Genomic DNA, 262,402 nt, shown 5'->3' on the forward strand with positions numbered 1-262,402 from the left:
CTAAAAACACTTAGGCTACCATGGAGATGCAGGTAAACAACATAATAATTTGATCCGAATTGTCTTATATATGGACACGTCTACAACATATTCAGCTTTCCAGATATGATTACATTGAAAATCTCACCATGTGAAGACTACATGCAAAGATATGTTTAGTACTAAAAAGTAAAAACACTAGAAAATTTACAGTTGCCACTTAGCATTAAAAAAACAAGTAAATTGCAACTGGGACAGATGAAAAATAAAGTCAACACAATATGTGATGATTTTTTTTTTTTTTTTCAACAAGAAGAAATCAGCTCAAATGAGCCGATTTGTGAGTAAATTGTTTACAATCAAAATAAGGATGCAGAGAAGAATGCGTTCAGCGTGCCAAAGAATCCGTTCGTACATTAACATTTCTAGAAACTTGAACCAAAGAAAAAGAAGAAAACTCCTCCATGTCAATGTTGATATCGTCTAGGTATGTTGTGAAGGCTGGCCAATCCTGAGGCGAAGACGCCATCTTCACCAAGTCGGAGCAGTCCGTGAAAAAGACCATCTCCCGGAAATCATGTCCAATCATGTATTGCATCGCCTAAATGAAAGCTTCAACTTCTGCATGTAATGGAAACAGACTACGCCGGTAATTGGTTGCGCCGTGAACCGGGGATGAACCTTGTGAAGAAGTATGAACCCATCCTGCACCTGCAAAAACATCAGTTGCTTTCCAAGAACCATCCACAAAGCACCGATGTCCTGAAAAAACCGACGGAAGGAGAGCATTACATCCCCGAGTCCGAGGAGGCAGAATGCTAGGGGAGGAGGGAAGTTCGTCCGACTCTGCCTCCACATATGCCTGCTGCTAAGTTTGCGCTTCACCTACTGCCACCCGGACAACCTCATCGGGTCGTTCTACCTGATTCTCAAAAATCCGAGCATTCCGTACTTTTCAGATATACCACATTATCCAAAGAAAATCTGCAACCTGTAAATCCATATTTGTAGAACCCAAAAAATATCCACATTACATGCCTTCTTTGAATAATATAATCAATAAATTCTAAATTTTCCAAACTTTTATTTTATCAAATATTTTACTTTTCTAAAAAAAAAAAAAAAAAAAAAAAAAAATAGGCCACCGCTTTCTCTCTCTCGTTCCGTCGTGTTTCCATCTAGAATTGTCATGTATGAAGATGACAATTGTTTTAAGGACAAAAAAGATTCCAGTTTTTCATGTATGAAGAAAAATTGTCAAAATAGTTGACTTTTTGGTCTAAACTCTAAAGATACAATTGTTTTAAGGACTGTTATTAGAGAAATGATTTCTAAATCAATATAGAATTGTAAATTATTAAAATTAAAACACATGGATTTTGAAACAATATGTTTTATTCTTAGATTTGAATTCTTCTATTTTATACTTTCAAATCCATTTAAATCCAATTAAAATATAATGTGGATTTTGAAATCCAAAAACAATCATTAAGTTAATAATATGAGATTTTAACAAGTATTTGTAAATTACATAACCAATAACATATAATTTTGATAAATATTTTAAAATCAATAATTAAATAACACATAATTTTTGTTTAACTTTTCAAATTTATTAAAATCATATAACTAATAGCCCCTCTTATATAACATAATAAAATAGCATATTGTTTAATTTATGGAAGACGGGTAACATTTTTAGTCGAATCACTGTTTATGTAAACGTTACATGTAATGTAATTAAAAAGCTGGTTTTACAAGATCAAAAAGTTTTCAATATACTATAGTGGAATAATCATTTGAAAATGTGAAAATTGAGTAATTTTTGTTCTCTTTCTGAATAATTCAATAAACTTATGAAAATCGGAAATGTCGTGATTCGTGAATGGTAAATTTGTATGTAGAATCATCTTTTGAAAAGGTGAAGAGAGAAAACGGTATCTCGCTAATCATCAAAAAAACAATAAATTAATTGTAATGAGATTATTGCCATTCTTTTTTTTTTGAAAATATGAAACTGAGATACACACACATACAGATGAGAAAACAAATGACAATATGACATTTGTTCACAATTTCTGAAGGAAGCTACGCAACGTGGTGGAACATAGTCAAGGGCATTATTACTTTACGCCGTAGCTAATTCCTTGAATGAAGAAGGAACGAGAGAGAACAAATCTTGTAGAAAGGTTTTCTCAGCTCACGCCCCCTCCTTTGCTTATTAACTGGGTTATCTTTATACATTATTTATTTTCCTCTCTATAAGACTAGGAAACTCCACAAATCAAACATACTTATCGTATTCGTACATAATCATAATCCATATAACTATATGATATTTCTACGCTCATTTCTCCTTGCTACAGTTGCACAACCGTGCACTTGCATAACTACTATCGATCATGTCCATATTTACCACCACCACACCTATCTATGATGGATTGATTATATGCCCCTCATAGTTACAAATTGGAGAGGCGCCTATCTATTTTATTCTTGCGCTATTTAATAGTTTAATCATATAAATAAAAATAAAGTTTCACTCTCTCCTTATTGGTCCATTTGACATTTATTTTTTTAAAATTTAATATTTATTTTTAATTAAACAACACAATTTATCATATACATTATTAATACATATTTTAAATTTATTCTTTACTACTAAATTGTAACTGAAATTACATAAATTGTGAATTAACTTTTTTTCCTCCATTTATTTTCATTTAAACACACTATTAATTATAATTGTAACTCTTCTAATTTAATTATTTTAAAAATGTAACTTCCATCACTTTTTATCCTATATATAACCATTCTCACATCTTCCTCCACCATATCCCAAATCCTAAATATTTTCTTTGTTTTTTTTATAATGTTCTTGCATAGGTTAAAAACCTAATTAAGAGTTTGATTATATTTTTTGTTTACTATATATTTTACATTGTTTTGAATTTTATTATTTCTTTGTTTTATGTACTTCTTCTTTTCTTCTTTGTTACTTATATTATTTTGATTTAAAATACATATATATTCTAATATGTATAATAAAATTTGATGACCATAATAATATTTTGGTTATAACCATCTCATAATAAGGGAATCAAGCTAAAGAAAACATCTTAATTTATTACTTTAGATGTTTGATTAGTTCTTACAAAGTCATGTATGTTTATTTTATTCTTAAAATTTCAAATGTTCTGATGAAAGAAATTTTTGTAATATAATTATCAAATCAATTTTTCTTACCTCTCTCTTACCTCCAACAAAATTGTAATAAATATGTTTTAGAATACTCATCATTTTATTTAGTTTGTGATTCAACATATAATTATATAAAAATCATTATTTTAGAATTTAATTCAAAATTGTACTTTAATATAAAAAAGTAATTTGATATTTATTTTCTTTCTACCTTTTACTTCAAGGATGAAAAATTAAAACTAAGCCTAGCAATATAACTTAAATTAAGGGGAATATAAAAAAAATTGTAATATAATTATCAAATCAATTTTTCTTGACTCTCACTTACATCCAACAAAATTTTAATACATTTATTTTAGAATAATAATCATTATATTCAGTTTGTGATTCAACATATAATGATATAAAAATCACTATTTAAAAAAAAATTCAAATATGTACTTTAAAGATTTTTCTATATAAAAAAAAACAAATTGATTTTTTATTTTCTATCTAGCTTTTATTACAAGGGTTAAAAATTACAACTAAACCTAGCAATATATCTTAAACTAAGTGGAATATAAAAAAAAATTAAAGAGAATCTATGGTAATAGTTTTTTAAAACTTTGATTGAACTTCATATGATTTTATAGGAAACTAGATAAGGACCCGCCCGATGTGCGGGTTTAAAATTTTGTAAATAAAATTTAATTTAACAAAAATATATTAAAATTTGTTGTATGTTATTTATAATTTTTTTTTGCTATAATACACTGATTTATATCTATTTACAAAATTTTATGTATGTTACCATGAAAAGTGTATTTTTTTTACACCGAAATATATTGTATATTACAAATATATTCGTTACCACCACCTAAAAAATGTCTATATGAATACATTAAGCCAACTATTATATATCTCTTTACTTTCACTTTTGCATAGTTTTTTAATTACAAAAATTGTTGGCTCAAAAAATATTTCAAGTAAAAAATATATTACGTAGTATACTGTTGATATGAGAAACAACAATCTAAAGAATTTGAATAATAAGTAAGATTTGGGCAGGCTTTCGGTGGAAATCGGTTTGAACTAAGAAAGAACAACGAACTGGATTTGTATTGATATATTCTTTGTTGCTTGGTTGAAATTACATACATGTTATCTTAACTCAACTCGAATATTTAAACGGAAACGACTTAGAAACTATCTCCTCCATCTCCTCCAGAGATCTCGACCCAAGATCCCGCGATCTTCTCCCAGATTTGACTCGGCGTTCTTCCCAGTCGGATCTCCTTCTTGGGTCCGCAGCAGGCCCATTATCGCATGCAACAATCGCTCCTTAATGGGCTTCTCCTACGGGCGTTTCGATCGTCGAAACCCAACACCAACATATACTAATCAATTATTGTTAAAAAAGTATACTAATTAATGATGTATCATCACAATAGTGTATTACCAACCATGGAGAGAACTTTGGCTCTGCCCTCCTCCCTCCTCCCTCTCTTATGGAGAGAACCTTGTGTCCAGCCTCATCTACCATGGAGAAAACCTTGGCTCCGCCTTCCTCTCTTGGAGAGATAACCATGCGTCCAACCTTCTCTACCTTCTTTCCTTGTGGAGATAACCTTGCGACACAGCTCCTCCACCATAGAGAGAACCTCGGCTCTGCACTCCTCCTATGTGGAGAGAACATGTTCACATTTTTTAGCTATCTCAAAATGGTTTGCTCCGACAACCAAAGAAACTAAAGATCATTTTCTAACATCACAAAATCTTTTGATAGTAACTAATGTTAAATTTTTTAATGTATTCGTGGAAACTTCTTTGGCATACCATGATGTAGCTTCTGTCTTTGTAACGCCCTGACAGCCACCTTCTTTAGTGGGCCCTACGTCCACTCTCGACATATGGGCCCATCCATATCCGACGGCCGGTTTGTCCTCACTCGCGCAGTTCCTACAATCACTTCCCAAAAGCTCACCCATCCTGAAACTACTCCAACTCAAGCACGCTTAACTCTAGAGTCCTCTCAGGACCCTTAACCGAAAAGATAAGTGCACTTTGGTGACATAGGTGGTCAAATCAATTCTTTTAAATCTTTCTGCAAACCAGGGTGTCACAGTCTCCAAGCTCCTATGGATTTTTCAACAATGATTTATGTATTTCTAATCTATCTATCTATTTTTGTTGTAAGCTTGTATTTATTAGCCTATTTTATCCAACCATTAGGTTGATGAGCTTCTACTCGTTTATCTCATTTTGGGATTTGAATGAATGTTAATAATTATGTTTGCACAAAAAAAAAGTGTATATGACCAACCAATCAAGGTTGAGAAATTAGAAAAAAATTGATTTGACATAATTAAAGAAATAATAGAAAATTATAAGAACGGTAATATATAAATCCCAAGTAATTCAAAGATGAAAATATAAATTAAATAAAATAATCTAAAAATACTATAATAAATTTTAAAATACAGTATTAGAAAAAAATGACGCATACATTAATCTTTTTTGGGTCAATATATTAATTTTATCTATTTCGAACTGAAAAAGGAGAAAGTATAAGAAATTTTGGATATTAAAAAAGGAATTTTTACTTTCCCATTTTTTTTTTTTACAAATAGAACAAAGTTGAAAGCAGTGTTTTTGAATAAATTATTTTGTTAGATGAAAAATATGAGACGATCTATGCTTATATAGAAGTGAGCATTTACAAAACTTAGAATAAATAGTTAACTATATATTTTCCGTAATCCTTTTTCTATTTTTTTTTGTAGAATTAAGAACTTAAAATTAAAATAAGTAAATAATGTTATAATTTCGAAATTTATGAAAGATATATAAATATATAATCTCCTTATAATTATTTTAAAAAAACTTTTAAATTTTTGTAATTTTTTTATAATTATTTTTTTACATTATTAATATTGTTTAAAACAAAATATTTTGTTTTCTGTTGAAATTTCAAATCTCTCCTATTATATTAACTTGTACACATGTCAAAATATTGTTAATGACTAATTTTCAAAACCCAACTTTATATAATAAGATATGTATTTTTCACTTTCAAAATAGTTTAGTTTTTAATTATTAAATACTTTAGGTTATGTGTTAGTTTATATGAAAAACTTAAATTATATATTTAAATCACATAGTAAATTTTTATTTTTATTATTAATAATATTTTATTACCTCAAATGCTCAAAAAAACTAATGAAAACTATTATCAAAGTTGAACAATAAAAAACAAATAACTTTAAAAGATATGTATGATTATATTTAAATAAGTTATATTTTGATATAGTATGATTTGAATAAGTAAAAGTGTAAAAAATGTTAATGACATTTAAATTAATTTGTTAAGTTTTTTTATGATTATCAAATAAATTTAAATTAGTTAATATGTTATATTATACAACAATCCACACATTTGCGCGAGATATTACCTATTACTACAAAATAATAAGGCCACCTTTTTTTTTGGATAAAAAAAACAAAATAAGGCTAACTTCCAAATCAAAATAATCTAGCAATTGGACCTTTAGGCCCAACAAAAATAACTTCCTTATATTGGGTTTCTTTTCTGTTTGTTCTATACTTATTCAAATTTTCTTGTACAAAACCTCTTTGGGGTTTTTGATGACCTTCTGGTTGCAGAATCAGTAGCTGGAAAATTAGAATCGTGTTCTTCACCACTGTGGATTCCTCCGTCGTTAACAGTCCCAAATTGCTAAAAATTCCATATTGTAAATCTTCGATTTAAAGCTAACAAGTTTTAAATTCTTAGTTATCAGTTATCACTTATCACGTAGAAATTGAAGCCTAGAGTTGTATTTAGAAACGGAAAATTGAAATCAGGTTATGTCAAGACATCTTTTAGGTTTGAATTACTAGTAGCGTAGTCATATGTGGGAATAGCTTTCTGGAAGCGATGTATAACTTTTACAGATATAATTCATCTCTAGTTGTCATGTCTTTTTAAGCTCATTGTTCTTAAGAATTATATATATGGTGAAACTTGAGCAGCAAGAAAAACGGAAAAGGCGATGGTAAACAAACGAGATGGTGGCGATGCTGACAAGCGTGTGCTGGGATAAATTCATTACATGCTCAGTGGGAAATAACTTCAGCTCAAGTGAGACTTCATGCCTCGTCCACTATACAAAGCGTTAAGTATGCTCTTTATGATACGCTTCCAGTCCAAACAGTGACTGCTGGCTAACTTGTTGCATGCCTCAGGATAGAAGAATAAAAAAGTTAACTACGACGTTTAATATATGATTTACGAAATTACAATGTGTATAACTTCCTAATCTAAATCAAGCTTGTAGAAACTAGGTTTCCATAATGAATTTGTTTAAGGGGGGAAACAAATTCAATAGAGTTATCTCTCTAGAAAGTAGATCTAAGCCTTGGAATTAAAAGGTAAAGAAGTAGAACTCAAAAGAATTAGGGTTTATTGCTAAGAACACGAGGAGAACTCGATTATTGTATTCGATTCTGGATGCCTTACAATGGAGAAGTCTCCCCTTATTTATACATGTTCTTAGATTGCACAATATATTAACTTTCCTTATCGGACGAAGTGAGATATGGAAAACTGCCTTATTGCTTGAGTCGGCCGCCGTGCCGAAGTAGAGGTCGGTTTCTTCTTCTTCAAGGCTACGCTTTGGCCGAACTGACTTCTTGTTGACCTAATCAAGCCCTTAACCGGTTTCCCGGTTAACTAATCAATTAGTATTTCTGGTTTAGCTCGGTATGTCGGGGGTGCTGAATCCCGCACCAACAATTAGTCCCCCCAGTTCTGAACATTCGAGATTTAATTCGAATGTTTCGAACTATGGAAAGAGAATATCCAATCTAATCCATAAAGACTTAATTGATTTTACCCGGATTCTCGCGTCATTTCGCCGCGAATTGTTCGGATGACACGTGTCGTTTGCATCACATCAGCTAGCCCGGAATTCGAAGAGTCGCATAGGTCATAATTGCTCCTCATAGGGCTGTCACCCACTCGACTCTATAAATACGCCTCCCCTTTCGTCATTTCTCATTTTCTGCCAACAACGAAAGGTAATCTGCTCCGATCTCTCTCCTATTTATTTTGTTAGTTCCGATTTTCTTCCGCACTCTCCGAACTCAGAATATGGCAAGCACATCAGAACCCGTCTCTTCGCCAGAAGTCGAGGGCGAACAGCTAATTTGTCGATCTTCCAGGCGGAAAACTCTCGACCTAGAGCGTACCGCACAGATCGGTGAATCGAGTAGATCGGCCTCCGAAGTCCCACCACACCTGGTTCGCTGTTCAGTAGGAGCCTCATCCTCACAGGTGTTGCCGTTGCCATCAGTTCGTCCTGAAGAGGAAAACACCTAACTGACTCAAGGCGTACTGTCACAAGAAGAAGATCGGTTTGTACCCTTAGGACTCTTGATCGAGGATATCGATCCCTTGTTTGACCATGAAGGACGAATTGGTGGCGAGAAGAGTTTGAGTTCGTCCACAACCGTGAACGACATGCTGAACTCATGTGGTTTATTTAACAGCGAAGTCACAATTTTGATTCTTCGAGAGGACCAACGCCCCTGGAACCCTCCGGAAGGGTATATATGCCTGTACGAATGTTATTTTACCGAATGTCGCCTCTTATTCCCAATCCCTGCGTTGATATCACTCTACGCCCAAAGACGCAGGATAGCGATCTGCCAGTTCGTCCCCGGAGCTATTTGTAACTTTATGGCTGCCCTCACTGTAGCAGCCGAAGTCGGAGTCAATATTGGAGTTCAATGTTTTGAACAACTATCAAATTTTAAGTTATCAAAGAGTCCACACCGCTGGGAAGTGAATATGAGGCCGGCGCACAATTTCCTTATTGGTAAAAGAGTGAGCAAATTCAAGAAGTGGATGAACCACTATTTCTACGTCCGCGTCGATCAGCACTCACTCGTTAACCCATTGGGTTTCCATCGGAGAATGTGGAATGAAAATCCTGGTAGATTTTATATTTCCAGCACGTTTTAATTGACTTCGGCACCTCTAACCAGTTTTAACTTTTTCGTGTCATGCTTCCAGATCGTCCATTTTGCGCGACGCGGCTAGCTCCAAACTATCATCCTGTCAGGGACACTCTATTAGCCAGAAACAATCGTCAGTGGGAGTTTATTACCCGTATCAGTGTTGAAACAGCGATGGGAAAACCTAGGATGACATTCCCAAGTTTTGCTAGGTCACTAGGACGAACTGCGGAACCTACCGGAGCACGTGTCCTTGAATCCGACAGTCTCCAGATCGTTCGCCGAGACACTCAGGCTGCCATTGAAGCCGACATCAACCCATCTCAGGGTCTAACCGAAGTCGATCCCATCCCGGACCAGACCGATGTCGACCCTATTCAGGCTTCTGGAGAAAACGTCAACACGGTCGATGTCGCGGAAGGAGATATTCTCCCTTTGGCCTCAGAGAATACCGATCCTTCGAACGAAGAACAGGATGTCCCGCAACTTGAAGCTGGATCCAAAAGAAGGAAGAAGAAGAAGAAGCAAATCAGAGATAACCCAGTCACTGAACCACAGCCGGTAGTGAACCGCAAACGCTCGGCGGAAGAAGCTGGACTGGAATCTGCCGATCGATTTCGCCTCGAAAGAAGAAATGATAAGACTGATCGCTTCTCCTATCATTACTTCGGCGACTACCCTCTGGTGACCAATCGCGAAGCCTCAGGCGAGCTCATCCGAACCTTGAAGACCTCCAGTCGAATCCTTCCGTCGGCGGATGAACTGGAATTTAAACAGGCGTTCCTTGATGTCGCCGAGTGCCACCTAATGGTATGCCCTATCATTTTGTTTAATTTACAGACTGCCGCCAAGATGAACACGCTGACTCAATTATACGATAGGTGTGCCAAATCCAGTAAGAAGTCTGGATTGTAGCTCGAAAAAGTGAAAGAATGCGTAGAGCAAATCCGGGTTGCCAGCGACGCCAAGGATGCGAGGATCAAAGAGCTCGAGGCGCTTGTTGCCGAAAAAGATGGTATCATCGCCAACTCCGAACTGAGGATTAGCAAACTGAACTCCCGAGCGCTTACTCTCGAAGAAGAGAAAGCCGAACTGCAGGAATCATGCGACGGGTTAAAGGTTCAGCTCAATTTCGAAGTTAAGAGAAGGTGGAGCGAACAACGATGAAAGCGCAGACTCGACTGGATAAGGTCAAGGCCTATCTACTCGAACATGAGAAAGTTCGTCCCCTGGAAGATCTGCTAAACCAAGCTTCCGACATACAGGAAACTGTAAAATATCTGATCGAAAATGGGGTCGTCATCCAGGCGGAGAAAAAGGCCGAAGCCGAGGAGACTGTCAAGGCGATCGATGTCCTTGATCTGAATGAAAAAGACCTCAACATGTCCCCGGATCAGCTCGGCTATGGATTCCCCCCCCCCCCCCCCCCCCGGAACGACGGCTCCGGACTCCGTCCAACATCCGTACGGTTCTAATGCCGATAGCTTCCAGGCCGATTTTACCGGTGCCTTTGATACTTAGCTGTATTTTTGTTTTCTTCTTTTTTTTGTTGTTAAACCTACGGGTCTGAGTACCCTTGTAAAACATTGCCGACTTGTTCGGCCCATTTTCTCTTTAGGGACTTAATTACCGGAATTTTTCCTTTTTGTCACAAAAGGAAAACTGATAAAGTCAGAGAATTTGCATTCTTACCATTTTGCACGGAAAGTTGCCAATTTTGAAAAGGGGATTTACCTCCCAATACTCGTATAAATCTATCCGGCGCTGCCTACAGATTAAACATCCCAAGAAAAACTCTCAATCAAGACAATGTCAAGCTCGATTAGCAGCGTGGAATCCCCGCTAGTTGGCAATGATGTGCCGACGTTCTCGAATGCCGAAGCTATCGAAAGGGGGATGGCGTACTACCCAAACATCCGAGCTCCCTGAATGTTGATGTTCCGCGTTAAACCGGAACAAAGGCGCGAACTGGAAGAATTTCTTCATGAGGTGGAAGATCGCCACACGGAATATCGCGATCGTCTTGCCGCATCGGAACAAGTACAACGAGATCTGCTACTCAAACTCGAGATGCTGGAATCTCACCCAAAGGATTGGATTAAGAATGGGTTCGACAAGATAGCTGCTTTGCCGCCATGTCTTGTTGCGTACTGCTATGAATGCCGAAGGGAATCAGATCGGAGACCGACGCACATGGACCCTGCCTTGATTGGTGACTTCATTCCAGGCAACGTTAAGCCGTTCTACATTAACCGGCATGCAACCGATGCCGAGCTTGCTGAGGCCGACGCCTTTTTCTGTCAGGTAGGCACTACCCTCTTTTCCTTTTTGCTTTCCTTATGAACGACCGAAATTTGTCTTCTTCGTACTAACCCGTTGCTGATTTTGCGTATGCAGATTGAGGGTACGCACAAAAAACTGACTCAAGATCTTCAGTACTTTCATATGAAGAGAGGCAGGATCGATCGACGGCTGAGGACTCTGGAATCCGAGATCGCCTTACTCAAGGCGAAAAGGAAAAGGACTACTGACCTGCTTGATGAATCCGAACAGAAGGCCAGAGCATTGGAGTCTCGTTCCGAGGACTGGGAAAAGACTGGGTTGCAACTACTATGACCAATGCCGAAGCGACTCAAAACGAGCATTCGCGAGATTGCTGCAAATGGCGCACCAGTTCGGAATTAGGATGTTTCGTTTGATAACTTAATAAAATGCAGCTGCAATATAGCAGGCGAACTTGAACTTTGCTTGTCATAAAATCTCAATAAAACTTTACAGTAATAATAAGAGATTTATTTTGCTAGACGTCTCCCGGCTTACATCAGGCAATTTTCATTAAGTGACGGTAGAAAAAATCGATTAGAGCCTCAAAAGCAGGTTATGAACATTAAACGAAGTGTGTTTGGTCGGAGAGCGAGATACTGGGCTCGGCTTATCTCCTTTTACTTTAGTTCGGTGGCCGGAGTGCGAAATTACTCTCTGGGTTCGGCCTATCATTCCGTCCGAACTAAAGGTTGAGTGCGAAATAAATACTCTGTGTTCGGCTTACCCCAACAATTAAGAAATTGGGCGCGGAATAAACGCTCTCGGTCCGGCTTATCCCAATGATTGTGAGTTCGGGTGCGGAATAATGACTCTGGGTCCGGCTTATCCCGAAAAATAATAGGTAGTTATACCAGTTGATCACCTGGCCAGGGTGTCAACAAGGGGTGAGTTCGGTACGAACTAATAGATACTTAGTCCAGGTCGGGCTAAGGTATACGTATTAGTGTACAGTTTTTTTTTTTTTTTTTTTAAATTTTCCTTTTTCCGTTTCGCAAATAATGAACGCGCTTCATTAAATGCGCTGCGCGGTCTTTGAGAATTATTCTCGGGACCTCGCGAAAATCACGCTGCACTCTGATTGGTGGATTCAGCGGTGGTTACTTCCCATAATCCTGTATAAATAGGATTGAGAGTTTGGGAGATCATTCCAACCTCCACAACTTTCCAAAATATTGAGAGAAAGAGATGGTGACTACTCGATCTGCGTGGCAAAGACGAGCTCGGGAAAGGTTAGCCGCTTCGTCGAACGGTTCCAACCAAGCCGAATCGTCAGATAACCCCTCTGCCCAGGAGGGCGTAGAGACTTTCCGAGTACGCGCACCAGTCCCACCTGTTGATATGGCGGGTGTAGAAGGGAGCCTCGTGTGTCAAGAACTCCGAAGGTATTGGGCTCGCCGCTATAGGCTGGGGGCTCACCTTATCGCGAGACGTCGTAGATTGGCTGAAGTCTGTCGACTTTACCGTTTGGACGGGACTATTCGGGTCCTGAACGAAATAATCGCCGAAGGTTTCTTCTTGGAGAAGTGGCGTATGACCGGGCAAGCTCCTCAGTTCTGGCGAAGCGAACTGGACAAGGTAACGGTGGAGGAACCGCTGGCAGACGATCTGTCAGGTTCACGGCCTCCACTTCGTCTACAGGATCGCCCCAGACGGTGATGGCGAAACCCCGACCGTTCCGAACGTGGAATTCGGACGGTTTTTTTTTTTTTTTTTTTTAGGACCCTCAGTCGTTGAGGGGATTTTTCCCCTTTGCGTCTCTTTTCTCTGTTTTTTTTTATTGGTCATCGCTCCAAAGCATGTAATGGGGATTGACTTAGTTATAGAAATTTTATTTTAATCGGAATTATCAAACCGTGTAAGGGAAATTAAATGCAAGTGAATTTCGGAATATGGTCGATATTTTCTACACCGGCTTGTCGCCGATCTGAATGTGTTAGGAAATAAGAAGAAGTTTTTTAACCGGAAAAAACTTTATTAATATATTAGCTGCATTCGCTTCATCTCTAAAAGATAAGGAATTGCCTACGTACCCCGAAGTGGGGATCAAGCCAACCGTAGTTCGTATTACAAAAGAAAGATAAATGGAGTTCGGAGTCCCGAAAACTCCTGGGTAGAGTCGTAACAACGACTTAGCTGTAGTAACGTTTCAAGTGGGCCGCGTTCAACGAGTTTTTGATCCGTTCCCCGGCCATGGTTACGAGTTCGTAGACGCCTAGACGAACCGTTCTAGACACGAGGTATGGACCCTCCCATCGAGCGCCGAGTTTACCGGCGTTTACTTCCTTGGTGTTCTCGAAAACTTCTCGCAGAACTAGATCGCCTTCGTTGAAACGCCGCTGACGAACAGTCTTATTATAGTATCGAGCCGCTGCATCTTGGTAGATCAGCATCTTGTCGTTAGTTCGGGATTATCGACCATCATAGTATGACGCAGTGTCGGGACTCCTGGTTCGGCCGGGGCAAGTGCTTCGAGACCATATGCGAGAGAGAAGGGGGACTGTCCCGTGCTTCGCCGCGGGATTGTGTGATATGACCATAGTACACCGTCCAAGTGGTCTGGCCATGCTCCCTTCCTTCGACCGAGTCGTTTCTTGAGTCCATCGACGATTGACTTATTCGTGACTTCAGCTTGACCATTACCTTGCGGGTACCGAAGAGTCAAAGTGCTGAGACAGATTTGCCACTTCGTCACGAAGCGTCTGGTGATCATCGAGGTGAATTGGGTGCCGTTGTCGGTGACAATCTCGTATGGAAGTCCGTGGCGACATATGATGTTCTTCCATATGAAGTTGGTCACGTCTAAGGATTGGATCCTCGTGAAAGATTCTGCCTCCACCCACTTGGTGAAGTAATCGGTCAACACCAGGACATACTTCATGGATTTGGACGCCGGCAAAGGTCCTATGGCATCCATGGCCCAGCGCATAAAAGGATATGGAGCTGTCACGGTATTTAGCATTGGTCCATGGCGCTGACAAGCTTCGCATTTGGCCGTGAAAGTTTCGCAATCGGCCATCATGGTAGGTTAATAGTGTCCATCCTTTTTGATTTTAAGAGCGAGTGGACGTCCGCCAGAATGGTTGCCACCCTCGCCTTCATGCACCTCCATCATGATGTGTTCGGCTTCGTCCCGAGTAACACAGGTAAGAAATACTCCTGACGCACTTCGGCGAAACAGTTCACCGTCCAAAAGGATGTACATGGCACTTCGAGCCTTCAGTCGTCGAGCTGCCCATCGGTCTGTCGGGAAGATACCTTCGGAGATGTAAAGTTTGATCTCAAGTTGCCAATCCTCCGGAGGTTTAGCGATGTCCGTCGTATCTTCTATTGGCTTGTCGACTTCTATCGGGATTGAGTCGTCGTTGATGACGGCGATCTGGCTGTCTGGATCAATTCTGGGAGCATCGATGCATTCAATTGGAATGGTACGTCGTAACTTGGGGTCGGAGCGGTTTGCCAGAGCTGCGAGGGCGTCGGCTGATGCATTCTCGTTCCATGAGACCTTCGTCAGAGAGAAAGATGCAAATTCTCCGGATAACGTGCGGACCAACTGTCGATATGCTCCCATTCGCTTGTTTTTGGCGTCGAATTCTCTGCTCAATTGGCTGACTACTAGTTGGGAGTCACAGAAGACCTGAAGGTGTTTGACTCCAAGTCCCCGGGTAAACCGGAGTCCCGCGAGAACGGCCTTGTGGGGGATCGGAGGATGAGTCCCACCCCGGATCCTTGATTCGTTGACGAACCGTCGACGAACATTGTCCATTGCTCCACCGCGAGGGTGGGGTCTTCGAGCTCGGGCGATAGTTCGGTGATGAAGTCAGCCAGAGCTTGCGACTTCAGACTTGGGCGAGAACGGTATTCGATATCGTACTCGCTGAGTTCGACTGCCCACTTCGCCATGCGTCCGGATTGGAGAGGACTATGGAGGATGGTTCGGAGTGGTTGGTCAGTAAGCACGACGATAAAGTGCGACAGAAAATAGGGTCGCAGTTTCCGTGCTGCGATGATCACTGCAAGGGCCAGTGTTTCCAGCGTGGGGTATCGTGATTCCGCGTCGTTTAGTGCTTTGCTTGTATAGAAGATGGGCTTTTGGTCTCCGCGATCGTCTCGGACTAACACCCCGCTGACTGCCGAACTTGAAACCGAGGCTTAGAGATACAACGTCTCGCCGTCCTCCGGTTTGACTAACACTGGATGGCAAGTCAGATACTCCTTTAGCTGACGAAAGGCGACCTCGCATTCCTCGTCCCAATGAAAAGGGGAGGCACTTGTCTGTTGATCGGGCGATGAAACGATTCAGAGCGGCGATCCGGCCAGTCAGGCGTTGTACTTCTCGCTTGTTGGTCGGTGACGGTAGTCCCAGTATGGCTTCAATCTGTTTATGATTCGCCTCTATTCCCCGTTCAGTGACGATGTACCCCAAGAATTCTAAGGAAGTTACTCCGAACGTACACTTCGTTGGGTTTAATTTCATCTGGAATTGATCCAAGATGTTAAAACACTCTTCCAGATGTTAGACGTGCTGCTCTGCGATCAAAGACTTGACCAGCATATCGTCTATATAGACCTCCATAGTTTTGCCGAGCAGATCTGCGAACATCATGTTTACCAATCGCTGGTACGTTGCTCCGGCGTTTTTCAATCCAAACGGCATCACTTTGTAGCAGTAGGTCCCCCTATCTGTGATGAATGCCGTTTTCTCGCGGTCGGCCGGACTCATGGCGATCTGGTTGTACCCTGAGAATGCATCCATAAATGAAAGCAATTGGTTACCGGCCGTAGCTTCGACAAGAGGATCTATGTGCGGCAGAGGGAAGCTGTCCTTAGGACATGCTTTGTTGAGATCGGTGAAGTCCACGCAGACTCTCCACTTGCCGTTTTTCTTTTTGACCACCACCGGGTTAGCCAACCAATCAGGGTACTGGACTTCCATTATTTGATCTGCCTTGAGTAGTCGTTCGACTTCGTCTTGGACCGCCTTGGCTCGATCCGGGCCCAAACGCCTACGTTTCTGTGGGATCGATGTTGAGCTTATGGCACATGACTTCGGGGCTTATCCCGACCATGTCTTTTGTTGACCAGGCGAATGTGGAAGCTCGAGATTCCAGAAAAGTCATCAGCTTTGTCTTTATGTGTTTGTCGAGTTCGGACCCGATGCCGACAGTTCGCGAGGGGTCGGAGGGGTCTATATTCGCCTGTATGATTCGACACTCCGGAGACTTGAGGCGATCCCGCTCCGGCTTGTGGGGACCGGTAAGATGGTCCCCGCTCTGTAATTGCTATGCGTTCTCCGCCTTCCTCTGCTTCTTTTCGATAACAGAGCACATTCGGGGTACCCTTTGGTCGCCATAAAGTGTGCAAATTCCTGTGGTGGTCGGGAATTTGAGGCAGAGGTGATAGGTCGATGGTACGGCCTGCATCGAATATATCCACGGTACCCCCAAAATGGCGTTGTAGATCGGAGGTGCATCAATGACTGCGAACTTAGTCTTCCGGGTCGCTCCGCCAGCTCGTACTTGTAGCTTTACGTCGCCCATTGACATCTTAGCGACCCCATCATAGCCCGTCAGCGTTTGAGTTTCGGGTTTCAGTTGGTCTGGTGTGACGCCCATTTTTTCTAACATTTGCCAGCAAAGTACGTTGACGGTGCTCCCGGTGTCAATCAGGACTCGTTCGACGTCGAAGTCACCCATTGAGACTTCGATAACCAAAAAGTCCAAATGGGGATGTTGGATTCCTCTGGCGTCCTCCGAAGTGAATGATATCGGGTCCGAACCGAGTGAAGGTTCGCTCAGAGCTGTTCGAAGGGCGCAAACTTGTCGTGCCCTTTTCTTCAATGCGCGGACGGAGTCTGCGCAGTCCTCCGGTGGGCCAAGTATCATGGTTATTCGTCCTCGGGGAGGATAATTGGCTCGCTCCGGGTTTTGCCCCCTATGCCGCTTGGGAGGGCCAGGCAGTTCGTCTGCTTGGAGCACCTCTTCTTGGTGGATCACGAGTGCTTGGTTGGCCGGCTGTTGGACTGCGTTGGGTGGTCCGTTGTAGCCTCGTCTGCCACCTGCACCGCGGCCTCCGTTAGATCGTCCGCCACGCCATCCCCCACGGCGATCTCTGCCTCCGCGAACGCTTTTTGGTAGAAAGACAGCTTCGACTTTGCTAGAGAGATACTTCCCGTACAAGTAATTCTTCAGGTGGACGCACTCATGTGTAGAGTGACCGGTGATCATGTGAAAGTCGTAGTAGAGTTCCTTCGGGTCAGACGGCTGCTTGTCTTGTTCGTCCGCCTCGGAGACTGCGTGGATGACGCCTTTTTCGATCCTGAGGTTCGTGGTGCTTGCGGGGTTCGTGATAATCGACCCGGTTTTTAGCCTTGGGGGGATGCGACGATTGTTCGTCGTTAGTTTTTGCGGCTTTTTGAGCCTCCTCTTCCTCATCGAGCGCGAATCTGGAAGCTCGATGCAGTGCGTCGTCAAAGTCCTTGGGTTCCCGGATGTTGAGGTCCTTTCGTAATGGTGATCCAGGGATCAGGCCCTTTCTGAAGGCTGCCATTGCAGCGTCCTCCGGGACGTTGACCTTTGTCAGCTTCTCCTTGAATCTGTTCAAGAAGCTGGCGATGGGTTCTCCTCGTTCCTAGGCCATCTTCCAGAGATCCGAACTTGTCACGCCTCGTTCAATGAGGATTCGGTAATTCTTGAGGAAAGCCTTGGACAATTGGTCGAAGTTGTCGATTGAGTTCGGCTCGAGCCTTGTGAACCATACCAAGGCAGGGCCGGAAAGGCTATCGACGAATAGCTGACAGCAATCGGCGTCCCTTTGTTCGTCGATGAATCGTGCTTTTGACATGGTCGCCATGAAGGATGTCATGAACTGGACCGGATTTTTGTCTCCCTGGTAGATAGGAAGCTTCAGCTTGACATTCGGTACGGCAGCCCGCGTTATCCGTTGAGTGAAGGGTGACTGCCGAGTCACCTCGACAATTCTATCAATCTCCGGAGCTGTGCTGATAGCCCGATGGAGGAGTGTGTTCATGCCGCTAATCTGCGACTTGATTTCTTCGAGTTCGAAGCAAGGTCCGGAGTTCACGAGGCGGGCGACCGGGGCGGCCGAGCTCTCGTGTATCCGCGAGTTCGGATTCGTCGGTCGAATACTCGATGTGGTGTGAGGGGGAGGATTCCTCCGCTCGAATTGTGCGTTCGAAAAGTCGAGACGACGAGTGAGATCGCCTAAGTTGAGTGTTGGCGATTGTCCGGGAGAGACTTGCGATGGGGTTGTCTGGGTTACCACGGCGTCGACTCTGCGGTTGGTATCGGAGATCATCTGGTAGATCTCTTTCGTCATGGAGCTGAACAAGATTTTGAAGTCCTCCATGGAAACGACCTGCGGGTTCTGGACCGCTGGCGTGGCATGAACAGGGAGGTTCCCGTTCTGTGCGCCGAGCTGCTGCTCCATGAAGCGCGCATCCCCCTCGTTGAGGGGTTGTTCATCGGTGAGCTCCGTGTCGCGGTTGACTGGTTCTTCTTGAGTCCGCCCTGCTTCCTGGCTGGTCTCCCCTTCGGATCTGATCCCGACTGGGAGTTCGGCGGAGGTTTCGGCCGGGTTTGTCGTTGCGTTGACGCGGTGACGAGAGTACACGGCGATGGCCGGCCTGGTCGAAACGCCACCTTGTGTTGCGACGCTATCCTGAGTGGATGCGACGCCTGTGAGATCGGGCATGCTGGAGGTTGTGCGGTTTGCTTCGGGAATTTCGTTGATGATGGAAGACATTATTGCAGGGCTTTTTAGGGAGATTTTCTTAGAGAGTAACTTTTCTAGAGACGATTTGCGTCCCCACAGAGGCGCCAATTGTAGAAACTAGGTTTCCACAATGAATTTGTTTTAGGGGGGGAAACAAATTCAATAGAGTTATCTCTCTAGAAAGTAGATCTAAGCCTTGGAATTAAAAGTAAAGAAGTAGAACTCAAAAGAATTAGGGTTTATTGCTAAGAACAAGAGGAGAACTCGATTATTGTATTCGATTCTGGATGCCTTACAATGGAGAAGTCTCCCCTTATTTATATATGTTCTTAGATTGCACAATATATTAACTTTCCTTATCGGACGAAGTGAGATATGGAAAACTGCCTTATTGCTTGAGTCGGCCGCCGTGCCGAAGTAGAGGTCGGTTTCTTCTTCTTCAAGGCTACGCTTTGGCCCAACTGACTTCTTGTTGACCTAATCAAGCTCTTAACCGGTTTCCCGGTTAACTAATCAATTAGTATTTCTGGTTTAGCTCGGTATATCGGGGGTGCTGAATCCTGCACCATCCCATGCAAAAGTGTCAAGTTTGTTGATGACAGCCGAAAACAAAAGTTAACAATTAATTCATCCTTTGAAATAGAGCGAACGCTTGCAATCCCACTCGTTCGATCAAAGTCGTCTCTTTCTCTTTTGACTTAACTCAGCTTAACCGGCCTTTAATTTAACATTACTCGGGTTGGCCTTGAACCCAAAATTATAGACTTCACCTAATATACCATATACTCCATAAGCATTTGAATATGGAGCGGTATCATACATTCTGACATACTACAGTGAAGCTCGTGTCAACAAATAACTTGATTTCATAATTCATATATATGATGTTGATTAAAAACACAAAACAAAATGAAGTGAAACTATGAACATAAATTTTGGAAAGAGAAAATAATATTGAAAGTTTGAACTGTGAGTTTTGAATCCGAGCTGTTTACATTAAGAAGAAGAAGTTGAAGATCATTTATTTACCAAGCTAATATAGAAAGCCAGAGAAATAAGTGTGCAGGGCATATGTGGTAATTTTACATGAATATTGACCATGACCTTTATCTAACCATCAACATGGCGAAGGTTTCAGATAAAAGTAAAAACAAAAATTTAAGTTTATAAAGAAAATAATATAGTGCAAACCAAGCTGTGGGATACATACGATGCCTTATTATTAGATGATTAACTCGTCAATTAGTGACCGTATGGGTTAGAGGCATTATTGACTTATTATGATATAAGTTTATGATTGTGTATTAGTATAACTAAGTTTCCTTTAGCATAGTTTTCTATTACACTTGTAAAGACTATAAACCCTCTTTGTATAGTTTTTGGTTCATTAATGAAAAATATATCTTTTAAGTTAAAGTTAATATGGTATCAGAGCAAATTCAATTTCTCATTCTCTTTTCCGTGTAACAAACTTTTTCAAACTCCACTGATAACGACTCTGAGCTTCTCTTTCGATCTTATCTTTGATTCGAGCTTCTCTTCTTCAGTTGAGCTTCGTTTCGCCTCTCTATTTGTTTCTAATCGATCTTTCGAAGCTCCGATTTAGCTATTCTTGGTCTTTTGTTTTCGATGAGTACCTCAAATCTTCAGATTCTCTCATCCTTTGTTGTGAATCTTGTTGCGATCGTGTTGGTTCTATGTTCCTCTTCGATTACCCAAGTTCTTCTGGGATTGATCGTCTTTCTCTTGTTTGATTAAGCTTGGGTTGTTGCCTTCTATCGCAAAATCTTGTTTTCAGATCTGAATCATGGTTACTCCGGTTACAAATTCAGTACCGATGAATATGACGGATCAGTATGAGAATCCGTTCTTCTTGCATAGCTCAGATCATGCAAGGATGAGCATCGTATCCGATCGTCTCACATCTGGATCTGATTTCTATTCTTGGCGAAGGTCAGTTCGAGTAGCTCTTAATGTTAGGAATAAACTTGGATTCATAGATGGAACGATCAAGAAACCGTCTGATGATCATCGTGATTTTGGTTCTTCGTCGCGTTGCAATGACATTGTATCCACCTGGATAATTAATTTGGTTGATAAGAAAATTGGAGCAAGCTTGTTGTTCATCTCTACCGCAGAGGGTATTTGGAAGAATCTGATGTCACGTTTCAAACAAGATAATGCTCTGAGGGCTTTTGAGATAGAACAGAAGTTAAATTCTAGTCAGCAAGGATCATTGGATGTTACCTCTTATTATACTCTCTTGGTCACCTTACGGTAACAATAGGTTTTATATTTACGTGCTTTTTCATCTAATAATTTTTGTTCACAGTTTAGAAACAAAAAAAATATTGGCTACTTGAAAATAGTTGTTAAGAAAAATAAAATAAAAAGACAGTTGAAGAGAGGAAATTAAATCTTTTGGTGGTTGGTGTAAATTAATGACTAAAATAACCTTAAAAGTTAATCAGGTCATGATCATGTCGATCAAGGAGTATATATTTGGCCTGACGATGTAATTAGCATTAGAGACAACTTGTAAAATAATAAAAGATGAGTAGAGAGAAGCGGTGAATTCTTCTGGGACACAATGCAAAGTCACGTATCATTACGCTGGAGCTCGTCCGATTGCTTTGGGCAATTTTTTTGATGCACCTGAAACGTGTTAATAATAATGATATGATCAGATGGTTTTGGCCACAAAAATGCGCAAATGTGATTATCAAAAGGTATAATTAAACAAGAAAAACTTATACCATCTTCAACATCCTTGAGCTGATAGTAGTGAGGAGCTATCTCAACCAACCATTTTGGGTTTAGCTCAGTTACCTTCATTTTAAAATTTAGCAAAAAATTAGCATATGCAAAGAAAAGTGAGATCTTTCAAATTTCCAAGACGACGCAAATTTACCTGTCGCATATATTCCTTAGAGGTAAGGACAAGCTCATGGTATACAACCCACCTTGGTAGAACCTAAAAGAAGGAACCCGATAAGAATCTATCAATAATTCACAATTAAGTAGGTTTTGTGGACTTACTTGAGATAAGCCTGAGCTGGGATATATATGCACTGTCAAGGGATGCTTTGCAGTTCGGTATGATCCATTCTTCTCTAGCTTAGCAGTATGTGGGAAAAAACCTGTTAAGATGAAAAACGACTTATTAGCAAACAAATTAGGTTTTAACTAAAACAAAGTTGAGTAAAGATGGTAACAAATTCACCTGCTACGATGGACTTCCTTACTAGATCCAAGTTGTTGATGTTAGTGCTGACTTTTATTTCTACTCTCTCGAGAAGTCCCTCTAATTGGTCACGAATGTCTCTGGCTCGTTTCATGCTCCGGACCTTTTCAAATATAACTCAAACCATGTCAAATGAATTTACATGACCACAAGGTCCACAACGCTGTTTTAAAAGACTAGACAATGGGTGCTGGATGGTAAGAAAATATACCTGAATGTAGTTCTCGTAACACCACTGAGTCGAGTAGTTTGTTTCCTTCCACGAACTATATACCTATGGAAATCAAAGAGAATATATAGTAAACAGAGTTTACAAGAAAATCAATGTGAGAGATATACAAGTACAGACCTTTAGCAAAGCAATGTGATCTCCCACGTTTCCCGTGTGGAAATTCATCCTTGCATTGTCCGCATGAACTTGCTTGTCCTTGGGACGATAGAAGATAGAACTTCCCACAGACAACATAGCAGCAATAGAGATTATCTCATCAGAGCACATGTACTTCTCCGAAGCAACAATCATTTTGGACAACATAGGATCAAGGGGAAACTCAGCCATCTTTCTCCCAACTTTGGTCAGTTCACCTGATTTATTTAGGGCACCCAGAGCAAATAGTAGTTCCAAAGCCTTAACAAGAGCTTCAGCAGGTGGAGGGTCCATGAAGTCAAAGTTCAACAGATCATCAATTCCAAGACTCTTCAAACCAAGTACCACACTAGCAAGATTCGTCCTTTGTATCTCTGGCACCGTATTGTCCTCCATATCATTCTGGAAATTGAAAGCTGTGTACAACCGAAAACACTTCCCTGGACCTGTTCTTCCAGCTCGGCCAGTTCGTTGCGTCGCCGAAGCCTTGGATATTGGAGTTACAAGCAAAGACTCCATACCATTTCTCGGGTTATAAGATTTGATCTTACAAAACCCTGGATCAACGACATACTTGATACCATCAATGGTAAGTGATGTTTCAGAGATATTTGTTGCTAGAACTACCTTACGAGCCCCTTCAGGTGTCGGTTCAAAAACCTTTGCTTGGATTTCGCTTGGAAGGTTCGCATAGATGGGGCATATTATGAGTTCCCGGATCTTTGTACCGAAACCTCTTATCTTGTTTTTCAACGTCTCTTCTACATTTTCAATTTCCTCTTGCCCGGGAAGGAAGACTAAAATATCTCCAAGTGGTTCATTTACATGTATCTGAAGAATAGTCACTAGTGCTGCATCCATATAATCAGCTTCAGGTGCAGTTACAAAGCTAATGTCAACCGGAAATCTTCTTCCTGGGAAGATAAAGATTGGAGCAGCGTCAAAATAATTAGAAAATTTCTCTGCATCCATTGTTGCACTGGATATCAATAACTTCAGCTCTGGTCGAAGCCGTGCCATATCCTGTTACGTGAAGAAATAATGCAATCATGATATAAGAAACAATCTGATACCACATAAGTAACAGTCTAACAGAGAAAATTTTTCACTTGCCTTGACTAATCCAAATAGTATGTCGGTTGACAGAGTTCTTTCATGCGCTTCATCGACAATAATGACGCTGGAAAGAATGGTAAACAGTTAGAAACGATGCATTATTTTATGTCCAATAATGTTTAAGTTTAGTAATGAATGTTTGTACCTATAACTCGCCAAATCCGGTTCTCCAAGTAGTTCACGCAAGAGCATTCCATCAGTCATATACTTCAGGACCGTTTTCTCTGAAGTACAATCCTCAAATCGAACAGAATATCCCACCTGTGAGCACAAACAAAGTTGTAACCTTGTAGACAATAATAGACGTAATCCAAAGTTGTAACCAACGGAAGATATCTGAAAATCAAAAGAAAAGTCAGCATACCTCGTGACCAAGTTTGACACCCATCTCATGAGCAACACGAGCAGCTACACTCATAGCTGCAATTCTCCGAGGCTGCGTACAACCAACCTGCAAAAAGATTATTCTGCGTTGCTTAATAAAGGGAAACTACTATGCTAATTAACAGTTCTATATGTTTCAAGCTATTCAACTCTAAAGGTCGTACATAAATTTTATATTTGCATCTAACCAAATACACCTCTAATATATTCGCATCTGATCAAACAGAAAACTTTTAGATAGAATTCATAAGCAGCTAAGATTGTTCACAACTAGCTAACAGCTCTCAAAGAAAGAAGATAGCACATACTAATTTCTACATGAATCCTACAATAAAGTTCAGTGTTAATGTGATCAATAGTATAGATGTATTTACATATATGGAAAATAATTCAGCTAAAATTGTAGGTTGTACCTTCCCATGCTTCGTGTAACCAGCTTCATGAAGATACTGTGGTATTTGTGTAGTCTTTCCTGAACCAGTATCCCCCACAATGACAAGAACCTGATAAGACAATGAGAGAAATGGAACTCAATTGTATGAAACAGACAAAAGTACAAACTGATCATTAGGAACATATAGTGATTTCATTGTGAAGAGTAGGAACAGTAGAATATGAGATGACTTTTGATTGGGGAGTTCTCTTATAATAATATTTTCTCCGCTAATATTGAACATTCAATTGCTATGTCAAATAAAACTGTAGTACATGAGTAATGGACTTTTCTTCATGCGATGATTTAGAAGAAATCCAATTTCCTGCAAAAGTTTAAACTAAGCAACCCAACAAAAAGGAAATGGTACAAAAGCAAGAATCACCTGATGATCTTCAATAGCCTTAAGCAGTTGATCACGATAAGAATAAATTGGCAGATTTTTTCTCTCCTCCTGATTCAGACAGATAAATGCAAATATATATACATTCATTTCTAGGAAAAACTTGTTCATAACATGCAAAGTCAGAAAATTAAATTGATTAAAGAGAATTAAGGGGAGGAACACACACAAAAAGAAAAAGCTTAGCACCTGAAGTATCTCAAAAGCTGATTTTCCAGAAAAAGTTTGACCCGCTATTGGGAGCATCTCGTTTTCATACTGCATAAGAAAAAGTAAAAAATTGAGACACAGCTCGGCATATGATAGAAACATAAGTTTGGATGAATATCATGAGCAATACATTTTCACCAGCCAACACAGATGCCTTTATGAAGTCTACGTGATCCTCGAATACAAACCTATTGGAGGAAAGGAGAAAAAATTATATGAACCCTGTAAAATGGTCCCCTAGATCCTCGGTGAAAGCTAAAAAGGACAACTAGTTAAACAAGGCAAATATTGAAGTAAATTCAAAAGTAGTTGAACACAATCAAGGAACATTTCCGCAACAAATCTTACTGATAATCATCAGAGGCTTCCTTGTTCTTTGCACCAAAATTTAATGTTGCTTTTCCTGCATTACCATGTCATTTCAATCATGTTCAAATCTAAGAGTGTCATTAACATTCGCAGGCACTGAAAACAATATTACTGGATGATAGAATTGTAAGTATAAAGTTACCAATTTGATGATCCTCCCAAGCTTCTTGCTCGGCAAAGGGGTTCATTTTTTAGCTGATTCCATGTCCCTTGTCAAATAAAGTATTCAAGAACATTTTAGGGGGAAAATACGAGTGATCTCACAATTTTAATTAGCTTAGAACGTGCTAGATTTCTAGCAATGCAGTTTTTGTCAACTCACTTGTATCGATGTGCAGCAACAGAAAATCTCTTCTCCTGATTAACGCCTCCATCTTGATCATAAGCATCTGGCATTATATACTGAACTCCACAACAGTTGGAAAAATAGAGACAAGTGTTAGATGCATAAAAATGATCCAAATAAAGAAGAAAACTAAATCCATCTGGCGCATGTAATGCACTACAAGTAATAAGAAAAAAATTGTGTCAAGAACAAGAAAGTATCCTTGAAGATGTATAATTACCTCATCAGCATTATCGTCTTCATGCGTTCTTTTGATCACAAGATCGTAGAGCTCTTTCTTGTATCTGTCAGCATTTCAAATCCGACCAAGATCAATTAGAAGGTAACAAAGGCATAACATTTATATCTTCTTTTACTACTTATTTAGATGGATGTCAAGCACCGTGGTGCAAGAAAGATATGGCGATTACCTATATTGGTCAGTTTCTATTTCAGTGAGCTTTTCACCTCCAAAAAGATATTGCTCATCTGCTATCTCATCCCTACGCAGAACCAGTGGAAATTAAGAAATAAATCTTATTTGAAACAACAGTTTCTGAGGAGACAAAAAGAACAGGAAAGCCATGTACTTTAGTTCTTCCAGTTTTTGCTGTTCTCTTTTCTTCAAATACTCTTGTCTTGACGCTTTTCTGAATCAAACCAAACAAAAATACTTAAATAAATTAGTCTCCAACTACATCATTTTAGACAATAGGAGCACAGCCAGTAATTGTTAACAAGGAGGGGGGGATTGACATTGTTAAGAATAGTTAACTGCAAATTAAAATTATAACAAGAATTTCAACGGATGGAACATAGTTGACAGCCAGAGACCATGACAATAACATAGAAACTATTGCTATATGTATGACATCTCTATCTAAAGAAGAAATCACCCAAGCACAAAAAGCATGGTAAACTTCATCAACATGAACATCAGGAGTACCTTAACGTCGCAATGTCATTTCTTTCCAAAGCATTGGCTCTTCGAACAGCCTCTTCTGTTATGCAGTGAATTTTTTTTGAAACAAAACCATAAGATTGAAGACAATACTATGTAACAAGATATATTAACAAGTGTTCATACATGAGCTATAACAGGCTGTACCTTTCTCCTTTTTCGATATGCTGTGGTCCGATAACTGCATAAATAAAAGAAAGGTAACACGGTATCATACTCACTAAACACTCAGCATAGAACAAGACGAAATGTAATGCTATTTGCCTCTTTCATATTAGCCCATTAAGCCAAGTTAGATTTGTCCTTAACCAGCTTACTATAAACCAATACTTAATGGCCACAAAACCTAGCAGATGGTTAGCTCTGTCAAGCTGGGAGATGAAGAACTCCTTCCATGTGACTTTTGTAAAGCATTCATGATAGAATTGTATAACAACAAATTTAGTAACAGAATACCTTTCGTGTCCGTTTAGTATCACGTTCTCTGATATGTTGTTCCAGTTGCTCTCTCTCCCTCCGGTCTTGTAATCTATCATCTTCTGACTGTGGAAAATATAAATGGCCAAAGAGAATAGAAAAACAATCAGATATAATGATGCACTGGTGTTACACACAGAGAAATAGGAAAAAGCCTCATTGGATTCTAAGCCTTGCCCAACACTATACGAGCCATCGGACATACCTCTGAGCCTTCCTCTTGGGATACCTTTCCCATAACACGCCTGTCGTCTTCTACAACATCCATCTGCGCATTGTCATTACAGTGAGGAAAATATTTTGTCAGAAGAGATGCCTAGCTTTATCTATCCCGATAGATAGAAGGGGAAAGAGGTGGATGAGGAGAGAACACTATGCCTTGTCATCTTCATCTTCTGGTTTCGAAATATGTTTTCTGAAAATTTTATTAGCTCTGTCAGGCTTTCTAGATTCAGAAGATTTTTTCTCCACAGAGACTTCATCAAAATCTGCATGCAAAGGCATAAAAGTTTTTTGCTTTTTCGCCAGCCTTGCTGCCTCTGTTTCTTCTTGCTGGTAGATCTGACACAGAGATGATAAAATAAAAATAAGAGCTATTGCATATATCACTAGCTCTACTACAGCCACAGACACTAAGCTCTACATCCCCTGACACTATTGCATACTGAACAAAGAAAGAAAAAAAGAGAAAAAGAGATCTTCTTAACATATCATCAAACAACTCACATTCACACAAGCAGCTTGACGGGAAACCCTCGCAAAAATGTCTTGTGCAAAGTCAAGAGCATCACCGGATGAAAACCCGTAATTAACCAACTCAGGCACCATATCAGAAGCTGATCTTGAACTTTTAGCTGCAATTCGAAAACCCCAATTGTCAAAAATCCAAAAAAGGTGCTTCTTAAGGTCTAATAATAATCAACAATGAAAACTGCAACTTTACTTACCCATAGCAATGAGGTATTCAATGACAGCAGGTTGCGAATAGCCTAGCACCACCATCAGCTTGTCCGAAACCCAGGACTTTAAATTATCTCCCGCCATTCTCTTTGCCTTGTGACGACGATACCACTAAAATTTAATTAATAAATTAAGCGTAAATGTCGAGTGGGAGAATAATAAGTAAACACTGCGCTAGTTATTAGTATTAAATTATTATTACAGCGCTACCATTGACTATCAAAGCAGAAAAGCCAAAAGAAAATAGTAGAACAATTGTTTTTGAGTGTGACCACAGCAAATTAAGTGTAGTTTTCTGAAACTAAACTTACAGATGGAGAGAGGAGAATAGACTTGTTCGAATTAGATTCAGTCTTGTCTGGAGAATTATATCTTGTCGGAAGATTATCTTATCTCCTGTCCTGTGTGACCTAAGACGAAATCCCCCGTCGTCGGAAGAAGATCTATTGAGTGAGTTTTCCTTATTTTGTTAAATAGACGAAAAAAACAAAAAAACAAAAAAAGTAAAAAATCGAAAGACACGTGGTAAATTAGGGATGGCCCATAGGCCCATTAAAACTGGTCATATGAAAGACTTTTTAGCCGCAAAAAGAGTCCTCTCATCAAATTCTTCTTACACAGATCTCCTCCAACTGTTACGAGGGTTACGTACGGACTCATCCACCATGAAGCTCTCTTTCTCTATCCCTTCCAAACCCAAATCCAAATCCGGATCCGGATCCGGATCTAGAGTTAGGTTGAATTCCGACAAGAAGGACGGCGTCGATGAAGGAAATCTCAAGGAGTTCGTCACTGAATTCGATCCCTCCGAAACCCTAACCCACGCCAAACCGAAATACGTAATACCTCCCATTGAGGACCGGAGGAGACCCTACAAGAACATCGATCTCCCGCTTCAGTCCGGTTCCGCTTCTGGTCTCCAATTCGAGTCCGAGGTGGTGGTTCCCTCTGTCTCCAATAACAACACTTCGTACGGTTTAAATCTGCGTCAGAGAGCCGAGTCTTCGAAGACAGAGCCTGTGGAGCAGTTGTTACTGAAAAGCATGAGGAAAGATTTGGCATCACTCCCTGATGCTCCTGAACTAGAGGACTTTGAGAGTTTTCCTGTGGATGGCTTTGGAGAAGCGTTACTTGCTGGCTATGGTTGGAAACCAGGTCAGGGAATAGGTCTTAATGCTAAAGAGGATGTTAAGATTGTTGAATACAAGAAGTGGTCTGGTAATGAAGGCTTTGGCTTCACTCTGGATTATCCCAAGGTTAAGGATACCACCACCAAGGCTAAAGCCAAAGAAATTGGTAAATCAGACAAATCTCATGCTGCAAAAGAGGTGAGAACTATTACCGGTAGAGAAACACTTGGTTCTGGAAGCCAGGAGGAAGTGAAAGTAGGTATCATCAATGTGGATAGATATAGAGTAGTGGTGAGTAAACGCAATAGAGAAGCAGAGAGAGAGAGTAGGGCTGAAGTTAGAGCCTGTAAGAAGAACTATAGAGGAGGTCAAACTAGAGAGAAGGCCTCATGGCTTACAAGTCATATAAGGGTGAGAATAGTGAGCAAGGATTTGAAATGTGGGAGGTTGTATCTTAGAAAGGGAGTGGTGAACGATGTTGTTGGGCAGACAACTTGTGATATCACTATGGATGAGACGCAGGAGTTGGTTCAAGGGATCGACCAGAAGTTGCTAGAGACCGCATTGCCTAGGCGAGGAGGGCGGGTGTTGGTTCTGTTGGGTAGACATAAGGGTAGTTTTGGGAGTCTTGTTGAGAAAGATTTGGATAAGGAAACAGGTGTAGTTTGCGATGCTGATAGCCATGAGATGCTTAATGTTAAACTTGAACAAGTCGCCGAGTACATGGGTGATCCAGCTGATATTGGGTACTAACTACTGAGCCACATTTAACTTCCAAATCATGTGTCAATACTACATTGTTATCATTCAATTGGCTCTCTCTGTGTAGAGAAGACACATTTTAGCTTGTTGCCTATATATATATAAATATTATGCAAGTTCAAGTTGAGTAGACTTTTGATTCTGCTAAGTTACAAAAGAGCAGACTTTTAAGTTTTTATTATATTTGATCAACTATGTATTTCTCTTTATTGTGGCACGAGAGCTATATTGGATAAGTAGTTAATCATTTCATATGTGTAATGTGTGTATACTCATGATTTTCCTGATGAAAACAGCAAGCAGTAAGATGCAGAGGTATTAGTTGAGCTAGCTAGCTACATTTCCCCCTTAAATGAATTCATTGGTCCAAATTTGAGGTGTAATTTACAGGTCAAATAGTAGTATATCTACTAAGGAACACCGTTTGGTATGATTCCAATTCTGCTTTTTAGTCTACTGTAAATAGGTTAGGAAAAGCTATGTCGAAGAGGAAACAATATAATGAAGCGAGGAAAAACGCAATACATAATTTATAACAAAATGTTATGGGTCTAATGGGAACACCAAGACCTATATAGATCATAGTTTCAATCTCTATAACGTTTTTAACATCGATCAGGTTGACATCAATCGTCAGCCAATTGTTAGTAGGAACCTCGGCACTACCACGAGATAAGTGATGAATCAGGATATAAGTTAAGAGACAAGTGAGTAGAGGAAACACAAGGACATCACTAGTTTAGTTCCCAACCAATGTTCATTCTACTGATCAAAACTGACTAGGACGTTGATTTCACTTTATAAATGGGTAAAATCCGCAATGGAGATTACTTTGATACATATTTCCTACTCCTGCGGTTGAATGTTCATTAGGCTTATCGTAGATTTGACGACTTTCCATAACAACGATATATTGGATTTCAAATGTGAAGACAAAAAAAAAAAAAAACGAAGGTGGGAAATATTAATGGGTAAAGCACTTTAAGTGGACGATGAGTTAAGGGTAATAATAGGTAATGTACTGGAAAAAAAGACTGTCTTTCAATATAATGTGATTTTTCTTGAGAAATTGGGTGTTATAACCCAAACACCCATTCCTAATTAGCAGAATACATATAGAACATTTTATAATGATGAAGTCAATTACACTTATATATATATATTACAACCACAGTCTCAATATTCTCTTACATAGCTTATATTTCGGACATTTTGATATTCTGTGTATGCATGGAACGTTGAAGGATATGCTCTTCTCTTACAGTAATTTATTTATTTTGCTGACATATCTCTCAGACTCTCAGTTAAAATATTTGAATTCGGATTCGGAAAAAGAGTGAAGAAAGTGAGGACGAGGAAAGAATGGTTGGGGACGAATTTTAACCGTTTAATAAGGAATCTGCATGGTTGGATGGAACCACTCCCTTTGACTGAAGAAGAACCACAGAGACTCCCATAAAGTAAAAGCTTCATTTGCTATTTACTTACTTTTTTATTCAACAATCCAATCATTTAATTTGTCTTTGATTAAGTGAGACCACAATGAAAGGTGGAAATAAGAATCAACATTCAAATGGGGTTTCATAAGTCAATCATTTTCAAACGCTTTTACATTTCGACCATACATTTTATGTTTCTCCTTTCATAGGTTATAGTATATATTTGTTATATTTTACCTTTTTGCAATTTTATATATATATATACATTATGTGAATTGATACTCTAGGCTTATTACAAGCTGAATATTACTTTTGGACAAACTAAGTTCCCTTTTTATCTCATAATTTATTTGTAATTTTTATTTTTAAAGTACATTAACTATAAATTATTGACAACAATACCTAGGAACTAATTTTATTGATATAAAATGATGTCTTTGCAGACAACACACCACCCGAACAGTTTGGTCTAGAGTAAACAAAAAAGTTTATAGATCTGTAAATGTTAGAGATAACAATGTTGGTAAATAGTTTGGTATAGAGTAGATAAAAGTTAGATTTGTGTAAGATCCAAGTTTTAGCAATGGCTGTGTTTGTAGTCAAGGAAAAAAATTATTAATTAATATGAGGAATGGTCATGCTGTCAAACTTCTATATATGTAACTCGTTGCATTTGCTTAATTGCTTTTACATTTTTGTATGTTCGTTGGGATTGAATAAATATGTATATCTTAGAGGGTCTCCAACTAATATGTACTTTGTTCTCAAAGGTTCACCGAAACTATCGATACGGAATGACTGGAATAATAGGACAAAAGCAGTGAGTGGAGAAAATGGAACTATGAAAGAGACGGACCAAACAAAACAGAGTTAAAAGATATAATAATTCTCAATTTTTTTTGACTAATTAAATTACTTGCATGGTGTATTTTTTTGGTCATTCATTTGTGATCTTGACGAGATATCAAGTTTGTTAGTTTTTTTTTTTTTTTTTGCAATAATATTATTGTTATCATCAGCATACAAACAAGAACTAGCTTGAAACCATTCATGTTCATGCTGTCATGCAAATACTTGTAATTTGACCAAGTATTTGTGTCTATCACAATCAATTGACTATCAGTCATCGCTATTGCATACTATCATGTTCACACCATAACGAGTAGAAAGATGAATTTCGCACAAATGCATTATCAGTTTAGTTTTTTTTTTTTTTTTTGGATGATTATATAGTAGTATATATATAGTATTGCTTTAAGCCTTTAGGTACTTTAATTCTATATAAAAGATAATTAAATAATTGATGGTAGTATGATATAACCCTTGTGATAGCATCCAGCCATCCACACTTTAATTTTCACGAATTGAATATGGTTTTGGACACCGATCTGTCACCGATTTTATTGTTTGCCAATGAACATAAAATGTAAAAGCAATGCTTTAATCATCGATAATTAATATATTGAAACGCTGGCTAGACAATTTTGTGACATCTGGCTAATAAGTACTAGTAACTAAATGCTTAAGAACTTTTATCATATAAGTACGTATTATATAAATGAGATGATTTAGCTTTGATTGAATTATCGTTTGATGTGTTGATGTTACATAATACCAAGTATAGCAATAGTTAAGAATAAGAACGTTTACAAGAAACATGTTAATCTTCGGCATATTTAGCAATAGTGACATGGTCCATGTGGCCTCGATCAGTTCATTTGGTACAATCGGGACCGTCAAGATACTATATCACGCCACATGATATTCGAATTAGTTTCTATTTACTTAAGAATATATGTCTAGGAATGATGGTAAAGGACAATGAAAGTAAATCGTGACTAGCTCATTTTGACCACCTTCGCACTTTATACTTTACATTAATACACGTAAAAATCTGACGGCGATTATGAAGCATCTCCATAACTCCTGAAAAGTAGTAATGAATTGGTGCTTCCTTAAGAAAATAAAAATTAGTATGAATCATGTTAATTACAGTTATCCTACAGATTGAGCTTACAAATTCAAAATTTAACATGCGACCTTTCATTTTAAAAAATCTCATCTCTATCAAGTTTATTTTAGTTTTAAGTAATGTTTTATAATTTTTGTTCTATAAAATTATATCAATGATCTACGTACGTACAGAAAATTCAATTAGTTTGGTCATGTTAAACGGTGTATTTTATTACGGTAACAATAAGTGGAATTTATTACGGTAACAATAAGTGGAACTATACGTATATTGTGGTAGTATCCATAAAACTGAATTACAACCTAAGTAGTGTATATATCATATGATTAATTCCATTAATATCAGCTCAACTAGTTGGATGTTACTAAATTTTGTTTCATAACTAAATTATGATAAACAGATAAAAGCATGGATTGTTTTAATAATTAGTTGAAGATTGTTGTTGGATACGATAATAATTGTGTAGATAATTAGATTAGCATGAAAAGGTAGTCAAGTGGAACATCAAAGAAGCATGATGGTGAATCTTACCCTATGCGGTTTACACACGGCGACAGTCGCGTCTAAGATGAAACGCACTATTCTTTGTTTTATAACATTTATATTGTTTTGCTTTCTTCTCGAACCGTTTATATACATTATCACACGGACAAGATATTATCTGTTGCTATGAAATCTAATAAAATAAAATTAGTTACGGACCTAATTTTGGCTGCCTAATCATGAAGTTCAAGAGTGCTCAGAGACAACATAAAATATGTCACACGTGGCGGACACCTAAACGTTTCATTTTTTTACTGGTACGATGAACACAAAAAGGAGAGGAACATGCATGGTTTAGTAATTTTATCGGTTCCACCTCCATGGAAATATGTAATGTAACGATTCGGGATGGAGATGGAATGGAATTACGAACTTTTGCAGTCCATATTTTGAAAATGATCAGATACATTTTTGTTTATAATTTTAATATTACTTCTATAATTTCTTGTCTTAATTAGATATCATTTACAGTAGAAACGTTAAAAATGGTCCTCTTGTAACTAATTAAACAAACCATGATGGAGTGTTTGTCGCAATTTTTTACCATGCAAAGTTTGGAATAGTTCACATAACGTAGGTATAGTTTGAGTCCTGACACAGTGACGAAAGATAACCATCAGATTTAAATATTATATGTTTGAATGGTTAGCTAAGAAAGCTATCAGCCGATCAATGGTTTATTTTATTGGTCATGCTAAAGGAACAAATTACCAACAAGTTTAAAGCCTATATTAAAAGCTCATTTATTTATATTAATTTGGTTTAAAGGAAAAAGAAAGGTCACTTAAATGACTTACGATAATAATATAAACCAAGGTTTGGCATAAAAGTTTGACACAAATACTATACACGCCAAGAGTGCATACCACATAAAATTATCAAATATTTTCCATTTTAAAATACCATAGAAATATCTGAGACCATCAATATGCGATGTTCTTCTCTCTCTAATACCACGAAACGACGACGTCCCCACCATATAAACTTGGAACCCTTACACATGTTACCCTCTCGCTATATATAGTGTGCCATTGGCCTCGCTAGTTAATTCATATCGAAGAAAACTCAAATAGAGAGGCATCAAGAGTAGAAGATTTATCTATTTCCCATTCTCTTGTTTCCTTATTAGTCTTCTTCGATACTCAGAAAGATACTTGAAGAGCTCGCTCATTCACGAAATAACTACAATGGCTCTAACTCACAACGTATTGGCAGTTACATTTGGAATCATGGGTAAGTATCATCAAGCATTCATAAACAAACATCAAAGTTATACTACTATTATATATCCTATAACTATTATTAGTAAGTGCATATAAAATTTAACTGTACTATCTTTGAAATATGTATTTTTGCAGGCAACATCATATCATTCATTGTTTTCTTGGCACCAGTGTAAGCATCATCTATCTCAAACACTCTTTGTTTCTTTCTTTCTTTTTCTTTTCTCATAATAATAAAAAATGTTTTGGATATTACTATTTTCAGGCCAACTTTTGTAAGAATCTGCAAGAAAAAATCGATTGAAGGTTTTGAATCACTTCCCTATGTGTCAGCGCTCTTTAGCGCGATGCTATGGATTTACTACGCTATGCAAAAAGATGGAGCAGGCTTTCTTCTCATCACCATAAACGCTGTGGGGTGCTTCATCGAAACCATCTACATCATCCTCTTCATCACTTATGCTAACAAGAAAGCTAGAGTACGTTTTAAACCTTACCATTTCTTTTCGTCTATTAAAAACATGCACTTGTATATATTACAAAAAAAAAGAAGGTTTAGGTGTTTCGCTGATGATGATATATATATATATCAACAACGACTTTGCAGATATCAACTTTGACGGTTCTTGGGCTCTTGAATTTCTTGGGTTTTGCTGCTATTATTCTTGTTTGCGAGCTCTTAACCAAAGGATCAAACCGTGAGAAAGTCCTTGGAGGGATTTGCGTCGGCTTTTCCGTTTGTGTTTTCGCAGCTCCTTTGAGCATCATGGTACGTACAAACTTATGTGACATGTATAATAATAATAATACACACGCAAACATAGAAATATTTGTCTATGATCTAAAAGAGTCATACTAATGAAGAAAATAATAAACTCTAAATTTTATGTACAAAATAATATACGTAGCTTCTTTGTCTTACCTTTTCTGGTGATAGCATCTCTTTATGTTTTACGTATATTATAGTATAGTTTTAACTTATGAAAATAAATGATGATGCAGAGAGTGGTGATACGAACAAAGAGTGTGGAGTTTATGCCTTTCTCCCTATCATTGTTTCTTACACTCAGCGCCATTACGTGGCTCTTCTACGGTCTTGCTATCAAAGACTTCTACGTCGCAGTGAGTCTCTCTTTTTTTTCCTTTTCTATTTTAAAAGTTGAATCTTCTTTTCCTAAGCATATGAAACTGGACAGCGCAAACATAGTATCATATATTATTATGGTTGGTTCATGTTTAAGGGAAAAAGAGTTTTTTCTCCACCACCTTTTTGTCTTTTTGCCCAAATTCCGTCTATTTAAAGACCGCTCATAATTTGATTTGAGCCGTACGCTACTTTTGCTTTATGCTTACAATCATATATTATATGATGGCGTTAAAGAAACCGAGAGTACAATTACATAATTTTTTTTTGGTTTGTCGGCGAGTAATGGGGGATTACTGTTCCCCTCCAAAAACAAAATGGTTAGTGCCTTAGTGGATTATTACTGATGATGTGATTACCTTTTGTTATTGAAGCTTCCAAATATATTGGGTGCGTTTCTCGGAGCAGTTCAAATGATTCTTTACGTCATATTCAAGTACTACAAAACCCCATCAGTGGTTGTTGATGAGACAGAGAAGCCCAAAACGGTGTCGGCGGATCATTCCATCAACATGGTCAAGCTTTCATCCACTCCGGCTTCTGGTGAGCTTACGGTTCAGCCGCAGGCTAATCCTGACGTGAGCCATCCTGTTCAAACTCATGCTGGTGACTTAGAGGATCAGATGGACAATAAAATGTCAAACTAAATCAAGATTTTAGTTTTCTACTACGAATTAGTGATTTTAATTATGTTGTACTGTTGAGTCTGGTTTCCCAAACTTGTCTTTTTTTTTTTTTTTTTTTTCTCATCATTTTGTTTCGAAAATATCTCGGAATTGTACTATCCTTTAAACATTTTATGCACGTCTATTAGAATTTTGTGAAATAGTTTTGATGCTCTGTTTCTCGTTAATTACTTAAACTTTAGTAGTTCGGTAGATTTAAAAGGAAATGAAAACTGAAGTAATGATTCTAATGAAATAACATGATCACTCACAAATCTCATGTTTAAAAGGGAAAAAAAATTGGTGGATTAGAATACATTAACCTCAATCCTCAACGTTGAAACTTGAAAACCAAAAAAACATTAACCTCTCAACATTAGACTACAATTAAACAGGCGTGGACTAAGGGGGTGTTATTCAACCTTGTATTTTAATGGAGTTTGGTGTATTTCAAAATCTAGCGTTATTCAATTAGGTATTTTAAAAAATACAATAAAATCTGCTGTTATTGAATTAAACATTTGTTAGATGATTTTAAAGCACTTGTAAAATCACTGTTATTCTATTTCCAATGGATTTTGTTTCACTTCAGATTTTAATGTATTTTACATCCAAAACATGAACAAACACAATCCTAACAATTTTTGAAGTATTTCATCTCTCTCTACTTCTCATGAGTATCTCTCCCGATAAAATCGATAACATTGGTGATTTTGTCGTCGTCTTCGTCTTCATCATTCTCGTTGTCGTCTTGTCGGCTCGTCATCGTCGTCATTGTCGTCGTCGACTTGCTTCACGGAGATTATTTCGCTGGCCTCTAGTTTCACTTACCAGGGCTTTACACTTTTCCTCCTCCGTTATACTCTCCAGGCCTCTGTCTACTTTATTTGGAAGGAAAGAAATAGACGCCGGCATGGTGAGCTCCCTAACTCAGCTTGACCGTACGGTCAGACATCGTATTTTATCCCTAAGCCAAGCTGGATCAACGAAACTGGATGACGCCCTCCTCGTCTGGTTTCAGTCTCGGCCTTGACATATGCCATGCTCTGTCTATGCTCTGTTTGAAATATAACTATGTCCCCCTCTGCTTCAAGTCCAAAACTTTCAAAAGGAAGAAGTATTCTATGTAACACAAAGCTTTTGTTTGAATATATTTTTACATTCATACAAAAACAAATATGAATTTACTTTCTAACTTAAGGTTTTAATAATTTATTAGTTTAATTTTATATTTTAACAGTTGCAAAACCAATGTAATGTAACATAACATTTTAATAATTTAGTTTATTTAATTTGATTTTAATTCACTACACAATTTATGGATAAGTTATTTTTTTTATTTACCTTCAAAAATAAAAAAAGTCCACTAGTAATGACTTTCAAAACCATAAACAATGCATTTCAAATCCACTAATGATATTCAAATCCACGTTCAATTCATTTACAAAACCATTGGACTATTAAATCTACTAATACTTTCGATCCATTAAAAACCTTTACTGAATAACACCCCCTAACTTGATCATAAATTCATAACATATTTAAACTCTGGGCTTTATGATTCTTCTAGGAAAAGTTAATGTTACGGCCCAATCATATTTTTTAACAGCCCAAACAACATATTTTGGCGGAGTAGACATACTACTACTACTGTATTTTGTTTTTCCTAGAATAATCTCAACCGTTCACTCAAATGTGACAAACGGAGCCAAAGGGAGACCAAACTTGACTTATTAGATTTAGAGCTAAGATCAGACAGAGTAGACTTTTTTTCTGGTCTTAAAATCTTGGAAATGTATTCACATTTCATCCCCAAGAAAAAAAAAAACAGATTGTAGAAGAAATTTACTCAGATATGAAAAGGACGTATCGTTTAAGTTACGTAACTCTACAAGATTGAGGCAGCGTCTCAATATAAAAAACACACACACGAAAGCAGAGAGGAAGCAAATTAAACCATCAGACAACAATGACTTCTCTCCATGCGTTACTCTTCACTTGTCTTCTTTTCTTCATCGTCTTCCCAACCTTCACGTTTTCCACCTTACTGTTTCAGGTAAAAAGTAGTAACACTTTTGCTTCTTTTATTCTTTACATACATAGACTCATAACTCATTCACTTATTGGGTTTTATTTTGTTTTTTACAATTGTTTGTGACACAAAAGAGTTTCAATTGGGAATCATGGAAGAGAGAAGGAGGATTTTACAATTCTATCCACAACTCCATCGACGACATAGCCAACGCTGGAACCACTCATCTTTGGCTTCCTCCTTCTTCCCAATCCGTTGCTCCTGAAGGTTCTGTTTCTGCTTTTACTCTTTTAATTACTCTTTACACACACAAACCAATCTTTTTACTCACTCCGTTGTCTTCAAATTCAATTCTCAGGGTACTTACCAGGAAAGCTATACGATCTGAACAGCTCCAAATACGGCTCAGAGACGGAGTTGAAGTTACTAATCCAAGCACTAAACCAAAAAGGAATAAAAGCTGTGGCTGATATAGTGATCAACCACAGAACAGGTGTGAGAAGAGACGATAAATGTGGCTACTGTTATTTCGAAGGTGGGACTTCCGATGGTCGTCTTGATTGGGATCCTTCTTTCGTCTGCCGCAATGACCCTAACTTTCCCGGTACTGGAAACATCGACACCGGAGGAGACTTCAACGGGGCTCCAGACATCGACCACCTTAACCCTAGAGTTCAGAAAGAGTTGTCGGAGTGGATGAACTGGCTTAAAACTGATATCGGATTCCATGGTTGGAGATTCGATTTCGTTCTAGGTTATGCATCTTCCATCACCAAATTATACGTTCAGGTACTCAGATACGAATACTCAAATCAGACCAACACTAGTCACTAGTAATATAAGAAACATAGGTTAAGACTTAAGAGTTATGTTTTATGATCTACTCACACTAGATAGCTTTACTTCCTCTGTTTTTTTTTTTTTTTGGATACGTAGAATACTTCACCGGACTTTGCGGTGGGTGAGAAATGGGACGATATGAAGTATGGAGGAGATGGGAAACTGGACTATAATCAGGACCAGCATAGGTCGGGTCTCAAACAGTGGGTAGAGGAAGCGGGTGGTGGTGTCTTGACAGCTTTTGACTTCACAACGAAAGGGATCTTACAGTCTGCAGTGCAAGGTGAGCTTTGGAGACTAAAAGACTCGCAGGGAAAACCGCCTGGTCTGATCGGAGTCATGCCCGGTAACGCGGTCACATTTATTGAAAACCACGACACTTTCAGAACGTGGGTCTTCCCTTCTGAGAAAGTCTTGCTTGGATACGTTTATATTCTTACTCATCCGGGAACTCCTTGCATTGTAAGTATAGATGTATCAGATAGTTACATTTCCTTATAATCCAATTTTAGTATGTAGTTTTGTTATATAGATTTGATAGATAGAAAATGAAAAAATACTTGTTATAAATTGAGATGTTTTTGATTTGTTGCAGTTTTATAATCATTACATGGAATGGGGACTAAAAGAGAGTATATCAAAGTTGGTGGCGATAAGGAAGAGAAATGGGATTGGTAGCACAAGCTCAGTTACGATAAAAGCAGCAGAGTCGGATCTGTACTTGGCTATGATCGATGATAAGGTTATCATGAAGATAGGGCCAAAGCTGGATTTGGGAACTCTCGTTCCTCCTAGTTATGCTTTAGCTTATTCAGGCCTTGACTTTGCTGTCTGGGAGAAGCATTGACGCATGGATTATCATCAGTACTCACTCATCAAATTCTATATTAATAAACCGAAAAAGAAAAGAAGGTAATCGAATGTATCTTTTTTCCTTTTGAAAGATATGTATAAATAATATAATGAAATTAAAATGATAAAGAAACTAAATTAAGCACTAGTGGTGTAAATGGATACACATACACACCAGTGCTATGTATAGAAAGAGTTTGGACAAAAGAGTTTTAAGTATGTATATAATAAGTATTGGAGCGTCTCCATCGTGAGTTAATAAATAACTAACGGTGTTAGGATCATTCTAGGCTAAAATTAAATCAGTTTGTGTATCAATATGGACAACTCAATACTTGAGAGCTGTGATAATTGAAATTTCATGACTTCATGTAGAATTTAATTGTGTATTCCCCTCGAAGAAAGATAAAAAGGGCCATTTTTTTTTATACATCAAAAATATGAATTTTTATCACAAAGAATACCCATATCTCAATTATGTTCGACAAGACTATTAAAAAGATTTAGAACCTACGAAAAACATAATGCCAAATTATAGAAAAAGAAAAGAAAAATATGGTGGGAACAGTTTAACTTTAACAGGGAGGGGGTTAAAAAAGAAATTAAATTCGAATAAAACGACAGCGTTTGAGAAGGACGATAAAAAGTAGAAGACGTCGGCTTGAGAGAGAGAGAGAGAAGTAGTAGAAGTGACGACGCAAAAAAAAAAAAAAAAAAAGGTGAAAACCGTCGGCTCGAGTTGAGAAGGCAACTTTGGGGTTATTTGGTGCTGGTGGTGACTCTTGAGAGCCTTCTTCTTTTTTGTTTTCGTTAAAAAAGATCCGAAGACGATATCGGAAGCTACGATTCTCTCTGTATTTGAATTTCTTCTCAGTTTCATATTCCTCTTTTTTTTTTTTTTTTTGGTACTATTTTTCAATCGAAGCGAGCTCTGATTCTTGTTTTTTTTTTTCCTTCAGATCTGAAATAGTTGTGTTCGGTGGTTGGGTTTTTGAGAAGCGGAATTGGTGATCGGAGCTGGGGTTTTTAGGCGGTTATCAAGAAGTCAACGACGGATATGCCGGAGGAAGAGTCAATAGATATCAAATTCAGGCTGTACGATGGCTCTGACATCGGTCCCTTTCGGTATTCCGCGGCGTCTACTGTTGATTTTTTGAAGCAGAGGGTCGTCTCCGATTGGCCCAAAGGTTTGTTTGTTTAGGGTTTTCTTTATCTTTCCACTAGTTTCGTTTTTTGATTTGTCTCTGAATCTTGCAATTACTTACCGGTAGAAAAATGCGATAATTTAGAGCTGTAGATGATGATGATGATTAGTCCAATTTGAAGTTGTAAGAGTATGAGAAATATTGAGTCTTTTGGATCAGTTTTGTGAGTTGCAGCTTGTTTGAAATGCTCGTTTACTTTTGGTTTTATCTTTAGGCAAAACAGTTGTTCCAAAGGGGATAAACGAAGTGAAGCTGATCAGCTCGGGTAAGATCTTGGAGAACACTAAGACTGTTGGACAGTGTAAGACACCATTTGGAGATATTGCTGGTGGAGTCATTGTGATGCATGTTGTTGTACAGCCCTCTCTTGCTAAATCCAAAACAGGTATCATCATTTTCTTACTTTTCATGGAGATCAAGCTTCTTCAATTTATTTCTTTCTCAAGTCTTGTGTTATTTATCTTGTCACTTGTATGGATTTTGATCTTTGTTATATGGCTCAACTTTACTTCTTATATAATATTATCATCTCCCTCTAGTCATACTCGAGGCTGGTCAAATTTCATAATAGTGTTCACAGCAAGTGACTAGGATCAGTACATTGTTTTTTTTTTAATTTCTAGAAGCATACTTTACTGACTCAATCAACCTCCTATCAGCGTAGATGCATCTGCTGGTTAGTGGTCTTACCTATTTTTTGTCTTCACAGAGTGTGAAAGATACTCATCTACAATTCATTCCTAGGTTTCTGGTGTGCTCTTTGTTCTTTTTTTTTTCTTAGTGAGAAATAAAGCAAAATCAGCTGTAAGCCTACCAAAGGCATGCATGCCATGAGGGAAAAGAATAGCCTGAATTCATTACTGGTCGTCATGGGTCAACAATTAGTTTGACTGACATTCGTTTATTCAAACCTGCTAGAGGATGGCTCTTACTTTTTATTTCGAATCTTCTAGAGAATGGATCTCTCTTTTAAAATAATCGCTGCTAATCTTTAAGATTGGTCCTCATGTTGTTTGTTGTTATAAACAATCTTGACAAAGTCATGAAAACTCGACGACGTTGTTGATGAATTCGAACTAACACTTGAAATGTTTGTTTTTGATTTAACAGAGAAGAAGGTTGATAAAGCACCCAAGACGGTAATCTGCACATGCACCATTTTGTGAAGGGAGCAAGACATGTATCATACACACGCAGTCTCAATTCTTCCGGTACAGAAGAAACCAAAAACAAAAGAAAGCTAAAAAAAAAAGTAAAAGTAAAGCTTCCCTTTAAAGCTGTGGAGTTTTTTTTCTATCTTTGAATGTGTAGAAAGAAAATGAACAAAATTCTTTTCAAGGTACCTCTTGTTTCTTATTTGTTTTTCTCCTTACTGTCCCAATGTACTGAAGTTGTATAGGTTACTACTAGGTCGATTACGCGTGATGAAGATTTATTATATACTATCTATTAAAAACAGAAAAAAAAATTGTGCCTTTAAATATTCAATTCTTCCTTTCACATCATAATAGTGTATTGGTGAATTTGGGCCAAATGGCCAAATTTCTATACAGTCTTTTTAAATCTCTAAATTATCTCGCTTTGGCTAATATAAAATTCTGAGATCTTTCATTAGATGTTTTGTTGACCAAACCGTTTTGGTGCCTCTTCCGTCTAACCCGTTAATTATCCTTTAATGTGACGACAATAAACAAGTAAGTGATCTGATCTACTTGTTAGGAGGTTCTTTCTCTAATGGTAGTCTTCTCCTCGGGCTTTAAGTCAACGTATGATGACCCAATCGGCTTTAGGGTGTGTTCTTGCTCCGGGTTTTGATATTTTCTAGCTACTAATATGCATTGATATGAATTTATAAAGGGAGAAAGAGTTTGATATTTTTCTTTATCTATCAATGTTGCTCAAAACATTCCACATCCAAATTAAAACAAAACAAAAAAAAAGAAAAAAGAAAAGAGGACAGTATGGTCTGGATGATTAATCACATATTTAAGTATCTATAAGGCTCTTAATTTCCCTAATTTTTTACTATACTACTAGGTTTTACCCCGTGGTACACCACAGCTCTATTATTTTGTTGATATATATATTGTTAACGGTTGTAGGTAGAGTTTTGTAGAAACTTTTGATTCGCAAGTTGAGAATATACATTTTACGATTTGTTAGTTATGATTTAGGAATGAATGATCTGGCATATTCTTATTATGATTCTCAATTGATATTATTGGATTAATAGTGTATATTTAAAGCTAATAAGATCTTACCAAATATGTAATCGTTTATTAAACGCAAATTAGATATTTCCTAAGATGTATTCATTTTGAATTAGTTGCTATATTATAGGGATGTGATTAAGAGGATGTGATTACATAATTTGGGTTATCAATTCTTTTTGTCAAACTCGGTCCTAAAAATTCGGCATGCAAATTAGATATTTCCTAAGATACAATGAGCATTAATTGGCATTAATTGGATGTAAATAAGTATGCTATGGATTAAAAACCGGCCCAAAATATTCGGCAATCTTAAAAAGGATCCAGATAATTGAATCGGTTATAATTTTAGTTAAAAACCCGACCCGAAGTTGGTAAAAAGTGATGGCACCCTATTGTACTCCAAAAATGTATTCCGAGCTCTATATGTGGATATACTTGTTTGGTTACAAATATCCTAAGACAATTTTTAATATATATCCGTTTATAAAAATTCAAATCACATTATATGCTGGAAAAAATCTAAAAATTATAAACTTTATGTATTAAATAGTAATTAAAATAATTAAATATAAGATGAAATAAAAATGAAATTAGATAGAAATTAGATAGATAAAATAATTATATTTTAATCTAACATATTGATTTAAATTAGATAGATATATTTTAGGAAATTAGTATTATCAAATAAGGAAATGATTGTGTTTGGTTGTAAGGATTGTAGAGAATTTAGTTGAGACTTGTTTGGATACAAAGATAAGAAATGATGGCAGAAAAATGTACTTAAAAAATGTTAAGATAGATTCTAGAAAAAAAAGAGCAGGATTAGTATCAAATCCATACTAAATTACCTTTCACAACCGAGAAGCAGGTCGACATCAAAAGCCCATTCTTAAACCAAACTTGGTCCAAATGAAACTTTCGTTCTTAGACCAACCATTTTGCATCTCTTCTCTTGTTTAAGGTGTAAGTGTATATGATGTTATGATTTTTAATAATGTTTAAAATTTATGTCATGTAAGGCTTAGCAAACGGAAAGTGTTACTATGTTAGTGTAGTAAAAAGAAAATAATACCTTATTATTCTTTAGCTTATAAATATGATGAAACCTTGTTACAACGGTATTCAAGTAGCAGGATTCCAAGGAAAACATTTTTCCTTACCTTTTAATAATCTACATGGACCCTTAGGTCTTATACTCCAAACACACGGATTATCTTGACATATACCTAGACGATAATCTCTGTTCGCATCAAAAATATCAAACCATTTAGATTGACTTCCCCTTGCCCATTGAAAATGACAAAAGAACAGAGAGGTCTCCCAAAAATTGAGTTTTGCTTGAAATCCCCAGTGTTGATGAGGAGCTAAATAATGTGCTCCGAGATCTTTGTCTTTAGATTTGCAGTATAGTCCTAATTGTAATTTTGGACCAATATCATTGATGATATCCACATTTACATGTCGACTAGCCTCGCAAAGACCACCAAAGAAAAATACAATGAATGTGACACTAAATATGAAATGAAATGCTGATAAACGACACATAAGAATATTTTTTTATAATAAACGACACAACTGTGAATGGTTTATATAAAAATAAACTATAAAGTTTTAGCATCTCATCTTTTTATACTCCATCGCGCTGCAAAAAGGAAGGCTTTTAGCGTCAGTTTTTGTTTACCTTGATGTCACTTATTAACCGAGTTGAAAAACTTAATGCTAGTTACAAAACTGTCGTGTCATTGACCTGATCCATTTTAAAAAGCGATAATATGTTTAACGTCAAATACTAGCGTCATTGAACGGATGGAAGGGAGTACATTAGGTATTTTAACGACAGTTTCAAATTGATGCAAAAACATTTTATTTAAGTCTTTTTCCTTAGCTTTTGCGTAATAAAATTGACGACAACAAAAAAAAATTGTCTTTTCCAAAACCAACGTATACACACACGACCATTATTATTGATTTCTATTAAATTAAATTAAAATAAGAAAAAAAACTGAAAATAACAATAAATTCATAAATATTTAATTACTCAAATAATGGCACGCATAGCAAGTGTCAATCATCTGGACACAAAACAATGAAACATACATATAGGATCTAAGACTCCAAGTCATGACCATGATTTCAAACAAAGCAATTGGTTTTCTCTGGTTATATATACTCGGTTTTACTTTTTTTCTTTATTATTATTTATTTGTTAATAAAATAAACTGATAACCGAGACTTATGGGTTAAATAGATCTAGAATTATTAATTCGGAGAGATTTAGATTTCATAACTTTTGATTTGGAGAGAAATAAGTTTCAAACTTTTTTTTGGGATACATATAGCTTAGAGTCAAAGTTTGGAAAACTACTTCACATAACAGAAAACAGGTCAACATGAACCTCATTCTTAAACCAACAAGTTCGTATGATTGTATGAAACTCTCGTTCTTGAACCAATCCGTTTTCATCTCTTTCCTATGTATTAGGTGAACCCAATAGGCTTGTTCTATAGGGTCTTGAGGGTTTTGAAACTTTCATACCAAATTTCTTGTCAAGCAACTATTGCACTCTACTAAATTAGTTTCCAAGCATATAAAAATCAGAAATATATTAACACAGAATTTTATCATAATCTATATTTATTAGTTAATTTAATATATTAAGGATTAACAAACAAAATTTAATCAGCAATTTTTGCAAAGAAAAATATAATCTATTTTTGGATAAAATTTGATTTTGATTTAAAGACATAAATTATAAGACAAATGATATAAATTGTACTTTTTTTTGTTAATCAAACATTATTTATTAAAAAACTCCAAGTTGGTAGCCCAAACCGGAAGGAAAAACGTTTACAAAGAAAACTACTGAAAATAAAGATCAAGACGTCCGAACAAGACAAATAACACAACACGAGAAAAAAAACATGTATCTACAATGCAAGTATATATAAAAGAAAAATATTGTTTAATTTTCAATAATTTTGTTATTGCCATGAATCATGATATCATCTAGCTAGTAATAGTATATTATTCAATACAAATTCTTTAGTTTTACAAATAATGAAATCTTCTTACAAAAGCGTATTCAAATAATAGACATCCAAGGGTAACACATTTCTTGATCCGTTAATGTACATGGACCACTAGGGCTTATTCTCCATACACAATGATACATACATCTATCTTTATCTCAGTCAGCATCAAGAATACCATAGTAGACTCTCCATTCAAAGTGACAAAAAACTAGAGTTGTATCAAAATTTAATAGACTCTATCCATAGCCCCAATGTTGGTGATGGGCTATGGTATGCATGGGATCTTTATTCTTTGATTTGCAGTGTAGTCCTAACTGAACATCAACAATCTTTTTTTGTTAAATTAATTTTATTTAAAAGTTTTAAAATTCGCACATTATACTAGTCCTAATCTAGTTCTATAAAAGCGTATGATTGGTATCAAATCCATACTAAATTATCTTTCACAACCCATAAGCAGATCGGCATCAAAAGCTTTTTAAACCAACTTGGTCCAAAAGAAACTCTCGTTCTTAAACAAACTGGTATTCACCTCTTGTTTAAGGTGTAAATGTATGTTATGGTATGTTATTTATTTTAAGTTTTAATTTTATATCATTTAGGGCTTAGCAAACAAAAAGTGTTGGTATAGTAAAAAGAAAACATTATTTTTTTATTCTTTAGCTTATAAATATGAAATTTTGTTACAACGGTATTCAAATAACAACATTCCATGGGAAACATTTTTCCTGACCTTTTAATAATCTACATGGACCATTAGGTCTTATGCTCCAAACACACGGATTATCTTGACATATACCTAGACGATAATCTCTGTTAGCATTAAAAATATCAAACCATTTAGATTGACTTCCCCTTGCCCATTGAAAGTGGCAAAAGAATAGAGTGGTCTCCCAAAAATTGAGGTTTGCTTGAAATCCCCAGTGTTGATGAGAAGCTAAATAATGTGCTCCGAGATCTTTGCCTTTCGATTTGCAGTATAGTCCTAATTGAAAATTTGAACCAATATCATTGATGATGTCCACATTTACATGCCGACTAGCCTCGCAAAGACCACCAAAGAAAAATACAATGAATGTGACACTAAATATGAAGTGAAATGCCGATGAACCATACATTATAAATGTGTTTTTCAATAATAATTGTGAATGTTTTATAAAAATGAACTTTAAAGTAAAACATCCCATCTATTTATACTCTGACACATTTGGAGAATGATTGAGATAGTCAAAGATACAGTATGCTCTTTATTTCCGTATATGGAAATGTCTTTTTTTATTTATTTTTGGCAAAATAGAATATCTTTTATTTGTAGAAAGAAATCAAAGAAAAATGCTGACCAAAGACAACATTCCATGGAAAACATAATTCCTGATCTATTAATCCAAAGACACGGTTAATGTTTGCATCTTTATCTCTATTACCATCAACAGTATCAAACCATCTAGATTTATTTCCCTATTTAAAATGACAAACGAATGAAGTTGTGTCCCAGAAATTATTCAAACATTTTTTAAAATGTTGAAAATTAACTAAAAACTAGATGTTAACCGTAGGATAATGTTTTTAAAACTAACATTTAAATTTTTGAATTATATTTACTTGTTAGTTTTGTTTCTTTTGTTTAGTGTTTGAGATCATATAATTGTATTTTGATTGTTATTTTTAACCCGTATTATATTACAGAACAATATATATCTAATATTCTAAATTTCTAATATTAATATTGATTTTTTTTTTAATTTCAACTCTATTTCCCGTAACTTTTCCTCAATTCAAATATTCATATTTCAGGTTTTCTACAGATTTGGGTATGTCTATATTTTATTGTTTTAGTTCATGGGTTTATTGCATTTTTGTTTCTCTCATATACTATGTACTCTAAGAGTTTTGGCAACAAAAATTGCATAATAATAAAAAATTGTTTCAAAATATAAAAAACAAATGTTTTTGAAACTTCGTTATCCTTTAATAACAAAGAAAAAGAGTAGACATAATTTTCATTTGTTTACTCATATAATATTATACTAGATTAAGATCCGTGCTAGAGCACGGGTTGAAATTCATTTTATTTACATTGTAATTTTTTTTATAAATATAATATATGTGATTGTTTTTAAAAGTTTTTTGGATAAAATATTATGCAATAAAATCATATGCTAAATATGATGATTTGAAAAAGACACTTATTTTGTAAGTTTTATATTGTTATTGATTCTAGATAAGTATTTATGCTATAACACTAGTTAAATTTTATTTTATATAAATTTTTTTATATTTTCTAGTTTAAAATAAAATTTTAATATATTGTATTAGTTTATGTACATGAAGTTATTTCAACAATTTATATTCTACCTCATGACTTGAATATCATTATAAGAAATAATTTCGTGAATTTGGTTTTTAAAAAGCGAGTTATTATATTATGAGTAATTTAATATATTGTTATACTTTTTGTTTTAATATACTTGGTTTTTAAAAATTCTTTCATATTATAGTGACATATTATTGACATTGCTATAACAAACCAATTTAGAGTGTTTATAGTTTCTAACTTTAATATCAAGTTTCAATATTTTAAAAATATTTCAAAATAAATTATTTAAAGTTTATTACATTATATAAAAATATAAAATTCAACAAAAAAGTATGAAATTGAATTTAAATATTCAAATTTTGACCCATTACTCCATAAATTTTTAAATTCAATAGATATTATTTTTAAAGAATAATGTTAATAAAAATTGAATATTTTATAGATTGAATCATTTATATTTGTTTTTATAAATTCAACTTATGGTATATCCGGAAATAAAACTATTTTTGAATTATAATAAATAATATGATAATTTATTTGTTCACAAAATAGACTCATATATAAAATTGAGAGGTGAAGTATAATAATAATTAACAAATTAATATGTTAAGTTAGATATCAAAGGATTTTATTTGATAAATAATTTAATAAAGAAAATTAATATGGTAAGTTAGATGATATCAAATGATTCTTTAGAATATTCTCTTTAAGATATTTGGAAACAATAAATCCATAATATACAAATAATATAAAACTTAATCTATAACATATTTGTAACCAACTTAATAAAATTATATAGTCTAAAAAACAATGTTGTGTATTTCTGTTTTATTATATAGGGGATAACAAAATAAAAGTTAACAAGAAAAACCAAGAATAGTCTTTGAAATTAAATTCAATGCAAGAAAACAAAATAAAGTAACCAAACTTCTTCTCAACCTTGATCCTAACGAATAATCTACAAACATAAACAAACGCAGAATAGGTTTTGTTGTCACATAAACCTTTGGAACGACTTGTTTATTTGGAGAGCAATTCACAAATGTGAAATCAGAAGAAGCAGGCAAAGATTTTTTTCTTTTCTTTTTGGATAACATAGCTTTTCCGATATGGTGTTCTTAGCTGCTGAACATGAAACGTAAATCTTTTATCAACAAAACGTATTTATAGTGTTATAATAAGATGTGAGAGATTTTATCTGTGATTGATCGTCGAAAATCTTGTTAGGCAAATATACAATCTAAAAAAATATCACAGTTACGAAATAAAGTAGAAGATTTAGGGGTGTACTTGATATTTTAAGTGATTTTTGTAAAATTTATAAATCATATGTTATTCAATCATGAATTTTAAAAAATCTCCTGAAATCCACTTTTAATGAACTGATGATTTAAAAATCTACTTTAAAATCCACTGTTATTCAAAATAGTTTGTGGATTTGAATTTTAATAAGTTTTAGGGATTCTGGAAGATTTGTTTAGTTAAAAACACACAAATCCAAATCTAATAGTTTTAGGTGGGATTTGAAAGAATTTTACCATAAATCATATCAACTTCCCTAAAATGTATCAAAATTCCAAACTTCCTAAATCTCATAAAATCCTTCAAAATCATTGTTTCAATACATCCAATTAGTATTTAACTAAGGAATATACCATTAATAAGAATTTTACCATAAATCATATCAACTTCCCTAAAATGTATCAAAATTCCAAACTTCCTAAATCTCATAAAATCCTTCAAAATCATTGTTTCAATACATCCAATTAGTATTTAACTAAGGAATATACCATTAATAAGGAGTGTATGTTTAGTAATTTGTTTTAATTTGCTACTAGGATCTCACCCGCGCTACAGCACGGGGGTATATTTGCGGACATATACGACATATAAATTTTAGTATAATCAATTAATATTAAATCATATATTTGTGTAATGGGTTTGGATAAAATAGTAGAATGAAAAATATTTTGGTAATATCAAATCTCAATGAGCTTATATATCAAATTCTCTCCCTTCTACCAACAATTATCTTATCTCAGCCAACATGTCTCCCTTTCATGCAAAAGGGAGTCAAATCTGTTCTTAAATTTTTTGAAAAATATGTTAAGGGGCATTAACATATATGGCCGTGAAATGTGTTTATCTGTCAAATTGAAGCACATCAAAACAAAAGCTACATTCAAATTTGTCTTTTTTTATAATACATATGATTTTTGGATACATTCAGATTTATTTTTGTATCCAAGTTAAACACAATTTATCAATAAATCATGACCAAAGAAAAAACAATTGGTCTTTATATAAAAGATAACAGATAGACACATGAGCAAATCATTGCTATATAAAAAAAAGATTCAGAAAAGCATCATATGTTTCATTGAAGTGATTCAAGAAACATGTATATCTCGTTTGAAACCATGAGTTAAAAATATCAATAAAAATAGAAAAGTTCCAATGATTAGTGAGGAGTGAATATGTTAGTCGACTTCTATATTTATTGGATAAATAAAACCGGTTTCAATATTTAGGGTTAATTAACACTGTTATAAATATGATCTTAATAATATATTTGTGAATCAAATGTTTAAAATATAGATTCGAGGTATATGCTCAATTTCCAGAAAATCGAAATTTATATTTATGATTAAGATTTTTTTTGTCAACATATTTAAGATTAAGATTATACTTGCAAATATAATAACTATTGTGATATGATTTTGTAAACTATTACGTGTAACTGAAAATTTAATTTTATTTTTGGCCTGTTTGTAGATTTGAAACTAAATTATACAATATTGTTCTCAAAAATATAAAAATCTGTTGAGAACAAAGGTTTAAGGAATTATTCTCTTGTATTATTCATCTGGTCCATATGATACAATATATATATATATATATAGATACATAATAGGGTTTCGAGTTAAACTAATAGGCCGATAATGCCATATATTATAATATATTCATAACAAAATCAGATTATTAATTTAATTTCCGAGTGGTTATGTGCCTTATGTCAAGTGCTAATTAATAGGGTGATTGATTTTATTTACATTTCCTTATTATCTCTAAACAATTTTTAAATATGGTTAGTTCTTTTCTTCATAATCTGAATAATTAACATTCTTAAAGGTTTTTGGGATTCAAATATATTTATAGTTTTCCTTAGTCTACGTCCCGCGCTCTCAGAATGGTAAAGCGGATAAATTAGCGTGATGTGTTCGCACAGTTTCACACTTAGGTGTTGACTGGTTTTCCCGCTACCTCCCGCAAACGCTGCGTTTGCGGGTCGTAGCGGTTGCTAGCGATTGGAACCAATCACATAAAACACTCCCAATCGCTCCTAATCGCTCCCAACCGCTTCAAACCACTGAATTCCAAAAGCTGCTTCCCGCAAGCGTTTGCGGTTGCGGGCGATTGCGGTTGGAATGTTTTTTGTTTTTTTTTTATAAAAAACTTAAAAGAAATCAATAATAATGAAATTCTTTGTGTTATATCTTCTATCTAACCATTTTACTCATTAAGGATGAGAGAAAATGAAGTACGAATACGATTACAGAGATTATAAAATTAACAATTAGAAGAAAATAATATTCCAATTAACAATAACCCGAAAAACTTGATGTAAATTTAATAACACATCGCACATAATTTCAAAAAAATCTAAATAAATATAATATTTCATCAGAAATTTTTAAAAAATAAGATTATTTGTGAAAAATATTAAAACAAATCACCAGTGACTCTTCTCAACTCTCACTTAACCATTCCTATCGATGCAACTACTGACCCACGATCTAAGAGAAAAGAGAAAAGATCTACGATCTAAAGCATATGTTTTGTCATTTATCAAATTACTTGATTAAATTTTTGGTGAAAAGCCAAATGCATAAAGGAATAAGTATTTCAATATGAAATTTATTTATTTTTTGAATAATTATTTTAGTACTTTTTTAATAAATTTAAATTATAAATCAAGTTTAATTAAAATTTTTGTGTGTTTTAAACATTTATATATTATATATCACATTTATTATGTTCCAACCGCTATTGCATCCGCTGGTCAACCAGTCGTAAACCTCCCACAAATGCACCAATTTTAAACCGCTAAACCAGTCGTTCAAAACGCTTAATAACGCTTGAAACCGCAATCGCCCGCTTCCGCAATCTCCCGCAACCCGTCAGGCCCTTAGTTACTTTTGTAAACAATGTTCCTTCGTATTCGCTTGTTTGAACCAATCTTGTTACTCTGTCGTCAAAATATATATATATATATATATATATATATATATTTTCTGCAAATAATATATATATATATTTGTATGTTAGGTACTAAATTTGGAGAATGCTAAATTTAAATTGATCTTCTTAGATATTTTACTTAAATCAATTAAAATATATTTATACGTTTTAATTATGGTAAGTTTGTTTAAACGATAATCCATTAAAGGTTTTGTAATGGTTTATAAAGTTAAAATCATCATATAATTAAATTATTTTCTATTTGATGGTGTAGATAAATTACATTATCTTCTTTTTTTTTATTACATTATCATTATTATGTACTTTATTAGAATTACAAAGATAATTTTATAACAAACTTAATATTAATTTTGTAACTTTTTGAAATTTCGTTTAAAGAATATTCTCTTTTCAAAAAACTTAAATATTTTCATTAAATTATTTCGTAGTAAAATTTACATTTTTTTTCTTAATTAGTTATTAATAACTTTAGTCATATAAGAAATATGCTATTTTCTAGATAAGAAATATGATTCTATTTAAAAAATTATATATATGGGTTTCCTAAGTAATAGGAAAACCAATATTCTCGTAATTAATATGGTTTTTTTTTGGAATGTTTGTTTAGTTTTCTTAGGAGTATAATTTAAATAAATATTGCAAAATTTAAATACATTTTCAGATACTAACCTGATAATCCATTAAAAATGAAATAGATATTTCTGACCCGAATCCAATTTGGTTGATTTCGGGTAATTTTCTAATTTTGACCCGACCCGAATTCATTTTGTATTTCTCTTTTATTAATATAGAGATATTGTCTTGATTGCATGTATAGAAATCTTAGAAACTAAGGAATTTATTTTGATTTAAATATGTTACGTAGTATTAAATCATCATAATGGATTTCCTTTTCTCTAAAAATCATACTAATAACTGATTGTTTCGATTGAATTGTGTTAAATTTTCATAGTTGATTTCCTTATCTCTAAAAATTCTCATACATGAATATTAAATCAATTTTGTATATTAAACTGGTTTCCTATATTTTGATTTCTTGTCTTTTTATGCAACTTTTTAAGGATTAATTTTGTAAATAACTTTTTAAATAAGTATAACTTAAAAGCTTGAACACCAAATATACTTAAAAAATGTTAATATAGATATATATAACAAAATACATATTTTAATTCTTTGTTAATTTTTAAAACTGTAAAAAAGATAATTCTAATCTTACTCTATAAATAAAAATTTTGTTTATTGTTTTCTAAATGGTTATAGATAATTAAAAGAAATATAAAAATTAATTAACATAATACCAAATTATATAAATTATCAATCCTAAAAGAAAATTGATTCTAACATGAACAATTCTTGGGTTCACTTGAACCCCTTTGTTCACTTCTCTTTATTTTTAGCCAATGAGATTTTGACATGTCATAGTACATTTAAGAACCTATTTATTCACCTCTTTATAAAATAAGGAAACAAAATCTGTATACATTATTATAAGATTAAAAACTTAAACCGCTTATTTATAAACCCAAACCGATATATAATTTCATTCTAATTGTAAAATCTAAACCCTAACCATCTCATTTCTAAACCCAAACCGACACATAATTTAATTCTAATTGTAAAATCTATACCCTAACCATCTCATTTGCAAATCCAAACCGACATATAACTTTGTTCTAACTATAAAATCTAAACTTTAACCATCTTATTTGTAAACCCAAACCGACATATAATTTTGTTTTAATTGTAAAATCTAAACCCTAACCACTTCATTTGTAAACCCAAACCGACATATAATTTCATTCTAATTGTAAAATCTAAACCCTAACCATCTCATTTGTAAATCCAAACTGACATATAATTTCGTTCTAATTATAAAATTTAAACCCTAACCACTTCATTTGTAAACCCAAACTGACATATAATTTTGTTTTAATTGTAAAATCTAAACCCTAACCACTTCATTTGTAAACCCAAACAGACATATAATTTTTTTTGAATTGTAAAATCTAAACCCTAATCACCTTATTTGTAAACCCAAACCGATACATCATGTCATTCTAATTGTAAATTCTAAACCAAGCCAATATTTGACTTTCCTTAAAAAAAAATTATACAGAATTTGTTTCCTTAATATGTATGCTTTTAAATTTAATTTTGATTTATTTTTTTAAAAAAATAATATATAGAAAATTTTGATTGGTTGAAAAGGAAGAAGTGAACAAGAAGGTAGTATTATCCGTTGACTAATCACATATTTCAATATATGTAAGGCTCTTAATTTCGTCTCTACTATACTATTCTAAGAAAGCGCAGGATTGGTATCAAACCATACTAAATTACCTTTCACAACCAAGACATCAAATGTTGGTGTAGTGAAAGGAAAATAATACTTTTTTTTATTTTTTATCTTATAAATATGAAATCGTGTTACATTATTCAGCATTCCATAGAAAACATTGTTCTTGACCTGTTAATCTACATGGACCATTAGGTCTTATACTCCAAACACACGGATGATGTTCACATATATATTGATCTCTCCTAGTTACAAGAATATCAAACCATTTAGATTGACTTCCCCATTGAAAGTGACAAAAGAACAAAGTTGTTTCCCAAATATTAATAGCTTCTCTAAATCCCCAGTGTTGATGAGGGACTAAAGATTGTGATCCGAGATCTTTGTCCTTCGATTTGCAGTGTAGTGCCAATTGAACATTTGGAACAATATCATTGATGATATCCACACTTACATGCCGACTAGCCTGGCATAGACCACCAAAAAGAATAACTATGAATATGACACTAAACATTATATGAATTACACAGGAGCCACACATTATGAAAAATTTGAATGATACTTATCAATGTTTAATAAAAAATGAACTTTAAGTTTTAGCATACCATCTTTTTATACTTGATAGTCTTGATTACATACATCTCGCGAATGAATGATTAAGATTGTAAAAGATAAGCTAATATTCTATACCGTTGTATATGGAAACAATAACTTTAATTTGTAGAGAAAAAGGAAAGAAAATGCTGAACAACTTTGAACAGCAATATATGCTCCCTTTATTTTGTTATCAAATGATATTCATTTCTTTTTTTAGAAAACGTATATATCACAATTCAGAAGTCGAAATCTTAGCATTAGCAACTTATAAAGTTATAAATGCAGACATAAACTTATAAAGTTCTTAAATGCAGGCATAAACCCTTTGAAACAACTATTTCATTATACTAAACATAAAAGAAAATGTATTTTATTTATTAAAAAATCAATATATTAAAGCTGAAAAATAAAATCTTCCGAAAATCAATAGACTTTCTAATCTATTTTTATTAATTGAATAGATCAATTAATAATTAAAAAAAATCAAAACCAAAACCTTAATCATGATACTAAAAATAAATGTTGCCTTAAATTGATCTGGAGAATTGTTTCCTCTGCGGACTCGCTGTGGGTTAAATGGGTGAAGAACAATATGCTCAGACATGAGAGCTTTTGGAGTGTCAAATCCACAACAGCTGGTTCCTGGATGTGGAAAAAACTCCTCAAGTATCGGCCTTTGGCGGCTTCTTTCTGTATAACAGAGGTCAAAAATGGTTTGCAGGCATCTTTCTGGTTTGATCAATGGTCTTCTATGGGACGTCTTGTGGATGTGGCTGGGGAACGAGGGTTTATTGATATGGGGATAACTAAGCTCATGACGGTTGTAGAAGCTTGGAACAGACGTGGCCGGAGGACACACCGTCAGGATCACTATAATCAAATGGAAGCTGAACTGTCAGTGAAATATGATCGACGAACCGATATGGCTGATGAGATTCTCTGGAAAGGAAAAAATGATAAGTTCCACACAAGTTTCTCCACCAAGGATACCTGGTCCCAAATCAGGCAAACGGCTGAAGAGGTCCCATGGTATCGTTGTGTCTGGCTTACGCATTCAACACCCAAATCTGCGTTTTGTACTTGGCTTGCAATCCGTAATCGTCTTTCAACGGGGGATCGGATGGCACAGTGGTCACGTGGTGATAGAGGGGATCAGGAGGTTTGTGTGTTATGCAATAATGCTGCAGAAACAAGGGACCATTTATTTTTCTCTTGTAGTTTCAGTTCAGAAATTTGGACAGATATAGCTACTGGTATCTACGGTTCATGGTTTTCCACTACATGGTCCTCGATAATTGACTCGACCTGCAGCAACTGGAGTGATAAGACTATGCAGTTCCTCGGATCCTCTGTTCTGCAACAAACGATCTACACACTCTGGCATGAGAGAAATGGGAGGAAGCATGGCGATAATCCCAAACCTGCTACCAGCCTTATTCAGCTCATTGATAAACACATGAGGGACCAACTTCTGGCCATTGGACTCAAGGGAGATAGGCGCTACGACTCTAGCCTCCTACAACGGCTAGGCACTCGATTTGATACTTAATTTTATCCATATTAAACTTCAAACTCTCAATAATGTGATGCACTAGTTGTAAAACAGTATTTTTACTTTTGAATATAATTTAACATTATTTCAAAAAAAAAAAAAAATACTAAAAATAGAGGGAGGGGGTAAATCTACTTTTGAATAAACATACTGTAATTGTGTTGTGTTACTGTTTAGTGCTTCATAGAGGGAAGATGGCATTCGTATGAATAATATAGGTAAGCTTTATAGAGGGAAAAAGAGTTTGATAGACTCCTTTTTTTTTATATACTTAAATATATCACTGTTTCCACATCCGAAGAGAACAAAAAACAAAAGTGGATGATGGTATTCGTATGAATAAGACTAATCTCCATATTTTTGCGTATCTAATAAGACTCTCTTAATTTCCCTCAGTTTCTACTACTATCTCTTATCCTAAAAAGAAAAAAAGAAAGCAAACAGCCTAAGAGCAGGTGACGAAGGCGACAGAGAGAGGGTAAGGGAAAGTGTTGGCGTAGTGAAAAGAGAGTGTGGAGCCATAAGGCAAAGGCTTGCCGTTGTTGACAAGACAGTCGTCGTAGTGAATACGCTTGAAGACTCTTGGGTTAATCAACTTAGCTGAGCTGAACCAACCGCAGCTGATGTGGATCCTCGAAATAACGCATCCAGACATACACATGTTGGTAATCTCTACCGTGTAACCTGGTATCCCGCTCGGCATTGGTTCCGTTGCAGCTTGGTTCACCACTATGTCCGTACTCTTGCACTTGTCTCCTATCCTCTCTGGCTCTGCCCTCTTTTCTGATTTTCCTTTTTTTGTTCAAAACAACCACAATATTAAAAACAGAGGAATATTTTAATCTATATTACGTAGTTACATTGCTAAGAATATAACAATAAGTTCGAAAATTATTGGATACAAAAAAATAAAAGACTCATTCTTTCTAGCTCCATTTTCTAGTAAAACTTAATGGAATAATAACCAAAAATTATTGGAGTAGAAGAAAGAAAATATAAAGAAAAACAGATAAATACTATATCAATTTGACAGCTGGATGAAGTAGGAAGCTGTTTAAGCATTGCTCTACTCTACAGATGTATGCATACTACAGTCAATAGTCAACAAGTCACCAACTATTTTTGATTTTTCACCCAAAATTTCTTGCTTTACTAATTCTAACAAAAAAAAAAAAAGATTCAAGAGCATTTGAAAAACTCAATTTTTTTTTTTTTTTTTTTTTTTGTTAAAGACTCAAATCTTAAGATGATGTAATTTGTATTTATTCCACAGATGATATAAGTCATGAATAATAGGGTCCACAAAAGTATAACGAACAAAAGAAACAAAAGGGGAGCAAGAAAACATAGACGTGCGAAAGACTGACGACGACGCTGTGACAAAAATACAAACAAAAAAGGACTAAACGCATCAAGTAAGGTGTGAGTGTTTGTTTACAAAAGAGCAAAGAGAGAGAGAGAGAGAGGAAGAAGAGGTTCTGATGCAGCATACAAAACAAACAAAATCACACCATTTCTCGAGGATCTTAACCAAAAATGGAGCAACCAAAGACAAATTTAACAAAATTCAACACAAAAGTTATATCAATCATCGATTTGGCAAAAGTAAATAAAACAAAAAAATCAAAAGTTTCAAAATTACCAGGAGAGAGAAGAAGCATCTTCCGATGATGCGAAGAGCTAGGTAACGTCGTCGTTTTAGTAAAATCCAGATTACCTCTAAGCTTTACCCCTGTGTTTCAATTTTCAAACCACCACCACGACATTAAAATACTCAGCCAGTGTTAAATTAACAATACAACAAAGTGAAATCTAAAAATCTGAATTAAGGAAGTCTCGGTAGTGTACCGGAGGCGAGAGCCGTGCCGTGAAGAAGAAAGTATGAGACAAGTATCGCCGAAATCAGAAGTCGCCGCCGGTTCATGTGGTTAGACGTCGGGAAACTAAAAAATATAGCTGATGATGATGATGATGAAGCTCTGACTCTTTCTCTCGTCTCCTTCTCTTTGTTCCGTCAACGTCGATGTTGACTATTACCGGAAAATCTGTAAAAAAAAAAAAAAAAAAAATCAGAGGAAAGAGAAGAGAAGAGAGTATCTTTATTTATCTATAAATAAAAATCACACGACTAGTCTTGTCTTTGCATCAATCGTATCAAATGAACAGTTGAATCTTAGGAAAATGGAGATTTTACGCGGCTCCTGATTTAACGAATCTGTTTCAAATTCTTTTTGACCAACAAAAAAAAAAATGAAAAGCGAAATGTACAGAGAAACAGAGAAGCTTAAAAAACCTAAAAATCAGAGAAAACGACGGTAAGATGATGCATTACCGGATTTTACTAGTTTCTGGAGCAAAAAGTAAACAAAAACAGTGAATAATATTCTAAAAATCAAAATCAAGCAAGGAGACGAAATCGATTCAGGAATCGAATCATAAAAGCGACTAAAATGGAGAAGAAAAAAAAAAAAGGAATCTCTCGATCGAGTTTCCTGGAAAAAAAAAATAAAGCAATCTGAATCTGACGGAAAACGAAGAGAAAGCTGGAGCGTAGTGAAACAAACAAAAAAAGTATCAACAGAGAGAGAGAGAGAGAGAGAGAGAGAGAGAGAGGATGATGGAGAAAATTCCAGAAAACAAAATACACATCTCTACAGATTCCATGTACTCCGTACAGTTTTTTAAAAAGAGAGTTTCTCACTCACCTTTAAGTTTCTTCGTCTGCAAGTGGTGTCGCCGAGGTCTAGAAGACGAAGCGATTTTATAGAGAGTCAGAGAGAGAGAGAAAAAAATGGATGTGGGTCTACAGTCGTATTTATAGTCCCTTCTTTTTAACAATATTTTTTTTTTTATGAATTAAAATTACCAATTTTTTTTTTAATTTTTTTTATTATTAGACATGGTAAAAGGTAGTCAATTTCGAGTATTATTAATTCACTTATGTACTTATATGTTCTATTAAATTTTGATAGTAGATTAAAGGGAACTCTTTTTGTGTGTTTTCTTCATTTATTTTGAAATGAGGATTTTTAATATATGGTATAGAGTCGTGAGTCGTTACATGGTTAATGTGGTGGACCGCTTTGATTGATACCGTTAGAAAACTTTAGGAATGAATCTCGCTTGTATCCATCCATCCATCCAACCACAAATGGGTTGGTACGTTTATTACTGATGCAGTTGGTGGTAAAACATATTCTCACAAGAAAGGGAAAAACAAAAATATCAGGAATACTACAATATAAGGGTAAAAACGTCAGTTCAATAATCATGAACTACTATTTTTTTTTCTGGATTGAGTCCGTCTGGCGGGTGCATGTGAATGAGAATGAATGATTGTCTTATATTGTTTTATGATCAGATTAACGAAGGAAGAAGATTGGGTAATTATTTGTATGCAAGTGTAGTAGTAGTTGTATTAAATTGTCACATCCTCACGTGGGAGTAAATCAGAACCACACGAGGTCTCTCTAACACGCGCCTTCAATTGCATTTATGATCCCCCCCCCCCCCCCCCCGACCATGATGTTTTTGGGTACCCATTTTGTTCTTTTTTGTTATTTATATGAAACTATATCCCTCCCTTTTGTTTTTATGATGTTGTTGTACCAAATGTCTATCTATTATATAAACTTGAACCTCAAAAAAATAAGGGAATAAATTGTTTCATTTTCATGTCTTTGGGAGGGAAAATAACTCTTAAATGGGGTTGTTCACTGCATAATCAAAAGATCAACTTAGATTTGATCTTGGTGACAGGGGAAAAAAGAGTAACACTGATCAATTCGAGTCTATAAACGAAAGTGAAGGCCAAACAAAACCCAAACCAACAGACACACAAGTAAGCCAAAAAAGCGAAAAACAGAAGTGAGTTTATTTTTATTTTATTTTGACTGTCAGAGAGATCAAACAAGGGACTCGCAACATGACAAGTTGGCTTTTTCGTTTTCAACATTTGCTTTCGTTTTTTATATATATAAAAAAATCCCTAAGAGTACTATTTTAACAATTTTAAAAGAGTTATAATTAAAATTTAGTCATTTGTCTTAGAATGCCTCTCTGTTTTAGGCACTTTACTGTTCTCGCCTTCAAAAACAAGCACTCCACCGATGTTTAAAGTCCACCTTGCCCTTCAGATCTGATGTCATTCGCTCATCGCCTTCAACACATTTCAACCGACGAGTTCAAACTGAAATTGGGGGTTGACTGTTCGAGAAGACCAGAAACACTATGAAATCCCAAGGAGTAATTCACTGCTTGGGTTCTCTATTTACAAATCTGTTAGGGTTTAGGCTTTTTTTTTTTTTTTAGATTTTCGTTAAGATTATTCACTCAGTAATCGAATCTGCAATTCTCGCTGCCGACGGATCACCAGTTCTCTCCACAACTTTTTTGCGATTGCTGCCACCTTCAAATCTCTGCAGTTTTCACAGTCGTCGGATATACAGGTTTGAGCTTTGAGGTTTCTCCACCACGTACCGTCTTCACCACCACCAGATTCACGCTCATTCAGGAGGGGCAAAATGGTCAACAAACATTACATTTTCCACTACTATAATTGTTTTTTATGGCAAGTGCCCATTTACGAGTCAATGGCCCAAATAAACCCATTTTAAAAAGAATGTGAGCTTTTCAAATAGTTTTAAAAGAAAAATATCCCATATATATTGCTATTATTTTATGCATTTTGTTTGGGAATAAAGCAATAAATGCAATCAGAACGAAGGCAAGTTTTGTTTCTGCTTTTGACAGAGAGCACAATGTGTCATTGATAAAACAGAGTTTTGCAGGGGGGCTTTGGTCTGCTGCTTCTCTTTCAAACAAACCTTTGCCCATGCCCTCCCTCCTCTTCATTTATCTTTCATTTTTTCATTTTTTTTTTTGGAATGATTCCCACTTCTTTAGTTGACCTTATTTAAAACCACACACGCTTCTCTTCTTAAATAGTATATGAAAAAAAAAACTTTGAATCCCTTCTGACATCAAATAAACTAGACATTGATTCCTTCGTAATTTCGTATAGTCATATTGATATTGGTGATTGACAAAAAAAAAAAAAAAGAAAAAAAAAAGTCATATTGATATTGGTATGGATATATATATAATTGAGCCAAGATCTCTACAAAGTCAACCCAAATTATTACTAATTTTGGTTGGTTTTCACATGGAAGTTCGTTAATGTTACTGAAATGACAGCTGCCAAAGTTACAGTGAAGTTTGTAAGGGAAAAAATAAATCAATCAAAGGTCAAAAACATTTAGAGATGTTACAAATTTCCTATCAATAACACTAATTTACAACATGGTATTCAACCCAACCAGACCAGGTCGAGTCACAAATTTAATGGAGATGCTAGGCAAGCCTTTTATTAATCAAATTGGTTTACACATACCTTTTGTCGTAATCTAACCTCCCCATATATGCAAGTTCAATGTCTCCAGTTCGGACCTCTAGATCCCTCCAGCTTTTTAATCTTATTCAACAGATCATCAATTGTGTTGGACGCTTCCTGCAAATGAATTGTTTTAGGTTTTGTTATTTAAGGTGGTGAGCATACAAAATGATAACAACACTAGTTAACCAACAAAGGTTTGTTTCATGAATGAAGAACCTCTAGCTTATTTCTCAGAACTTCTTCCTCCCCATCACGTCGGTCTCTTTCCTCTGAGAATATCTGAATCAGATTCGCTTGCTCTTTGTTCATTTCTTCTATCTTTTGCCTTGCTAATTGAACCTAAATTAACCAGGAAGGAATCCATCAGGCTTGCAGAGAAACTGTCGAGACAGTTAAAATGTCAGAAAGTAGGGACCATACCTCAACTTCAAGTGCCTTCCTACGCTCTTTCTCACGCCGCAGCTCCTCTTGCAACTGAGAGTGTACCAAAGAAAATTGACAAATCTATTACAATGGAAAGGTCCTTGAGAGGATTTTCCTCTAGATTTTAGATTTGAGATTTTGGTGGGAGTATAGATATACCTGTCCACCATCTTTCCCATCATATACACCATTGTCCTCTTTATGATTTGGAGAGTAGAACTTGTCAGAAGCTGGAGTAGGAGTTTTGCTTCTTGTTTGAGCAAATCCCTCAGGATAATTTTCTGGTGATGAGTCTAACATCCACAAGACATTGTTACATGATTATTCTCCACAAGTAAACTCTCTAGAAATGTGGTATGGACGTTATAAAACCAATAAAGACACTATACCTCTGTGATAATAACCGTTTACAGTCTTTCCATGCCTAGGCGCATAGCCAATTTTGTGACAGTTGTTCCTCCTGATCAAAAAAGGGATGGAATATTATTACCCCTGAAACATCCAAACCCAGCTCAATGAAGCTGGATATCAGAACAACTTGAGAAAAGAACCAGACCAGTAATTCTTCTGCATTTGAACTAGTCGTGACTCAAGTCTAGAGAGAACTGTTGTACGCTCAAACCCTTGTTTATCATGAGCAGGCTCGACAAAATTAGCTTCTAGAACACCTATTAGCAGTAGAAACTAGCTTTGTAATCTTCACATAAAGTAAAAAAAATAAAGTAACACACCTTCCATATAAAACAAATACCTATGACCCCACGACCATCACTGCCTGCCGCATTCCATATCCTCCAAAATGGCTGATAACACAAGTTAATAAGAAAAAGAAAAAAACACAAGAATATGTGAATCTACTATTTTTCTTAAATATCATTTGGGAAGCAAAAAGCCATTTACGTAGAAGGAAACCTTGATGAGCCGATTTTTGTGGTAGACATTAAAGCCTTGAACATCAACATGATGTTTTGCGTCCTTCACAAATCCAATCATTACAATAGCAGACATCTGGTCAAAGAAGTTGTGCACGATACCAGCTTTATTATATTATAACTAGAAGATCATGGCTTGGAATAAATAAGAACTATATGAAGGCTGGTTTTATAAAGTTACTAAAACTTACATCTGTCAAAACTCCATATGATTCGGACTGTGGTCGATATGTGATCTGCTCAGTCTGCATCATGTCATTCACTACGCTATGGTGCTCAACATCTTTTCCCCGTAGAATGATACGAAACCCAGGTGGAATTCTTAGGTAGAGGATCGATACATAACTCTGGGAACATGTCAAAAAAGTTGTGAGAAATGAATTTAGAATAGAAGGACATGCAGCTAATTTAAACAAGATTCATAGTAATATTCGTATTCAAGCTTTTTTATTTTGACGATTATAGTAATTACTGAAATGTTTTGCCTACTGAAATAATCACTATAATTGAAATACTACAGATATACAGTCCTAACTAGCATGAGACTGACTAGAACTACTTTGACAAAAAGACATCTGACTTGTTTATACCCTTAGTGAGTGTTTGTATGTCAGGAAGTGCCTAGAATTAGGAAACTGAGAAGCCATTTTAATGTTCTTCTCTTCCCGATTGACGCCTCTAAGTTGAATATCCTGCAGATAAACAATATGATATGCATCAAAATTCGTATGCATCATCATCTCACGATAAATCTACATACATTGAGCAATAAGAACACATACAAGCGGATCAGCATCAAAATCAAGTTCTAACATCCCTTGATCATCTTCCCACATGTTATATATAACTATCCGTGTGCCACGATCCTTCATCAGATCAAACTACAACAAATGAAGCAAAAAATTAGTGACAACATTTGTTCATAGAGACAGTAAAGGGGTGGTAATAGATGAAAACCCACATCAAATGAGTTATAGAGAACTAAAGAAGAGCATATAGCTCAGAATGTACTAAAATAATCACTATAATTGACTCATATTTTTGCTTCCTGGGTAGTAACTCTCATGGCAAATTTCATTGTATGGATAAGTGACTTAGCAAATGCTTTGAACAAAGGGCAAAATATACCTGATGAAGAAGATCTTCTTCACTAGAGAATGGCGACCATTGTACTATTGTTTCCACATTTTTAACCCAATCACTAAGAGAAGACCGGATTATTTTACTCCACTCAGAGTCCCTTCTTTCGTAGTCAAGCTGTCATTATAAATCACATTAAAAGAGAATATAAGGATAAAATGCATACAAATTCATCCAAATTAAAAGGAAATGTTGTGGGCATGAAAAATCGTTCTTCTATGGCAGAAGAGATGTGTGGACAGTGAAAAAACAAAGCTAAGTTACAATGTTACCAATTGAGATACAAGCTAAGGTACTAAAAGAGAAGGAAACATCACGATTCTCTGCCAAAGGTTTTATCTACCAAGCAGTACGATTTTTGTGGTAGACGAAACATCAGAAGAATCATGTTGTGGAGCCAAGCAGTTATTAGAATACTACTTAGAATAGGGAAACCAAGTGGCAGACCATGGAGTTGGTCACAAACAATGCCACACAAGTGAAACAAAGAAAGATTACCATGGGTACAACAATGTCTTCCTTTCCTGTGCTCCTGAGAAATGTATATGATAGGAGCCCAATGCTCTGCGTAGAGCTAAAACCAACATCAAGTAAAATAGACTATAACAAAAAATTACAACTCCAGCTGTTGTTCATATACTAAGGTAGTGAAAATACAATCCAACCAAAACGAATAAGAACATGATAGAAACATATTGATGATAACCAACTAACCTCTTTCCATCTTTTCCAGGGCAACGCGAGAATACAATGACATCTGCTCCAAGTCTCATTGTACTAGTCTTAAATCCATTACCATCTATAAGCAATAAACGTATTAAACGTGTTTCTGCAAACATTTCATATAAGTATCACTCGAGTATTTAATGCTTACATTGTCCAATGGTGTTTGCAATTTTGCTTTTGGCGGAGTATCCTAAAGACATGCATTGTCGCATTTTTTCAGGATCCATCCCACCCCCGTTATCTGGATGTCAAAACATAACGATTCTCATACATGAGCATCGAGAAGTGGACGAAAAAGTGTTGCAAATTAGGCAACCAATAACCACATGAATAAAACAGGGAAGAGATTCTCTAAGATATGCTAAGTAAAGTGTATACCTTCAATTAATAACATTCTGCTTCCTGCTTTGTTGTTTTCAAGCATGTCTACATTAACATAAGTAGCTCCACTAGCAACCTGATATCAACGAGAAGAAACATTACTACAACGCATAAGTTGAATGCAATTCAAGCTGTCTAATACAACAACATTATAACAAGTAAAAGAAACTAAACCCACCTCATCCAACGCATTGTCCAAAAGCTCTGCAAAAGCTGCACAAGAGAACAGATTAGCTCAACGAAATAGAGGGCTGCCAACTCATTGTGTAAAGCTAGCCTAGCTTGAATAAAGGTTGATCAATAAAGATACCTCCAAGAGCCCATTTGTGACTAGTTGCGTTAGAATGTAAAAACTTAGGATGGACTCTTATATGATCAAAGCCACCTGAAACACAAATACATACAGTGGGACATTAAGTATCAACATTCTATATGACTGTCTAATGAACAAAGGCAACATTTGGTTTTGACCTGAAGAAAGATCCCAAGTAGCGCCAGGTGCTCCTTCATAATCTCCAGCTTTCCAGAACTGCTTACAACTACCAACCTTCCCGGACACGCCCGAGGAAGGCGTCGGCGGCGGCGGCGGCGGAGACATAGGCCTGAAGACATTACACATATTCGCGGGAATAGCATGCGTCACATTTACCGGCGGCGGATTCGATTGGCCGAATCCTTCAGGCAACGATACAGCCACCTCATCAACTGTTGTTACCTTCTTAACATTGTTCCTATCACCAGCTCCAAAAGTAGTATCTCTTGCTCTCTTCACACCGACGAAGTTGCCAGAATCATATTGTCGGTCAGGTCTTCCTACTACTTGGTCTAACCCACCGGCGATATCTCCAATGTCAGAGTCATCATCGCTGCTACAGAGATCGACAACAGGAACAGGTTCTCTTCCGGGAAAGCCAAACGGCGAAGTAGTAGTAGAAGAAGGTGGAGGAATCTCTCGTTTCACTTCAATGTTATTATCCATCATAAGTAACGATGAAACCAGGAATCCAAGAGAAGAAACAAACACTTAAAAAAGAGGAAGAAGATGAAACCGCCGTTTCAATTATTAAAAGAAAAAACAAGAAGAGAAAAAAAAAAAAAAAGACAAAAGCAGGAACACACTCTCTCTCTCTCTCTCCCTCCTGTTTTTGGTTCCACCGATTCGGCTTTTGTCCAACCCTCTCAAAGTGTAACTGACTGAATTATTTATACTTTTCCAAAATTAAACAAACTTTCCGGGGAAAAAAAAAGGGTACGAATTTTTGAGTCTCTCCTCTGTTCTCTAAAATCTTGAGAGAGAGGGAGAGAGAGAATAGAATTAAAAGGGGAGAACAAAATCACAACTGTAAAGGCTTTTTAGGGTTTTTTTTTGTTTTTTTTAAAATATTTTGATTAATGTTAGTTGTGTTATATAGATGGGCCATCTAATAATAAGCCCAATCATATTGATTTTACACAGCTTATTTTTTATATGGACCTCAACAAAAAGGCCCATTTAGACAACTCACATAACATTGAAAATAAATAAACCCTAATTTATATATATTCTTTGGCTTTGTCTCTCTCTCCTTTCAGTCCTTTGAGCTGCGGGAAAGCTGAAAATGGTAAAACTTCTGCACCGGATTCGTTCGTCAATCCAATTTTAGTGTTGTGTTTTTTCGCTAGCCACGTCTGAAACATTTGTTGTTTTTGAAAATTCAAGCTGATAGATGTGGATTATGTTAGTTTGATCTATTAGTTTTTTGTAACTCTGGTTGGTTAGAAATGTGTAGTTGAATCTGGACTTATGTGTGTCATTGTAGCGAACTGTTAATAATTGATTTCTTACTCTTAAAATTTTTACAATTCAAATTTGGTTTTTAGGCCCCAAAGAGAGGAGTTAAGGTGACTACCAAGAAGAAGACTGCTGTAAGTGATTCTGTTTTGCTCTTTCTCTCTCTCTCTCTGAATATATTATATCATTCCTTCGATCTGTTCTTAGTTTCTGAAAATGTGTTTGGTTTCAGGACAAAGTAACAAACCCTCTATTTGAGAAGCGTCCTAAGCAGTTTGGGATCGGAGGAGCATTGCCTCCCAAAAAGGATCTCTCCAGGTACATCAAATGGCCTAAATCGATCCGTCTGCAGAGGCAAAAGCGTATCCTGAAGCAGAGGTTGAAGGTTCCACCAGCACTTAACCAGTTTACTAAGACCCTTGACAAAAGCTTAGGTCTTTGATCTCTACTATTCCTGTTTTTGCTCTGTTTTTGATTTACCCTTTTAGATATTTAAACTCAATGTTTGTGTAATTTTGCAGCCACTCCTCTGTTCAAGGTACTTCTCAAGTATAGGCCTGAGGACAAAGCTGCCAAGAAGGAGCGTCTTCTCAAGAAGGCTCAGTCTGAGGCTGAGGGCAAACCTACTGAGTCTAAGAAGCCAATTGTTGTCAAGTATGGTCTTAATCATGTGACTTACCTCATCGAGCAGGTCTCTTCCCTTCCTGACTGATTCAGTTGTCACTCTCTATGAATTTATAAGCTTGCTGTAGCAATCTTGACTGAATCCTATTCTGTTTTGTTTGATTTGCAGAACAAGGCGCAGTTGGTAGTGATTGCTCATGATGTGGATCCGATTGAGTTAGTCGTCTGGTTGCCCGCATTGTGCAGGAAAATGGAAGTTCCTTACTGCATTGTCAAGGGGAAATCACGATTGGGAGCGGTAACTATGATTCCTTACTTTTGAGGGCCTTTACAGATTTTCTCTACTAAAAAAAACTTGTAACTGATCTCGTTCCTTTGTTGCAGATTGTCCACCAGAAAACAGCATCTTGCTTGTGTTTGACCACAGTGAAGAACGAGGACAAGATGGAATTCAGCAGAATCCTGGAGGCCATAAAGGTTAGAGAATGATGTTGATCGTTTACATTTGTGTTTTAGAATAATTTGTGTAGGATGTTTTCAAATGGTTTCGATTTGTATCCGCATAGGCAAACTTCAATGACAAGTTTGAAGAGTACCGTAAGAAGTGGGGAGGTGGTATTATGGGATCCAAATCGCAGGCCAAGACTAAGGCTAAGGAGAGAGTTCTAGCCAAGGAAGCTGCTCAGAGGATGAATTAAATTCTCTATGGTTTCATTTTTGGAAGCTTTAGTTTATTCAATTTTGCACATCACGAGTTCAAGTCAAAAGTATCTCCCTTTTTTCACTTTCACAATTTTGTTGATCACCTTAAGGCATCAATAGAATTAAATTTCATAGCTTATTTGCTTTCGCAATGTCATACCGTTGAGTTGTTGGTTAAGATATTTTTATGTCAGCCAAAGCAAACTAACCCACTCACGTTTGGATATTGCTGTGCTGGCAAATAGTGTGGGTTGATTCGGTGAGATATTTGAGTCGCATACTATAAGATAATGAAAATTTCAGATACATTTGTTTTTAAAAATCTTAAACATCAAAAACTAATGAAAAGTCTTTTAAAATCAAAGAGATGGATTGGTTGAACAACATTAGCATATACGCGTGGAAACTAAATGGATACGACAAGGTGGAAAGCCACTTCTAATATAAATCGAAACACACACCTCATGAGTCATGAGTCATCATCAACCACATTCCATACCCATTTTTTATCTAAATTAAAAATAAAAAACAAAAGTAGATTAGACAGGACATCATGATGTGACCACCACCAACTCTCTGAGCATTAAAATAATACTAGTCAGGCTTCTTCTTCTGTCTTCTGAATCAGTGACTGTGAGCCTCGTGTCCCTCCTATATCACAATTAATTATCAAAAAAAAAGTCATTAACGAATTAAACAAAAACTAGATAACACACTTGTTATATGCTAATGGTCGCTACGTTAGAGAATTATAGGCCCTTTACGTTTCCTAGGACTAATATTAAATGTATTAATCCAAGAAAAATAAAGTTTATTTCTTTGACCCACTTCGAGTTCTAGAACTCCTAATAGTTACTTTACTTACCCGGTGAGGGAAAATGGACTGGAGGATGTTGGGCTTGGAGGCCTTGGAGGAGTGGTGGGAGGAGCGGAAGACGCCGTGTTTCTTAAACTGTTCTCTGACAACACGGTTGTAGATAAAAGCTGCGCCTTGAAACTGGGGGAGAACAAGCCAAGCAACGAACACAAGTTTGACCGTATACCAGATCGGGATCCAGTCAATAAGCGATTGCAGAATCAGTTCAATCAGTGAGAGAAACGAATAGATAATCCAATACGCAAGCCACTGTTCGTCGTCTAGTTTCGTTGCGCTCTCCATTGCTATCACCGATGCGTACCTGTGTTGTATGATACATAATAATAATTCAATTAAAAACTTTCACATAAATATCAGATTTTGAGTTTCTAATCTTTAACAAAAACAAGAGAGATTGAACAAGAAACAAAACTTACAATGGATACAGCAACATCACTATGGGCCTGCATATAACAAAAACCATTTACGTTTAAAATTAGAAATCGAAACAGAGGAAACAATAAAAAGAAGTGATTTTGTTGGAAAGAATAATAATATGTAAGGAAGATTTAAGAAACATACCCAGCGCCTGAATGAAGAGCAGTGAGGAAAGTCCAAAACTTGTCCATTTTTTTTTTTTTTTTCTTCCTTGCAAGTTTCCTTTCGAAAATTTTAGGGCTTTGTGAAAAATTTCAGATGTTAAAAAAGAGAGAGAGACAAGTCTGTGAGTGTATCGAGGCTCTGTAAGAAGAAGACAAAGGTAAATAATGTGAAAAGGAAGAACCTAATTTATAGAAAGGAAAGGTCTCTCTATTGGAGAAGAAATTGTATTGTACGGTTTGCTACAGTTGATTTGGTTGGTTGGTTCACACTCTTTTCATTGGGTCTTTTTGCTTAGTGAAACGGGGGTACGGTTTAGTAGAGGAATACAAGAACGCTGATGCCGACATACAACTATTCCGGTCTAGTCCATCGGTTCAATTAGTGAATCAATCAGTTTTTGGTCGGTCTAGTACGATTCGGTTTGGTTCAGTTTACACGCGTGGCGAGATTTTAACTTAAATGGCGTCGACATGGCACCGACCTAAAGATTAAAAACAAAAAAAGAGGATGTCGGTGAGAGCTTTGTCATTGCTTTATTTTGTTTTTTATTTGGTTTATTTTAAAAGAGATAATTTTTGTCATTTTATTTATTAATCGTTTTGGTGATTATTGTTTTACTTTCTTTTCAAAGGTTCTAAACTTTTTTTTTTTGAATAGAAATGGGTTTGATAGTCTAATATCTACTTTTTCAGCTTCTTAAAATGTAACTTCGTGAAAACCAAGTAAAAAAAAAGTGGCGATAAAATTACAGTACATGGAACTAAACAAATGATATGTAAAAAATGTCATAAAATTAACTTCCAGAGATATAACTATTGGCTTCTTCGATTTCACATGTGTCTCCTCAGTCCTCAGCCTTCTCGAGAAGCCGCTCCTTCTTGGCTGCTTTGGTCTTTAGGTTAGTCTATAATACTTTAGGAGAATCTTGAACAAAGAAGTCGCTGCAATTATACAAGCATTGACTGAAATAGCTAAGAGGGGTAATAATTTTGCATCTTTCATCCAATGGTAAGAGTATTTTACTATTTTGTTATAGTTTTCTCAACCCAAAATAAAATACATTGCTTTGGTTGTTTTGGCCAAAATTATTACATCAAACTTTGATGAGGTTCTATGAACTAAAAAGAGATGTCTATAGAAGACCTTTTTTTTCTTTATTGAGTTTGATGAACATTCTCAAACGAAAAAGAAAAAATAGTATAGTATTAAGTAGGAACCAAAGTATTGATATGTGTATTCATGGAGAAATGATCAAATCCGTTCATCAACACAAACAAAACACATAACAAAAGCAGCACCATAGTAACAGAGACAATCCTTCCGATCGTCGTCTTCTTTTTCGATTTCGTAGTATCACTCGCTCTCTTCACATTGGAAGACCAACAAGATGAATGAGAAAACGATGTCGCCTTCTTGGTTTGACCATCATCATCATCATCAGAATCGTGAAAGAGTTTTCTTCTTAAGCGTGATCCTACTTGTATCATCTCTGCCTCTGGTTCGTGCTGGAGTCAGAGCATTAGTTTCCTTGGAGAGTTTTCGACAAACTCAACAGCTTTTTCTACGGTGATCCATGAAACAGCAGATGAGTTTTTTTTACCTGTTTTCATGTCAGTCCATTCTTTCTCAAGCTCCTTCAACTGCTGCTTCAGTCGTTCGTGTTTGTTCTCCTCTCTATCTTCCATTTTTTTCCTTCTTACAATTTACTTTACTATGAGTAGTAAGAAGGATGTGGTTTATAACAATAGGTTGAAATCTTGTGAGATCTCACTAATTTCTATTTAATGAAAAATCTGGTGAGATCTTCACTCTAATCTCTATTTAATTTACTTTCTGAGTTTTACTCTTTTGAATTAATACATAATATTTGAAATTTGAATGAAATTGAACAATTCAAATGTCAATAAACGAAAAAATGATTCTACCACGGAAAATCACAACTGACCCGCACGAAACTTCAGAATTTTTTTGCATTTATATGTTCATAATAATGTGAAAGCAAAAAACAAACGATTGAGATATTAATTAAATAGGATCTCATGAAACATTAGAGTTAGATGAAATTTAGGACTCACTGGTTGATAATACTACTAAGAGGAGGTAAAAGAGTTAGAGATGTCTTCCATCACACCTTTCCCATCTTCACCATCAAAGTAGAAGAAGTTCTTTATTGGGTCTCCTTTGCATGATACTGCTTTGATCACCTCCTGCAACATCACCAAGCTTTCTTGTCAGATTCCCAAGTTTCTAGTGAGAAGATTCGAATGGGGAAAAGAGAGAGTGAGAGAGAGAGAGAACCTGTGCTAATATTCCTCCCACAATGGCACAAGCTGGTGGGAATTCAGTAGTACCCGTGATTAGTCTCTCCAAGAGACTATCTGGTATAAGGCTTTCGCTCACAGACTGTTGCAGTATTCAGAATTTCAGTGAACTGAGTGACATTTTCTAAAAGAGTGGCAAAACAAAAAGAACACGCTTACATTTGCCTCACAGAGTTGCTTTTTGATTTCCAAGATTCTGGCAAGATCGAGTAGTGAACATTCTCCATGTTTACGCCCTTCACTCTCCTCAAACACTTCTATTACTGAAAAATCTCATGAGAATACCAAAGATTAGTAAAGCAGCTTTTGTTGTTATGTATCTGCAAATGGGATCTCATTTTTCATTTGTTTCTGAAAAGAAATCAAGAATTAAGCTGCAGTAAGTAGTAACAACCTCTCATAGCAAAGTAGAGCTTTGCTGTTCTCCGAGGAAACGGTTTCCAAGGTACTGATATAGCCTCCTGCGGCAATAAACCAAAAAATCTAATTTTTACTACATATGCAGATGTAAGGATTATTAGAAGCAAAAGTTAGTGTTAAATTGTACCTGAAAACTCGGAAAATTTAGTTCGCATTCCACTGTCTCTTCAAGCTTTTTCTGTGGAAAGAAAGAACATTGCCAAGAAAACAATACAAAGGACGATTAAAAAATGAAGCATTTAGGAGGAGTTAATATAGTTAAAATTGAGATGGACAGGATAAAACGTAACATCAAATCATATAAAGTACCTTTGTGTACTTGTAATTTTGAAGGTCGACAAAGATCTCACCACATGAGTCTCTACAATCGACTGTATAGAAAGCAACACGTTTCACTAAGTTCCGACATTTTTCATTGACAGATTTCTGCAAACAAAAAGAAAAACAGACAATGTTATGAATCAACTGAAGATGAGAGCAGAGGAAACTATATAAAACTGTTATCCATACTTTAGTAGCACGAGAACCGTAGCCTATAACCACAACATCAAACTTCTCGAAAAATTCAAGGCCGAGTGTAGACAAATCACCTGAAAGATTTAAAAAAAAAAAAGATCAGACAAGAGCCGGTATGGTATCAAGACGTTAAAAGGAGAGGTATCAGAGAAGGACCTTTCTCTACAGAAACACGGACCATAGGGTTGAAATCCTTGAGTGAATCACAACAAATCTCAGCAACAGTTTTACCACGGTAAGCATTTTCATCAGGCGGAATTAAGAAGTTTGCGTTCAAGGCCTCCTCGTTCACCAAACGATCATCCATTAACGTCACACTACCAACTCCTGCCAGCACAATGTTCTTGCAAAACTACCCACCACATGGAGACACACACACAAATCCAAGAAATGCAGTAAAAGACCATTAGATTAACTAACTAATTGAAAAGCATTACATCTCAACAGAAATATGATAAGAGTTACAGCTACTACCTCAGCAACAGTTCCCTTAATTCCAGATACCAAGACATGAGATTTGGTCAATCTGCAAGCAAAACACAAACCTCACATTATATCAAACCGTGCCACAGTAGTTACATGATTAGTGTATTGTACCATTAAAATAAGCTTCAGCAGAAAGCAAAATGTGAATGAACAAGTAACGTTACATCAACTTAGCAAGTTAAAACCCAAATACTCTACTAGAAACATGAACTCAACATTATGATACAATCTCAGCTGAAACATGAACCCCTGGAAATTCCCAGTAACAGAACAGACATGATGATCTCAGAACACAACCTAAGGGAGCACAGAAGTTACGAGTTCAACTAGTCTAGAAGCAACTAACTCGGAATTAATAAAAAGAAAAAAGAGGAATTGAAACAAATCAACGCTAACCCAGTATGAGTAGTAAGTAGAAACAGGGATGAGTAGGATAAGGAGATGAGAAAGTAGTAACCTTCTTTGAGCATTAGCACCCCAAACCCTAATCTGGCGGTCGTACAAGGCAGTCTCCTGCTCGGTAAGCTCTTCTCCGTCCATTCGCAAACTCAAGCTATCAAATTACACAAAAAAAAAAACCCTTTGCTTTCAGAAACTGGAATTAGCGTATATCAGTACTGGATTATCTTGTAACCGGAGCTTGCGCAAGAAGACCTAGTCTTAACTTGGTCGATTTTGGTCAACCTCTTCTCTCAGTGATCTCTCTCTCTCTCTTTTTTTTTTTGTTAATAAAAAATTTGTTTCTAGTAAAAAATACTTAAATGGAAAATATAAATTGGTAGTCAACGTCTCGATCGCCGGTTCGATTCAACCCAACCGCATATCAGTCGATTTAATAAGTTTTTTTTCTTAATACGAATAACAATTTTCATATGTTTAAATAATTTACGTTTAGTAATAAAACACAAAAAAAATTAAAAATGGGATGACATAAATCGTCAACGACGGTGAAATTGGTTTGACAGACATATCAAAGTCGACTAATGTGATTAGTTTGGCCACGCGACCTTTCCATAGCATGATGGCATGACACCGCATAACAATGTCGGTTTGTCACCGGTGGTTTTGTGTTTGATAGTGTCCTTACATCCATTTCAAATTAATTCGTCTTTCTCGTAACCAACCCTTTAAACAAAAACATACATTCGTGATACGATACGTATGTGGAATACATAGTCTTTATTAGTAGTTCATCCTAACATAAGTTGTAGTTTCTACTCTGATGTAAACATAACAAGTACTAAAAAATTGCAAAAGCTTTTACCTCTTTTTGTTTGCAGTTTTATTCTTTATCAAAATCTTACTATTAGATAAATAATACTGTGTTTGACAAAAAGATAAATTTTACTGTGTTAAGCTTTGACGAAAGAAAAGAAAAAAAGGTATGGGAAAGCATACCTGCGAAATCGGAAAAATAGAGTTTCCTTGTCCAATGGAATCCTCTTCATTTCTTTTTTCCTTGCAAAATTCTGCAAAATGATCAAAACTGTGCTTATTGCTTGAGAAGAAATACAATATGATATTTTGAATTCTTGTGTAAATATAGTGACGTAAAAAAAAAATAGTACTTCAAGACGATTGAACGTCTTTTGATCTATCGTTCCATCTCTTGCTCTCTCTCTCTCTCTCTCTCTCTCTCTCTCTCTCTCTCTCTCTCGGATTTGATTCGATCGTATCCATGAGTCAATATTTATTGAAGTCAAACTGATTTAATGAAAGGTTCAATGTAAGTATGTAACTCGTATAACAAGGGATATAATTAACACACTCCTAACTCCTACATTCTAATCATATGATTAGTTACAACTTACAATGTACTTCGAGTATTGTATTTTGTATATAAATAAAAGTACTTTAATACTAGTAGAATAAGAATAAGAAAAAAGAAATCTAGAAAATTGAAAACCACTGGATGAGAGAACATTGGAGGACCGGTGCATGCGCCATTAAGCTATCATGGAGTATCAAACAATAGGAGCTTACAAACAAAGGGTTCTAATTACTTAGCAAACCACCATATATTCATTTTGATTTTCGAACAACTATTTCTGAAAATGATATACGCTAATATGTATATATATTTTTTTCGGGAAACAAGAAAACTCAAATAGATAACTTTTTTTTTTTTTGTTAAATTTTAATTCAGCTATTAGTAAGTGGGAATATAATAACTGGAGGATAAGAGAGAGTAAGTAAACCATAAACTCATAAACCCAAAACATGAGTTTGGTCACGAGTTTGCAACTCATCCTCCCGCCACGGCCGAGAGGCACCACCTCCAAGTTCTTGTGTTCATTGAAAAACTCAACACAACAAATTCAAGAACTCTCTTCTTCTTCTTCTTCAATCCCTCTCTTACCAAAACTAATCTCTTTTGCTCTTGCTCTCTCTTTAACCTCTTCTTCTTCCCCTGCCTCAGCCATTCCTTCTCTCTCCTCTTCTCAGCCACTCACCACTCCTTTCACCCAATCCAAGTTCGTCCAGACCGGTCTTCTCAATGGGTTTGTTTGTTTTCCTCTCCATATACTCTTTAATTGAGAAAAGTTTGCGTTTGCTTTCTTTTAATGCTAATTCTCCTCTCTCATCAATTTGTGTAGCAAAATTAGGCCTTGCCCTTCTACGAACCCAGGATGTGTATCCACGAATCCAACCTCATCTTCCTTCTCATTTCCATTACCAATACCTGAAACCGATAAACAAAATCCCATTCAGGTCTATCTTCTCCCTTTTTCCAACATCTTCATCATCTCAATTTAGTTTTCTGATTCTTTGTAGTGTTCAACGCAGAAATTGAAAGAAGCAATAGTGAGCACTCAGAAGAATCCTAAGTTTGTGGTTCTTGAAGATACCCCATATGGTAATCACTTGTCAGTCATTTTTTTTCAATTAAGGATCATAGTGATTGTGTGGTAATGACTCTTAGTTATGAAAAAAAATCGGATTATAACACATTGATTAATTTATGCAGGGAGATATTTGGTGGCAGAGGTAGAAGGAGGAGGATTTAGCAGAGATGTGATGGAGTTTTTGGTGAAGGAAGATGTGGTTGCTTACAGGTGTATGGCCACTAAGGTTACCTTTGTTTATCCTTTCACTACTGCTTTTGGAGATTCCAAGGGACAAGAAGAGAGGATGAAGAAGCTTATTGACCAGCTCGGTTGGTATGCTCCTACTTTTGAATCCATGGAGTAAATAGAATATGTTCTGCAAGTAATGTTTTTTGTTTTGTTTCCATAGCCTTACAACTCACTACTTGAGAGACATTAATATGAGTTTGTTTGTTTGTTTTGTCCTTTTGAGAAAATCAAAGAAAGCTTGTTCAACTTAGGAGCTAGATGATGTGTTGTTACAACTTTCAAATGTTATAGTAGTATAACTTATACATTGTTAAGGCATAATAAGGGAGAGGAGAGAGAGCCTTATACTTCTTAGGAGCGCATCCCTCTTATTAGGACCTAACATACAAAGTATAAACAACGAAACTTAGGAGAGATGGTTTTAATTTGTTACCAAGAATCAAGAGCATAATAAATTCAAGTACCTTGGAGCATATAGCCAGTAATATTAGTGGATCGTCTTCTTTTTACCAACACAACAGGTCTAAAACTACAAGGGTCATTCCTCCCACGTTAGATCCATTCACTTAGTTCTAGCGCCTTTGTCTAGGCATCCTTCTCCTATACTAGAGAAACGCGAGCACATCTAGGGGGAACCACACAGTCCACATGAAGACAAGCTTATTTTACACACCGCCATCTCAATATCAATCTCAGGAAGCCAAGTGTCATTAGTGGTTTTCGTGGGCTTGGGTCAAGTTACAGTATGAGCCCAGTAAAGGTTTGACTTTGCTGACATGGCAAACCTCCGTCGAGGCTCGGTCTGTGATTGGCTCTTCAATATCCATGTGACGTTCCCTCTCTCTCTCTCTCTCTCTCTCTCTCTCTCTTTCTATTTATCTTAAATCTTATTGTCATTAATTATTTCCAAAGACTCCCAATTTGTTTTCTCTCTTTCGAATAAAAACGAAAACGCAAAAAAAAAAAAAAAAAAAGCGCCATGGACGCCATTGATTCCGTCGTCGATCCTCTTAGAGACTTCGCCAAGGACAGTATTCGCCTCGTGAAGCGTTGTCACAAGCCAGATCGCAAAGGTATTGAAACTAGATCGGTCTACGAATTTTTGTATTTTGAAAATTGCTGTCTTTAGATTAGGTAATGATGAGCGATCTGTGTGTGTTCTGAGCTGATGGATCTATCTTTTTTTTATTTCACGGATGAGAAGATCCGTATGTATGTTGATTGGAGAGATCCGTGCTTTCTTTCCCAAGATGGAGATGGTCTAATGATTCTGTATTTTTTTATATTGTTGTTTTGTAGAGTTCACGAAGGTGGCAGTGCGTACAGCTATCGGGTTCGTAGTAATGGGATTCGTGGGATTCTTTGTGAAGCTCATCTTTATTCCCATCAACAACATCATCGTTGGTGCCACTTAGGTGACAATTTCTCTTTTCCAATCTCTTCTTTCCAGCCATGCATGAATCTGTTCGGGATTTTATTGGTTTGATAATGATGCTTTGGTTAAGCAAGCTAGTTCGTGTAGTATAGAGTCATCCTAAGATGTTTTTGTCTCGATGAATACTTCTCTGCTCTGTCTCTAGTCTACATCTCTTAGAAGCTCATTAGGGTCCCATGCCCCAAATCTAGAAGCTGTTTTGTATACAGTAAACGTTCAATTCTTTGGTCATTTCAATCTATAGGTACTAAATAAGCAATTTGCATTTGAACATATCTAGTAGAATTGTTTATGCATATGCATATTATGGAACACTCATTGAAATTAAGTGTAGCATGCACTGATAGATACTCTCCGGTTTATTCTTCTAATATTGGCTGGAAACTGTTGGGTTTGGTTCAATGTGTTGATAGACTTGTGATTCCATCATGAACAACATTGCATTGGCATGTTATAGGGAATATGCTTTATCGAAGAAATTTGGATAACCGATATGAATGGGGAATTGCTTGTAGCCCTTGTAATTTAAAAACTACTTTTCTAAAGTTTGGTTTGGCATGTTTGCAGAGAACATGGGAAGATAAGATGGAGAAGGGTAGTTACAGCTTTGTTGTTTCATGAAGACACTTCAACAGTTTTTGTTTGTTTGTTTGTTCAGATACTCAAAAAGAGTAAACTTTTGTTGACCTAGTTAACCACACCATTTGAGATCAGTCTCCAGTAATTTGCATTCTGTTTCAAACATTTCACTTCTTATTTCGTTCTGCTGTTATAAAATTCCAAGTTTTGATGAATGTGGACGAGGCTAAAAAACTCTTAGTTACGGTTACGAAACTTACAAATTAAAAAGCCTATCTGAGTACACGAATTCTTGACCAAATCTTGCGAATATTCCTAACCTCTTCGTATTGCTTGTTGCCTCTGGTTCCAATCTCAGCTTCCATGTTTTTGCCTTATTAAGCTTCCATGGTTCCAATCTCTGATGAGGGAATTTGTCGCAAATAATGCTTGCACTATTAAGATTGTCTGCCTATTGACCACAAAAAGCATTTCATAGTAACTACCAGTTTACCAAAACTTATTCACCTACTGAAATCACTTAGATACACGTGTATTTCTTTCGATCAAAATCTTTGCTACTCCATTGACATGACAGATTGAAAAATAATAATCATGAAGTTAGGTAAATCCAAACTAACAAGCAAATGACATGACAACACCAAAAAAAGGAAAGAAAGAGAATCTTGGAACAGAAGCAATGCGACCTTTCCTTGTTATTCACTCGAAGATGACACAAACTGACAAACATAATTGATGATCATTTAAAACCAAAAGACATCAACTCTTTTGGTGAATCAGGTGATACTCAAAGAGAGGTGAGAATAGTAATCATGCCTCCTCAACTTCATCAATCTTCACTTCCTATTCTCAATCCACTACTCAGATTCTCACCTCCTTCCTCCCCTCATAATCCCAAACACCAGACGGAATCAAAGATTAAGATGCCAAAGTTCACCGTGCGTAAACTCATACCTCTTCTTATCTTCGTTCTTTCAAGCCTCTCCGTTCTCCGACTTCTCCGGATTTCATACAAGTCTTCATCCTCTGCATCTAAGTCCTCATCTTCAACCACATTTCGTTTGAGTCCAGCCGAGTTCAGTCAGCACCTCAGGGCTAACGAGGGCCCAAGCGCTCTCACGATAAAGGAACAGAAGTTCTTATCAGATACCATTGCCCGTAGATCCCCTTGCAACGTTCTTGTTTTCGGGTTTGCACCTCAATACCTCATGTTATCTTCAATCAACACTAGAGGTATTACCGTCATTCTAGACGATGAGCCTGCAAAGATAATGATACCAAAAGCTAAAGTAAATCCAAACAACACACGAATCTACAGCTTGAAATACCATCAGATGGAAGTGAAAAATGCTTACAATCTGCTTCGACATGCTCGAGCCAATCCCACATGCGCACCCAAGATGAATAATCTACAACAAGGCTCACCACACTGCAAAATGGAACTGAAGGATTTGCCACTGGAAGTACACAATATCAAATGGGATGTGATAGTTGTTGATGGGCCACGTGGAGACAACTTAGAGGCACCAGGTAGGATGGGGAGTATATACACTGCAGCTGCGTTAGCAAGGGAAGGAAGTAGTAACTCAACAACAGATGTTTTAGTGCATGATGTGCACAGGACTGCTGAGAAGTGGCTCTCCTGGGAATTCTTATGCCAGGAGAATCTGGTTTCAGCTAAAGGGAACTTCTGGAAGTTTAGGATTAAGGGACAATCAAATGCATCCAGGTTTTGCTCAACAGAAACAGTCCTCATCAGATATTAGCAAAATTTTGTACATTTAATCAAGAACAATGTAGTTCGACACACTACTACGTCTTTATCTCATACCAGCGCAGGGAAACATGGTTAAATAGTGATAGTGTATAAAAGTCATTCCTAAAATGTGTGTCCAACTAGAAAATGGATACAATTAGTGGAAATGACCACAATTTATGCACCACAGAGTTATTTCATTTTAACTCCCCAAGAACAAGAAATGGAAAGCTATACATGTTTCTTAAGAAGAAGAACCCAAAAGAAGATCAAATAGTCACAGAGAGGCCTTCTCTATGCTATATTTCATTATTACACAAAGCTACGTAATACTTTAACCCTTTCTTCGTACCAAAAAAAGATTCCATCCAATTTTCACACTACTTCAAAGGAGTATCCAGAATCACATACCTCTAAAATTCTTTCATAGCTTGACATGAAAAACAAGATACACTGGAGCAAAAGATGATTATAAAATTCCTACATTAATAATCTGTACTCGTTGCCATCTTGGATGTCAGCCAGAGCCATTTTCACCAGTCTCTCTTCGCTGCAATCACAATTAATGTATGTATATAAGGCCACTGAAACGTATTTCTCAGAGGAAATTAAACAAAACAGCATCAACAAAGCAAAATGTATCTATTTATGTTGAGTATAAAAGGAGCACACATATGTTTGAGAATTAGAAAAAATAATAACCGACATGATACCGGCCATTTGTAATTAAATATTAGAAAGGTAAAACCTACCGCCCGTTTGCTAATGTACGGTTGTATTTTGACTGGTTCTGATTCTGTAGAGATGCTTTCAGTTTTAACCAACTTCCGTTTTTCCTTCTCAAATTCTTTCCTGGATTCTTTTCGAGTGCCTGATTGCCAAACTCGACCAAAGTTGGGAAGCCAGTCTGCATCAACCTTACTATTCATTGTCTGTCCCCTCTTCTCCATCTCTATCTCTATTTTTCTCTTTTCAGCCCATGCAGCGCCAACCCTATTAGGATTCAGCTTACGAGTCTTTCCAGGTATCTTTGCCTGAAAGCTGCTGCTCATGTCTGATTGGTTTAGTTGAACATTAGAAGAATTCCCATCATTTGCATCAAGCCATGGTGGAGGAGCTCCAGAGTGAACATTCCCGCAAGCATCGTTCGAATGGGAAGAAGAAATGCTAGTCATTCCCACCTCACCTGAAAAGTTAAAAATGGAAAAAAGGACAAATCCAATTAATACTTTGTGCATATCAGAATGGCTACATCAATAAAATCCATAAACCTAGACGATGAAGCACTAATATGAAATTAACACAACACAGCTGGAATTTGAATGCCAAGTAGCACCCTACCTGGAGAACTGTAACTGCCCTTAATTTGTTTCCTCTCCTGGAATGAAGACAACGTTAGTAATAGGCTCACAGAAAAGAAAGAAACAAATCTGGACTTAGACAATGAGTGTGTAATTGCCACCGGAAGGAATTCTGTGATATAATTGAACAAATTGACCACATAGACCCAATCCGTAATGAAATTTTGATGATCAAAACAACACACATAGATATTAGATAGAAGATTTATTCTGCATCAATTACACAAATAACACATAAGAAATTCCTGAACCAAGGAATAGTTATTGCCATGATCTTTACAAAGCATTGCCTTACAACCAAAAATTCTGAGCCGAAAAAGCCTATTATGAAACTAAGAGGTACCATTATATAATTGCACCAGAAGCAGAGGCTAAATAACAAGTAGTGAAGAATCTCTGACTCGAATGATGACATCAATCAAAAAGTGACAAAAAGAATGATAAGATACATGTCAGATAATCTTATCTAACATAGACTGCAATGTGCATATAACAATGAGAAATCCTAAATTGTAGTTACAAACTATTTTAAACTGGACAAGTCAATATTTTGAATGAAACCTAAGATGTATCAAAAACATAACTAATCTTCAAACTACAACTATTGTCTTACTCAATTCAAACGATCTTTCATTTACTTTTGAGAAACAGATGAAAACATTACACATCAGACTTTCAAAAAGCAGCTATATAAATGTTACAAAAACTGAAACTCACCTGATCTTGATTGCTTGGGTAATCCTTGCTTCTAGAAGGAATGACATGTTTGCCAAACCCGTTCCCTAGAGAACAGAATTCATTAAGACTATTATATACAACTTCTTATACTCTACAACTAACAAAATATGGAGGTCATAATTAAACAAAAGAATACCTGGTAAATTACTCGGCGGATCAGTATGTAAAGGGAGGTGAGAAGAATCCATGTTCAGATATGAACCATAATGTGCAACTCCAGGAAGCTCTGAATGTGATATCTGATACTTATTCGTATTATACTGTAAAGGCAAAACATCACTGGAATGATGTGAATTTATAAGTTGTGCAGGAACATTTTCAATTTTATCCATAGTTTTAAAGGCAAGATTATTGTGGATATCATTAGATGTCCCAGACAGCTGTCCACAGGACCCTTTAAAAGAGGATGCATCTTCATTTCCCAATGACTGGCATTTTTTTTCCCACTGCATCCAGCAACAGATAGAATGTCATTAGAGATTTCAACAAACAACTCACGGCTACACTCTGTCACTCTTAAACGAAAAAGGTTGTGCCACAGGTTATGAAAAAATACTGGCACAATTGAGAACTGTTTAACAGAAGAGCATAATCTTAAAAGTACATAGTGCATACCTTAGCTACACCAGCTTCTGAAATTCGGAAATCGTCAATGCAATCCATTGCTGGGCCATTTTTCGAAAGAAATTGCTTGATATTCTTAAGATGATCCGAGCTTGCGAAGTGGTTAATTGCCTTAGAACTGATAATAAAGTATCAAAACCAAAATCTTATGTGCAGTAACTAATTTTTTTTTATCATCATACACTTCACAATCCCAGTTTTCTAGCACGGTTAACTGTATCAACAACAACAATTCTCTAGCGCACTCCCATACTACATTCCATTCAAGTAACATAGCTACTACGTTCGCTAAAGCAACGAACCTAAATCGAATGAACAGACTCAAACTGAAAGGAAAGAGATAAAAGGTAATGACATACCAGGCGAAGGAGCTGCCGAGCAACAATGTCCTCATCGCAAAAGACACACCAGACACGGTTTTGCGACTGCTCTTGTGGCCGTAGAACGCTAGGGTTCTTCAGGAAGAATCTGACGTCAGCAATCTTCGTTCGGAATCGATCGAGGAAGGTAGAGAGGAGGTCTTTGTGGCGAGGGAAGTACTTGTGGCGTGAGCCGTGGTCGTGATGCAATCGGCACACCTTGCAGTACTCGATCTCGCGCTTCTTCGATGGTTTCTTCATCCTTCTTCTTCTTCTTTCCGACGTGACTCGAATTAGGGATGCGTTTAGAACAAAACGGTGTGCCAATTACAATCCACTATTTTATTCCCGGTTAAAGCCGGTCCGAATCCGATCGAAAAAAAAAGGAAAATTCAATTTTTTTTTTTGGTTTATCATTAAAAATTTTAAAAACTGTTACCATCATTTATAACAAAACAAAAAGAAAACTGTTAGAATATTATTATTTTTTATCGAAAAAAAAAGAAACTGTTAGAATATTCGACTACTTGGATTTGACGGTGAAAGAAAATATTTGGATAATCTTAGGAATGTTGAATTCGATAGAGATGAATCAATTTTGGAAAGATTCTTAGATATCATCCTGGATTATATATAATAAGTATACAGCTCTAGGTTTATGTTTCCAAGTCACAACAAAGAAAAACATGGCTAGAGTGTTTTTACTTGTGATTCTGTGCTTCACCGCACTGCTAAGCTCGAGCTTATGTTTTGGACATGCTAATGCCAATGGTCGTGGAGATCAAGCACTGGCTAAGATTAACATTTACTAAACCAGTCTTGCTTTGGACACTTCTGTCAAGATTCACGCTTCCCCTCAAGTTCTTGGTTCCCAGGTTTCAAAAACCATTTTCTTGATCTTGATGTTATTTTGTTCTTGTCGGATTCTAGTTTTACTGATATATATGTATTCTTAAGAGATGATTTATATGTCCAAAAATTTGTATTGATAGCTTGAGTTTAGCCGTTGTAGTTTTGATTCTCAAAATCCAAGCTCGATTGGTTTTGATGTGACTCTGATCTAACAGGGTGAAGATATTGAATGGGTACATGTTGCTGTCTCCAACCCCAAGCCCGCTTCAAACGATTGGATTGGAGTTTTCTCTCCAGCTAATTTCGAGTATTTTTTGTTCTAAACTACATCTGTTTTTGTTATAGATTGTGAATGTGCCTTTTGTGCATTATTTGACTCGTCTTTGTTATTAGCTCGGGTAACTGTTGGCCAACAAATGGTGGCAAAGAGAAAACTCCTTACATATGCTCAGCTCCCATCAAGGTTTGTTTTTTTTTGTTTTCTATACATATATTGTATTAAACTGTGAGTTCTTGATTTGAGTCCTGGTAACATTACTTTTTCTATTTGACAGTACTTGTATTGTAACTCTCATCCGGAGTATATGAAGTCAGGGAATGTGACTTTCAAGTTGCAGATGATAAATCAGAGAGCTGATATCTCTTTTGCACTGTTTACCAATGATGTTAAAATGGTAGGTTAATTATAGTAGCTTTCTCAGTTTAGTATATTTGTATACCTGCAATACCAAGTGGACTTATTGATCTTTTGAATATCACTGCAGCCACATCTTCTCGGGCAATCCAATCCTGTAGCTTTCGTCAATCCTAAAGCACCTGTCTACCCGCGTCTTGCATTAACCAAGAATTGGGATGAAGTAAGATTTTCCACAACTTGACTCAAAAGGCATTGGGTCTTGGAGAATACAAACTTTTTGGAGTTCGTTAAAACAGGCTTGTTTTTTGAGTTTTTGATAGATGACCGTGAAATGGACGAGTGGGTACAACATAAATGAGGCTGTTCCTTTCGTTGAATGGAGTGCAAAGGGACTTCCGAGTAAGAGATCGCCAGCTGGAACAATTACCTTCAACAGAAACAGCTTATGTGGTACGTCCTGTTTTGTATATCTTTTGCTGTGATCTCTGAGGCAACAGTGTTGGGATATCTGAACCTATTCATCTGGATCATTCTAGAGATTTGATTTGTGGATAAATGTGATGTTTACACAGGTAATCCTGCTCGTGGCGTTGGTTGGCGTGATCCTGGTTTCTTCCATACTGCTTTCTTGAAAGAACTCTGGCAAAACCAGGAGTGCCAATTTTAGTTTCATAACTGTTAGTTAACTCTCAATCCTTTGGTTTCCAGATACACATATAGGCTAGGCCATGACTTGGTCAATGGTTCGACGATTTGGAGCAAGAATTACACCTTCGTGTCTTCTCCTTACCCTGGACAAGACTCGTTACAACGGGTCATAATATTCGGTGACATGGGGAAGGTATGTTTCTTTTAGGCCATTATGATCTCCATGTGCGCTCAGACTATTATCTCAAATGGTTGTTCTTGATTAAAATATATTTCAGGGTGAGCGAGATGGGTCTAATGAGTACAATGATTACCAACCTGGTTCCCTCAATACAACAGACCAACTCATCAAGGACTTGAAGAACATTGACATTGTTTTCCACATTGGAGATCTCACTTATTCCAATGGCTACCTCTCCCAGTGGGATCAGTTCACATCTCAAATCGAGCCCATCGCTTCTACTGTCCCCTACATGGTCGGGAGGTTTGTCAATAAGAAAAGCTTCATCATTGTTCTTCTTCCTCTACTACTCTTGTAGTGCTTTAAGTCATTTCTTTTTCATTACAGTGGCAACCACGAGCGTGATTGGCCAGACACTGGATCTTTCTATGCCCGGACAGACTCTGGAGGAGAGTGTGGTGTTCCTGCAGAGACCATGTTCTACTTTCCTGCTGAGAACCGAGCTAAATTCTGGTAAAGTTGTGTTAACCATTGACGATTTCTTGCAAGTTCCAGAACAATATCTTACATATGTCGGGTTGAATGGGCAGGTACAGAGCGGATTACGGGATGTTCCGCTTCTGTATAGCAGACACTGAACACGATTGGAGAGAAGGCACAGAGCAATACCAATTCATCGAGCGTTGCCTTGCCTCTGTAGACAGAAAGACTCAGCCTTGGCTCATTTTTATGGCTCATCGTGTCCTTGGTTATGCCACCAATGATTGGTATGGCCAAGAAGGAACCTTTGAAGAGCCTATGGGAAGAGAAAGCCTACAGAAACTGTGGCAGAAGTACAAAGTGGACCTTGCTTTCTACGGCCATGTCCATAACTATGAGCGAAGCTGCCCCATTTACGAGGTTTGATCCCATCATAATTTGCTTGATTTCCGTCTCATCGATGTAGCGTTGTCTCTAAGCTCTTATCTTACCTTTTTGTTTTCTATTGCAGAGCCAATGTGTGAACAACGATAAGGATCACTACTCAGGGACCTTCAAAGGAACTATCCACGTTGTTGTGGGTGGTGCAGGAAGTCACTTGTCTCCCTTTAGCTCACTGGTACCCAAATGGAGTTTGGTCAGAGACTATGACTTTGGGTTTGTGAAGTTGACTGCTTCTGATCACTCATCGCTTCTCTTTGAGTACAAGAAGAGCAGCACTGGCCAAGTGTACGACTCCTTCAATATCTCTAGAGATTACAGAGATGTTTTGGCTTGCACTCACGATAGCTGCGAGCCCACCACATCAGCTGGATGATCTTTCTTCTGTTTACATCGTTTTCCTTCGAAACAATTAGCTTCTTAGCTTTTTTATTATTTAATAGGGCTTTACTCAAATTTTTTGGACAATATTTGTTGATTTCTTCAATTGCAGGGTTTTACTTTTACTCTCTAGACAATATAAAACAAAACAAAAAAAATCGTCATTTTCATGGAACAAACTAACTCTAATCATAACTCGTGTGAGAAGCCAAAAAAGGTGGCTACGATTTTAAGAATTTGCACGAACACGACACAGTGACCAAACAATATACTTTTGATACTCTCTTCTGGTCAATCCGACATCTCTACTTCAGGGGTCTTGTCTTGTTGGTTCTCATGTGAAATCGTAGATGCAAGATCTTCTACTTTCAGGGGAGAATGTCGGGCCATATATTGAAACATGATCTGCAAGATGGATTATAAATGCTCTAGTCAATTCATAAATATGATTGTCCTAAGTTGGTATGCTATATGCAAAGAAAGAGAGTACCAACCTTGGAATAGCTATCAGCAAAGGCTCGGGCTCGATTTGACACACCAATATATTGCAAATCCGCCTTCTCAAATCTACCATCCACACAGTTCAGCCCTCCATCGCCAATGGCAAAGCGAATAAGACTTCCTGACAACAGTCCTGACTATCATATCCAACATGGCACAATCCACACATTTAGCAAAGTAACACAGTGCGAAATCACCCTTAAGCTAATTTAACTGCAACCTCTTATTATGACTGCATGGAGTTTATAACAAACAGGGCAGTACTAAGCTAGAGGAATCTGTTGGTCCTAGAAAGAAGATATTACTGAGCAATATCATTACCTTACGAGTATATGGCGTCTCTATAACAAACATAGGCACAGTAATTCAGAAAGAAGATAATATCTATGCTTTTACACTTTTCAATTTGCCCAAATGCTGATCATACAACCTTGGTTAAAAGACATACGGAAATAATAATCACTCTACTGTATTTTGACATACCTGTTTTACAAAATCTGCATTTAAGCAACTGAATGGTACAGGTGGATCATCTGATGTTACAAGTTTTCCTTCTTCTTGCAACTCCAAGACGATCTGATTTTACAAGATACAGAGAATATAAGTTAAGACTTTGTAAATGGGAGTGTAACACTAAACACTCTGTTATGAAAAAACCATGAGCTGTAAATGTATGTCAAATCCACTTACATGTTGTTGATTTGGAACTTCTCCATTGTTATCTGTATCGATGACATACTGACTACAGCTCTCATCCTTCCATATCAACACCAGAGGAGTATTTCCAGTATGATAATGTGCATGTCTGCGAGTATTGCATGAAATTTAGTGGGGAAAGAGTCAAAGATAAACACTAGACCAAATGAGACAATGATACCATAACAAGAGTATGAAGCAACCAGTGATATTATACAGTAACGTTCACAAAACAGAGGAAAAAATCTCTGTCCTCTTTCTAATATTATCATCATTCATCAAAACCCTATACCATCATAACCAAATGCATTCCCTAATTTCCCTTCAAAACCTTCAGCTCTCAACTAAAGACTTAAGGTACTTTGCTGAGATGGAAAAGCTACAATTAAACTACACAGCTCCTAGGCTAGTTACAATAGTCCTCCACTAGATTAACAAGAAAACAACTGATTCGCAGCTCGAAACCTTAAGACACCCATACTTTTTGCAAGTGCAGACAGCAGGAGAAGGAAAGATGGGAGTCGCAGTAAACTTAATGGCGAGAGATGAAATGATGCACTTACTTGTTATAAAACAACAGTCCATCCTTGACATAAGGTAATGATCCTGTATAAGCGGAGTGAAGTCCGGTTTGGTCGCAGTTATAAAAAGGAACAGCACTGAACCTGAACTTGTGATAAAAGGAAGGCGGATCACAAGCACCAGTCTCAGCAAGTTTAGATTGCAACCAAAAGAACCTGAACTCTGCTGTACATTCATAAAGCGAGTAACCCCTCCAACAAACCATATCAATCACATAGTATGTCTGATCAGACTGCATAAACAGTAACAAACCACATCCTAGTAAGCTCAAGAATGGGGATTATAAATCATAGAAAGAAAAAAAAAAGAATCTTTTACCTCGTGAAAGATACAGTCTAGTATAGAATATGAGTTTGCAGGGCCAGAAGCGCCTTTTTTCCTGGCACCACCAGGCAACGCAGAAGGGAAATGATGCAAGATGGATCCATTGCGTACTCTACTAACTGTTGTTCCATCAGATGAAACTACGAAACATCTTTTGCCAGCTGGCCTTGCTAACACATACCTACAAAACCAACCATTTCTCATAATCAGACTCATTTATGAAACAAAATTGTAGGTTTAAGAATGTTGAAGAAGCGGTACCAATCTCGGCTCAAATTATCAGGGACGTCGATCATCCATTCAGGTAACATAAGCTGCCTCGCGAACCACTTGCGAGCCTCAGGTCCTCTGAGCCTCGAAGCTTGACGAACGTCAAAGCTACTCGATTCCGATTCGGTTCCTTCGTCGAGCTCGGGCACGGCGGCTTCAAATAGTATCTCCGGGTCGACATCGGGAGAGGATGATTGGAGCGAGATTACTGAAGAGGCAAGGTTTCGAGCTCGCTGCTGAGCGTCACTTCGATGCTGAGACTGACGGAGAAGGGAAAGCTCTCGGCGTTTCTGTTGATCGGAGATAGGTCGTCGTTTAAACGGACGGCGAATCTCATGAGGCGCCATTGGTCTCGACCTCAAAAAGCTCTCCGAGACTCTCTTTGCTTTTGGTGGTGAGGTACGGTTCAAAATTTAAACCGGTAGTGGGTAAAATTAAACCAAACCGGTTTGATTCTATTATATCATTAATTATAACCGGTTTGATTCTTAGAAACGCCTATATATATTCCACAAATTCACATTTTCTTGTTAACGTTCGTTCTCCGGCATTGATTGATTCATTCAACTCTCAAAGCATCGCAAGTCTTATTAGCTACTGAAAGAATCGTAACAAACAAAGGAGAGAGATCAAGAAGAGTCATGGTGTCACCGAAACGGAGTGATACAACCCCGCCCGACGGAAGCAGCGGCAAGAGACCTCCATCGTCTTCTTCCGGAGATAAACCTCCTTTACCCAAACGCCAAAAGGTTTCTGATGGAGACGGCGCTTCGGCGGCTAAAGAAACTGATACTCTCACTCCTGCGGCGGGTTCTAGTAAATGCAACATTCCAACCTCCGGAGACGCCAAGATTGAGGCCTCTGCAGCTGCGTCTCCACCATCTGTTGCGAAAGGTCCGTCTCTCTTATTCTTTGTTACATCTTTCTGTTTTTTGTTTCCTTTCGAGATTGTTTTGTTTTCAATTCGTCTTTGTGCTTTCTGGTTTTGGATTGTAGTCGCAACACCGAAGTTGCAAGAGAAGCCAAATACGATTACTTTTCAAGGATGGATATATGAACACGGTAGCTATAACAGCCCCTGGTGTCGATTTCTAGCAGAGTCTCAACAGGTATTTTAATTAATCCCTTTTACTTTTCTTTAACTTTCTCTAAATTTATTTATAATACCAATGCTATATCCTGACAAGTTGAGCTACTTGTGAATTTTCAGTATCCAAGCCTTAACATTCTTGATTCAACCTTCACTCTTGGTTCGAGTAGATCATGCAGCTTGGAATTACATGACCTCGAACTCAGTTCCTTCTTGTGCAGAATCACAAGAATTCAGGTATATATATTCTTTTTTTTTTTCTTTTTCTTTTTGTCCTTAAATGTTAAGCTCAAACATTAGCACTGTCCCATGCCATGCTTGCTTGTTTTTCCTCTGTCTCGTGCTTATGATTTTTTTCTACTTTTGAGTTGTGTGTGGAGATATGTGAGCTCCTTTATAAAGCATGTATTCTCATTGTTTGTGCACATGCATGTTCAGCGCAAAGGCAATGTTGTAGGGATTCTAGAGGCCACAGGAAGCAGGGTACCTGTGTGGATAAACAGAAAGCCTGTCGTGAAGAATGATTGCCATGTGCTAAACTCTGGTGACGAAGTGGCTTTTGGTCTTCTCAAGAGCTATGCTTTTGTATCCTTTCTTTCTTTTTGTACATAAATGAGCAAGATGAAAATTTTCCTTCAGTTTTAAGATGAATATCTCCATGGGAATGCAAATAAGTTTTCCCCTTAAGTTATATCCAGATATTTCAGCAAATGTCTAAAGTTACAGCAAAAGTTACTGCAAAAGCTGGTTCAGTACAGGTCCCTGCAGGAAAGTTTCTAGATTTAGAGAGAAAGGCTAGAGATCCAACAGGCAAATCCATTATCACAACGTTAGCAACCTTACAGCAGGACTCATCTCATCGAAAATCATCCCGTAAGAGCCACCAAGCGCCAGGGAAGCCTGCTACTTCTGTTGACAGCGTGGAAGGAATTTTATCTGTTGACAATCAAAGTAATAAAGCTGCAGATAGTGAAGCAGTCAGCAGCCACAATCAAGATTCTCAAATGGAGGTAAGTACTCTATGTTTCCTTTGTACCCTGGCGTCATCAACAATATTTTGTATTATATTAACAAAGCTGGTATCAGATATTAGATAAGGAAAACGAGGTGATAAGAAGTCCACAACAAGCTTCAACATCAGGCAATGGTCTGCGATCTGCAATAATCAGAGAAGGCATTCAAGCTGGAATTTTCGGAGGCGAAAGCTTGGAAGTTTCATTCAAAAAATTTCCCCATTATTTGAGGTATAGACCAAGTAATATTATTCTTTTCTTTTCAGGTATTTGTGCAGAGTTAAAGATATGTGCATGTGAATCGTCCATTACGAATCTGTTTATAGCATCATAGAATTCTGAGGTCTAATTGTTTCTCTTGGTTTTCGTTTCTCTAATTCTATCCTCCCCATTGTAGTCTTTCACACGGAACATCAGTTTTCTTGTCTTTGGTATTTTGGGCTTTGTATGGGTACTGTTCTCTGTTTTGTGTATGCTGACTAAGGTTTTATTATTGCAGTGAAAATACAAAGAGTATCTTAATAACTACTTCATATGTACATGTAGAAACTGAGTTTCACACAATGAATTTGTTTGAAGGGGGAAACAAATTCAATAACACTATATCTCTAAGAAATCGGATCAAAGTAGACAAGCAAAGAGGAATTGAAATCTCTTGGAGAATAAGTTAGGTTTTGTTCAAGAACAAAGAAGAATTAGGGTTTTTGTATTAATTGCTGGATGATCTTACAACGAAGAGGTTGCCCTCTATTTATAAGTTTTATTAGATCTATTGAATATACCCACTTTCCATATCACGGCCGAGCTGATTAGGAAAGTTTCTTGTTTCTTATTAGGTCAGCCGCTGGGCGAGCTGGGATGTCGGTTCGTCACCTTGGAACTGGGCTTCTCGGCGCTATCGGGCCTTTGAAGATGAAATCCTCCTCAGGGTCGAGCTCCCGGTTATATAACCGGTTTCTTTAATCGGGTTTAGATCAGTATGTTGGGGGTGCCAATTCCCGCACCAAAAGTACATCTCAAGAAAAAAGAATATGCCAAATATACCTCCAACATGACCACTTTGAACCCAAGGATATTGCTTTCTGGTCCCACAGGTTTGTGGTATCTTGCTTGTGTAACATCATTTCCTTGTGTATCTTTCTACTTCATATGTACTTCTTTTAGGCGGCAACATCATTTTCGCTTTTCGGTTGTAATCGTTTCAGGGTCTGAAATATACCAAGAAATGTTAGCTAAAGCGCTTGCCAATCACTTCGAGGCGAAATTGCTAATATTTGACAGTCATCCAATTTTGGTGGTAAGCAATATATTGTATGTTTTTTGTTGTTAGTATACAAAAGGAAAGGTTTTGTATCTACACTTATATCTGTTTTCCTGCAGGCTTTGGCTGCTTCTAGAAAGTCATGTTACCTTCCCACTCAGAGTCTTGAGGTCATTGATCGAGGGAAAAACTCGGACTTTTCAGCCAGTGCTTCTAGTTCTAGCCCTTCTCCTGCTACTTCTTCTGGTCCTGACTCCCAGACAAAGTTGGAGCGGGAGACTTCATTCAGAACTCCAGTGAATCATACTATGAAGAAAGGCAGGCTCCATTAAATTGTTTGCAACAGATGATGTACTTCAATCTTCTTGGATTTCTGGTTTGCGGATACTTCATTTGGAAGAACAAAAACACTTGCAGGTGACAGGGTAGAATTCATTGGTAGTGAGGTTTACCTTAGGCTTAAGGTTTGTTTCTTATCATAGTTCTAATTAAGGCAGCTGCTGAGATCGATATTGGCTTCTATATGTTTCCCATTTATGTTCTGAACTTTTCTCTTGCCTTTTTATATTCACTTTTTACTTAATCTTATTCAGGGGACCTCCTCCTGGGTTTAAAGGGAAAGTAATTTTAGTATTTGATGAGAATCCTTTAGCTAAAGTGGGTGTTAGATTTGATGAGCCAATACCTGATGGAGTTGATGTTGGTCTACTGTGTGAACTGGGACATGGGTTCTTCTGCGTAGGTACTTCATTTTCAGTAGTACATTGGTTACTGGTCCTCAGCATTAGTTACTGATCCTTGTCTCACACACCGTTTCTTCTGTTCGTTATAGCTACTGATCTTCAGTTCGAAAGCTCGGGTTCTGAGGATCTAGATAACTTACTTGTTGACACATTGTTTGAGGTACTTTTCAGTTGCAAACTAATGAATTTTTGTTATCATTGTGCTTATATCTTCATCTGTTTCCAGGTTGTCCATGCTGAGAGCAGAACTTGTCCGTTTATTCTATTTTTGAAAGATGCTGAGAAATCTGTTGTTGGAAATTACGATTTGTACTGTGCGCTCAAAAGAAAACTTGCATATCTCCCAAAAAACATAATTGTGATCAGTTCACAGACACATTCTGATAATCTCAAGGAGAAGGTAGTTACTGTGCGATGCTTTGCTCCAGTTGCATGCATTGAGCTCATTTCACAAAAGTGATTTATTATCTCTCTTGGAAATTATAAAATCATGTAGTGAAATAGAAACTTTTCCTAGGGCAAAGAAAGTAAAAAAAAAATCATGTAGTGAAGTAGAGTTTTAATATTGTGTTTTGACGAATTAATGAAATTCATTTATTTTGCAGTCTCATCCTGGAGGTCTATCTTTCACTAAGTTCAGCAGCAGCCAGACTGCTTTCCTTGGCTTACCTTTACCAGTAAATCAACGTCCTCTCATCTTTTCTTTGATTGTTTCGTATGCGGGAAAATAATACATAACAATGTTAGTAGTCATTCTTGAGGCAATTGGCCATTATCTGTTACCAATTAATGCATGTTTATAGGTTTCTTCTTCTGTATTTTTCTATTACCTTTTGTTTTTCCTGCCTAGGACTAGTAATATTAGTTTATGCTTATATATGCCTTAAACGTTTGACCAAAGTGTGGAATTTTGAGTTTACATTTAACTGTATCAATTCTGTTTTCTAGCCGGCTTTCAGCTCTGCTTGGTTCCTCTAAACATGCTGGATCCAGCGACTGTTATTTCAACTGGCTAGTGTCAATGCTGAGGGTATCCTTTTTCTTCTATATATACTGAGACTAATGTTACTTTTGCTTAATATTCCTAGGATATTGGACGACTACATACACGAGGGAAGGAAGTTCCAGAGAATACAAAACGTCTAACGGAGCTCTTTGGGAATAAAGTTACTATTCAAATCCCACAGGTCTGTTACTCTGTGAGTCATAAGCATTCTCGTCTGTTGTCTGTCAAAGAAACCATAGACTTGAAGGAGCTAATTATTTCCAGGATGAGGAAGAACTTACATCCTGGAAGTATCAGTTGGATCGTGATGCTGAGATTTTGAAAATGAAGGCTAATTTCAATCACTCGCGCATGGTATGTCTTTCACTGAATATATGGTATTGGTATGCTTTTGGCTCTCCTATGGACACAATATGTAATTAGAAAAAGGTTATGGGAGCATTCTATGTCTGGACACAGTATAAGTTTTATAGATGAGAAACTTTTTGGATTTACGTATAACGCATCTAGCTAAATTATATCCTTGGTATTTTGGCTGTTAGCTAAACTCTCAAGTCTCATTTCCTGATTGAAAAGCAGGGGCTTTACAGAAGTTTTAAAAATGATTCTATATTTGCATCTCAATTCAGGTGTTGGGACGATGTGGTCTGGAATGTGAAGGAATTGAGACGCTGTGCATGAAAGATCTAGCACTTGAAAGCGACAGTATATATTCCTTTTGTTCGACATGATGACCATAATTGACAATGGAATGCTATTCTTAAGAGTTGACTTTGACATTTCGGTTTAGGTGCAGAAAAGATCATTGGATGGGCTCTTAGCGACCATCTAAGGCGTAATCCTGATACTGATCCAGATACTAGGGTTATTGTGTCTCGTGATAGGTAATTTACAGCTTGTCCCTGCGCATTACTGCTCTTGATTATCTGTCTTAGTATTGAGTGCGAAATTTGAATCCTTTCAGCATAGAATTTGCAATAGGACTCTTCCGGGCTGTGCTAAATGGTTCTACGAGCTCAAAGAAGTCTCTCAAGGTTAGGAAATTTCCTTGTAAATTGGATTGTTGTTTACTTATTTTCATTATGGCCATGGCTCATATATCATGTAACAACTGTTGATTTTCTTTGTTGCTTTCAGGACATTGTGACAGAGAATGGGTTTGAGAAGCGGCTTATAAGTGAAGTTATTCAGCCCACTGACATTGATGTTACATTTGATGACATTGGGGCACTTGAGAAAGTCAAAGATACCTTAAAGGAACTGGTTATGCTTCCTTTACAACGGCCTGAAATTTTTTCCAGGGGCCAATTAACAAAGGTGGTTCTCTTCTCCGCATTAGGTTTCAGAAAACTCCTATAGTTTTTTTTTTATATATATTTGGTCCTGCCAATTTTCATAGAAGTATGAAGGAAACACAATTTATTTGTGTGTGCCACTATACTTACATGGTTTTTGTGGAGTAACAATGATATTAGTTATACCAGCTAATAATTTGGGTTTTCTCAAAGATTCGTTTCTCCTAAAATTTAGTTGTTAACGTTTTGTGCATTGGTGGCTTCTTGATCAGTCCGCTCTGGTTCTTCTCTATGCAGCCATGTAAAGGAATTCTCTTATTTGGACCTCCTGGAACTGGAAAGACCATGCTTGCAAAAGCAGTGGCAAAGGAAGCTGGTGCGAACTTCATCAACCTCTCAATGTCAACCATCGCATCTAAGGTAACTGAATGCCCTTGAATAGTTGGAATCTACCGATTTATACACGGAATCTCTTGTTCGGGACTTGTGTTCTTCTCAATACTGCAGTGGTTTGGTGAGGTTGAGAAGTATGTCAAAGCTGTCTTTACGTTGGCCAGTAAAATTTCACCTAGCGTTATATTTGTGGACGAGGTAATTTTTCATGGTCAAGTCCTAGGCGCATCATGCTTGTAATCAGAGCACTGACAGTCCTACAATATTTTACTGTCTTGTAGGTGGACATCATGCTAAGCCGAAGAGAAACCCCGGGGGAACATGAAGCCATGCGGAAGATGAAAAATGAGTTCATGATACACTGGGACGGTCTAAAGACAAAGGAAATGGAACGTGTTCTGGTTCTTGCAGCCACAAACCGGCCTTATGACCTTGATGAGGCTGTCATTAGACGGTTGCCCCGTAGGTAAACTAAAAATCGCTTCCTTTTGTGGGATGTTTTGTCAAATTGACGTGACAGTTAGAGGTTGTGAAAATTCTGTGGTATTGACTTGCGTAGGTTGATGTTAGGACTACCAGATCTCCAAATAGAGCAAATATATTAAAGGTTACTTGCAAAAGAAGACTTGTCCCCTGATTTGGATATTGATGGGGTTGCTAGGATGACTAATGGATATTCTGGAAGCGACCTTAAGGTAGATTCCTAGTAATTCCTTTAAACTCTGTTGTTATGGTCTGCCAAAAATGCAAAGAAATGCTCATATATATTCTGAATTTCTCTTTGGTGCGCTCAGAATCTATGTGTTACGGCTGCCCACCGTCCAATCAAGGAGATATTGGAGAAGGAAAAAAAAGTGAGTTTTCTTTGTATTAAACGAAGAATAACTTTTATATATGTTGAGTAAACTTGTCTATAGAATAAAAATATGCTTATGATGGATGGGACATTATGGTAGGAGCAAGATGCTGCTTTGGCTGAAGGCAAAGATCCTCCAGCTTTAAGTGGAAGTTCTGATATCCGAGCTATGAACATGGAGGATTTCAGATACGCACATGAACGGGTAAGATTTGCTTGATTATGCTGCTGTTTTTGTTTTTAACCTTTTCATATTGTTTTTGGGGCTCAGTGAAGTGTAACCATTCTCATTGGTGTTGAATCAGGTGGGTTCGAGCGTTTCATCAGAGTCTGTGAACACGACAGAGCTTCAACAATGGAACGAACTCTACGGGGAAGGTGGATCCAGAAAGCAGCAATCACTCAGCTACTACATGTAGACTAGGATTGAATCTACGTTAGAAAACCATAGCTCAATTTTCGTCTCAAAAAGAAGAATGTACAATTTTCAGGGTGAACAGAATAATACAATAAGTGAAAGAGGTTGAACTAGATTTGTTTTGTTTTGATACAAGCCGGTCAGGTTTGGTCACTAGTTCCAAAAGACTTATATATATCTTGGCGGGGATGGGACTCTTGCAGTTGTCACTTTTCTAACAGTTTGTAAACACGTGTCTCATATGTCAGAAACTTTGGATAAACTTATCAACAATCAAAGGCACAATTATACAACCAACACGTTGGATAATCTCAAAAACGCTTAGTTAACGAGGTTTTGTGGCATTGGTTTTTGCCGTTAAGTACTTTAAGTTAATCTCATTCTCTGATTAATTTCCATGGAAGGAAGGTGATGAGTTCATCATCAATCTCTCTCTTTAGTCTTTACTGATACATGATGATGAAAAGTAAATCTCCTTCCTTTTCTTCTTTCTCTGCCTAACTCCTGAACCTCAAAGATCTTTCTCTCCCAAAGCTCTTCTTAAATTGAGATTATTACAACCGGTTTAGTTTGTTGGTTGAAAGACTTTTGCAATCTAATCTTGCCAAACCAAAAATTGCAAGAAATCTCCACCTTGATTTTAATTACGGTTAAGCTTTAAGCTTGATTAAATACTAATAACACCATATACAATTATTTAGCTGCGATTTTTCACGTTAGCAATATTTATTACTGTTAATAAATTTTCCTAGATGATATATACAGTAAAAAATCCCGAATGATACTAAATCAGGCGCCAATATGTTTTGTAAAAAAAATTTCCCAAATCATACATACATACCGATTTCACAGGGTCGACCAAACCGAATTATTTAATCGTCCGGTTAGGTTAAATTGAGCAGGCACTTGTGCTGCCGACACGCAGTTCATCTCTATAACATGGATTCGGCAAGCAGTCCACACACAGATGTATAACTGAAGTCTGGAAGCCATTTCCCACTCAGAGGAGGGATCAGCGAAGCGAAAAAAATGTCAGATCTGGTCACCACGTCGTCGTCGCCGTCGCCAGCACCGAGATCCGCCACAGACTTCTTCTCGGATCCTTACGACTCCCATCCTCTTTGGTTCAAGCCTTCCCTCTTCCTTTCCCCTGGCTTCGACTCCGAGTCCTACATCTCAGAGCTCCGTACATTCGTTCCCTTTGACACTCTCCGATCCGAGCTCCGGTCCCACCTTGCATCCCTTAACCGTGAACTTGTTGATCTCATCAACCGAGACTACGCCGATTTCGTCAATTTAAGCACTAAGCTCGTCGACATCGATGCGGCTGTTGTCCGTATGCGCGCTCCGCTTCTTGAGCTCCGTGAGAAGATCACTGCATTTCGTGGATCTGTTGAGGCCGCGCTTTTCGCACTAAGGAATGGGTTGCAGCAACGCTCTGATGCTGCTGCTGCTAGGGAGGTTCTCGAATTGTTGCTCGACACATTTCATGTGGTATCCAAGGTCCAAAATTCTGATTTCTCAATCTTAATAAGCGTAATCTCGAGTCTTCTTGTCGTCGGTTATTAGAGATCTAGATAACAGGGTTTATGTAAGCTTGTCGATCTTCTTAGTCTACTCTCCAATGATTAATTTCTATTATATTTTCAATTGGTTTTGATCCGTAATGGTTATGCATTGTTTTACGTTTATGCTGAGCAAAGATGTTGCTCCATTGCTTTTAGATAATCTGAATGCTTGACGACGTAAATAATGCGTATTCATTGTAATTGTAGGTTGAAAAGCTTATTAAAGTTCTACCAAGTACTCCTTCTGACTGGCAAAACGAGGATGCGAATTCCATGGGAAGGATTTCTATGAATGATGAGAATTCTACGCAGCAAGATGGCACAACCATGAGAGAAACCCAGAGCATGCTTCTCGAAAGAATAGCTAGTGAAATGAATCGGCTCAAGTTCTATATGGCTCATGCACAGGTCTCCATCATGCATTTACTTCTTCTTTTTTTTTTTTGCATAGTCCCAATTCCTAGTCTCATTATAGATTGCATCAGAAATGAACCTCTCTTCCTTTTACTGCATTTAGCAGTAGTGTGTTGGGAATCAATTCATTGGCTTTGTGAAGATTGCTGACAAAAAAAATGGGTTACATGAAATGTTACATAGTAAAAAATCTTCAGAAATCTCTGGTGTTTTGGAAAACTCCAGTATACTTGTTCGCCTCAGAAGACAATAGAAAGTCTGATGACTGTTGCTCACTACTTTTTTCTATTATGCCAGTACAGAACCTGCCTTTCATTGAAAACATGGAGAAGAGGATTCAGAGCGCTAGTGTGTTATTGGATGCTAGCCTGGGTCATTGCTTCATTGATGGGCTAAACAACAGGGATACAAGTGTCCTTTACAACTGCTTACGTGCATACGCTGCCATTGATAACACCAACAATGCAGAAGAAATTTTCCGTACAACGGTTGTGGCTCCATTTATACATAAAATCATCACACATGAAACATCAACGGATGCTGCTGGAACATCCGGAGATGAACTTGAAAACGATTACAAACAGATCAAGCATTTTATTGCGAAGGACTGTAAAATGCTGCTAGAAATATCTTCAACGGGTAATTCGCTAAAATCGCTGTGTGATCATATATGTTGTAGACATCCAATTTGCTTTTTTCAAGTTCGATGTTTGTCAAGAACATTTGTTTTCCTGTTAACATTTGAAGAATTTTTTTTACCCCATTAACACAGTAACCTAGGTTTCATGGCTTATTTCCTTCTAAGTGGTGTTGTTTTATATTTCACTCATCGTACTCTTTGCTTGGTATCTTGTGCTAAAAAAGACAAATCGGGTTTACACGTCTTCAACTTCTTGGCAAATTCAATCCTGAAAGAAGTTCTTTCGGCAATCCAGAAAGTCAAACCAGGAGCATTTTCTCCTGGAAGGCCTACAGAGTTCTTGAAGAATTACAAGGCAAGCTTGGATTTCCTGGCATATCTTGAAGGTAGAGTAACTGATGTTTATCTTCCTCTGAGCTTGATCATATATTAATGTGGCTTATATGAGCATAAAACATAAGTTAATACTAGGTGATAATCTGAATCTTTTTCAGTTGACTCATACCATATACTTCTTATGAAGGTTATTGTCCGTCAAGGTCTGCTGTAACTAAGTTTCGAGCTGAAGCTATATACATGGAATTCATGAAGCAATGGAATGTGGGAGTATATTTTTCACTGAGGTACTTTAGAAACATCATAGATGGCTGTCGTTTTACCATTAGATTAGTGGTTTCTCAGCTTCTCTAACTCAAATATGCGTAATTTCAGGTTCCAGGAGATAGCTGGAGCCTTGGATTCTGCTCTTACTTCCCCATCTCTGGTTTTCATTCAGGATTCAGATAAACAAAGTTTGCTCAACTTAATTCTCAGACAGAGTGGTACCCTTCTGGAGTGCTTGCGGTCATGCTGGAAAGAAGATGTTCTCGTTTTCTCTGCTGCTGATAAATTTCTTCGCTTGACCTTGCAGCTTCTTTCGAGGTTTGTGAAATTCGACTATAATATTATCCACGTTTACTAGTTTTTGTTTCAATTGTAAATTTGATTATGTGTTAATGACATGTAGATATAGCATGTGGGTGTCATCTGCGCTGAATACTAGAAAGAGTAATGCCAACCCGACTCCTGGTTGTGGATGGGCAGTTTCAGCCACTGCAGAAGATTTTGTATATGTAAGTTATTTCTTATGTGGAATGTTTCTGAGCTCCACTTGTTTTGGACATTTTGGGATTTCGGGAGTTTTATGTGTACTATCAGCTGCAGTTATGTTCTGTGCCTGTGGGCTAGCTTAATTTCCATTATGTTTAGAATAGAATGAAAAAAATGCTGTGGAAAATAAGTAAACTCGGAATATCTGCTTTACTATACACGAATAGACCAATTGGTTGATCATTTGATTTTTTGGAATATTTACACGTTTCCTTCCTGGCAGGTTATACATGATGTAAATTGTCTAGTCTCAGAAGTTTGTGGCGATTACATTGGACAAATATCACAGTATTTAACTTCATGCTCCACTGAAGTTCTTGATGTAGTGAAAATGAGCATAGAACAGGGTGGGGCATCATTAGAGAAAGTCCTACCTTTAGTTACCAAGACAATAATTGACGTCGTTGTTGATAAATCTGTTGAGGTAAAGCTCTGAAAAGCATTAGATCCAGATTTGTTTGACTGCATTAGTGAGCATTAATGTTGTGTATAACTTGTAGTATTGCTGAATTAGTTTGGAGGTATTCTCCATGTATCACACATGTTTAACTCTGTAATGTTAAATGTTTTCTTCTCTCCTATAGGACCTAAGGCAGCTCAAGGGAATAACCGCTACATATAGGATGACTAATAAGCCACTCCCTGTTAGGCACTCACCATACGTCGTCGGGCTATTGCGTCCTGTAAAGGTATTCATTCAGCTTTGGTGTTGCGATTATTAAAAGTTCATAATAACTTGACTGGTGAAATTCTGAAGTGTGGATTTTTGCACCTTCTCTTTTACAAGGCTTTTTTGGAGGGAGATAAGGCTAGACATTACTTGACCGAAAAAATAAGGGAGGAATTACTGCATGGTACTGTCACTGAAATTACCAGGCGGTATTATGAATTAGCAGCTGAACTTGTTAGCGTGGTAAGTACTCTGTTATAAATACTTTTTGATTTTTGATTAGTATATAATGAAACTGAGATTTATAACACTCTTTTAGGAAATTACCCAAAACTAAAAATAGGATTTGGACAATCATTTTCTCTGTCCCTAAAATTCGTTTTCAAATTCAGTTATTGCTATATAAAGATGCAGAAATGGTGAGTAATTTATATGTTGTGGTGAAAGGCGGTAGAGATACTGATTGTATTATGTAACAGGCAAGAAAAACAGAGTCATCGCTTCAGAAATTACGTCAAAATGCACAGAGACGAGCAGGTGCAGCATCAGGTGTTTCTGATCAAAATGTGTCTGAAACAGACAAGATGTGTATGCAGTTGTTCCTTGATATTCAGGTAACCCTCTTTAGTGAGTTTGAATGTGGGATTAGTATATATTACCTGCAAATTTTAGTTTCCAAGGAAGTAACATCATCTGGCTAAATATCTTGCCAGGAGTATGGCCGAAACATTTCTGCACTGGGGTTGAAACCGGCAGATATCCCGGCTTACTGTTCCTTTTGGCAATGCGTTGCACCAGCGGATAAGCAAAACACGATCAGTGTCTGAGGACTCACGCTGCATTTTTATAAACATCATCACGGGGTATCATGTCTTATAATAAAGAAACGTAATCGCCTCTTCTTCTTTTTGTTGCTTGTGTCTGGTTGTTATAATCGTGAAGAGAAGAGGAAGAGAGTTTTGTTGAAAGAGAGGGGTGTTTTCCGAAGTTGGATTATGATTGAGAGATTCATGACATAGTGCCAGCTTTGGCCATTCTAATCTTTTGTAGGACTACTTTCATTTTAAGTATATAACACGCATCAGAGGGAATGAAACTTTTATTTTTCTAGTTTTTTGTGTAAAACCAAAGAAATTGTCAATGGTCTGACACAAACTAAATTGATATTTTAATATTGCCATTCAAAATCTCTATTATTATGGAACTAGGGAATTTGATGGTGTAAATATCTTATCTTATTATTATTGATAAATCGAATGAGGTTACATATTAATTGTAAAGGCAAAGCCCAAAACCTAAACTGACTAAGTATAAAGGAGATGGCCAACGGGCCTTATTGCTTTGGACGTACATGGGTCCTGTATGGACCGGTTATGAAAGATCCACTCCAAGTGTTTTACAACACTCCTTTTGGATGACATAACCGTGCCGATGCTAAGGGATTGATGCAATACGCTTGGGGGTGCTGCCTCATTAAAACCGTACCAGGAAAACCCAATGGGACAAAACCATGGTGAAGGAAAAAGAGTACAACACGCATTGCTCCCCCTGTTCTAAGCATCCCTAAAGTCCTTAAGCCTCCGCATTCCAATCTGGTGCATGAGCTTCTTGAATGTAGTTGTCGGTAATGCCTTAGTGAAGAGATCGGGTGAGTTATCGCATGATTGAACTTGCACCACTTGAACTTCTCCGGCCTTTTGTAGTTCATGTGTGAAGAAGAACTTGGGTAGGATGTGCTTCGTCCGATCTCCCTTGATGTATCCTTCCTTGAGCTGTGCGATGCAGGCCGTATTGTCTTCGTATATGACCGTTGCTTCCTTGTCGTCGATCATGCCACAATCTGTCCTGATATGTTGAGTCATTGACCTCAACCAAACACACTCACGTCCGGCTTCATGAATTGCTAGGATCTCCGCATGGTTAGACGAAGTGGCCACAATGCTTTGCTTCATAGAACGCCATGAGATCACCGTACCGCCGTGAGTAAAAACATAACCGGTCTGGGACCTTGAGTTGTGCGGATCCGATAAGTAACCTGCATCAGCAAAACCAACTAAACCTTCTTGGTTATAGTTAGTATAAAATAAACCAAAGTCTGTCGTCCCTTGTAGGTAACGCAGAACATGCTTAACACCGTTCCAGTGCCTTTTAGTCGGACAAGAACTAAATCTTGCTAGGAGGTTCACGGCAAAACATATGTCCGGTCTAGTGTGGCTAGCCAAGAACATTAACGCTCCTATAGCACTGAGGTATGGCACTTCAGGACCGAGAACTTCCTCATCGGCCTTCTTTGGACCAAATGGATCTTTATCCAAATCAAGACTCCTCACAACCATTGGGCTGGTAAATGGGTGAGCTTGGTCCATATTAAACCTCTTGAGTACCTTTTCTGTATATGCCATTTGATGCACAAGGATTCCATTATCAATGTACTCAAGCTGCAATCCCAAACAGAACTTAGTCTTACCTAGGTCTTTCATTTCAAATTCTTTCTTGAGATATTCTACTGTTTGGGCAATTTCACCAGAGGTTCCAAGGATGTTTAAATCATCCACATACACTGCTATTATTACAAACCCTTTGTTTGCAAACTTCTTTATAAAAATACATGGACTGATTGGGTCATTCTTATAGCCCTCTTTGGCTAGGTACTCACTTAGTCTATTGTACCACATTCGTCCACTTTGTTTCAGTCCATAAAGGGATTTGTTCAGCCTTATGCAGTACTGTTCTCGAGAACCACTCTTATCTTTAAGCTCAAAACCCTCTGCTAATCTCATATAAATTTCATTATCCTGTGGACCATATAAGTATGCGGTTACAACATCCATTAACCGCAAATCCAGTTTTTTCTCTTATAGCCAGACTTATTAGATATCTAAAAGTCATTGCATCCATCACAGGGGAGTATGTCTCCTCATAATCTATTCCTGGTCTTTGAGAGAATCCTTGTGCTACAAGCCGTGCCTTATATCTCACGATTTCATTACTCTCATTTCTCTTTCTTACAAAGACCCACTTATGTCCTACTGGTTTTATATTGAATGGTGTCCTTAAAATAGGACCAAACACACTCCTCTTCTTTAAAGAGTTTAACTCCACGTCAATGGCTTCTTTCCACTTTAGCCAAACTTTACTTTGAGTGCACTCTAATATGTACGTGGGTTCATGATCCTCATTTATCTCAAGTGCTACCTTATATGCAAATACTTCATCAATCTCGACATTCTTACGGTTCCATTGAATTCCAGACATGATATAATTGACTGAGATCTCATTATTATCAATACCTTCAGGACCTTGAGGTTCAGCGTCCCAAACCTCATTTGGTACCTTAGGATTTGTCGCGGCCATGTCTGTAATTTCCTTAACCTCGGTTTGATTTGCATCTTTCTTAGATTTCTGAGGGTTCTTATCTTTGGAACCTAATGGTCTACCTCGTTTTAAACGTGGCTTAGACTCTGTAGCAACTTGATTGTGTTCCTTCTGAACATCAATACGTACTGGTGCATTACAAGCTGGTATGTACGATTTTGTTATTCTGTTTGGGTCAGCAAAGGAATCTCGCAATTGATTAGCTAGCTTTTGCAAATGAATAATCTTTTGAACCTCTGCATCACATGCTAGAGTTCGAGGATCTTTCCAATTTAAGGATGTTTGATTCCATGTTAATTCTTTAACCAGCTTGCTTGTCTCTCCACCCAACAAAGGAAATTCGGATTCTGTAAATTGACAGTCCGCGTATCTAGCCTTAAATAAATCTCCTGTAGTTGGCTCAAGATACTTAATAATGGTAGGAGACTCATATCCAACATATATTCCCATCCTCTTTTGAGGTCCCATCTTAGTTCTCTGTGGTGGAGCAATCAGTACATAAACGGCACACCCAAATGTTTTGAGATGGGATATGTCTGGCTCATGACCCATTAATAGTTGGGATGGTGAATACTTATGTTCACTAGATGGCCTAATGCGTATAAGCTCTGCTGCATGTAATACAGCGCGTCCCCAAGCCGACACAGGAAGCTTCGACCTCATTAGCAATGGCCGAGCAATCAATTGAATACGTTTAATGAAGCATTCAGCTAATCCATTCTGTGTATGGACATGTGCCACAAGATGTTCCACACTCACCCCCATGGACATACAGTATTCATTAAACGCTTGGGATGTAAATTCACCATCATTGTCTAGACTTATAGTCTTAAGTGGAAAATCTGGAAAATGTGCTCTTAGTCTTATAACTTGAGCCAACAGCCTAGCAAATGCTAGATTCCTTGTGGATAGCAAACAAACATGCGACCATCTGGTCGATGCATCAATAAGGACCATAAAGTACCTAAACGTCCCACAAGGTGGGTGTATAGGTCCACATATGTCCCCTTGTATCATTTCCAGAAAATGCAAAGTTTCTTTATGTACTTTTGTTGGTGATGGCCTTATAATAAGTTTCCATTGTGCACATGCTACACACGTGAGATTCTTAGGGATAACTTTTCTCTCTTTAAGAGTGTGCCCATTTGAATTCATAATAAGCTTACGCATCATGTTAGAACCCGGATGGCCAAGCCGTTCATGCCATAGAGTGAACTGTTCATTGAACATTTTATTCTTTGCCAAGTTAGATTCTATCATGTTAATCTTAGCATGGTAAAGACCAGTGGCTAGTGCAGGTATAATCTCTAGGACTTTCTTATGTCCTTGTACAATTTCAGTAATATATAGAAATTATTTATCTCCTTCACCCTTTGTTTCAACATGATAACCATTCAATCGAATGTCCTTAAAGCTCAATAAGCTTCTCTTAGAGCTGGGTGAATACAAGGCATCACTTAGTTCAAGATGTGTGCCATTAGGTAATAATATATGAGCCTGGTCGTAGCCCTCTATAAGGCTTGCTATACCCGCAATTGTACTAACATTGGCATTTTTCATTATGAGATTAATAAAGTATCTCTTATCCTTCAAGATTGTGTGGCTGGATCCACTATCCACCACAAGTTCACTTTTGTCCTCAGCCATTTCTATAATGACAATAATTTTTGTTTTAAACAATATATTGAAGGAAATGAAATAACTTTGAATTTAAACCAAATAATCATTCTACAAAATAATCCTATTAAATGTAAAAACATAAAGCATAGAAATTAAACCAAAACAACATTTTGAGTTCACATATCCTTTCCTAAACAATCGGAGGTCTCATGATCAAATAGATCATCCTTCTCATGGTCAAAATCATCTTCACCATCGAGATGAACCAGGTTAGCCTCTGAATTTTTCTTCAAGCTCTCTTGATAGAGATCAACAAAATGCTTAGGAGTTCTGCAATTCTTAAACCAATGGTTCTCTAAACCACATCTATGGCAAGTGGACTTGGTCTTTGGTTGTGGCTTGAATGCCCCACGACCTCTACCCCGACCACGGCCGAAACCGGATCGGTTACCACGGCCCTGACCACCGGACTTATATCCTTGGTAAGTGCCACGACCAAAACCATCACGTCCTCCACGGCCACGACCACTCTTGTCCCTATGGACATAGTTAGACTCCTTGGTCTCCTTTGGCTCTTGAGGATTTTTCTATGCGAAATCAACCTTGTGAGCTTTTGGTAATGGGGCTGTACCAGGAGGTCACAATGCACTATTCATCATCAATAGCTCATTGTTCTGCTCAGCTAGCAGCAAACACGAGATTAGGTCTGCATAGGTTTTAAACCCCTTTTCATGGTACTGTTGCTGAAGCAGTATGTTGTTAGTGTCAAAAGTAGAGAATGTCTTCTCTAGCAGCTCATTCTTGGTCACCTCAGTACCACACAACCTAAGGATTGAGACAATCTTAAAAAGCTCTGAGTTATACTCATCCACGGATTTGTAGTCATGGATCCTTAGGTTTTTCCAATCAAATTGAGCCTTTGGGAGGAGCACTGTCTTTTGGTGTCCATATCTGCTTTTCAGCTCTGTCCAAAGGTCAAGTGGATCCTCTATGGTGAGGTACTGATTCTTGAGACTTTCAGCAAGGTGATGGCGCATATGCATAATGGCCTTGTACTTTTGCTTATTAGATGGTTCATAACCTTCCTCAATGCACTTAAATAAGTCCTTTGACTTCAACATGTTCTTTGTGTCCAATTCCCATTGCAAGTAATTGTCTCCAAAGGCATTCAAGGCAACATAGTCAAGATTGTTAAGCCTTGCCATCTGCATAATACAGAAATAGACAACCGTTCATTAGCATGCGGTATTATGAGACCGATCCATGCAATCACTTAATAGGACATGCGGTAATGAGACCGAACCATGTCAAATACATAGGGTCATGCGGTAATGAGACCAAACCATGCCCAACACTTTCACTCAAAATTCGTGGTTTAATCATGCATGCAAAACAACAAACTTAGATAGATACTAGCATGCAACAATTTCGTTTTTCTTAAATAGTTTTGAGTTTTAGAAATTTTCCTTTTTACTATATTGGATTTCCTTTTTCTTATGATTAGATAACAACAAAAATTTTAGGAAATATTTCTTAAACTTTTAAGATAATGATTATAATAATTTTAGAAGTTATCCTAATTTATTTTATGCAAACACATAAAATTTCCGATTTTAATTTCTTAGTTTTAGAGTTTGAATTTCTCAAATACCTAAATCGGATTTAATCCTTAGAACAATTAGATTAAATTTTCTTCTATGAATTTCAGATTTAATAGTTTAGTTCTAGGGTTCTTATGCAACAAACAAACAATCAAACAACCCTAAACTTTTAATCATAAGGAATTCGGATTTTAGAATTTGGTTCTAAGGTTTCAAGCAATCAAACAATCAACCGGATTTTAATCTTGATATAGTTGTGTATGGTTCAATTCACAATCAATCTAGCAACCCTAAACATCCGATTTTAAAGTTTTACAGTTTAGGGATTTGAAAGCTTATAAACTTGTTTGTTTGATTGTGTACTTATAAGTTTTAGGGTTCAATAGTTTTAAGATCAGGTTTGATTATATGTGTCCTAATAGGTCCGATATTACCTTAACACCAATAGAGGTTGACCGGTTTTGATCTGGGAGCTAAAGACCTCAGATTTTCCCTTGATCACGAACCACGAACCTCGATCTGGTACTGGACAACGAACCGATCACGAATGGCGCCCTTCTCTCGAACAAGGACTAGTCACGAACAGGGGTTGATCGTGAGCTAGTATGGGAAGTAGGGTTCAGGGAATAACAAAAGAGGAGAGGCGGCGGTTTAGGGTTTATGGGGTTTTACTCAGTTGGATCTTTAGAACGATCGTGTTGATAACTTGTTATGGAACTAGAGAATTTGATGGTTTAAATCTCTTATCTTATTATTATTGATAAATCGAATGAGGTTACATATATATAGGAAAAAGCAAAGCCCAAAACCTAAATCGACTAAGTATAAAGGAGATGGCCAACGGGCCTTATTGCCTTTGACATACATGGATCCTGTACGGGTCGTGTATGGACCGGTTATGGAAGATACATTCCAAGTGTTTTACAACAATTAGTTTACAATAATTGGAGGAATTCAGAGAAAATAAATAGTAAGTCAACATTTTTTTATTTTTTTTGTCCACGTTTCGATATATGGAATATGGAAAACGTTTTCTATATTTTGAACAAAAAAAAAACAAAAAGAATTAAAAGAAAAACGAGATCGCCGCCGCGAATACAGAAAGAAAACCCTAGAGAACACTGTTGGCACTATTGGATCTACTTACTACCTAATAAGAGAGCACCAAACCCCATTGTCGAAGAACACAACCAACCGCAGACAAAAGAGACAAAAAAAAAAAAAAATCCCAGAAGAATAATCTTACATGGCTGAAATCTCGGCGACTTCGTTTCCTTCTTCTTCTTCTTCCTCTGCTCTCTTATTCCGTAGCTCCCACAATGGTTCTTCTCTCACTCTCTCTCCCCCTTCATTTCTCATCTACTCAGCTTCGTTTCCTTTGTTTATAAGTTATACTCCATTTTTCCGACAGTTACCGCCGTTTCTAATGTCTGTTTTAACCCCCGTATACTTGCAAATGGGACTCTTAGAGTGATTGATTGATTGATTGATATCTGATAGATGTTCCAACAGGTTTTAATCGTGGTCTTGTTTTGATACCTGATATGTGTTTTTCGCAGGTAGCTCAAAATGTCAGAATGTAGCTTGTCCAAGAACCACTTCCCAGTTCCAAGAGGTACTTACTTACTTGTGATTGGAATTTAACAATAATGCTTGTTGTTTTCTCGGGCGGTTCTTTATTTCTTACTCTGGAATCGCAGTTATCTGTGAGACGAAGCCAGCTTGTTGGCAATGCCGTTGTTACCGGTCATGCTTCCCCATCCCGCACCAGCTGCAAGAAGAATCAAGGTGAAGTTTCAATCAAGCCCATTTCCTTTAAAAACTTATTTCTTTGTCCCCTCTTGATGAAGTACGTTATAAACACTTTGTGGTCTTTGAATACTTGCACAGCTATCCGAGCTGTTCTCTCCAGTGATGGAACCCCACTGGCTACTGATTCTAAGGAGGCTGGACTTCGTGGAAAATTGAAAAAAGTCGTTCTAGCTTACAGTGGTGGCTTAGACACCTCTGTCATCGTTCCATGGCTGAAGTATGTCATCGTTCCATAGCAAGATTACATTTTGGATCATCTTGTGGTTATCAAACAACTAGTTTAGATTGCTTCGATGCTAATATTTTCATGGAAGTTATTAATATGTAACTCTATTGTTTTGTAGGGAGAATTATGGTTGTGAAGTTGTGTGTTTCACTGCCGATGTTGGTCAGGTACATTACAAAAATGCCAAACGTGACATGTTTATGCTGATATTTAAAGTTTCGTTTTGCATTTTACGTATGTCGTCTCATCATCTCAATGGCTGATATGAAGGGTGTACAAGAGTTGGATGGTTTAGAACGAAAGGCAAAGGCCAGTGGAGCTTCTCAGTTGGTCGTTAAGGATCTCACAGAGGAGTTTGTTAAAGACTACATATTCCCTTGTCTTAGAGCTGGTGCCATCTATGAACGAAAGTACTTACTTGGTACCTCCATGGCTCGGCCTGTCATTGCTAAGGTAACATTTCCTTTTGTTTTATATGATTGAGTTGTGAGGGAACCCCCAATATTTCTAATATCTGTATACATCTTTTTGATTATTTTATTGTCACTAATAGTCTAATACTATTTCTACATGATTAGGCCATGGTTGATGTAGCAGCAGAGGTTGGAGCTGATGCCGTTGCCCATGGGTGTACTGGCAAAGGAAATGACCAGGCATGTACTTGGAATGTCTTGCTAATGTGTCACATTGGAAAAACACACACATTGATTCTTACATTACTTTCTGTACTGATTGATTGACCAGGTTCGGTTTGAGCTCACCTTCTTTTCGCTTAACCCTGAACTTCAAGTTGTGGCACCATGGAGAGAATGGGACATCCAAGGCAGAGAAGATGCTATTGAGTATGCGAAAAAGCATAACGTTCCTATCACAGCGACAAAGAAATCTATTTACAGCCGGGATAGGAACTTGTGGCACATTAGTCATGAGGTAAAGTAAAAGACAGATGGTGGTTCGCATTTCCTTTTTGGATACAACAAATTGATTCAGTTTGTCACATTGCTCATCTCATACTAATGTGTCTCATGCTCTGATATCAAACTTTTGTTTTGTTTTGTTGAAAGGGTGATATATTGGAAGATCCAGCAAATGAGCCGAAGAAAGATATGTACATGTTAACTGTAGATCCTGAAGATGCTCCCGATCAGCCTGAGTAAGTTGCTTTTATCTAAACCTCTGGTCGGAATTTCTTAGAGTCCTTCTGTTATCCTAGGTGGTTTGTAGCTGTGTTGATAGTTAAAAAACTTTGAGTTGAGTCGGTTAGCTACAGAGCTCACAACTTAGCCTCGTTAATCAAGTCTCTCTATGATGTGTAGTTTTTGCTGTATGAAGGAGTTAACTGGTTTAGCTGCTGTGAAATTTATTTACCAAGAGTATGGATTTTACAATTTGCATCCTAACTTTTGATACTTGAACAGATACATCGAGATCGGGATAGTATCTGGACTTCCAGTGGCATTGAACGGGAAGCCTCTGAGTCCAGCCGCACTTCTGACCGAGCTAAACACAATAGGAGGAAAACACGGGATTGGGCGAATCGACATGGTAGAGAACCGTCTGGTCGGGATGAAATCACGAGGTGTGTATGAAACTCCCGGAGGCACCATCCTGTTTGCAGCAGTACAGGAACTAGAATCACTCACCCTAGACAGAGAGAGTATTCAGGTAAAAGACTCATTAGCACTGAAATACACAGAGATGGTCTATGCGGGGAGATGGTTCGATCCGCTTAGGGAGTCCATAAACGCCTTCATGGAGAAGATAACTGAGAAAACCACGGGATCCGTGTCACTGAAGCTGTACAAAGGATCTGTGTCGGTTACAGGGCGTCAGAGTCCGAACAGTCTGTATAGACAGGACATCTCTTCGTTTGAAGGGAGTGAAATCTATAACCAAGCTGATGCAGCAGGGTTCATCCGTCTCTACGGGCTTCCTATGAGAGTTAGAGCAATGCTTGAGAAAGGAATCTAGAAAGGGTTTCATTCTCATGTGTCTACTTGGAATTGAGAGCCTGACATAAGAACACCACTTTGCAATAAATGTCGAAATAATTCTATCATTTTGGAGAAGTTATAGAAATTGAATAATTTGCTTCTCTTCTATGACATGTGTAACTCTTGATTTATATTTTTCTGTTAATGCTGAGACTTACATCTGCATTTAAAATTCTCCTATTTTCTGAAATCATTTGCAAGTTTTTTTTTTTTTTGTATAAATATATATCAGATTAAAAGACTTTTGTTGGATAAAAATATTAAAATATGAATTTCCATTTCATTTAACAATTTTACAATGAAATATTTATCTTGCTTTTTTTTGATCAAATCATAAATTTACATTTTTTTTTGTTAGATTTAAATTTTTTAATATTATGATAATGCGATGTATACTTTTTATTTTTTATTTTTAATAATATATAAATAATTTACACAAAACCCATGCTCTTCCTCCTTGTTCAAGCAAACACTTCTCTCTTTTTTTTTTTTGCTCTCTCTCTCTCTCAGATCCAAGTCGCTTTTCTGATTTTACCATGGACGGTGGTGCTGAAGGATCTCAACAGCCTCATCTCATTCTAGCCAACAAGCTCTTCCTCCTCACTCATCCCGATGTTCCTGACATAGAGAAAGTCCAGCTCAAGTCTGAGGTTTTAGATTATATCAAATCCGATGGTAACGTAACTCGTTTTCTCTCGAATCGATTTCAATTACCTTCGAGGTTTTATATTCCTGATGTTTTGGGTTTGTATTTTTCTTAGGTATGGCTCCCTTGTACGAAACCCTAGCGGCTACTTCGGTTCTGGATTTGGATCAGAGCTTGTTAGATATCATGCGGACCGCTAACGAGGAGGAGCTTAAGAAGCTTGACGAGAAGTAAGTTTCCTTGATTCGTATTCCTATTTTTGAAATTTTGGGTTTAGATTGATGTAAGGCAACACTGTAGAATTTGAGGTCTCGAATTGTGTTTTGCTTTGGGAATCTCTATGTTACTGTGTAGTTCATGTAAAGATTTTGGGAAACTCTATGTTTCTTTTTGTGTTTCGATGATTTATTGTGTTTGATTGTTTTCTTACATTTTCGTGTCCTTCTCCTTTGTTTAGGATTGCTGACGCAGAAGAAAATTTGGGTGAAAGTGAAGTGCGTGAAGCTCATCTTGCTAAGGCTCTGTATTTCATCAGGATTAGTGATAAGGTATGTGAATTTGAGCATTGTCATTAGTTATTAGTTATGCTTACTTCAGAGAACTTCCTTGGCCATTAAATTTTTTTGGGTTGTAATTCTAGGAGAAAGCTTTGGAGCAGCTAAAACTCACTGAAGGGAAAACTGTAGCTGTTGGGCAAAAGATGGACTTGGTGTTCTATACATTGCAGCTTGCTTTTTTCTATATGGACTTCGACCTGGTATCAAAGAGCATTGACAAAGCCAAAAAGTAAGTGTCAGTTTGGCTGCATCGAGACTATGCTTGATGGTTAATGCAACGGAAATCTTTGATCTAACACTTTCTGTTTTGCCTTGCCAGATTGTTTGAAGAAGGTGGTGACTGGGAGAGGAAGAACAGGCTGAAGGTCTATGAAGGTTTGTACTGCATGTCCACCAGAAACTTTAAGAAGGCTGCCAGCTTATTTCTGGATTCGATCTCAACCTTCACAACATATGAAATTTTTCCATATGAGACCTTTATATTCTACACCGTCCTGACAAGCATCATAACTCTGGACAGAGTTTCTCTTAAGCAAAAGGTATTTTGTCAATTGCTCAGTCCTCTACTTCGAGTTATCTGAATTAAGTTTGGATGACTTTTGAAGTGATGAATCTTTTTTTTTTTTTTTTTGCAATTCCTTCCGGAGGATGTGAATCTTCTTGAGAAACTAATAGAGTGCCTACTAATTTGATAGGTTGTTGATGCACCTGAGATCTTAACCGTGCTTGGGAAGATTCCGTTCCTTTCTGAATTTCTGAACTCCTTGTATGAGTGCCAGTACAAGGCGTTTTTCTCAGCATTCGGTGAGTTCATTACAAGGACTAGATGTCATATTTCCGCATGCATGTTACTTGGTCTGCATGTTTATTGTTTACTAACATCATTATTGGGGTATGTTGTCAGCTGGAATGGCTGAGCAGATAAAGTTTGACCGTTATTTGTACCCGCATTTCCGGTTCTACATGAGGGAAGTCAGAACGGTGGTTTACTCTCAGTTTTTGGAATCTTACAAGAGTGTGACAGTTGAAGCCATGGCAAAGGCCTTTGGCGTTTCCGTGGATTTCATTGATCAGTAAGCACACTAATGAAAACTCTCTAGTATCTTTTTAGTTTGCCAGCTCTTTTTTTAGAATCGATAAAATAGAAAGTTAAAACCGGGTTCAAATAAATATTAAAGGGAGCTGTCACGCTTCATTGCTGCTGGGAAGCTTCACTGCAAGATAGACAAAGTTGCAGGTGTTCTGGAGACTAACCGTCCTGATGCAAAGAATGCACTCTACCAGGCAACAATCAAGCAAGGGGATTTCTTGTTAAACCGGATCCAGAAGCTGTCTCGTGTGATCGATCTCTGAGCATGCCATGGTAACGTAACTCGTTTTCTCTCTAATCGATGATAATTACCTTACGATTGCTTCGAGATTTTATGTTCCTGATGTTTTTGGGTTGGTATTTGATAGGCTGAGAGTACCATTGGTCTTTATGAAGAAGAAGAAGAGAACAAGTGGGAGGAAGGCTAGAGTGTGGTTGAGGAAGAAGTCAACAGAAAGTGGCTAAGAGTCAAAAGGTGAAGAGAAAGCCTCTTTCAGAAGAAGAGGGTTCAATAATAATAATGTTGTCGGTTTATTTATGTTGTCCTAAACTAAGGTTGTATTGAAAGGGTGATCCATTATTAGGGTATCCTTGAACAGAAAATATTTCCTTATCTCCCTCTTATTCTAAGGCCGCCTTGGTCAATACCTCATCTTATCTCATCTCTTCTGTCTCAACTTAACAAATTGGTGCTTTCATTGAGAGTTATGGCGTCTACTCCGGAGCCGCGTAGCACAAACTCCGAACTTGAGTCATGCGTTGCTGAACATTCCTGGCAGTCAGAATCGCACGATCAGATCAATGATCGACATGACACTGACATCCAGTAGATCAAGGAATCGATCAAAAAGCTGATCTTGTCTGTTCGTGCTTTTGCCCCGCATCCGGTCGAGAGTAGATCTACCACGCCGGTGGGTTTCTGTACACCGATTGCAGGACAACACCCTCATATGTTCGGCACGATTCCTGTGACTGAGGAACATGTCCGTCAAGAGAAGGGTTTCACCTATGTTACCCCGCGACCGACAGAAGGGATTTTACCTCTGCCGACCATTCTGCCAAGGATGGATTCTTCACGCCAAAGGGTCGATTTGCCTTTCAAAAGGGTTGAGTTGCCTCACAGACGAGTAGATCTACCGATGGGTGACGGCAGTAACCCAGATGACTGATTATTCCGGATCGAGAAATGTTTTGTCACAAACCAAACTCCCGAGCATGAATAGTTAGACGAAATCATATGTTGTTTGACTGGCCAAGCTATTACGTGGTGGAGGTATTACCACGAACGCGAAGGAATCGTCAACTGGAAGATCTTTAAGAACAAGTACCGAGAGCGTTTTAAGTCAAGCAGAGGTAACTCTACGGTCGACCACTTGTTGCAGTTGTACCAAATGGGGAGTGTGGATGAGTACAGAGAAAAATTTGAGCAGCTGATGGTCGAGCTACCACACGTCTCTGATGATGTGTTGGAGTCCTCGTTTTTAAGGGGGCTCAGAAAGAGCATACGCGACCAAGTGGTTAGATGCAGACCAACAAACTTTGTGGAGACTGCTGGTGGATTACGTGCGTATCATCGAGTCTCAGGAGAGTGAGTCTGGTGGTTCTGTGGCTCGAACCCAACCCAAGGTGGTGGCGACACCCTCCTTTTTGCAACCACACCGTCCTACAAACCAATCCTTCACTCATGGCAATGACTACAAGAAATCAGGCGTGAGTGGAGAGAACCGTGGGTTTAACCCTTGCAGGCATTGTGGAGAGAAATGGCTTCGTGGTCACAGGTGTAAACCGAAGTTGAAATGTCTGGAAGTCACGGAGGGTGATGACTTAATGGAGGACTGTGAGGGAGACCAAGCAGAACAACAAGAAGAAGAACAATTGCTGGCAAGTCCGGAGGTGGAAACCTTACATTCCATGGGTAGTATGTCTGGAGAGCAGTCGTTGATGCTGAGAGGAAACATTGGCAAGAGGGGTGTGGTGATTTTGCTTGATTCGGGAGCAACCACCAACTTCATCTCTGATAAGCTAGTAGCAGAACTTGGTCTGCAGGTTACACCAACGCGCAAGTTCGGAGTGAAAATGGCAAATGGCCAAGTTTGCAAGAGTAAGGGTAGATGCTCTGGACTCTTATTGGAGATTCAAGGAGTAGAGATAATGGTAGAATACTTGTTGTTTGATCTGGAAGATGACGTCGACGTCGCATTAGGATACCCGTGGCTGGCATCGTTGGGTGATACGAAGACGAACTGGGCATTGTTAAAACTTAGCTGGAAGATCCACAACTCTTGGGTGACGATAGTTGGAGATCCCAGTCTGTCTAAGGGACAAATTTCAGACAAAGCAATGCGGAAGGTCATCAAAAGGAAGAAAGGGGAGGTTTATCTTCTTGAACTTCAGGCTCTTTTCGAGGGGAGTGAGCAGAAAAGTCAAGGAAAGGAGAATGCTGCAATAGTGGAGTTAGTGTCTAAATTTACAGACGTGTTCACGCCTCCAAAAGGATTACCACCAGCTCAAAACCGCGAACATGCTATCACTCTTCACGAAGGCACACCTCCAATTAACGTCAGACCTTACCGTTACTCCTTTGTTCAGAAGAAAGAGATCGAGAAGCTGGTTAAAGAGATGTTAGAAGCGGGAGTCATACGGCCAAGCATCAGCCCATACTCGAGTTCGGTTCTCTTGGTCAAGAAGAAGTATGGAGGATGGAGATTTTGTGTTGACTATCGAGCGTTGAACAGAGCCACCATTCTGGATCGTTATCCCATTCCTATCATCGAAGAATTGCTGGACGAACTTAAGGGAACCACCATTTTCTCGAAGATAGACTTGAAATCAGGCTATCACCAGATCAGAGTTAGAAGCAGTGATGTTGAGAAGACTGCCTTTAAGACTCACCAAGGTCATTACAAGTTCATGGTAATGCCATTTGGACTCTCAAATGCACCATCGACGTTCCAGACTATCATGAATGACCTTTTCAGGCCCCACTTAAGACGGTTTGTGCTAGTATTTTTCGACGATATACTCGTTTACAGTCCAAACTTAGAAAGTCATCTACAGCACTTGAATGTAGTCATGGAGCTTATGGTACATAATCAATTCTATGCCAACAAGAAGAAGTGTTCTTTTGGGAGTTCGGAGATTTGAATGTAGTCTTGGTCGCATCGCCCATGTCTTTGAACTCTTGTGTCATCGTATCCTATATAGTAACATCTACGTAGCCACTTTTAAAAATGTTATCAATATCTCCAATAGATTTAACTTCTTGCCGACCATATGAGTTTTTACCATGTAAAAGGTGAAAGTTCATATAAATATCAAGTTCCAATGGACAAAATGTAAAAAACATGGTAAGACTTGCTTGTCCTTGATTGAAACTTGGCAAGAGTGAGCAAGCAGGTAATTTTGCTGATTCTTCCACGGACGTCTGTTTGTGTTAGGTGGGGGATCCTTGATCACATGCATGTCCCAATCACTTTTTATTTTAGGTTATGATTTTGCCTTTTGGATTTCATATTTTTGTTTTTTACTGTAAAATAAGTTCTTTTTGTTAAGACTTAATTATGGCTTACTTATATAATTAATAACAAAGCGTTTATGTTTTGTTTTGTAATACGTACTTGAGTTACTTCCAATTCTTTGTACTACATACACTTTTGTAAACTTCAAGAATTAAAAGTGTATGTGGATTATTGTACATTTGTTCTCACCTTATCCTCCATCATCTGTCTTACCTAAAAGTTACTTTTATTTTTCAGTGAAGATTTTAAGCAAATTATAGAGAGGTGAACTATCGATTAAATCCAAAAATGAACAAACAAACACTAAACAAAAGGGAGCATTTAAAGCCATACAATACATAGAGACAATTACAAAACTCTTTAACTTACGACTTTATCCTCTCATCCTTTTTATTATCACTTTTCCTAAATTTCACTAAAAATCTTCTCGAAAAAATGCATGCGATCGATTTCAAAGAGATTCAAGAAAAGCTCTCAGATGGATTCCGACCGTGGCAACGATCGTTTCAGTTCTGGGCTCGTGCCACCGATATCTACACCGGATACAAGGTTTCTCTTTCATGGTACTCTTTTTCTTCTTCATGTTTAGTTTTACTATATATATATATAACATTTTCTTATGGTTTTCTGTAATTTTTGAATCTTTGTTGTTTCTGCTGGGCTTTTTCTTTAGGTCTTTCAACTTCGGATGAACTTTGTCAAAGATGTGACCAAGCACGAGGAAATGTGGGAGAGACAACATGAACTTGCTGCTCACAAAATCTATTCTATGTGCTCTGACCTTGGTGGGTTCTTCCTTAAGGTAACTAATGTGTCCCAATTCTTCATAAACATAGATCATAGATGCTTAAAGGATGTACATTTAGTGTTGGATTGTTCACAGTTTGCCAATGATGAGTTTTTTTTTTTTTTTTTTTTTACTTTCTGTAATAGATTGCACAAATTCTAGGGAAACCTGACTTGGCTCCAGCTGCGTGGGTCAGAAAGCTTGTCACTTTGTGTGATCAAGCTCCTGCCACATCATTCGATGCTGTTCGAGTTGTACTTGAGAAAGAGTTGGGTAAAAGCATCGAAGAAGTGTTTGAAACATTTGATGCTAAGCCTCTTGGTTCTGCTTCTATTGCTCAGGTACCACATTCTGTATCACTCAATAGTTTCAAAACCTATTATAGTATGGTTAAAGTAAGTCTCAACATATCTTTTCACTTTCTTTTTGCTTCTGTTTAGGTACATAGAGGAAGAGTAAAGGGTGACAGAAGGGATGTTGTTGTAAAGGTGAGAGATATATAATCAGGAGAGTACTACTGAAATCTTCCTAGCCTGCTTTCAGTTAGTTTCTGAATATGCTACTACCTGTTTTAGGTCCAACACCCTGGAGTGGAGAAGTTGATGATGATAGATATAAGAAACTTGCAATTATTTGCATTATACATGCAGAAAACTGATATCAAATTTGACTTGTTCTCCATAACAAAGGAAATCGAGAAGCAGGTATTTATCACTTCTATCTTTTGAAGATATCTGGTAAGAATTTTTACAGCCTCTCCAAGTCTTTATGAATCCTTGTTTTTTCATATTCTAGATTGGTTATGAATTCGATTTCAAAAGGGAGGCCAATGCAATGGAAAGGATCCGACGTTTTCTTTATGAGAACAATAGAAAGAGTCCTGTTCTGGTTCCCAGGGTGCTACAAAATTTGGTGACCAGGTACTTGTTCTTATATCAGCACTCTGGTTATCTCAGTAATGTTAAAGGCTTTGTAAGTTGTTCTGTTTCACTGTTCAAATTATTGTTCTTGTCTTTTTGACAGGATCTCTTTTTTCCATTCAGACTTCTTTTAGTTTTGGTTATATTGCTTGACTAATGAGTAATGAGTGCTGATCAGAGGAATAATCATAATACGCACAGGAAGGTTCTGGTTATGGATTACATGAACGGAATCCCAATCTTGAGCCTCGGTGATGAGATGGCCAAAAGAGGGATAAATCCTCATGGTAAAATGGCAGAGGCAGCAAAATTGTAAGCTCCTCCATTATCTCTGATAGCTTTTATGTTCTAGAAACCAACATGTTGTCTGCTTTTAATCGTTGTTTTCTTTGAATATTTTCTGATGCTGCACTGGAAAATATATATATTTTGTATTCCTTCCAGCAATATACTTAATAGTTTGTCGCAAGCATATGGCCAAATGATACTGAAGAGTGGTTTCTTTCATGCGGATCCACATCCTGGGAATATCTTGATTTGTAAAGGTTCAGAGGCAAGTCATCTTTTGTTTGTAGCTTGTTATTCTTTGGTAGTTTCTTGATTGACTTACTCTGGTCTTCTGATAGGTTTTATTGTCTATATATCTTGAGTTGTATAATCTTGTTTCCCTTCATCAGGTTGCACTGCTGGACTATGGTCAAGTGAAGGAACTCCCTGACCAGCTGAGACTTGGTTATGCAAATTTAGTAATTGCTATCGCTGATAACGATGCCTCAATGGCTTTACAGAGCTTTAGGTGAAGTACCTTACTTATCATGATTATTGTTTTAGTTGAAGCTGAAAATTGGTTAAGAGTCACCTGATCGGATTAGTCTTGTAGCATATGATATTTCCTTGAATTTTTGTTTCTGTGGTGAAAATTCAGGGAACTTGGTATAAATACCATGGCAAAGTGTAAGAATGAGCAACAAGAGCTTCTCCAGTTAGCAAAAACAATGTTTGACACAGAGATGCCTCCTGGTACGACAGTTTTGCAACCTTTCTCAGAAGACTCTTCGATAAAAAAGATTTCGGTTGAGGTAAAAGCACAAACGCTGAAGTATTCAGTCAAGAAAGAAGAACAACCGCTAACAGTCATGTGTGTGTGTTGTTGGAATTACTGCAACAATTGACTGTGTTTGTTTGTTGGTTGTGGATAGGCATTTCCAGAGGAACTATTCTCGGTTCTTCGCACAGTAGTTCTATTAAGAGGACTCAGTGTAGGGATTGGGGTTAATTACTCATGCGCACAACACTGGAGGTCTATGGCAGAAGAGGCTTTGCTTGCATCTGGAAGACTTCCAACAGGTTAAGACAATGAATGAACAACTGTTTTATAGTGTGATTTCCCATATCAGCTTTTCATAATGGAAGTAAAATTTTCAGGTAGAAGAAAGCAGAAGCGTCGATTTACTTCGCTGAGAAGGCTATACCCAGGGGCAGGAGAGAGTTAATAATAATCATTTCCCCCATCCTCAAATCATTTCTTTTTTTTCTCTTGCTAATGATATTCTCAAGTCTCAATCTTTACATTATCTCCTGGATACAGATAAGGCAGCAAGTTGTCTCTGATCTTAGTTGTTTCGAACTTTTAGTTTATAAAAGTTTTGTCATTCTGCACCTTTTATTTAACAGTGTTAGATTTGAGCAAAAGAAGATTATTATTAAGTTTTGTCATTCTGCACTCTACTACTTTTTGTGCTATTTGTGACAAGATACACCGACAAAGTTCCATCTCAACTATGAGATGATAATCAGAAAATGCATCACATTTGTGCATCACTAATTCACTATCCTGTCATTCTATTTTTCGACCAAATACTTTTTTTAAAAAAAATTTAGACATCGCAAGAACTACACAATTTTACTACTCAAGGAGATTACAAATAAGGTAACAACAGTGAGAACAAAAAAAATTCTATAAATTTATTGATGTCGCCACTCAGATGTGTATACATTTTTGATTTTGTAGTAAAACGATAGAACATGAAAAGAAACAATTTGTGTTCAACTTAAACAACGAACTCTATATATATTTAAATACTATGAAACAATTAAAACAAAAACACTACAATTTTAGAAATCTCTTGTAGTAGTATGGTTTAATTGTTGTTGTTGTTCTTCTTCCTAAAAACAATCTCAGTATCAAGCCCAAAACCATCGATGTTCCTCACCTCCACAACTTTGGATCGCTTGAACAGATTCACCAATGGTTTCACACTGAAGAGATCATTAGCCGAGTACTTATCCGTCTTCCCTGATATCGACACGTGTAAAACACACACCCCACCTGGCTTTAACGTCCGTTCGATCTCCCCAACGAACTTCTCCGGGTACAGCGCGTGATCGAACACGTTCGAGAACTCGAAATCGAACGTGTCCGCCTCGAACGGCTGCGCGTGGAAGTCTCCTTTCACCACCAGAGGAGGCCGCGGCACCAGATCTATCCCGACTGAGTCTTCCACGCCGATCAATCTCAGCGCCGCTACTTCCTGCCCCACGCGCGCGCCGATCGAGAGAGCTTTGGACTGGTTCGAGAGGAGGCTGTGATCGCTGAGACGTTTGAAGAAAGTGGAGAACACGCGCACTTTTCTGTCCCAGTCGCGCGTTGTCCATACTTCACGTAGCTTCGGGTTTTGAGTTTTGTTGAGCTGGTGCTTGATGTATGCTTCGTAGGAGGCGTATCCATGGTGACGGATCCGTATGCCTTCTTCGGCTACGGCGACGGAGGATGATGAGAGAGGGCGGCGGAGGTACGTGGTTGGGAAGGCGAAGAAGAAGACGATGAGAAGAGAGAGGGAGATGGAGAGAGAGAGTGTGAAGGGTAGTTTTGGTATTACGAATTTCATTTTTTTTTTAGCTTCGACACTTCTCTCTTTCTCCCTTTGTTGTCTCTGTCCCATCAACGAAGCATCATATATGGGAATTAATTAAATGAATAGTTTGATCATTATTAGTAATTATACCAAATGCGGAATAAATAGACATTAGTTTTTGTCTAATTGCCATTAAGAAATAAATTAATCAAAACATTTTATTCAATAATCTTGTCATTAAAACTTACTGACTCTAAACATAGATCCAAAATAGCTCCGTTGGACTCTAAAATTCGGAATAAATAGACATTAGTTTTTGTCTAATTGCCATTAAGGAATAATTAGACTCTAAAATTCAGAACACAATAAAAAAAAAAGGTTCTGAAGAAAACAAAAGTTGTTAACATTCGTGAAAAGAGTAATCTCCCCCTTTGCAGAATTCTCAAAGCTTAAAAAGTGCAACAAAAAAACCAACCACAGGGATGCTTGCTCAAGATAGAGAAACAAAGAAAGAAACTTGTACATTCTATCAGGTTTTTAGTTCCCACACACCATAGTGGGATTCTCTGCTCTTGATCTAGTTTAGATTAGCGTCTTCAGTTAGGCAAGTTACAAACGACGATGAAACCCAACCATTCTTATTCCCATGCTCCACATAGTCCTTGAATTTCTCCTTTGCGTTTGGGATGTCCAAAGCTAGGTCTTCGAGCCCGTCTTTGACTCTTGTGAACCCTTTGGTCATCTGGTTTGTTGTTATCAGTCCTTCACCAAAGCTCTCCTGCAGAAGATCCAGCATCATCTTGTCCTTTTTCTTCTCCATACCCATCACCAGCGCTTTTTTCACCACCTCATGGTTGAAGAAAGGCATGCCTAGCTCACGGATGCATTTGCACGCTTCTGATACCAGGCCTGAGCTTTCATATTCTTCCAGCAGATTCGATATCTTGTCTTTTGCATCTTCAACCGCCCAACCGCTCCCACCTCCCCAGCATCGTAGAAGCCTCTCTCCTGCGTGGCGAGCAAAGATGAGTGACCTAGCCATCTTCACGGTTTCAGTTCCGCTTGAGTTAGGTCGTAGTTTGCTACTGATCTCTTCCAGGTTAAATGGTGCTAAAACATCGTCGATCACAGCTCTAGCTAAGAACAGAGCAAGTTCGTTTGAAGCATCCAGAATGTCAAGTGCTGTATCTTCTGCAGACTCCAGGAGCATGACAAAACCATCTGCAACATCTTCTGTGGTGAACATCTCAATGTGAAGAGAAGAGAGGAGAACAGATGCCATTTCTTTCTCGTGATTCTTCCTGTCCAGAGCAAGTGTTATCAGCTTCTTGAGAAAAATTGGGTTGTACTCCGGTGCTCCTAAATCCTCAAGACTGTGTATGAGTTCAGGTATGTCATCGGAGTTGAAATACTCATGAATGATGGTCACAATCTTTTCCTTGAACCGCTTTAATTTCTCATCCTCGACCTGCTGTCGTCCACATTCCCCAGAGGGATAGCTAAATGAAGCATCTAGCCAACCGCCTGAGATAGCCTTTGGCACAATCAAATCAAATTTGGTTCTAGCTGAAGGAATGTCAAGAGCAAGATCATCAAGGCTTTCTCTTAACCTAGAAAACCCCTTCACCATTTGACTAGAGCTTATCAGGTTTTCTGAAGCAGCTTCCTTTAGTAGTTTCAAGACAGGTGCTTCTGCTGCGTGGTTTTCCAAGGCAGTAACTAAGGCCCTCTTCACAACCTCGTGATGAAAGAAAGACACACCCAACTCTCTTACGCAGCGACATGCTTCATAAGTCTCTCCAGTCTCCACATATTCCTTCAAAATGTCAGCAATCTTCTTCTTGACTTCCTCAACAGTTGTTCGAGTCTGTCCACCCCATCTTCTTTCTACTAGCTCGGCATGGTGTGCAGCTGATAGATAGCTTTTCTCTGCAGTTTGGACAACCTGGTAACCTTTGGAAGTAGTTGGAAGTGCCTTGGCCGCCCTGGGAAGAAAAGCTGGAGGAAGGATGTCATCCACAACAGCACGTGCAAGGAACAAAGCAAGAACATTGACAGCATCAGGTATATCCACCACAAAGTCATCAGCTGACTCTAGCAGCAGAACAAATCCGTCTCTTATCTGGTTCGGATTGATGACATCAGCATACAATGCGGAGAGTAACACGGAGGCCATTTCCTTCTCTTTGTCATGCCTGTCCATGGATACCGAGACAAGCCGCTTGATGAAGTAGGGATGATATTCACTTGAACCAAGTTCAATGAGGTCAGCTGCTGCAACATCGACATCACCAGTGCTGAAGTATTCTTCAATGATTGAAGCCACAGCTTTCTTGTAATCATCTAATGGGTCTGAAACAGTTGCACCAACAAGCTCGAATGGTTCCTAATATAACAAGAAACGCAATGAATACTAATCTTGATGACATCGAAATAGCAATATATCTTACGGATAAGTAATTTAGACACGGAATGCTAGAGTACTTTGGCTGGCAAGAAAGTAGTCAATCATGAAAATCAGAATTATCTTAGTAAGGAAAGTTGCATAGAGGTGAAGAAACTACCTCTCCGCTGTCATAATTTGGATCATTACAGTCAATGTGATAGTCTCCATCAGTGTCAATAAGTTTTCCCCAATTTCCTTTCCCACCACCCCCATCTGAAACAAAATGTATCAATCACTGGCACCCAAGGAACAAAGGAAGTTGAACAAAAAGGAATTATCTCTATCTATGCAACTATCAACTCCAAATTGCTTTAGTAACATAAATCCAAACTAACTAGAGTAGAGTAGTAAACTCACCCTTCTTGGAGCGGATAGACCTTCCCGCATGAGACCTTCTGTGTTTCACAGCATTTGAGCCACCAGAAGGTTTCCCACCAGCAGATGCTTTAGGCAGATGAGACGATGTATGCAAAACCGAGTGAGGATTATGTGCCGGTGGATTACTCTCTGCAGTCTCAGTTGCAACTTTCAACAACTCTCTCTGCTCATCCGTTAAGAAACCCTCCATCTTTGGCAATCACCCCTGTTTACTGAAACATCATTAAACAAATCCTTTAACCCCAAATATACAATACGATAACATCACCACAATACATAATGAGAACAACTTGTTTCAGCTATAGCAGTTCTGAATCTTCCAAACATGAAGTGAATAGAGAGATCTAAATCACCAATCCACACAATCCAGGAACCAACGAGAACTAATTTCTTCTAAAGCATATATCTACACCAATCAATCTATGATCAAATGCCAAAACAAAAACACCTAAGAAACGTTTGAGAATCCAACGACAAGCCACCCGAGAAATATTTAAACTCCCAACGTAAAATGTAATGCTCAAATAGTCAAAAAATCCCGCAATGTCATACCCTACTACGTAAGTGAAGAACCTCCTCAAAGCGGACAGGCGAGATCCGTGGTAAGAACAAAAGACGTCGGAGCGTAGATCGAAAAAGCAAACAAGACCGAGTCTGGGAGCTGGGGTCGTAGCTATCACTATACTTGAGAGAAGATGGATTTGGGAAGGACAAACAAACAAACAAACAAAAAAAGCTTTGCTTACGCGAACGGAGGCTGCAGCTGGAGGAGACTACGGCTACGGTTTCTCATCAAAAAGCTCTCATCGCTAATACTTCCGCCACGTGTTACTCTCCCAACGGTGGTGATTGTTCGTAACATGTGCTGGCCTGCTAAACGCATCGGACTACTAGGGTTATCAATTATTTATTTTTTTGGTGTTTTCTTTCTTTATCCAAAATTGATAATAACAGTGGAAAAAAAAAGAGTAATGAAACCAGATAATTTATAATAATATCTGTCAATATCTTATCCCAAAATAGCCTCTGTTTATTAAAATATCCATAGTGTCCACCTCTTTTATACACGAAAAAAGTTGAAGACTAATCTAACTAGTTGTTTTAAGATATGGGTTATAGCATACGTGAGTAAGTGGTGTGGATTGGGTTCTGCAACATGTCTATGTTGGCCTTCAAATAGATTTCCCAGGGCACCTCACTTCTCCACTTCAACTATTATGAGATGCTTATAAAACTATATGTAACCGGTATTGCAGTCATTTTGTTACTGATTCCAACCATCTTCGTTACTACAAGTACAAATGGTTTACGACTCAAAACAATGGTCAGCATTCGAAATAGCTCAATACCGGTTGCTAGAAACAAAAACGAACATCTAATTCACTTTAATTAATGAGATACATGAGAAAAGAAAATGAGCTCAGCCAATAAAAAGGTTCCAAGACAGTAAAATTCAGGTCCATTAAATGATTGATTAGTAGTATTATGGAAAATATGGTCTTGAAACACATTTTGCAACTGTACATTCTGTGTCATATTGTCCAAAACAGGTCTCAATGGATTTGCTAAACCTACTGAATGTCATCAAGCTCACTTAATTAGCTGCAGTGCTGCAGGGAAGGACTCGGCCTATAAGCCGTGAGCTCTTGCTGTTCTGTGTCTCTCCCTGACCCTACAAGACATCCGATCATCACAAAATCAGCAACTTTAAAAGGTTCAGACGACAGAGATCTTTATCAAGTCCTCATGAATTTAGAGGGTAGATAATATATTATAGGGTTGGGCAAAAAAATCAAACCAAACGGAATTCGTAGGCCTAGTAGAGATATTTACCTTCCCTAAGGGAGTTCTCCTCCAGCACAACACATCAGCGTCGTCTTCTAGCCTGCACAAAGTCAGAGGCAAAGCATACTTGAGTACATATCCAAATCACAAAACAACTTACTTTTGAAATAGATATATGAAACCAATTTTTACCTTTTGTCACCTGGAGGCATGTGTGGAGTACACATGGCAGACGTTGCATCGCCTTGGTCACTGGAACAGCTCATTCGGGACGATGCATTGGCTGAAGAACGAACACTTCGAGCCCTCAGAACATTTCCTTGGCAACTTCTCAGAGAATTTGTAATTACGTGCTTTTCAGATGCGCAATCAGAGTCAGTTCTAGTAGCCAGATACGACTTGTGTAGCATTCTACGAGAACAACTGAAAAGTCCAAAGAAAAGACTTGCTGCTGCTTTAGCACTCTTTGGTGGAGAACACGCAGATATAACAAGATTCATTCGGATCTCAACGTTGCATCCTAACACAGATTGGAACGAGTCTGCAATCAGTTTCCATGATTTCTCTGCTTTTGCTACATGTTGAGGTGTGTAGAATTCCAATTCTGCTATTGCCACACCTGAAAAACAACGAATCTGCATTACTTACCGGAAAGCAAACAAAGCTAAAACTTCAGAGTATCTTTGGAGAATATAAGATACCTTTTTCGACAGTAAGTGAAGTCAACCTTCCTCGTTTCAGTAAAAAGCTCCTTAGTGAGTCAGAACAACACAAATCTGTAACCGTTTTCCATACAGCTTCAACTGTTTCTTTACAGTTTCTCTCTTGACAATCCTCGGTTTCTGATTTAACGACATCACGAGGACAATCCGACGATGTACTGGAGAGCTCAACGTCTAGATAGTAGATACAGGACCAAGGTATGTTATTGAGTTAGCAACCAACATAACACGAAAAAGAAACATGAGATCATGAAAGAGGCATTATATAAATTACGGACCTTTGCTTCTTTGGCTTCTTTCATTTTCGTTTGTTGGAAAAGAAGATGAGTCGGTGTTGCTTAGTTGCAGAAGTGCCACAGTGAGCCAGGTTGTCTGGTTTTTAGATGCTCTCAAATGTTTCTCAGCATCAGACAGTATCTTCAATGCATTACTCAATTTCTGCATTTCTTCTTCAGCTGCATATAGAATAACAATATATGATAAGGAGTTAAAGTCAGGTTCAATAATGAAGCTCATATCATATGTAATCATTGGGGTGCTTAGTTGCTTACATGTATGCCTTGTAAGAAACCTAAGTCTGGTTGCTGAACTACTTTCTTGAGAGTTTCCAGCAATGATGTCCATAATGACATTAGCTAGCTGGGAAATAAGCTGCATTGGATCTATCTTGGATCTCATAAGTTCCCTCGCCCTTATAACCGTGTTTGAAGTATCAGAAGACAGGGCAAGATCAAGCAGGTCAAGCAATTCATCATCAGAAACAACCCCAATCTGCAGAAATAAAAAATAAAATTCATATTCCCTTTTTTCTAAACTAATCTAACATTTCCAAGACAATTGAGTGATTAAAGAAGTATGAAAAAAGATGTGTAAACTTACAAGCTTGTAGGCCAAAGATGTTGTTATTCTTTTACCAAGCAAACTTAACTGATCAAGCATTATCTCAGCATCCCGAAGTGAACCATCAGATTTAGATGCAATGAAATCAATAGCCCCCTGATCAAAATCAATACCTTCTTCAATACATATCTTTGCCAGCTTATTTGATATATCCGTATCACATACTTTAGAGAAATGGTATTTCTGAGACCGTGAGAGCACATTACGCGGTAGCCTTTCTAACTCCGATGTAACCAATATAAAAACCGAATGCTGAGAGAAGTTGTCCAAACTGTTCAAGAGAGTACCCCAAGTTTCTTGACATAATAACTGACACTCATCGATTATAAAAACCTTAAATCTAGATGAAACCGGAGGAAGAGATGCACTCTTGATGAGAGATCTGAGGTAGCTAGCCCGGTTTAGTTTACCAGAGTCTATTTCCATCACGTCCCTGCCACTTCCGGAGAAGTATGATTTGCATTCACTACACAACCCACATGGTCTACTATGTGCAGCCTGTGAAAGGCAGTTTAAGGCAGCAGCAAATATCTTGGATGTTGATGTTTTACCAGTCCCACGAGGACCGTGAAAAAGATAAATAGAAGTAATCCTTCCTCTCAGTATGGTGCTCAAGAGACATTTCACCACAACTTCTTGTCCAACTAACTCATCAAAAGATTTAGGCCTAAATTTCTGACTCAGACTCCTTGGCAACACTTCGTGACTCAGTGTCATTACATCACTCTCACCATTTCCATTTCCATTTCCAGGTAGTAAAGGATACTCTTCTACATCTGAGGATTGGTTTGATCCTCTGTACCTCGGCGTTCTTGACCAGCAATACGTTATCCCGCAACCACGGTTAGATTGGTTATCAAAATCAACATCTTCATCACCATAATAACTATGATTTGTTGAGGTCATTGGACTACCTAAACGGCTTCCATATTCACCCACTGAGCTACCTAACTTGGTTGAATAATGGTTTCTATATCTTCCCCCTGAAGCAGCCTCTTCAGCATGACTAACTGAAGGCACATTACATGCTAACTCCCTACCTTTAACAGATAAATCACCACAAGATCTTTCACTAGACGGAGATCTACTCCTTGAGCAGGCGTCTCCATCAACATCTACCACCTTGCTGCTCAACTTGTGAAGATCACAACCATTCTCAAGCTTCTCCATTATCGAGTAAGATCCTCCAAAAGGAATCAAACCCCCAGGACCAGCATCAACCTTACAAGGATCATCACCATGTTCCACAAACTGAAGTGAGATCCCATTGTTGGAACCAGTTTCCCATTTGACATTGTCAAGCAAAGAAGCAAACTTGCTCATTGAAGTGGTACATGGATCTCTCAGTGACCTAACCCTTCTGAGGGCCACAAGGGTTCTTGTGATGGGGACATCTACAGAATGCCTTCTAGTCTCCCCCATTATTCCAAAAACAGATGCAAAGACAAATCCCAAAGCTCTCTCTTTACTCTCCTGAAACTTCAAGATCCGACACCCATCATCACTAACCTGATATAATGTGACTGTGAAATTAGTAATATTCCGCAGCATTTAAGCTCACTAAACAATTCTAATGTGATAGCATAGCACAAAAGATGGAGGATAAAATGTATAATATTAACACTCACAGAGCTCAAAAGACGCATAAAACAGAGACCCAGATAAGCTATGAAAAAGAACAAAACTTGGAACGAATTAAAATACCTTTTAAATAAGGAAACGACAAACTTGAAAATCCCAAACGTCAAGATTCGGGAATACCAAGGTGTATGTAATGAACAGAGTGGCGTACAATGTGGAGAATCCAAAAACCCTAAAATCCCTTCTTGAAAGAAGAAGAAGAAGAAGAAGAAGGAGTTGGTGGGCAAAGTAGTAAATACTAAATACAAAGAGTAAATGTAATGGTGAGAGGAGGTGAAAATAGGAAAGGGGTCGTTGTTTGTGTGAGAGACAGAGAAGGGGAGACATGTTAGAGTAGGAGGGCAGAGATATTTGCAGAGAAAAGGTGGAGTCTTTGGACAGAGAGCCCGACCAGTAAGAAAGAGAGAGAAAAAAGACTTCAATATTTTTGGGGTGTTCCTTCGCTTCATTTAAGATTCGTTCGGCGGTTTCAGTTTCAAGTCCCTCTTTTTTAGCTTCGTATGGTCCGCTTCTCTGCCACGTTTTGAACTCCTACGACTACTAGTACTACTCACGTGTTCGTTCTACCAGTAAATTCTGATTCAACTCTCTCAATAATTTCTTAGTTGGAATTCTAGATGAAACTATCCAATAATTTATTTTTATTTGGTGGAATTCAATATCAGCTTCAATAAATTTTATCTTGGTACAAAATATTACAAGTGGTAACACAAGTGTTGAGCTCAATAAACACACACCGCTGGGATAATGGTTTTGGTTTTACAACAAAAATGTTGTGTTCTGTGAGTGCGGATAAGGATTGTACATATGAATATATTTCCAAGAATTAATCTCCTATATAATAAAACGGAACTACATAACTTTTTTTGTAGACTATATAATATAGGTTATAAGATTATTTATTTGATAGGTTATAAGTTATATGGGTTGTAACCGTTAGTTAAATCTTGATTTCAGATCTTCTTAAAAAAAATATTCAAAAAAATAAAATAAAATCTCCACATAATATTTAATTAACCATATATAGGAAACAAAATCTCAAAAATTAATCACTCTTCCAGATTAAGAGTGATTTTCAATTATACTAACAACTATATATCAAAATAATATAAATAATGTTTATTATGATTGATTTGATAAATTTCAAAAATTTAGACTAATCCGCAGAACAATCATAAGAAATCTCAAAAAATTTGAAGTCCTTACATTTACCTTATGATTTTATTGCATAATGTTTTATTCACACAACTTTTAAAAACAATCACATAAATTATATTTTATATAAAAATTACAATATAAATAAAAGGAAATTCAACATATGTGTTGTAGCACGGATCCAAATCTAGTTAAACTATTATATCAGCAAATAGCATTTATGTTTTATGTAATTCATGTTGATAGAACTCCACAGTTACATATGTATTTCAGTTAGAGACCTTTTTTTTTTTTTTAAAAAGATAGTTGAGTTAAAGATTTACGGAACATTAATGACAAAGTCATGGAACAAAACTAAAAAAGATATCGTCGTGATTTGTAAAGCCGATCGATAAATTTTTGAGTTTTTCATAGTAGTAAACGGGTCGTTGAATGAGAGTAGATGCCAAAAACTGAAATCAAGTGTGGAAGATTACAGATGGTGGAGTTGTGACGTTACACAACAATGATGTCATTTTTTTTATTTGACGGATTTTCTGATCGTAATATGATGTGATCATATATTCATATGGAGAAAATAAAAATATTTGCGTTGAGAATCATGTATGTGTATAAACGTTTAACTTTCTTGTCTAGTGCCTTTTTTCTTTCTCTCGACTTGTGTGTAAATTAGTTCTATGTTGATTCTGAAATTGGATCATTAAAACACATGTAGCATATAAACTGCGCAAACTGAACTCCTAGAGTAAATGAGAAAATTGCGCCTTCAAAAAGATCTGTATGGAAAATCTGCCTCCAACTACACCAAAATATGTGTATGGCATATTGGCATAAATCGTCCTTCAACTACAAGTCTTTGGCATGGCATGTACTGAAGAAATAATACATGACTTTTGTGTCGGTTACTAACATTATGGATTCAACGAAACTCTCTCTAAATAATCCACATTCCATAAACGACGTTAGTTAATTTTCTTCATTAGTTTTGGCTCTCTTCTCTTTCTAGCAAAACCTACTCAAAAGTCATAATTTATAACAAGCATTGTTGTGTAGCAACGTCTGTGCACAAATTTGTGTTCCTCGCTCATTATAGCATTATTAACTTTAAAAATAATAAAAGAAGCATTGCCTCCAACTACACCAAACATTCAAAAACCATTAATTACATATATTCCACAAAATACATATACAGATATACTGTTTTCGTACTAATAGTAACCACATGATACATATTCACTGGTATATACTGTATATTAATTAAGTTCAACTTGAGTTTGTATCTGAGTATGAGATTACAATATTACGTTTGGATACAGTAAGATATAAAATAATACTCCCTCTGTTTCATAAAAAATGTCATTTTGACACTTTACACACAAATTAAGAAAAAATTGAATTATACATATTTGCCCTTATTTAATGAGTAATTAATCATTCAAATTTAATACAAAGAGCTTTGGGTTAAGGGTAGAATAAGAAATTTGATGTAAAAAGTTATATTGGAAATATAAAGTGACATTCTTTATGAAACAAAAAAATCAGTGTAGAATGACACTCGTGAGGGAGTAGTACCTTTAAAAGTCACATTATATAGTACCCTTAAAAGTCACATTATATATATTTTGTTTATGTTGTTGTACGAGTGATCTGATTTTGAGTTGATGATTAATTAACGTGCGTCGAAAACAAGTGAGATAAAATACGCGTTGAGTTCTCCAATGTGGACGTGGTTAGTTTTTTTTCTTTCGTATAGACAAATAAGCGTTTAGTTCGAGAGGGAGTACTCAACCTCACTCCTGAAGCAATAGAGCAAATAAATAGACGTGTTGATGACTCGATGTCCTAATCTCAACGCAAAGTCGTATGCATGAGCTAAAGGATTTTTAAATCAAGCATTGTGGATGGATGTAACCATTTCAACATGCAAGGCAATTTCTTTGCGTTTTTCCAGTTGACCAATTAGAACGTGACTTAAATTTTAAACCGGATTTTGAGTACCCTATAAGTCTGCCCAGCAGGTCTGTAACCTAATTTAGATGACTTAAGTACTAACCTTTATGGTATTTCTACATAATATAAAAGCTTCTGCAGCTGCTCTTTTATAGCTTCGTTTGGCGGATGAAAGACCGATACGTTGACCTATTGTTTACCAAAACTAGCTCTCGGGCCTTTAGTGTTTTCACGCGAGTCACATTACACAAACGGAACTCAACAATAATGGCCAATGGATGCATATAATATCAAATCCACTTAATATGTTTCAAACATGTCATTTGGGTCCATTTGATACATGGATTAGAAACTGATCTCATGTTTACTAGCTCGGATAAAATTTACAAGATACAAAAAACTAATTAATAAATGATTTAAGTACTACGGAACTATAAAATAGTATTATTTTTGTTCGTAAATTATTTATTTTCCGAATTATTGGGTTAATTTCCATTATGAGATTCATTTTTTGTTTAGCAAAATCAAGAGTGTGCATGAATGGGATCGATGAAATACCAATGTAAATAAAACAAAATGGTAAAATCGTGTCGGATTTATTCGAAGAAGCCTTGTCTCATTGGCATCTATAGGGATGAATCATCTCTAGCTAGTTCTTATAAAGTTCTATGTCAACATGTATATAGGTGACAACATTAATTGAATCCTTGTAAGTTCTCTATGTCATGGTTCAATCAAGGTTCCGTTAAATACCAGTCATATGGGGTCACCACAACAAAAATAAAAATAAATGATTAGAAAGGATAACCTAAGCATGAGTTCGCCACGTATTACATGTATGGCTGGATACCATATATTTACTTATCTTCGAATTCTCGGCGAACTTTACGGACTGAAAAAGAATAAACAAAAGAAAAAGGATACGTCGCATGATAGGGTTGCCTACTTTGCCCCTTCACTGCAACAATAATCAGTTTTTGGGATGCATGTGCTGTGATTACTCAAATCTTCGTTGTCGTTATCACATTTATCTTATTGATCAAATCTTGTTGGTGGAGTGGAGTGAAGGTGAAGATTTGTTGAGTTCAGCGGGCCTTTCTCCTTGATTGATTCCTACTACTCTATCAAATTGAAAGAAAAAAAAAATCAATGTAATTCACTTTCATATTTGTATGTGTTTTGAATATGAGTGTAGTAAGTATGTAAAATCTCAAAGTCAAAGACTAAATAATACAGAACATAAATATTGCAATTTCTTATTAGCTTACGACAAGCATACGAATCGGTTCTTCAATTTTTTTTTTTAAACACTTGTGACAAACCCAAAATTAATCGCCAAATATGTAACCTTTGGAAAAAAAATTGAGGAACAGGACGAATTTGTCCGTTCATGGAGACTATGACCCCCAAGATCAATGTAAGTAATTATCTTTCCTTAAACAGTGTTTTATGTCGAATTTGATTGTTTGCTTTCACGTTTCTTATTGATAAAGCACAATATATATGACAAAACACATCTATTTTGGTTTATAAAAACTTCAACTTGCACTTCTTTTAGCCAATCGCACTATCTCCCGTGCAAAAGAGAAATGGTATGTAGCTTATTTAAAATGGCTAAATAAATGGTTGTTAATTTCGACTTAGCATGTATTAAGAACATATACTTTGGGGAAAACAAAACTAAGTTTTGTCGATCCATAATCTAAGTTATGTCAAGTTTTCTTATTGATAAAGCAAAATATATTGACCAACCAAACTTTTTTTGTGCCAAGATGAAAGATCTAGTCAAAATATGCTAAGGTCGCCATGAGTTCGTAAGAAATAAGTCCATAACATTTAGTTTTGTCAACAGCAAAATAAAATTATGGAGTGGTATATGTTATTTACAAAATTATGTATACCAGACTTCTTCAAGTGTCAACAAAATGACATTATTGTTGTCGTCGAAGAAAAAACAAAGGTGACACTATTGTTGTTTTTACTTTTTTCGTTTGTAGTACTAGTAGTAGCCAATACTTTCATATATATATTTTTAGAAAAATCAAACGGTATCAGTTGATTACGGTGTCCAGCAGAGAAAAGCATGCTCAACTGTCAAAAACGAACCTAACAATTAGGAATCCCGTAAAAACGGCAAATCACGAGGCATTAGTTGCCCCACACTCACTTTCTCTCCCCCCATGCTTTCCACTTCCCCCTATCATTACCAACACCTATTTACCTAAAGGACTTTAAAGGCAGAGGCCAGAGAGAGTTTTGATTTGTTTTCAAATCCCGTACCGTGATTGGTGCACTATGAACTGGAATGGGAATATGGATGGTGAGATATACAACTAGTTTTCAAAACATTTTCACCGACAATACCAATCATGAAGAAAAATAGCTGTAATTAAGTTCTTCTAGTAGTACATTAAGAATATGTATATTCAATGTAAAATATAGAGAATTGAATAAATATGTCTATAACAAATGAGAGTGAAATTGAGAGAAATTAAAAAAAAAAAACATTAAAAACAATTACATAACTCAAAACCAATTACTTTTTTGGTAGGAAAAACCAATTACTTAATTAAGTTGTTATTGTGCTAATAACGTTATTAAAATATGGACAATGCTTATTTGATTAGTTTTTTTGAAAAGTTTTTGTTGATTAATAGTATGGACATCTACCACTATTTAATAGTCTTTTTTTTTTGTTTCCACACAACCCTATAAACTTCACATTTTCTCGTATTTCTCTCCTATATATATGTATCAACTGTTCTAAATATTATCCATCTTTCTTCTTCCTATTATCATTTTTTGTTTTCACAATTTAAACTCATTTCTATGTTTTTCAAATTACTATATATCATTCGGTTCCCTACCTAAAAAGTAGGCTAATCAAAAACCCATATAGACATAAGGATACAAAATTTGAAGATAGATGGCAAAGATCATGCAAGCAGTACTATTGTCTTCAACAGAATCATTACGACTTATTAAATGGTTTATCCCGACATTTTATTACATCATTCTACTGTTTTCTTTCTTATCATCTCATTCCATTATTTTTTTTTTCTATTTGTGTGTACTTGATACTTCATTACTCAAAAACATGTTCACTCATTTGTCTTCTCGTTCCCTTGCTATATATTACCCGGCATGTCGCTATAGTATATGGTTGGAAATCTTAATACTCCGAATAATAAATGTTTTGTTCAGGTAACTGGTACAATACGGAAACTTTCCAATGATTTTTTTTAATTTTTGTTTGTAAAAATTATATATGTGCAATCTATATAAGTAATAGGATACGAATTGTTTAGATTCGACTACTCATACAAGAAATTACCGCTAAATAGATATCAAATTACCAAACCATAGCACACACTTGTAAGGTTTCATTACCAAACCATAGCACACACTTGTAAGTATCTAAGGTTTCATTATTGTTTATGTATATTTATGGTATATTTTCCTTATAAACTTCACAAATTGATACCAAATTACCCAACTCGTTTGGGGTAGATTTTACATCTAGAATACTTTATATTCAGCAAGTGTCCAGTGGTGCCGCACGAATTATTTAGTGTGTCAAACTATTGATAGGAGATATTAATAAAGCGTATACAGTGCAACAATCTATTTAAGTAATATATAATTGAAAACATAACTATAAAACCACTTTTAAAGGTTTTGAGGATTTTATTGGCCTCCAATCGTCTTCCATCAAAATTGGTATATGTGAATGTCGACTATCTCTTCCATCTAAGAAATTTGGTGAAACAAATGATTCTATATATCTAAGATTTTTTTTTTGGAATTTATGGTATATTTGAGAAGTTTATAAGGAAAAGTTGTTTTTTAAAAAAAAGTGACACTCACACGCCGAGGAATACACAATCTAAAAAACATATAGGCCTTTTGGACAGGGAACACTTTGGGTGTTCTAAGCCTTTTTAAAATAAAAAATATAGAGAACAGTGGGTGAAGAACATGCTGTTGGTTCTTGATGTAAAACTGATTTTGGGCCAGTTCTTGGGTGACGTGGCAACTCGTGAATGAATACAATTTTTTGCAAAGGAGAAAACATTTATTTGTTTGGAGAAAGTTTTGTTTGTTTTTTTAATTTATATCTTTAATGTTTTTTTGTTTCCTAAAAATTTGGTATTGTCATTTGAATTTAGTGTAAGTTTTTTAAGTTTGCAATTTAAATGTTATTTTAATTTTTTTTTTAATTGTAATATGTTTAAAATTATTATATTATTAAATCTTATGATCTTAAACATGTTCTCCCAATAATCAACTTCCTAACAAAAAATCTAAACTAATAATCTTACATTATTTTCATAATATTTTTACTCTAAGAACACTAAAAAATGTTCTTTCTCCCAATACAGATGCCATAATGTGTTGCAAACTTTTACTTGAAAGTGTTGAGGTATTTCAGTATTTGACTGATATGGTTCCACTAAACGATCATTGCTTGCCAATTCGATATCTTTTAGCATGCTTTAGCTTCTTTATCTCGATTTAAAGGATTTGCGTTGATGTCTTTCTCCGCTAGACGACCATATAGATTATAGAACATGTATATTCAAACAAATAGAAATTTTGAGAAGGCCATTGGTAGATAATTAAATTCATGAATTCATAATACATTTAAAGCATGCCCAATCAAGAAAAAAATCTCCCTTTTCTAAATCCCGACTTTGTTGTTTTCTTAAATGTATGAAACAAAACAAAAAAAGGCATAAAAAACACAACTATAAATACATGCATAATTATAACATATGTTATCAACTAGAATGGTTACTACAATTGGTTTGGAACCTTATAATAAACTTTAAACACCAACTTCCTGGATCAATATATTTATTCGGCTGAACAAGTCATGTGGAAGTTATTTGAAAAGTATACAAATTCCGACCTAATTAGATTGGGGGAAGCTATTTTTATTTATTTTTGTCAACAAATTAGACTTGAGTAACGGATGTAACCATATTATTGGTTCATCCTAGGCATTATTATACTATAAGGTTCTTTATTAAAGGATATATAAACAAGTGGGACCAAAACCTTAAAAAATTTCCAATAACAAATGGTAGTAGTGTATAGTGTAGAGAGAGGTCCTTTTATATCTTTATATAAACTCCCCCAAAGTTTCCTCTTCTTTCTATCTCCCCACACACTACTTTTTTCCTCTGTCCTTCCTTCACTTCCCTCTTCTCTCCCCCAAAATCCGAGAGAGAAAGAGAGACTCTGTACTCTAATCCTCCGAGAAAGAGAGAAAAAAATGAAAATGCAGACGAAGAAGCTCTTTATCACCATTGTCTCCTTTCTTCTCTACGCTCCATTGTTCTTATCTTCACCAGTTCCAGACCCTGAATCTGTTGTTGAAGAAGTTCACAAGTATGAATCTTTCTCAACTTTATCATTCACATTTACTTGAGAACCACTAATCATTTTTTTTTTTGCTTTTACATTTGAGCATAGTGTTGTTACAAAAAAAAAAGGGACCATTTTGAAAAGTCTCTGTTTTTAATAAAAAAAGTTGTGTTTGTTCGCTCGCTCGCAGGAGCATTAATGCGTCGGTTGCTGCAAGAAGGAAGTTAGGTTATCTCTCATGTACGACCGGTAACCCAATCGACGACTGTTGGCGTTGTGACCCTCACTGGGAGCAACACCGTCAACGTCTCGCCGACTGCGCCATTGGTTTCGGCAAAAACGCTATCGGTGGCCGTGACGGTCGGATCTACGTTGTCACCGACTCAGGAGACGACAACCCAGTTACCCCCAAACCCGGAACTTTGAGACACGCCGTGATCCAAGACGAGCCGCTCTGGATCATCTTCCAGCGAGACATGACGATTCGGCTCAAAGAAGAGCTCATCATGAACTCTTTCAAGACCATCGACGGTCGTGGCGTCTCCGTACACATCTCTGGTGGTCCTTGTATCACGATCCAGTACGTGACCAACATTATCATCCATGGGATTCATATCCATGACTGTAAGCAAGGTGGGAACGCTATGGTACGGAGCTCCCCAAGGCACTTCGGGTGGAGAACGATATCGGACGGTGATGGTGTCTCTATCTTTGGTGGGAGTCATGTTTGGGTTGACCATTGCTCGCTCTCTAACTGTGAAGACGGACTCATTGATGCTATCATGGGCTCGACGGCTATAACTTTGTCTAACAATCACATGACGCATCATGATAAGGTCATGCTGCTTGGTCACAGTGATACTTACACTCGTGACAAGAATATGCAAATCACCATTGCGTTTAACCATTTTGGTGAAGGACTTGTCCAAAGAATGCCAAGGTAAATAAAAAAAAGATCTGATTTTTTTTTTTTTTTTTAACTTTGTGCTTTAAGTTAATGTGATTGTGACTATGGATATAGATTAATTTTTGGGTCCATTGTGTTGTTGTTGTTGTTGATGTGTAGGTGTAGACATGGGTACTTCCATGTGGTGAACAACGACTACACACATTGGGAGATGTACGCGATTGGAGGAAGTGCTAATCCTACAATCAATAGTCAAGGGAACAGATTCTTGGCCCCAAACATCAGATTCAGCAAAGAAGTGACTAAGCATGAGGACGCGCCTGAGAGCGAGTGGAAGAGTTGGAATTGGAGATCTTCTGGAGATTTGTTGCTAAACGGTGCGTTTTTTACTCCATCAGGTGGTGCAGCCTCGTCTAGCTATGCAAAGGCCTCTAGCCTTGGTGCTAAACCGTCTTCTCTCGTTGGACCATTGACGTTTAGCTCTGGTGCACTGAATTGCCGTAAGAGTTCCCGTTGCTGATTGTGGCTTAGTTGGGGTCACACTTTACCAATTTTATATATAGGAAAAGGCAATTAAAAAGCCACCCACCAATTAAGGGGATGATTAATACCATCTTTTTACCCCTCTTTTTTTTAATTTTTCTTTTCATTTCGGGTAAAATTGTAAGGAGAATACAACCTCTGGCTTGCTCTGATCTTTAGGACCCTTCTTAAGGATTCTCTGTTTTAAGGAATCTTTTAATTAGGTTAAAGTGTGGGAACAAGTGCAGATGTGTTGATCTTTGATATTAATATAAATATAATTTGTCTTTCTCTTTTAGTATTTCTCTTATTTACAAAGAAAACTAGTTTCGTTACAAACAATTTGAAGTTATCAATTTGTGTCCACACATGGATGGAGAGGTTAGTTACAATGTGACCATTTGGCAGTTCAGAAAAAGGCTTTGGTTTTCCGAAAAATTCACTTTTTTATTCAGAAGTTTGGAGTGTTGTGTAAAATGGTAACTTTTTTAGTCAAAGCTGTGGTGAGCCAGTCAATGTTTGACCAACTCTCACGACTTTTTTTTTTTTTTTTCTTCCCTCTGGCCAATGCATCGATTCCGGTTAAATAAAGAAAAATTTACCCTTAAAAATAGGAAAGAAATTTATAAAAGTGGAGTTGATAGATTGGAATAAGAAAAAGAAAAAAAAGGAAAAAAGAAAGAAAAATTTGGAGCAGTCAAATACCAGAGGGTAGCTCTACTTTTGATGGGCTTGTCTCATATTCGTGTTTGACTACTGTCCACTGATTATGGGGGGATACATTACATTTAAAATTTGAAAGTAACTAATTAAACAACTAACCACCTTTCTTTTTTTTCCCCATGTGCAACATTTTATTTGCTAAGGAAGGCCATGTGCAACAATAATAATGACATTTAGCAACCAAAGGAAGAAGAAATTTTTGAAACTAACAAATGGTCGCAACGAATGATGTGACGTAGTTGGTGTGGTGTGATTAGTGCTTGGCTAGTTCGATTTGGTGAGTCTTTTAGTATTATATGATGCTAATATAAAGTTGCAAAGAGAGATTAATATCTTTTTTTTTTTAAAGCAGCAGACTAGGTAGAGAGTTTTCACATTGCTCCCTTGTTTCTTGTTTTTAACAAATCTTCTTCATTCAAGATATTGAAAGTTATTGGGAAACTTGCAAGTTGCAACTAATAGTTGCATTTCTGCAGTCACGTGGAGTCAGTTAATTCAGTTGTCACTTAACACTTGTAGTTGTAACAATCCATATATACGAATAAACCAAAAACAAAATCCATTATATTTGAATTTGAGTATTTTACTGAAATCTTCTGTTATATAATTTGGATATATATTAACACGAGTATACTTGATATCCCAGTAACATTTGTCGATAAAGAATCATATAACTGATTAAAGCTAAGCAAATCAGAAGTACTCAAAGTGAGTCTCGAATCCGTGACAAAACCGATACTAATGCTGCACACAACAAGCCTCCACCGAAGGACACTACTACTAATGGCAAGGCTAATATATATGTAACTAAATTTTCTATATATGTCGTATTCGAGTATATATTCATTGTTTTTCTTTAAATGGTTAAACAGATTATTATGAGGTTGTTCTTTAGAGTTTAGAGAGCTAGAAAGGTTAAAAAAAGTTTCCTAATTGGAATCTTCAATCTTGGTTCTTGATCGATTATAGATAAGATGTAGTCATTTTCGGATCAAATTTAGGTCCATGAATAAGATTGAAAATGAGACTTTGTATTGTGAAAGAAAAATTATAGTTTGAGTGGAAGTATATGAGGAAAAATCTGCAATTTTGACGGAAAATATGTTTTTCATAATTATAATGTAATGATATTATATAATACTTCTATCATTTGGGTCCAAATAAATTTAACAATTTTTAAATAGATTGCAAATTTAAATAGGTTTAAAATATTGTAGAGTAAAAGAAATCCACTTAAGGGAATCATGAAGGGAATGCACTTCTTCGTGCCAGGGATGCTCTACTACCAATGTCGAGAATTGCTGCAGAGCTTAATTGTATTTGGTGGTGTCTTACGAGTATTCAAGTGCTACACTACACGTCGGTTGAAGTTTGGTCGGATTGTAATGCAGCTATTTCAGCTTTAGAGTCTCCATCTGCTTGGCCAAAGTACATGTCTCAGTTACTGAAAATCCAACGGGTGGTGCAGGAGATGGGAGAGATTTCTTTTAAACTTTCCTCATCAAAAGCTAACTCTTTGGTCAAGGATATTGCTTGCAGTGTCACTCGCGATGGTCGTCTCCCTTCCTATCTGGCTAGAGGCGGTCTGGCATGGCTACATGAGAGGATTGAAGAGGAACGATGCCGAAGAAACTAAGTTTCCGGAATGCTTTCGTTTTATTTATTTATTGTTGGTATGTTTATTCCCTTGGTTGTTTTCTAACACTCTTGGTTCCCTTATTTAATCAATTCATGAGTTAAAAAAAAAAAAAAGAACATGGTGTGGTTTTAATATGGCGGGTTTACCCAAATCAACATCTCTATGTTACATAATAAAAAGTAAAAATATATCAAATATAAGCGTGAAGAACATGTTTCACCAAGTGAATTGTGACTAAAACTTGAAAAATGTATTTGTGTCCACATTTATTATCTAGAATATCACTAAAAATGATGTGGCAAGAACTTCAGAAAATGTAGCTCATTGTTATATATATTTAAAAAATTACAGTGCTTACAAATCAATATTGAACCAGCAAATTATTAACCATTGGTAAAAAATATAATACATACTAGATTTTAACCCGCGGTACACCGCCGGAAGATACATTTAAATTAAAATATGAAAATTATAAGCTGCATTTTTTTTGTTAATTTTTGTTTAATTTATTTAGTGTTTAAAATTGTATAAGTGTATTTTGATAGTTAATATTAGGATTTAACCCGTAGTATACAGAGAAATAATTTATTTTTACATAATCATAATTTAATCAAGTTAATTAAATATGTCTAATATTTTAATATTGATAAATACTTTTAATGAATAATTTTGTACTACCAAAATAATGATATTTCAAATTTACATTAATACTAATCCAAACCCGTGAAGCTATATAACCCCGTGAATTTGAATGATAGACCAAAAATAAAATAAGAAGTATTGAACCAAGAGAAAAATAAACAAAAAGAGGGGGAGAGACATTTATAAAGCATAAAAACTTTAAAAAAGTCAGCTATTTTAGACTGTTATCCATCAGCAAAAGAACGTAAAGGTCACAATCTTATCTTTCAGCTGTGGCATGGGATGATGGGAGGCATAGGAACTGCTCCAGATTTGGTGATCACTCAATGACATCTCGACATATTTCATCACAGTTGTATATGTGCAGCTGCCAAATGAGCATAGCAAATAGGTGCATCTTTTTATGTTGCTGGTGATACTAACTTGAGAATAGGGGTCAACATTATTTATAGGTAGATATATTCAACTTATAGGTGGACATATTTAACTTAATCTCATTAATCACCACATTCAATTCTAAAATACTATAATTTTGTCCCAAATTTCTATATATAAAATCGTATAAAAACAAATTAATTAAAACAAATTAATAACTATAAAATCGCATAATATATATATGGGAATATGCCAAGTTTATATTATTAGATTAATTTTGATTGATCTTAAGTCATTAAATTTTTTAATATGATTTTATATCTAGAAATTTGGGACAAAATTATTGTATTTTAGAATTGAATGTGGTGATTAATTAGGAAGATAGAAAATCAAATGTAGCTGATTTATAGGCTCCTCATAAATTTATATTTAAAATCGATTATTGTAAAGAATTTGTAGAGAGATTTTAGGAGAATGAAATTTGGAAATTTTATTTCAGATTTAATAAGGAGACAAATTAGGAAATTTTTGTTTTTGTTAATGGAAAAGAGTTGAAATGATTTTTTTTTTTGTTTTATAATTTTATTAAAGAAAATATTAAATTACAATGGCATGAGATGTAAATAATTCTCAACTTCAAGCCTTCTTTGCTAAAGCTGCTGTGAAAATAATAATATAGATTCTAAACCGAAGAAAAAAAACTCCGTAATACCAAGAAGAAATTAGGAGATTTTCAAAAATATTTTTTTTCTATGTCATTTTTCAAAAATACACTTTCATGATATCTATTTTAAAAAATATGCATTTTAATTATATATAAAATAGAGAACCCAAACTCAAAAAAAATTCTAAAAATTAATTAAACATATTGTAATTGTGTAAAAGAGGGTAAAAATGAAAATGTTCAAAAAAAAAGTGTATTTTTGAAAAAGGTATTTAAAAGAAGACATTTATAACAAATTTTCAAGAAATTATAGTTTTGTTTTCTTCAATTTTTTCAATTTTTGTTTGTTTCAAAATATTTGTTTGCCCTATTTTTTTTGTTTGGTTTTTAAAATTATTTTGTTCACTTTGGTAGTAAAGAGCCCATTTTGAAGGCTTGCTGTCTCGGCCCTCCTTATCCTTATCTCGCCCCACCGTTCTAAAACCCTTCCCTTCCTCTCCTTCCACTTCTATCTCTCTCTCTCTCTCTCTCACACAAATTCACATTCACCAATGGCTTCTTCTATCGTTTCCTCAAGCTTGAAGCCCTTAGCCATGGCGGATTCTTCCTCTTCTACCCTTTTCTCCCATCCTTCCATCTCCACTTCCATCTGTTCCTCCAGAATTCGCTGCTCCAATGTTTCTCTCCTCACCGGACGCATTAACATGCCCCTCTCTTTCTCAAGCTTCTCCCTATCCCTCAAAACCAAAACCCACCTTAAAAAATCCCCTTTTGTATCCTTCGTTGCCCAGACTTCCGATTGGGCTGAAGAAGGTGGGGAAGGAAGCGTCGCCGTTGAGGAGAACGAGGAGCCTTTCGAGTCACAGGAAGGAGAAGTCAGCGAAGTACCTGAGTTCCCTGAGCCACCGGAAGAGGCGAAGCTCTTCGTCGGGAATTTGGCTTATGATGTTGATAGCCAAGCCTTGGCTATGCTCTTTGACCAAGCCGGTACTGTTGAAATCGCTGAGGTGAGTTCTAGCTGCTCTTCTTCTTGTGCTCTTATGGTCGTTATGATGGCGTTTATTTATGTTCTGTTATGCATTCTTTAAGGCCATATCTGTTCTGACTTGTGTGCATTGCTGGAAGCATCGAAGTATTAGGCAAATGAATGAGGAAAGTGAAATGCTTGGCTTTTAAGTGTGTTTGGAGGTTCTCTGAATTGTTTAAGTGGTCAGAATTGTGTGTCTTGAGTTCATATCTGTTGACATTATGCTTTTGGTTTTGAGTGTATGTATACAGTTGATGTCATATTGTTACTCAAGAGATATTGTTGTTAACTATTCTTTGAATTCTTCTGGTTGAAGGTTATATACAATAGGGAAACCGACCAGAGTCGTGGGTTTGGATTTGTGACGATGAGTACCGTGGAAGAAGCTGAGACAGCTGTTGAGAAGTTCAACCGTTATGTAAGTTGATATTTTTCAATGATATCTGAAGTATTAGCATGTTTTGTGATTGGATATTGTTCATTTGATTTTGGTTCATAAGTAGCATTGTTGTTCTTAGTTCAACCAGAGTTCATGTCTTTTTGCTCCAAGAAAACAGTTTTTGTTTTTGGGTCTGTGGATTTCTGTTATCTAAAACTTTGTACATTGTTACTATTTGTCACACGTTCTCTGTTTTTGTTTTTGTAAATCGAATATGGAGGCTTTTGCATTTTATCGATTGATGCATTGTCTGTTCACTACTTACCCCCATTTGTTATATCTACATTGAATTGTTTGTGGCTAAGACATTTTAGCACGTGATGTGAATTGGGGACTCGATAACATATGATTCTGACTGTGAGAACATTACTGAGCATATGTATTGGTATTTTCATGGTTTATCAGGATCTGAATGGACGTCTTCTGACAGTCAACAAGGCAGCTCCAAGAGGATCACGTCCAGAACGCCCACCTCGGGTATATGAACCCGCATTCAGAGTCTATGTAGGGAACCTCCCATGGGATGTGGACAATGGTCGTCTAGAACAGGTTTTCAGTGAGCATGGTAAAGTTGTGGAAGCTAGGGTGGTTTATGACCGTGAGACAGGTCGTTCACGTGGATTTGGGTTTGTCACAATGTCTAACGAGACTGAACTTAACGACGCCATCGCTGCTCTTGATGGACAGGTAATCTCCTTTTCCTCATGTATAGTTATGCTAATGCAGTCAACATGATATTGTGATGTGGCTATCAATTGATCTTTCCTTGTGTCTTTATTTACAGAACATGGAGGGTAGAGCAATCAGAGTGAATGTAGCGGAAGAGCGTCCAAGGCGTGGATTTTAAAAAGCTGAGATTATCTGTGCCCTCTCTCTCCCTCTCTTGCATTTTGTTTAGATGAGATTCTTACACTCTTCAACGATTGTTTTTGGCTGAACTCTAAATGCGAAAGTTAAGCTTCTTCTAAAGTAATATGTATTTCTCTTTGATGATCTATCATTTATAGTTTAATTTCCTATTTGCTGGCCTTCCGTTATGACTAACTTGGGATGTGAGGCTGCAATCATAGTAAAGGTGATCTGGATCTAAGCGATCACCAAGCTTAAGACTTTATGAAATCCTTTGAAAAAGTTCTTTGTCTATCTGTGGATAACATCTTCATTGTCTCTATATGGGTATGAAGGAACTTAGGGATATTAAAGCTATTTACTCTCGTGATCTACCTTGTAATCCAACCTAATCTTCTAACTTTAGTTGGTACTAGAGGTTCCTAAAAAAACAAGAGGTTTGATATCTATAAATTGTGCTCTTAAAAAGGAACCTCTGTCATAATCTCTCGATTGGCCACACGGTCTGATCCAACAACACCCAATAAAATCATGCATGAGAAAACTAGTCTTAATTGTAAGCATTATGTCCCGATTGAAATCACACCGACATATATGAAAAAGTTTACTCAGAGCCATTTATGAATCTTGGTGAATCCTAAAAGATGCACTATATATGGGTAATCAGGACATCGACGTCATAAAATAGCAAAAGAATTATGACTTCAGTAAAGGAATCATAAAAAGAAAGTTATGTAATTTATGATTACCAAGTAGGGATGTCGGCCAGGGACTCGGTAGTCCTCGACCTAGGCAAGCGTTCATGATGGCTGGTTCAGGAAGGTGAGGTTTTTTGGCCGATCTTGTGTTTTCTTTCTTGGTTGGTCGGTGATATAGCAGAATGCAGACCATCATGTACTGTCCTTCGAATGACTATAGCTTTCAGTCCGCCTCTACGTTCCTAAATTTGGAATTCATTTGACAGTGAAAATTTCTTATATTGGCCTTATTCAACTCCAAAGACATACTACATACCTTTTGTTTCTGAGACCCAGAAGTGTAGAATAATGCGAAATTTACGCTTATTTAGATGGCTTACTTATTTGGTTTCATAAACTCATGTAATAAATCCTAGAAGAATATGGATAAGCCTATAAAATATTATGTATATCACCTACGTCTAGCTGGAATCTTTGCCCCAAATTCTTAGACAAGTTTTTCCAGTTTGCCGGAGAAAATACAAGGAACTCATTTATCAAATGCACACACTCTCTTTTTCTTTTTCTTTCCCATGTTAGCTAAGAACAAATGATAAAAAGCTTACACATTTTATGCAATGCTCTGACTCACTTACCCTCTCACCCATGCCGGGTTCTTTACTTAGTGCTGGGAGTGCTAAGACAGCCTCAAATGACCCACAATGATTTTTAAAGCGTAAGTTGTGTAGAGAACTTGAAAATGTAACAGTACTATACCATTACACACAGTTGTGTCTATGACCTATAGTAACATATTTATTTACTCGTGGATTTAAGGTCAACTTGAATTGATTTGTACATGGCCCAGTAGATATATAATGAGTCCAGCCTGCTCTCACCGTTATTCTATAAGCTAAGTCTGTCCTTCAATCTTGATCCGTAGTTGTGACAACAACCCGCGTCATTTATAAAATTTTTTACACCGATCGTTTTTGGATCTCTATATATACTACCAGCGAGAAACAAAGCTTCTTTTTTTTTTACGTCTTTGTAATCGCGAATAATGCAGTGATCCTTTGAGTTAGGTGAATGATTTGTTATGACCTAAAGAAATGACCTTTATCCGAGCTTAAGTCTTCATATCTAACTCTTATAGGCGTGATAAATATTTCTCTATATTCCCACGTTTATCTAAATGAAATACTCCAGCCTAAATTCAACTGATGATGACGATGGCAGATTCCATTAAAGTGAACTATGCATTTAAAAGACAAAAAATTCAAGAAGTAAAAAGTCTCAATCGTGCTCGTTCAGTCGCTTTAACAGAATATGGAAATGCAACATTTGTCGGGATATACAAGAAATGGTCCATATGTATTCATCATATGCATGTGTAACAAGCTAACACTCCTAACAGCGTAAGAAATAATAGACGCAATATACATAAAACTACGAAAAACAATTTTAAAAAAAAAAAGATAGGAGAGGAAACAAAGTGTATGAGAATAGAGCGACATTGAAGATTCATTTTCAAGGCCAGATCTTGTCTTGGAACTCTCTTATCCCAACCTTTGCCTTTAGCTTCTCGACCAGCTATTCCATTAATTTCCACACTTGTCTCTTTGCTTCCCTCTTACATACTCTTATCCCCTCTATTAATTATTTTTGGAGCCATCGTCAACGTTTTGTGTTACTAGAATACATTATTCGCAATTTATTATTATTGTCACTATCATTCGAACATCCACAATTTCTTTTAGACAAAATAATAGAGATATAAAACCGTCCAAAACATGTTTGTAACCCTATTTTACTCATTGGACAAAAAAATTATCATTAGAGCTACCTAAACTCTCTTAATATCTTAGTAATATACTCAATTATTGGAAAATAGAAAAAAATAGAAAAATACCCTAAAATAACACTAAAACAAGTTTTATGGACAACTATAGCACACATTCCATAAATTTCCAAAAATAACACTATTTAACAATTAAAATATTTAAAATTAATTTTTAGATTTTTTTTTTTTAGGTTTGGGTTCTCAATTTCACATTTAGTGTATAGTTTTGAGAGGTAGGATTTAGTATTTTGAATTTAAGATTTAATTTTAAAAGATTAATTGATGTTATTTTTGGAATTTTAGAGATGTTGTGGTAAGTTTGGAAAAAAACCTATTTTAGCGCTATTTTTAAAAATCTCCCGACAAAATACTAGTTAATTTTATATCTTTGTATACATAGAGATATAAAAGTTGACTGCAAAAAAAAAATGGAGGAGGGGTTAATTGTATTGTATTGGTCCCCCATCCCATGATCCAGCCAGTAAATCCAATTCTAGGGCAACCAACCATCCACGTGTACCCTCAAACTCTACAACCTGTAAATTCATTTGTTGTATCTTAAAATTTTAATAGTACCACCAAAAATTCGACATTTTATTTTTATTGAATCCGAAATCATACTATAGACACCAAATCTAGCCTAGACAAAGTTGGGAATTTTGAGAATCTTTTAACTTGTAATGGACTTGATGATGTTATCCCATGTGAATCACACATGCTCTCATGATTTGTCATGTGTAGTATTAGAGGCTAAGCAGATAACTATTCGATACAAATAATTAAATATATAAATCGAGTATACACCTAAACAAAATTGATTAGGTAAACATACATTCTCTACTCCTTGTAAAGTGTCTGATGTATAAACATTTGTCTAAAACAAAAGAAAAAAAAAAGAAAGGTCAATTTTTAGTTTTTTGAAATCCTCAAATAATGGTTTTTGTTTTTATACAGAGAGAACAAAGGAATCCAAACAAAGTACAATCTATTAAATGGCGGCTAGGGTTAAAGAGGGTGCGATTTTGGTGACGGGTGACGGCGATGCGAATATGACTGATGTTGGTGCGAAAGATCGGCCACTGGGAGATCCTCCTGATACAGGTGGAACGTGGGTGTCAAAGGTGGTTGGGAGAAATGCTGGTGGGCTGTTATCGCCGGAGGCGGTGGTTGATGCGGGTTTTGTGGATGAGCGTGTTACACTGGAGTTTCCCGATGGTGAGGATGGGGAACCGGTGATAACCATTGGATGTGAGGTACTTGAGGCGATGAATGGTCTATGGAAGCAATGTATGGTTGTCAAGGTCCTGAGCAGGAATATCTCCATAGCAATTCTCCAGAGGAAGTTGAGGGAGTTGTGGAAACCAAGTGGTGCTATGTATGTTATGGACTTGCCGCGACAGTTCTTTTTGGTAAGGTTTGAGCTGGAGGAGGAATACTTGTCCGCCTTAACTGGAGGGCCGTGGAGGGCATTTGGGAGTCACCTTATGGTGCAAGGTTGGACTCCGAGTTTTGATCAGCTGAAGGATGAGATCGTCACGACTCCGGTGTGGATTCGTCTGTCGAATATTCCGTTTAATAACTATCATAGTTCGACTCTCGTGAAGATTGCTCGTGGCCTAGAACGACCAGTGAAACTAGATCTCACTACCTCACAGTTTGAACGAGCTCGCTTTGCCCGGATGTGTGTGGAAGTGAACCTAAGGAAGCCTCTTAAAGGAACAATGATGATTAACGGTGCACGTTATTTTGTTTCTTATGAGAGTCTTAATACTATTTGTTCGGGTTGTGGAGTGTATGGGCATCTGGTCCATTCGTGTCCGAAGGTTGTGTCAGTAAAAACAGTCATTTCGACTACGCAAACAGAGGTGAGGGGAACTAGGGCGCCGGTGCAAACGGAGGATGGATTTATGGAGGTGAGACGAGGGAGTAGGAGGTCTGGATCGTCACAGTCTCGGGGGGAGAAGCGTATCACCCAAGCAAAGGGTAAACAACTTGATTTGAATAACGAGAAGGGGCTTAGTGAGGTTCGTAATGGGCCGAGGGACTTTAAGGCCCAGAAGAGTAGGGGGACTGTTGAGAGTGGGTAAAGGCGACAGCAAAAAATTCCCAGGCCCACTAGGGGTCTAGTTTACGGCCCGATTCGGTATGATAATCGGGTTCTCGGTAATGGCAAGCGACACCGAGTCGCAGAAGGTGATGTGGGTTACTCCGGGGGTATCTTTTCCGGCGGTGAGGATGGATCCAGGAAGGCTCCAAATTTGGAGATTCCTACTGTTGTTCAGGGCAATACTGGGCAATTGGATGTGGTTGCGATGGACACACAAAATGTTGGTAGTGTGGTGGTTGTTTCATCGGCGGGGGAGACAGCCCACGTGGTGGACTGACGTTGTTCCCCGGTAGTTCTACCTTTCTTTGTTCAAGATATAATGAATTGTCTCTTATGGAATTGCTGAGGGCGAATAAACCCAACTTTCGTAGATCGATTCGTTATTTATTGAAGAAGTTTAATACCGATGTTCTTGCTTTGTTTAAAACGCATGCCAGAGGAGATAGAACCAGTAGAATTTGTTAGGGGCTGGGGTTTGATAACTCTTTCCGGGTTGATGCTAAGGGACAGAGAGGTGGGATCTGGTTGTTGTAGAGGTCTGGGATTGGGAATGTGGTCATTGTTGAGGCTACTGATCAGTGTATTGCGGCGAAGGTGGAGAACAGGGTGGATGTGTTACATCTAGTTGTTGTTTATGCAGCTCCGACAGTTTCTCGATGGAGTGGGCTATGGGAGAAGCTTCATTTCGTAATTCAGGGGATCCCTGGACCACTGATTATCGGAGGTGACTTCAACATGATTGTTCAGTTAGATGAACGTACTGGAGGAAATGGGAGGTTGTTTGTAGACTCTCTGGCTTTTGGAGATTGGATTAATGCAGAGTCGCTAATAGATATGGGTTATCGTGGAAACAAGTTCACCTGGAGAAGAGGAAGAGTGGAAATATTTTTTTCGTTGCGAAGAGGTTGGATCGTGTCTTTTGTTGTGCGCACACGAGACTAAAATGGCAGGATGCTCTGGTCTCCCACCTTCCTTTTTTAGCCTCGGATCATGCACCTCTCTATGTGCAGTTGAGTCCGGAGGGAGTAAGAGATCCGTCTCGACGTCCTTTTCGGTTTGAGGCTATGTGGTTAACTCACCCAAGTTTCAAGGATTTGTTGTTGTCATCATGGAGGAGGGATTTGACTACACCAGAAGCTCTTACTGGTTTACGAGCAACTTTAAGGAAATGAAATCGTGATGTCTTTGGTGATGTTAATAGACGGAGAGAGGGGTTGCTAGCTGCGATTAAAGAGATTCAGGATACCTTAGAGATTGCCCAAACCGATGAGTTATTATAGAAGGAAGGACTTTTGATCCAGGAACTTGATGTTGCTCTGGAACAGGAAGAAACGATTTGGTTCCAGAAGTCACATGAGAAGTGGATTGTGCACGGGGATCGCAATACTCGTTTCTTCCATACCTCTACGATCATTCGAAGAAGACGCAACCGTATAGAGGCTTTGAAGAATGAGGAAGGGAGATGGTTGACTGAGCCTAAAGAGTTGGAGGAGCTAGCGGTTAACTATTTTAAACGGTTGTATTCCACGGAGGATATTGACCAACAAGTGGAGAACTTACCATCTGTGGGCTTTCAGAGGTTAACTAGTGAAGATCTTCGGATTCTTAGTAAACCAGTGGTGGTATCGGAGGTAGAGGAGGCACTGAAAGGAATGGGTCCTTACAAGGCCCCTGGTCCAGATGGTTACCAGCCGATCATTTATCAGCAATGTTGGGAGGTAGTAAGAGATTCGGTTAATGGGTGTGTTCTGCGTTTTTTCGAGATAGGGGAGCTGGTTGCTGGTTTGAATGATGCACTTGTTGTGTTGATTCCCAAAGTGAATAGTCCGAAGAAAATTCAGCAGTTCAGACCCATCAGTCTATGTAACGTGTTGTTCAAGGTTTTAACAAAAGTTATGGTGTTGCGGTTAAAACAGTTTATACCCAAACTAATAGGACCGGCGTAGTCTAGCTTTATTACAGGACGATTGAGTATTGACAACATTGTAGTGGTTCAGTAGGCTGTACACTCAATGAAAAGGAAGCAAGGTCGCAAGGGTTGGATGCTGCTTAAGCTTGACTTGGAAAAAGCCTATGATCGCATTAGGTGGGATTTTTTTAGAAGATACTCTTCATGCTTCAGGATTGTCGAGAACATGGGTGAGATGGATTATGGAGTGTGTGTCAGGTCCTACCATGACGATGTTATGGAATGGAGAGAAGACAATGCCTTTTAAACCGTCAAGGGGACTGCGGCAAGGGGACCCGTTGTCCCCATATCTGTTCGTTCTATGTCTTGAGAGACTTTGTCACCAAATTGATCTAGCCATTGCTGATAAGAAGTGGAAGCCAATATCCTTGTGTCATGGGGGTCCTCTGCTTTCACATATGTGCTTTGCAGATGATCTGAAACTTTTTGCGGAGGCATCAGTATCACAAATCAGAGTAATACGGAGAGTTCTCGAGACCTTCTGCACTGCTTCTGGTCAGAAGGTAAGTTTAGACAAATCAAATATTTTCTTCTCCAAGAATGTCTCTCGGGAGTTAGGGAACCTCATTAGTGCAGAGAGTGGCATACAGTCGACTACTGATTTGGGCAAATATTTGGGCATGCCAGTGTTGCAGAATGATTGAACAAAGAAACTTTTGGTGAGGTTCTGGTGAGAGTCTTAGCAAAACTTGCAGGATGGAAGGGTAAATGTTTGAGCCTTGCAGGTCGCATTACTCTGACCAGAGCGGTGCTTACTACTATTCCCATTCACACAATGAGTGTTATATCATTGCCCACAACATTGTTGAATGCTCTGGATAAAGTGTCGCGTGCCTTCTTATGGGGTAGCACGGGAGAGAAGCGAAGACAACATCTTATTTTCTGGGATAAAGTTTGCTTACCGAAGAAAGATGGAGGAGTGGGTTTCCGGAGAGCTAGATGTATGAATATGGTGTTATTGGCAAATATTGGCTGGCGTTTGTTACATAACAAGGAGAGTCGGCAAGTGTCGGGATAGAGTTAAATTTATCAAAGACTCGGCTAAGGAGAGTGGTAGTGTGAACAGCGGGATGGGAAGTCTAGTACCTGCTCCTATGCGTGTTGATCGGTTGATTGCTTGGACTGCACCCTCTGCTGGCTGGATGAAGATGAATAGTGATGGTGCATCTCATGGGAATCCGGGGACAGCAACTGCGGGAGGTGTACTACGGGACAGCTCGGGAGTTTGGGTGAGTGGCTTCTTTCTGAGAATAGGGATTTGTTCGGCTCCTTTGGCCGAGTTGTGGGGTGTTTATTATGGCCTTCATATTGCTTGGGAGAAGCAAGTGACAAGGCTCGAGTTGGAGGTTGATTCGAAGGCAGTTGTCGGTTTTCTCGAGACAGGGGTTAGCGAGGCTCACCCTTTGTCTTTTCTGGTACGGTTGTGCCACAACTTTATATCTAGGGACTGGTGCGTCCGTATTTTACACACGTATAGAGTGACAAACCGTCTGGCTGATGGTTTGGCAAACTATGCTTTCTCGCTTGAGTTAGGTTTCCATGCTTTCGATGTTGTTTCCAGTTGTCTTATTTCATTATTGTCAGAAGATACTCACGGTTCTATTATCGTTCGTAGTGTTGTTGTTTAATTTATTTTTTTAATAAATTAGGGGAGGCATTGTCTCCCCTTTTCCCACCAAAAAAAGAAAAATACAGAGAGAGAAATAACAATAACAATTAAAATACCATTTACAATTTTGCAATATTTTGTATCTAAGAAAAAACAAAAATATTAAGGTTTTTCTATAATTTGTTGACAACAAATTATTTAGCTTCAACAAATCAAATCGGTCTCAGACTCCAGAGTCTCTCTCTCTGGCTCTCTAAAAGAAAGACAAAAGGAAAAAGAAAAGAATGTTTCCTCGCAATCATCATCATCAACATCTTCGTCTTCTTCTCTGAACGACTTATACACTAGGATTCGCATACAACACACATACACAGAGTTTAAAGACTGTGGTGGACTCTGTTTTTAGAGAAGATGGGAGGTGTGACTTCTTCAATGGCCGCCAAGTTAGCTTTTTTTCCGCCGAATCCGCCGTCGTACAAGCTTATCAGAGATGAGACGACGGAGCTTCTTCTCATGAACCCTTTTCCACATCGAGAAAATGTCGATATTTTGCGGCTGCCCACGCGCCGAGGCACCGAGATCGTGGCCATGTACATCAGGTACCCTATGGCCGTCACTACTCTTCTCTATTCTCATGGTAATGCTGCCGACATCGGTCAGATGTATGAGCTCTTCATCGAGCTTAGTATTCACCTCCGCGTCAATCTTATGGGGTTAGTTCCCTTCTTCTCTCTGTTTCTATCTTTTTTGCCCAGATCAGATTTTTTTTCTTTCTTTCTATATTTATTTAGCTCAGCTCTGCTCTGCTCTGCTTCCTGGGTTTGTGCAAAGTAGTTGATTCAAAGCTTCAAGATGCAAAATTGGCAAAACTTATTGCTGAGATTTGGTCGAGTTTTGGGTTGACTGAAGTGAATTTTAAATTAAGCTTAGGGGATTCGTGATTCATAAATCTACTGAAAAGTTTAGGTTGCTGCTGCACTCATAAAAAATATAGGATTTTACTGGAAGAGTATACTTTAGGGGAGAGTTTTGTCTCTAGGGTTTGTTCTAAATCGGGATCTCTACTACTCCTAGAGACGAAAAAGTAGTTTTTGAGGTTGAGATGTTTGAGTTTTGATTGTTGACATCAAGTAAGTAGTCATGGAAGTTTTTCCATTTCTAGTTCAAGATCTGTATCTTAAAATGAACCTGAATATATAGTAGGATTTTACTTTCATTAAGTTTACAATTTCCATCTTATAACATGGGAAAAATCATTTGAATATGCTGTGGTGTTTTGCAGGTATGACTATTCAGGGTATGGCCAATCATCAGGGAAGGTGAGTTACTACAGATCTCAAAGCTTTCTTTAGTTCTGTGATTCAACTGTTTGGTCCATTTCTACACCGTGAATATAAATACCCTGTTTTGTTGCAGCCCACAGAACAAAATACTTATGCTGATATTGAGGCTGCTTACAAATGTCTTGAAGAGAATTATGGGGCAAAGCAGGAGAATATTATCCTCTATGGTCAATCTGTTGGTAGTGGTCCAACGGTCGATCTAGCTGCGCGTTTGCCTCGACTTAGAGCTTCCATTCTTCATAGTCCAATTCTTTCTGGGCTTAGAGTTATGTATCCTGTTAAGCGAACTTATTGGTTTGACATATACAAGGTAATATACAATACCCTTTTTGATTGCAATACATTATGTTGCTTATAAACATTCTTCCTCCTTGACTTTGTTATTGTTTGGTCTTCTTCAGAACATTGACAAAATTACGCTGGTGAGGTGTCCTGTCCTCGTCATTCATGTAAGTTTCCGAGATCGAAGATTATTCATTGGATAAATTGAGTTAACCAAGTTATAGGCTGAACAGTTTGTCGTGCAAGATCCATTCTTTCTCAGTATTAGTTTTAATTCTGGTGAAAGCTTTTCTGTTGTTGCAGGGAACAGCGGATGATGTGGTTGACTTCTCACACGGGAAGCAGCTTTGGGAACTTTGCCAAGAGAAATATGAACCGCTATGGCTCAAAGGTGGAAACCATTGTGATCTTGAACTCTTTCCAGAATACATTGGCCATCTCAAGAAGTTTGTGTGCGCTGTGGAGAAATCCACATCGAAAAGAAACAGTTCTTTCTCAAGAAGAAGCATGGAAGGGTGTGAACAACCTCCTCGGCATAGTGTAGATGCCCCAAGGAAGAGTAAGGACGGACGAGAAAAACCAAGGAAAAGCGTAGACAGACTAAGGTTTCAGGGATACAAGTTGAGCCACATAGAGAAACCGGAGAAGCTGAAGGTTCCATTTGAGGAAATGGAGAGATCAAGAAGAAGCGTGGACATATACAGAGATAAGTCTCAGCCGATGGAGAGAGCACGTAAGAGCGTTGATTGGTTGGACAGAAGTCGAGCAACGGAATGAAAATGGGGTTTGATGTCAAGATTGTATTTGAGTGTGTCGTTCAATTTATTGGGGTGTGTGATTTGTATTTGTAGTTTGTATGTCAAGTTCAGATACAACAGGAAAATAGATTTAACCAATTCGGTAACTTTCTGACCGTTTCCAACACTACACTTTTGACTGTGTTTTTTTCTCTCGTTGTTCTTGACGTTTTGTTCAAACTTGAAGCATAATATCCTGCAAATCGAAGCTTGGAAGTTGTAAATCAACCAACAATAGTCAATCAATACCTACCGAGTCGATCCACCCCCAGCACGGAATCTTGCATTCAATTTGATATTTGATATAGCCAAGGTGGAAGATGTTCGTATAGGCGATGACTATGTGGATGTGGAACTTTTAAATCCCATCACAGTTCTGATGTGTCGGAGATGACGCAAATGACAAGGCCTTGGAACTTAACGGAAGTAAAGTGGGAGGACGGAGGCTAGTTGTTACTGTTAAGGTTTGGCCAATGGTGAAAATATTGGATTTTCCTTTTGCCTAATAAGATGACTCACGGAGGAGTCAGCTCTGCTCTTTGGTGTTTTCAGATCGTGATACACTGCAACCTTTAACCCTTTTGTTACTTTCTTATATGACTTGTGTGTGGCCCTCTCTGGATGTTGTTTAAGTAAGTCCACTGTCTATGACGTTTGTGTGTGAATGATAAAAGTAAGCTCAATAATCGTTATCTACTACGGCCTGTTTGATTAGGTGATTTTACATCTATTCCAGTGACCGATAATGGTGCCTTGCCTTCCAGGCTTTATATTAAGTACACATCATATATAATACTTCAGCCTTCAGGATAGTAGAATAGGTGCGTGGACAGACTTGATCTATTCCCTGCACTGATGACATGATATGCTATGTAAATGGATGAACATTTCAGTCGCAAAAGGGCTCAATGGTGATATCGGATACGTAATCTTCTCTATGTTCTTTAGATTTAGCTTACTTAACATTCTCATGTGTATTATAACACGCCTATCTAATTCCTTTCCGCTGCGTCAGAAAATATATGCTCAAGAATTTCATACTGTCATGATATCCACCTTGTGAAGACTTACATCATTAGATTATTCATTTCACTTGAATAAGTTTATTGATGTGCTGACTAGGAACAACCATACATGTTACTCATTGGTTATGTAAATCCAAGATAATGTGCAGTCATAGACCTATCAACAGGTATTAGAATATTACCAACCAAATCACCAAAACCTAGCGGACACAACCTTAGCCTTCCTTTACAGTCATTATAGGGAGTCACATCATGCTCCAACTGCCATCTATATATACATTTTTTAAGTCATTTAGCAAATAAACTGGAACCTATTTACAATCATATCATTGACATTAATTATTAATATGTTTTTCATTTAATTAATTAATATTCAGTTTTGATTTTTGAAAACAAGATTTTCTATCCTAATAAAATTTCCAAAACAATTAGAACCATTCCTTTTAACATTAAGTATTAAGTTTATAACTAATTTAATTAATATTAAGTTTCTAATTTTACAAAACAATATTTTCTATATACATATATTTCATAAACAATCGGCCTAATCAATCTTCCTAATATATAAAGCATACAAACCTAAAATACAAAATTATCATGTACTTATATTTTTTTAAAAAAAAAAAATTAAAATACTACTACTATCTGTAAATAAATAAATAAAAACATATTTTTTTTTTGTCAACAACAGATCAGCTCAAACGAGCTAATTGGTAGGAAAATCGTTTACAAACAATACTTGGTGCGGAGATGTACACGCTTGGCGTGCCAAAGAATCCGCCCTCAAATTAGCATTTCTAGGAATTAAAGATAAAGAAAAGGAAGAGAATTCCTCCCTATCAGTCTTGATGTCGTCAATGTACGCCGAGAACGCTGGCCAGTCGGAAGGAGAAGACACCATCTTCACCAAGTCTGAGCAGTCAGTATAAAAAGCTACCTCTCTGAAGTCATGGCCGATCATGCAGCGCATCGCCCAAAGGAACGCTTCAACTTCAGTATGTAATGGAGATAGACTTCGCCTGAAATTCTTGGCACCCAAAAACGGCAACGTTGTCTGGATCGAGATACAACACCAACCAGCACCTGCATACAAATCCCCTGCTTTCCAAGATCCAGTTATGAAGCATCGATATCCTGAAAAGACCGAAGGAAGGGAAACCGTAGGCACCCTAACTGGCAACTCCGAAACTACTGGAAAGGTGGGACTGATCACTAGATCATCCTCTATCTGAGCCTGCTACCATGCTGCAGCTTCACCCTCTGCTACCCTAACAATATCCTCTGGCCTTTCGGCAATATTGTCAAAGACACGTGCATTCCTTGCTTTCCAAATAAACCACATAAGCCAAGGGAAAGCCGCAATATGGGCTCCCGGATTCTGCTGCCCTTAAAAGATGGAAGGAATTAGGTCCCACCGGCACATTTGCTAGCGCCCAAACCTGACGGGCCGGAGGACACACAAAGATGGCATGATTTATTGTCTCCGAATCCGCGCCGCATCGTACATCACAAGCAATACCTCGTCGTCCCAAATTTGCCGAAACCGAAATACAACCAGATAAGACCTGCCACATAAAATGCTGGATCTTAGGTGGGCAACGAGCCCTCCACACACTAGCGAGTAGGGGGGTAATTTCCGGGCCATAACCAGTGGCCGCAAAAGTCCGAACCACGTCATGACGTGCAGTATAATAGCCTGATTTGACTGTATACTTCCCAGTTTTCGTGAAATGCCAACCGAAGGGATCATCCCTTTGGTTACCACCCAACGGAATAGCCCTGATTAATGCAACATCAAGTGGATCAAAATGCTCATTGAGCATATCCAGACGTCAAGAATTATTTTGTCGATCAATTAATTGATTCATTTGAAGAGAAAGGTCCTTTAACGGCCCCTTGCTGGAAGCTGGTCTCGGGAATTGAGCTGGTATCCAAGGATCTGACCATATAGAAATGGTGTCCCCAGAACCAACCCGTTTAATAAGCCCTTTATTAACTAGAGAGTGAGCAGAACATATACTCCTCCATCCATAGGAGGGAGAGTATGACCTAATTGGATCCAACGGATGCGTATTCCTATAATACCTACTTTTGAAAACCCTGGCAAACAAAGACTCTGGAACGTCTATCAGACGCCAAAGTTGCTTGGCCAGTAATGCCGAATTAAAGTCATCCACATTCCTAAAACCAAGACCACCCAACTGTTTGCTAACACATAATTTCTCCCAGGCAAGCCAATGCATGCCCCCTGTCTGACCATTTGTACTCCACCAAAAATTTGCCACTGCACTGGTAAGCTTGGATGTAATTGTTTTTGGTAACCGAAAACAAGACATCACAAACGTTGGCAAACATATCTATAATTATAATATCTGAAGATAAAAACATATCTGAAGATCTCTAATCTTCCTAATTATAATATCTATAATTGATAGACACCAAAGCTTGAAAATTTGAAATCAGTAGCCATTAGATCATTAACACTGCAACCTCTATGAACCTTTTTAGCCAGATCACCAGTTAGCTCCATGAGAGCTATATCAATGTTCATGGCAACATCTTCGACATTAGTAGCATACTTAAAACTATTTTCAAAAAACCTCTGATCTTATAACAATTTGAAAATAGTCTTTTGATTTGGATCAATTATCTCAAACAATATTTATCTCTGTGACTGAATGTAAAATTGATTATGTTTTTCTGGGTGGAAAGACTATTGAGGTAGCTTATAAAGCTAAAAATAAAGCAACAATTGGGAACAAATTTTGTACCAATTTTAAATTTTGAAAGATAATTATTTAAAAGGAACAATATATTCATGTACTATAAAATATTAAATAATCAATTCAGTCAATAAGGTACCAACCATTTATTTAAGTATATAAATGAATAATTACAAAATATTACATATTTTCATATTAATTACAAATCCACACAACAAGTTAACATTCCCTAATACATGAATATAAACCAGTTAGGAAGCATATTTGTAATGAGGAACAATTTATAGCCACAATTCAAACTTTTTTCTACATAACATAAAAGGAGCTTTGAAAGCAAAAACTTATCCATTTGACTAAAGCTAGAAACAATGAGATTCTTGTTACTCAAAGCCATACTAACCAATACATTTTCAATTATAATATATATAACTCCACGACACCGAAGCTTGCAATCCAACAAATAATTCGGAAAGCAAAAACAAAATTACTTTGAAAACATATTGGCTTGAGCTAGGTTGGCACAAATGTGATTCTAATAGAGAATCACGTTAACGGGAAACAAATTACTGATTTATCTGCCTGGTTATTAGGTAAACAGTAAAGACAAGTATTAAAATACCCAATCTTTTTTTGTCCAATCTAGAAATGCAAGATCTGTTATTTTCTATCTGTTTCTCTGGAGGCAAGTATTGAAATGCCCAAAATGTAGTTCTTTGATGTTATGTCATATATTTGGTTTCTTTGATTAGAATGTTATGTGATGTCTTTCAGCCGTATTTTAAAATGAATCTGATTTTAATATCGTAAGCGATGACTACATTGATGTGGATCTTTAGACCTTCCCTATCGACAGGTTGTTAGTGGGGTTTTAAGGGAAAAGAGATAAAAAAATAAATCAGAAAATGGAAAAAAATTGAAGAGCTCCTCTTATATAGTAACCTCAATTTCACATAAGAGATTGTGACATGTCGCTAAATCGTTGGCTCCGTTTAATCTAGAGCAATTTTTTTTTGCCCGATTGTGTTATTTTTCTTCCTCTCCCTCTCTTTCTCTTTGTCGCGAATCTCTCAATCAGATGAGATGGGATCGGTTGGAATCGTAGGAGATTGGAATCGGAGGAAGAGATTGAATCGATTCTCAATTGCTTATAGTCTGATGACTCCAGATGGATTCTTTCTCATTAGCGCAAGCAAAGGTATGATCTTTGATATGGATGATTCTAAGTCTTTGATCAATTTGTATATATAAATCTATGATCTTTATATGTAACTGTGGCTATTTTGGATTATGAATATTATGATTTGCATAGCGGATGTGCTTTGAAGAATTGATTTGGCTGCCTCTTGTTATTTATCGTCTGTTTTGATTTTCTTGACTGATCTAATGGGGAAATTAGGATTGAAGAGTTGTCTACATTGTTGTAAAACTCTAGCGGAGTCGTCTTCTGACTTTTTGGATATTTAGATTCGAACCTGATGTTGAGGAATGAGCAAGGCTTTCTTGATTGTCAAAGTGACAAGTTCTATAAAGGAAGCCATCATGAGTACCTAGTTTGCAGGTTAGTTTCCTTTTTTCGTAGGATGAGAGCAAGAACAGGAAGTGAAAGGAGAATCATATTCTCATATGTCCAAGTAGAACCAATCCATAAGAGTCATGTCCTTATATTATAATTTCTTGTTGACTAAAAAGATTCTAGTGATTATCGTTTCTGTAGGTGTTGAGTTGAAACAGTCATTTGCATTTACTCAAAATGTTGTTCTTTTTAAGAGCTATCAAGATTCCCATTGCTTTGTATCTTTCACGATTATCTTATTAAGATGTGATTGGAAAATCTGAAAGAAAAATGCATTCCAGACAGAGCACATAGACTTTCTACTTAATTTAGTCACAATATGTTTTCTGCGAACATACAGAGAACTAGATTAGTCTTAAACACCTTTGATCTACAACTAGCTTATTTCCATGGGGAGCGACAATTGTCCGAAACTCTTGGTCTACATTCTGGACCTTTTGGTCAAGAACTTTGGCATGAGACGGCATCAGAGCTATCTCCTTGTCTATTGCCACTTTCGCTTCCTTCATCAACACTTCTTGTCTCTGCAATTCAACAATATCTTGTTCACACTTCCTTCTTTTGTTGTCATTCTCTGTGATCTTTTCCTCAACAGCTTTTAACTCTTCCAATCTTTTTGGTGAGTAAAAACTAAAAAAGTATCTGTGTTTTAGTGGCATTAAGAGTCACATTAGTTTCGTTACTCATCTAACCCTCTGGTTTCTCCCTCCGTCACCCGGGGAGAGGAAGATGAAAGTTTTCATTTTTGTTACTTTTCTCTGTATTTTTCCTGAAGTTTTGTGCACTATGTTGTAAATTTCTTGTAAATGTTATGTAGTAAAATACTAAATTAAATTGTTTTTTTCCTCATATAAATGCAATCTTTGATATTCTATACCACTTCTATTCTATTTAAAAATTTTAAATATCAAAAAACAATATTTTAAAAAATAAGAGACCCAAAATTAGAACCTACAATTACCATTGAAGGAGAAAAATTTAATTAACAGATCATGGATTCTTATATTCAAAACAATATACATTTAATTCATTAAAAAATCAAACAGTATTTAACACTTATAAGAACCATTGATAATCTTGCCGAAATGGGCTTGGGCCGAACTTTTAAATCCCCTGATGTGGAGCCGGTTTATGAACCTCCAATCGAAATTTTCTAACCAAATGAGGCGGTCACGAACCGAGTCGGTTTAACTGGTTCAGTAAAAGCCAAAATAGATCACTCGGTCCAATAATCCCGAAACTGAGAGAGACTAATCTTTTTTCTTTTGTCTCTCTGTTGATGCGCAAACGCGAAGAAGAAGATTATCTTCTCAGTCACTTACTCACTGCTGGAACCTAATGGAGTCTTTATCTCTTCCCGTTCTAAATCCTCTATTAGCTTCTCGTTCCAATCTTTACAAAAACCAGAGCTCGAGAATGACCTCTCCACTTAATAATTTCCCCAGAGGATGCAGCACATCCCTTTCCACTGTTCGCCGCCTTGTAAGTTGATCCTTCCTTTCGCTTTTATGGCTTTATATCGTTTTATGTAATGAGGAAGTAAAAAAAACATATATGTGTTGTTGCTTTGTTTAGAGAGTAGGTGTTGTTAGGATGCAAGCTGTTGATGAAGATATTGATCTGAAGCAAATGAGAGACATGGCTGCTGCTAAAAAGCGTTGGGATGGTTTGGTAATAATCTTGAATCAACCCTTATTCACATTTCTCCATCTATATAGATTATAGATGGTTCATGGTTTTCATCAAATTTTGTTGTTTTGCTTTTAGTTAAGGGAAGGAAAAGTGAAGCTTCTTACACCAAGAGAAGCAGGCTATGCTATTTCTCTTTCAAACAAACCTCTTCTTGATGTCCGCCCCTCTAGCGAGCGCAACAAGGTACATTCATAGATGAATTTTGGATTATTAGACTCCTTGCTATCCATAGATGATGATTGTCCACTTTCACCTTTTGAGTTTTCATGTTATTTGCATAGAATTTGATTCATGTATCTCACCTTAGCATGTCACTGTTTCACAGAATATTCCCTTGGGCTATAGTGTTTCACTGAGGTAATTGTTCTTCATCGTTTTTTCCGTTCTCTTTTTTTTTCTCTGAAGGCATGGGTTAAAGGCTCTACCTGGGTTCCTATCTTCGACAATGATGACAACCTTGACGCTGGAACTCTTTCCAAAAAAGTCACCAGTTTTGCTATGGGTACTTCTTCACCATTTTGACCTATTGAATCTAGGGATATCGAATCAACTCCTTTCTTTATCTTTATCTTTGCAATGTATATTATCCTTTAATCCCACCTAGGATAGAGACTGTAACTTGGGATACACCCATTTTAGCGGAGATTTCACCATGTTTTTGCTTCTACAGGGGGATGGTGGAGTGGTGCACCTACATTATCTTTTAATAGGTATGTCTGCGAGATTTAGCTGACCTTCTTGTATGCCTTTTGACATAATTTTTTGCTCCTTGTTTTTATTTCTTTTTTTCGTTTGTAGGCTCTTTTTATCAAAGGTTGAGGAGAAATTCCCAAAAGAAGCAGAGCTGATTGTTGCTTGCCAAAAAGGTTTGAGGTACTTGATACAAGCAACAGGCTTCTTGAATGCTAAGGGACTCACTGCTCCTTACTAAGTAGAATGTTTTAAATATGTTGTTACTTTTATTAAATCATGAATAAGTGGCTGGTTAGGTTCTCTGCCTATGTATTATACTATAAGGGGGGGGGGGGGGGGAGGGAATGGAAGAAGTAATATTATCAAATGGTTTTAGTTTTGTGAAATAAAAATTAGTTTATATTGAGAGTTAGTATAAAGTGAATCACTGGGTTCAGAATGTTGGATGATCCTCATATATACGTGACTCGAAAACTTGTTATTGTCAGATCCTTAGCTGCTTGCGAGCTGCTTCGTAATGCAGGGTATGAGAATCTTTTCTGGGTACAAGGCGGTTTGGAATCCGCTCAAGACGAGGTTATGCAATTGTTTCAAACTTTGTGTTTTGTGCTTTTGGATATTTCAGTTTCATTTTAGAATTGGAAAGTCTACAACATCGATAACTAATTCATTCATTATGTGATAGCAGGATCTAGTCACAGAAGGTGTTCAACCCTTGAAGCTTGCTGGGATTGGAGGTTTTTCAGAGTTCCTTGGGTAAGTATGTCTTTTGCTTCCAAGTCTTATACTCGAAAAGTAATGGTTTGAAAGACAATGAGGAGATAAATGGATAGGCCTTGTATTTGTTTGAAGTGACTGTAAGTCAATGGCCTAGCTATCTTGTACATCATACGCAGGATTTGGCATTGTATTCATGTATCCTCTTTTGTTTGCAGTTGGACAGACCAGCAAAGAGCTCAAGCTGCCAAAGAAGGTTGGGGCTACCGTTTAGTATATACTGCGCGTCTGGTGAGTTTTGTGAATCAAAATCTTTTGTAGATTTTGTAAACCATATTCCTCATGACTGCTGATCTCATGTGATGTCGTCATATATGTAGTTTGGAGTTATTCTCGCAGCCGATGCCTTGTTCGTTGGTGCTCAGCAATTAGGCCATTATATTCAGGAGTTAAGAGGCCATTAGGATATCTCCATCTGGTTTATACTTCTCTTCAAAAGAAACTGTAAATCCTGTTGTGTTGAAAAGAGTAGTTTTTGAAGTATGCTCGAATAGTCGGATTAGTGATAAATAGACATCTTTGATTTCTGAGTATCCGGCGGTAGAATTTGTTACCCTCAAATCACATCTAGCTTCATTCCAATGGTTTGTACTGTACCGTTTATCCTATTGGCTTATTGCATGCACTTGTCAACAAGTCAGCAATGTCCCACAAACACAATTAGAAAAAACCGGTTTACCAGTCTTATAAGTCATAACTCGCAATTAACACATGTATTGCAGTGTTTAAACTTTAATTAAACGGTTTAATTTAAACCAAAGAGACTCCGGTTTATATTCTACTGTAACAGTCATTGTTGACAAAGTAAATACCATAATTTAGAAAAGAAAAAAATGCGGTCAATTAAGTAAAAATAGTTTGGATGGAATATTCGATCCGGGTAAAAAGCGAGGATTAGAAATCTCGAGCGAACTAAGAATGCGTGTCGTTTGAAGATAAATAAGAAGCACTCCTTGTAGTTTCATCGTTTGGAAAGTGGAAGAGCATATTCCTATTCCCCCTATCAATAATTGAGACAGACAACTCAACTCTGGTTAAATCCAGCGCAGTTACAACTAACCCTGGTTACATAGGGTGCTTACACGTGGACGGTGGAGATGTGTTTCTGACTGCTTCTCTATCGCAAATTCGCAAATAGGCTCTCTGGTTAAAAACTAGGGTTAGGACGCTTTTCGATTCTGTTTACCCCCCAAAAAAGCTTTCGTCATCGCCGTTTTGGCTTTCTGAAAAACAATCATCACCGATTATAATTTGTTTTCTTTCTGAGATTATGGAGATGGAGCGCGTGCATGAGTTTCCTCATACTCACATGGATCGTCGTCCCAGGAAGAGAGCGCGTCTCGGTTGGGATGTGTTGCCTTCTGCAACCAAGGTATAATTTTTTTTTTTTATCTCCACCTTGTTTATCCATGGTTCCAATTTTGTGTTTGATTCCTTTGATTTGATTTAAAATTGAAGATGGTTTGATTTTTTTTTTTTTTTTTTTGTCGATTCTTATGGATCTGTGATTTTAGTTTTTTGTTTGTTTAAGAATTATTCACTTTTTGAAGATACCAAATTTTGTGTGATTAGGTTAATATCGTGTGAGAATTAGGTGGTGTTGTACCTGTTCAGATCTATATAAACTTTTGTCTATCCATGAATTATTTTAGATGTCAGTGTGTGGTTAGGTTCAACTTTTTTTTTTTGCTGTGGTATGTTTTGTTTCTAGTTTTTTGTTTGTAGATGGTGAATAAATTTTGATCTGATGGATAATGATTTGTGAATTTGGATGTAGATTTTTGTGTCTTTCCCTCTCCAATGCTATAACTTCTATCAGTTTCACTCAGAACAAATGATTATTTCTCAAGAATAGATAAATTGATGCACTTTGAAAGTACCCTAATTGTTTTGATTTAGAGATTGCCCTTTAGGTATTAAGATACTATAGAATATGACTCAAAACATGTTAGCGTAGAAGGATAGTGGCAGATTTTCATCTGTCTGTTATGGTACATGGATATGTGTAGGCTCAGGTAGGAATGTTTTGTGGGCAAGAGATTGGAAATATATCAAGCTTTGCATCCTCCGGAGCTCCTACAGACAATAGTAGCTCTTCTAGTTGTGTTAAGGCTGTGGCTCGTAATGGTTCGCCCCCATGGCGAGAAGATGACAAGGATGGACATTACCTGTTTGAACTGGGAGATGACTTAACCCCACGCTGTAATCTCACTTTTTCTATTACCAAAGAGCTGTTTTGATAATCCTCAAGCTACCTTAAATATATATATATCTCTAGATTATTTTTTTTCAATGGCTTTTTTTAATAAACTCTAGATGTTGTGGTGAACCTTGTTTAATTTTTTTTTTTATTTCATTATTCTGATTGCTCTGTTCTTTTCTTGTTTCGCAGATAAAATCTATAGCAAAATGGGAGAAGGTATGAATTTTTGGTTGTTGTATGAGTTATCTTATGTTTTTTCACATGTCCCATTGTAGTACTCATATCTTATTCGAACGTTACTTAAATTGTCCTTGTAGGTACCTTTGGTCAAGTGCTAGAATGTTGGGACAGGGAGAGGAAGGAAATGGTGGCTGTCAAGATTGTCCGTGGTGTGAAGAAATACCGCGAGGCTGCTATGATTGAAATTGAAATGCTTCAACAGCTTGGTAAACATGACAAAGGTGGCAATCGGTAAGTTACTTTTCATCATGCATTAGAATCTGATAGAGTCGGACATGGTTTTTCAAATTCTTTTTTTTGCAAAGGTTAAATCAGTTTATTCCTTGCAGTTGTGTACAAATTCGGAACTGGTTTGACTATCGTAACCATATCTGTATTGTAAGTATTTTAGTCAATTTTGTGATGGCTATGATTTTCCCCGGTTTGGGAAATAGTTGGGGTTAAATTTTTTGGATGAATTTAAATGGTTGCAACAGGTATTTGAGAAGCTTGGATCAAGTTTATACGATTTTCTTCGGAAAAACAATTATCGCTCCTTTCCCATTGATCTTGTCCGTGAGATTGGCTGGCAACTCTTGAAATGTGTAGCATGTGTGTAGTCTTTGCAGTCTTTTCAATCAATCTGCATGCTCTTGCATTTTCATCTGAGTTTTGCTTGTTATTGTGATGGTTACCACATAAGTTTCTGAATTTTAGCTCTTTCCGTTTCTTAAGGCATTTTCCTTGTTTATTTTTGTCTGATTTTGCAGTTATGCATGACTTGCGCATGATTCATACCGACCTTAAACCAGAAAATATTCTGTTAGTCTCCTCGGACTATGTGAAAATTCCTGAGTACAAGGTATATTTTGAGTTTACTTGTGTGTGACTTTATTAATGTTGCCAACTAGTTAAGTGCTAAAGGATTTTGTTGTGTTTTTTGTTGCAGGGCTCCCGATTACAAAGGGATCTGTGCTATAAAAGAGTGCCTAAATCAAGTGCAATAAAGGTGATTGATTTTGGTAGCACAACTTATGAGCGTCAGGACCAAACCTACATTGTATCTACGAGACATTATAGGGCACCAGAAGTGATTTTAGGTGAGTTGCTGTTGTAAAATAAGTCATTGAAATCTGTAGATTCTGTTAAACTATATTACAAACTGATGAAGAAACATGGCCTTGTGTGCAGGTCTTGGCTGGAGTTATCCATGTGATGTTTGGAGTATTGGATGTATTATAGTGGAACTGTGCACGGTATGTGTTTGAACCAGTTCATTCTTAATGTTAAATGGGAATTTACTCCTTTTTTTGTGTGTTTTTAATTGAAAGTTTTGAGTTTTGCAGGGAGAAGCATTGTTTCAAACACATGAAAATCTGGAGCATCTAGCGATGATGGAGCGTGTTCTTGGGTCGTTCCCTCAACAAATGTTGAAGAAAGTGGAGTGAGTTGAATAAACCATTTGCCCCGAAGTGATGTATATATGGTCGGGTGTTTAACTATTATTTCTTGTGTTGTGTGATAAAGTCGGCACTCAGAGAAATATGTGAGAAGAGGTCGTTTGGATTGGCCTGATGGGGCCACCTCAAGAGACAGCTTGAAAGCAGTATTGAAGCTTCCTCGGCTTCAGGTTCGTCAAGTGTTGTATATTGAGTTTGATTTGGCGGAGTGATTCTGTGTGTTTACAAATGGTCCTGTATGTGTTGTTGCAGAATCTGATAATGCAACATGTAGACCACTCGGCGGGAGAATTGATAAATATGGTGCAAGGACTTCTTCGATTTGATCCCTCAGAGAGACTAACCGCTCGTGAAGCCTTGAGACATCCTTTTTTCACTAGGAGGAGATGACAGGCTCTTGAGGAGTGTAAATAGAGTAAGATATGTATGATTGTAGTAAAAGCCTTTACAAAAGGTCTTTCCTCCACAACCCCACACGAATTCTGATATCAATTAAACAAAAATGCTTAGATCACTCTTTTTAAAGTGATAGGCAATTGTTTGTCTATCTTGTAAACTTGATTTTTTTTTTAAATTGTAAGTTTTAATTTTCGACCACAAAATTTAAGTAGAGATGCGTTGTTACGACTCTTATTACTTGAAGTATAACACCAAGCAAGCTAAAGTGAATGTACAATATGTCTATGATGCAACAATGATTGAAAAACTTATACTGGATATACAATGTTGTATGAGTAAGTTTGCAATATAAATAAAACTCAGAAAGACCAAAAACTACCATTATCAAAATTTACGGGGAGTTTAGTTGTCGATAAAAAACAGCATGTAGTTTTTGTAAGGAGTAAGAAAACTGCACGGTTTGCACGAAAATTTTCAGTTTCAGATGTTAAGAGTTTTCTTGTTTAGCAGCGTCTCTGCAATTATCCAATTTGCGCCTCTTTTCTCTGATTCCGCTCGTTCCCTTTTCCAATCCTCGCTCCATCGTTTACCATAATGTTTTTGATTTTTTTCCATACGACTTGTGTTTTCTTTCACGATCTATACGCCGAGATCATTGGGTCTACGATGAAGCCATGTGGGTGCTTGTTGTTTGAGCTGTCCCACATGTTGAGGAAGAACACTAATGAGTTGCTGTGGCTGGCTTGTCTTTCTTTGACTGATCAGTTTGTTCACGAGAGGTTGACTGATGAAAGATACCAAGCTGCGGTTATGGAAGCTTGAACAACACATCAATAGCTCAGGAAACATTGATAAGATCACTTGTGTTACTCTGAACCTCTCAGACTGCTCAAGAATCTCTTATGAAGAAGTTCCTAGGCTTACGCTTCTCTCAGGGAGTGGACGTTGTTTGACTCTATGCTTTGTTCCTCATACATTGCGACTAAGTTGAAGAAGACACGAAAGTATTTGTTCTATATAGTATATTTAATCTAGGATATGAATGTTTTTAATGGACCAACAATCAATCTCAGACGACAGACAATGGTGTGAAAAAGACTTCATATACTTGAATTACGCTCCTAAAAGTACTCAAATTTTGTGTCTAAGTGATATGATCCTAAATTACATGGACTCTCTCAATGTTATGAAAACTTCATACATAGATTGCAAGTGCATAGTTTTGTTGCGTTAATGCTTAGAGATCAATCATTGTAAATAAATATTTTATAACATTTTAATAGGTCTAAACATAAGGAGTGAAAAAAAAAACATATGGATTACCAGGTGTGTGTAATGTAATACCAAATTATGGATTGAGATTTAAGTAGGTCTATATGATGAGATGAATGTTTCTTTTAATATTTTTGGCGTTTTTCTTCGCCTTTGCGCATAATTTGATATTTCAACTATGTTTGTGTTGACTACCAAGTAAATATGTCTAAAATTCTTATTTAACCTTTAATATTTAATATTTAATGATGTTTGGTATAAATAGTTGTCCAGCATATAGATACAATGATTCTAATGAGTGATGTTAGTGATCTGACATGGGATACCAAATTTCTGTATTGGTATCTAATTAGGATTCATGCAATGATACATTTTTTTTTATTTTTTTATTTTTTAGCATCGTTCTCCATGCTTAAAAATATTTAATAGGTCAACTATGTTTGTGTCGACTACCAATTAATGACTTTTGAAATTTCTACTTAAACCTTTGTATTTAATGATGTTTGACTTAGATAGTGGCCCAAACAAATGTGGATAAGGTAATCTTGGTGATATGACTTTAGATACCATATTTTCAGATCTTGAATTTGGATAAGGTAATCTAGGTTAAATTTGTATGATGAGATGTTCTTCTTTTCTTATTCTTGAGCATTGTTCTTTGACCCTAAACATAGTTTGATAGATCTACTATGTTTGTGTTGACTACCGAGTAATGGTGTCCAAAATTTATGTTTAATTAGGTTTAATTCGTACAATCATACGTTTATTTATTTATTTTTGAGCATCGTTCTTCACGCCTGAAGATAGTTTCATAGGTCAACTATGTTTGTGTCGACTACCGAGTAATGACGTTCAAAATTTCTACTTAAACCTTTGTATTTAGTGATGTTTGACTTAGATAGTGGCCCAAACATATGGACAAGGTAATCCTAATGAGTGATGTGTGGTGATATGACTTTAAATACCATATTTTCAGATCTTGATCTAACTAGGTTAAATTTGTATGATGAGACGTTTTTTTTTTCTTATTCTTGAGGATTGTTCTTTACGCCTAAACATAGTTTCATAGATCTGTTATGTTTGTGTTGACTACCTAGTAATGGTGTCCCAAAATTTATGTTCAAATCTTTGCATTTAATGATATTTGACTTTAATAGTGTTCTAAACAAATAATTTTTGTTTTATTTAGCATTGTTCCTTTTGCCTGATCATCGTTCTTCGTGTTGACTATCGAGTAATATTGTTCAAATTTTTTATTTTAATATAGCTATGTCGATCAGCTTAAATAATGACGTAAATTTAAATATATTTAATTAAAAATTTTACTTGTAATTTGGTAATTTCGTAAAAAAATTTAATTTACTTAATTTAAATATAGTTTTGGTAATTTGGATTATAAATGACACCCTGGAACCTTAGCACCACAGAAAAAAAAATGAATGATAACTAAAAGAACTCAAGACTGATTTTTCATTCCCTCGTCATGTTCAGGAAACATCGCTCCTCAGCTGAAGATAATAGAGACAAATGTAGCTTTAATGAACACATGACTCACTTTTCCCTATTTCCACAAAATCTTTAATGGGTAATCTCTCTCTGTCTCTCTCACACAATTTGGCTTAACTGCTAAGCGAAACATTGTCTTTCGCGCATTACTTATTTTATGATGGCGAAAGATCACACACTATATAAAGACTTAACATGCACCCAATTTTTTTCATCAAAAAAGAATATTACTCTTACCAAAATTTCAAAATTCAACGATGGCCATCCACATTCTCCTCTTCGCCTCACTTCTCATATTATCATTCATTCTTTTCTTATTCTTAAGCATTATTCTTTACGCCTAAACATAGTTTGATAGATCTACTATGTTTGTGTTGACTACCAAGTCATAATGTCCAAAAAATATGTTTAATTAGGTGTAATTCGTACAATGATACGTTTATTTATTTATTTTTGAGCATCGTTCTTCATGTCTGAAGATAGTTTTATAGGTCAACTATGTTTGTGTCGACTACCGAGTAATGGCATTCAAAATTCCTACTTAAACCTTTGTATTTAATGATGTTTGACTGAGATAGTGGCCCAAACATATGGATAAGGTAATCCTAATAAGTGATGTGTGATGATATGACTTTAAATATTATATTTTCAGATCTTGGTCTAACTAGGTTAAATTTGTATGATGAGACATTTTTCTTTTCTTATTCTTGAGCATTGTTCTTTACGCCTAAACATAGTTTGATAGAGCACTTATGTTTGTTTTGACTACCGAGTAATGGTGTCCCAAAATTTATGTTCAAATCTTTGCATTTAATAATATTTGACTTAAATAGTGTGCCAAACAAATAATTTTTGTTTTATTTAGCATCGTTTTTTGTGCATGATCATCGTTCTTCGTGTTGACTACCGAGTAATAAAATCCAAAATTTCTATTTTAACCTAGATGTGTCGATCAGGTTAAATAATGACGTAAATTTAAATATATTTAATCAAAATGTTTATTTGTTCTCTCACATTCCTTATAATTGTTTTGGTAATTTGGATTACAAATGACACCTTGGAACCTTAGCACAACAGGAAAAAAAAAAGGAATGATAACAAAGAGAACTCAAGACGGACTTTTCATCCCCTCGTCATGTTTAGGAAACATCGCTCCTCAGCTGAAGACAATAGAGACAAATGTAGGCTTAATGAACACATGACTCACTTTTCCCTATTTCCACAAAATCTTTAATGGGTAATCTCTCTCTGTCTCTCTCACACAATTTGGCTTAACTGCTAGTGAAACATTGTCTTTCTCGCATTTCTTACTTTATGATAGCCAAAGATCACACACTATATAAAGACTTAACATGCACCTAGTTTTTTTTCATCAAAAAAGCATATTCCTCTTACCAAAATTTCAAAATTTAACGATGGCCCTCCACACTCTCCTCTTCGCCTCACTTCTCATATTATCATTCACTCTTTACTTATTCTTAAGCATTGTTCTTTACGCCTAAACATAGTTTGATAGATCTACTATGCTTGTGTTGACTACCGAGTTATACTGTCCAAAGTTTATGTTTAATTAGGTGTAATTCGTACAATGATACATGTATTTATTTATTTTTGAGCATCATTCTTCACATGTGAAGATAGTTTTATAGGTCAACTATGTTTGCGTCGACTACCAAGTAATGACGTTTGAAATTTTTACTTAAACCTTTGTATTTAATGATGTTTGACCGAGATAGTGGCCCAAACATATGGATAAGGTAATCCTAATGAATGATGTGTAATGATATGACTTTAAATACCATATTTTCAGATCTTGATCTTACTAGGTTAAATTTGTATGATGAGACGTTTTTCTTTTCTTATTCTTGAGCATTGTTCTTTATGCCTAAACATAGTTTGATAGATCAGTTATGTTTGTTTTGTGAGTAATAGAGTCCCAAAATTTATGTTCAAATCTTTGCATTTAATGATATTTGACTTAAATAGTGTTCCAAACAAATAATTTTTGTTTTATTTAGCATCGTTATTTGTGTTTGATCATCGTTCTTCGTGTTGACTACCGAGTAATAGTGTCCAAAATTTCTATTTTAACCTAGTTGTGTCGATCAGCTTAAATAGTGATGTAAATTTAAATATATTGAATTAAAATTTTTACTTGTTCTCTCACATTTCTTATAATTTTTTTGGTAATTTGGATTACAAATGACACATTGGAACCTTAGCACAACAGAAAAAAAAAATGAATGATAACAAAGAGAACTCAAGACGGACTTTTCATCCCTTCGTCATGTTTAGGAAATATCGCTCTCTCTCTCTTAAACAATTTGGCTTAACTGCTAGTGAAACATTGTCTTTCTCGCATTACTTATTTTATGATAGCCAAAGATCACACACTATATAAAGACTTAACATGCACCCAGTTTTTTTTTATCAAAAAAGCATAGTCCTCTTACCAAAATTTTAAAATTCAATGATGGCTATCCACACTCTCCTCTTCGCCTAACTTCTCATATTATCATTTATTCTTTACTTATTCTTAAGCATTGTTCTTTACGCCTAAACATAGTTTGATAGATCTACTATGTTTGTGTTGACTACCGAGTAATAGTGTCCAAATTTATGTTTAATTAGGTGTAATTCGTACAATGATACGTTTATTTTTTTATTTTTGAGCATCGTTCTTCACGTCTGAAGATAGTTTTTCAGGTCAACTATGTTTGTGTCGACTACCGAGTAGTGACGTTTGAAATTTTTACTTAAACCTTTGTATTTACTGATGTTTGACAGAGATATTGGCCCAAAAATATGGATAAGGTAATCCTAATGAATGATGTGTGGTGATATGACTTTAAATACCATATTTTCAGATGTTGATCTAACTTGGTTAAATTTGTATGATGAGATGTTTTTCTTTTCTTATTCTTGAGCATTGTTCTTTACGACTAAACATAGTTTGATAGATCAGTTATGTTTGTTTTGACTACCGTGTAATGGTGTCCCAAAATTTATGTTCAAATCTTTGCATTTAATGATATTTGACTTAAATAGTGTTCCAAACAAATAATTTTTGTTTTATTTAGCATCGTTCTTTGTGTTGACTACCGAGTAATAATGTCCAAAATTTCTATTTTAACCTAGCTTTGTCGATCAGCTTAAATAATGACGTAAATTTAAAAATATTTCATTAAAATTTTTATTTCTTCTCTCACATTCTTTATAATTGTTTTCGTAATTTGGATTACAAATGACACCTTGGAACCTTAGCACAAAAAAAAAATGAATGATAACAAAGAGAACTCAAGACAGAGTTTTCATCCCCTCGTTATAGGAAACTTCGCTCCTTAGCTGAAGACAATAGAGACAAATTTAGCCTTAAAGAACACATGACTCACTTTTCCTCATTTCCTCAAAATCTTCAAAGGGTAATCTCTCTCTCACTCAATTTGGCTTAACTGCTGAGCGAAACATTGTCTTTCTCGCATCACTTATTTTATGATGGCCAAAGATCACACACTATATAAAGACTTAACATGCACCCAGTTTTTTTTAATCAAAAAAGCATATTCCTCTTACCAAAATTTCAAAATTCAACGATGATCATCCACACTCTCCTCTTTGCCTCACTTCTCATATTCTCATTCATCGAGTCGAGCCGTGGAGATTCACTCGAGGTTACCGCTAAACCCTTACAAGATGGCGTAGGTTTGTGAATTTGTCTTGCCCTTTTTCTTATAAATCAAACTCTCTATTAGCTAGGCTTTAAACTAATAAAATTGACCATACTTGGGATATGTTACCTATTTAATTTATTTTAGAAATCGTCATTTCTATATATGTATCTCTCCATCCTTTTTCATCAACATGCACCCAGTTTTTTTCATCAAAAAAGCATATTCCTCTTACCAAAATTTCAAAATTCAACGATGATCATCCACACTCTCCTCTTCGCCTCAGTTCTCATATTCTCATTCATCGAGTCGAGCCGTGGAGGAAACAAAGATAGACTCTTCACTGAGCTCTAAAATTCACTCGAGGTCACAGCTAAACCCGTACAAGATGGCGTAGGTTTGTGAATTTGTCTTGCCCTTTTTCTTATAAATCAAATTCTCTATTAGCTAGGCTTTAAACTAATAAAATTGACCATACTTGGGATATGTTACCTATTTAATTTATTTTAGAAATCGTCATTTCCATATATGTATCTCCCTATCCTTTTTCATCAACATGCACCCAGTTTTTTTCATCAAAAAAGCATAGTCCTCTTACCAAAATTTTAAAATTCAATGATGGCCATCCACACTCTCCTCTTCGCCTAACTTCTCATATTATCATTTATTCTTTACTTATTCTTAAGCATTTTTCTTTACGCCTAAACATAGTTTGATAGATCTACTATGTTTGTATTGACTACCGAGTAATATTGTCCATAATCTATGTTTAATTAGATGTAATTCGTACAATGATACGTTTATTTATTTATTTTTGAGCATCGTTCTTCACGTCTGAAGATAGTTTTATAGGTCAACTATGTTTGTGTCGACTACCGAGTAATAACGTTCAAATTTTTTACTTAAACCTTTGTATTTAATGATGTTTGATTGAGATAGTGGCCCAAACATATGGATAAGGTAATCCTAATGAATGATGTGTGGTGATATGACTTTAAATACCGTATTTTCAGATCTTGATCTAACTAGGTTAAATTTGTATGATGAGACATTTTTCTTTTCTTATTCTTGAACATTGTTCTTTACGCCCAAACATAGTTTGATAGATCAGTTATGTTTGTTTTGACTACCGAGTAATGGTGTTCCAAAATTTATGTTCAAATCTTTGCATTTAATGATATTTGACTTAAATAGTGTTCCAAACAAATAATTTTTGTTTTATTTAGCATCGTTCATTGTGTCTGATCATCGTTCTTTGTGTTGACTACCGAGTAATAGTGTCCAAAATTTCTATTTTAACCTAGCTGTGTCGATAGCTTAAATAATGACGTAAATTTAAAAAATTTTTAATTAAAATTTTTATTTGTTCTCTCACATTCCTTATAATTGTTTTGGTAATTTGGATTACAAATGACACCTTGGAACCTTAGCACAACAGAAAAAAAAAAAAATGAATTGATAACAAAGAGAACTCAAGATGGACTTTTCATCCCCTCGTCATGTTTAGGAAACATCGCTCCTTAGCTGAAGACAATAGAGACAAATGTAGCCTTAAAGAACACATGACTCACTTTTCCCCATTTCCTCAAAATCTTCAAAGGGTAATCTCTCTCTTACTCAATTTGGCTTAACTACTAAGCCTAACATTATCTTTCTCGCATTACTTATTTTATGATGGCCAAAAATCACACACTATATAAAGACTTAACATGCACCCAGTTTTTTTCATCAAAAAAGCATATTCCTCTTACCAAAATTTCAAAATTCAACTATAGCTATCCACACTCTCCTCTTCGTCTCGCTTCTCATATTTTCACTCATCCCTTCGAGCCGTGGAGGAAACAAAGATAGACTCTTTACTGAGGTCCAAAAGTCACTCGAGGTCACCGCTAAACCCGTACAAGATGGCGTAGGTTTGTGAATTTGTCTTACCTTTTTCTTATAAATCAAACTCTCTATTAGCTAGGCTTTAAACTAGAGAATTGACAATACTTGGATATGTTACCTATTTAATTTATTTTAGAAATTGTTATATCCATTTATGTATCTCTCCATCCTTTGTTAAATGACTTGGGCCACTAATACATTTATAATAAATAAAATTATACATCTATCTATTGATCTATACTATTATTTGGTACTCATGTATTTCTTTAGTTCTGGAAGCCGGAAAAGATATGGTGACAATTAAATGGAAGCTAAAGTCGTCGGCCAAAGTAGATGCCGATGCTACTTTCAAGACAATCCAAGTCAAGCTTTGTTACGCACCAATCAGCCAAGTTGATAGACCGTGGCGCAAGACTCACAGCGAGCTCTTTAAGGACAAAACCTGCCCTCAATCACTTGATTGGACCGTCGATCTCGATATCCCCACTGGAACCTACTTCGTATGTTAAAAGAGTTTTCTGGTTTAGCTGTGTCTCTGATTCTGCTCACCTCTGCTCGTTCCCTTATCCAATCCTCGCGGAGCTGTATTGTTGTAAGTCCGTCGTTTACCATAATGTTTTTGATTTTTTTCCATACGACTTGCGTTTTCTTCACGATCTATACGCCGAGATAGAGCATTGGGTCTACGATGAAGCCATCTGGGTGCTTGTCCCACATGTTGAGGAAGAACACTAATGAGTTGCTGTGGCTGGCTTGTGTTTCTTTGACTGATCAGTTTGTTCACGAGAGGTTGACTGATGAAAGATACCAAGCTGCGGTTATTGAAGCTTGAACAACACATCAATACTAGCTCAGGAAACATTGATAAGATCACTTGTGTTACTCTGAAAGACGGAACCAAGATCCGAGCACCAGACTGCTCAAGAATCTCTCTTATGAAGAAGTGCCTAGGCTTATGCTTTCTCACAGGGAGTGGACGTTGTTTGACTCTATGCTTTGTTCCTCATACATTGCGACTAAGTTGAAGAAGACATGGAGCGATCACGGCGTCAAGGTTCAACGAGCATTGATGCACCAGAAGGGTTACTTTGTCAGAGTTAGACCAAGAAGACTACACTTGAGAAAGAGAGAGAGGAGAGAAACTTAGCTGCCAATCACATGGTCTAATGGAATGTTAAGCGTAAGGAGTCATTCGTTGTAACCAGTCGCGAAGATTAATGATAAATCTAAAGAGAAACACACAATGTCTTTGAATAAAACCAAAGACACCATTGGAGGAGAGAAACCAGGGTATAATAAAGATTAAACTAAGTAGCATCTTAAAATATTTTCCATAAAAACCAAAAGGATCTTGTTAGTAGAACAAAGCATTCGGTTGAATCCAAATATCTAAGAAAGAAGAAGACTAAAAGACCAAGTTGTCCTAGAGAAACACCGGATCCAAGTCCCAATCCCATCGCTACTACTCGAACGCCCACTTGTTCTCATTGCGAACCTCCTCTTCTTCCTCAGGTGAGTAATCGTTCTTGATGTTGAAGTGAGCACGCATCTCGTCTGGAGTTTTGCCTTTCATCTGATCAGCCACGGCCTTGCACGTAAGGTCAAGAAGTCCACTGATGTTCAGATAGTTAGCAGCCTTCCACACACACAAAAAAAAAACACACACAACATATTAATCACTCACTCACAAAATCAACAACAACCCTAAGGAACAGAGTCAGCAAACCTAAAATCCCAAATCAAAAAAAGAAACCCTAATCCAAAAGGGACATCAAAACCAAAAACATAAAGCACAAACCAGGATGAGTTCAAATAGTGTAGGCTGATCGACTTTGAGGAATTCGGTATCCCAAGTATTAAGCTCACTGTTCTCAGTGTTACCACAAAAATCCTTGTCAGCGCCGTCAGCCTCAGCGGCGGCCTCGACATGCTTCTTACAGTACTCGATAACCTTAGCCAAGATGGCTCCGGTGACATTGGGAAGCGGGATTCCGTTACTGGCGCAGTCGTCCTCGATCATGTGCTTAATCGTCAGGGACTCAACAGCTACGGCTTCGTCTACTTCGAAGATTTCACCGTCGGAGCTCTTTAGGATGATCTTGTTGGACGCCATAGTCGTACGTAGCAAACAAAGGATGACGCGGCACAGGCGACTGATATTATAATGGTCACAGAGGAGGTTTTGGGGTTGAAGGAGTTTCCCTAATCCCTAGTATTTATACAGATCGATCGGTTTTTTTTTTTTTTTTTTAAGTAAATCTAATCTTTTTTTTTTGACAACAAATCTAATCCTTTTTATTAATGGAAATGTTAAAATATATGGTAATATTATTGAAAAGATATATGGAAGTATTTTTTAGATTTCCAAAAAGTTGATCTTAGCTGTATTTCATATCTTCCTTTGATTATGTTATTATTAATATGAAAAATAAAACAATATTTTATTTTAAGAAAAAATCAGAAATATAAGAAATTTTATAATGCAGTCAATCACATATTTAATGGAATAATATCTAGTCCGCAATATGTCTAAGATGCAAAAATTAATTGCAATATTTAATTTTAGATATATTTAACTTGACATTTTAAATGATTTGGGTAAAATTTACAAATTCTATATTATTTAATCATAAATTAAATTCTATTAAAGATTTAAAAATTTACTTTAAAATCTATTGTTGTTGGACATAATTTTATCATCATAAATACATAAATATAAATTAATTTATTCAACACTTATTTTGCTGGATAAAATCAGCGTAGATAAGAGTTTATCTTATAAGAGGAAAATCTTCCTGATTGGTTCAATGAACACAAGACACACAAATCAACTCTAGAACGCGGCTAGGGTTTATAGATTGATTCGCTGTGCCTTGAATTCTTGTATTTGAGCTCGAGACTTTAATCAATAAAAACAACTATTCAACATTTGTTTCTTGTTTCCGTAGTCTTTAAACGAATCGATTATTTTTGCCCAAACAATTGTTATTCAAAACTATTTATGGATTTAGATTTTAATGATTTTTAAAGATTGTAGAATTTGAGAAAATTTGTTTAGTTAAAAATACAAAAATCTAAATTTCATGGTTTTAAATAAAATTTTAATTTTTTTTACAATAAATCATATCAACTTCTTTAAAATTATCAAAATTATTTAAAATTTTATTAAAAATAAAATCACTTAAAATATTTGGTTGAAAACACTAGGGGTGGGCGTTCGGTTTTTCGGTTTGGTTTCGGTTCGGTTTTTTCGGTTTACGGTTTTTTTGGTTTTATAAAAATTGAACCATATAGAAACCATATGTAATTTGGTTTGGTTACGGTTCGGTTTTTTCGGTTTATGGTTTTTTCGGTTTTATCAAAAATGAAACCATATAAAAACCATATGTATAGCGGTTTGGTTTGGTTTCGGTTTGGTGCCGGTTTTTAACGGTTATTCCATACTTTAAAAAATAGATAGTTGATACATAACTAAAAAATAAGCATAAAAGTAAAACCTAAACATAATTCAAAAAAAGAAAATCCAAATATAGTTTTGTAAACCCAAATACTTAATTAAAATTTAAATTTTTAAAAAGTAAAGCCTATTGAAAAAGAAAACCAGAAAAATAACCAAAATAAAAACTTGGAGATCAATAACTATAAACCCAATAAAGAAAAAAATTACCGATATTGTTATACAATATAAATTTATAAGTTGAAAAACTTATTATATCTAATCCCTGTTTTAGAAATCGCTAGGCGCTAGTCGGACGGTTGGAGTGGGCCTAGCGCCTAGCGAAAAAATCGGAGATTAAACGGGGATTAATCGGGGACTAGTTTTAGGTTTATTTTATTAAATTAATAATAAAATAAATATATATAGTATTAAATATATGTATAATTCTATTTATGTTAAAATAAAAATATCAAATAAAATATAAAACTATAGTATTGTCTTTAAAATTACAATATATACATAAAAACGTAATTTAAAACGAAAATTTATGATTTTCATTAAAAATTTGTACATTAGTTATCGTAAAACATCATAAACTCTTAATTTAAATGTCTAAATAACAAAAAAATACATATTTGATTTATATTAGCATTAAAAATAATTATTATATACAAAATTAAGTGGGAAGTAATCGGATTAGACGGATTATAATCAAATTAGTGAGGTATAATTGGATAATAGATGCTAGACGGGGATTAATCATTAATCGAGGCGGAAAGGACGGGCCTAGCGATTTTGCGGGGCGTAATCGGTGATAGGCGGAGATTTTTAAAACAGGGTATCTAATTATCTTAAAGTTTTATAAAAAATCAAAAAAACCATTTAGTTTTACGGTTTTTAACCAGACTAAACCTAAACCAAATGATTAATTAAAATAAAAACCAAACGGATTTTTAAACTTAACCATAACCAAACCAAACCATTTATTTCGGTTTTTTGGATTTTGGTTTTTTTGCCCACCCCTAGAAAACACCTCCTAAGAAGTACATACAATATTTCATATTTTACCAAAAAAAAAAAAAAACTACATACAAAAGGCCAAACAAGTCATCCATTCAGTTACCAAAATTAACGGGGAGGTTATTCGTCGACAAGAAACAGCATGTAGTTTTTGTAAGGAGTAAGAAAACTACACGGTTTGTAAGAAAATTCACAGTTTCAGATGTCGAGTTTTCATGTTTAGCTGTGTGTTTCTGCAAATAGCTAATTTGCGCCTCTTCTCTCTGATTCTGCTCACCTCTGCTCGTTCCCTTATCCAATCCTCGCGGAGCTGTATTGTTTGTAAGTCCGTCGTTTACTATAATGTTTTTGATTTTTTCCCATACGACTTGCGTTTTTCTTTTACGATCTATAAGCCGAGATCGAGCATTGACTCTACGATTTGTTCATTATACTTCTGCAATTGCATTCTTTTACTACCCTTTTTGTTTTGTGACTTTTTCAACTTTAAGTGTTGAATAAAAGGGCTCTGCTCAAATTTTGTGAGATCAGAAGAAACTTGTTGTCATGTGCTGCTACTGAACAAGCTTTCCATTTTGTGGCATCTAAGTTTTGAAAAATCGTGGCTTTTTTATTTATTTTTTATATTCTTGATGTGAAGCAAAAATGTGATTTATTATGACTGTTTTTTTCTTCTTCTTTTTGATGTTTACAGACCAATAGGTTTAATGGGTTCTGCAGTTAGACAGCCACTCTTCTCGTTTGGTGTTATAGCTGATGTTCAGTATGCTGATATTCCAGATGGCCGCTCCTTTTTAGGTGTTCCTAGGTATTACAGGAACAGCATCCTTGTCCTACAACGAGCTGTTGAAACTTGGAACCAACATGGGAACCTCAAATTTGTTATTAACATGGGTGACATTGTTGATGGTTTTTGTCCCAAGGATCAGTCTTTGGCTGCCACTAAGAAACTGGTCCGTGAATTCGACAAATTCAATGGTCCTGTTTATCATATGATCGGCAATCACTGCCTCTACAATCTCCCCCGTGAAGAGTTGCTTCCGTTGCTGAAGATCCCAGGTCGTGATGGCAATGCTTATTATGATTTTTCACCAACTCCAGGCTATAGAATTGTTGTGTTAGATGGGTATGACATCAGTGCTGTCGGATGGCCACAGGACCATCCTAAAACAATCGCTGCATTGAAGATACTTGATGAAAAGAACCCAAACTCGGACAAAAATAGCCCCGAGGGGCTTGAGGATGTTGCGAGGAGATTTGTCAAGTATAACGGTGGTGTTGGGGAGGAACAGCTGCAATGGCTTGACAGTGTGCTTCAGGATGCATCAAACTCAAACCAGAGTGTTATTGTATGTGGGCATGTGCCTATGAGCCCCGGTGTGGCATCCAAAGCAGCTTTGTTATGGAATTTTGATGAAGTGATGAGCATTATACACAAGTATGACTCTGTCAAAGTTTGTTTGTCCGGACACGATCATAAAGGAGGATACTTTGTTGATTCTCACGGTGTTCACCATAGATCCTTGGAAGCTGCCTTGGAATGCCCCCCAGGTACGTATTCGTTTGGATATATCGATGTATATGAGAACAAGTTATCTCTTGTTGGTACTGACCGGATGCAAAACACTGATTTTGAGAATTACTGAATGATCATTTATCTGAAATGCAGAATTTGTAATCCTCACCAATCCTTATTTATATGATGATTATTTTGTAACGATCACTTCTTTATTATTGTACTTCCATATGGCTGCATCTATTGACTTGATCCATTGCAAATAAGACGGATTCAATTGATTGAAGAAGTTTTTTATTAAGGAATCTATATCATATGTTCTGTGTTGGATTTAGTTATGCAATTAAAGGAAGTCTCTAGCGAAAGGTAATCTTTTGTAGTGTTTAGCTGAATTTAGGTGTACTTCTGTTTCAGCTGATTCAGTGGAAACAAAATAAGAAATATAGATAATGTTTTGTCTTCATTGTACTTTTTGTCTTCATTGTACTTTAGATCTATTATTAGTAACGGTTAGCATAACTATTAGTATTGTTATGTTGATTAGATCAAGTATTCAGTAGATACTGGGTAGTAGTATTCTGTATACTGAAGCTGCTCTCAAGGGATTTGAAAGAACAAACTCAATTCATGGAGGCAAGTGATGATAAGGGCGCTAAATGGAAGGAATTATTGATACTTGTTTACAGCTGACTGCTTGGACTATGGGATAAATGATCTTGATTCAGATGAATGTGTAATGAAATGGTCTCTACAAGGCTCATGCGTTCGGTTGCACGGAAATAGCTTGGTTTAAGTAGCAATTGCATTGTCCCTGAAGATACATGAGTGATGATGATACTAAATTTAGTAATTCTCTAGGAAGAATGGAAGTGGTAACTGTCTTGCTGAATCTTTTTGGTGAGACTACCCTACAAGAGAAGTTCTTATTTGAGGTCAAATCGAATGATAGTATGATACGCAGTTGTAATCTGGTTTATAATATTCTCAAGTCTTTGATTTAAAACTGCTGCCTAAACCAGCTTCATATAGAGAATTTAACTGGAGACTGCTTTGGCTAGCAAAGTTAGTGAAAGTATTTGTTCTATATAGTGTATTTAATCTAGGACATGAATGTTTTTAATGGACCAACAAATACGCTCCTAAAAGTAATTTTGTGTCTAAGTGATATGATCCTAAATTACATGGGACTCTCTCAATGTTATGGAATCTTTACACATAGATTGCAAGTGCATAGTTGTGTTGCGTTAATGCTTAGAGATCAATCATAGAAAATAAATACTTTATAACATTTTAATAGGTCTAAACATAAGGAGTGAAAAAAAAAACATATGGATAAGGTAATCCTAACGAGTGGTGTGTAATGTAATACCAAATTATGGATTGAGATTTAAGTAGGTGTATATGATGAGATAAAATTTTCTTTTAATATTCTTAGCATTTTTCTTCGCCTTTGCGCATAATTTGATATTTTAACTATGGTTGTGTTCACTACTGAGTTAATGTGTCTAAAATTCTTATTTAACCTTTCATATTCAATGATGTTTGGTATAAATAGTTGTACAACATATGGATACAGTGATTCTAATGAGTGATGTTAGTGATATGACATCGGATACCAAATTTCTGTACTGGGATCTAATTAGGTTTGATTCCTACAATGATATCTTTTTTATTTATTTATTTTCAGCATCGTTTTCCGTGCATGAAGATAGTTTTATAGGTTAACTATATTTGTGTCGACTACCGAGTAATGGCATTTGAAATTTCTACTTAAACTTTTGCATTTAATGATGTTTGACTTAGATAGTGGCCCAAACATATGAATAAGGTAATCCTAATAAGTGATGTGTGGTGATATGACTTTAAATACCATATTTTCAGATCTTGATCTAACTAGGTTAAATTTGTATGATGAGACGTTTTTCTTTTCTTATTTTTGAGCATTGTTCTTCATGCCTAAACATAGTTTGATAGATCAACTATGTTTGTGTTGACTACCGAGTAATAGTGTCCAAACTTTAAATTTAATTAGGTTTAATTCGTACAATAATACATTTATTTATTTATTTTTGAGGATCGTTCTCAACGCCAGAAAATAGTTTTATAGGTCAACTATGTTTGTGTCGACTACTGAGTAATGGCGTTGAAAAATTTTGCGTAAACATTTGCATTTAATGATGTTTGACTTAGATAATGGCCAAACATATGGATAAGGTAATGCTAATGAGTGATGTGTGGTGATATGACTTTAGATACCATATTTTCAGATCTTGATCTAACTAGGTGAAATTTGTATGATGAGACATTTTTTTTTTCTTGAACATTGTTCTTTACGCATAAACATAGTTTGATAGATCAACTATGTTTGTGTTGACTACCAGGTAATGGTGTCCAAAATTTATGTTCAAGTCTTTTCATTTAATGATATTTAACTTAAATAGTGTCCCAAACAAATATTTTTTGTTTTATTTAGCATTGTTCTTTGCGCCTAATCATCGTTAGTCGTGTTGACTACCGAGTAATAGTGTCCAAAATTTATATTTTAACCTAGCTATGTCGATCAGCTTAAATAATGACGTAAATTTAAATATATTTAATTAAAAATTTTATTTGTTCTCTCACAATCCTTATAATAGTTTTGGTAATTTGGATTACAAATGACACCCTGGAACCTTAACACAACAGAAAAAAAAATGCATGATAACTAAGAGAACTCAAGACTGATTTTTCATCCCCTCGTCATGTTCAAGAAACATCGCTCCTCAGCTGAAGACAATAGAGACAAATGTAGCCTTATAGAACACATGACTCACTTTTCTCCATTTCCTCCAAATCTTCAAAGGGTAATCTCTCTCTCTTACAATTTGGCTTAACTGCTAAGTGAAACATTATCTTTTTCGCATTAGTTATTTTATTATGGCCAAAGATCACACACTATATAAAGACTTAACATGCACCCATTTTTTCATCAAAAAAGCATATTTCTATTTAAACCTTCTAAATTTCTACTTAATGGCGTTCAAAATTTCTGCTTAAACCTTAGTATTTAATGATGTTTGAGTTAGAGAGTGGCCCAAACATATGGATAAGGTAATCCTAATGAGTGATGTGTGGTGATATGACTTTAAATACCATATTTTCAGATCTTGATCTAATTAGGTTAAATTAGTATGATGAAACGTTTTTATTTTCTTATTCTTGAGCATTGTTCTTTACGCCGAAACATAGTTTGATAGATCAACTATGTTTGTGTTGACTATCGGGTAGTGGTGTCCAAAATTTATGTTCAAATCTTTGGATTTAATGATATTTAACTTAAATAGTGTCCCAAACAAATAATATTTGTTTTATTTGGCATCGTTCTTTGCGCATGATCATCGTTCTTCGTGTTGACTACCGAGTAATAGTGTCCAAAATTTCTATTTTAACCTAGCTATGTCGATCAGCTTAAATAATGACGTAAATTTAAATATATTTAATTAAAATTTTTATTTGTTCTCTCACATTCCTTATAATAGTTTTGGTAATTTGGATTACAAATGACACCCAGGAACCTTAACACAACAGAAAAAAAAATGCATGATAACTAAGAGAACTCAAGAATGATTTTTCATCCCCTCGGCATGTTCAGGAAACATCGCTCCTCAGCTTAAGACAATAGAGACAAATGTAGCCTTAAAGAACACATGACTCCCTTTTTCCCATTTCCTCAAAATCTTCAAAGGATAATCTCTCTCTCACACAATTTGGCTTAACTGCTAAGCAAAACATTGTCTTTTCGCATTAGTTATTTTATTATGGCTAAAGATCAATCACACTATATAAAGACTTAACATGCACCCATTTTTTTTCATCAAAAAAGCATATTTCTATTTAAACCTTCAAAATTTCTACTTAATGGCTTTGAAAATTTCTATTTAACCCTTTGTATTTAATGATGTTTGACTTAGATAGTGGTCCAAACATATGGATAAGGTAATCCTAATGAGTGATGTGTGGTGATATGACTTTAAATACCATATTTTCAGATCTTGATCTAATTAGGTTAAATTAGTATGATGAGACGTTTTTCTTTTCTTATTCTTGAGCATTGTTCTTTACGCCTAAACATAGTTTGATAGATCAACTATATTTGTGTTGACTATCGGGTAATGGTGTCCAAAATTTATGGTCAAATCTTTGCATTTAATGATATTTAACTTAAATAGTTTCCCAAACAAATAATTTTTGTTTTATTTAGCATCGTTCTTTGCGCCTGATCATCGTTCTTCGTGTTGACTACCGAGTAATAGTGTCCAAAATTTCTATTTTAACCTAGCTATGTCGATCAGCTTAAATAATGACGTAAATTTAAATATATTTAATTAAATTTTTTATTTGTTCTCTCACATTCCTTATAATAGTTTTGGTAATTTGGATTACAGATGACACCCTGGAACCTTAACACAACAGAAAAAAAATGCATGATAACTAAGAGAACTCAAGAATGATTTTTCATCCCCTCGTCATTTTCAGGAAACATCTCTCCTCAGCTGAAGACAATAGAGACAAATGTAGCCTTAAAGAACACATGACTCACTTTTTCCCATTTCCTCAAAATCTTCAAAGGATAATCTCTCTCTCACACAATTTGGCTTAACTGCTAAGCAAAACATTGTCTTTTCGCATTAGTTATTTTATTATGGCCAAAAATCAAACACACTATATAAAGACTTAACATGCACCCATTTTTTTTCATCAAAAAAGCATATTTCTATTTAAACCTTCACAATTTCTACTTAATGGCTTTCAAAATTTCTACTTAACCCTTTGTATTTAATGATGTTTGACTTAGATAGTGGCCCAAACATATGGATAAGGTAATCCTAATGAGTGATGTGTGGTGATATGACTTTAAATACCATATTTTCAGATCTTGATCTAATTAGGTTAAATTAGTATGATGAGACGTTTTTCTTTTCTTATTCTTGAGCATTGTTCTTTACGCCTAAACATAGTTTGATAGATCAACTATATTTGTGTTGACTATCGGGTAATGGTGTCCAAAATTTATGTTCAAATCTTTGCATTTAATGATATTTAACTTAAATAGTTTCCTAAACAAATAATTTTTGTTTTATTTAGCATCGTTCTTTGTGCTTGATCATCGTTCTTTGTGTTGACTACCGAGTAATAGTGTCCAAAATTTCTATTTTAACCTAGCTATGTCGATCAGCTTAAATAATGACGTAAATTTAGCCCCTTGTCATGTTCTCATGGCTTCTCGGCTGAAGACAATAGAGACAAATGTAGCCTTAAAGAACCCATGACTCACTTTTCCCCATTTCCTCCAAATCTTCAAAGGTAATCTCTCTCTCACACACAATTTGGCTTAACTGCTAAGCGACACATTGTGTTTCACGCATTACTTATTGTATGATGGCCAAAGATCACACACTATATCAAGACTTAACATGCACCCAATTTTTTCATCAAAAAAGCATATTCCTCTTACCAAAATTTCCAAATTCAACGATGATCATCCACACTCTCCTCTTCGCCTCACTTCTCATATTCTCATTCATCGAGTCGAGCCGTGGAGGAAACAAAGATAGACTCTTCACTGAGCTCCAAAATTTACTCGAGGTCACCGCTAAACCCGTACAAGATGTCATAGGTTTGTGAATTTGTCTTGCCCTTTTTTTATAAATCAAACTCTCTATTACCTAGGCTTTAAACTAATAAAATTGACCATATTTGGGATATGTTACCTATTTAATTTATTTTAGAAATCGTTATTTCCATATATGTATCTCTCCATCCTTTTTCATCAACATGCACCCAGTTTTTTTCATAAAAAAAGCATAGTCCTTTTACCAAAATTTTAAAATTCAATGATGGCCATCCACACTCTCCTCTTCGCCTAACTTCTCATATTATCATTCATTCTTTACTTATTCTTAAGCATTGTTCTTTACGCCTAAACATAGTTTGATAGATATACTATGTTTGTGTTGACTACCGAGTAATAGTGTCCAAAATTTATGTTTAATTAGGTGTAATTCGTACAATAATACGTTTATTTATTTATTTTTGAGCATCGTTCTTCATGTCTGAAGATAGTTTTATAGGTCAACTATGTTTGTGTCGACTACCGAGTAATGACGTTCGAAATTTTTAACTTAAACTTTTGTATTTAATGATGTTTGATTGAGATAGTGGTCCAAACATATGGATAATGTAATCCTAATGAATGATGTGTGGTGATATGACTTTAAATACCGTATTTTCAGATCTTGATCTAACTAGGTTAAATTTGTATGATGAGACGTTTTTCTTTTCTTATTCTTGAGCATTGTTCTTTACGCCTAAACATAGTTTGATAGATCAGTTATGTTTGTTTTGACTACCGAGTAATGGTGTCTCAAAATTTATGTTCAGATCTTTGCATTTAATGATATTTGACTTAAATAGTGTTCCAAACAAATAATTTTTGTTTTATTTAGCATCGTTCTTTGTGTCTGATCATCGTTCTTCGTGTTGACTACCGAGTAATAGTGTCCAAAAGTTCTATTTTGACCTAGCTGTGTCGATAACTTAAATAATGACGTAAATTTTAAAAATATTTAATTAAAAATTTTATTTGTTCTCTCACATTCCTTATAATTGTTTTGGTAATTTGGATTACAAATGACACCTTGGAACTTTAGCACAACAGAAAGAAAAAATGAATGATAACAAGGAGAACTCAAGACGGACTTTTCATCCCTTCGTCGTGTTTAGGAAACATCGCTCCTTAGCTGAAGACAATAGAGACAAATGTAGCCTTAAAGAACACATGACTCATTTTTCTCCATTTCCTCAAAATTTTCAAAGGGTAATCTCTCTCTCACTCAATTTGGCTTAACTTCTAAGCCAAACATTGTCTTTCTCGCATTACTTATTTTATGATGGCCAAAGATCACACACTATATAAAGACTTAACATGCACCCAGTTTTTTTCATCAAAAAAGCATATTCCTCTTACCAAAATTTCAAAATTCAACGATGGCCATTCACACTCTCCTCTTCGCCTCACTTCTCATATTTTCACTCATCCCTTCGAGCCGTGAAGGAAATAAAGGTAGACTCTTCAGTGTGCTCCAAAATTCACTCGATGTCACCGGTAAGCCCGTACAAGATGGCGTAGGTTTGTGAATTTGTCTTACCCTTTTTTTTATAAATCAAACTCTCTATTAGCTAGGTTTTAAACTAGAGAATTGACCATACTTTACCTATTTAATTTATTTTAAAAATCGTTATTTCCATTTATGTATCTCTCCATCTTTTTTAAAATGACTTGGGCCACTAATACATTTATAATAAATAAAATTATACATCTATCTATCGATCTATACTATTATTTGGTACTCATGTATTTCTTTAGTTCTGGAAGCCGGAAAAGATATGGTGACAATTAAATGGAAGCTAAAGTCGTCGGGCAAAGTAGATGCCGATGCTACTTTCAAGACAATCCAAGTCAAGCTTTGTTACGCACCAATCAGCCAAGTTGATAGACCGTGGCGCAAGACTCACAACGAGCTCTTTAAGGACAAAACCTGCCCTCACGAGATTGTGTCCAAGCCATATGACAAGACCCCTCAGTCACTTGATTGGACCGTCGATCTCGATATCCCCACTGGAACCTACTTCGTACGTGCCTATGGAATTGATGGAGATGGCCAAGAAGTAGCATACGGGCAGAGCTCGGACGAGGGAAGGACGAAAAATCTCTTTAGCGTTCAGGCTATTAGTGGTGGACACGTGTCGCTCGACATAGCATCCATATTGTTCAGCGTCTTCTCCGTTGTTTCTCTGTTAGTCTTCTTTGTCAAGGAGAAGAAGAAGGCCAAGTTAGAGCAAAGGGAGTGAGTGGATTAATAGCGATGGCCATATATATTTCATTGCATATTATAGAATAAAGATAAAAGTTCTCCTCAAGATCTTTTCATTCCACACAATTTATCTTAATTTATCTTAGAATATATATAATTAACCTCGTTCACTTGTGAACAATAAACATAAAGAAAAAGTTCTAGTCAATTATTTGGCATCAAACCTGGTATCATAGCCAAGACTAGTAAAATGGATGAAGAATTTTTGTTTGTTGGTTGGATCAAGTCACGACCAGCTCTAGCCCTCTATAATCAATCAACTTGGTGCTGCAGAACCCAAATTATATGAAATATTTTATGGGAGTTAACTTAGGGTTAAGGAAAAGTCATTTGGTATATTAATGGTGAAGAAGATACCGAAGACTTCTACAGTTCTACTCAGAATAGAATTGGATTAAACAACTTGTTACAGAGATTTAATAAATTTTATGGTCATCTCTTATCTAATTCGGTCACAAATATTTTATTGGGTTGTGATATATAATATATCGCACACTATCTACAAGTAACAAGAAGCCACACTTTCGAGTTACTCGAGACTTTGTAGAATAAAAACGCACATATTCACAAATTCGGTTTTTAACGAATAAAGAGATGCCAAGTAATTTGCTTAATGATCTAGAGTACACAAACGATGTATATATATTATGATTCGTTCAAACTATATACAATATAATTTAACATTTAACCAAAAAAAGAAAAAAAAAACTATACAGTACCATTTTTTTTTTTTTAATCTTCTAGTTTCAAACTTTTAATTTTTAATTTTAATCATAGCCATCATTTTAGTCTTAATCATAACACCAATTTCTTCAAGTCTGTTTTCATTTATTATTATTATTCTTACTTTTCATTTTCAACAATTAACCTGAAAATTTCAGTGTATTATTAATTTATTATTGCGAAAAAATACTAAAAGGGAGCTGGGGAATCCCGCCTATTCCCGGAGGAAAGGGAATAATCTAAAAATTGAAATTGAGAAATTTCTCTCTCTCAGCCTTTTTCCCCAAATCCAGAGAGAGAGAGAGAGAGAACACACACACAACGAGCACGAGCATGAGCACTCCCATGGAGATTGCCGAGCAAAACCCTATGCTTGAGGAGGATACGATTACTCTTCCCAACGCTTCCATGGATGTCTCCTCTCACCAAATTCACACTGTATCAACGACTATCCCGGAGCAAACAGCCGTCGCAGAGCCAATCGCTACACCCAATCCTCCTCCTCCGCTTCCTCCTCCTCCTTGCCTCCACGAGAACAAATTTCTCGTATCTGGTACTCCCAATTCTCCTTCCTCTCGCTTTTGGATTCGATTATAGTTTATGAAAATTCATCCTCTTTCAAATCTCTGTGTTTCTCTCTCTAGTGGAGGTCTGCTTAAAGCCTTCAAGCACGGCTCGTCTCGAGGATGTGCAGAGAGCTGTTGAACGGTCGGTTTGTTATTATCACATTTTCTTTTTGTGCTTCTATTCTAGTGGAGGAGTTCTGATTGGAATAGCTTCTTGTGTCTGTTGTTTCATTTTTAATTGGTTTTAATTGGGGGAATAGTTTTGTGTTTGCTCTAGGATGCTTGAAAATAGGAGCATGAGCTATGCAGATGGACTTGTATTGATACCTGCAGACGACTTGTTTCTTGTTCAAAATGTGCAAAGGATATGCATTTGTGATACAGGTATTGTTTCAGATTTTGTAAGGATTTCGCATTTCATGCTATAGGATAGTTATGAAAGTTTTAGTGTTGCTAATATCAGGTTGGATGTTACTGATATTTTTGCCTCTTGTATCTAGAGGAATGGGTGAAAAACAATGATGTTCTCTTGTTCTGGCAAGTGAAGCCAGTTGTCCACGCCTTTCAGGTTATATGCAAACCTCTGATTATGTTAGATAGGCAGTCAACTTTGTTTTGTCTAGGTATCGTCCATACAGATCATGACTTGTTGTATAATTACATCCAGCTCACTGAAGAAGGACCATGTGAGGACTTGTGCGCTGATGGACAACCTGCTAGCTTTAATGAATGGATTCTACCTGCAAAAGAGTTTGATGGCTTATGGGAAAGGTCTGTCTAGAAGTATAGTCTTGCCCTCGTTAGAAAGCAGTAATGGCTCTGAAACAGTTTATTCAGTGGTTGATCTTTTTGTTGTGTAGCCTAATATATGAATCTGGACTCAAGCAAAGGTTACTACGTTACGCTGCAAGTGCGTTGCTGTTCACGCAGAAGGGTGTAAATCCAAATCTCGTTTCATGGAATAGGTGAGGGAAGTTTGCATATTTTGCAGTACATGCTATTCTCCCAACTTACCTAGCAATTCTTATTTATGTTTGCTTCTGTTCGAACATCATGAGATTGTTATGCAAAACTTCAGATAACTGAGTTGCTTAAAAAGCTGAATTTGTTTCATGCGGTTTTGTTTGTTCTTTTGGTGTCTAAAGTCTGATATTTTCCTTTCTTGTGCCCTGATTTTAACTATCTAGCCTTCATGATTTGTTGAAAATTTCTACAGGATTATTCTTTTGCACGGACCACCAGGGACTGGCAAAACATCTCTCTGCAAAGCGTTGGCTCAAAAGCTTTCAATTCGGTGCAACTCCAGGTCCTCTTCTGGAAAAATTGTTATTCCGTCATATTCATATATAAATCGACTGTAGTATCTTTCGTTATCTTTCTATTTTGATTTTGATTTATGTTTCCTCCATCAGATATCCACATTGCCAGTTGATTGAAGTCAATGCTCACTCTCTATTTAGTAAATGGTTCTCTGAAAGTGGCAAGCTGGTATGATTCAAAATTGTCCTTTCTTTAGCTCTTGTCTTATGTTTTCCCTTTAGCATGCATTTAACACAGTAGATTTGTTCAACAAGCTGACTTTGTACTCATGGATTATTCCATGTTTAAGTAGTGATATCATAAGCTTCACTAACAGTTGTATAGTTATCGGACCTATCTTGTGATAAAAACTATATTGGAATATTATGTTATTCTCAGTATGTCTACCAATTCCATAATATAGGTTGCCAAGCTTTTCCAGAAAATCCAAGAGATGGTGGAGGAAGATGGCAATTTAGTATTTGTTTTGATCGGTGAGTTATGATTTTATCATGGAATTATATGGTTGCAGGCTTATTTATCCCGTCAGGCCTGAGATTATTTTTCCTGCAGATGAAGTTGAAAGTCTTGCTGCTGCTAGAAAAGCGGCTTTGTCTGGCTCAGAACCTTCAGATTCTATCCGGGTACTCCAACTAACTTCTAAATTTCATATGCACCTAGTCTTTGCGAAGGAATTGATTCTTAATCCTAGAAGACCAAATCTTCCTATGTACTTTGCAGGTTGTGAATGCACTACTCACCCAAATGGACAAATTGAAATCTGCACCGAATGTGATCATCCTTACAACATCAAATATAACTACTGCTATTGGTAAGCTGGTTTCCCATTTTGATCCTGTCGTAGCCTCATGCTTTTTACTCTTATATTAGTCCTTATTTTCATCCGGATGATCTCAGCACTAAGTTCGCAATAGAATTATGACTTTGACTTGCTACTATATAAATGCTTTACCTTCTCAGTTCTCAGTCTCTCTGAACTGTGTTCCTCATTCAGATTGGTGAGATTTCACACATCAATATTCTTGTTACAGATGTTGCTTTTGTGGATCGAGCCGACATAAAAGCTTATGTTGGGCCTCCAACTCTTCATGTTCGTTATGAAATATTAAGGTCTTGTGTTGAGGAATTAATAAGTAAAGGGATCATCTCAAGTTTCCAGGTACCACATAAGAGCACCCCATACACGTTTCTAATTCCATCGTTTCCTGTTAACACTGAAGGAGGAGAAATTATATCTTACAAGCTTCATGAATCTTGGTATAGGGCTGTGATGGATTCTCTATTCCAAGCTTTTCAAGTTTGAAAGAAAAGGCAAATGAAAGTGAGGTTCATGATACAAATTCAGTTCCCTGGTTCTGTAAACAGCTGATAGAAGCTGCAAAAGGGTGTGAGGTCAGTCTTTGGGAAAACTTTTATACTGATTGTAGAGTAGTGACAAAAACCTGAGAATACTCTGAAAAAACTGAGTATGATTCAGATCAACTTCTTAATGTGCAGGGTTTAAGTGGGAGATCACTGAGGAAACTTCCGTTTTTAGCGCACGCAGCACTTGCAGATCCATATAGCCATGATCCAAGTGAGTTCTTGTGTACAATGATAGAAACAGCTAAGAGAGAGAAGTCTGAACTGCCTGAATGAACTTTTTTTTTTAGTGAGGTCATAAACAAATAGCAATGGAAATGGTTTATTCAGAAAAGTGTTAAGCTAATTATTGATTTATGCATCTCTTCATCATCTCAAATTATGCATCTGTTTCACCTTCTATTTTAATTTTGGCATAAACTAAATAGAAGGTTGGGCTCAAATGTAGAGTTAGTATCTCAATGTTGAGGAGAGAGACTCTCTCTCAGAAGGTTTCTTCTACCTCCCTATGGAAAAGCTTTTAAGATCCTCCTTCTGTGATTGAATCAAACAAAAAAATGTTTAATGGGGCATCTCCTTAACCACTAGCCATTTTGTTTTGGAAAGTTTCCACACTACTCACTTAGGTGACCCAATCATTGAGTTGACACTATCAACATTGAATTGGTTTTTTGCTTTATTCGTCTCTTCTGCCAAGCTTGTTGCTAGAATGCTAGACTTTAGGGGTTGTTTTGTATTTGATTGAATAGAGAATTCATGCTTCTAACCAAGTCTGGAGATCTATCAAAATATTTTGTTTTGATAATAATTATGCAGTTTTATATTTTGAGTAGCAGTTTACATAGATACTAACACTAATCAAAAGAAGCCAAGTCCTCTGATTTTTTTTTTTTTACAATAAAGTAATCTGATTTGTTATATATACACTTTCATTCTTGTCAAAGTCATCTGAAAATCTGAAGGCTAAGAAAAAACAGGCATGAAAATAAATAATAAAACAAAGAAAAAAAAAAGGAAGAGACAAGACAGAGCTGAGTAGATTCGAACAAGAAACGTAAGGCTGACATTAAACCTGACATAATAAAGCTTGGATCCCCAAAAAGTCCAATATGGAGATGAAGAAGAGAGATGAGGAAGAAACGAGAGGCTAAAGATGATAAGGAAGAAGAAGAAGATGAGAAGAAGAAGAGAGTAGAATTGATGAAGGCAGCTGCACAGGCTTGGCTCAGCCACTCCCAAACCTCTAAACACACGGTTTTAGAGTTCGAGGCGCAGAGGAAGCACGCTTTTATCAAAGGCAAAGCTTCACGTTTCAAAACGGAGGCCTTGTCCACAAAGCATCATCCGTCGTTTTTGGATTGGGAATTTGGACAGTCGCTGTGGGATCCTTACGAGATTATTTCGGTCTCTAAGAAATTGGAACGCGAACTCACTTTAGAAGAACAAACCTTCAAGAAGAAGAAGAAAAATAGCCTTCGAAGTTTGTTCAGTCTTTCTTCTTCAAGGAGATTTTAACAAACCCATTATGGTTACTCCCTTCAAACTTGTAAATTGTTCTAAAAAAAAAACGTGAAATCAATTATTAGTGTCTTAATTATATTGTCCATTGGTTTTGCTCACAGTTGTATTCCGCACCACAATCACATCCTCAAAACAAGGTTTTCAATGGTTGCAACTTGCAACAGATAGATATAATAGCAAAGTTTTTATCAATAAAGCCAATCATCATGACTGATTGGCTAATTGCCATGCCAGTGTTTCCAACCAAGCAGAGTGAACATGTGACATTATCGAGAAAGATGAGCTTCTAAATGCATATACAACACATGTCGCAGAAGAATTAAATAGACTGAACCATTCCTTCAACTAAAATAGAGCTGCAGAATGACATAACCAAATCGAAATAACTAAATGGAAATAAAAGTAGGTAAAACTCCACGTCTTATATAAATAGTAATATCATTCAACACCCAAAAGGTCCAAAGCAAAGGAAGACACCATGTTGTGACGCAGCACGAAACCGAACTAGAGAGATCAGGTTTTATTTATTTATAATAACATAATAATTATTCCTGATAGATTAGATAGATAGGTAGAGTTGCCAGAATTATTATTAAGCCTCCTTCTCCCCTGTGAGGAGATCCATTACCACACCTTTGATGCTTCCATTGTTCTTCTTCAGCAGTCTCTTGTTTGTTACATCATCACAGAAGCCCTGCAAAATCACAACATTTTCAACATTCCAATCTCTGTTTACCAAACTGTTAAATTCACAAAGTGCAGACACACTTACCATTTCCTGAAGCTCCTCTAGGATAGGATCCCACTCGCTAACTCCACAAAGCGCATCAACAGATTGCTCCAAATTGTATTCGTTGTCCCTCAAGATCTCCTTGTTCAAATCTATCTCCTTGAAACCCATTTCCTCGAGCTCCTTGAGCATGGTTATCTCAACGTCATTCTTTTCCAAATCCTCTTGAAGAGGAACTGGGATGTCTTTTGTAGATGAAGAACCACCAGGCAAGATCTCAACAGCAGGAATACTTGGGAACTCCACCATGTTAAATGATGAGGATGAAGATGAAGGAGAATGACTTTGAGGGATAGCAGGATGAACTTCACCAACCAGCAGGTTTTCTTTTTCCGGGATATGTGGTTCACCAACTTCTCCCTCTATATCAGCATCTTTCTTTGTCCCGGGATTGACATTGGAGCTGCCAGGTTGAGCTGACTCACAATTCATCATCCCTGTAAATTCGCTTGAAAAATTTTCATCAGGGGAGGGGGAGGCATTCAAGTTCAGTCCATGAAACTCATTCACAACAGTATTCTTCAGGGATGCATCAACCTAACCATGCAAAAAAAGAAAAATGGTATTGAGAACATTTCATAGAGTCAAAGAATCAAGGAAAGAAGGAGCACAGAAGTAGAAAGTACATGTATCAACACCCAAACACGTTGCCCAAACTTATCACCATCAGAGGAAGCCATTCTCCAATAAGAATTGTATCGGCCAGGTGACTGTGGTGCAATAAAATCAACTTTAACATCAAGCTCACCATTGATAGGCACACCCCCCTCTGGAATCTGCCATAAGTGTAAAAATAAACAAGCAATTAGTATTATATACACAAACAGCTATTCTCACGGTGTAGAGAAGACGCTAACTCAACGGCGTGTAATTGAAACAACAATTGATCTGTTGTTAGTGGAAAGATCAAGAGAAGAAAAAAACACGAGAACTAAGGAAATAATTTATAACCTGTAAATCAACAGACAACGAGTTGCTGAATCTGTCCCCACCGATCCAGACAATCTGTGTGCCACGAGGCCACACGAACGAACCATTGTTCCTCATTTTCCAGATCTTAGTGAATGGAGCGGATGGAGCAACAACTGTTCCATCAAGTACATTCACATCAAGGACAAAGCGACTGTCTAGTCTAGGCCGGGTACACTTGAAGTGCAAACCTCCATAGGTTGGACGGTCCAGCCAAGGATTTGACATCTATAAGGAAAAAAAAGAAAGATAAGATTGCAACATAGGTATCAGAGAGAGACACATAAGATAAACAAGAAGAAAAGGAATCTCAAACATAGGAGAAGAGTAATACTTGGGCACGGTGTTTGAAAGGATGCATATGTTGAAATGATACGGGCTTATCCATTCTTGTGTAATCCCCCTCATTACCCATCACCGAAAAGCAGATGTTGCAAAGATCATAGTCTTCCTTACTGCAAAATATTCACCAGAGAAACAAATAAGCACAATTAAGTTCTAACATGTCTATAGTCACTACAATAGTAAGTAAGAGATGTCCTTACACCATCGATTTAAATCTAGGCCCAGTTATAGGAAGAACTCCACATCCATCACAACGGATGCCCTTATGGAATACACCCAATGAGGTCCAGTAATCACCGTTGGTGTTCTTTTTAGAATGGCATCCACGACGAGCATGCTTGTTGAAGTTAACAGGAAAACGAGAAGAGTCATTCACGGTACTGCCACTAAAGGGACACTCGTTGAAACTAGCACCCAGTCCAGAAGAGGTTGGCACATGACCAGAAGTCTTTGAATGAGAGGGTTCAGTCATATTAGCAGGTTTCTTTCCGGTCTGGGTCCTCTCACCAGCGGAAGGAACATCCCTGCTCAGGGAAGGGCCTGAAGAACCAGGCTTCGGAACAGGGGAGTCCTGAGGAATTGAGAGCTGCCCTAGCTTTGAGATGCAATCAAGCATCTCACCAACAACAGGACTAGAAGTTGCAGCTTTGGATGCAAGGTCCATATACACCTTCGATATGGTATCACGCATAGGGTTAGGCACAGCCATCAGAACATCATTTAAACCCTTTTGGATTTTGGAAACCGGGTTCTGACTGTTGGGAATACCGGAAGGTGTCGAACTCCCACTACTCTCAGGAGCAACAGGGTTAGCAGGGAAGCCAGTCTTCAAGAGCACATTGATCTTCAAGAACTTAAGACGCTGATTTGTAACATCAAACAGATCGTTGTCATCAACGAGAGCCACCACGTCACCATCCTCATCAGAGTAAGTCAGAGAAAAATCAGCATTAACAGAGAGGTCAAAAAGTGAAGCGATCTTCTCCTTGAGACCAGCAATGTCAAGATCAAGCTGTCCATTAGCTTTAACGGGCACCCTGAAACGCCTAAGCACACCTCCATAGCACACCTGTATGGATCCACAAACAAAAATAGTATCAGTTGAATGAAATAAACTAACCTATGCAACATCAGGTTGTTACAGTAAGAGAAGCGATCCCAATCAAAACATCCAAATTAGAAAGAAAGAACATATAAAAGGCGATAGCGATCCCAATCAAACAACCTTGACACTGATTTGAAAAAACCAAATTACGGTTCCAAATACGATAACAATCCAAGTTTTAATCATTCCTAGGGTTTATAATTCGAATTAGACTTAAAATTGCAAAGACAACAGAGATAGAGCCGATCAATAGCGAAATTTAAAAACAAAAGGACCGATTACAAGCAACAATAAAGCTAACCTAGAACAAAGATAAAAAAAACATGAGAATCGAGACGATCGCACGGAGAAACACAAAGAATTACCGACAATTTACTGATAAAAAAAAAAAAAAGAGGAGAAGAAAAGTGTGACAAAAAAAAGAGAAAGAGAGAAAGGTTTGGCTAACCTTGACGACGAGTGCAGTAGCAGTAGACTCCATCGGATTCAAGCTGGAGAGAAGAGAATCAAAAAAAGGGGAAGCGCAAGGAAGAAGAAACCCTAATCGACGATTGCGAGAAGTAATCTCCAGAGAGAGAGAGAAACGAAAAGATTTATTGATTATGATGCAAAAGAAGCGTACCCGTAATCCGCTTATGGCTTTTAATGGAAGAACAGAAAAATAGCAGTTTTGATGCTGTTCATTTTTTATCTGCACTTAAACAACCAGAGGAATTTAGACCGTCGCGTTTATATATATATATATATATAATTATATATGCAGGAGGAGGATTCTCTTCTCTTGATTAATTAATTTAATTTAATAGATTTCTGACTTAGCCCACAAGATTTTGACTTTTCTGGTTACCACTGCCTTATCCACTAAGACATACCCCTTAAACCAACATCAATTATTCAATTCTATTAGATATTTCCTTTTTTCCTTTTAAACCTTTTTTTTTTTTAAAGCTAATATTTGACCAATACTAGTTTAAATATAATACTTTATTTTTATACAGTAAATGAACATATATATATATAAATATTATTTTATTTTATTAAACCGTCTTTCACTCATGCCGACCTCAAAAAGAACAACCTCTCAAGTCTTATTTATTTTAGAGAGTTTGATAAACTAACAACACCAATTCCAAATGTTTATTTCTGAATTATATATACAAATTTCATGTTTAAAGTCAGAACAATAGTAGAACTTGGGATTATCATGCGGAAATGATCACAGCGATACCAAACAAGTTGGGATGGCATACATAACTTCAGTCTCAACGTTAAACAAAAAAAAAATGGAATCAAAGTAGCCTAGGACGTCATATAAGATGACTCCCGCACCTCTGAGAACATAGGAAAACGCAGCAATAAAAAGCAACGGCTTAAACGAAACAAGGTCAGTCCAATTGCCATCAAATGTATACTACAGTAAATTATGCATATTCAAACAAGTGACTCAAAATATATATGATAAACCCTCATGAGCAAATACTTTTGTTATCTGATTCTGCCAATGCCTCCTCGGATACGTCTCCCTCTCAGCAATCCCACAAGCTTATGTGCCTACGAAACAGCTTCCTCAATCTCCATATCTCACAAAATGCAATTATCCTCAGCATCGCAGCTCTTACTACCCTAATAAACACAAGAGAAACCAATCTTAGTTTCTCTCACCTGCGAATCCATGACCAGTGTTTCTCCCACTCGTACCCCTTTGCTGTTGGTATCCACCATGCCTTTGCTGCCCCTGTCCCTTCTCCCTGTATCTTGGACCTTCTGTATCTTTCGGTTGTTGTTCTCGATTACGTTCTCCATCATAAGTATGAGACCCAACAGGTTTGTATTCATAATGCACATTTTGCTTCTGGCTATCTCTGTTTGAAGTTGGCCTCTGATGGTGATGGGGCATATTCTCTTGCGCCGCTAAGCCCCAGCCTCCTTGAGACTCATGCCCTCTTCCAAATCGTCGACCCTGCCCTGTGTTCTTTTGGAACATACTATTCGGATTATGCTCAACCTGGACATCCTTATTGGTAGATCGGTTTTGCGACTGGGCTTGTTGTGTATCAGCTGGTGTCATTTTCTGTTCTGTAGAAACCCCTTGATGCTCGTATCCAGCAACATCTTTTTTCTGAGATCCATAAGTTTTCTCCCTCGTACTTTCACGACCTCCATACTTACCTGTCCTATTAGCTGTATGCCACACTTGATCTCCAGGGCCACGGCTTTCTTTTGAAGCAACGGGAAGATCTGGTTGACTAAACCCCTGGCCAGAGTTCTGCATATGAGCTTTATTGAAATCCTTCTTATTGGCTTTTTTAGGGTCACCATAGTTACTTCCTCCATCTTTGTTGCTTCTGGAAGCATGCTGCTTGCCGTGAATGCCCATTCCTTGATCTCTTCCAACAGCACTTGCTTCCACTTCTTCAGCAGCAGAGTAATGCGTTTCAGGAGTCATATACCAGCCATCGTTCCATCCATCATCATTACATGTGGTTTGATCCTTAGAAGAAATTTTTTCGGTTTGATTACTAGAGTGATAGTTCACTGTTCCTTGGATGGGCTGATTTGAGTTTACAAATTGTCCATCCTCCAAAGCTTTACTAGGTGCTCCAGAACCTCTCTGGTGCCATGATCCATGTTCTCTACCATGCTTTCCCTGCCTACCATTCCCGTGTCTTGACTTTGAAGGAGACCTAGATTTGCCTGCAGTTGAACCAGAAGGTTGGAGAATTCCTGTACCTTCACCTCCACGATTTTCTTTCTGGTTTACATTCTCCGACATATCTGGAGCAGCCGCTGTTACTAGACTTTTACTGACGTTATGCTCAGCCATTTCCTTTACTATGGGCTTCGCTACATATCTTTCAATCTCCACTCTTTTACTTTTAGAGCTAGTCTGCCCTTGATGCTGACTCTTCGAAGAGGTGCCAAATTCAGGGAGAGTGTTCTGACTCCCTACACCTGTTGAAACATCAGCTTTCTGCTGTGGATGTACCGGAGCCCACATAACAGCATTGTTACCAGGAAATTTCTCTGCAGGCTTTTTTACCAGTGAGTTTCTTTGAGTCCTACGCACATGTTGAGATTTCCAGTTGTTTTTTGCTCTGTTTTGAGACTCTTCATTAGTGAAGGAACTGATTTGTTCAGACGAATCACCAGACACTTTGATATCCAAGCTTGGAACTGAAACAGACCCCAAATCCATTTCAACTGCCCTTGCCTTACCAACCTCAGTTGACTCATCTCCCGATTTTTTTTCTTTTCCAATGGCAGCTCTTGTCGTAGTCAACATTGTTGTCTCCTCAGCCTTGTGCTTTTTCTTACCATTCCTGTTATTTTTTCTTTTCGTGAAAGTTGACTCAGTTGAAACGCTTGACGTTGCTGGCATGTCTGAGTTATGGCCTGAGACACCTTCATTAACAACCTGAGGAGATGGAACAACATCGAACACCTCAGTAGTAGCAACGGAGCTTCCTGCCGTTTTTTTCTCAAATACCTGCTTATAACCCAAACGCTTTTGTTTTAAGGCAGTGCCATCACGATCACGTGGAAGATTATCCTGTTGGGTAGGGCCCACATTATTTGCATATTCTGTTGAAGCCCTCGTGTTTTTTCCTGATCCTAAAGTAGGTTCTACGGAATTTGCAGCTGTAACAGTGTCTGGTGAATGAGACCCAGGGTCTTTTGGCATGTCTGAAAGAGAAGCATTAGATGCAGCTTCCATGTTCTTGACTGAACCCTCCTCAGATACTTGGGAACGTCTATTCAACTCTTCTAGTTTTGCAAGAGCCTTAGCCCGCTGATCTCTTGCTCTTTCTTCCTCCTCTTTCTGCCTCTGTTGAGCTCGCTGCCTGGCTAACTCTCTCATCGTAGAACGCTTTAAGAGAACATGGCAAACACTCAGTCAAACAAAAAAAAAGGATGACTACAGACAAGAAACACATAATAGTATAAATAACAACAAAAATCATATGAACTAGTTTATACCTGGTTATCGTTTGGGTCTGCTAATATTCCAGACCCAGGCCTCCTGATGGAATCGGTATTTGAAGAGTCATCTACATTAACCTCGCGAATGCTTTCTGAGTTTGTCGCTAAAGTTGCACGGGAGGAGCCTGACATTACAGTTGTCTTCTGCCAACCATCGTTGCCTTCACTGTTCACTATTCGTTTGGTCTGGGGGTCTGCTCTGCCTTGAGTCTGTTGAGTAGATCTCCTGTAGGTACTAAAATCAAAACTTTTCCGTCATAAAGGATGGCATAACTGGCTGAAACGCTAAAAAAATGATAACTGACCTGGATACGGCAGTTCCACTCGTAGCTGCCAGCTCAGCATTTTTGCTTGTGGCGGGATCACCTTGATTAGAGTGTAATGAGTTCTTACTATCACTGGCATGACCAGTTCGAGGATTTTTTGCTGAAACTTTATTTACGGCGTTCCCAGAATTGACTGTACGTGGTTTGCTTTCCTGATCATCTTTATTGACGACAAATGATGCATTTTGCCAACCATCATTAGTTCTAGTTTTAGCATTTAAGCCCTCGATTTTCTGAATCAAACTGGAATCTCCGGAAGCAGAAAGTTCTGCCTTAGCTGGTTGTACTTCACCACTTGCCTCATTTCTGTTTTCTATCCTCTCGTTTCTTGAAGTTTGCAGCTGTTGAGTTACCTTCTCTGCATTCGGGAGCCTATTTCCTAGAAATTCTTCCCGCTTTGCTTTATCTTCCCCGAACCTCCCATCTTGGTGCTTTAAGAGAACCTTGTATGGCCTATGTGTTTCTTGAGAATGTGATGGCTCGTTGTATGGCCTTTGTGTTTGTTGAGATTGTGATGGCTCGTTGTATGGCCTATGTGTTTCTTGCGAATGTGGTGGCTCGCTTCCAGGCATATCATATCCACCTTGACCAGAATGATTGTTATAAGTATGCGGACCAGCAGGCCTACCTGCAAAAGGCAGGTCTCTGTTGCTGGGATTGCCATACCCCCTGGGAGGACCATAGTAGCCTTCGGGTGGCGCTGGACCAACATAAAACCCAGGCCTAGACTGCATCCTTGGGTGTACATAAGAATCAAGCATTGGAGGTCTGAACATCCTTTCATTACTAGAGTGATTACCCCTAGGACGAGCCCCATGTCCAGGAGCAGGTGGAACTTGTGTAGGATAAAATGGAAAAGGGTCCATGTGAAAACCCCCAGGACCCATTGGGGCACCATATGGGTGGTTCCCTCTGTACCAGCCACCACCTTGATGATTATTTACTGGAGGACCACGCCAAGCATCATACTGATGAGGAAAATTAGCATTAAAATAAGATTGTGGACCACGGGAGTCCAATTGCCCTTCTTCTCTACAATGTCTATGTGCATCTTCACTGTATGGCTGATCATCTCTTCTCCAGGAATTGGCATCTCCAATCCGTTCATTAGCTTCTGCAGATAAAAGAGAAGATATGGTCAGCTATAGTGTCCAAGAGAACCTGAGAGGGTAACATGGCCCTCCATAAGATATGATTATAAACATAGGTAACTCTTGAAATGAGATGCCAACATCTGTTGTATATCCCCAAAACATACAAAAAGAGATTTGAAAGTAAGAACCTTTTGTGCAATCTACACCTTGCTCTTCTACAGATCTTCCAGACGAAGATGGAGGACGAGAGCGAGGTCCAGCATCTGCAAATTGGTAGTTTCTTAGAGCCATGCCTTACGTATCTACTTCATCAATTCACATCACATTCTATCTAGGTAATTTTAAAACCCTCAAGTAGCACATATTAGGAGGTCATCTAAGATTGAAACAGTGTTCAACCAACAGCAAGCCAGATAAGCCATGCCCTGAAAATTTTGACTTTGTTGAATATCCGTGTAGATAAACTTCTCAACAGAATCGCATTTAGAAGTACAAATTTTCAAACTGTGCTAACGTCACTCTCTTGAAGGCAAGGACGACGAGTATATGATAGAATTGAGTACAAATTGAAACATTTTATATTTCTAATAGCTTACACGCTGATTGTATTTTTTGAAAAGTGCACAGAGAACTATTCTTAAATGGAAGTACTGTAATGCATGAATGACACATTAACTTTAACTGTTAATCGATGGTACCTTGTGGCCTTGTGCTCTTTTCAGAACTCTCTTTTTCAGTACCAAGGGAAGGAAAATCTCCAGAAGTCAAAGAAAATCCATCATTCTTTGATGGAGCAACTCCCTGCAGAAAACGAGTCTTGAAGAATGAGGATAAATAATGAAAGGTGGGTAACTTGTAAACAACTATTCTACAAAAAAAATAACCTTTTAAGTTTGCTAAATAATAATGAAAAACCCCTCCATCAAATTCTATTTGCGCAACCAGAATTCTAAACTTCTTGGAGAACATATGCCACTCAGTTGCCAGATGATTATGTTACGCACTACAAAGCATTTCTCTAGGAGAAACAATAAGTGCCCTATAATTTGATGAAGTATCCTACGCTTGTTCCCATTGCAAACACGAATGATATACCAGTAATTAAAGTTCTATCCTAGATTGATAACTAATTACCATTCACAGTCCCAAAAACAGAAGACGTAATAGAAGAGTGACATGGAGCTCAACAGATGTAAGGATACAAAAGAAGGATAAAATAAAAGAACCATACCAACTTCTCTCCCGGCACATGTTGACCCCATGTTTCAGAAGTCTCTGACACGTGTTCAGCAAATCGGGATAACTGGGAACTTCCTGGTCTTGTGTCTGCACTATGTGGACGTTGTAGTGCAACTGATGCCTGATTAGATGGATACACCCCAGATGCTGATGAAGGCCGAGAGTTTGAATCCCATGCAACAGAAGAAGAAGAGTCATGTGCTTTGTTACTATCAGCAGTTGAAGGTCGAGTGACACTTCCACCAGAAGAAGGTCGATTACTGAGGTGGCTTGGTGAACCAGGGCCACTTTCAGTTCGTGGTGACAACGATGATGTCCCCCAAGCATTCAGTGATGATTTACTACCCCAACTAAGGGTTCCCCTACAATAGATGTCCAGAAGAAATTTAAACCATCTAAAATTTGAGGAAGAAGAAGAATGAGAGGAATAGCATCTCAAACAGGTCAACTTACTTTGGAACAATTTCCACGTTAGGGTCAAGGCCTTGGTTCTCTAACCTTAAATTCAGAAGAGAAATGTTCAGGGAACGAGATTCTATATACATATATTAATAATAAACATGATCCTGCACTCATCAAATACCTTTGGCTTGGTAAATTAATCGGTTTTGGAACAGCAACCTTTCCCAATATAGTCATGCCACTTCTTCTTGTAGTACCCCATCTGCTAATATCCGGGAAATGTAATTTCTCATCAAACCAATGATACAAGATCATCACAGAGGATACAAAGCTCTTTACGTGAAAATGAGAAAAGGTATAAATGATTATACATTTCGGTAGTTAAAAAACGACCAGCTCTTATAATATGTTTTCTATAAACATTAAAACAATATCTTCTGTTACTCTAAATGATGATGTTGCAAATCAATAACCATGTTGAATAAAACTATTCTACACTATGAACGCAAGTAATATGAAATAAAAACTATTCTCCTTCCAAACATGGTGAATGTATATCATGCAAGCAAGCTCTTTCAAAGAAAGAAAAAAACAAACACTGAGTTTCCTTCAATACCCCAGGCACATATAGTGATTCTATTTCTAACAGCAGCACACTGAAAACAAGTAATTCATATTAAGACAAGGCCACATGAAAATAAAATCATGCAAGCATCGTGAAAAGAGGCCAAAATATAACCCATAACCCAGTATTAAAACACACAGAAAACTTGAAAGAAGAGAAGAAACCTTCGATCTCCTGTGGTGCTAGAGGTCATTATAAAGCGGCTACAAGATCCAATAACACCTCTTGAAACCTGTAAGACAAGGGGCATAATCAGATTCAGGAATGAAATTTCAAGCTCGAACTCAAAAGAATCAAAACTAGACCGTTGGCACCTCTCAGTGCTAAATCCAAATTTAGAAATCCACAAAGCTAAATGCAGAGATAACATTTGTTCCCAAACATGAAATTTGAAAGTCTACTTGAAGAATCCAGAACAATCAAAAAAACTTTCTAAAAGTTACCATCAGGAAAAGAAAGCATACAATACAAAGTAGTCAGGTAAAAAACACCCATATCAATTGCTACACAACAATCAAATTAGCTACAGAAACCTGAAAACTATCAAAGGATCATCTAACCGCATTACTAAAGCTAACGAATGTTGAAATTTTCTGGATCAACCAACGAGCTATCACAAGAAGAAGAAGAAGAAGAGACCTTTGTAAAACATACAAATGCAAATCCACTAATGTCAATTCAATTGAGGCTAACCCAACTTAAAAAAGAGACTTTTATAAGTCGGATAATTCTATAAAACTCGTCACTCGATTCCTCTGGAAAATTAAAAAAAAAAAAAAAAAAAAAAGGGAAGCCAGAGAGAGAGAGAAACAACTGACCAAAGGGGATTATATAACGGAGGGAGGGGGTCCTCCTCGGGGAAACCCTAGATATTGAGAGAATCAAACAAAGGGGAGGCAGATCGGAGGCTGCGATGGAAACGAAGAAGAAGGGAGAGATGAAGGAGAGAAGACAAAGGATCTGTGTTGTTGGGGGAAAACAAAAGCGGTGATGAAAGCTTACGTTCAACGGATTGGTTTGAAAGACGAGAGAAAGCGTCGAAGTTCGTTTCAGGGCCTGCCTGCCTGCCTGCCTGCACGGTTTTACTCTGCCCTCTCTTTTTTTTTTCTTTTTTTTTTTCTCTTTTAATGTTTTTTTTTTTGGTCTTCTCTGTAATTTGTAATTGAATTTAGTGACCATTGTATTTGCGTTCTGATAAAAAGGTAAAATAGCGAATAATAATTAAATTCTGCTGCCCAAAAAATTAAAAGGTTCACACCTATCTCAACCAAAAAAAAATTAATGACTGATAAATTAGGATATGCATCATTAATATATTTACCTAACTCGATTATAAAAAGGTAATACTAATACACAAACAAAACAATATACCGCAAAAATCACCTTTTTATGGCATATTCTTAGTAATTTTTTACATACAGCTTTTTTTTATATAACGTGTATATATGATTAAGAAATTAAAGTTGATCGGCTAATTAATGACCAACAAAAAAATTTGGTAATCTTTTTGTTTAAAGTTACTTGTTTTACCAACCTGTTTGCGTTTGTTTGTGAAGTACTTATACTAGGGTCGAGCACAACTGCACAAGTCAATTGTTTTGTAATGGAGGGAGAGTGTGTAGTGCTCGGATATAATCTCAAGCGGATCTAAGATTAGAGCTAGGTCTCTAAATTCTTCAACACTTTTCTACAATCTCTCGTTTGACATTTTACAGACTTCTGAAATATTCCGAAAAAATGCACATAAACCAAAGAAAAATGCTTAAAGAAGTGATTAAGTATTGGTGGATAATTATCTTGGATCCAACCCATATGAGATTTGATAAAATCCTTGGGCAAATTGGGCCGTGACAATAATTTCGGTCCATGAACCATTCATGATTTATCTATCTTATCCTTGCAAAGATTATTTTCTCTTTGTTACCTTCATAATAATTAACACCCCCAAAAAATATGTTATTACGACAATTTACACCCTGAATTGTATTGTTCGAAACTGTAAAATTTCCTTTAACATGTCCACGAACGACAAAAATTACATAGTCAATGAGCCTAGCTAATCTACAAGTTCAAGAAAGCGAATTAGATGTGAAACTGAGAAGTGACGTAAATCTCGAAAATATTACACGTAAAGCATTCACCAGTCTTGTAGTAAACAGAGATCCTGAATAAATTCAGTGTTTCTCATTCGGTTCATGTACTGTCGTTTCCAAGGTTCTGCCATTGACAAACGAAAAAGCTGAAACTCTTCACGCCAAAGGCAATCAAAATCTTTTTTTTTTTTTTTCTCAATGGGAAAAACCTTTTCTGGCGGAGAGAAACAAACAAAGAGCTTCCACCTAATCTTTTTTTTTTCAGCTTATATATAAAGCTTCTCCAGTGACCCCTTCGCCGTGGCCAAGTTTAAGACCTTTTAGGACCCTCTGTTTGGAATTTGACAGGTACTTTTGTCTTTGTTTTTATATTTTGATAGGTAGTACTCTTGGGAGGATAAAGGTTTCAAATCTTTTAATTAAAAAACAAATCTTGATTGAATGATTTGTACGTAAATGAGTTAAGTATGAGTTATTATCTAATTAGGTTCATAATTCAATATAAACACATGTTACGTAGGACACCTTTATCTCTTGAGATTCTTCAAGGGTTATTTTAATCTCCTTTCAAAATTCATAACTTTGAATTTATCAGCCAAAAAGGTTCAGTCTCGTTGGACAGCACTTGCTTTCCTTCGATAAAATGAGATTCTATAAGTTTCATTTTTAATAAAGAGGTCTTTTCCAGCTATCTCACCTCTGCTCTTCTTCTTTCAAGCATTAATTTGCATCTTTTTGTTTCCTAGCTTTTTCGTTTTAGTTAGGAGAGAAAATGGAACAGATTCCGAGGTTCCTGTCTTGGAGGAATATGTTGGTCCTCTCGTTGGCCGTGAACTTCAGCTTGATTCTAAAGATCTTGAAAGGTGAAAAAGAACGAGGAGATTCTTGGGACAGAACGGTGTATTCTAGCATATGGCCTGTGGTATCCACCACGGCCTCAGGATCTTCTTTGTTGTCTTCCGCATCTTGCAACTATAGCAAGATCGAAGAAGACGACGACGGAATTATCAACCTCAAACTGTAAGTCTTTACTTACTCTTTCACATTCTAGATAACAATTTTCTGAAGAAAAGTTTATGTTCTTGTCACTATGACACTATGGTGGAAGTTTTGATTGAATTTTTATTCTTTCTTGGTGTTTTAGACTAGTAAATATGTGTATTAATGGCGTATCCACTAGAATCTGTAGACAATATTTCTTCCTTATACCATACTTGATTGCTTTGAAAGTCACTGATTCTAATACTAGCAAAGAATCTGAGATTATCCTACAAGCACGCAAGTGAACCTCCACGCTTTAATGCCATAGTCACCATTCGATTTTTAATGCAACTTCAAAAAGGGGCGGTCATTGTGATATAATTTTTTACTGATGGTGTTCATTATTTGACGCCCCTATATATATTTTCTGTGTTCCTTAACGTACGCCGCTAGTTTGAATATTTGGTTCTGTTATTATTTACTTTGTTATGAGTTATGACTTATGACTCGTCAAAAAAAAAAGAAAAAAAACTTTGCAAATCGATCCATTTGTTTTCTTTTTTTTTAGGGAATTTAGATAAATTGATCATAAATGTCAACTGTTAAAGAGTATTAAAATAAATTGGAAATGGGCCACTCTTCTTGTTGATGAGAAAGTAAAGAAGAGAGTGACTTTTTTTTAATACGGACTTGGTATGTGGTATGTTGTGAGAGGAAGGAGGTTGACGAGTGATGTTTCTTTTTGGATGCTCTCGTAATTAATTTAGTTAGTGATAGCCAATGGAGTTTGAAAGTTTAGGTTGAGGAGACACATGGTATATCAGAATATATATTATTATTTTATTATTCTTTCCAACTCCATTGTCAAGGGAAAACTTATAAATAGGTAAAAGAGAAAAAGAAAAAAAAAGTAAAGAGAGCCCACATTTTGGTGGACATGATTCTCTGAATACATAAATATTTCATGTCCTTTGAGAGAATCTAAAGGACTAGTTTGGTGATCTAGTACGTACTTGACCATGTTTTTTTACTGTTTCAGAAATCAGAATGTGTTGTTTTATGTTCTCCATTAGAGAAGAGGACCCACGAATACTTTCTTTACCTATATTCGCAGCTTTCCTTAATTCAAAGATCAGTTATTGTCACACTGTCGATAAACATAATGTACGCTAACCTTGATGTGGTATCTATACGTAGTGGCGATCCAACGGTGTATGAGAGATACTGGCAGGAAATGGGAGATGTGACAACAATGGTGATACCTGGATGGCAATCTCTCAGCTATTTTTCAGATAACAACAACCTTTGTTGGTTTCTTGAACCAGAGCTTGGCAAAGAGATTGTGAGGGTGCATAAGGTTGTTGGGAATGCTGTAACGCAAGACCGCTTCATTGTTGTTGGCACTGGCTCAACACAGTTGTATCAGGCTGCTCTCTATGCTCTCTCCCCACATGATGACTCTGGTCCTATTAATGTCGTCTCAGCTGCACCTTATTATAGTGTGAGTCACATTAAGAGCTGTCTACTCAAACTATTTGTATGTCTTGTTATAGACGCACCATTTTGCTGGATATATACTAGCTTTCTAGGGTTGTTTTAGCACACATAGATATCAATCTAACATGTATAAGCGGTTTGGTTGCAGTCATACCCTTTGATTACTGACTGCCTTAAATCGGGTTTATATCGATGGGGCGGAGATGCAAAGACATACAAGGAAGAAGGTCCATACATTGAACTTGTTACTTCTCCAAACAACCCTGATGGGTTCTTGAGAGAACCGGTAGTAAACAGTAGTAAAGGTATATTGATCCATGATTTGGCTTACTACTGGCCGCAGTATACGCCGATAACATCAGCAGCTGATCACGATATAATGCTCTTCACTGCTTCGAAGAGCACTGGCCATGCAGGGATGCGCATTGGGTAACTACATTTTTGTTACGTTTTACTTCATGGGAACAAAACAAAAAGCAAGTCTCTAAATTAAACGTCACATTCTTGTTTCATTTTGCAGATGGGCTTTAGTGAAAGACAGAGAGACAGCTAGGAAAATGACAGAGTACATTGAACTCAACACGATTGGGGTTTCAAAGGACTCGCAGCTTAGAGTAGCCAAGGTTCTAAAGGCTGTGTCAGACAGCTGTGGGAATGAAACGGCTAAATCCTTCTTTGAACACAGTTATGATGCTATGTACGAGAGGTGGAAGCTATTGAAACAAGCAGCGAAGAACACTAAACGTTTTACCGTTCCTGATTTCGTCTCTCAACGCTGCAATTTCTTTGGCAAGGTCTTTGAGTTACAACCAGGTAAATATAAATAAAAACAATGTAAATAATTATGGAACCATTTATTTTTTCCTCATTTGATTTAGTGTATTATATACTGTGTGCAGCTTTTGCATGGTTTAAGTGTGAAGAAGGGATTGTGGATTGTGAGAAGTTTCTAAGAGAAGAAAAGAAGATTTTAACGAAAAGTGGAAAGCACTTCGGCGATGACAAAAGTTATGTGAGGATAAGTATGTTGGATAGAGATATTAACTTTAATATTTTCCTTCACAGGGTTTCAGTTTCCTCTAATTCAACTTTGTAAGTGCAATTGTGCATGTGATGATGATCTTTGCAACAAGTGTTTTCTAAATTATTGGAAATTTGAATAATGTGGAGATCAAAAAGGACCAACTAATTCGTCTCTCGGATGAATAGTATAGATTGGATACTGATGATCAAGCTCAAGTTAAAACTTATTACACCCTACAAGAGAACATTCATTTACTACCGAGCGTTTGTTCAAGTGTGTCGGCATGTTGGTCTGAAAAGTCTTGGTTGTAAATTTGTAATCTTTTGAAGCATCAGATCCAACACATTTCACTTATAGCGTATTCTTTTTTTTTTTCTTTTTTCAATTTTTAACTCCAACGTTAATTAATTAGGTTTTACAATTGTATCCTTCATCGTCATGTCAACTATGGTGCAAGTATCATTGTCGCAACCTGTCCATTTTACAATTGTATCAGCTTTTCCACTGCGTCATTTGTATATCACGTCAACTATTTTGTCTGCATAATTCAGAAGGATAAAACCATTTCTATATAATCTATCAAAAGTGTTAACAAAATTTAACCAACAAAAAAAAACACTAACAAACTATATTTTTTTACATCAAACCCTTTTGAAAATGACTCTCTTCGATAAACACCAACAAACTAATTAAAATATTAACACTGTGAAAATACTTAAAAAAGAACCGCCCATTCATCATGCTTTAAAAGTTTATGAAAAGATAAATTGAAAATAACTAAAGAGCGTCAACTAACAAAAAATAAAATAAAACTTCTAGAAACAAAATAAATTTACAAAATATATATGGATGAGGAAGAATAGAGTATGAGGTGAGACACAACCACACAAACCATTCACGTGATTGTTTCTGCAAAATTCATCATCAACTTTCTCCTGACTACGCCACATCACATTTGTTTGTGGTACTATTCCGTCGTCAAACGCCCGTCGTCTTTGTCTTTTTTCCACAAATTTAATCCTCCCTTCTTTATCAACTTGATGATCGTCTACATAACAATACTTGTCTTTTTCCCTATTCACAAATTAATTAGTCTTTGTCTTTGATGAGAGATGTAAATATTATTTTGAAACCAAAATTGATCCTAATCTCAGTTTGAGTACCATTATTTGTACCCATTTCTTGAATTTTGATAGCATCTTGTAATTGTTTCCATTCCTGTTATTCATCCTTACACAAATGATCCTCATGTACGTTGTTTTGTTTGTTGTACATCTAAATATCATCGACACACAAAAAAAAAAGTAAGGTTGTAACCAAGATATGTGTTTCTCACCTTCACCATAAGTAAGCCGAACAAATTATATAAATTGTTTTGTAATTTTGTACTACTAATTAGTGACAAAGAGTTAGAAAGAGGGAGAAAACATGATTAAGAGTTGGAAGCTGTAAATATGTCTTACAAAAAACGTGTTTGAATTCCATTTTAAGGATAAATGATGCTTCAGGTCTTAAAATAAATTTGTTGCAACTTGCAACATGATCTCTTTAAGACCAAAAACAAAACAAGACTACACCGGTTGGTCCACAATTAATTTTTGGCTCACAATAATATTCCTACATATTATATAACAGTAAGAAAAGAACATATATAGTATATAACAGTAAGTAATGCATACAAAAATCCAAAAAACAGAAAAAATCATTTAAAGTCACACAATTATTAGAACGGTTAAGTAGATGTTAAACTTAAACCAGATCTACAAACTTTACTGAACAAGTTTTAGATTTTCAAACAACTGTTATATATGCTTTTTTATTTTTTATTTTTTTTGTCACAAGTTATATATACTATTAAGAAGTATATTTACCCCACTGTTACATCAAGATAAATAAAATGATAAATTGCACATGTTTTGGAAGATTAGCTTAAGACTAGAAAATACCGACAAATATTATCATCATCTATATAGGCCTGCTCGTTTCTGAAAAAGAGTTTGATATATATACTGGTAGGTGAATTTAAATAATAGTCAGGGTTCAATTTTGAAATCGAATTTTTTTTTTAACTGCATAGCCGGACTGATTTACTATGGGTCGTGGATTTACCTACCGGTGAGACGGTCATTTGGTCGGGATAGTTGAACAATTTTTGGTTAAGAGAATGGTTGAATTTTCATTATATGGTCAGATATTTGTGAGTAGGGAGCGATTTAAATATTATCAATTGTAAAAGAGCTGATTACCAAATTAAGAAATTTGTTTGATAATGAACACAAACAAAAAAACAAAATGAAGGCCGGATTTAAACTAATGACACGTTATCTCAACGTCCCCATGCTTTTGCCATTTTGCTGTGATCAGTAAGTCCCAAAGACACTTTTGCTTTCACCTCAGTTCCACTTTGATCCTCTTTTTACGGCAAAGTCGCCATAGTCAAACGTACCTTGAACAAAGCCCTAAGCGTCATTTTAATCATTTAATCAATCTCAAACCACCATTTAATTAAATCATACAATATAACATAAACTTTATATTTTTTCTCTAAACTGTACTTTCCATTAAACCCTCAAAAGGTTATGGCTTATGGGTGTCTTTTTTTGGATAAAACTGTATCAAAATTATGCTTAGAAAAAAACGTAAAAAAAGTTGAGGCTCTCTTTTATTAAGCGGCAGGCTTGGGAATTGTTGTCCACACTCTCATCATCTCTCTCTCTCTCTCGTTCTTATCTTCACTGTTTCATCTTTTCATTCGGATTAAATTAAAAAAATATATATTATTTTTTCCTACCATAATTTATACTCTTAACTCTCATGAATTATTGGTCTCTAGAATAGTTTATAAGTAACAATCTAATTGTACGGATGTCTCTTGTGATGCCGAAGGATTGAGAAATAAATAAAATAGAGGGAATATGAATTTTGAGGAGCAAGAAGAAGATATGGAGATGTCGGGTGCTAATCCCCCCGGTGGTTACGACTCTCTGAGCGGCGAGGGAGCTACGTCGAGCGGCGGCGGAGGAGGAGGAGGAAGGAACAAAGGGCTCGGAGGGAAGACGAGGTATAGAGAGTGCTTGAAAAACCATGCCGTGAACATAGGAGGCCACGCCGTGGACGGATGCTGCGAGTTCATGCCTTCCGGTGAAGATGGTACGCTCGACGCTCTCAAGTGTGCAGCTTGTGGCTGCCACCGCAACTTCCACCGCAAGGAAACTGAAATCATCGGCGGCAGGGCCAATAGAGTTCCCACGTACTACAACCGCCCTCCACAGCCGCATCCGCCTCCTGGATATCTTCATCTAGCATCTCCCGTGGGAACAGGGCAGCCTTATAGGCCACCCGTGGGATCGGCGGACGAGGAAGATACATCGAATCCGAGCAGCAGCGGCGGGACCACCGCAAAGAGGTTTAGAACGAAGTTCACTGCGGAGCAGAAGGAGAAGATGTTAGCCTTTGCGGAGAGGTTGGGGTGGCGAATTCAGAAGCACGATGACGTAGCTGTTGAGCAGTTCTGTGCGGAGACTGGTGTTAGGAGACAAGTGCTTAAAATTTGGATGCATAACAACAAAAACTCTCTTGGTAAGAAACCCTAGTTTTGCTCAGACATTATTTAAAATTGCTAGAAGATCATAATTGTTTCGTTTTTGGTATGACTCTTTCTGTAACTACTTTTGCTTAGTAGTTATGCTTTTTCTTTTCTTTCTGGACATAGTTTCTTCTTTTAGTTAATAACCGTATCTAGTAGTTTGGGACAGTTTAGGACACATTGTGATTAATTAATCATCATCAGTATCGTTTGGTTCAAATGGTTAATTTCATAATTTACTGAACGATCGTAATTGAGTGATGGACCAATTAAACTATCAAAAATAAAAGTACGGTGCTTAGAGTTGTAGACCAATGAGTTTCAACCTCAGCTGTCTTTAGCTGTTGTGTCTTTGTAAACACAAACCATCTTTGGTAAACATTAGAAAAGCATACTCTTTACTACTTCCCTATATTACTATTACCATATATTCCTATGTCAATTAGATGATAAGGAGCCGTTGATAAAGATTTGGAGTCTTGTAATATGTGATAGTGTTGTTGTTGTTGTGTTAGAACTAGATTTAAAGTCTTAAACCCGTATGTTACATAGATATTATATACTAGATGACAACACGCACTATATACGGTATAAAATAATTATTAAATATTTTTACTGTAATTTTTATTTACAAATCTATTTTATTTATCGATAATTGGAATCTAAAATTCGATTGGATATATATATATATATATTACATATATATATATTTTTTATAATAATTAAAATTTAACCCGTGAAAATTATTATAATATCAATCTTATATTATTATATTATATGAACAAAAAGTTTTAAAAATTATTTTAAAGATTTTATGAAAATGTAATTAAAAAATATAATTAAGTTAGAAAGAGAATATAAAAATTTAATTTTGGGTGTTAATTATATTTTTGAAAAATATAATAGTATTTAAATATGAATATTATATTATTAGAAACCGATGACAAATAAAAGAAATAGTGTAAAGGAAATAGTGTTTGGAGCTTTATGAGTGCGACACGACAACATTTTGTGTGAAAATGCATCTCTTTTAATATATAAAGGATTGACAAACAAATAAAATGATAATGAGAGCTAGCAATAATCAGTTATAGTCCCTACATAAAACTTACCATTTAGCTTATAGCTAGGGTGGTTAAAATGTATTAATTTAAGGTTATCTGTAAAACTAAAGAAAGAAGAAAAAAAAATAAGAAGATAAGATCTAGTTGAGCATGTGCAACAATGAGAAGCCATTGACGATATTACTCTTAGTTAGGTGTCTAAGCATTACGTGCCATAGCCGGGAAACTCAACTCACACTCGTTAATATAACCAAAAAAAACACGTTGGGTGGAAATAGTTGCATTAGAGATTTCTAATGAATGAGTTGGAAAAATATGAGTTGAATAAAATGGGCTGAATAGCATTCAACTCATTCATCCATTAAATAGAAGATGAAAAAGTTAAACAGATTTTCTTTATAATTTATTCATTTCTCCAGTTTTTTTGGTTGAATGGATTGAATAAGTTTTCCAACTTATTCATTTCAAATGATAAAAAATTAGATAAATGATTATTTAACCTATTTAACTTATTAATTTAAGTCATCCATTTACATCCCTTATTTAAATAAGTAAACATATGTTATTTGCTTATTAGTTATTACGCATGTGACGATTTCCATAAACAGCATGCTATAATATATTGAAAATGTGACTAGTTTAAGGAACAATTATACACAACATAGAGTATAACTATACATGTATATTGTTTATTATTATGCTCATGATATCTATAAATAGAGTCCTATAATGAAATGTGATAAACTGACGCAAATCCACATAATAATGTATTTAATTAATCGCAGTTAAGGATAAAAAAATTATCCGTTTTAGGTATAAAATCCAGTTTTTGCAAGGGTTCACATTTGACCCATTTTCTATTGTATTTTTTTCTTCTCATTGACTGAATATTTCTTTAGACCAATTCCAACCCATCTCTATTTTCATCTTCATAATGGAGTTTGGAATCAATTTTGCTCCAATCCATCTCCATTTTCATCTCCAAAATAGAGATTTTCATTTTTTTCTCTATATTTGGAGACCTCTATTTTCATTTTACACTACAATTTGGAGATCTCTATTTTTTACTCCAAAATATAATAGGGTTGAAGTAAAATCCAACTCCAAAATAGAGTTACTCCATTTTGAAGATCAAAATGGAAATATAGGTTGGAGATACCCTTAGTTCATTTAACTTATTTTGATTTTGTTCAAATAGACTTTGGACCGTAAAATCCGGATTTTTTTCATTTAAATTAAAGGTACTTTATCTCATGTGAACAGTATAGTAACCTTTCGAAGCAAGTCAGTGAATCGAAAGGCTTGAAATAATTAAACCAAATGATTCCCGATGGAGATGACATATAGATTACCGTCTTGATGAAGAAAATGACGAATTCACATTTGTCACCTTCCTCTCGCTATCTTACCAAAACCCACCGGTCAATTACAACATATGCATTAACTCCCTCTTCTCACTCTTTTGTCTCTTTCAGCACAACCCAATTAATTAACCATCATTTAATTGTCGTAACGCTTGATGTAAACATATCAAGTTACTCTTGGGATTGTTTTCCTCAATCTTGTGATCCCCCTTTTTTTTTTTTAACTTTTATAATTCATTTTTTCAAGGATTCAAGGAAATAGATAGATGAGCACCTTACCTAGAAAACACAAAATTTTCAATTAGAAGAACCTTATTATAACAATCTCCTTCGATAACAAACTCACAAGTTGACATGTCTTTTTTGAAAATAAATATTCAAAATCTCATTCTCGCCATCTCATTTATAAGTTATGAAGTTGCATATCGGTCCGCATTTTGTTCCGAGCATCTTACCGCGAACATTTTTTGCTTATTGATAGATATTATTTCGATTTTTCAGCTCACAACGTCTCTTATAATATAAAGAAGGATATACTACCAACAGGTTGTGAAATGACACTTATATTGATTTGGTTGGCATTATGCGACAGGAGTCGTGGCCCTCCCTATATGTAAACAACCTTTCAACTTTGTACCCACCAATTTACTTGTACCATAGCTGCAGAGATTTGAAGTCCAACAAGTTGTTGGCATTGCCTAGATCTAGATCGTTAGTCCATTACCATCTCATACTGAGACAGTCTCTGTAAAAGATTTTATGGCTTTATATAAACTTTGCATGCATGATGCATGGTATGAAATACTAATTCGTTAACCAATTAGCTCAGAGTGAAACATTCCTCCATTTTCCATATAACTAAGAGAACCTCTAAAATACTTTTGAAATGAGAAGTTTATATATCTACAAATTAACCTCATAAATTGCGACCTTCTATTATAATTTTTTTTTCATGATAACCTTTGAAAAACAATCCAACATTTTTTCTATCATAATTTTTTTTATTATATATATATAGATATATTCTTGTATATAACGACTCGTGTTTCTTTGTGTAATTTTCTTTTTGGGTAACGTTTTAAATACATACAAGCACTTATCATAACTGGAGGATCTCTTTTAATTATAGTTGCATTACAATTAGTTCACACCCACATGTCTTGAAGGTGTGAATAATGAATTAGTAATATGAAAACTATTAGAGATTGGAAAAAAGACTTTTAAAATAGTAATTTTCTTTTTTTTTGGTAAAAGATCATAAATATGAAGATGAAAACAAAATAAAATAAACCTTTTAAAAAAATATATTTGGAAAAAGAAAATCAGACATTTGTCTTTCTACATTATTTAAGATGGGCATGTCATCTACAGTTTTAACAAGTGTCAGTTGGGCAAGATACTAAAGATAGTCTTATTTCATCAAGTTTCTAAGTGCTTATACTTCTTAGGTATCATTTTAAATGTTGTTTAATTAAAAAATCATTTAATTTACCTTGTTGACATTAAAAAAACATTAAGTAAAGTGAATTTAATAAATGAAAAAACATAATGAGAAATAAAAACGATCAAAAAATCAAATACGCTTAAATTTTACATAAATTATCAAAAACAAAGGGAATTTTTCTTAAAACTCACAACCCGATCCAGTTATAAGAGTCTAATCAAACATATAGTTCAAAGATATTTAAAATTAAATATAGTATACTATTATATATAATTGATATGACGAGAAATTGAACACATTATTTCGCGGAGATACAAAGCTTAATTAAGCTGAATACTTAGGTGCCTCTCGAAACGATGATGTAGCATCCACTATAGTTCATGGAGATGGCTTTTAGCTGCCATAACGCGACAATCTGCAGCTGTTACTTCTCCAGCTTTCGGGTGTAGTTTACGGAGAAGGTGATGTGGCACTCCACGTCGTTTCGTAATGGTTAATTGATTCGTGGTGATCTTCAAGCACTCATGGAACTGCATCTTGCCAGAGTTGATGATCTCGGTGTTGAAATGTAAAGCTAGATCAACCGTGAGTGATGACTTGCCGGATCCATGATCACAATTCACAACCATATTGTCTTTACACTTTGTAAATTGAGATTGATATAAACACGAATAGACTAACAATGTTGCTAATATCACATTTGGTTACGTATATATATATATATATATAGTATCAATGTGTTTATGAATGAATATACAGTACATAAATAATTTTAATTCTATCTCTATACTTCTAAATTTTTTATGGATTCTTTATTTTTGTTCATTCATCATTTGTAAGTTAATAACTAAATTAGCTATTTTGAAGTTTTTTTTTTGGGTTAAAAATTTGAAGATATTTATTTAGATAAAAATGAAAATCTTTAATACTACTAATAAAATAAACACATATACATATTCTAGAAAAACCTTTTTATTGATAGGTGGAAACTTCCTAAAAGACATGCAAATTAAATTGGCTCACTCATGGTATTCTATTTTTACCTCTATAATAGAGGTAAAAATAGAGAAAATCTTTGGAAATGGTTTTAATCAAAAGTTAGGTTGATAAAAAAAATTAATAATATATCCAAAAAAAAAGTTAATAATTTTTAATTGAATATCTGTTTAAACTATTAATTAACTATAATTTTTTAGCCTTTTAGGTTTCCAAGATTCCACCTTGATCGTGTAGTGTGTACTCTACATCTAAAGAAAAAAGAAATCACAATTGTAGTAACCCTAAATTCTCTCATCCGTAGCTTTCGGATGAAACCATGTGTGATCGTGATCCGCAGCCCTCCGATGAAGCGATGTTCAATATCGACGAAGCCACGTACAAGGACATGTATCCGCTGATTTTTCACAAGGGTAAGTAAGATCTCTAGCTATATATGTATCTAATTGAATCTAATTTATTCGTAATTAATTGTTTAATCGTTGTCTGTTTGCGTAGATGGTAAGACATGTGTGTTTTGGGATGTGGAGGAGGATTACCCAATCCCAGATGGTCTCGATCCTGCTTCGATTTACCAAAGTATGAAAGAGGCTGTCAAGAAGCATGGTTGTGATGCGGAGGTGACGATTGATGCTTATGCTGATAATAATAAGGTTTCGGATGACTTGCGACGTCAATTTTTGGATGCTGGATTCGACGAATTCGAAGTCTTTACCGAAGGTGAGAATTCCATTATTTCTTAATTTTTTTTTTTTTTTTTTTTTTTTGTTGTAAATATGTGAATTTTCATTTAAGAAAATGGGATTGTAATGCTTACAATAGCTTGAAACTTGAGATAACCCTTGCCCAAAAAAATAAAAACATGGGATATCTGTAATGGAAAACCAACTTTAAAGTCACCTAAATGGTTCTGAACCACACTAGCAATAATCTTCGAAAGTTCTTTCGATGGGCCTTAGCGAGGATGGCATCCCGTACTTGCCGGTCAAGAGCTTTGAGTAGGATATGTGCTGGAGTGATGGTGTTATTGTGATATCTGTTGTTTCTTTCAATCCTAATGGAGTAGATGAGAGCCTGTGCTACAAGACGACGGAGGGTTTTTGGGGATGTGGCATCATCAATGTCCAACCAGGTCGAGAAAGCAGTCCAAGTGTGAAAAACGAAAGGAGAGTATCCTAACCTCCTAGTAACCTCTGACCATAATGCCTCGTTGTAGCCGCAATGTAGGAAAAGATGGTCCCGTGTTTCTGGCTCGAGACCGTAGTGACAACAAGTAGTTACAATATCGAAACCCCAGTTTACTAGCCTTACTTTAGTTGGGAGCCTATTGCGATGAGTGATCCACATCATGAAGGCGTGTCGTGGTATATAACCCTTGTACCAGACATGATTTGTCCAGGCGAGAGATTCATGTTTTCGTCTAAGTACTTCCCATGTTTTACTTGCACTAAATTTTTCGGATTCTTCGTCTTCCGTCTTCCAGAGAAACAAGTCAGCTTCTGTCGAAATAGATGGCAGAGGGATTGTTGTCAGGTGGATTTGCAGGAGTTCTGCTTGAGGTGATCGTGCTGAGCGGATTGACCATCTTGTGGAGGAGCATGCTTGAGCTACTGTCGAAGATAGTGTGATACCTATTTGTGCAGGTCCAGTATCTCCTAGCAGTTTGATTAGTGGTCCAAATGGAGTCCACCAATCGAACCAGAAGTTGGCTTGCTGCCCATTTCCAACTTTGCATCTCAGGAACTGCATTGCATAAGGACGAAGCTGAAGTAAGGTCTTCCAAGTCCAAGAGCTTTGTTGCTTTATCTCAAGCTGCCAGAAACATCCGTCCTTAATTTTGTTATTTCTCAACCAATCTGCCCAAAATGAGTCCATAGCAGTGAGAAGTCTCCAGATCAGCTTCAAGCAAAGTGTTTTGTTCCATTGAGTAAAGCACCGAAAACCGAGTCCTCCTTCCTCTTTTGGTAGACATAGTCTATTCCAAGATACCTTTGCTTGCGGTTTTTTTGTGATATCACCTCCCCAAAGAAATTTTGAGCATAGGCTTTCAATACTCTTGATACAACCTTTTGGGAGGATAAAAGCAGAGGCCCAGAAGTTGTAGATCCCATAGATAACTGAAGAGATCAATTCCTTTCTACCAGCATAGGAGAGAGCACGAACCGTCAAGGAGGAGAATTTTGCTGATATGTTGTCAAGCAGAGGTCTATACTCTGAGATCCAAAGTTTCCTATGCATGAGCGGTAAGCCAAGGTAATGTATTGGAAGTGAACCTACATTGAAGCCAAGTGAAGACCACCATGAGGTTTCATTCAGGTTCACTCCAGCTCTGCTACCATCAAAAAAGATCATTATGTCATCGGCGAAGGCTAGATGAGATACTTGGGGAGTGACTCCCGTGGGATGATGGCATACAAGATTGTTGTTATAATTGTTGTTGAGCATGATAGTGAACACTTCCATTGCTATTGTGAATAGGTATGGAGATATTGAATCTCCTTGCCTTAGTCCTTTAGTACTTTTGAAGTATCCGCAAGACTCACCATTTACCGATAACAAGAACGAGGGAGTTGTGATACATTCACTGATCATGGCTACAAAACATGGAGGAAAACCCATAGCCTTGAGGACGTTGATGATGAATTCCCAGTTAACTGAGTCGAAAGCCTTCCTCAGGTCTACTTTGAGCATACCTCTTGCAGATATGTTCTTGTGGTTATATCCTTGGACCAGTTCAGTGGCTAGGAGCACATTTTCAACTAGCAACCGGCCCGGGATGAAAGCTGACTGCGAGTTAGCAATTAGATTCGGTAGAACTGCCTTTAGTCTATTGGCTAGCAACTTGGAAACCACCTTGTAGATCGAGTTACAACAAGCAATGGGCCGAAACTGGGACATTGAATCTGCATTTGGCGTTTTCGGGATGAGAGAAAGCACTGTGGAGTTCCACTGCTTTAACAAACGACCAGTGGTGAAAAATTCTTGAACTGCAGCAATCATGTCAGGACCAACAATACCCTGAAAGGTAAAGAACTCAGCACAATATCCGTCAGGCCTGGAGCTTTATTTTTCGGAAGGGCAAAAAATGCTTCTTTTATTTCAACGGGAGTTATAGGGCGAGAGAGGATTTGAAGCGCGGATGCAGAGCAGCGTTGGGGAATCAAAACCACGAGTTCTGCCACAGATGGGAGATTTACGTTGTTTTGATCATTGAAAAGCTTTTGAAAGTACTCCACTGCCAGTTTCTGGATTCCTTGCTTTGATTCCACAAGCTGACCAATATCATCGAGGAGAAACAGGATTTGGTTTTGCGCTTGACGAGAGAGAACTTCCCTGTGGAAAAATTTAGAGTTTTTCTCACCCTCCTCCAACCAACATATTCTTGATTTTTGCCTTAGAAATGACTCCTCAGCTCTTGCCAAAATACACCACTTGTGATGGGCTTCCTTCTCCAAGCTTATCTCTTGATCTGATGGTGAAGACAGCAGAGTTTGTTGACAGGATAGCAGGTCCTCATAGGCTTTAGAAACTCTTTTCTCTAACTCAGAGTAGTTGTCTCGACTGAAAGCTTTGATGACACTCTTTAGCTGTTTCAATTTCTTAGACACTTTTAACATCTTAGAGCAGTCAAAAGATAAGGCATTCCACCAGAGACTGATCAGGGGAGCAAAATCCGGGTTTATGTTGAGTAGAGAGAGGAACTTAAATGGTCTCTTGCACTTGGCCTTAAATTGATCCATAATGATGCAACATGGGCTGTGATCAGAGAAACTGGGTTCACCAAAAACACCAAGCGAGTTAGGAAAAGCGTGGAGCCATTCGTCATTCACTAATCTTCTGTCGAGCTTCTTGGCGCTTTATGGAGTGCTTGTTTGTCCACGTAAATGTGTTACCACAGAATGGGAGATCTGCTAAATGAGCTAGAGTAAGGCATTGACTGAGATCCCTCATACCTCTAGAAGAGTTTGAACTTGGAGATGAGTGCTCGTGGGGGAAAAGGATCTGATTAAAGTCCCCAAGGACTGTCCATGGTTTGGTTGCAACCAATGGCGATGAAGCAAGCTCTTGCAGTTCTACCCATAACAACCTTCTTTCCTCACTACTGGCTGAAGAGGCATAGACCACTGATATTACTACTTCTGTTTGCTCAAAAGGTAACTTGACCAGGTAGGATATCATCTGGAGTGACTTAGAGAGGATTGTGACCTGTACAGCTGGGTGCCACACTACCCAAATCTTACCAAGCTCCGAAAAACCATAATTATCCGCAAAAGACCAACCTGGAAGCAGACGAGAAAAAAGAGATGTTGCCTTCTTAGGTTGAATGTGGGTCTCAATGATTCCACCAAAAAAAGGTTTATGAACCTTTATCCATTTCCTAAAGCTTCTCCGTTTAATAGGGTCGTTAAGACCTCTTACATTACGACAAAAAATATCCATAAAAAGGATATGCGATTAGATGTTTAAAGGGCCTCTAGCCCTAGCTCTTGAGTCTTTCTTCCGTAACATTCTCTTTGATATTACCTTTAGGAATCTGTCAGATTCGGCATCCGGATTATCATCATCTTCAGACAAACTATCCTGTTCAGAGTCCGCAGTCTGGGAGCCTCCTGTTTCGATATTGTGCGGTAATTAAGAGAAAAGGTTGGCAGTTAAGTCAACACAGAGTTTACCCTCATCTAATTGCAGGCCAGGAGCTTTGGAGGGGACCTTTGAGGTGAGTGTTACCACTGGAGGGGTGGATGGAGAAACACTTCTAGGCTGCTCACTGGTTGTACTGGTTGGCTTATCGCCACGCACAGGAACCTTTGCAGGCTTGGCAAGAAGCCAGACTTCGTCCCTTGATGGTAGCACATCAGTGTTCAGTGAAAGCGTAGCCGCTGGAGCAACACCGACAATTGGAAGCTGACTTTGGATAGGGGCCTTACCAATACGCTTGTCTTTTTTGGACCGGGGACACTTGTCAGTGTTGTGTTTTACTGAACCACATAGATCACAGGTTGGAGGTGCTTTTGAGCAGCGAGAAACAGTATGCCCCACCATTTTACAATGGCTACATAGTGCTGGAAGCCAGGGACTGGAGACTCGAATACGCTTAATCTGGCCATATTCAAATCTCGCATTGACTACCTCAGGGAGGAGCTTTCTTGGGTCAATAACCGTATAAACCTTGGCAACCTCTATGTTTATGAGTTTCTCAGTTTGTGGGTGCAGACAGATTGGGTGTCCAACCAAACCAGCAATGTGTTCCAGACCTTCTTTGTTAAAGAATTCCAATGGAACACCGTGAAAATCAAGCCAAACTGGAACCATGGCCAATTCCGGCTTCTTTGGTGTTACATTAGGCTCAATCAGACCTTCTCTCGCATTATTTCTTAATTACTTAGGCTCTTTTCTGTTACATATATATAATATATGTATGTATCTGTAAATCTAAAGATCTACGTTGTTGATATGCATATTTTACCTGCTTTGCAGAGAGTAAATATGCGAGACATTGCGCCATGTTTTGTGACGTTATGTTGTGGACACTGGAAAATCCTACACCATCAAATGTGGTTGTGCTCGCAAACATAATCGAAGACGACTTCGGTGATGGTATCGGATGTTTGTGTACAATCTGGTCATATGGTGTTCTCTTATCCCAACCTAAGCAAAAATGGCGGTTGCCTATTGGAAGCGCACCCTAGTTTTTGACAAGCATATTTGATGGAGGGGAGGAGATATTAGCGGAAGCTCATAACGTAAGCGGAAGCTAGCGGATGTTCTGGCTGGTTCCGCCGAGAAAGAACTTTTGTGTGAAGCAACCGCATCTTCCGAGGACTAACTTTTTTTGTGTGCGCCCTTGGCAAATCTATCTCTCAAGGGATGTTCTATGTTATTATTGTCTTTTGTTGCCTATCTAAGATATATATTAGTTAAGAGATGTCAAGGCCGAGGGTTGAAAACTTTTTTTTTATTATTGTCTTATCTATAAATATAATACGATGTGGTTCTGGACATCTTTACTGTGGTTGTACTTGTGCTTTGGTAATGACAGGCGTTGAGTAAACAATACAGACAAAGATAAGGAGTAAGCAACAAAGCAAGCATCATTCATATATGGATACAAAAAGCATAAATAGATAGTGATGAACAAAAGGTTATACATACTGCTAATGGATAAGTAGCAAATAAAAAAGGGATTTGTCTAATAAATATTATAGACAGGCCGATGATACAAGTTAAGCTTTGTCTTAAGGGGTACGGGGATGTGAGAATCCGTAAGGTTTTGGTGGCTCTGCGAGGGTAGTTGCCAAGGCAGATGCAGTTTCAGGGTTAATGAGAGACTCAAAGTTTGTTGCGACAACGTACAAACCTTTGTTTTCTAAAGCTTGACAAAATCTGCAGAATCTGGGGTTTTGTTCAAACTTGTCATAATTTTCTGAGAGTATCAGCAAATTTGTATTATGTGGAGCCTACAAGTTGAATGACCAGAAAGTAATATCCGTTAAAATCCTGCGCAATCCGGCATGTAGATCCCCTGCAAAAAAAAAAAAAATATAGTATCAATAGAGAGAGGGTTTTAATATTATATGAGTTAAGAGGACAGTTGGGGAATTGATAATCACCTTTGTGGAGAATGACTTCAAATCCGGCTTCCCAAAGTTTGTCGAACATTCCTTTCAACCATGTATTCTCAGCAGCACCGAAAATCCAGATGGACACCTTCCTCCTCCTTAAAATACTATTCTTCATAATAGCTGATTTGATTTGCTCGTTGATAAGAAAAGGATCGAAACTTTCAGGGATTGTGTAATTATCAATCTCCCATACGACTAGTGTTTCACGCAATCTAGGTCCACGAGGTCCAGGTCCTAACAAAAGAAGGATTAAACAACAATTTACGAACAAAAATCAAAGATCGCTATGAATCAAAAATTTATATCTAATCCAAATCGATCATAGACAAAATATACCACAAAAAAAAAAAAAAAAAAAAAAAAAAAAAAAAAAAAAACTAAATATGAAATCATCTTACCGATGATGGTCACAGGGGGCAATTTGGACATGGTTTCGGATCGATGGCTGATGACTGTTTTGTGTCATGGCCTACTAGTGCCAGGCCCAGCCCAATAAGATCCTATATATATATATATCAAGATAGACGCAAAGCACAACTTTAGTAACTCTAGTACTATTCACAATAGTCAGTCTCTCATCCGCCGCAGCCCTCCGACGAAAGCATGTCCCATATCGACGAAGCCACTTATAAGAAGCTCTATCCGCTGAGGTTTTACAAGGGTAAGATCATCTCTAGCTAATATATGTGCCTCTAATTGAATCTAATTTATTAGTAATTTGTATAATCGTTGTCTGTTTGGGTAGATGGTAAGACGGGTGTGTTTTGGGATGTGGAGGATTACCCAATCCCAGATGGTCTCGATCCTGCTTCGATTTACCAGAGTATCAAAGAGGCTGTCAAGAAGCATGGTTGTGATGCGGAGGTGACGATTCATGCTTATGCTGATGATAATACGTTCTCGGATGAACTGCGTCGTCAATTTAGTGATGCTGGATTCAAATTCGAAGTCTCGACCGCCGAAGGTCAATTCTTTTAATTAAAGACTATTTTTTTTTTTCTGTAAATGTAAGATCTTTGTTGTTGAAATACTTACCGTACGTACTTTTTAGCAGGGGGTAAATATGCGATACATTGCGCCATGTATGCTGACATTATGATTTGGACACTGGAAAATCCTACACCATCAAATCTGGTTGTGCTCGCAAACATAATGGAAGACGACATTGGTGAAGGTATTGGATGTTTGACTACTGTCTGGTTCTATGGTGTTCTCTTATCCCAAGCTAAGCCAAAATGGCGATTACCTGTTGGAAGCGCACCCTCGTTTTTGACAAGCATATTTGATGGAGGAGAGGAGATATTTAGCGGAAGCTCACAAGACAACGTAAGCGGAAGCTAAGCTAGCGGATACTCTCTGCCTGATTCCGAGTAGTAACTTTTTGTATATCTATCTCAATAGGGATGTAGGATGTTCTATGTTATTGTCTTGGTGCTGATATATATTATTAGTTGATGTCAAGGCTTTTTTTTTTTTGGATGTGACGAGAGGGTTGGAAACATTTTTATTATTGTTTAGCTATTATAATATTAATGTGGTTTTCGACCATCTTTACTGTGGTTGTACTTGTTCTTGGGACTTGAATAAACGGAAGTGGTGGAGGAAATTGGAGGTCATGATAGGTGTTGCGTAAACAGTACAGACAAAGATAAAGGAGTAAGCAAGCATCGGTTCATATAGATAGTGACGGACACAGGTTTTACATATAGATGATCCAAATTAAGTTTTGTCTACTAATTTGGTCGCCCAGCAACTCTAAAAGTGGGTGGATATTTTTCGATTTCTTCACGGGTACGGGCTGTTGTAGGAACTCTAAAAGTGGGTGGATATTTTTCGATTTCTTCACGGGTACGGGCTGTTGTAGGGCAAGCGGGAATTTTTGGGAATCCGCAAGCTTCAGAAGTCTCGTCGTAAGTTGCGTAAGCTAGCTTCAGAGTCTTGTTGTCACTTTCGTATCCATAGTAAGCTATGGGGGAATAACCTCGTCGTGACTGCTCTTCCAAGGCAGGAGGAAACCGAGATGGATAGTCATTGTTCAAGAATGACCGAATGTGCTCTGCGTATGCGTTGACACGGTTGTTTTTTATAGCTCGACGAAAGCTGCAGAATTTGGGGTCTTGTTCCATGTCCTCGCGTTCTGAGACGATCACCAAATCTGTTGGAGCATGCAAGCGGAATGCCCAGAAAGCAAGGTCCGCCATAACCCTGTTAAGCCTGGTACGGTTATCCCCTGCAAATAGTACACCCATAGATATTACCTTAGTTACAGCAGATTATAGATAGATTCATCATCGAGATCGAGAAAGAGGGAGAGCGTTTATTATATATATATATATATATACATATAATATGAGTTAGGTCGAGTGTCAGTAGCACAGTTGGTTCATTCTCTTTAGATTGACCCTCCAACCACAGTTCGATTGCCTATTAACCAACACAATATAATATGAGTTAAGAGGGGAAGGAATTGATGATCACCTTTGTAGAGATGGACTAGAATTCCGGCTTCCCAAAGTTTGTCTTCCATTTCATTCAACCATGTATTCTCAGCAGCACCGAAGATCCAGATGGGCAACATCCCCACTTTGAAGGGATCCTTCATAAAAGCTGATTTGATTTGCCACGGATCGACGAGACTTTCAGGGAATGAGTAATCATCATCAATTACCCATACGAGTAATGTTTCACGCACTGCACCTGATCATCAGGTTTTAACCAAAAGAAGAATTAAACAACAATTTTTTACGAACAAAAATCAACATCTTCAAGAATAAAAAAATAGATCTAATAATCCAAATCGATCATAAGACAAAAATATACTTCCGAAAACTATATATATATATATATGTGAAAGATGGATAGATATAGAGATCCAAAATCATATATATCATTAAACAGTTGATTTCGAGAAATCATCTTACCGCCGATGCCGAAAGGGAATATGGACATGGTTTCCGACGTACGAAATTCTCAAGAAAACCAAAATCAGACACGCTAGGCTTTTTGTTGAAACGCTCGATTTTTTTAGGGGCGGTGGCTGATGAGGGACTTTGTGAATTAAAGTAGGGGTTACAGCCAAAAGTTGTCAGTTTGTCGAGCTGTCCATGGGCCGAGCCTCGTTCGCAATTTTTTGGGCGGTTAAATTTTCCGCTTATATGGTCTTTATATATATTTTTTTTTAAAAGTCAAAAGAGTTTTCTTTCATCCGGAGAATGGTTGAATACCACTATGCTTTTATTGAGTTTCACCATCCAAACGCGAACCAACTAATCTTTCCTACCAAAATGTTGAAGTTTAACTGTCGCTTGATCTTGCAAGCATCTGGGAGGAGCGGATAAACTTCACAACAGCGATCCAAACTCAACTCAATAGCTCTATTGGTAAAACCAAAGCCAAAGCTGAAGAATATATGTTTCTGTAGGAAGGTATTAAACTTTTGTATGCGCTTAATTTGGCGTAGCAGGGGCTGCCCTGGATTTAGACTTTAGATGAGGGACATAGTTAAGGGTGGTTTGGTCTGTACGTAAGTCACTCGAGGTTAACTTTGCTTTTTACAAAGATAGCCAACACCTAACCGTTCATGTTATATTGAATTGCTTAATAATAAATATAGAGATATATATAGAGATCTGACTATGCTAACGTATTAGGCCATATGCGGCAAAATAAAAATGTTGAGTACATGTAAAACTAAAGCGCTACTAAAAAGAATGTCCACAGTTTTGCCTGCTTAGACGATACTTTCAAACCTTCTGCCACATTTAGACACAACCCACAAGATCAACTAATATTTAACCTTTTACCAAAAAAAAAAAAAAAGATCAACTATAAAAGTTTATACTATCCCAGACTAGGGCCATATTATGCCATTGCCCATTGGTTCCATTCTTTTTTAATGCTATATATACTATAGACAGAGATGTGACGGCGGGAAGGCACACTATACTCAGGTTGACCAAAGTTACCAAACACACTATTGGTACTTAATTAAGTACAGTTTCTTCTTCTAAACCCGGAGTCGATTTTTGTTCTAAAATTCAAATCGATGTAAAATATTTCTGTAAGAGATGCAAAACTTGACCACATATTTCACAAACTGAATTACTAATTTATCATAACACAGTTTGTATGTATATATGTGTATGCATGTTAATTATTTAATTTCCACTTGTATTGTGAACAAAAGAAAAAGCAAAAAACGACACCAGCTCGGTTTAACATCCATCAGACGCGAAGGCGAATGTTCTCATCGTCGTCGTCAACGGCATCGGCGGCTCCAGCTGCAAGATCGATGAGTTTCTCCATCTGCACAGTCATTTCCTTGAGTGTGGTTGAAGCCTTGTCACTGTTTTTCCCAACCGATTCATTCACGAGCCTCATGTGGTCGCTTGAAGCCCTGACGTCGTAGTCAGCTGTGTCCGGGGATGTCTTGAGCTTCACATTTGCGCTCTTGAGAGCAGCCGCGACGGCCACGTAGGCCTTGTGGCATTCCGTAAACGCAACCTTCACCGTTGGGTCTTTCTTCGCATTCTCGTCCACGAAAATGGCTGTCTTCTCTGCGTGGGAAATGGCCAAGTTAAGCACAGCCTCCGCCAATGGAACCTGTCGGAGAGATAATTTTTAAGCATTTTTATTAGCGGAAACTTGTAATGATCATTCCCATTTAAGATTGAGATGTCACAAGATCCAAAAATAAATAAAGTTTACAATAAAATGAAAAAACATAGAAGTACCAGGCCAATGGGAGCAGCTGTAGGAGGATTACTAGTCAAAGTTTTAACACAGTAAGCTTGGTCATGGGAACGATCGCAGATAGCGTCAATGTATTTCATGTGAGGGGAGGCTGAAGCAGAAGACAAGAATAGTTGCAAAGTAATTGCGGCCGCAGCGAAGGTGGACAGAACGGAGGACGTTGCCATTTTTCTAAGCGTCGGAAAGATGTCTTAGGTTAACTCAAGTTTCCGGTTGTTATTCAGTTTTATGATGTTTGGCTTTATATATATATATATATACACTTAGGGTGTCATATATAGGGCTGGATAACTTTAGGATGTGCTATGTTATAAATGGTATCAAGTAAAGTTAAATTTACTAAAATTTTGCTTATATTTGCTAAATTTGGAAAGCCTATGTTAATAGTTGGTGGTTTGTACAATTTTAGTCAAAGACAACGTCCATTGTTTATCATCTTTCTTTGTTTAGAAACTGGGATACGTAGTATTGAAGAATATAGAAGAGCCTAAAAAGAAGAAGATAAATTTGGCTAAATATTATCGCCATTAATTGGGTGGGATTGTCTTTTTGAATTTCATTCGCTCTTTATTCGTGTTTTAGATTAAAATAAACCGTAGAAATATAGTTATTTTGGTCATAATACAAAATGCTACAAAATTATTGTTTGATTTGATAGTTGGTGCTAATTGCATGTATAAGACGATGTTAATTTGGATTTTGGCTTGAGTTTTAAAAGATAGATGGTTGTGCATTTTCTTCAAAAATTGTAATAATGCTGCTCATTTATTTGGCAAAGTTTGGTTGTAATTCAAATATTTTATACTCAGAGTGCTTTTCATTTTCACCATGGCTTTCAAACCAATTGTATAACGATTATCTTCATTCATTAATACTTCATTTGTCTCTCAAAGATTCATGTTTGATTTCACACAAATTAAAAAATAATGATTATTAAGTTTAAATATAATATTATTTTCTTACTAAAAAAAGTATTATATATTTATAAACCAATGACTATTCAGATTTTCAAATTTTCTTAATGATCACTTCTTGAAATTTACAAAAGTTTAATACTAATTAACTAAAAGTGGTAAAATATCAATCTTTGTGGGACAAAAAAAATCACAAAACATCAATCTTTGTGGGACAGAAGAAGTATAATTCAAGTTTGGTTGCATTTAATGTTTTTAATTTTATTAATTAAACATTGCCAATTGTACATGTAGAGAGATGTTGGAATGTATCATAAATCACACCAATTAAAAATTCTTAATTCTGAATATTGTATATCATATATTATTATTTTAACTCCAACCTATCTATATTCCTACATATACATTTATCAACATAATAATTTTTACTATATATATACATACACATTTATCAACATGACTTATTAACATATAATTTGTATTTATCTCATCAAAACTTATTTACACGATAATTGAATACTATCATTATTCTTAACATTTTTCATAATCCATTTGTTTATTTATTCAAGTTAAGAGCTTTGTCACCCTTAGGAGGGCACACCATAGATTGTAGGGATATAATTGTGCATTTAATATTTTTATTTTTTTATGAATTAAACATTGTTAATGGTACATGTATGGAGTTGTTGGGACTTATCATAAATCACACCAAATTTTATATATCATGTATTATTATTTTCAACTATCAACCTATCTATATACCTACATAACATTTATCAACATAATAATTTGTACTATATACTTATACATTTATCAACATAATTTATAATTTATCAAAATGTTTTGTTTTTTGAAATATTTGAATATTTTGTTTAACCCTCTTCAATTCAATTTTACAACCATTCAAAATTTACGATTCACTCCCACCCGTAAGAGAGTGTACATTGTTACTTTTTTCAATAATAACAGTTGAATTTGTGGATCTCTTCTGGGATATCAATACATCACTGCTATATTATCCTTTTGATAATCAGTGGTGAATACTGAAAGTGCTTTGAAACAAGTGCATGAAATTAATCCAAATGCTCATATATATACCGCTTGTCATAGAATAAAATTATATGTGGAGATGTTATCAAGAATTTGAGTGAAGATGTTAGAATTCAACTTCGACTACAAGGTTTCAAGATGGAAGATGCAGAAGAGAGGTTTGAGTTTTTGCAAACGACATTTTAAACTTATCAATAGAAACTCATTTTATTGTGTCGGTAATCATTGACAATTTGGCTCCAGACTATAGAAATATTTTTCTAATTACAAGTGATTTTGATTTTGCATATTATTTGGAAAATTATATAATCATGGCTACACAATCCTTTTAGCATGCAAGAAAGACGTGCATGATTGCATTCCAAGTTTTAAACGTTACGCACACAATACACACAATGCATGCATGGGAAATAATGCAAGACTCTGGTGGTGGTTTGCATAAGTAATTGAAGTTCATTAAGCATTGAAGTAAATGTTTGTTATTGGAGGTGTGATTTCTAAATCTATATACAATTATAAATTATGGAAATCAAAACGTTTTTGGATTTTGAAATAACATGTTTTATCAATGGATTTGAATCCTTTTATTTTACACTTTCAAATTCATTCAAATCCAATCCACTTTAAACATAATATTGATCTTGAAATCCAAAAACAAATCATGAAATGAAAAACATGGAATTTTAACACATAATTTTGATAAGTATTTTAAAATCAATAATTGAATAACAAATGATTTTTGTTTGTATTTCCAAATTCATAAAACCAATAACCTCACTTAGAGGTGAAGGAAGTGGTATGAAGACCTGAATATTTCTATAATTTTTTTAATGTATTTTCTAGTTTTTCATGAAATTTCCCTATTTCTATGTACTGTTCAATTATTTTCATTTAATTTATTTTCTTATATAGTTATTTTGGTCATATTACAAAAAGTTACAAAATTATTGTTTGATTTGATAGTTCCTTTTATCCCATTGCTAATTGCATGTACGAGAAGATGATAACATGGATTTTAGCTAGTGCATGACAATTTTAAAAGGTAGGATATTATAGGGGACGCAAATACAGAACGTAATATTCACATAATATCAAGAAAATAGCACAATAAACATTAAGAAAACGAAAAGAAGACAGAGCTACTACTCTTGGTATTGTATATACTCAAGATTACATGAACTGATTCGCAAATCCCCAATACCAAATCACATCTACCAACTTCTGTCCTAATAGAGACCCCCTCCCCTAAGTCTTTGAAACAATCAAAACAAAGTAAGATAAACTCATCCTCTTCCTTCCTTTGCTGTTGTGAAGCTTCGGCTTTCCCTCACATCTGATGTTGATATATCCCAGCTCCCACTTCTTCTTCCCCAGCTTCCATGCCTTGTTTCTGTTCTTATCGAGCCTGCTCTCTCATGGTCTATGTCCAAAGTGTGATGAGGCTGATCGTTGGTGGCCTCTTCTGCATTACAACGCTGTGAGAGATTCATAAGATCGTCCCCAATGTCTAGATCGTCTTCCACTTTCTGTCGTCGGGTCCCATTATCCTCATCTGCTTTAGCTGATTCCCTGGTTGTGTTAGGCAGAGTTACAACTCTTGGGGGTTCTTCTTCTATGAAGGCTCTAAAGTTATTCCTCGAGGGCTTCACCTTCGAGCAAAATACCTCCAAGAAATTGTTTGCACAGCCACGGTTATAGACAATGCTTCTGCTGTTTGATCTGTACTTGAAACTCTCATAGGTTGTCTGCAAAACTTGCACGGTATCGCCATCAGTTGATTCACAACTTGCATATGATACTATTATCAGAAGAAAAGACCAATGAATCCAACTAGAAAACTGAATTCTGAAACAATAAGGGACCAACTAACCATGTTTGTACTTATGAGGTACAAGTGGAACGCTGTGAGCCCTCCAACAAACCACAAGGCAATAAAGCAATATATCATCAGAGCAACTGACCAAGGTGAAGCCTTCATTGCCCTCCACACAGTTCCGTGTTGATTATCCATCAGAATCTTGATGTAGAAAGCCGACATCGAGAACACATAGATGCAGAGAAGTGTTGACGAAGAAACAAACATAAAGAAATACCTATAGTTTCTCTGCCAATGGATACAACTTTCTAAGTCAGAGTCTACCCACGTAACAAAACAAGATTGCCCAATCAGCAGAACAAACAGATCTTGGCCTTTTTCAGATAGGAGAAAAGAAACCTTGGCCATAAATTTTTTTTTATGAAGTTTATCCTTTTTAAAGGTCAATATGCTTTTGAATGAGCTTACCTGTCCAATACATTGGCCCACCCACGGGCAATGATGATCAAAGCGCTCAACACAGTTGTTGCAGATGGAACAATGAGAGCAACGAGGAGGCCTGTAAAGCATGCATGTATCACAGTATTTCACTCTAACAGAAACACCATTAACCATGACTTCTTTGGTCCTAGGAATGTGAACACTTGGTGTTTGTCTTCCATCAGCTGATATAGTTGTCTCATAGCGTAGTTCTTCCTCTGGTGGGTGCAAATTTCGTGGAACTATACCAGGATCTCGTGCAGATGTGAAGGAGAGGAGGATCAATACCTATCAAAACCAACTAGGCGATTCAGCAAAGGAAAAAAAGAAAGTAAAAAGTCTGAATGCCACGCAACATGTGACAGAGTAGGAAGACACAGTTTAAACTTCTAAGCTGGAGGTACAAAACGAACACGAAACATCTTCAGGTTATATATTTGTAGCCAAGCAGGGTGCATAGCAGTGAATTAAACTCTGATGCTTTGTAAACATAACATCTAACCACCAAAAAACAGCTTGAGGATAACCCAATAAAACACAAATGTAAATAAATAGGAGTATCAGATGGGCATCGAAGAAGACTAGACTTACATAAATAGTGAATAGAATTGCTACCACCAAGATAGCATAACCTGCATTGTAGGAAGAAAACTCATGGCGAAGATGTCTTGCCACAAATACACAGAACAAAGCAACTGGAACTATGATCAGTAGCAAGGTAGCAGGCAGTGACCTAGCATCTGGTCCAAATATCAATCTCCCACCAAGGATGAATTTCTGCAAAGGAGATAGCAAATCAAGATACTATAGATATGTACAGAGTCAAGGCATTCAAAACCAAAGGATTGATTAATAAGATAATGCTAAAATCAAAATGCAGTGATATTCAAAAATAATAACAAATCCAACAAGAATCCGAGAGCCCCTTTTAAACCATCAAACCAACAAACACAGCTTATGGATCCCATAAACCACTAATTATGTAATGTAAGGTCATTCAAAATGGTTGTGAGCCCACCAAGCCCTTACAGCTTTTCGCATCTGCAACATTAGTAGTTTACACGTACCAAAGCGAACCAATCACTGATATTTTCGTAAGCCTCAAAGAAAAAAAAAGAAAAAAAAAAACCTAATTTCCAATTAAAATCCTCTCAAAACAAAGAGAGAAAACAAAATTCAGAGAACCTAATATCATAATTCGAGGCTCAATCGCTCGATGATAAAAAAAAAAAAAGAGAGACTTACATTGCTTCCTTTCCAGGCTTCGAATACCCGTTTTGTCATGGAGAGAAGAAGAAGAAGAAAAAAAAAAGCAAAACAGAATCAGAAACTCCTAATTCGAGGAGGATAAGCTGTATAAATGTCTCTCTCTCAACCCCCGCCGTGTTCTATTTCATTTCAAAAGTCTTCCAGAGCCAAATCTACCTCCGCCGGAAAGAAGAGGGTTTTTCTTCCGATTGAGGAAAGCCCTAATAGTAACCAGAGAGATCGCTAGCAAAACCCTAAAAAAAGGATTGGATTTATAAAGCCTCGCGAGCGACTTCTGGTCTGACCCTCCTCCTCCTCCTCTCTCTATGGGATGGGGAGAAAGAACGAAAACGATTTGTTTTTTTTTTTTTTCCCCTTTCTTCTCTTTACGTTTTTTTTTTCTATTGGTTTTAATGACGTCACCACCATGTTTATCTTCTAAAACCACAAAATTTAAAATTAGCGTCGTCAAAATTTTTTGCGCATTTCTCTGACTGATAACACGAGTTATCAAAATCGAGTTGCACTAAATATTAAAATTCGATTTAGCTTGTAATAAAAATTATGTGGTATAAACAGCAGTTTGATATAGTGAATTTACAATAAAAAATGAATTAAACATTTTCTTTAAACGACTGACTGGTAATATTTTTGATGTATCAGATGCAGTATTTATTAGAAATAAAAATTAAAAATTTATTAAAAACAATAACATTTTTGAAATAGAATAATTAAAAATAGATAAATAAAATGATCCTATGTAAAAAAAAATGAAAAACATTTGAGACATAGAAAATAAAAAAAAAAGAGAAACTAATGACGACGTACATTCTATAGCATATTTGCTATCTCATCTCGTACGTTATTCATATATTGGCCATCATTTGTTCCCTCTTCTTCCTCAAGTCGATTAAGCTCGCCTTCTGCAAATCACCGTCCACGACTATCTCGAGCAGTGACATTTTCGTCTTCAAAATCAGCATCTGGAATTCTATGAAGCCTGATAAAATTGTGAAGAACCATAGTAGCATGCACAATTCTGTTCTGAGTCTTGACATCATAACGAGGCAAATTGTCAAGAATCGTCCATTTTTTTTTCCAAACTCCGAATGTTCGTTCTATCACATAACGAAGTGATGCATGCCACCTATTATATAATTCTTTTTTGTTCCTCGGAGCATCTGCATCAAATTCTGAAAGATGATATCTGATGTTTTCTCTGCTGCTTCCTCTATATGGAGCTAGAAATCCCCACTTGTTCGCATATCCAGAATCGACGAGATAATACTTACCTATAAGAGGTCTCGGGAATAAAGGATCTCCATCTATTGCATACTGCAACACCAATGAATCATGTGTGGATCCAGCTGCGCCTAGCCATGCATACTTGAAGATCATGTTTAAATCGCATATGGCCATTATGTTTAGACTTTTCTGTCCATTTCTATCAAAATACCCAACTGCATCACTACCTCCAACCATTATTTTGACATGCGTTCCATCAAGTGCTCCAACAAATCCACTAAAGAAAGGCCAATATCTTGAATCTTCTTGTAACTTACGAGGATAGTGCTGGAGTGATGTTGTTGTTGGAGTTTTTAAATACTCACATGCTAGTCTCTCTACAGCGTCCAGTACCTCATGGAACTTTCGATAAGTAGTCTCTTGGGAACGACCAAAAGTCATTCCAACAAAGCGTTGAGATGCATTTTGACCGCATGTAACCAAAAATATTGCCACCATCTCATCAATACTGATATTATCGGTACTCCGTAAGTTGTAACGTTGCTCCAGCGTTGTGCACAGGTTCTTGAATGCTTCCGGATGCATCCTTAACATGTTCATACGATTTACCGGCTTGTTACGAATCTGCCTTTCAAGGTTTTGCCAACCTAATCCTCGTTCTTCCGCCATTGGTTGTTTAGAAAAATAACGATTGTAATACTCCATCAAAGGCTGCATTATCGTATCCATATACTCATCATCTTCTAGATTGTACAACTCTAGCAACTCGTCTTCTGTAAGATTTTCTAAACCCCGAGAATACAACTCGTTTAATCGTATGACCTATAAATAGATGAGAATAAAAAAACTAGGATTAGAACTTAATTATTTTATTAATCATAAACCATGTAACATTAAGCAAAATAGAACTAATTTCTTAGCATTAAACCAAAAACAAAAAAACAAAAAAAAAAACTTAACCTAAAATGCATTAGAAAAAGGAAAAAGAATATTATTAAAAGATTTTTAATCTTCTAGATTAAAAGTCTTCGTCTGACTTGATTCTCCATCACAACCCATTTTCTTGGTTTCTCCTTCATACCCTATCTCTTTGAATAATGACATGAGCGCTGTATGAGATGGAGCATTGAATTCTTCGTGACTCTCCATGTTTGTGTTACGGATGTTCAAATCCAGGTTGACACTTGGAGGACCTCTTTGGCAACTTTGCAAATTATTGAGACGATTTCCAATGAAATCTCCGTTACGATCATATCCCGTATAACCCTCCAAGAATATGATCTTATCATGATCATTTTCACTAGAGACCATCATTTCTCGGGCAAAGAGATCCTCCTTTAGTACTTTGATACACGCCCACCAAAAATCTGTCCACCTTGAATTGATTGCAAGACTCCATATGCCTCTTTGTATGGTGTAGCTTCATTCTTTTCTCTACATTCTCTTGCCTCTTCTACTTGAGCACGAAGAAATTCCATCATTTCTTTGAATTGTCCACCCATCTCAGTTTCAAATGCCGTTCTTCTTCGTGGCATGTTCTTTTCTCCACTCCGTAGTACATATTTCCCTCGATTACTTGGGTATGGAGTAACACGTGATTGTTTTTTAGCTGACCGCTTCGCTGGACCAATTGGCGACAGTGGAGGAGATTCGTTTGTGATGGTTTGAGACTGTAGATGTGCATCCTTTGTAGGAGTACGGTTTGAATCATCTCCATCATCATCTACGACTATCGGAACGAACTTGTCCTCTGATTGCCTCTCATCTACCTCAGTATTGTTTGCATCTTGCTTATGAGTTGGGTACATAGCTTCTGGTTTACTGCCTTGACAACCAAATATGTGTCTCATAAGCTCCATATGGGGAATTCCTTCTTCACGGATAATTTTGGCATATGGTATCTCCTGCACAATATTTTTAAGAATATTAATATGATAGCTAGCAAAATAAAATATGTATTACAAACAAGCTTATTTCTGGATTTACAAAAAATAATACATAACCTTAAGTTACTATTAATATATAAATTAACTAATTTAAACTACAGAAAAAAAATAAAAAAGAAAATACCTTTTCACGGTCAACCCACCAGTCCGGATCCATGTAAATCAAACTCGTGTTCTGATCATAGTGTATTCCAGTGAAATTTTTCAGCCTCTTATAAGCATTCCACTTATTTCTCAAAGCATCGTATTTGCTCTTGAAAGAATCCCACATAACATATACAGCTTAAAATTTCCGTGTACGTTTCAACAACGAATAAAATAGTAGGAACAACTTTTTTCTTTTGAAAGAGTCTGATGAAAACTAGAAAATTTTAGAAAAATATTTGACCAAAGTTGTTTACGGGTGCGTAGCATAAAAATAGAAACAAATAACAAATATTATTTTAAAAAATAATCAATTGAATAATTTAAAAAACTGATAACTCAACTCTAACACATGACAATTTCCATGATGTTGAATAATCTTTTAAGTTAACAATTTTACAAAGGATATACCTCAAACTTTTACATCAACCATAACACATGATTATTCAAAATCAACTTTAAAAAATTTAGTTTTGTTAGTGATTGGTAACATTTTTGAATAAAATTTGAGTTGAGTCCATAACTCAACATAAGTCAATAGTAACACATGTTACCAGTCAAAGTCTTTGTGTCAGATTCATTCCTCGTGCAAATTAACTTTACATATATCTCTCTCAATTGGATTTTTCTTTTTTGGATTTAAGAGAACTAGATACTTTTTTTACTGACATTTTATGAAAAATAAAATAAAAAAATAAATACCATTTATCTGTAATTGACTCTCAACTACCATTGATTTGATTTTTTTAATTGTCTGCATTTCAATAATAGGAAAAAGTTCGACAATGACAAATACAAAGAGAAAGAGAAGTCGAAAACCAAAAACAAACGATATAACCTCGGTAACTCGATACTAACCACGGCCCTCTCGTTCAATTTGCTCATGTAACCAAGTAGGACCACCTAAAGCTAAATAAGTATTCAACCTACCGTCACATGTGACACTTTTCGCAATCGACCGCGCCACTCCGTTCGACTTTGGTGTCGCCAAATGGACCGAAACAACCTGCATTTGATTGAGAACCTGACCAATCTTATAAGGACTTGAACGATACTTAGGCCAATCCTGGGGTCTCTCAAGAGCACGCATTACTGCCCCACAATCTGTCCAAACCTCACACGACAATATATGTAAATCCCGCAAACTCTCAAGAAACCATAGTAGACATTGCAGCTCTGCAGCAATTCGATTCACTGTCGGTAGAAAAGCGTGGCGGGAATAAAACAATACATCACCAACATGATTCCTAAGGATCCAAGCTCCACCAGCAAAAAATTGACTGTTGACCCAAGAGGCACATAAGTTACATTTAAGCGTTCCAACAGCCGGTCTAGTCCATTTCTTTTGTAGGAACAGAGCTCTTCCCCCACCCGAACCATGACTTTGTTCCTGGTTTTGCAATCTGTTCTGTTTTAACCATTCCTCAGCATCTACCACTGCACCCGCAATTAACATGTGAGGATCTTGTACCCTACTAGTTTACACCACCGAGTTACGTGCCTTCCAAATCTCCCAAAGTATCCAAGGTATAGCAACCCACAATCTCAAGGGAACTTCAGTTTTAGTAAGTAACAACAACAAATATTCAATATCCTCTAAGAGCGATGTTGAAAAACCTTGGACTGGCATTGGTAAAGCAGTTGCAGACCAAACCTCTGTCGCAAAAGAACATTTAAACAAAACATACGAGACAGTTTCTTCTTCAGTCTGACAAATTTGGCAAGTAGGATTAATTTGTAAACCATGCCTCCTTAGACAATCTACAACCGCCAAAGCACCAGATAGCACTCTCCAGAGGAACATTCTGATTTTTGGAGCCGTCTCCACTGTCCAAATCTTCCTTTCAACACATTCAAAGCTTGTGAACTTTCTGATTCCCCACCACACCCCGCAAAATCTTTAGATATCAGCCAATATCCACTCTTAACAGAGTATTTCCCATCATTGGTATACGCCCACACCAACCTATCATGTAAGCGACAATCCGGAGGGAAGGATCTAATTTTGATGACATCACACCGAGGAAAAAGTTCCTGTAAGCTCTGGAGATTCCAGTCACCCTGAGTGTTTATGAGCTCCGAGACTTGGAGATTCAAATTAATCATTTGTTCTTTATTGCATGGTCTCCTTGGTAACTCATCAAAAATCCACTTATCCATACCATTGATTAGATTGGAGATAGATTAGTTTGACTAATTGTAGTTGAATTGTTTGAACCATTTGGTAACTGTTCTTTCTTAATGAGACAATGAATTTAGATGTTTGTATATAACTTATCCTTTTTATTTCTTAAAAAAAATCTTATGTAAAATCTACTACAGTATATATAATAAAGACTTTTGTAGATGAATTCTCAGTTTAAAAACATATTTATAGCTGTCAATTGGTCCGTTTGTATGTGAGTTAAATCGGTCAAAATCATTACAGACGAACCATGAATCATTGCCAAACAAAACAAATCATTACTGAATGAAACAAATAACCACCACTAACCAAATCAGTGTTTTCTATAGATTAATATTTTGTGTCTTGTTTGTCCTCTAATTATCAAATTTGTATTTTGGGAGTCTCGCAAACTATAAGTTATTTGAAGAACAACCATACTACGAATCAACAAATTAAACTCAACATTTCATCCCAAACACAAACAAATTAAACTTAACATTTCATCCCAAACACATACCGTGTTCATCATACTGCAGACGAGATGGTTTGAAGTGCTAGTTTTGTTTTTTTTCAACTAAAAAGAGTGGTAGTTGATTGATTGATTCTGAATAGAAAAGAGAAGAGAACATTTGAAATGGCGGGCCATGCGAAATAAAATAGAATATGATGCCACCCAAAATGGTATCTCTATTGAGACAATATAGTATAGTATAAGTAGTATAGTCGTCATAGAATAAGAGTGAGTGATAAAGCTTGTGACTTTGTGAGAATCCTAATCTAAGCAGGGCCGTTCGCTCCCACCAAAGGACAAAAATCTCTTTCCCCAACTCATCTCTGTTCATTGGTTCCTCCCTAATATCAATCAAACCGGAACAAACTAAACGGATCCCTCTAATATAAATACAAAGCTCCACCCTTTCTCTCTCTCTCCATTGTTGTAGACTCTCTCTCTCTCTTCCCTCGTAAACATCGCTGTCTCTCTAAGATGGCCTCTCTCTCAGGCCTCTACTCTTCTTCCCCATCTCTCAAACCTTCCAAAAACCTCTCCTTTAAAGCATTGCCGCCGGCGCAATCCCGTGATTCCTTCTCTTTCCCACATACCTCCAAACCCACCATCAACCTACCGTTGACTCTCTCCTCGGCTCGTTCCTTGGCGCGCGACATTTCTCACTCGGATGCGAAGAAGAAAGAGCTTGTGAAAGATCCGGATGCGTTGTGGAAGCGATACCTCGATTGGTTTTATCAGCAGAAAGACCTCGGGCTGTATCTCGATGTCAGCCGGGTCGGGTTTACCGACGAGTTTGTGGCCGAGATGGAGCCCCGGTTTCAGGCTGCGTTTAAGGCTATGGAGGATCTTGAAAAAGGGTCTATAGCGAATCCAGATGAAGGAAGGATGGTTGGACATTATTGGCTTAGGGACTCTACGCTCGCACCCAAACCCACTTTGAAGACCTTGATCGAGAATACACTTAATTCTATCTGCGCTTTCTCCGACGACATCATCTCTGGCAAGGTTTAGTATTCGATCCCACCTTGTTTGGGTATTCTGATCATTTGCGATTGGCCTCAGTCAATAGCATAGCTGATCTTGGAAAAAAATAGTTCTTTGCAGAGTGTCTTGCTTAGCTCACCTTCTGATTCTTGTTTGCTTGCGAGACCTACTCAAATTTGTTTCTACATTGCAGATAAAGCCACCAACTTCTCCTGAGGGTCGTTTTACTCAGATACTTTCAGTAGGCATTGGAGGTTCGGCTCTTGGACCTCAATTTGTCGCTGAGGCCTTGGCTCCTGATAATCCTCCGTTGAAGGTATCTCACACTGTTCTAATTCTAGTCAACATTTGCATTCCCTTGCTGTTCACACTCTTGGCTCCAGTCTTATCTTTGCCTGGTGTAAGGATCTCTTGTCTTAGATTTTTTCTGATCCAAAGTATCTGATTTGCTGTGTATGGTTTTTTTTGTGCTTTTATGGTGTTGATAGATAAGATTCATCGACAACACCGACCCTGCTGGAATCGATCATCAGGTTGCACAACTTGGGGCAGAGCTTGCTACGACTTTAGTGATTGTTATCTCAAAGGTGTGTACTATATACCGTTGTTGACACAGGCTGTTTTATATGATGGTTGGTCTTGATATTGGCGAGTATGACTTAGTATTTTACGTGTTTCTCAGAGTGGAGGTACTCCTGAAACTAGAAATGGACTTTTGGAAGTGCAGAAAGCATTCCGTGACGCTGGTCTGAATTTCTCAAAACAGGTGTTAATCTCAGGTTTTTGTTTCCGCTTATATTCTGAAATCCATGTCTCCATGAATATGGGAAAAATGCTGTTTCTAAAAGCCCAACTGGTTTACACAGCTAGAAGTAATCTGAGTTAAGTGGAACCAGTAATTTATCTCAGTTACAACAGAGTAAAAACTGGCTTTCCATGGATCATTTAGACAACTTCAGATGTATTGCATATAATTTAGCTTCAACTTCTGCCCAACTGTAGTTCCTCAGCAGCTATTTCCCGCTGTATGCATATGCAGGGTGTTGCAATAACCCAAGAAAACTCGTTGCTGGATAATACAGCCAGAATTGAAGGTTGGCTAGCTAGATTTCCTATGTATGACTGGGTGGGTGGAAGAACATCAATAATGTCTGCAGTTGGTTTGCTTCCAGCAGCACTACAGGTACTTGGTACATAAGCTTAAACTTAGTATGATCACTCATTGCTTTTTTGTATGCTAATGCACTGCCATTGTATAGGGGATTAATATTAGAGAGATGCTTACCGGTGCCAAAATAATGGATGAGGCCACTAGAACAACTTCGGTAAGTCTTACTTGTTGCAGCTTGTTTTAAAACTACCACTTCTTGTTTGTTGAAGATGAATTTACTTACCAGGGTTTTAGTAGAATATTATATCACAAGGTTGGTTTCCTAACTCATACACTTTAGATACTAACCATGACTCACTCTAGCCTATAAATTTCTTTCTTCTTTCAGATAAAAAATAACCCTGCTGCTCTCTTAGCTATGTGTTGGTACTGGGCTTCAGATGGTGTTGGCTCCAAGGTACTTTCCCTCAACTTTTTCGAGAGTGTCTAAGACTAGCAAGGAGATTGAGTTCTTATTTGCCCTTTTAATTCTTTTTCCTTTCCTTTACAGGATATGGTCGTTCTTCCTTACAAGGATAGCTTATTACTATTCAGTCGGTATCTGCAGCAGCTGGTCATGGAATCACTGGGAAAGGAGTTTGATCTTGACGGTAACACTGTAAGCATACACTTTCTTTAATTTTCACCGCAATACTTCCGAACGGTGGTTCATGAGAATTTACTGAGAAGTGTAAATTGGTCTTTCATTTAATACCACTCCTAGAAATCTTAAGATCTGGGTTACGTAATTGCTTGTGTGCATGATTGAGTTCAGTTTGTTACACCGCCTTCATGGAAGAATTGAAACCTGTGTACTGTTTCCTCAACCCTGTTTTTACGAGTGTGTGATCCCTAGAACGTTTATTCGAATTTGCAGGTTAATCAAGGGTTAACTGTGTATGGGAACAAGGGGAGCACAGATCAGCATGCGTGAGTTTTCTTTATTCAAATAGTTTTCTTATCGAGACATAGCAAAAATGGAGCTCTTATGCAACAGTATTTAATTTTCTTATTTCACTAGCTACATTCAACAGCTGAGAGAGGGTGTGCCCAATTTCTTTGCAACCTTTATAGAAGTGTTACGGGATAGACCCCCAGGTCACGATTGGGAGCTTGAACCAGGTGTCACTTGTGGAGACTACCTCTTTGGGATGCTTCAGGTCTGAATTTCGCACGAATTAAAAGATCTTCTTCACTCTTTACACACACTGTATTTAGACTATCTTCCTAGCTGATAAGCTGGTTTGAATTTGTCCAGGGAACTAGATCTGCATTATATGCAAACGGTAGAGAATCCATTAGTGTTACTATCGAGGAAGTGACACCAAGATCTGTTGGGGCTCTTATAGCTCTTTATGAAAGAGCGGTCGGATTGTATGCCTCTATTGTGAACATAAATGCTTACCACCAACCCGGTAGAGATATTCCTCCCGAATCTGAAACCGGGGTTTTGTAATTGCCTAACTGAATTTTGTTTACTATAAATCTGAATGAAACAACGGTTACAGGTGTGGAAGCCGGCAAAAAGGCAGCAGCAGAAGTTCTGGCTCTGCAAAAGCGGGTGTTGTCAGTTCTTAATGAAGCCACGTAAGTATCAGACCATATCCGCTTCTCCTGTCAAATCTTGTGTCAAGACTCGAGAGAGATCACTTATATTGTAATTTTCTTTATCTGCCTGCAGGTGTAAAGATCCGGTAGAGCCATTGACATTGGAAGAGATAGCCGATCGTTGCCATGCTCCTGAGGAAGTAACGTCTAAATCCTTGCAGTTTATTTTATTTGTAACTTTTCGGGATTGGACGTATCAAGAAGTCTTTTATCTTTGAAATTGCAGATAGAGATGATATACAAGATCATAGCGCACATGTCTGCAAACGACAGAGTTCTGATAGCTGAAGGGAACTGTGGATCGCCACGGAGCATCAAAGTGTATCTGGGAGAGTGCAATGTGGATGACCTGTACGCATAATAAACCCCCAACACTTTCTCAAAAACTCCAAAGAGTTCTCATTCTCTCCATTCCTTATTTATTTCTGCCATGTCTATGATTTTGAAAAGGAGAAAAGGATTTTCAATAAGGGCCAGGAAACACTTGTGTACTTTGTTTCAAAATAATGATAATTTCAGTTCAGAGTGTGGAATATGTTGATTGTAATGAAAACATTGGAGATGATACATCAATCAATCAGGCAACAATGGTATCAACACTCTTCTTATGCTTGTTTTTTGGTTAGGTATCCTTTTGTTGCATCTCAACACTTCATATATACACAAACAAAAGCTTAATCAAATCAGCAGGTAAAGAAGCTCAACAAACATCCTCCATGTGGTTAGATAGTATTTGACAGTTTTGCAACTCAAGCAAAGTGATATGTTTCTTATTTGTGATGGACTTCCCCTTCTTTTCTTCAATAAAACATACTTTTTTTACACAAGTTTTTAATACTACCAAACATTCAAGTAAAGCTTTATATAATCAAAGGCTCATAATTTTCCAAAATAACTTTCAATAACCCACTTTTGAAATTCAAATGGAATACTTTGACAAAAGAAAATGGTAGAAAACAAGACCACCAGTCGAGTCCAGTTGTCCCCACCATCACCTATTTAGTAGCCTACCATAACAACAAATTACAAAAATCATAACGTTACAACTCCTTTTCGTCCATTTTCAAAAACCATTTATATAAATTATAATGCTAAATTACTTTTCCACGTCACCTACCCGTTAAGTCCAGCTCCCCCGTGAGCGTACTAAACGACACCGTTCTTGGAGGTCTTCATACCCACTCGATTGCCTTTCTTCTCTACCCCTTTCCCAAATTTGAATTCCCATTTTTTTTTTTTTTTTCAAATTAAAAAAGAGAATCAAAAAGTAAATTTAAAAAAAAAAAAGAAAAAAACAAAAATCATATTGAAGAAGTGTGCACACAGATTTCAATCGTCTCTCTCCCACTCTCTCTTCTCGGTGAAAGCTTCCTGATTAAGCTTTCCTAGTCTTCCCACTCTCTCTTCTCGATCTGTGAAGGTTTTTCTCTGAGTTCTTCCACAAATCTCTCTTCTAAAGCAAGACTTCATTTGGATTTGGCTCAATTTTAGCAACTTCCTTCCCAACTAAATAGCACTTGTGCTTCGATTTCAACTTCACATTTCGCGATGATCCCCGACGGACAATTGAGATTACCTGCTCCCAAGGTTCGTGACGGCCGCGTATCTCCTTCAGCTCCTGTTCCGGTCACCAAAACCCTAGCGGTGGCCGATACTGACGTCACTTCCGAAGACGGTATGAGTACTAATTCCGAGGACGCGTCTCTCGACTCGTCTCCCGAGGACAGTAGAGTCTCCAGCGCCGTTGGTCGCAGCTACGGTAGAAACCCGTCTTATTATACTTACTCCGAGGTGAGCTCATCAAGAGAGACTTTGGTCGGTGCTTGCGAACTAACGGGACCCAGATTTGATGGTGATACTGACGAGGAGGATGAATCCACGGATTCTGCTACTAGCTCGCAATTTTCTCCTCCACCGCCGACAGCTGGGAGGATTGGTGGCGGCGTATCTCAGGTGGAACGAACTCACTTCCCTAAGACGAACGGGAGAGCAACCGTCGAGAAGGTTTAACCTTAACCTTTCGAGTTAAAATCTCTGATCGTAGAACATTTAGTTTGATGACATTTAGTTTGATGGATGATTATTCCGCGTTCTTAGAGCTAAAATTACTAATAAAATGGCAGATATGGAATGGTTTTTGCAATCGCGTTTTGTTCTCATCTTATTTGATTTTGGTCTGAAGATTTGGATTTTGTGATAATCGTCATAACGATGTCAAAATCTGGTCATGAGTTTGTGCTTTAGCTGATGCTAAAAGGTCTTTATGTATCACTAAGCAAGACTTGCTTTTCTTCCCTCGTATAGTTGTGGAACAACAATGATGCTTATAGGATTTGTTTCCTTATTGATCTTCTCAAACCTCTTGTTTATATTGCAGGAGCCTGATGAGACGTTTTCTTCTAAAGAAGTGAGCGATATACCCAGTGCCCCTCCATTTTCCGGGGCAGCAGAGGAATCTGAAGAAATTAAACCAGAAACTTCAAGCGTTCAGGTTTCAGAAGTCAAAACAGGAGATTGTGTAGAAAGTAGAAAGACTGGCCACTTTAATAGGTATTTCCTTTTTTTGCTTGTTAGATGAAATAAGTTCTCAGTTTGATAAACCATATTCACTTTTTGCTTCTATTCCTATAGACGTAGTGCTGCTTCTGAGTCATCTGGGCCACCTGATCAACATCCAGCTCGGTTACCAACTTTTCATGCGAGGTAGTTCTGCTCTGATTAGTTTTTTCATTGCTTGAGAAATTCGATGTAGATCACTAGATACATAGGGAAAACCCGATGTTATCTTCAGTCAGTTTAGTAAACAAGTAGTATTCTTTTTAATCACTCTGTCGCTTCTTTATGTACCCTGATACAGTTCTCGTGGGCCATGGCATGCTGTTGTTTCCTATGATGCATGTGTACGACTTTGCCTGCATGCGTGGTCAACGGGTTGCATGGAGGCTCCCATGTTTTTGGAAAATGAGTGTGCTCTTCTACGAGAAGCATTTGGGTGAGTTTATTATATTTCCAAGCTCATTTCTTAGTTTGCATATGTATTCTTCAAATTCTCTATATTATTGCCTTGATAGATAGTTTAGATTTCTTGATGCAAACTGAAGTTGAAGGATATTTTTTCGTCCTCATGCCTCCAAATTACTGAATAACAGATCTGTACTTGGGCTAATACTGACTAACAGGTTGCAGCAGCTCCTTTTGCAATCAGAGGAGGAGCTTCTGGCGAAGCGATCTTCACAAGCTGCGCACGAAGGAGTTGCGCCTAAACCAAAAAAAAATATTGGCAAAATGAAGGTGCAAGGTAAACTTGAATTTTGTTCCATCTGCTTTCTGGCTACCCCTCTTATAATCAATAGTCGTAAAATAAATTTGTCTGCTTGTTCAGTACGACGTGTTAAAACAGTTTTGGATGGTCCAACTGGCTGTAGTATATCATCTTTGAAGCCATCATTGATAAAGTTCGAGAAAATCCGGATTCACTTTTCCAATATGTCAACACGCTTATTTTCTGGATGGCGGGCTCTTAGGAAGATCCATGTCCGTGTACCGGCCAATGGTTCATCTCTTCCTCGTCAAAGTCTGGCATATGTGCATGCCAGTACACAGTACTTAAAACAAGTCTCTGGTCTCCTGAAAACTGGTGTCACAAGTCTACGTAACAATTCAACGTCTTATGATGTTGTACAAGGTATGTGAAAATTATTAACTACTTGCCTATTCGGGGAGAATAAACTTTACTTAGCATCCTAGTTTTTAACGATAATATGCCATATATATGCCAGTATGTGAGTTAAAAAGAAATTGTATCTCCATGTTTCCCACTTCTCTACTCTCTGTTTTTGTACAAGAACTTTAATAAATATTGATTGATCGTTTGGTTCTGTCATTCAGAAACATACTCGTGTAAGTTAAGATTGAAAAGCTTAGCTGAAGATGATGCCATTGTGATGCAACCCGGATCTGGTGAAAGCCATGTTTTGTATGTTCTGTTCCCCACTCTTCTTTCCACTCTCCCAAAACCACGTGGGGCAACTTTCCATATGTGTGATGTCTGACAAATTGTATGGAAATTCAACAGCTTTCCTGATAGTCATGGAGATGATCTGATTGTTGAGATCCTTGATCCGACGGGGAAGGATTTTGGGCGTGTGCTTGTCCAACTAGCTAATATTTCTGAAGATTCGGTAAGTTGCTTTGACTTGCCTTTTTAATTTGTTGCTATGTTTCAAATGCTTCTAATGAAGAAAACATACCATACAGGCTGAGAAAGTTCGTTGGTGGTCTGTTTTTCGTGAGCCAGAACATCAACTTGTGGGCAGACTCCAGCTCTATATTGACTATTCGGCAAGTTTTGATGATAACAGCCATTTGAAGGTGGGTTAACAAATGACTCATTATATATTCTGTTGGTAATCTCTCTTCTGATTTGCGCTCTGTTAGTGGACTGGCATTTCTTTGTTGTATACTAAGAGAGACTCGAGCAGTCCATTTACTAACCATATTTAAAGCTTTATCTCGTACAGCAATAGCCTCTTCTCTTGTTCATAGTACTAAGCTGTTTTGACCAGAAAATATTATCTTACTATATTTGTTGATTTTAGACTTGATAAGTTGTTATGGTTATCTAAGTGCTAATTAAGGTATTTTCAGCTCGTCATTCAGTTCGTTCATTTCTAAGTCCATTAATTGAAACGTTTCTCAAAACTTTTTGAAGATATATCTTCTATCCTCTGAAGATTATGTTTCTGAACACCGATAAAACTCATTATGTTGTGTTAATTTGATTTTGGTGTATTGATTTCCTTTTTCATCTTCCTTTAGTGTGGTTCTGTTGCGGAGACAGTCGCATATGACCTAGTCCTGGAAGTGGCCTTGAAAATGCAGCGGTTTCAGCAAAGAAACTTATTGTTATATGGTTCATGGAAATGGCTTTTGGAAGAATTTGCCACCTACTATGGGATTTCAGATGTCTACACCAAGCTCAGGTATATTGTACTCACTTTCTGTTAATTCTTATTATTTGAGCGATATGCTATAACTCCGTTTTCTCTATCTTGCTTTATCTGTTGCTTTTAGATACTTGTCCTATGTAATGGATGTCGCTACACCGACTTCCGACTGTCTCCATTTGGTGCATGACTTATTAACACCTGTCATCATGAAGGGAAATGGCAAGAGCGCCTTGAGTCATCAAGAGGTACATATGCACTCTGCAGTTATCTGTTATTAATTTACTTTGCGGGTTTTTTTGTGTGTGTGGGTTTTGGAGTTACGTATTTCTTGCCTCAAGTTAAGGTACGGACATGATATGACCCTAAAGTTAGCTTGTTTACGTTGATCATAATACTTGACTTTAGAGCACAACACTAGAAATTTTCCTGTGTTATTCACCATTATATTCATAGGTGTAAAATGTAAATACAATGGTGAATGACAGATTAGAAACCTCGTAGTTGCTAACATGACATATTTAAGCATCAGACAATATCTAATATCACCCAAGTTAATCTGTTTGCTGTTGAATTTTTCTTCTTTGGAAGCATAATATACTTTCTGCTTATGACTGCTTAAGGATCTTTATTTTGTGTCTTTGCTTTCAACAGAATCGGATCCTGAATGAAATCAAGGACCAGATCGAGCAGATTCTGAAACTGGTCTTCGAGAACTACAAATCTCTTGACGAGTCTTCATTTTCTGGAATGATTGATGTGGTCAGTTCTGCATCAGGAGTTCCAGCGCCAGCGCTCACTCCTGCTGTGAAATTGTACACGCTTCTGCACGATGTCTTGTCTCCGGAGGATCAGACTAATCTTTGTCATTATTTCCAGGTATAGCATACAGCCTCTCAATTGCCTTACCTTACTCTTGATCAGCCATTTTTCTCATCTATTTGGCATCATTTCAATTATAGGCAGCAGCAAAGAAGAGATCTAGAAGGCACTTGGGTGAGACAGATGAGTTTGTTGCTAACAACAGCGAGCCCAATTTTTGGGATACATCTGCAATGTCCTCTGCTTACCAGAAAATGACTATGGTCTGCAAGAATGTAAAGAATGAGATCTATACTGATATTGAGATCCAAAATGAAGATATACTTCCCAGGTTAGTATGCAAGTAGAACCACTGTTGTACATTATGTTATCAAATTTTCTGTAATTGAGATGTTTAGATGTGTGTACTGCAATTAAAGCTCTTGTAGAATCTTCTAGCAGCTGCTGATTTCCCCTGTGTTTGTTATATTTTTATATGCAGTTTCCTTGACCTTCCAAACCTGTCAGCGTCTATATATAGCACTGATCTCTGCAATAGACTTCGAGCATTCCTTGTTGCATGTCCGCCCTCGGGCCCTTCGCCAACAGTTGCAGAGCTTGTGATTGCAACTGCAGACTTTCAACGTGATCTTTCCAACTGGAACATTAGGTAGGTTGTTTAGATTATTTGATTTGTTGATTGTCTGTTATTTTTGACTGGCATCATATTTCAATTTACAGTCCTATCCAAGGAGGTGTTGATGCAAAAGAGTTGTTCCATCTATATATCATGATTTGGATTCAAGATAGACGCCTTTCATTACTTGAGTCCTTAAAACTTGATAAGGTATGTATACTGATACTTTTTGTGAGGTTTCCTTCAGATTTCTTTTGTCTTCGATTTCAAATCAAAGCTATGGATAAGCAAAATTAGTTTCCCTTGTCTCTCTTTCCTCAAACTAACTTCTTTTTATCATATCAATACGGAACTGTCATTCAAGCAGGTAAAATGGTCTGGAGTCAGGACACAACATTCAACAACTCCATTTGTTGATGAAATGTATAAGAGGCTGAACGAAACCATTCAAGACTATCACGTTATCATTTCCAGATGGCCAGAATATATCTTTGTTCTGGAGCGTGTGAGTTTAGCTGTTCCTTGATGCTTTTTGATTTTGCGATTATGAAGATATTGCTTGTACATACCATTACATGTTATAAGCTTACAACTTCATTACATGTTTGGTGTGAATAGGCTGACATTGATTGTGTTTCTTTAGGCCATTGCTGATGTTGAAAAAGCAACTGTGGAAGCTCTGGAGAAGCAGTATGCAGATGTCTTATCACCTCTCAAAGAAAACTTGGCTCCAAAAAAACTAAGTTTCAAATATGTCCAAAAGCTGACTAAAAGATCTGTAATTGCATATGTAGTTCCGGATGAGGTGAGCATAATGTTCCTACATTTTTTTCCCAAATAAAAAGATTTGTTTGCTGAGATGTTTCTGTATCTGCTTGGTGCAGCTGGGTATTCTATTAAACTCCATGAAGAGGATGCTTGATGTTCTACGGCCTAATATAGAGGCTAAATTTAAAGCTTGGTCGTCATGCATCCCTGATGGTGGGAATGCAGCTCCTGGTGATCGTCTTTCTGAGGTGACAGTGATGCTCAGAGCCAAGTTTCGTAGTTACCTTCAGGCTGTGGTTGAAAAACTTGTAGAAAATGTGAGTTTCCCTTAACTCTTTTATTTCCTTGCTATTCGTATGTTATAGGGCTGAAATCTTATAAAAGAAAGAAGCTGATTGATATATGTTTTCAGCATCAAAAATAGAATGATTTGTAGTGTTTGATCTTGTTTTGTTATCTCGTTGGAAAGCATGTTTGAAAATTTCCCTTTTAGTATGTGCTTGTGTGGTAATCATTTATTTTGTTTCTTTTTAGAGCAAGCTACAAAAGACAACAATGTTGAAGAAGATTCTACAAGATTCTAAAGAAAGCGTTGGAGAATCAGACATCAGAAGCAAAATGAATAACCTAAAGGAGCAACTCACCAACACAGTGAATCATCTACACTCGGTTTGTGAGACACATGTCTTTATCGCATTGTCTCGAGGATATTGGGATCGAATGGGGCAGGTAACTATTTTTAATGCCCTATCCTGAATATTTGTTTTGTGGTGTTGGAGAGCTAAATCTTCTTCTGTGCGTGACAGATTGTTTTAACCTTTTTGGAGAACCGGAAAGAGAATAGAGCTTGGTACAAGGGTTCTAGAGTTGCTGTCTCTGTAAGTGCCAATAAAAACTGCAGTAACTTAAATTGTATGAGTCAAGACTTCACCTGATCTTACAATATTATGTGGAATGATGCGTATTTTCAGATATTAGACGATACATTTGCAGCACAGATGCAACAACTGCTTGGCAACTCGTTAAGAGAGCAAGACCTGGAGCCTCCTAGATCAATAATGGAGGTTCGGTCGATTCTTTGCAAGGACACTGCAGATAATAAAGCCAAGTCATTCTACTACTAAGCATCGAACAGCTAAAAATGCTGCAAGGTTCAGATCTCATTTGCTCATCTGCTTGAAGCTGCAAGTATTTTGCTTGGTGGAGCGAATTGTCGAAACCTTCAGAAAGCTTTAGATGTATAATAAAAGTAAAATGGTTACCACATTTTTCTTTAGTACTAAATGTCAATATATTACAAGACTGGCATCACATCTGACACGAGTTAACAACACGATGAAGTAAAGTTTACTACAAAACTATTTACTAAATTTGAATGAACGTGACAAAGTATTAGATTCCAAAAGTTTAAGAACAATAAATCCGATAAATCTTTAGCAAAGCTGATAAGCAATAATGGAAGTTTCAAGGCAATCTTCCGGAGTTGAATTTCATGTCAACGATGCCAATGGTGTTTCAAAAGTTATCAGAGGCATCCCGATTTAAGAGTTATATCACATTATAAGTATTAGTATTGTTGTTAATAAGAGCTTATCACACTTGACTTCAGAACAAGCTGGCATATCAAATTGAGAGATCAAACGAATCATTAAGATTGCATGTTCAGGATACAATGGAAAAGGGAGGAGGATATCACAGACAGAGATTGAAGAAGCAACAAATGGCATATGTACAGAGATTAATTAAATGATATATAGAACATTGCCAAGACAAGGCTGTTGTAAGGTACGATCAAGTGTCTATACTTTCAGACAAGCTTTGATATAGCCTGGCACGACATCCAGAAGGCTTTTGATGCAATACTCAGGATCATCGGGTTTTGATATATCCTGTTACCAATAAGGGCAATTAGATCAGTGAGACAATGTCAAACATTCAGACATACAAACTACTGACAAGATATAGTATTAAAGAGGATGTTTTTGCCCGATGTACCCTATCGCAGTTGCGCTCCATGATGCTACATTGTAAATAACTTTACTTCCCTCCCACGCTTTACGAAGCTTCCCTTTTCTCTTCTTCACTGAAAACATCGTGCTAAGTGCTACAATGCCAATTCATACGCAAACTCTTAATATCATAAGGAGACATAAGAGTCACCATCACTAGCAGACGGTTGGAAAGGGAGTTTAGGGGATTGAAAAGATAAGTTGGGTCTTGGGGAAGAAAGAGTTTTGACGTTCTCTACAACAAAACCTTAGGCTACTACTAACTTTTCCCCCCGAGAGAATAACAAAGCAGAAATAGGTACTCGTTATTGTAACAGATGGAAGTTCAAGATTTACCTTTCTGAAGCTGATCAGGTGATATATCCTGCACTCAAAATAAGTTTGCGTGTAAAGTCGATGAGACATTCATAACTCGAGACATAAAGCAAGAAAGGCGTATAATTAAGTGTACCTTAGTCTGCTTAAGGGATGATAAATATGTAGCCATGAAACAAGCGATACCGTCTGCTATATCTTCTTCCCTAACAAGGACATAATCATCTTCCGTTTGACCCATATATTCCTCACCCCATACATCATCTTCACTAACTACGTCCCAAGAGCTACCATCTTCTGCAAATTCAACAACTTATATATCACTAAAAGTGTTCATCTCTACAACCAATAACACATACATTGGCAAAAATCATCTTATTGAGGTAAAACAAACAAACAAACAAACAAACAGAAACTTGTTACTTACCAGAAAGATCTTGAGGAACTGAAACTTGAGCTAATTCTATCCTTTCACGAAACTCATTACATTCAACTCTAGACTTGATGAGATCATAAAACTGCAAAAGTAAACAAATCACAGAATCATGAATCGAGTAAACTAAGCTATCCTCCACCACAATCCTACGAACTAAAGGGAGTAAAGTACATATATATATATATGAAAGCATACGTTATCAGCTTCAGGATCTCCTGGATCGGAAGAAGAAGACGACTCTTCCCTGTCCGAATCCTCCTCCTCTTCCTCCGGTGATTCACTCTGTTCGCCGCCGTTATCATCGCCGGAAGGACTAGGATTATCGGTAAGTTCAAGCAGCTCAAGAGCTTTCTGGCAATCCTCAAGCAATTTATGCAACGTCTTACGCTTGACACGA

At 36.8% G+C, this 262,402-nt stretch overlaps 56 protein-coding genes, 1 long non-coding RNA gene and 6 pseudogenes across 93 annotated transcripts in view; 35 read left to right on the forward strand and 28 right to left on the reverse strand.

The window, feature by feature from the left end:
* Nucleotides 1-14,527: 14,527 nt before the first annotated feature.
* Nucleotides 14,528-15,070, reverse strand: LOC147933743 (uncharacterized). Its single transcript, XM_087472306.1, has one exon. It carries the CDS (start codon nt 15,068-15,070, stop codon nt 14,528-14,530), a length of 543 nt encoding a protein of 180 aa, XP_087328432.1.
* Nucleotides 15,071-21,040: 5,970 nt separating this feature from the next.
* On the forward strand, nt 21,041-21,514 carry LOC147933744 (uncharacterized). The gene has a single exon (XM_087472307.1). The coding sequence runs from the start codon at nt 21,041-21,043 to the stop codon at nt 21,512-21,514; it is 474 nt and encodes a 157-aa protein (XP_087328433.1).
* A 122-nt stretch (nt 21,515-21,636) lies between these two features.
* LOC104722474 (pre-mRNA-splicing factor ATP-dependent RNA helicase DEAH1-like) lies at nt 21,637-28,938 on the reverse strand. The gene is made up of 28 exons (XM_087470867.1): nt 28,794-28,938; nt 28,470-28,593; nt 28,249-28,376; nt 27,901-28,083; nt 27,728-27,790; nt 27,502-27,588; nt 27,193-27,226; nt 27,031-27,085; nt 26,675-26,734; nt 26,516-26,587; nt 26,326-26,389; nt 26,082-26,161; nt 25,902-25,968; nt 25,739-25,793; nt 25,521-25,578; nt 25,370-25,438; nt 25,163-25,231; nt 24,758-24,847; nt 24,325-24,411; nt 24,106-24,221; nt 23,958-24,024; nt 22,827-23,867; nt 22,689-22,751; nt 22,457-22,580; nt 22,273-22,373; nt 22,145-22,207; nt 21,990-22,062; nt 21,637-21,888 (listed from the first exon to the last, which is right to left on the reverse strand). Exons 13-28 carry the CDS (start codon nt 25,945-25,947, stop codon nt 21,842-21,844), a joined length of 2,169 nt encoding a protein of 722 aa, XP_087326993.1. The 5' UTR covers nt 25,948-25,968; nt 26,082-26,161; nt 26,326-26,389; nt 26,516-26,587; nt 26,675-26,734; nt 27,031-27,085; nt 27,193-27,226; nt 27,502-27,588; nt 27,728-27,790; nt 27,901-28,083; nt 28,249-28,376; nt 28,470-28,593; nt 28,794-28,938; the 3' UTR covers nt 21,637-21,841.
* On the reverse strand, nt 26,078-28,566 carry LOC147933745 (pre-mRNA-splicing factor ATP-dependent RNA helicase DEAH1-like). The gene is made up of 12 exons (XM_087472308.1): nt 28,470-28,566; nt 28,249-28,376; nt 28,154-28,186; nt 27,901-28,083; nt 27,728-27,790; nt 27,502-27,588; nt 27,193-27,226; nt 27,031-27,085; nt 26,675-26,734; nt 26,516-26,587; nt 26,326-26,389; nt 26,078-26,161 (listed from the first exon to the last, which is right to left on the reverse strand). The coding sequence occupies exons 1-12, from the start codon at nt 28,564-28,566 to the stop codon at nt 26,078-26,080; spliced, it is 960 nt and encodes a 319-aa protein (XP_087328434.1).
* A 130-nt stretch (nt 28,939-29,068) lies between the features above and the next one.
* Nucleotides 29,069-30,621, forward strand: LOC104722475 (protein MOS2). Its single transcript, XM_010440639.3, has one exon. It carries the CDS (start codon nt 29,148-29,150, stop codon nt 30,363-30,365), a length of 1,218 nt encoding a protein of 405 aa, XP_010438941.2. The 5' UTR covers nt 29,069-29,147; the 3' UTR covers nt 30,366-30,621.
* Nucleotides 30,622-33,377: 2,756 nt separating this feature from the next.
* Nucleotides 33,378-34,391, reverse strand: LOC147933746 (uncharacterized). Of its 2 annotated transcripts, none has more exons than XR_015570566.1 (2): nt 34,317-34,391; nt 33,378-33,739 (listed from the first exon to the last, which is right to left on the reverse strand). It is a non-coding gene; the product is annotated as an uncharacterized LOC147933746 (long non-coding RNA). The 2 variants fall into 2 exon arrangements; XR_015570565.1 differs by having other exon boundaries at nt 33,378-33,767.
* An 862-nt stretch (nt 34,392-35,253) lies between these two features.
* On the forward strand, nt 35,254-37,521 carry LOC104722476 (bidirectional sugar transporter SWEET14-like). Its single transcript, XM_010440640.3, has 6 exons — nt 35,254-35,561; nt 35,687-35,723; nt 35,817-36,030; nt 36,159-36,320; nt 36,554-36,673; nt 37,070-37,521. The coding sequence occupies exons 1-6, from the start codon at nt 35,516-35,518 to the stop codon at nt 37,340-37,342; spliced, it is 852 nt and encodes a 283-aa protein (XP_010438942.2). The 5' UTR covers nt 35,254-35,515; the 3' UTR covers nt 37,343-37,521.
* A 1,580-nt stretch (nt 37,522-39,101) lies between these two features.
* Nucleotides 39,102-41,328, forward strand: LOC104722477 (alpha-amylase 1). The gene is made up of 5 exons (XM_010440641.3): nt 39,102-39,416; nt 39,527-39,659; nt 39,751-40,181; nt 40,329-40,694; nt 40,828-41,328. Exons 1-5 carry the CDS (start codon nt 39,330-39,332, stop codon nt 41,077-41,079), a joined length of 1,269 nt encoding a protein of 422 aa, XP_010438943.1. The 5' UTR covers nt 39,102-39,329; the 3' UTR covers nt 41,080-41,328.
* Nucleotides 41,329-41,705: 377 nt separating this feature from the next.
* On the forward strand, nt 41,706-43,885 carry LOC104722478 (membrane-anchored ubiquitin-fold protein 3). 2 transcript variants are annotated; one of them, XM_010440642.3, is made up of 4 exons: nt 41,706-41,938; nt 42,044-42,271; nt 42,504-42,674; nt 43,400-43,885. In XM_010440642.3, the coding sequence occupies exons 2-4, from the start codon at nt 42,142-42,144 to the stop codon at nt 43,453-43,455; spliced, it is 357 nt and encodes a 118-aa protein (XP_010438944.1). In that variant the 5' UTR covers nt 41,706-41,938; nt 42,044-42,141; the 3' UTR covers nt 43,456-43,885. The 2 variants fall into 2 exon arrangements, with proteins under 2 accessions (XP_010438944.1, XP_087331300.1); XM_087475174.1 differs by having other exon boundaries at nt 41,748-41,923.
* Nucleotides 43,886-45,560: 1,675 nt separating this feature from the next.
* On the reverse strand, nt 45,561-46,064 carry LOC104727769 (S-protein homolog 20 pseudogene; annotated as a pseudogene). The gene has a single exon (XR_015570417.1). The product of XR_015570417.1 is annotated as an S-protein homolog 20 pseudogene (transcript).
* A 2,106-nt stretch (nt 46,065-48,170) lies between these two features.
* Nucleotides 48,171-48,669, reverse strand: LOC104727770 (S-protein homolog 19 pseudogene; annotated as a pseudogene).
* A 7,819-nt stretch (nt 48,670-56,488) lies between these two features.
* Nucleotides 56,489-56,954, reverse strand: LOC104722479 (S-protein homolog 20 pseudogene; annotated as a pseudogene).
* Nucleotides 56,955-57,600: 646 nt separating this feature from the next.
* On the forward strand, nt 57,601-58,557 carry LOC147933747 (uncharacterized). Its single transcript, XM_087472309.1, has one exon. It carries the CDS (start codon nt 57,601-57,603, stop codon nt 58,555-58,557), a length of 957 nt encoding a protein of 318 aa, XP_087328435.1.
* A 227-nt stretch (nt 58,558-58,784) lies between these two features.
* On the reverse strand, nt 58,785-61,365 carry LOC104722480 (protein TAPETUM DETERMINANT 1-like). The gene is made up of 4 exons (XM_010440644.3): nt 61,266-61,365; nt 60,409-60,605; nt 60,203-60,292; nt 58,785-59,352 (listed from the first exon to the last, which is right to left on the reverse strand). Exons 2-4 carry the CDS (start codon nt 60,482-60,484, stop codon nt 59,006-59,008), a joined length of 513 nt encoding a protein of 170 aa, XP_010438946.1. The 5' UTR covers nt 60,485-60,605; nt 61,266-61,365; the 3' UTR covers nt 58,785-59,005.
* A 2,352-nt stretch (nt 61,366-63,717) lies between these two features.
* On the reverse strand, nt 63,718-68,917 carry LOC104722482 (protein MICRORCHIDIA 7). 2 transcript variants are annotated; one of them, XM_010440646.3, is made up of 19 exons: nt 68,029-68,917; nt 67,868-67,942; nt 67,736-67,770; nt 67,555-67,633; nt 67,325-67,417; nt 67,165-67,249; nt 66,949-67,024; nt 66,439-66,567; nt 66,093-66,191; nt 65,901-66,002; nt 65,502-65,657; nt 65,291-65,386; nt 65,130-65,181; nt 64,935-65,046; nt 64,768-64,838; nt 64,538-64,671; nt 64,376-64,429; nt 64,172-64,294; nt 63,718-64,069 (listed from the first exon to the last, which is right to left on the reverse strand). In XM_010440646.3, exons 1-19 carry the CDS (start codon nt 68,537-68,539, stop codon nt 63,989-63,991), a joined length of 2,163 nt encoding a protein of 720 aa, XP_010438948.2. In that variant the 5' UTR covers nt 68,540-68,917; the 3' UTR covers nt 63,718-63,988. The 2 variants fall into 2 exon arrangements, with proteins under 2 accessions (XP_010438948.2, XP_087331302.1); XM_087475176.1 differs by having other exon boundaries at nt 66,949-67,014; nt 68,029-68,901.
* On the forward strand, nt 68,792-70,793 carry LOC104722484 (large ribosomal subunit protein eL8z). Its single transcript, XM_010440649.3, has 7 exons — nt 68,792-69,158; nt 69,418-69,462; nt 69,561-69,762; nt 69,850-70,019; nt 70,122-70,250; nt 70,337-70,429; nt 70,519-70,793. Exons 1-7 carry the CDS (start codon nt 69,156-69,158, stop codon nt 70,648-70,650), a joined length of 774 nt encoding a protein of 257 aa, XP_010438951.1. The 5' UTR covers nt 68,792-69,155; the 3' UTR covers nt 70,651-70,793.
* A 200-nt stretch (nt 70,794-70,993) lies between these two features.
* LOC104722483 (HVA22-like protein d) lies at nt 70,994-72,406 on the reverse strand. The gene is made up of 4 exons (XM_010440647.3): nt 72,093-72,406; nt 71,948-71,974; nt 71,520-71,832; nt 70,994-71,305 (listed from the first exon to the last, which is right to left on the reverse strand). The coding sequence occupies exons 1-4, from the start codon at nt 72,137-72,139 to the stop codon at nt 71,279-71,281; spliced, it is 414 nt and encodes a 137-aa protein (XP_010438949.1). The 5' UTR covers nt 72,140-72,406; the 3' UTR covers nt 70,994-71,278.
* An 899-nt stretch (nt 72,407-73,305) lies between these two features.
* On the reverse strand, nt 73,306-73,935 carry LOC104722485 (protein SINE4 pseudogene; annotated as a pseudogene).
* A 134-nt stretch (nt 73,936-74,069) lies between these two features.
* On the reverse strand, nt 74,070-76,596 carry LOC104722486 (SUMO-activating enzyme subunit 1A). The gene is made up of 11 exons (XM_010440652.3): nt 76,511-76,596; nt 76,314-76,409; nt 75,845-75,896; nt 75,527-75,722; nt 75,365-75,444; nt 75,164-75,280; nt 74,982-75,032; nt 74,829-74,895; nt 74,594-74,697; nt 74,412-74,516; nt 74,070-74,320 (listed from the first exon to the last, which is right to left on the reverse strand). The coding sequence occupies exons 2-11, from the start codon at nt 76,394-76,396 to the stop codon at nt 74,204-74,206; spliced, it is 972 nt and encodes a 323-aa protein (XP_010438954.2). The 5' UTR covers nt 76,397-76,409; nt 76,511-76,596; the 3' UTR covers nt 74,070-74,203.
* A 1,241-nt stretch (nt 76,597-77,837) lies between these two features.
* Nucleotides 77,838-79,190, forward strand: LOC104722487 (thylakoid lumenal 17.9 kDa protein, chloroplastic). The gene is made up of 4 exons (XM_010440653.3): nt 77,838-78,357; nt 78,454-78,568; nt 78,644-78,713; nt 78,825-79,190. The coding sequence occupies exons 1-4, from the start codon at nt 78,077-78,079 to the stop codon at nt 79,046-79,048; spliced, it is 690 nt and encodes a 229-aa protein (XP_010438955.2). The 5' UTR covers nt 77,838-78,076; the 3' UTR covers nt 79,049-79,190.
* Nucleotides 79,191-79,830: 640 nt separating this feature from the next.
* LOC104722488 (protein transport protein Sec61 subunit gamma-1) lies at nt 79,831-81,162 on the forward strand. Its single transcript, XM_019233154.2, has 3 exons — nt 79,831-80,006; nt 80,233-80,348; nt 80,936-81,162. The coding sequence occupies exons 1-2, from the start codon at nt 79,913-79,915 to the stop codon at nt 80,346-80,348; spliced, it is 210 nt and encodes a 69-aa protein (XP_019088699.1). The 5' UTR covers nt 79,831-79,912; the 3' UTR covers nt 80,936-81,162.
* A 320-nt stretch (nt 81,163-81,482) lies between these two features.
* On the forward strand, nt 81,483-82,951 carry LOC104722489 (glucuronoxylan 4-O-methyltransferase 1). The gene has a single exon (XM_010440654.3). The coding sequence runs from the start codon at nt 81,760-81,762 to the stop codon at nt 82,711-82,713; it is 954 nt and encodes a 317-aa protein (XP_010438956.1). The 5' UTR covers nt 81,483-81,759; the 3' UTR covers nt 82,714-82,951.
* Nucleotides 82,952-82,967: 16 nt separating this feature from the next.
* LOC104722490 (TITAN-like protein) lies at nt 82,968-86,092 on the reverse strand. The gene is given in 8 exon segments (XM_087475178.1): nt 82,968-83,253; nt 83,456-83,889; nt 84,045-84,081; nt 84,782-84,846; nt 84,939-85,248; nt 85,418-85,544; nt 85,786-85,809; nt 85,811-86,092. Coding segments are annotated over 8 exon segments (1,266 nt in total). The 5' UTR covers nt 86,047-86,092; the 3' UTR covers nt 82,968-83,220.
* A 261-nt stretch (nt 86,093-86,353) lies between these two features.
* On the forward strand, nt 86,354-89,530 carry LOC104722493 (putative inactive purple acid phosphatase 24). The gene is given in 12 exon segments (XM_087475182.1): nt 86,354-86,660; nt 86,853-86,944; nt 87,031-87,100; nt 87,192-87,311; nt 87,402-87,494; nt 87,595-87,724; nt 87,847-87,928; nt 87,983-88,115; nt 88,201-88,406; nt 88,491-88,616; nt 88,694-89,003; nt 89,095-89,530. Coding segments are annotated over 12 exon segments (1,857 nt in total). The 5' UTR covers nt 86,354-86,471; the 3' UTR covers nt 89,401-89,530.
* On the reverse strand, nt 89,427-92,153 carry LOC104722492 (uncharacterized). Of its 2 annotated transcripts, none has more exons than XR_002034353.2 (7): nt 91,770-92,125; nt 91,503-91,689; nt 91,166-91,416; nt 90,597-90,711; nt 90,390-90,482; nt 89,900-90,027; nt 89,427-89,810 (listed from the first exon to the last, which is right to left on the reverse strand). XR_002034353.2 is itself a non-coding variant. In XM_010440656.3 (7 exons), exons 1-7 carry the CDS (start codon nt 92,123-92,125, stop codon nt 89,697-89,699), a joined length of 1,260 nt encoding a protein of 419 aa, XP_010438958.1. In that variant the 5' UTR covers nt 92,126-92,153; the 3' UTR covers nt 89,427-89,696. The 2 variants fall into 2 exon arrangements, 1 of the variants encoding a protein (XP_010438958.1); XM_010440656.3 differs by having other exon boundaries at nt 89,900-90,043; nt 91,770-92,153.
* On the forward strand, nt 91,723-94,908 carry LOC147933748 (uncharacterized). 2 transcript variants are annotated; one of them, XR_015572407.1, is made up of 9 exons: nt 92,040-92,177; nt 92,355-92,672; nt 92,775-92,887; nt 92,989-93,105; nt 93,307-93,453; nt 93,567-93,878; nt 93,955-94,112; nt 94,461-94,620; nt 94,718-94,908. XR_015572407.1 is itself a non-coding variant. In XM_087475179.1 (8 exons), the coding sequence occupies exons 2-8, from the start codon at nt 92,420-92,422 to the stop codon at nt 94,842-94,844; spliced, it is 1,227 nt and encodes a 408-aa protein (XP_087331305.1). In that variant the 5' UTR covers nt 91,723-92,177; nt 92,355-92,419; the 3' UTR covers nt 94,845-94,908. The 2 variants fall into 2 exon arrangements, 1 of the variants encoding a protein (XP_087331305.1); XM_087475179.1 differs by lacking the exon at nt 94,461-94,620 and having other exon boundaries at nt 91,723-92,177.
* On the forward strand, nt 94,835-95,651 carry LOC147933749 (uncharacterized). The gene is made up of 4 exons (XM_087475180.1): nt 94,835-94,975; nt 95,087-95,178; nt 95,262-95,460; nt 95,560-95,651. Exons 1-4 carry the CDS (start codon nt 94,861-94,863, stop codon nt 95,622-95,624), a joined length of 471 nt encoding a protein of 156 aa, XP_087331306.1. The 5' UTR covers nt 94,835-94,860; the 3' UTR covers nt 95,625-95,651.
* Nucleotides 95,647-99,433, forward strand: LOC104727771 (uncharacterized; the record flags this gene model as incomplete). The annotated part of the gene is made up of 15 exons (XM_087472310.1): nt 95,647-95,884; nt 95,975-96,045; nt 96,112-96,285; nt 96,491-96,562; nt 96,974-97,072; nt 97,156-97,245; nt 97,521-97,596; nt 97,682-97,775; nt 97,856-97,925; nt 98,029-98,208; nt 98,484-98,606; nt 98,694-98,777; nt 98,861-99,045; nt 99,139-99,274; nt 99,374-99,433. Coding segments are annotated over 14 exons (1,602 nt in total), but the record flags the coding sequence as incomplete, so codon positions are not given.
* Nucleotides 99,434-100,682: 1,249 nt separating this feature from the next.
* Nucleotides 100,683-105,404, forward strand: LOC104722494 (conserved oligomeric Golgi complex subunit 2). Of its 2 annotated transcripts, none has more exons than XM_010440657.3 (12): nt 100,683-101,356; nt 101,629-101,829; nt 102,138-102,474; nt 102,700-102,861; nt 102,999-103,098; nt 103,187-103,396; nt 103,482-103,587; nt 103,848-104,048; nt 104,209-104,313; nt 104,412-104,537; nt 104,774-104,908; nt 105,008-105,404. In XM_010440657.3, exons 1-12 carry the CDS (start codon nt 100,883-100,885, stop codon nt 105,119-105,121), a joined length of 2,271 nt encoding a protein of 756 aa, XP_010438959.2. In that variant the 5' UTR covers nt 100,683-100,882; the 3' UTR covers nt 105,122-105,404. The 2 variants fall into 2 exon arrangements, with proteins under 2 accessions (XP_010438959.2, XP_087331309.1); XM_087475183.1 differs by having other exon boundaries at nt 100,815-101,356; nt 102,133-102,474.
* Nucleotides 105,405-109,465: 4,061 nt separating this feature from the next.
* On the reverse strand, nt 109,466-110,494 carry LOC147933750 (uncharacterized). The gene is made up of 3 exons (XM_087472311.1): nt 110,292-110,494; nt 110,028-110,114; nt 109,466-109,826 (listed from the first exon to the last, which is right to left on the reverse strand). The coding sequence occupies exons 1-3, from the start codon at nt 110,492-110,494 to the stop codon at nt 109,466-109,468; spliced, it is 651 nt and encodes a 216-aa protein (XP_087328437.1).
* Nucleotides 110,495-111,928: 1,434 nt separating this feature from the next.
* LOC104722495 (argininosuccinate synthase, chloroplastic) lies at nt 111,929-115,094 on the forward strand. The gene is made up of 10 exons (XM_010440659.3): nt 111,929-112,212; nt 112,450-112,505; nt 112,591-112,678; nt 112,781-112,919; nt 113,047-113,095; nt 113,199-113,381; nt 113,507-113,581; nt 113,673-113,858; nt 113,993-114,081; nt 114,347-115,094. Exons 1-10 carry the CDS (start codon nt 112,137-112,139, stop codon nt 114,897-114,899), a joined length of 1,494 nt encoding a protein of 497 aa, XP_010438961.1. The 5' UTR covers nt 111,929-112,136; the 3' UTR covers nt 114,900-115,094.
* A 105-nt stretch (nt 115,095-115,199) lies between these two features.
* LOC104722496 (26S proteasome non-ATPase regulatory subunit 6 homolog) lies at nt 115,200-117,877 on the forward strand. The gene is made up of 9 exons (XM_010440660.3): nt 115,200-115,597; nt 115,684-115,798; nt 116,026-116,116; nt 116,209-116,354; nt 116,445-116,664; nt 116,821-116,929; nt 117,030-117,198; nt 117,304-117,488; nt 117,584-117,877. The coding sequence occupies exons 1-8, from the start codon at nt 115,459-115,461 to the stop codon at nt 117,476-117,478; spliced, it is 1,164 nt and encodes a 387-aa protein (XP_010438962.1). The 5' UTR covers nt 115,200-115,458; the 3' UTR covers nt 117,479-117,488; nt 117,584-117,877.
* Nucleotides 117,878-120,955: 3,078 nt separating this feature from the next.
* Nucleotides 120,956-124,156, forward strand: LOC104722497 (uncharacterized). Of its 3 annotated transcripts, none has more exons than XM_087475190.1 (12): nt 120,956-121,296; nt 121,407-121,535; nt 121,667-121,861; nt 121,961-122,008; nt 122,096-122,224; nt 122,316-122,440; nt 122,642-122,752; nt 122,885-122,993; nt 123,118-123,236; nt 123,366-123,519; nt 123,640-123,787; nt 123,866-124,156. In XM_087475190.1, the coding sequence occupies exons 1-12, from the start codon at nt 121,294-121,296 to the stop codon at nt 123,931-123,933; spliced, it is 1,338 nt and encodes a 445-aa protein (XP_087331316.1). In that variant the 5' UTR covers nt 120,956-121,293; the 3' UTR covers nt 123,934-124,156. The 3 variants fall into 3 exon arrangements, 2 of the variants coding, with proteins under 2 accessions (XP_087331316.1, XP_087331315.1); XR_015572412.1 differs by having other exon boundaries at nt 121,073-121,282; nt 122,544-122,752; XM_087475189.1 differs by having other exon boundaries at nt 121,077-121,282.
* Nucleotides 124,157-124,380: 224 nt separating this feature from the next.
* LOC104722498 (uncharacterized) lies at nt 124,381-125,515 on the reverse strand. The gene has a single exon (XM_010440662.3). The coding sequence runs from the start codon at nt 125,380-125,382 to the stop codon at nt 124,582-124,584; it is 801 nt and encodes a 266-aa protein (XP_010438964.2). The 5' UTR covers nt 125,383-125,515; the 3' UTR covers nt 124,381-124,581.
* Nucleotides 125,516-125,677: 162 nt separating this feature from the next.
* LOC147933751 (MA3 DOMAIN-CONTAINING TRANSLATION REGULATORY FACTOR 3-like) lies at nt 125,678-129,209 on the reverse strand. 4 transcript variants are annotated; one of them, XM_087475184.1, is made up of 4 exons: nt 128,672-129,209; nt 128,099-128,324; nt 127,860-127,954; nt 125,678-127,681 (listed from the first exon to the last, which is right to left on the reverse strand). In XM_087475184.1, exons 2-4 carry the CDS (start codon nt 128,307-128,309, stop codon nt 125,873-125,875), a joined length of 2,115 nt encoding a protein of 704 aa, XP_087331310.1. In that variant the 5' UTR covers nt 128,310-128,324; nt 128,672-129,209; the 3' UTR covers nt 125,678-125,872. The 4 variants fall into 4 exon arrangements, with proteins under 4 accessions (XP_087331310.1, XP_087331314.1, XP_087331313.1 ...); XM_087475188.1 differs by having other exon boundaries at nt 128,866-129,185; XM_087475187.1 differs by having other exon boundaries at nt 128,099-128,331; nt 128,866-129,154.
* Nucleotides 129,210-129,561: 352 nt separating this feature from the next.
* Nucleotides 129,562-134,039, reverse strand: LOC104722500 (protein STICHEL-like 2). 6 transcript variants are annotated; one of them, XR_015572409.1, is made up of 8 exons: nt 133,231-133,774; nt 131,506-133,005; nt 131,186-131,397; nt 130,905-131,081; nt 130,606-130,800; nt 130,097-130,523; nt 129,953-130,004; nt 129,562-129,791 (listed from the first exon to the last, which is right to left on the reverse strand). XR_015572409.1 is itself a non-coding variant. In XM_010440664.2 (8 exons), exons 2-8 carry the CDS (start codon nt 132,946-132,948, stop codon nt 129,714-129,716), a joined length of 2,592 nt encoding a protein of 863 aa, XP_010438966.2. In that variant the 5' UTR covers nt 132,949-133,035; nt 133,231-134,039; the 3' UTR covers nt 129,562-129,713. The 6 variants fall into 6 exon arrangements, 2 of the variants coding, with proteins under 2 accessions (XP_010438966.2, XP_010438967.2); XR_015572410.1 differs by having other exon boundaries at nt 131,198-131,397; nt 131,506-133,035; nt 133,231-133,686; XR_015572408.1 differs by having other exon boundaries at nt 131,506-133,035; nt 133,231-133,686.
* A 5,575-nt stretch (nt 134,040-139,614) lies between these two features.
* LOC104722501 (putative pectate lyase 18) lies at nt 139,615-143,369 on the forward strand. Its single transcript, XM_010440667.3, has 3 exons — nt 139,615-141,666; nt 141,833-142,582; nt 142,709-143,369. The coding sequence occupies exons 1-3, from the start codon at nt 141,356-141,358 to the stop codon at nt 143,067-143,069; spliced, it is 1,422 nt and encodes a 473-aa protein (XP_010438969.2). The 5' UTR covers nt 139,615-141,355; the 3' UTR covers nt 143,070-143,369.
* Nucleotides 143,370-147,465: 4,096 nt separating this feature from the next.
* Nucleotides 147,466-149,599, forward strand: LOC104722502 (31 kDa ribonucleoprotein, chloroplastic). The gene is made up of 4 exons (XM_010440668.3): nt 147,466-148,121; nt 148,458-148,559; nt 148,986-149,267; nt 149,365-149,599. The coding sequence occupies exons 1-4, from the start codon at nt 147,666-147,668 to the stop codon at nt 149,425-149,427; spliced, it is 903 nt and encodes a 300-aa protein (XP_010438970.1). The 5' UTR covers nt 147,466-147,665; the 3' UTR covers nt 149,428-149,599.
* Nucleotides 149,600-152,941: 3,342 nt separating this feature from the next.
* Nucleotides 152,942-157,043, forward strand: LOC147933752 (uncharacterized). Its single transcript, XM_087472312.1, has 7 exons — nt 152,942-153,973; nt 154,046-154,276; nt 154,591-154,932; nt 155,382-155,936; nt 156,057-156,195; nt 156,437-156,528; nt 156,690-157,043. Exons 1-7 carry the CDS (start codon nt 152,942-152,944, stop codon nt 157,041-157,043), a joined length of 2,745 nt encoding a protein of 914 aa, XP_087328438.1.
* A 720-nt stretch (nt 157,044-157,763) lies between these two features.
* Nucleotides 157,764-160,183, forward strand: LOC104722504 (uncharacterized). The gene is made up of 5 exons (XM_010440670.3): nt 157,764-158,347; nt 158,917-158,953; nt 159,051-159,287; nt 159,379-159,426; nt 159,563-160,183. Exons 1-5 carry the CDS (start codon nt 158,046-158,048, stop codon nt 160,034-160,036), a joined length of 1,098 nt encoding a protein of 365 aa, XP_010438972.1. The 5' UTR covers nt 157,764-158,045; the 3' UTR covers nt 160,037-160,183.
* Nucleotides 160,184-166,540: 6,357 nt separating this feature from the next.
* LOC104722505 (rhodanese-like domain-containing protein 11, chloroplastic) lies at nt 166,541-169,072 on the forward strand. Its single transcript, XM_010440671.3, has 10 exons — nt 166,541-166,859; nt 166,953-167,048; nt 167,145-167,252; nt 167,475-167,571; nt 167,740-167,779; nt 167,868-167,942; nt 168,251-168,338; nt 168,451-168,518; nt 168,698-168,770; nt 168,860-169,072. The coding sequence occupies exons 1-10, from the start codon at nt 166,716-166,718 to the stop codon at nt 168,941-168,943; spliced, it is 873 nt and encodes a 290-aa protein (XP_010438973.1). The 5' UTR covers nt 166,541-166,715; the 3' UTR covers nt 168,944-169,072.
* Nucleotides 169,073-169,606: 534 nt separating this feature from the next.
* LOC104722506 (serine/threonine-protein kinase AFC2) lies at nt 169,607-173,023 on the forward strand. 4 transcript variants are annotated; one of them, XM_010440672.3, is made up of 12 exons: nt 169,607-169,911; nt 170,549-170,741; nt 170,932-170,958; nt 171,060-171,213; nt 171,312-171,360; nt 171,459-171,573; nt 171,732-171,823; nt 171,911-172,061; nt 172,153-172,217; nt 172,308-172,405; nt 172,489-172,591; nt 172,674-173,023. In XM_010440672.3, the coding sequence occupies exons 1-12, from the start codon at nt 169,810-169,812 to the stop codon at nt 172,809-172,811; spliced, it is 1,287 nt and encodes a 428-aa protein (XP_010438974.1). In that variant the 5' UTR covers nt 169,607-169,809; the 3' UTR covers nt 172,812-173,023. The 4 variants fall into 4 exon arrangements, with proteins under 4 accessions (XP_010438974.1, XP_010438975.1, XP_087331319.1 ...); XM_010440673.3 differs by lacking the exon at nt 170,549-170,741 and having other exon boundaries at nt 169,651-169,911; XM_087475192.1 differs by lacking the exons at nt 171,312-171,360; nt 171,459-171,573 and having other exon boundaries at nt 169,683-169,911.
* A 6,263-nt stretch (nt 173,024-179,286) lies between these two features.
* LOC104722509 (high-affinity nitrate transporter 3.2-like) lies at nt 179,287-182,412 on the forward strand (annotated as a pseudogene). The gene is made up of 2 exons (XR_015572413.1): nt 179,287-179,663; nt 181,424-182,412. The product of XR_015572413.1 is annotated as a high-affinity nitrate transporter 3.2-like (transcript).
* Nucleotides 182,413-182,465: 53 nt separating this feature from the next.
* Nucleotides 182,466-183,601, reverse strand: LOC104722508 (SKP1-like protein 4). The gene is made up of 2 exons (XM_010440674.3): nt 182,952-183,601; nt 182,466-182,789 (listed from the first exon to the last, which is right to left on the reverse strand). The coding sequence occupies exons 1-2, from the start codon at nt 183,264-183,266 to the stop codon at nt 182,616-182,618; spliced, it is 489 nt and encodes a 162-aa protein (XP_010438976.1). The 5' UTR covers nt 183,267-183,601; the 3' UTR covers nt 182,466-182,615.
* A 2,195-nt stretch (nt 183,602-185,796) lies between these two features.
* Nucleotides 185,797-188,131, forward strand: LOC104722510 (manganese-dependent ADP-ribose/CDP-alcohol diphosphatase). The gene is made up of 3 exons (XM_010440676.3): nt 185,797-185,933; nt 186,307-187,163; nt 187,673-188,131. The coding sequence occupies exons 2-3, from the start codon at nt 186,320-186,322 to the stop codon at nt 187,816-187,818; spliced, it is 990 nt and encodes a 329-aa protein (XP_010438978.2). The 5' UTR covers nt 185,797-185,933; nt 186,307-186,319; the 3' UTR covers nt 187,819-188,131.
* Nucleotides 188,132-192,424: 4,293 nt separating this feature from the next.
* LOC104722511 (high-affinity nitrate transporter 3.2-like) lies at nt 192,425-195,087 on the forward strand. Of its 3 annotated transcripts, XM_087475195.1 has the most exons (3): nt 192,566-192,784; nt 193,818-194,296; nt 194,534-195,087. In XM_087475195.1, the coding sequence occupies exons 2-3, from the start codon at nt 194,155-194,157 to the stop codon at nt 195,016-195,018; spliced, it is 627 nt and encodes a 208-aa protein (XP_087331321.1). In that variant the 5' UTR covers nt 192,566-192,784; nt 193,818-194,154; the 3' UTR covers nt 195,019-195,087. The 3 variants fall into 3 exon arrangements, with proteins under 3 accessions (XP_010438980.2, XP_087331321.1, XP_010438982.1); XM_010440678.3 differs by lacking the exon at nt 193,818-194,296 and having other exon boundaries at nt 192,425-192,784; XM_010440680.2 differs by lacking the exon at nt 192,566-192,784 and having other exon boundaries at nt 194,023-194,272.
* Nucleotides 195,088-195,906: 819 nt separating this feature from the next.
* LOC147933753 (pachytene checkpoint protein 2 homolog) lies at nt 195,907-200,609 on the forward strand. The gene is made up of 14 exons (XM_087475199.1): nt 195,907-196,317; nt 196,409-196,472; nt 196,608-196,714; nt 196,831-196,898; nt 196,998-197,101; nt 197,191-197,295; nt 197,547-197,636; nt 197,743-197,818; nt 198,054-198,123; nt 198,203-198,273; nt 198,371-198,461; nt 198,682-198,809; nt 198,914-199,042; nt 199,148-200,609. The coding sequence occupies exons 1-14, from the start codon at nt 196,098-196,100 to the stop codon at nt 199,286-199,288; spliced, it is 1,464 nt and encodes a 487-aa protein (XP_087331325.1). The 5' UTR covers nt 195,907-196,097; the 3' UTR covers nt 199,289-200,609.
* On the forward strand, nt 200,141-200,609 carry LOC147933754 (uncharacterized). The gene has a single exon (XM_087475200.1). The coding sequence runs from the start codon at nt 200,141-200,143 to the stop codon at nt 200,525-200,527; it is 387 nt and encodes a 128-aa protein (XP_087331326.1). The 3' UTR covers nt 200,528-200,609.
* Nucleotides 200,610-200,936: 327 nt separating this feature from the next.
* On the reverse strand, nt 200,937-204,593 carry LOC104722514 (protein NBR1 homolog). Of its 2 annotated transcripts, XM_087475197.1 has the most exons (8): nt 204,365-204,593; nt 204,191-204,233; nt 202,838-203,706; nt 202,627-202,747; nt 202,275-202,520; nt 201,950-202,099; nt 201,306-201,860; nt 200,937-201,227 (listed from the first exon to the last, which is right to left on the reverse strand). In XM_087475197.1, the coding sequence occupies exons 2-8, from the start codon at nt 204,221-204,223 to the stop codon at nt 201,126-201,128; spliced, it is 2,076 nt and encodes a 691-aa protein (XP_087331323.1). In that variant the 5' UTR covers nt 204,224-204,233; nt 204,365-204,593; the 3' UTR covers nt 200,937-201,125. The 2 variants fall into 2 exon arrangements, with proteins under 2 accessions (XP_087331323.1, XP_087331322.1); XM_087475196.1 differs by having other exon boundaries at nt 204,191-204,543.
* Nucleotides 204,594-204,910: 317 nt separating this feature from the next.
* On the reverse strand, nt 204,911-212,597 carry LOC104722515 (protein MODIFIER OF SNC1 1). 8 transcript variants are annotated; one of them, XM_087475204.1, is made up of 11 exons: nt 212,412-212,597; nt 212,228-212,317; nt 211,574-211,641; nt 210,966-211,046; nt 210,836-210,880; nt 210,375-210,744; nt 209,842-209,944; nt 209,332-209,406; nt 208,029-209,163; nt 207,721-207,949; nt 204,911-207,610 (listed from the first exon to the last, which is right to left on the reverse strand). In XM_087475204.1, exons 3-11 carry the CDS (start codon nt 211,600-211,602, stop codon nt 205,391-205,393), a joined length of 4,287 nt encoding a protein of 1,428 aa, XP_087331330.1. In that variant the 5' UTR covers nt 211,603-211,641; nt 212,228-212,317; nt 212,412-212,597; the 3' UTR covers nt 204,911-205,390. The 8 variants fall into 8 exon arrangements, with proteins under 8 accessions (XP_087331330.1, XP_010438989.2, XP_087331328.1 ...); XM_010440687.3 differs by having other exon boundaries at nt 207,721-207,958; XM_087475202.1 differs by having other exon boundaries at nt 210,966-211,049; nt 212,412-212,586.
* Nucleotides 212,598-213,608: 1,011 nt separating this feature from the next.
* On the forward strand, nt 213,609-217,158 carry TAR2 (tryptophan aminotransferase related 2). Of its 2 annotated transcripts, XM_087475205.1 has the most exons (6): nt 213,609-213,850; nt 214,249-214,522; nt 215,681-215,984; nt 216,129-216,409; nt 216,501-216,793; nt 216,880-217,158. In XM_087475205.1, the coding sequence occupies exons 2-6, from the start codon at nt 214,275-214,277 to the stop codon at nt 217,074-217,076; spliced, it is 1,323 nt and encodes a 440-aa protein (XP_087331331.1). In that variant the 5' UTR covers nt 213,609-213,850; nt 214,249-214,274; the 3' UTR covers nt 217,077-217,158. The 2 variants fall into 2 exon arrangements, with proteins under 2 accessions (XP_087331331.1, XP_010438994.2); XM_010440692.3 differs by lacking the exon at nt 213,609-213,850 and having other exon boundaries at nt 214,156-214,522.
* Nucleotides 217,159-219,649: 2,491 nt separating this feature from the next.
* Nucleotides 219,650-225,232, forward strand: LOC104722518 (zinc-finger homeodomain protein 2-like). 3 transcript variants are annotated; one of them, XM_010440694.3, is made up of 2 exons: nt 219,695-220,583; nt 223,520-223,838. In XM_010440694.3, exons 1-2 carry the CDS (start codon nt 219,920-219,922, stop codon nt 223,633-223,635), a joined length of 780 nt encoding a protein of 259 aa, XP_010438996.1. In that variant the 5' UTR covers nt 219,695-219,919; the 3' UTR covers nt 223,636-223,838. The 3 variants fall into 3 exon arrangements, with proteins under 3 accessions (XP_087331333.1, XP_010438996.1, XP_087331332.1); XM_087475206.1 differs by lacking the exon at nt 223,520-223,838 and adding an exon at nt 224,804-225,232 and having other exon boundaries at nt 219,699-220,583; XM_087475207.1 differs by lacking the exon at nt 223,520-223,838 and having other exon boundaries at nt 219,650-220,711.
* A 273-nt stretch (nt 225,233-225,505) lies between these two features.
* LOC104727774 (uncharacterized) lies at nt 225,506-231,539 on the forward strand. The gene is made up of 3 exons (XM_019232719.2): nt 225,506-225,871; nt 225,957-226,178; nt 230,937-231,539. Exons 1-3 carry the CDS (start codon nt 225,778-225,780, stop codon nt 231,146-231,148), a joined length of 528 nt encoding a protein of 175 aa, XP_019088264.1. The 5' UTR covers nt 225,506-225,777; the 3' UTR covers nt 231,149-231,539.
* LOC109127644 (uncharacterized) lies at nt 231,533-232,510 on the reverse strand (annotated as a pseudogene). The gene is made up of 3 exons (XR_002034187.2): nt 232,480-232,510; nt 232,070-232,354; nt 231,533-231,981 (listed from the first exon to the last, which is right to left on the reverse strand). The product of XR_002034187.2 is annotated as an uncharacterized LOC109127644 (transcript).
* Nucleotides 232,511-232,594: 84 nt separating this feature from the next.
* LOC104722519 (uncharacterized) lies at nt 232,595-233,629 on the forward strand. Its single transcript, XM_010440697.2, has 3 exons — nt 232,595-232,742; nt 232,827-233,045; nt 233,136-233,629. Exons 1-3 carry the CDS (start codon nt 232,685-232,687, stop codon nt 233,420-233,422), a joined length of 564 nt encoding a protein of 187 aa, XP_010438999.2. The 5' UTR covers nt 232,595-232,684; the 3' UTR covers nt 233,423-233,629.
* Nucleotides 233,630-233,738: 109 nt separating this feature from the next.
* Nucleotides 233,739-235,989, reverse strand: LOC104722520 (uncharacterized). The gene is made up of 3 exons (XM_010440698.2): nt 235,003-235,989; nt 234,560-234,778; nt 233,739-234,311 (listed from the first exon to the last, which is right to left on the reverse strand). Exons 1-3 carry the CDS (start codon nt 235,028-235,030, stop codon nt 233,815-233,817), a joined length of 744 nt encoding a protein of 247 aa, XP_010439000.2. The 5' UTR covers nt 235,031-235,989; the 3' UTR covers nt 233,739-233,814.
* A 179-nt stretch (nt 235,990-236,168) lies between these two features.
* LOC104722521 (uncharacterized) lies at nt 236,169-237,117 on the reverse strand. Its single transcript, XM_010440699.3, has 2 exons — nt 236,815-237,117; nt 236,169-236,683 (listed from the first exon to the last, which is right to left on the reverse strand). Exons 1-2 carry the CDS (start codon nt 236,998-237,000, stop codon nt 236,306-236,308), a joined length of 564 nt encoding a protein of 187 aa, XP_010439001.1. The 5' UTR covers nt 237,001-237,117; the 3' UTR covers nt 236,169-236,305.
* Nucleotides 237,118-239,830: 2,713 nt separating this feature from the next.
* Nucleotides 239,831-242,811, reverse strand: LOC104722522 (protein S-acyltransferase 8). The gene is made up of 5 exons (XM_010440701.3): nt 242,339-242,811; nt 241,685-241,870; nt 241,082-241,381; nt 240,668-240,901; nt 239,831-240,542 (listed from the first exon to the last, which is right to left on the reverse strand). The coding sequence occupies exons 1-5, from the start codon at nt 242,375-242,377 to the stop codon at nt 240,081-240,083; spliced, it is 1,221 nt and encodes a 406-aa protein (XP_010439003.2). The 5' UTR covers nt 242,378-242,811; the 3' UTR covers nt 239,831-240,080.
* A 3,718-nt stretch (nt 242,812-246,529) lies between these two features.
* LOC147933755 (uncharacterized) lies at nt 246,530-247,132 on the reverse strand. The gene has a single exon (XM_087472313.1). It carries the CDS (start codon nt 247,130-247,132, stop codon nt 246,530-246,532), a length of 603 nt encoding a protein of 200 aa, XP_087328439.1.
* A 1,403-nt stretch (nt 247,133-248,535) lies between these two features.
* Nucleotides 248,536-252,626, forward strand: LOC104722523 (glucose-6-phosphate isomerase 1, chloroplastic). Its single transcript, XM_010440702.3, has 14 exons — nt 248,536-249,356; nt 249,529-249,651; nt 249,824-249,922; nt 250,018-250,101; nt 250,375-250,518; nt 250,595-250,660; nt 250,835-250,903; nt 250,997-251,104; nt 251,363-251,415; nt 251,507-251,645; nt 251,744-251,900; nt 251,994-252,072; nt 252,167-252,233; nt 252,320-252,626. Exons 1-14 carry the CDS (start codon nt 248,829-248,831, stop codon nt 252,452-252,454), a joined length of 1,851 nt encoding a protein of 616 aa, XP_010439004.1. The 5' UTR covers nt 248,536-248,828; the 3' UTR covers nt 252,455-252,626.
* A 619-nt stretch (nt 252,627-253,245) lies between these two features.
* LOC104722524 (uncharacterized) lies at nt 253,246-260,615 on the forward strand. 2 transcript variants are annotated; one of them, XM_010440704.3, is made up of 21 exons: nt 253,246-254,097; nt 254,471-254,643; nt 254,725-254,796; nt 254,951-255,085; nt 255,273-255,391; nt 255,476-255,778; nt 255,982-256,069; nt 256,169-256,274; nt 256,351-256,464; nt 256,912-257,075; nt 257,167-257,287; nt 257,694-257,918; nt 258,002-258,192; nt 258,343-258,510; nt 258,582-258,687; nt 258,845-258,982; nt 259,121-259,282; nt 259,362-259,562; nt 259,780-259,974; nt 260,052-260,123; nt 260,217-260,615. In XM_010440704.3, exons 1-21 carry the CDS (start codon nt 253,642-253,644, stop codon nt 260,367-260,369), a joined length of 3,462 nt encoding a protein of 1,153 aa, XP_010439006.2. In that variant the 5' UTR covers nt 253,246-253,641; the 3' UTR covers nt 260,370-260,615. The 2 variants fall into 2 exon arrangements, with proteins under 2 accessions (XP_010439006.2, XP_010439005.2); XM_010440703.3 differs by having other exon boundaries at nt 253,295-254,097; nt 258,842-258,982.
* LOC109127247 (uncharacterized) lies at nt 260,398-260,512 on the reverse strand (the record flags this gene model as incomplete). The annotated part of the gene is given in 2 exon segments (XM_019231806.2): nt 260,398-260,493; nt 260,495-260,512. Coding segments are annotated over 2 exon segments (114 nt in total), but the record flags the coding sequence as incomplete, so codon positions are not given.
* A 234-nt stretch (nt 260,616-260,849) lies between the features above and the next one.
* LOC104722525 (RING finger protein) overlaps nt 260,850-262,402 on the reverse strand; it is a 1,851-nt gene continuing 298 nt past the window's right edge. Inside the window, exons 1-6 of the mRNA XM_010440705.3 lie at nt 262,201-262,402; nt 261,997-262,087; nt 261,706-261,866; nt 261,591-261,618; nt 261,241-261,349; nt 260,850-261,134 (exon numbers count right to left, since the gene is read on the reverse strand). The exon at nt 262,201-262,402 is cut by the window's right edge and continues 298 nt beyond it. Of these exons, the coding sequence (XP_010439007.1) occupies nt 261,053-261,134; nt 261,241-261,349; nt 261,591-261,618; nt 261,706-261,866; nt 261,997-262,087; nt 262,201-262,402 (673 nt within the window). The 3' untranslated portion in view covers nt 260,850-261,052. The remainder of the gene's footprint in view (nt 261,135-261,240; nt 261,350-261,590; nt 261,619-261,705; nt 261,867-261,996; nt 262,088-262,200) is intronic.

This window comes from Camelina sativa, chromosome 11 (assembly GCF_030686135.1).
Source record: "Camelina sativa cultivar CO46 ecotype springtype chromosome 11, ASM3068613v1".
NCBI lineage: Eukaryota > Viridiplantae > Streptophyta > Magnoliopsida > Brassicales > Brassicaceae > Camelina > Camelina sativa.

Excerpts from the sequence above, each read along its gene's own strand:
- LOC147933743 (XM_087472306.1), bottom strand. The coding sequence starts at position 15,070 with ATGGGAGCATATCGACAGTTGGTCCGCACGTTATCCGGAGAATTTGCA.
- LOC147933744 (XM_087472307.1), top strand. The coding sequence starts at position 21,041 with ATGGTTACTCCGGTTACAAATTCAGTACCGATGAATATGACGGATCAG.
- LOC104722474 (XM_087470867.1), bottom strand. The coding sequence starts at position 25,947 with ATGAACCCCTTTGCCGAGCAAGAAGCTTGGGAGGATCATCAAATTG. Across the intron at positions 24,412-24,757 it reads GTTACACGAAGCATGGGAAG|GTTGGTTGTACGCAGCCTCG; the intron begins GTACAACCTACA and ends ATCTTTTTGCAG. Across the intron at positions 22,374-22,456 it reads AAGGAAGTCCATCGTAGCAG|GTTTTTTCCCACATACTGCT; the intron begins GTGAATTTGTTA and ends TCATCTTAACAG.
- LOC147933745 (XM_087472308.1), bottom strand. The coding sequence starts at position 28,566 with ATGGCGGGAGATAATTTAAAGTCCTGGGTTTCGGACAAGCTGATGGTG. Across the intron at positions 27,589-27,727 it reads CCCAAGAGGAAGGCTCAGAG|TCAGAAGATGATAGATTACA; the intron begins GTATGTCCGATG and ends TATTTTCCACAG. Across the intron at positions 26,735-27,030 it reads AATGACATTGCGACGTTAAG|AAAAGCGTCAAGACAAGAGT; the intron begins GTACTCCTGATG and ends GGTTTGATTCAG.
- LOC104722475 (XM_010440639.3), top strand. The coding sequence starts at position 29,148 with ATGAAGCTCTCTTTCTCTATCCCTTCCAAACCCAAATCCAAATCCGGA.
- LOC104722476 (XM_010440640.3), top strand. The coding sequence starts at position 35,516 with ATGGCTCTAACTCACAACGTATTGGCAGTTACATTTGGAATCATGG. Across the intron at positions 35,724-35,816 it reads ATTGTTTTCTTGGCACCAGT|GCCAACTTTTGTAAGAATCT; the intron begins GTAAGCATCATC and ends TACTATTTTCAG. Across the intron at positions 36,674-37,069 it reads TCAAAGACTTCTACGTCGCA|CTTCCAAATATATTGGGTGC; the intron begins GTGAGTCTCTCT and ends TTGTTATTGAAG.
- LOC104722477 (XM_010440641.3), top strand. The coding sequence starts at position 39,330 with ATGACTTCTCTCCATGCGTTACTCTTCACTTGTCTTCTTTTCTTCATC. Across the intron at positions 39,660-39,750 it reads CCAATCCGTTGCTCCTGAAG|GGTACTTACCAGGAAAGCTA; the intron begins GTTCTGTTTCTG and ends TTCAATTCTCAG. Across the intron at positions 40,182-40,328 it reads TCACCAAATTATACGTTCAG|AATACTTCACCGGACTTTGC; the intron begins GTACTCAGATAC and ends TTGGATACGTAG.
- LOC104722478 (XM_010440642.3), top strand. The coding sequence starts at position 42,142 with ATGCCGGAGGAAGAGTCAATAGATATCAAATTCAGGCTGTACGATGGC. Across the intron at positions 42,272-42,503 it reads CGTCTCCGATTGGCCCAAAG|GCAAAACAGTTGTTCCAAAG; the intron begins GTTTGTTTGTTT and ends TTTTATCTTTAG. Across the intron at positions 42,675-43,399 it reads TCTTGCTAAATCCAAAACAG|AGAAGAAGGTTGATAAAGCA; the intron begins GTATCATCATTT and ends TTGATTTAACAG.
- LOC147933747 (XM_087472309.1), top strand. The coding sequence starts at position 57,601 with ATGCTCAGACATGAGAGCTTTTGGAGTGTCAAATCCACAACAGCTGGT.
- LOC104722480 (XM_010440644.3), bottom strand. The coding sequence starts at position 60,484 with ATGAACCGGCGGCGACTTCTGATTTCGGCGATACTTGTCTCATACTTT. Across the intron at positions 60,293-60,408 it reads CGGCACGGCTCTCGCCTCCG|GGGTAAAGCTTAGAGGTAAT; the intron begins GTACACTACCGA and ends ATTGAAACACAG. Across the intron at positions 59,353-60,202 it reads GATGCTTCTTCTCTCTCCTG|GAAAATCAGAAAAGAGGGCA; the intron begins GTAATTTTGAAA and ends GAACAAAAAAAG.
- LOC104722482 (XM_010440646.3), bottom strand. The coding sequence starts at position 68,539 with ATGATGGATAATAACATTGAAGTGAAACGAGAGATTCCTCCACCTTCT. Across the intron at positions 65,182-65,290 it reads ACAAAAATCGGCTCATCAAG|CCATTTTGGAGGATATGGAA; the intron begins GTTTCCTTCTAC and ends TTGTGTTATCAG. Across the intron at positions 64,070-64,171 it reads TTCTGAGAAATAAGCTAGAG|GAAGCGTCCAACACAATTGA; the intron begins GTTCTTCATTCA and ends ATTCATTTGCAG.
- LOC104722484 (XM_010440649.3), top strand. Across the intron at positions 69,763-69,849 it reads GACCCTTGACAAAAGCTTAG|CCACTCCTCTGTTCAAGGTA; the intron begins GTCTTTGATCTC and ends GTAATTTTGCAG. Across the intron at positions 70,020-70,121 it reads TGACTTACCTCATCGAGCAG|AACAAGGCGCAGTTGGTAGT; the intron begins GTCTCTTCCCTT and ends TTTGATTTGCAG.
- LOC104722483 (XM_010440647.3), bottom strand. The coding sequence starts at position 72,139 with ATGGACAAGTTTTGGACTTTCCTCACTGCTCTTCATTCAGGCGCTGG. Across the intron at positions 71,833-71,947 it reads GTGATGTTGCTGTATCCATT|GTACGCATCGGTGATAGCAA; the intron begins GTAAGTTTTGTT and ends CATACAACACAG. Across the intron at positions 71,306-71,519 it reads AGTCCATTTTCCCTCACCGG|GAGGGACACGAGGCTCACAG; the intron begins GTAAGTAAAGTA and ends ATTGTGATATAG.
- LOC104722486 (XM_010440652.3), bottom strand. The coding sequence starts at position 76,396 with ATGGACGGAGAAGAGCTTACCGAGCAGGAGACTGCCTTGTACGACCGC. Across the intron at positions 74,896-74,981 it reads TAAATTTTCCGAGTTTTCAG|GAGGCTATATCAGTACCTTG; the intron begins GTACAATTTAAC and ends TTATTGCCGCAG. Across the intron at positions 74,321-74,411 it reads TGGGAGGAATATTAGCACAG|GAGGTGATCAAAGCAGTATC; the intron begins GTTCTCTCTCTC and ends GTGATGTTGCAG.
- LOC104722487 (XM_010440653.3), top strand. The coding sequence starts at position 78,077 with ATGAGTTTGGTCACGAGTTTGCAACTCATCCTCCCGCCACGGCCGAGA. Across the intron at positions 78,358-78,453 it reads CAGACCGGTCTTCTCAATGG|CAAAATTAGGCCTTGCCCTT; the intron begins GTTTGTTTGTTT and ends CAATTTGTGTAG. Across the intron at positions 78,714-78,824 it reads TCTTGAAGATACCCCATATG|GGAGATATTTGGTGGCAGAG; the intron begins GTAATCACTTGT and ends TAATTTATGCAG.
- LOC104722488 (XM_019233154.2), top strand. The coding sequence starts at position 79,913 with ATGGACGCCATTGATTCCGTCGTCGATCCTCTTAGAGACTTCGCCAAG. Across the intron at positions 80,007-80,232 it reads TCACAAGCCAGATCGCAAAG|AGTTCACGAAGGTGGCAGTG; the intron begins GTATTGAAACTA and ends GTTGTTTTGTAG.
- LOC104722489 (XM_010440654.3), top strand. The coding sequence starts at position 81,760 with ATGCCTCCTCAACTTCATCAATCTTCACTTCCTATTCTCAATCCACTA.
- LOC104722492 (XM_010440656.3), bottom strand. The coding sequence starts at position 92,125 with ATGGCGCCTCATGAGATTCGCCGTCCGTTTAAACGACGACCTATCTCC. Across the intron at positions 91,417-91,502 it reads TAGACTGTATCTTTCACGAG|TCTGATCAGACATACTATGT; the intron begins GTAAAAGATTCT and ends CTGTTTATGCAG. Across the intron at positions 90,483-90,596 it reads AAGTTCCAAATCAACAACAT|ATCGTCTTGGAGTTGCAAGA; the intron begins GTAAGTGGATTT and ends TTGTAAAATCAG.
- LOC147933748 (XM_087475179.1), top strand. The coding sequence starts at position 92,420 with ATGGTGTCACCGAAACGGAGTGATACAACCCCGCCCGACGGAAGCAGC. Across the intron at positions 93,106-93,306 it reads GCAGAATCACAAGAATTCAG|CGCAAAGGCAATGTTGTAGG; the intron begins GTATATATATTC and ends ATGCATGTTCAG. Across the intron at positions 94,113-94,717 it reads AAATTTCCCCATTATTTGAG|GTCAGCCGCTGGGCGAGCTG; the intron begins GTATAGACCAAG and ends GTTTCTTATTAG.
- LOC147933749 (XM_087475180.1), top strand. The coding sequence starts at position 94,861 with ATGTTGGGGGTGCCAATTCCCGCACCAAAAGTACATCTCAAGAAAAAA. Across the intron at positions 94,976-95,086 it reads ATTGCTTTCTGGTCCCACAG|GGTCTGAAATATACCAAGAA; the intron begins GTTTGTGGTATC and ends TAATCGTTTCAG. Across the intron at positions 95,461-95,559 it reads GAATCATACTATGAAGAAAG|GTGACAGGGTAGAATTCATT; the intron begins GCAGGCTCCATT and ends AAACACTTGCAG.
- LOC104722494 (XM_010440657.3), top strand. The coding sequence starts at position 100,883 with ATGTCAGATCTGGTCACCACGTCGTCGTCGCCGTCGCCAGCACCGAGA. Across the intron at positions 103,397-103,481 it reads ACCTTGCAGCTTCTTTCGAG|ATATAGCATGTGGGTGTCAT; the intron begins GTTTGTGAAATT and ends AATGACATGTAG. Across the intron at positions 104,538-104,773 it reads CAGCTGAACTTGTTAGCGTG|GCAAGAAAAACAGAGTCATC; the intron begins GTAAGTACTCTG and ends ATTATGTAACAG.
- LOC147933750 (XM_087472311.1), bottom strand. The coding sequence starts at position 110,494 with ATGGCAAGGCTTAACAATCTTGACTATGTTGCCTTGAATGCCTTTGGA. Across the intron at positions 110,115-110,291 it reads GCTGAAAGTCTCAAGAATCA|GTTGTGTGGTACTGAGGTGA; the intron begins GTACCTCACCAT and ends CTCAATCCTTAG. Across the intron at positions 109,827-110,027 it reads AACATACTGCTTCAGCAACA|GGACAAGAGTGGTCGTGGCC; the intron begins GTACCATGAAAA and ends CTATGTCCATAG.
- LOC104722495 (XM_010440659.3), top strand. The coding sequence starts at position 112,137 with ATGGCTGAAATCTCGGCGACTTCGTTTCCTTCTTCTTCTTCTTCCTCT. Across the intron at positions 112,920-113,046 it reads GTCATCGTTCCATGGCTGAA|GGAGAATTATGGTTGTGAAG; the intron begins GTATGTCATCGT and ends ATTGTTTTGTAG. Across the intron at positions 113,382-113,506 it reads CTCGGCCTGTCATTGCTAAG|GCCATGGTTGATGTAGCAGC; the intron begins GTAACATTTCCT and ends CTACATGATTAG.
- LOC104722496 (XM_010440660.3), top strand. The coding sequence starts at position 115,459 with ATGGACGGTGGTGCTGAAGGATCTCAACAGCCTCATCTCATTCTAGCC. Across the intron at positions 115,598-115,683 it reads AGATTATATCAAATCCGATG|GTATGGCTCCCTTGTACGAA; the intron begins GTAACGTAACTC and ends TATTTTTCTTAG. Across the intron at positions 117,199-117,303 it reads TCCGTGGATTTCATTGATCA|GGAGCTGTCACGCTTCATTG; the intron begins GTAAGCACACTA and ends TAAATATTAAAG.
- LOC104722497 (XM_087475189.1), top strand. The coding sequence starts at position 121,169 with ATGCATGCGATCGATTTCAAAGAGATTCAAGAAAAGCTCTCAGATGGA. Across the intron at positions 122,225-122,315 it reads CAAAGGAAATCGAGAAGCAG|ATTGGTTATGAATTCGATTT; the intron begins GTATTTATCACT and ends TTCATATTCTAG. Across the intron at positions 123,237-123,365 it reads ATGGCTTTACAGAGCTTTAG|GGAACTTGGTATAAATACCA; the intron begins GTGAAGTACCTT and ends GTGAAAATTCAG.
- LOC104722498 (XM_010440662.3), bottom strand. The coding sequence starts at position 125,382 with ATGGGACAGAGACAACAAAGGGAGAAAGAGAGAAGTGTCGAAGCTAAA.
- LOC147933751 (XM_087475184.1), bottom strand. The coding sequence starts at position 128,309 with ATGGAGGGTTTCTTAACGGATGAGCAGAGAGAGTTGTTGAAAGTTGCA. Across the intron at positions 127,955-128,098 it reads GTCTATCCGCTCCAAGAAGG|ATGGGGGTGGTGGGAAAGGA; the intron begins GTGAGTTTACTA and ends ATTTTGTTTCAG. Across the intron at positions 127,682-127,859 it reads CAAATTATGACAGCGGAGAG|GAACCATTCGAGCTTGTTGG; the intron begins GTAGTTTCTTCA and ends TTGTTATATTAG.
- LOC104722500 (XM_010440664.2), bottom strand. The coding sequence starts at position 132,948 with ATGGGGGAGACTAGAAGGCATTCTGTAGATGTCCCCATCACAAGAACC. Across the intron at positions 131,398-131,505 it reads CATCTTTGGCCTACAAGCTT|ATTGGGGTTGTTTCTGATGA; the intron begins GTAAGTTTACAC and ends TTATTTCTGCAG. Across the intron at positions 130,005-130,096 it reads ATGCCTCCAGGTGACAAAAG|GCTAGAAGACGACGCTGATG; the intron begins GTAAAAATTGGT and ends GACTTTGTGCAG.
- LOC104722501 (XM_010440667.3), top strand. The coding sequence starts at position 141,356 with ATGGTAGTAGTGTATAGTGTAGAGAGAGGTCCTTTTATATCTTTATAT. Across the intron at positions 141,667-141,832 it reads GTTGTTGAAGAAGTTCACAA|GAGCATTAATGCGTCGGTTG; the intron begins GTATGAATCTTT and ends GCTCGCTCGCAG. Across the intron at positions 142,583-142,708 it reads CTTGTCCAAAGAATGCCAAG|GTGTAGACATGGGTACTTCC; the intron begins GTAAATAAAAAA and ends GTTGATGTGTAG.
- LOC104722502 (XM_010440668.3), top strand. The coding sequence starts at position 147,666 with ATGGCTTCTTCTATCGTTTCCTCAAGCTTGAAGCCCTTAGCCATGGCG. Across the intron at positions 148,122-148,457 it reads GTACTGTTGAAATCGCTGAG|GTTATATACAATAGGGAAAC; the intron begins GTGAGTTCTAGC and ends TTCTGGTTGAAG. Across the intron at positions 148,560-148,985 it reads TTGAGAAGTTCAACCGTTAT|GATCTGAATGGACGTCTTCT; the intron begins GTAAGTTGATAT and ends ATGGTTTATCAG.
- LOC147933752 (XM_087472312.1), top strand. The coding sequence starts at position 152,942 with ATGGCGGCTAGGGTTAAAGAGGGTGCGATTTTGGTGACGGGTGACGGC. Across the intron at positions 153,974-154,045 it reads ACGAGAAGGGGCTTAGTGAG|CAAAAAATTCCCAGGCCCAC; the intron begins GTTCGTAATGGG and ends TAAAGGCGACAG. Across the intron at positions 156,529-156,689 it reads GCACTGCTTCTGGTCAGAAG|GTTCTGGTGAGAGTCTTAGC; the intron begins GTAAGTTTAGAC and ends ACTTTTGGTGAG.
- LOC104722504 (XM_010440670.3), top strand. The coding sequence starts at position 158,046 with ATGGGAGGTGTGACTTCTTCAATGGCCGCCAAGTTAGCTTTTTTTCCG. Across the intron at positions 158,348-158,916 it reads CTCCGCGTCAATCTTATGGG|GTATGACTATTCAGGGTATG; the intron begins GTTAGTTCCCTT and ends GGTGTTTTGCAG. Across the intron at positions 159,427-159,562 it reads GTCCTGTCCTCGTCATTCAT|GGAACAGCGGATGATGTGGT; the intron begins GTAAGTTTCCGA and ends CTGTTGTTGCAG.
- LOC104722505 (XM_010440671.3), top strand. The coding sequence starts at position 166,716 with ATGGAGTCTTTATCTCTTCCCGTTCTAAATCCTCTATTAGCTTCTCGT. Across the intron at positions 167,943-168,250 it reads GCTTGCCAAAAAGGTTTGAG|ATCCTTAGCTGCTTGCGAGC; the intron begins GTACTTGATACA and ends TGTTATTGTCAG. Across the intron at positions 168,339-168,450 it reads TGGAATCCGCTCAAGACGAG|GATCTAGTCACAGAAGGTGT; the intron begins GTTATGCAATTG and ends ATGTGATAGCAG.
- LOC104722506 (XM_010440672.3), top strand. The coding sequence starts at position 169,810 with ATGGAGATGGAGCGCGTGCATGAGTTTCCTCATACTCACATGGATCGT. Across the intron at positions 169,912-170,548 it reads TGTTGCCTTCTGCAACCAAG|GCTCAGGTAGGAATGTTTTG; the intron begins GTATAATTTTTT and ends GGATATGTGTAG. Across the intron at positions 171,824-171,910 it reads TGAAAATTCCTGAGTACAAG|GGCTCCCGATTACAAAGGGA; the intron begins GTATATTTTGAG and ends TTTTTGTTGCAG.
- LOC104722508 (XM_010440674.3), bottom strand. The coding sequence starts at position 183,266 with ATGGCGTCCAACAAGATCATCCTAAAGAGCTCCGACGGTGAAATCTTC. Across the intron at positions 182,790-182,951 it reads CACTATTTGAACTCATCCTG|GCTGCTAACTATCTGAACAT; the intron begins GTTTGTGCTTTA and ends TGTGTGTGGAAG.
- LOC104722510 (XM_010440676.3), top strand. The coding sequence starts at position 186,320 with ATGGGTTCTGCAGTTAGACAGCCACTCTTCTCGTTTGGTGTTATAGCT. Across the intron at positions 187,164-187,672 it reads TGCCTTGGAATGCCCCCCAG|ATCAAGTATTCAGTAGATAC; the intron begins GTACGTATTCGT and ends TATGTTGATTAG.
- LOC104722511 (XM_010440678.3), top strand. The coding sequence starts at position 192,544 with ATGATGGCCAAAGATCACACACTATATCAAGACTTAACATGCACCCAA. Across the intron at positions 192,785-194,533 it reads ACCCGTACAAGATGTCATAG|TTCTGGAAGCCGGAAAAGAT; the intron begins GTTTGTGAATTT and ends GTATTTCTTTAG.
- LOC147933753 (XM_087475199.1), top strand. The coding sequence starts at position 196,098 with ATGAGCACTCCCATGGAGATTGCCGAGCAAAACCCTATGCTTGAGGAG. Across the intron at positions 196,318-196,408 it reads GAACAAATTTCTCGTATCTG|TGGAGGTCTGCTTAAAGCCT; the intron begins GTACTCCCAATT and ends TTCTCTCTCTAG. Across the intron at positions 198,462-198,681 it reads AAATATAACTACTGCTATTG|ATGTTGCTTTTGTGGATCGA; the intron begins GTAAGCTGGTTT and ends TTCTTGTTACAG.
- LOC147933754 (XM_087475200.1), top strand. The coding sequence starts at position 200,141 with ATGAGGAAGAAACGAGAGGCTAAAGATGATAAGGAAGAAGAAGAAGAT.
- LOC104722514 (XM_087475197.1), bottom strand. The coding sequence starts at position 204,223 with ATGGAGTCTACTGCTACTGCACTCGTCGTCAAG. Across the intron at positions 202,748-202,837 it reads CCTAGATTTAAATCGATGGT|TAAGGAAGACTATGATCTTT; the intron begins GTAAGGACATCT and ends AATATTTTGCAG. Across the intron at positions 201,861-201,949 it reads GTGTTTGGGTGTTGATACAT|GTTGATGCATCCCTGAAGAA; the intron begins GTACTTTCTACT and ends TTGCATGGTTAG.
- LOC104722515 (XM_019232730.2), bottom strand. The coding sequence starts at position 211,602 with ATGACCTCTAGCACCACAGGAGATCGAAG. Across the intron at positions 209,164-209,331 it reads AGGTGTAGATTGCACAAAAG|AAGCTAATGAACGGATTGGA; the intron begins GTTCTTACTTTC and ends TTTTATCTGCAG. Across the intron at positions 207,959-208,028 it reads AGTGGAACTGCCGTATCCAG|TACCTACAGGAGATCTACTC; the intron begins GTCAGTTATCAT and ends TTTTGATTTTAG.
- TAR2 (XM_087475205.1), top strand. The coding sequence starts at position 214,275 with ATGGAACAGATTCCGAGGTTCCTGTCTTGGAGGAATATGTTGGTCCTC. Across the intron at positions 216,410-216,500 it reads CATGCAGGGATGCGCATTGG|ATGGGCTTTAGTGAAAGACA; the intron begins GTAACTACATTT and ends TTCATTTTGCAG. Across the intron at positions 216,794-216,879 it reads GGTCTTTGAGTTACAACCAG|CTTTTGCATGGTTTAAGTGT; the intron begins GTAAATATAAAT and ends TACTGTGTGCAG.
- LOC104722518 (XM_010440694.3), top strand. The coding sequence starts at position 219,920 with ATGAATTTTGAGGAGCAAGAAGAAGATATGGAGATGTCGGGTGCTAAT. Across the intron at positions 220,584-223,519 it reads TAACAACAAAAACTCTCTTG|CTCACAACGTCTCTTATAAT; the intron begins GTAAGAAACCCT and ends TCGATTTTTCAG.
- LOC104727774 (XM_019232719.2), top strand. The coding sequence starts at position 225,778 with ATGTGTGATCGTGATCCGCAGCCCTCCGATGAAGCGATGTTCAATATC. Across the intron at positions 225,872-225,956 it reads TCCGCTGATTTTTCACAAGG|ATGGTAAGACATGTGTGTTT; the intron begins GTAAGTAAGATC and ends CTGTTTGCGTAG. Across the intron at positions 226,179-230,936 it reads ATTCGAAGTCTTTACCGAAG|AGAGTAAATATGCGAGACAT; the intron begins GTGAGAATTCCA and ends CCTGCTTTGCAG.
- LOC104722519 (XM_010440697.2), top strand. The coding sequence starts at position 232,685 with ATGTCCCATATCGACGAAGCCACTTATAAGAAGCTCTATCCGCTGAGG. Across the intron at positions 232,743-232,826 it reads TCCGCTGAGGTTTTACAAGG|ATGGTAAGACGGGTGTGTTT; the intron begins GTAAGATCATCT and ends CTGTTTGGGTAG. Across the intron at positions 233,046-233,135 it reads CGAAGTCTCGACCGCCGAAG|GGGGTAAATATGCGATACAT; the intron begins GTCAATTCTTTT and ends ACTTTTTAGCAG.
- LOC104722520 (XM_010440698.2), bottom strand. The coding sequence starts at position 235,030 with ATGTCCATATTCCCTTTCGGCATCGGCG. Across the intron at positions 234,779-235,002 it reads ATTCCCTTTCGGCATCGGCG|GTGCAGTGCGTGAAACATTA; the intron begins GTAAGATGATTT and ends CCTGATGATCAG. Across the intron at positions 234,312-234,559 it reads TCTAGTCCATCTCTACAAAG|GGGATAACCGTACCAGGCTT; the intron begins GTGATCATCAAT and ends TACTATTTGCAG.
- LOC104722521 (XM_010440699.3), bottom strand. The coding sequence starts at position 237,000 with ATGGCAACGTCCTCCGTTCTGTCCACCTTCGCTGCGGCCGCAATTACT. Across the intron at positions 236,684-236,814 it reads CAGCTGCTCCCATTGGCCTG|GTTCCATTGGCGGAGGCTGT; the intron begins GTACTTCTATGT and ends TCTCTCCGACAG.
- LOC104722522 (XM_010440701.3), bottom strand. The coding sequence starts at position 242,377 with ATGACAAAACGGGTATTCGAAGCCTGGAAAGGAAGCAAT. Across the intron at positions 241,871-242,338 it reads AAGCCTGGAAAGGAAGCAAT|AAATTCATCCTTGGTGGGAG; the intron begins GTAAGTCTCTCT and ends TCTCCTTTGCAG. Across the intron at positions 240,902-241,081 it reads TGGGCCAATGTATTGGACAG|AGAAACTATAGGTATTTCTT; the intron begins GTAAGCTCATTC and ends ATCCATTGGCAG.
- LOC147933755 (XM_087472313.1), bottom strand. The coding sequence starts at position 247,132 with ATGTTAATTGCGGGTGCAGTGGTAGATGCTGAGGAATGGTTAAAACAG.
- LOC104722523 (XM_010440702.3), top strand. The coding sequence starts at position 248,829 with ATGGCCTCTCTCTCAGGCCTCTACTCTTCTTCCCCATCTCTCAAACCT. Across the intron at positions 249,357-249,528 it reads ACGACATCATCTCTGGCAAG|ATAAAGCCACCAACTTCTCC; the intron begins GTTTAGTATTCG and ends TCTACATTGCAG. Across the intron at positions 249,923-250,017 it reads TAGTGATTGTTATCTCAAAG|AGTGGAGGTACTCCTGAAAC; the intron begins GTGTGTACTATA and ends CGTGTTTCTCAG.
- LOC104722524 (XM_010440703.3), top strand. The coding sequence starts at position 253,642 with ATGATCCCCGACGGACAATTGAGATTACCTGCTCCCAAGGTTCGTGAC. Across the intron at positions 257,288-257,693 it reads GCGCCTTGAGTCATCAAGAG|AATCGGATCCTGAATGAAAT; the intron begins GTACATATGCAC and ends TGCTTTCAACAG. Across the intron at positions 259,283-259,361 it reads CATATGTAGTTCCGGATGAG|CTGGGTATTCTATTAAACTC; the intron begins GTGAGCATAATG and ends TGCTTGGTGCAG.